This window comes from Solea solea, chromosome 3, assembly GCF_958295425.1.
Source record: "Solea solea chromosome 3, fSolSol10.1, whole genome shotgun sequence".
NCBI lineage: Eukaryota > Metazoa > Chordata > Actinopteri > Pleuronectiformes > Soleidae > Solea > Solea solea.
Genome location: NC_081136.1, coordinates 10,008,460 through 10,214,175, shown reverse-complemented (window position 1 = coordinate 10,214,175; position 205,716 = coordinate 10,008,460). Strand labels below are relative to the sequence as shown.

Sequence of the window (205,716 nt, the reverse complement as noted above, 5' to 3'; positions counted from 1 at the left end):
AAAAGTGGACAGTGAAGGGTCGTGTCTACCATGCAACAGACGTTTAGATTTTGGTAACTGTAGGAGCAGTTGCAATGCAAGAGTCAGACAATGGTGACCGGCTGACCACAGAGTACAAGGTGACACAGGTGCAATGGTGTGGGAGGGGCCTGCAGCCTTAGTGCCCCATGTATAGACGCATCCAACAAGAGGAGAGATTGAACAGAGGCATTCATATAAATGATATCTCCATGATCAAGAAGGGGCAAGAAGGTGGCAGCAACAAGCCGCTTCCTAGCATTAAAAGAGAAAGGAAGGATTTGTTTCTGAAGAAGAAACCCAATTTCAATTTCTTTAAAAGATATTCAACGTGGGGTTTAAAGAAAGGCTTTCATCATTTGTGATGCCAAGGTATTTATAAGAGGCCACAAGCTCCATAGGGGTATTCTGAGCAGATGTAAAGGAAGCAAGAATTGCTGGCACCTTCGTATTTACCAGAAAACAGCATCATCTTGGTTTTGTCAGCATTTAGCTCTAGTCTGAGGTGGTACAGTTGAGCAAAACAATAGACAATAGTTTTCACAAGCAGCACTGCAAACTTAATGCAAATAAATGTTGATTCATTTTCTCTTAAATGAAGAAACTACTGTACAGCAGTCATCATGGGGATTTATTTGACACTTTACTGTTGCCTTCTTAATTCTCTATCCTTTTCCCCGTAATCATGAAGGAGCTCTCCACCTTCACCCTGGAGAAAAACGAGGATGGAGGAGTGAAGATGGAGACTGGGAAGGGCAAGTGTCCCTTTGAGCCCAGTCAGCACTACACAGCTGTTATGGCAGGCATGTAATATGATTGTTGTTTGTTTCCTGTTCGATCAGTTGTGAGCCTAACTTAAAGAGTCTCACCTTTTGAACTATTTGTGAATGTGTGTGTGTGTGTGTGTGTGTGTAGGTGGTACATTATATACAGCAGCCACCAGTAACTTTCTGGGAACGCTGTTCGACATCTCCAGGGCAACAGGCCCTGAGCAGGAGCGCATCCGCACTGAACGATCTATCAACTGGCTCAGTGGTGAGACTTGCATGCTCATTTTCAAACACACTTTTTACCCACACATGCTGACACTCCGACACAAACACACTTTATCATACCTTTTCTTACATTTTTAGATCCAGAGTTTGTGAGCTCAGCCTACATAGAGCAGTCTGCAGAGAGCAACCCCACAGGGGATGACGACAAAATCTACTTCTTCTTCACTGAGGTAGCCAAAGAGTACGACCTCTACACAAAAGTGAAGGTTCCCAGGGTGGCGCGAGTCTGCAAGGTAAACCCACTGCTTTGTGTAATAGTGTATACATTATTTGCTGTGGTTATTTGAACGTATTCTCTTGCCCTATCTGCTCAGTCCGACGTGGGAGGGATGAAGACTCTGCAGCGACGTTGGACCACTTTCCTAAAGGCCCAGCTGGTATGCGAAGACAAGCCCAGTGGTCAGCGCTACAACATCCTTACTGATGTTTTCACAATACAACAACCACAAGGCGATCCCAGCAGCACACACTTCTATGGACTCTTCACCTCCCAGTGGTAAGCTGAGGAAGAAGCAAACCAAATATTGCACACCTAATATGTTGTTTATGCGTCTTCTGCTACATAAAGCCCTTTAAGGAGTTGCTAAGACTCACGTTCTATTTCTTAGGGAACATGAGGAGCTCTCTGCAGTATGTGTTTTCAGTTTGTCTGACATCAGCAAAGTGATGGATGGTCCCTTTAAAGAGCTGAAGAAGACCTGTGACAACTGGATCAACCTTGAACCTGTCCCCACACCAAGGCCGGGCCAGGTAATAAACTGTACAACTACATTACAACGCCTTCTCTTACATTCTACCACGTTGCTATAAAAAGCCTCATACACAAATTGTTGTTTCATCCCTACACATTTGTTTAGTGTTTGACCCATGCATTAAAGGATGAAGGATTTGAGTCGTCCCTGAAGCTCCCAGACAAGGTGTTGACATTCGTGAGAGACCACCCTTTGATGGAAAACAGCGTGACTGCAGCACCCCTGCTGGTGCGCAAGGGGATAAGATACACCAAGCTGGCTGTAACCCAAACAGGCAGTGGAGCAGTGCTACACCTTGGAACAGGTGAAGAGATGGAAAGGAGAGACTGGAAGAAAATGAAAAGAGAGTTAAAACTGAATTTAGATGAATGTTAAATCAATACTGAACTCTCTGACAGTGACTGCGTAGCTAGATACAGTACTGGGCAAACGTCTGAGGCCACTGTTAAATTAGTGGTCTTAGCAATGCAATAATGACCAAAAAGTATGATTCTTTTTCAATCACTGTATTGGAAGACATGCAGAAAATATTGGAAATGTGCATGCAGTTATTGCAGAAATAACAAGTTTCTGGAAAAAAAAAAAGAAGAAAACACAGCCTTTGCACGTTAAAGTGTTAAGTGTGGCCTACCATAACACTTCCATGACCCTTGCTCTTGTTATTGGTAATATGTCATGTCAGCAGGTTTATTCAAGACATGCTTGAGTATTACACATAGATGTTGTATGAGTTAAACTCAATGACACCTAACTAATATAAAAGACAAACTTCCTGTCACATCAAACATCCGACGCAAATGCCAATGATCTCTGACATTTGACAGACATAGAAACAACAAAGCTGGTGGTGCCACAGTACTGCATATTTAATATTTTAATTATTATGAACTGAACTTATTTGTATAAATGTTGAGAAGAATGTGAAACGAAATAAAGCAAAAAGAATGTTCCTGATAAAAGGTGAGGTGTAATATTTAGTACCTGTTTGTGTGTGTTGCAGGCCATGGGGAGCTCCACCAGGTGGAGGTAGTGGGCCAGAATGCCACTGTACTGAGAGAGATTCCTCTGTTCACCTTGCACGAGCCTGTTAACAACATATTACTGCACAAGGTAGAGGACAGGTGTCTATGTAATACGTAAAACACACACAGCCATACATGTATTCACCAGAAAACATCTAACATTAGTACCTCTGTTGTGGTTCCTTGTGTTTCCAGGGCCAGGCTCTGGTTGGCAGCCCTCTGTCTCTGGCTCGTGTGCAGGCTGAAGGCTGTGCTCTGTATCTCAACTGTGAGTTATGTGCCAGAGCCAGAGGACTGGGCTGTGAGTGGAGCAGGGAGGATGAAGCCTGCAGAGAGACAGCAACAAAGTGAGCACAACAGAAATATCTCCATGAACTGCAAGACATCTAGATATGGGAATCAGAATCAGACAGAATTTTGATTATTTTGTTAACAGTGTGCTAATAGCTCACTCACTCACTCACCGTCTACTGCTTTATCCTCCACATGAAGAAAAGAAATTCACCACATACAGTAAACATAAATAATCTTAGATCTTAGATACAATATATGGAGCAGAAAGCACCAAGGAAACATCTTAGTTTTAACCAAAACACAAAAACATGACATGATCTTTGTGTGTTTCCAGGCCTGGTCCAGATGATACAGTAGAGGAAGCTTTAAAGCAATGTGATATAAAGGAGGGTAAGTTTACACTATAATTCTGTTCTCATGTTGTCATATTATGTTTTCACTGGTGATAGTCACTGTTTGCTCTTCCCTCCAGGGCGTTGCTCCCCTTCCACCAGGGAGCTGCAAGTTTCCATTGGTCTGCGCCTGTTGTTGCCATGTGTTCAACTGTCTCCCAGGTCCTGTAGGTGGGAACATCCTCCTCACAGGCACACCAAACAACGTCACTCAGACCTGGCAGTTACTGTCACAAAGGAAAGCCTAGGAAAATATGTGTGCACATGTCAGGTAAACAGGCAAAACTACTGCTCTTCCATACAGTTCTTTTGAATATATCTCACATGTGTCACAGTTAAACAGCTTGAATGAAACATCTTCTTCTGTTGTGTTGCTATCTTCCAGGAGGCAGGACCAGATATGAGAGACCACACCTCTTGCCGTCGAGCAGCTTATCACCTGACACTTGAAAGCCCTAGTGTTGGATCAGTGGCAACAGCAGGAAGTCGTCACGTCCTGGCTGTCTACATCCTTTTCTTCTGTGCAGGATTGGTGTTTGGCGTGTTTCTCCTGTACTTTCTCCTACACCGGCGTGGCATCGGCCGCCAAGGCCACCAGCTGCCAGATAATTCACTATCGTCGGGGAAGGGGCGGGACTTACTTGGCTCCTCAGCCACTCCACAGTCTCCTAGCAGTGCCAGCCTGCTGTCTGAGGGATTCCGACTGACAGAAAAAAGGAATGGAACAGCCAACACAACAACAACAACTACCCTCCTCAGCAACCAGGGGAATGGTGGTCACCATGGCAACAGTTACAGTGGCACCCTGATCCACGGCAACCCTAGCAATGGCCATGGGAATGCCCTGTATTCCAACAGCAACACAAGCAGCAGTAGTCTGAAGTTTCCTTCAGAAATTTCAGCTGCAGACATGCTGGATGGAAGGACAGGAGAGCGGGAGAGAGTGAGGCTCGAGGGGGGAGAGCAGGAGTCAGGGGAGGGTGACAAGGTGGATGAAGGGCTGGAGGACGGGTTAGGGGAAGGAATAAAAGGACTTGTGGAGGAGCTTGCCACCTTCCCTATCTTTAAATCATCAGCGCCACTGGCTCGGTGTGAAGAAAGTTCAATATGACAGGGTGATATATGTATACACCTTATTGACAGCACCATTGTGCACAGTCCAAATAAACTAAATACTGTTGGGAGAAATAAAAATGGCTATTGCCAAAAGCCCTTGAATGGACGCTGTGGCATGAAGACAGACTACAGAGATGTAATAAAAAAATATGAGGGCATGTGGGAGAGACATACAGAGAGCTGACAGTGTTGTGATAGTCTGTTTATTGTGAGTCCCCTTTGAGTGTCACAGGTAAATAAATGTATCAGGTGTAAATAAATATGTAAATATAGTTGACCTGTGGACCTGAAAGTGGACATGATGTTGTCTACTTCCTATGTGGCAAAGAATCAAATATGAAATATTTCATGTGTGAACAAAAGCCATATCGTCCTTCCTCATAACCTGTGCTGTTGTGTGTCCTCTTGCCCTTGTCTCTAAATTGGCACTGTAAAAGAAAAGTGCTCTCTGAATCGTTCAGCACTGCTGTCTGTATCTCCCTCTCTCTCTCTCTCCCTCTCTCTCTCTCCCTCTCTCTCCGAAACCATTCAAATCTACAGGGACCGTGGCAGGGCTGTTCCTGCCTAAACTGCCACAGAGGTCAACAAACTGACAGCTGCCCAGATGTGTCACTATTCACATTCACAATACCTGAGACAGAAGGCAAGTGGTTTTCAAAAGGATGCAACATTTGTTTGCAGAATGGACCTCACCAGACACAAACCCACATACACCTTGTTTTGTGACTGGATTTCAACATAAATATGTGTTGTTTTGTCATGTTGTTTTATAATAAAGCTTAAAAAAAGATTTCATTCAACATGTGCTCCTTGGATGGAGCAAAATTCTAAAAGTGTGAATGTCCACACATAACTAATGCGTGTATGATGGTAGATGATGAATGAATGAATTACATTGCATTGAAAAAATGTAAATGTGCTGTGGGCTTAATTCTAATGTTTCACTGCTAGCAATCATCTGCTCAGACTCAAGTTTTTATCACTCACCAGTTTACAGCTCAGTCATTCAGAAAGCAAACAAGACACAGCAAACATTATTCAGAATTCAGATGATGGGACTTGGTTACATTCTTATGGATACCAGCACACATTGGGGGTAACAGGAAATAGAATGGCAGACAAGGTTACAAAGGTGGCAGCAAGACACACTAACATACAATAGATTTAGCAATTACATTAAGCAAAACTGAAATTGGGAGCATTATTAAAAAACGAGGAGAAAAAAATCCAAAACCCTAGGTACACAGGAAGAAGCAGGAACGCTGAAACTGAAATATCAAGGACATAGAGGATTAAACAATTATGTTTATGTTGATTTCATTTGTCCTAGGCTATGATCATGTGAACATTATAAAATGTATCCATGCCACTGAAAACTATACTTATTGTATAACATCATCATCAGAAGATGGATGTGAGAAATATCTTGTGAGTAGCTGTGCTCTCCATGTTCCAGGCTGATACAATGTCAACACTTGTGTGTATTCAGCATATGTATCATTAGCTCTATTAACCTCTGTAAATTGGACTTGATATGAAATCTTAGTTTGATCACTGAGCCCTTACAAGGAGTCATGGTGGGTAAGAACAATTGGTAAGAATACACATATTTTGCTCCCTTCTCTCTATGGAAGGCATAAAGAGACATCAATTGAATGAAATGACTAAATTTGACCAGCAGATGTCGCACTGTATCTGAATGTAAATATCTACAGGTCTGAAATGGTCAGTAAATCAAAATAAATAACACATTGTCATTTTGTGATGCTTAGAAGATGACAGCAGCGTCAGGCCAGAAGGACATGCAGGTTTAAATCTGAGCTGAGGGTGAATGATGATGATATGATACAGTGATGAAGATACGGTGTCAGGTCTACTGAAGGGTGTTTGTTAAGAAGACACCAAATGCCTCTTTATTTTTTCAATAGTCCTTATTTATTGCTACACGTCAACGCATCCTCTTCCCCTCACGGAGGTATGGGTGGCTCTGAAATGATAAAAACATACAGATAAATGACATGCTGAATACAGTACACGGACACAGCTGGCTCTCCTTGCACCGCTGCTGCCGGCGCGGGTCGATGACGTCAACGCGTAGCGATCACGTTTGGCGCACGCATCATCAGAGTTCAGGTGTGCTTCAACGTAAAAACATGCAAAAACTAAACTGTGTTTGTGAATAATACAATTTTATTTTAACTTCAACATGTTTTGCTCCTATAGATGGATATGAGAACATTTTTTGGACGGAGCAGCAGCAGGAACAGGGAAGCAGAGAGGAGAGATGACGGAGAGGCCGGTAAGACCTCCCGTTTGATATTCAAAACCCAGTTGTGTGCAAAAGTGTTTGCCCCCTTCCTGATTTCTTATTTATTTGCATGTTTGTCACACTTAAATGTTTCAGATCATCAAACAAATTTAAAAATTATTCAAAGACAACACAAGTAATCACAGTGCGTTTTTTAAATGAAGGTTTTTATTATTAAGGGAGAGAAAAAAAATCTAAACCTACATGGCCCTGTGTGAAAAAGTGTTTGCCCCCTAAACCTAATCACTGGTTGGGCCACCGTTTGCAGCAACAACTTGCAATGAGTCTTTTACAACGCTGTGGAGGAATTTTCATCTTTGCAGAATTGTTGTAATTCAGCCACATTAGAGGGTTTTCAGGCATGAACCGCCTTTTTAAGGTCATGCCACAGCATCTCAATAGGATTCAGGTCAGGACCTTGACTAGGCCACTCCAAAGTCTTCATTTTGTTTAGCCATTCAGAAGTGGACTTGCTGGTGTGCTTCGGATCATTGTCCTGCTGCAGACCCCAAGTTCGCTTCAGCCTGAGGTCACAAACAGGATTTTTTGGGAGACAGCAGAATTCATGGTTCTATTTATCACAGTAAGTCTTCCAGGTCCTGAAGCGGCAAAACAGCCCCACACCATCACACTACCACCACCTTATTTGACTGTTGGTATGATGTTCTTTTTCTGAAATGTGGTGTTACTTTTACGCCAGATGTAGTGGGACACCACCAAAAAGTTCAACTTTTGTCTCGTCAGTCCACAGAGTATGTTCCCAAAGGTCTTGGGGATCATCAAGATGTTTTTTGGCAAAATTGAGACAAGCCTTAATGTTCTTTTTGCCCAATAGTGGTTTCCATCTTGGAACTCTGCCATGCAGGTCATTTTTGCCCAGTCTCTTTCTTATGGTGGAATCATGAACACTGACCTTAACTGAGGCAAGTGAGGCCTGCAGTTCTCTAGATGTTGTTCTGGGTTCTTTTGTGACCTCTTAGATGAGTCATCGCTGCGCTATTGGGGTAATTCTTGTCGGCTGGCCACTCATAGGAAGGTTGACCACTGTTCCATGTTTTCTCCATTTGTGAATAATGGCCCTCACCGTGGTTCTCTGGAGTCTTAAAGCTTTAGAAAGGTCTTTGTAATCTTTTCCAGACCGATAGATGTCAATTACTTTGTTTCTCATTTGTTCCTGAATTGTTTTAGATTGCGGCATGATGTCCTCCTTTTTTGGGATCTTTTGGCCGACTTCACTTTGTCTGACAAGTTCTATTTAAGTGGTCTCTTGATTCAATAGGTCTGGCAGTAATCAGGCCTGGGTGTTGCAAGTAAAATTTTCCAAAGAATGTGACTAACCACTAGAGCTGCAACTAACGATTATTTTCATAATCGATTCATCTTTCGATTATTTTCTCGATTAATTGATTAATCGTTTGGTCCATAAAATATCAGAAAACCTTAAAAAATGTCGGTGTTCGTCAAACCTTGAAATGATGATGTTCTCAAATGTCTTGTTTTGTCCACAAACCAAAATGATTAACTTTTAATGATTTCTTTGTTATCCAGAGCAAAGAAATTAAGAAAATATTCACATGTAAGAAGCTTAAACAATCAGAAATCTTGTTTTAATCATGAAAAAAGCTTCAAACCGATACATCGATTATCTAAATAGTTGTCGATTAATAATCGATTCATCGTTGAATTGTTTCAGCTCTACTAACCACAGTGACCTGATGATTTTACAAGGGGGCAGTTACTTTTTTGCATGGGGCCATGTAGGTTTGGATAGTTTTTTCCCCATAATAAATAAAATCATCACTTAAAAACTGCATTTTGTGTTAACTTGGGTTATCTTTGTTTAATATTTAAATTTGTTTGATAATCTGAAACATTTAAGTGTGACAAACATGCAAAGAAATAAGAAATCAGGAAGGGGGCAAACACTTTTGCACACAACTGTATATGTTTGATGAATTAATAGCAACTGTATTTTATGCATGTTATGTAAGACCTATACAGATACAGAGGCTGGAAAATATTCTGCAAATTTGTATGGCTCATTCTCTGGAAAGAAGTACATAAGTACAAAGAAATGGAAAACTTTTTGATGGGAAACTTTATTAAGAATATATTAATCGAATATATTCGATATATTTCTAAACGTGATATAACACAGGACAATATCGCTTGTATCGATATAGTTCATTTTGCGTTAAAATGACAATACATGGGCCGCAAGTTCGCACCTATTTCTCCTCTCCCTCTCCCTGTGTCCCTACACACTCACACGCTGGGGCGTCGCACTTGTGGGGGAGGTGAGAGGGTTAAACACCCATTATTTTTCTGCAGTTTTTCCTCAGTTTTGCACAAATGCCTCACTACAGTTTCTCCGTTTCTCTGGCCGCTCCGTTTCGGCGCTCGCTGCAGTCGTTCAGCTCGTGCTGAGGAGGCGGGAACTAGCTGGTTTATAGTTCACACACTACAGAGTTTTGACTTATTTTCCATTACTGTCGGTCACTTTTGGACATATGGAAGCCCGAAGTAGTCAATATTGATAATCAAATATAAGACATTATTTAATTATTATATCAACAAGCTGTGTTAAATATCTATGTGAAATAATTGAGAAAATTGTTCAAACCCAATTAAGCATTAATTTTCACAGGTACAATTTTTATTTTATTAATGAAGTCTAATAATAAAATAAAGAATAAATAAAGTTAAAATAAAAATTGTAACAGTATTGTAATTTTGAATTAATTACTGTATATTATTGTCATGCAGGAAAGAGATTTGTTTTATTTTTTTCAAGGAGCATTTTTATTTCAGTGACCACATTTGGCATGTGGCTTAAACTTATAATTAGCATGTTATTATTATTATTATTATAATAACAATAATAATAAAAAACAACTTTATTTGTATAGCACCTTCCATACAAGGATTGCTTGTGCTTCACAATAAAAGGAAAATGCAATTTAAAAAGCAAGTACAACAGTAAAAGACAACACAGGGTGGAATAAAATAGGAAAAGGCTAGAGTCAAGAGGAAGGTGAAAACACTGAAAATCCTTTCTTTGTTATTTTATCTGTCAACTGGGTTTGGGTTCATGTCATGCAACAAATCACAGAACTTAGTTTTATTGCATTTTTAGAAAGTACCCCAACTGATGCAGAAAACAATAATTTTCAAATTCATAAAAGTACCATGGCCATGACGACCCTAAATAAAGTGGCAGGGCTTTAAATGAAAACAGAAACTGTTTTCTCTTTACTCCATAAATCACATTTACTTAACCCTTAGTACTCACACGGCACAGATCAGTGCCTCAGGTGCACCCATGGTAAATTGCTGGTGGAATAACTCCTTAAAAGAACATCCTGGGGGTGATTTTATTGGTCACATATGTTTGGGGGGCAGGGGGGGAGTGGTTTGTTTTCTTATGTGTTGTTGGTTTGTCTTATGTGTTGTTGAGTCAGTTACGATTCATTTTATATCACATTTTTAGACGTGATATAAAGTAGCGATAATTGTGCAGAAGTCCCAAAATAGACATATTTCCAAATTTCACAACTTCAATCATTTTGAGTAATATTTGCTCAGGTGTGTTTAGTTTATATAGTTAGTGAAAATGAAAACAATTTTTCATCAGATCGCCTAGGTTGTGCTGAAAAAAGGATACAACAAACTCTATATTGCACATTCTTATAGCCTCTGTATATACTGTACATTTAACATAGTAATGGAAAAAAGCAGCCTAAATGCTCTGTGTCCTAAGGGTTAAAGACGAAAAATATGTGCCAGGCCTCGAAATATTAGAAGTACTACAATGAGGTCACTGAACAGGTCTGTCTAGGGAACCTGACAGACCTGTTTGGCATTCCACCAAAAATGTGGAATGCCCACATGACATTAGCCAGCATCTCACCCTTGTCCACCAGATTTTAGTGCATCATATATATTTATATATATAAACAAGTGTGAAACAATTTAGCCCAAATTATTATTTTATGGATTCATCACCCATTTTTCGACAGCTGTTGAAGCTTTAGTTTTGTCAAGACTATAATTTTGGTGTAGACAATGTATAAATTGTAGAAAAAGATATGAAAATCTCTTTGTGGAAGACCCTTTGTGTTTCTACCTCTATAGTGTCGGGTCACAGTTACACATGGTTACACAGGAGTGCAAGCTTGTTAGCTAGGGAGGTTGCTCTTGCTTGGGCATCACTGTTTTCAACTGTTGTTGGTTTTACTCTGCTGCGTTGCAAGCATCTATTGTAATCCTACGCGTTTATTAGGTGCCTGCAGCTACAAGGCATACTAGTCAGAACTCCCTAGAGTTCTCACTAGAATGCATTGTGCTGCAAGCACATCTTGTAATCCTACGCGTTTATTCCGCTTCTTATTATTCTCGCACCCCCCAAAAGTTTGGCGCGCTACTCCTCCCGCAGTTTTGAGAAACCCACAACACAAGTTACATCAAAACGTGCGCCTCGCGTGCTATGACTTTTCTAAGACCTTTGAGTAACCATGGCGACAAAAACTGCGATTAATTTCCACTCACACAATAATGGGAAACGACCCAAATTTTGAGAAAAACCAAGCCCACTTTCGAGCATCACAGTGTCGTCATACTTTAACGTAGAAACGTGGTTGGAACTTTAAACGGGTCACAAGACTTGGGACTTTTCTGACCTAAGTCAAAGTTTTGATACATGTTACGGTTTTTAAACAATCGCAGTTTACGTTTTGTACTTTTTTTCGACGTGTTCAGATTTTATAATGGGTGTGTATTGCGTGCGTGGGCGGCAGCTAGAGTGACACACTAGCAAGATCCAGCAAAATAATCAGAAAAATCTCTAAACAAGCTCTTCTCCTGCCCACAATTTCCAACCTACACGGACAATTTTACATCAAAACGTTGCCATGGTTGTCGTCTGACCCTGTGTGTGTTTTCATGTTCATATGACTTGTAGTTTTTCTTAAAATCACCTCAAAGCGCAGAGAGTTCTGGTCAAAGCTCCCATCCGCTCCCATGTTAAAATGTCTGCTTTTGAGTTTTGGAAAAATCAGGACGAGGGTGATTTTAAAACTGTGATTTCTCTGTCAATTCACACCCGTTTGTCACAAATTTAAATGTGGGAGTTGCTGAAAGCCTCCTGACGCTCACAAACCAAAAATTGTATCTCTATCATCAACCGTTCTTGAAATATGACAACTTTAAAACATGCTGTTTTCTCTGCTTTCTCTGCTGGTTTTGGAGAGATAGGGACAGGTGTGTGTGCGCGTGTGCAGAGGGGACTTTGGGAGGGGCTTGTAAGTCTCTCTGTATTCTTCCACCCAAAATTTGATGTCTAACTCCTCCCACAGTTTTAAGAAAACCCCCACACATGTTATATCAAAACGTGCGGCTTGACCGGGACTTGTGTGCTATGACTTTTCTAAGACTTTCGAGTAATGGCGACAAAAATCGCAAAAAACTGCCAAATAACTTCCACATAGGGGCTTGTGAAACTCTCTCTCTCCCTCTCTCCTTTAAAACTTGGTCTCTCAAAGGGTACTTCCAAGGTGGATTCGATCCAAATCTCCAATGTTTCCCTGCACCCGACGACACATGCTGCAAGAACTGCAGGCACACTCGAAATTTTGGCACGGAATTGCCACTCTAGATATATTCTGATATTCTAATAGTTTAACCTTTACTAATATGTTTGTTGTGTGTAGTCATAGAAAGAGGTAGTTGATGAGACCATGTGATTTCCCGAAAATATGTTGACACTTTGTGTCAAAAGGGAGGAATGTGGGAAATAACTGGTTTTCTTCTTGTTTCCTGTAATGTTGTAAGACAACAATTAACAAGAATTTCTTTCACACACAGCAAGTCTTCCAGGTCCTGAAGCGGCAAAACAGCCCCACACCATCACACTACCACCACCTTATTTGACTGTTGGTATGATGTTCTTTTTCTGAAATGTGGTGTTACTTTTACGCCAGATGTAGTGGGACACCACCAAAAAGTTCAACTTTTGTCTCGTCAGTCCACAGAGTATGTTCCCAAAGGTCTTGGGGATCATCAAGATGTTTTTTGGCAAAATTGAGACAAGCCTTAATGTTCTTTTTGCCCAATAGTGGTTTCCATCTTGGAACTCTGCCATGCAGGTCATTTTTGCCCAGTCTCTTTCTTATGGTGGAATCATGAACACTGACCTTAACTGAGGCAAGTGAGGCCTGCAGTTCTCTAGATGTTGTTCTGGGTTCTTTTGTGACCTCTTAGATGAGTCATCGCTGCGCTATTGGGGTAATTCTTGTCGGCTGGCCACTCATAGGAAGGTTGACCACTGTTCCATGTTTTCTCCATTTGTGAATAATGGCCCTCACCGTGGTTCTCTGGAGTCTTAAAGCTTTAGAAAGGTCTTTGTAATCTTTTCCAGACCGATAGATGTCAATTACTTTGTTTCTCATTTGTTCCTGAATTGTTTTAGATTGCGGCATGATGTCCTCCTTTTTTGGGATCTTTTGGCCGACTTCACTTTGTCTGACAAGTTCTATTTAAGTGGTCTCTTGATTCAATAGGTCTGGCAGTAATCAGGCCTGGGTGTTGCAAGTAAAATTTTCCAAAGAATGTGACTAACCACTAGAGCTGCAACTAACGATTATTTTCATAATCGATTCATCTTTCGATTATTTTCTCGATTAATTGATTAATCGTTTGGTCCATAAAATATCAGAAAACCTTAAAAAATGTCGGTGTTCGTCAAACCTTGAAATGATGATGTTCTCAAATGTCTTGTTTTGTCCACAAACCAAAATGATTAACTTTTAATGATTTCTTTGTTATCCAGAGCAAAGAAATTAAGAAAATATTCACATGTAAGAAGCTTAAACAATCAGAAATCTTGTTTTAATCATGAAAAAAGCTTCAAACCGATACATCGATTATCTAAATAGTTGTCGATTAATAATCGATTCATCGTTGAATTGTTTCAGCTCTACTAACCACAGTGACCTGATGATTTTACAAGGGGGCAGTTACTTTTTTGCATGGGGCCATGTAGGTTTGGATAGTTTTTTCCCCATAATAAATAAAATCATCACTTAAAAACTGCATTTTGTGTTAACTTGGGTTATCTTTGTTTAATATTTAAATTTGTTTGATAATCTGAAACATTTAAGTGTGACAAACATGCAAAGAAATAAGAAATCAGGAAGGGGGCAAACACTTTTGCACACAACTGTATATGTTTGATGAATTAATAGCAACTGTATTTTATGCATGTTATGTAAGACCCATACAGATACAGAGGCTGGAAAATATTCTGCAAATTTGTATGGCTCATTCTCTGGAAAGAAGTACATAAGTAGGAAAACTTTTTGATGGGAAACTTTATTAAGAATCAGCGTAAGCGAGTAACTTCATTGAGTGATTTATGTAAGAACAGAGTTGACACTGATAAAGTAAAATGTGAAATGTGTGAATAAAATGTAAAATGATGAGTTCATCTCAAACTTCTAACACTTCATCTGGTGTTCTGTAGCCAAAGTACTTGAAGTCTGTCATACAGAGTCGAGCTATGCTGGAACTGGGTAGTGGAAAAGTGTAGTAATCATGTTAAATATGTTTCCTCTGATATCGCAAATCATATAGCAATCGCAATTCCTGTCAAAATAATTGCAATTAGATATTTATTCAAAATTGTTCAGCTCTGGGGCCCTCTGATGATACATCTCAACCTTTTAGCAGTTCATCTGGCTTCCTGTAGCCAAAGAGCTGAAAGTCTTTCTCATAGATCTTATACAGTGACCTCCTGTCCTCTAGAGGCACTGTTTTGAACCATTTCATCACAGAATCTTTCGTAGTCACATTGACATATGAAGGGGGAACCTTAATGTCATCCTGCAGCTTTAAGATCTTGAGTAGATGTTCAATGTCCTCTTGCATAGTTTCCTGATGTCCAATGAAATCGTACCTGAGGAATACAACAAACCAGTACAATAAATCGTACATTAAACTATTGTTTATATTTTTCAAAAAAACTTGACAGTGTCAGTCCTGCTGACAAATATAACCTTACTGTATGAGGCAGGGGCTGCACAAACGGTTCATCTGGTTCCAGTGTTCATTCATACTCTGTTGTATCAGTCCCTTCTCCAGCACAAATTGAATAAAGTTGTAAAATGAGACCTGTAAGCCCAATGCAAGTGCCTCCTTTGCTGTTTCTGGTGGATCACTATAGTTGGCAAAACGACGGAGAATATATCGGCCAGGACCATGATAGAATAACTGGTTATTGCTCAGAAATTTGTTTCGGTAGGCAGAGATGAGACGGATAAATGGGTCCCGGACAAAAAGGAACTTGGTGTAGTGCTTCAGCTTTGCCTGTATTCAACAAATACAGTAAGTATCAATGATTTCTGTCATTAGAATACTGTTACTACAAAGTTAACAGCTAATAGGATTTGCCTCTTCAGAAATAAAAACAGATGGGGTGTAAACTGAAGGACACATGTGAGGACAATTTATACACTGACCTTGATCTCATTTCTTGGCATGGTCTTTAGGAAAGGTAGACTGTTGCCATGGACAGCTGCAGTTACATTTCTGGGATCACCATATGGTTCACCCTTTAGCAGTACGTAGATGATTTTCTTTATATTGGTACATGCCACCTGGAAATAAAAACAAGAATCAACAGCCACGTGGCACCATGAGGTGTGTCATGTTTTCATGATAACATTCATGATGGTTTCAAATGTGGTAAATATTGAGTATAAGGCTGGGTATTGCTACTGCCTTCCTGAATCAATTCCATTCTGATTCACAAGGTTCCTATTCAATTTGAGTTTGGATTAGATCCACTTTACTATTGATTAATTTGGAGACATTTTAGTTTATGTGCCAGTTTTGGTTGGTTATGAAAGTGATTGTCACTGTACTAATGCTAGAAATAGTACACACTTTTAATTTCTCTACAGTATAGTCATAGGAGATCATTCAATCTTTAACCTTAACAACCCGTTCACGTTCAAAATGTACAGTGTAGAAGCATATCAGAGAGTCTGAAGTATTTACCAAGTGGTTGGATTAGTATACGGTAAATCTGTAATTATTTTTTTTTAAAGCCAGCTCTACTGTTTAGGCTTCAAATGCTCTTTTCCTGTCAAAATGTCTAAATGAAGGAGTTTGTGTGTGGGGTATGTGATGGAGGAATACACAGTGTGTGTGGGGGTGTATAGCCTCAATAGCCCTGCAGTAAGTAGTGTACTACGAGCCTGTGATTGAGGAATAGCATTGATATTCAACTGTATTTGCAATAAATAATATTTTCTTTTAGCCAAAAGTATGCTACTATATGTACCACCTATGTTCAGTGTTGGAAATATTACTTTAAAAAAGTAATATTATAGTAAAAAAGTGTGTGTGTGTGTGTGTGTGCGTGCGTGTGTGTGTGTTACCTTGGGAACGTAACAGTAGATGAGACCATGCAAATCATCCACAATAAGATGGCCCAGCTTTTGGTAACTCTCGTCTGAAAATTCCTCTCTGTTACCATCACACATTTTGTCTAAAAGCGTCTTTCTTTCCTCCTGCTCCTGATCCATCCTCTTAACTGTGACAGGAAGAATAATATTTAATGTTGTAACTTGTAACTATCAAATGTTCTTGCTGATAGATTAATTCTGCTTTACGATGGCTTCTCTCTGAAGTACAATAATGGGTAGAAGCAGAAACTGTAGGTCAAACATCTGTTGTTGTTGTTTTGTCTCCACTACTCAGTGACAGAAATTAACTGATGTTCACTGTCAAAAATAATGTCAATCCAAAAGTGATTAGAGGTGATGTCACAGATCCAACATCTACCAGAAATACACATTTTATATGGAATGGAGACCAAATTACTAACAATGAATGAACCCATACATTTACACAAACACACACGTTTTACCTGTCAGTCTTTTTGACAAGTCCCAACCGTAAATGGACAACATCACGAGAAAACAGGATAGAAACAATCCATATGACAGCAGTTGGAGCTTTCCTCTGCGAATATCCATGGCAGCTGGATTTTTGTTGGTTTATGTACATGAACAAGAAACAAAGAAAATAGATCTACTGAAATTAAGAATAACACCAATTATCTTATACAATTTTTGTTTCAGTGCTTTTCAATTTGTATCAAAAGAGGAGGTATTATTTAAATGCTCCTGAATACTAGCTTTGCTGTTTCCTAAATATCACACAATCAACCATTATTTCTCTCACCTTGCCTGCTCCAGAAGTCTCAGATGAACTGAATCTTTGGGAGAAAATCTCTGGACCTTAGCCTGCACAAACGTCTGTTGATGCTGTTTGAATTCTACTGAGATCCAGTGTGTAACTCTTCATGAGTTTCCAAAAACAAACAGTGTAATAATTATATTTATTTAGTAATTTGCACCAGACAGTATTGACTGAACAATATCATAGTTCAGGATGTACAGTGTTTAACCAGGCATTTCTAAGAGATATATATGTTACATGAATTAATAGCAACTGTATTTTATGCATGTTATGTAAGATCTAATTTATATGTTTCATTCTCTGGGAAGAAGTACATAAGTACAAATAAATGGAAAACTTTTTGATGGGAAACTTTATTAAGAATATATTAATCGAATATATTCGATATATTTCTAAACGTGATATAACACGGGATAATATCGCTTGTATCGATATAGTTCATTTTGCGTTAAAATGACAATACATGGGCCGCAAGTTCGCACCTATTTCTCCTCTCCCTCTCCCTGTGTCCCTACACACACACACACACACTGGGGCGTCGCACTTGTGGGGGAGGTGAGAGGGTTAAACACCCATTATTTTTCTGCAGTTTTTCCTCAGTTTTGCACAAACGCCTCACTACAGTTTCTCCGTTTCTCTGGCCGCTCTGTTTCGGCGCTCGCTGCAGTCGTTCAGCTCGTGCTGAGGAGGCGGGAACTAGCTGGTTTATAGTTCACACACTACAGAGTTTTGACTTATTTTCCATTACTGTCAGTCACTTTTGGACATATGGAAGCCTGAAGTAGTCAATATTAATAATCAAATATAAGACATTATTTAATTATTATATCAACAAGCTGTGTTAAATATCTATGTGAAATAATTGAGAAAATTGTTCAAACCCAATTAAGCATAAATTTTCACAGGTACAATTTTTATTTTATTAATAAAGTCTAATAATAAAATAAAGTTAAAATAAAAATTGTAACAGTATTGTATTTTTGAATTAATTACTGTATATTATTGTCATGCAGGAAAGAGATTTGTTTTATTTTTTTCAAGGAGCATTTTTATTTCAGTGACCACATTTGGCATGTGGCTTAAACTTATAACAGACTGTTTGTTTATTTTTTAAAGGGTTTTCCTCTGGAAAACATTTTATCTAATATGCTATAATGCTTTGGGGAAAACCCCAATTACGTCACAGAAAAAATATTGAGACATGTACACATATAATAATATGTGTTATTCAGGGTGTCCAGAAAGTCTCTTTACAATTTTAAAAATGTATTACAAAGGCAGTTGATAAGATATCTTAACCAGATTTGTTTTATTGTAATCAGTGGTTGTCAATTTTTTTTACCTCATTTAATACACCTCTTATGGGCCCCATCAGTTGCACGAAGCACATCAAGACGGTATCTTTTGCTTCAAGTTAGTAATTTCCCATATCTTTGTTCGATATACGATATCTTTAACATAACCCGCAGTCTGCACATCCGATTTTGTCCTAATAAACCATTATACACATTGTGCCTTCTCTTGAGGAGTAGCCATTTTTTAGGTTTTCATTTAACAGTACCTCTTTCACCAACAGGATACCTGAAACACACAATTTCAATGTGATTACAAACTTTGATAAACACTGATTACAATAGAACAAATTTGGTTAAGATATCTTATCAACTGCCTTTGTAATAAATGTTTTAAATTGTAAAGAGACTTTATGGACACCCTGTATAGTTGTGTGTATATACAACATATATTTGTCTTAATAATTTAAGACCAGTACCCCTGTTTGCAGAGACGTCATGGTCACAAGTTCAACTCCACCCCTGGCAGGCTGTACTCAATTCCCTTGTAAGTCGCTTTGGATAAAAGCGTCTGCTAAATGACATGTAATGTAATGAGCTGTGCTGGAGCTGGGTAGAGGAAAAGTGTAGTAATCATGTTAAATATGTTTCCTCTGATATCACAAATCATATTGCAATCACAATTCCTTTCACAAGAATTGCCAATTAGATATTTATTCAAAATTGTTCAGCCCTATCACCATCTGATGATACATCTCAACCTTTTAGCAGTTCATCTGGCTTCCTGTAGCCAAAGAGCTTAAAGTCTTTCTCATAGATCTTATACAGTTTCCTCCTGTCCTCTAGAGGCACTGTTTTGAACCATTTCATCACAGAATCGTTGGTAGTCACATTGACATATGCAGAGGGAACCTTAATGTCATCCTGCAGCTTTAAGATCTTGAGCAGATTTTCAGTGTCCTCTTGCATAGTCTCCTGATGTCCAATTAAATCGTACCTGAGAAATACAACAAACCAGTGTCAACCTATGGTAAAAATTACATTTAATTAATTGGCAGTCAATAATGTTTAACATCCATTCACATTTTTGTGAACATTGGCAGTATTTTTGTGTGTGCGTGTCTATGAGTCTCTCTGAGCCAGACCACTTAATGTCAGTGGTCTGGCGCCATACAAACACAAACGGTGCATCTGCCTCCAGTGGGGTTCAAAGGGATTTCTCTGCTCAGTCCGTGGGTCCAGCAGGTATTGAATAAAGTTGTTAAATGAAATGCGTATGCCTGATGCAAGTGCCTCCTTCATTGTGTTTGGTGGATTAAGATGTTTGCCATAAAGACGCAGAATGTCTCGGCCATAGTCCTTGTAGAAGGGCTCATTTAAATGCTCAAATTTGTTTTTCGGTAGGCAGAGATGAGACGGATAAATGGGTCCCGGCTAAACATGAACTTGGTGTAGTGCTTCAGCTTCACCTGTATTAGACAAATAAAAATAGATGAATCCTTTGTCACTTGAATTGCTATTTCTTTTACAAAAAAGTCATAAATAATAAAATGGGGGGGGAGGGCTCAGTCATCACAATCAGGCAGAGATGTCAAAGATTCAATATGGTTTAAAAGTGGTCTCCAGGTCCTCTCAAATGAACTTAAAGATCCATTGAAAGAAAACCTAAGCCTTTCAAGTCTAATGGACAGTAGAAACTCTTTTACCCATCAACTGCGAGATTCTGAGGGCTGGTGCATGACTCTTCATCTGATTAGAAATTAAGAAATATCTATTGTACTATATGTTAAGAAGCTGATAAAGAATAATCTTCGAGTTAAGGGACTTAAAATAGTTAAAGAAATCAAAATATCATTGCTAATACATATTATGTTACGTACGTATGTATGATAATACATATTAGAATGTTGTCATATTTCCATGCTAAGATTCATTATGGGTTCAAAGGTCAGTCATGCAGAAAGGCCTTTGTTCCAACCAGGGCTCGAACCCGGGTCTTCTCACTGCAAGGCAAGAGTGCTAACAACTACACCACTGTGTGGTCCAGTTCAAAGGTATAATCAATTAATTACTGTTTATGCCCAAAATGCTTTTTTCCTGTTGTCAAAAGAGACTCAACCAAACATGTTGTTGTAATGTCATAAAGTGTGTTCTGTGTCTTCATGTGTGGATCACCTTGGGAATATAACAGTAGATGACACCATGAGTGTCATCCACAAGCAGGTTGTTCAGCTTGTGATGACTTTGTTGTAAAAATGTTTTTTTCTCATGATGACACATTTCATTTATCAACTTCATCCTGTCCTCGTTCTCCTGATGTATCCTCTTTTCTATGATGAGAAAAACAAGAATATATGTGCTATATTATTGTTATGCTTTTGGCTTCTCTCAGAAGGAGAATGACAGGGAGGACAAAGTCAAAAATCAAACAACATCTCTCTTTAGTGTGACAAATATGAACCATTGTACTGCATCTCAAATACAATTCACAATAAACCAAAAGTAATTAGAGAAACTGTGCAAATGTTAGATGTGTTTTTAGCAATGCTGTAATGACCACACAGCATCAATGTTTGGCAATCGCTTAATGGGAACACATCCAGAAAATACAGGAACACTAAGGCAGTTGTAAAATAGAAATAAAAAAACAGCTTCTACAGGATTAAAAGGTCATTAGTTTGACCTACACTTAAACTTGCAACAATAGCATGGTGGAACCCTAATTTCATGTTGCCAAATATCGCCCACCCCGTTACTGTTTTCCCCTGCCTCTGCAGTGATCACGGTGTAGGCATCCAAAACTTCTGGCTGCTGGCCTGGACCTCCAGAGCGACTGATACTCCTGTTCCATTCCCATCAGAATGTGGCTGCTCAATGCTAGATCTGTAGCAAATAAAACTTTTATCCTGAACGATTTCTTTACATTCCATGGATTGGATTTCCTCTGCATGACTGAATCTTGGTTGACTGTTGGTGAGTCCAGTGCTTTCTCTGAACTTTTACCAAACAACTGTATATTTTTTAATGCCCCAAGGTGTCAGGTCGGGAGGAGGATTAGTGACTGTTTTTATGGACAACTTTTATTGGCTGGCTCCTCCAGCTTTGAACTGACATTGTTTTAGCTTGGTTGCTCGCAGCTGGTACGCTGAGCTGTGATTTACCGGCCACCTAAGTATAATAGGGAATTCTTGGATGAGTTTTCTGTCCTCTTGTCTGAAATCATGACCAAACATGACCGGGTTCCTAATTCTCAGGGATTTTAACATTCACTTGTGTTGTCTTGATAAGCCATTGACTAAAGATTTCTTAGCTCTCATCCATTCCTTTAATTTAGATCAATGTGTGGCACACATGATCAAGTACATACACTTGACCTGGTGTTATCATGTGGTGTTTCTGTTTCTAATATTTCTGATATCATATGTTTGTTGTGATTGTGTTGTTAAACCGCGCGCTCCTGTGTGGACACCTCTTTGCTTTTTGAGACAAGGGAAGAAGTCATCTTCAACAAGTGGAAAACTGTCAAGTTTTGTCGCTGCTTTCAAGATAGCTGTACATGGAGTCACCAACGTATTTCTGCTCACATAGTTGTTGTAGGTGGAGCGGAGACGCATCTCCGACCACTTCCTGTATTGCCTTGGCAGATCGGATAACAATCTGGCCTCGGGTGTATTTTATCACACCTGTATTTAGATGTGGTCAGGTGCTATCCAATTGCAATCCTGTCACAGAAATGGCATTTTAATGTCAGGTGTAAAAGGGGCCATTATGTGTTTTGGCAGCTGCACATTTCAAGTCTGCCTTACTATGTAAAGTAGATGAGAAGTGTGATAATGCATGTTGTGATTTGGCGCTATATAATATTCGGATGGAAGTGAATCCCATATTTTAATTTCCTTACCTGTTTTTGGTATTATAATGTTCCATGGTAGGTAAACTCAAGTAGACTGGAAAATAGAGTTCTCGCTCCAATGGGTCTGGCTCCAACTAACGAATGTTGTTAACTATAAATTACAGTATTGCTAACAGTCCAGGAGAGATCTTGTCCAATCTACTCGACAGCACCGATGTCTTAAGTGGGGACATAAGCCAAAGGGCAGACTGGAGATTCATTTAAGGACACAAAAGTAATTCCCAACACAAATACGCTCATGCACAAGCTAATGTTATTGTGGTCTGTCAAATTAATATATTATTATGACAATAGTATAACCGTTACCTCAGTTATAATTATTTTTGTCAAAATTATTACTATACTGCATCACTGCGTCATTTCAGATATATCATAAAAATAATATATATTATACTATATATATTATCATTATTACTATAGTTGAAGGTATTTAATTGTTACTATCCCCAGCTATTACTTTTAATATTGACACCAATACAATGCAACAAGCAACAGTGGTACCATGTATTCTTCATTATATTCATTTAATTTGCTCTATGCATTTTATCTGTTTGTTTATTTAGTCATTTACTCTTTCCAGTCTTCTACTTACCCCCATGGTCCAGTCCCCCTTTCCCTGACCTAACCTCACCAAACTCCACAAGCTCCACATCTCCCCCTCCTCCAAACAGATACATAAATGCAAAGTAATATCAGTAGAAAAAAACAACACACATCACTGGAACTCATCCCAGTGGGACATGGGGTTGCGCTAGGTCACTGAAGTACCTGCAGGCATTGACATACAACAGCTGGACACAGACAGACACACACACATTTTACCTCTCAGCCTTTGCGACATGTCCCATCCATAAAAGGACAACATGATGATAAAACTGGATATAAAAAATCCATCTGACAGCAGCCTCGGTAGTAGTCTGCATGCTCCCATGGCTACTGGATTTACATTGTGTCAGCTTATGCTATTGAACAAGAAACAAGAAACTTACTACCACCCCACCCTTAAATGGAGGGGGTTGGGAATCCCCAGAAAAACCTCCACAGACATTTAACAGTGATGTCCAAAACAAGAGCTGTTTCCTGCCATGGGATACCACACACTCATCCTTGTTAGGGCTGTCATTACTACGGATGAGTGTCTACTTTTTTTCCTGGCTTAAGGCATGTTAGACAGAAGGGAGTGTGGGAGCAACCGTGTATTCATAAGGAGGTATTATTACACTGATACTGATACAAATGAGAATCAGTGTAATACCATGACAAATTTGTGAATCCAAATTAATACTTAACACATTATAAAGGTTCAATTTATCTTTATGTCCCACAAACATTTCTAAGCTATTATTCAGTGGTCATTATAGATATAAGATGGTATTGCTGTAATAATGCTACCCTATTACAAAATAACCATACTATCACCATATGTTGTGAAAGTTCATTATGTCTATTGATTGCAACTAGTTTTTTGGTTATTTTTTTTTAGACAAAAGGAAGTTTTTCTTTACCTTGTTAACCAGTTTTCGGCATGTGTCTTTTCGGCAACAACTGATAAGGCACGTCACCACCTGACATCAGGTGAAGATTGTCCTGTTACATTTGCAAGGGTCCAGTCAAATAGTTAGTCCATACTAAGCCTTACATCCATAAAGACATTTAGTCGTTTATTATACCATACCACTTATTTGGACTCATTTTTATTGTGAGTCCACAAAAATGTGTTTATGCTTCAGATAGTCTTTGTCAATAATACTGAGAGTGAATCTGGATGTGGGATAGGATAGCCCAAGTGTGACCTTTCATTAGAGCCCAAGATCATGACTGTACATTGAAGCATTTTAAGAATAGCATGGGGTCCAATGGTCTCCAAATGGCACACTTTTGGTACACTTGACCTGACTCGCCTGGTCTTATCCTTAGAATAACCCGTGTAAAGTACTCATTTTCTTCAGTATAAATTTGGAATGGCACTGGGTGTGTGTTTGTTTTCTTTTGTGTTGTTGAGTCAAAGTTATGATCAATTTTATATCGCATTTTTAGTAGTGATATAAAGTAGTGATAATTGTGCAGAAGTCATAAAATTTACTTTTCTTTTTGTTCATAAAAATGAGCCACGTCAACCTTGAACTGTGACGTTTTTCCAAATTTTACAAGTTCAATCCAAATGTAACATTTTGAGTACTTACATATTTTCGTAAAATATGAATCCACAGTTATGAATACGGAAACACAGTTATGAGTACAAATCCACAGTTGTGAATTTACGAATCTGCAGCAGTCACATACAGTAACTCTCAAAAATACGTCACAGGGGCCCCATGCATTGTGTATTGAGCAGAAGATTCACGCTCGCACTGCGCATGTGTTCACAGCTAGCACCCAGCTAGCGCCGAGATGAACGAGGAAGAATTATTCATTTAGTAATAAATTAGTAAAATAAAAAATGTGTTTCCGGTTATTTTCCGGCTTGTTCAATGTCTGACGCATCGCTCTTAACTACCACAATCTCATTTAGTTAAACTTAAAGATTTAAGGCACAGGATTCGTATTCATAACTGTGGATTTGTATTATTTTAAAAGTCATAACTTTTTGAATCGTATTCTCACGGTTGTCAATGTATGTGCACATCTTCGACAGTTATCTTACCCCATATATAAGACACTCTATATCACACATTCTTATAGCCTCTGTAGGTTTTAATTTGCATATGCTCATCCACTCTTGTTTTTATTTTAATTAAAACAACATACTTACGTAAAACAGATCAGATTTAATCACTGTTTAGCTATTTAATCAGTGTGTCTTAGTTCTTAAGTACTTTGAAGTCACAGGTCCTGAGCTTGGGCTTGCCCCTGAGCAATTCTCTCACAAAGCTTGGCACAGACTCAGAGTGCCACAACCCATCCTTGCTCACAGAGAGTAAGCCTCTGGCGGCTGTACCTTTCATGGCTATTTATTATTATCATTATTATTGTTATTATTATTATTATTATTATTATTATAATAACAATAATAATAAAAAACAACTTTATTTGTATAGCACCTTTCATACAAGGATTGCTTGTGCTTCACAATAAAAGGAAAATGCAATTTAAAAAGCAAGTACAACAGTAAAAGACAACACAGGGTGGAATAAAATAGGAAAAGGCTAGAGTCAAGAGGAAGGTGAAAACACTGAAAATCCTTTCTTTGTTATTTTATCTGTCAACTGGGTTTGGGTTCATGTCATGCAACAAATCACAGAACTTAGTTTTATTGCATTTTTAGAAAGTACCCCAACTGATGCAGAAAACAATAATTTTCAAATTCATAAAAGTACCATGGCCATGACGACCCTAAATAAAGTGGCAGGGCTTTAAATGAAAACAGAAACTGTTTTCTCTTTACTCCATAAATCACATTTACTTAACCCTTAATACTCACACGGCACAGATCAGTGCCTCAGGTGCACCCATGGTAAATTGCTGGTGGAATAACTCCTTAAAAGAACATCCTGGGGGTGATTTTATTGGTCACATATGTTTGGGGGGCAGGGGGGGAGTGGTTTGTTTTCTTATGAGTTGTTGGTTTGTCTTATGTGTTGTTGAGTCAGTTACGATTCATTTTATATCACATTTTTAGACGTGATATAAAGTAGCGATAATTGTGCAGAAGTCCCAAAACAGACATATTTCCAAATTTCACAACTTCAATCATTTTGAGTAATATTTGCTCAGGTGTGTTTAGTTTATATAGTTGGTGAAAATGAAAACAATTTTTCATCAGATCGCCTAGGTTGTGCTGAAAAAAGGATATAACAAACTCTATATTGCACATTCTTATAGCCTCTGTATATACTGTACATTTAACATAGTAATGGAAAAAAGCAGCCTAAATGCTCTGTGTCCTAAGGGTTAAAGACGAAAAATATGTGCCAGGCCTCGAAATATTAGAAGTACTACAATGAGGTCACTGAACAGGTCTGTCTAGGGAACCTGACAGACCTGTTTGGCATTCCACCAAAAATGTGGAATGCCCACATGACATTAGCCAGCATCTCACCCTTGTCCACCAGATTTTGATGCATCATATATATTTATATATATAAACAAGTGTGAAACAATTTAGCCCAAATTATTATTTTATGGATTCATCACCCATTTTTCGACAGCTGTGGAAGCTTTAGTTTTGTCAAGACTATAATTTTGGTGTAGACAATGTATAAATTGTAGAAAAAGATATGAAAATCTCTTTGTGGAAGACCCTTTGTGTTTCTACCTCTATAGTGTCGGGTCACAGTTACACATGGTTACACAGGAGCGCAAGCTTGTTAGCTAGGGAGGTTGCTCTTGCTTGGGCATCACTGTTTTCAACTGTTGTTGGTTTTACTCTGCTGGTTGAGGTTTGGGTGTAGCCTTGATATTTTATATGAGTTGTGAGTATTTCAGTACCTTCATTGTCTCCGAGGATGGTGTTTCACTATTAGTTTGTGAAACCATAGATAGTTTCGTGCTCCTTTCCCCTGTAGGCTAGTTTCACCCTTCTTTTCTTACTTGTTCATTATGCTGTAGGTGTCACTAAAACTTCCTGTTTATCTACTCGCCCAGCGAAGCATATTGACTGTCAGAGCCTTATTTGCACTCTGTAATGCTGGCCAACAACTAAATTACAATAATTAGGTGCCTGCAGCTGCAAGGCATTCTAGTCAGAACTCCCTAGAGTTCTGACTAGAATGCATTGCGTTGCAAGCATCTATTGTAATCCTACGCGTTTATCAGGTGCCTGCAGCCGCAAGGCATTCTAGTCAGAACTCCCTAGAGTTCTCACTAGTTAGGTGCCTGCAGCCGCAAGGCATTCTAGTCAGAACTCCCTAGAGTTCTCACTAGTTAGGTGCCTGCAGCCGCAAGGCATTCTAGTCAGAACTCCCGAGAGTTCTGACTAGAATGCATTGCGTTGCAAGCATCTATTGTAATCCTACGCGTTTATTAGGTGCCTGCAGCTACAAGGCATACTAGTCAGAACTCCCTAGAGTTCTCACTAGAATGCATTGTGCTGCAAGCACATCTTGTAATCCTACGCGTTTATTCCGCTTATTATTATTCTCGCACCCCCCAAAAGTTTGGCGCGCTACTCCTCCCGCAGTTTTGAGAAACCCCCAACACAAGTTACATCAAAACGTGCGCCTCGTGTGCTATGAATTTTCTAAGACTTTTGAGTAACCATGGCGAAATGGGAAACAGCCAAAATTTTGAGAAAAACCAAGCCCACTTTCGAGCATCACAGTGTCGTCATACTTTAACGTAGAAATGTGGTTGGAACTTTAAACGGGTCACAAGACTTGGGCGTTTCTGACCAAAGTCAAAGTTTTGATACATGTTACGGTTTTTAAACAATCGCAGTTTACGTTTTGTACTTTTTTTCGATGTGTTCAGATTTTATAATGGGTGTGTATTGCGTGCGTGGGCGGCAGCTAGAGTGACACACTCTAGCAAGATCCAGCAAAATAATCAGAAAAATCTCTAAACAAACTCTTCTCCTGCCCACAATTTCCAACCTACACGGACAATTTTTACATCAAAACGTTGCCATGGTTGTCGTCTGACCCTGTGTGTGTTTTCATGTTCATATGACTTGTAGTTTTTCTTAAAATCACCTCAAAGCGCAGAGAGTTCTGGTCAAAGCTCCCATCCGCTCCCATGTTAAAATGTCTGCTTTTGAGTTTTGGAAAAATCAGGACGAGGGTGATTTTAAAACTGATTTCTCTGTCAATTCACACCCGTTTGTCACAAATTTAAATGTGGGAGTTGCTGAAAGCCTCCTGACGCTCACAAACCAAAAATTGTATCTCTATCATCAACCGTTCTTGAAATATGACAACTTTAAAACATGCTGTTTTCTCTGCTTTCTCTGCTGGTTTTGGAGAGATAGGGACAGGTGTGTGTGCGCGTGTGTAAGGAGCAGAGGGGACTTTGGGAGGGGCTTGTAAGTCTCTCTGTATTCTTCCACCCAAAACTTTGACGTCTAACTCCTCCCACAGTTTTAAGAAAACCCCCACACATGTTATATCAAAACGTGCGGCTTGACCGGGACTTGTGTGCTATGACTTTTCTAAGACTTTCGAGTAATGGCGACAAAAATCGCAAAAAACTGCCAAATAACTTCCACATACACATGAATGTGAAACAGAGGGGCTTGTGAAACTCTCTCTCTCCCTCTCTCCTTTAAAACTTGGTCTCTCAAAGGGTACTTCCAAGGTGGATTTGATCCAAATCTCCAATGTTTCCCTGCACCCGACGACACATGCCGCAAGAACTGCAGGCACACTCGAAATTTCGGCACGGAATTGCCACTCTAGTTATATTCTGATATTCTAATAGTTTAACCTTTACTAATGTGTTTGTTGTGTGTAGTCATAGAAAGAGGTAGTTGATGAGACCATGTGATTTCCCGAAAATATGTTGACACTTTGTGTCAAAAGGGAGGAATGTGGGAAATAACTGGTTTTCTTCTTGTTTCCTGTAATGTTGTAAGACAACAATTAACAGTCAAGCTGTGAATGAATGCTGGGGTGATTATATGATAGGGAAAGGTCAACGTAAGGGTTGCACATAGTGGCGTCTGTTAGGGTAAACATGAGATAACATCTACTAGGGTCATAAACATTAAGTTTGGTGTCTGTTCTTGTTTTACTTTGATGTTTGTGTATAAGTGGTGAAGCTTTTTGGAGGAAGGGGAGAGACCATTTTAGACCGTCCTTGGTGACAGTGTCTCTCCTCCATGCAAAAATCCATGCATGCAGTAAAGACATGATTTACTCAACACTGATGACTCAAGAATTTCTTTCACACACAGCAAGTCTTCCAGGTCCTGAAGCGGCAAAACAGCCCCACACCATCACACTACCACCACCTTATTTGACTGTTGGTATGATGTTCTTTTTCTGAAATGTGGTGTTACTTTTACGACAGATGTAGTGGGACACCACCAAAAAGTTCAACTTTTGTCTCGTCAGTCCACAGAGTATGTTCCCAAAGGTCTTGGGGATCATCAAGATGTTTTTTGGCAAAATTGAGACAAGCCTTAATGTTCTTTTTGCCCAATAGTGGTTTCCATCTTGGAACTCTGCCATGCAGGTCATTTTTGCCCAGTCTCTTTCTTATGGTGGAATCATGAACACTGACCTTAACTGAGGCAAGTGAGGCCTGCAGTTCTCTAGATGTTGTTCTGGGTTCTTTTGTGACCTCTTAGATGAGTCATCGCTGCGCTATTGGGGTAATTCTTGTCGGCTGGCCACTCATAGGAAGGTTGACCACTGTTCCATGTTTTCTCCATTTGTGAATAATGGCCCTCACCGTGGTTCTCTGGAGTCTTAAAGCTTTAGAAAGGTCTTTGTAATCTTTTCCAGACCGATAGATGTCAATTACTTTGTTTCTCATTTGTTCCTGAATTGTTTTAGATTGCGGCATGATGACCTCCTTTTTTGGGATCTTTTGGCCGACTTCACTTTGTCTGACAAGTTCTATTTAAGTGGTCTCTTGATTCAATAGGTCTGGCAGTAATCAGGCCTGGGTGTTGCAAGTAAAATTTTCCAAAGAATGTGACTAACCACTAGAGCTGCAACTAACGATTATTTTCATAATCGATTCATCTTTCGATTATTTTCTCGATTAATTGATTAATCGTTTGGTCCATAAAATATCAGAAAACCTTAAAAAATGTCGGTGTTCGTCAAACCTTGAAATGATGATGTTCTCAAATGTCTTGTTTTGTCCACAAACCAAAATGATTAACTTTTAATGATTTCTTTGTTATCCAGAGCAAAGAAATTAAGAAAATATTCACATGTAAGAAGCTTAAACAATCAGAAATCTTGTTTTAATCATGAAAAAAGCTTCAAACCGATACATCGATTATCTAAATAGTTGTCGATTAATAATCGATTCATCGTTGAATTGTTTCAGCTCTACTAACCACAGTGACCTGATGATTTTACAAGGGGGCAGTTACTTTTTTGCATGGGGCCATGTAGGTTTGGATAGTTTTTTCCCCATAATAAATAAAATCATCACTTAAAAACTGCATTTTGTGTTAACTTGGGTTATCTTTGTTTAATATTTAAATTTGTTCAATAATCTGAAACATTTAAGTGTGACAAACATGCAAAGAAATAAGAAATCAGGAAGGGGGCAAACACTTTTGCACACAACTGTATATGTTTGATGAATTAATAGCAACTGTATTTTATGCATGTTATGTAAGACCCATACAGATACAGAGGCTGGAAAATATTCTGCACATTTGTATGGCTCATTCTCTGGAAAGAAGTACATAAGTAGGAAAACTTTTTGATGGGAAACTTTATTAAGAATCAGCGTAAGCGAGTAACTTCATTGAGTGATTTATGTAAGAACAGAGTTGACACTGATAAAGTAAAATGTGAAATGTGTGAATAAAATGTAAAATGATGAGTTCATCTCAAACTTCTAACACTTCATCTGGTGTTCTGTAGCCAAAGTACTTGAAGTCTGTCATACAGAGTCGAGCTATGCTGGAACTGGGTAGTGGAAAAGTGTAGTAATCATGTTAAATATGTTTCCTCTGATATCGCAAATCATATAGCAATCGCAATTCCTGTCAAAATAATTGCAATTAGATATTTATTCAAAATTGTTCAGCCCTAGCACCATCTGATGATACATCTCAACCTTTTAGCAGTTCATCTGGCTTCCTGTAGCCAAAGAGCTTAAAGTCTTTCTCATAGATCTTATACAGTGACCTCCTGTCCTCTAGAGGCACTGTTTTGAACCATTTCATCACAGAATCGTCGGTAGTCACATTGACATATGCAGAGGGAACCTTAATGTCATCCTGCAGCTTTAAGATCTTGAGTAGATGTTCAATGTCCTCTTGCATAGTTTCCTGATGTCCAATGAAATCGTACCTGAGAAATACAACAAACCAGTTCAATAAATCGTACTATTAAACTATTGTTTACATTTTTTTTTTTAACATGTTTCTTGACAGTGTCAGTCCTGCTGACAAATATAACTTACTGTATGAGGCAGGGGCTGCACAAACGATTCATCTGGTTCCAGTGTTCATTCATATTCTGTTGTATCAGTCCCTTCTCCAGCACAAATTGAATAAAGTTGTAAAATGAGACCTGTAAGCCCAATGCAAGTGCCTCCTTTACTGTCTCTGGTGGATCACTATAGTTGGCAAAACGACGGAGAATATATCGGCCAGGGCCATGATAGAATAACTGGTTACTGCTCAGAAATTTGTTTCGGTAGGCAGAGATGAGACGGATAAATGGGTCCCGGACAAAAAGGAACTTGGTGTAGTGCTTCAGCCTTGCCTGTATTCAACAAATACAGTAAGTATCAATGATCTTTCTGTCATTAGAATACTGTTACTACAAAGTTAACAGCTAATAGGATTTGCCTCTTCAGAAATAAAAACAGATGGGGTGTAAACTGAAGGACACATGTGAGGACAATTTATAGACTGACCTTGATCTCATTTCTTGGCATGGTCTGTAGGAAAGGTAGACTGTTGCCATGGACTTCTGCAGTTACATTTCTGGGATCACCATATGGTTCACCCTTTAGCAGTACGTAGATGATTTTCTTTATATTGGTACATGCCACCTGGAAATAAAAACAAGACCAAGCATCAACAGCCACGTGGCACCATGAGGTTGTTCTCAGTTACTGCAAAACATGAAGCTAAATGCTAATGTCAGCATGAGTATGCTAATAGTGTCATGTTTTCATGATAACATTCATGATGGTTTCAAATGTGGTAAATATTGAGTATAAGGCTGGGTATTGCTACTGCATTCCTGAATCAATTCCATTCTGATTCACAAGGTTCCTATTCAATTTGAGTTTGGATTAGATCCAAATTTCTATTGATTAATTTTGAGACATTTTAGTTGCTGTGCCAGTTTTGGTTGGTTATGAAAGTGATTGTCATTGTACTAATGCTGCAAATTGTACACACTTTTAATTTCTCTACAGTATAGTCATAGGAGATCATTCAATCTTTAACCTTAACAACCCGTTCACGTTCAAAATGTACAGTGTAGAAGCATATCAGAGAGTCTGAAGTATTTACCAAGTGGTTGGATTAGTATAAATCGGTAATGAATTTTTTTTTAAAGCCAGCTCTACTGTTTAGACTTGAAATGCTCTTTTCCTGTCAAAATGTCTAAATGAAGGAGTGTGTGTGTGTGTGTGTGTGTGTGTGTGTGTGGTATGTGATACACATTGTGTGGGGGGGTGTATAGCCTCAATAGCCCTGCAGTAAGTAGTGTACTACGTGCCTGTGATTGAGGAATAGCATTGATATTCAACTGTATTTGCAATAAATAAGATTTTCTTTTAGCCAAAAGTATGCTACCACCTGTACCACCTATGTTTAGTGTTGGAAATATTACTTTAAAAAAGTAATATTATAGTAAAATAGTAAAAAAAGTGTGTGTGTGTGTGTTACCTTGGGAACATAACAGTAGATGAGACCATGCAAATCATCCACAATAAGATGGCCCAGCTTTTGGTAACTCTCGTCTGAAAATTCCTCTCTGTTACCATCACACATTTTGTCTAAAAGCGTCTTTCTTTCCTCCTGCTCCTGATCCATCCTCTTAACTGTGACAGGAAGAATAATATTTAATGTTGTAACTTGTAACTATCAAATGTTCTTGCTGATAGATTAATTCTGCTTTACGATGGCTTCTCTCTGAAGTACAATAATGGGTAGAAGCAGAAACTGTAGGTCAAACATCTGTTGTTGTTGTTTTGTCTCCACTACTCAGTGACAGAAATTAACTGATGTTCACTGTCAAAAATAATGTCAATCCAAAAGTGATTAGAGGTGATGTCACAGATCCAACATCTACCAGAAATACACATTTTATATGGAATGGAGACCAAATTACTAACAATGAATGAACCCATACATTTACACAAACACACACGTTTTACCTGTCAGTCTTTTTGACAAGTCCCAACCGTAAATGGACAACATCACGAGAAAACAGGCTAGAAACAATCCATATGACAGCAGTTGGAGCTTTCCTTTGCGAATATCCATGGCAGCTGGATTTTTGTTGGCTTATGTACATGAACAAGAAACAAAGAAAATAGATCTACTTAAATTAAGAATAACACCAATTATCTTATACAATTTTTATTTCAGTGCTTTTCAATTTGTATCAAAAGAGGAGATATTATTTAAATGCTCCTGAATACTAGCCTTGCTGTTTCCTAAATATCAAACAATCAACCATTATTTCTCTCACCTTGCCTGCTCCAAAATTCTCAGATGAACTGATTCTTTGGGAGAAAATCTCTGGACCTTAGCCTGCAGAAACGTCTGTTGATGCTGTTTGAATTCTACTGAGATCCAGTGTGTAACTCTTCATGAGTTTCCAAAACAAACAGTTTAATCATTATATTTATTTAGTAATTTGCACCAGACAATATTGACTGAACAATATCATAGTTCAGGGTGTACAGTGTTTAACCAGGCATTTCTAAGAGATATACTGTATATGTTACATGAATTAATAGCAACTGTATTTAATGCATGTTATGTAAGACCTATACAGATACAGAGGCCGGAAAATATTCTGCAAATTTATATGTTTCATTCTCTGGGAAGAAGTACATAAGTACAAACAAGTGGAAAACATTTTGATGGGAAACTTTATTAAGAATCAGTGTAAGCGAGTAACTTCATTGAGTGGTTTATGTAAAGAAAGAGTTGACACTGATTAGGGCTGGGCGATATCTCGATATTTTAATATATATCGATATATTTCTAAACGTGATATAAAACGGGACAATATCGCTTGTATCGATATAGTTCATTTTGCGTTAAAATGACAATACATTGGCCACAAGTTTGCACCTATATCTCCTCTCCCTCTCCCAGCGTCCCCACACACACACACACACACTTGGGCGTCGCACTTGTGGGGGAGGTGAGAGGGTTAAACACCCATACTTTTTCTGCAGTTTTTCCTCAGTTTTGCACAAACGCCTCACTACAGTCGCTCCGTTCCTCTGGCCACTCCGTTTCGGCACTCGCTGCAGTCGTTCAGCTCGTGCTGAGGAGGCGGGGACTAGCTGGTTTATAGTTCACACACTATAGAGTTTTGACTTATTTTCCATTACTGTCAGTCACTTTTGGACATATGGAAGCCCGAAGTAGTCAATATTGATAATCAAATATAAGACATTATTTAATTATCATATCTACAAGCTGTGTTAAATATCTATGTGAAATAATTGAGAAAATGATTGTATTGTATTATTGTAAGTATTAATTACTGTATATTATTGTCATGCAGGAAAGAGATTTGTTTTATTTTTTTCAAGGAGCATTTTTATTTCAGTGACCTCTGACATTTGGCATATGGCCTAAACTTATAACAGACTGTTTATTTTTTAAAGGGTTTGCCTCTGGAAAACATTTTATCTAATATGCTATAATGCTTTGGGGGAAACCCCAATTACGTCACAGAAAAAATATTGAGACATGTACACATATAATAATATGTGTTATACACACTGAAAAAAATGATTCTGGCCCCTTGTAAATGTTGCATATACTAGGCAAGCATATTTTAATAGAAATATTTGTATTATTTAACTTCCCTTATAAAATTGTATTAGTTCCAACATATAATGTCAAAATTATGACAATCATATTGTGTTTAATTAAATGTAGCTCAAAAAAGATAAGCTTGTCCTAATTTGTGCATGCCATCCTGTTTGAATTTTTGGCGCGTGCTCACAAACAAACCGCCACTTTAGGACTTTGGGCGGCAGAAGTTCGTATCTACGCTGGGAAACCTGGCAAACGGACGTTACTCGCCATTCCTCGGCTGAATTCAGAATTGTTTGGGTAAGTCTTTAATAATCACATTACTTTAACCATGATGTATTTACATTTTTCAAATGTTTTGATCGAAACTAAAGTAGTTAAGCTAGACACATGCTTTACCTAGCTAACTTAACATGCTCCTAATACATTATAAAATAAAATATCTGTTGTCGCTGTGTTTAAACACTAATGTTGCGCTTACAAAGTCGGAGGGCATTTGACCACCGCTGTGTGTGGTGACCGACCCAGGCAGCGCAGTGTCTGTTCGGCGGTTATCACCCCCCCCCCCCCCCCCCGCGCACACGCCCCCCCTCGTCAGCTTTCTCAGTGTACAACGTGTGACTTGGATGCCGTTCAGTCTTGCACCTCCCTCGTTTACTTTGTGTCTTAATCTTTGTTTAACTACAGGGACGTTTCGGGAGTATCCCACATACTGATAGCAGCTCCCTGACGCCCGCAAATTATCAAATTAAATATAATCTCCCGGAAGCCTTACCGAGCGAGTAGGAGTGCACGCACTGAGAGTCTCTCTCATGATGATTCAAAATGTCAAAATGATTAAAAACTTTAAGGATGTTACGAGGCAATAACGAATGAGTAAAACATGTTGTTCATCCATCCATTATCCACCGCTTTATCCTCCACCGGAGGGTCGCGGGAGATGCTGTGCCAATCTCAGATGACAGGGCCATAGGCGGGGTACACCCTGGACAGTTCGCCAGTCCATCGCAGGGCATGTTGTCCATTTGCATCAATGTAATGTAATATCTTAATGCTGTGAAGTGAACTAAATCATGTACCAATAATATAGCACTTAGAAAGTATTCCAGTAGTGAGTAGATAAATAATGTTGCATATTTTGCTGTGCCTGCCTCTAATCTGTCATCTGTTTCATATTTCAATATTATATAATATAATATAATGTAATATATCATAATGGTGAGGCACAAATGAGATTTACTTTTTCCACACATGATTTTGAACTAAATGATAAACTTAACATTGCTTTACAAACACAAAGTTGGCAACATGTTTTTTTAATATTTTTGTTCTTACTTGGCAGGTTTTTCTCATCTGAATTTCAACCCAAGTTTGGGACCTTTTTATTGTGTACACTGTAACAAATTGCTGTAATTTCTACAGTAAAATTTTACAGTAACTTCTTGTTCTGTCATTTTACAAAGTATAACTGTAGACCACAATGCATCATGGGTCCAAAATAATTACAGTAGCTGACAGCATTTTTCCACTGTAACATATTGTAAAATGACAGGCAAATTGTATTCTGACTGTAGATGATGCGTATTACGGTTAAATACTGTTGATATCGGATTGCATTACATTGAAAGAGCAGCACGTGCACAGGTGAAGCAGAGGAGCAACGCAGTGTTCAAACACTCCATAAAACGTAAGTTTAACATATATATCCTACATAATTAAAATGTGATTCAACTTGTTAACTGTTAGTTAACATAACGTAAAGTTGACCATTTAAGTTATGGTTTGCATGTCCTCAAAGAAAGTTAGCTAGAGAGTTTTCAGAGAACATTCCAGACAAGCAATCCCAGGCGAACGCATTATTTTAGCTAATCCGTGTTTTGAACCTGACGTTAACTGTTAGAAAAATTCAGTCTGCACCATTTTTTTTAAGCAAATATTAACGTTAGTTAACGTTAACTGATTCAGCTAAAGCTAAAGCTAGCTAGCGTAACATGCATTAGTTACAACTAATGTTACAATACAATAGTTAAAATAATGACCTAATGCAGTAGTTCTCGACCGGTGGGGGGGCGGACACGCGAGTAGGCTCCTGATGAATCCGAAAATAGACGCTCATCCTCGGGCAGAGAGCGGCGGTCGACCCGGTCCTAAGAACCAGAGTCACTGGGCGCAAAAAGTCGGAAAAACGGAAAAAAATCAAAATCCAACATCCCACGGCTTTATTCGAGGACATAGAGGAACATAATACCGCTGATTTCATCCAAAAATGTGAAGAAATGACCGAGATATGGCCTGTTGAAATCGCCCCTGATGTATCCGAAAATAGGCGCTTATCCTCGGGCAGAGAGCGGCGATCGGCCCGGTCCTTAGAACCAGAGTCACCAAAAAATCGGAAAAACGGAAAAAATTCAAAATCCAAAATAGAGGTTTACCGGGATATTGCACAACATAGGCATGAATGCATGTTAAATCGAGTTTGAGGGTTGTGTGCAACACTTTCGGTACATATATAGGAACTTGGCTATTGCAAAGATTGTCCTCGAGAATAATATCATATATTTATATAATATAATATAATAATTGTATAGAAAGCAATAGCCTAGTGATGATAATAGTAGGCCTACTACCACTCATAATAATAATAATAATACTACAGTGACAGCTACATTCCAGACTCCGTTAACATAATGGTCAATTTAACAGATAACTTATAAATCAAAACATAAATCATAACGTATGACTTTGTATGACTCATAAAGAGAGAGTTAATTTCGGCTGGATTTTAACTTTACCAGCTCTCCTGTGAACCAATGTTAAGTTAAATAAACTTCAGTGTAACTTAACATAACGTTAATGTTTGAGGTTTGTGAAACATGGTGCCAAATTTATCATCAGAACTGTGTAAATTATGAAAAGTCTCTTTGATGAGTTAATTTACATTTTTAATGACTGATGAAGAGGCCAATTAAGTATTAAACTGTTTCCCACTGTCGGAGGAAAACCTCCATTAACGTCTACGTATTTGCATCATTTAGCTAACGTTGCTGAGGTGCAGAGGAAACCGCCGCACCACCGCTTAAGGCACAGTGATCATCACCAACAGACATCGGTGAAGACGATTTTCAGGTAAAAACATTGTGTTATTTATGTCATTGTGTCTGACTGTGTAATCATTTTCTGTGGCATCTGACAAATTTGGGATTAAGCATTAGCTCTATGCTAATTTATCAGCTTAGTTAGCTCAAGTAAACTACTTTTAAATAGCCTTGCTGCACTCTGCAGAACAGTTGGGGTGTGGGTAGTAGTTTTGTTGCCTAAACCTAACCAAGTAGTTTCTGGTCGAAAGCCCTGACTGTGCTCATTGTTTTTGTGTTGTTGTTGTTGTTTTGGACATACAACCTTATTAACTTTAATTCTTTTTTCTTCCCTTTTTGCTTTTCTTAGCCCAGAAATGTATCACTGCAAACAGTGTGCCCATGAGAGTAAAACTATAATAGGTTTTACTCATCATATGAAACTTCACAGTAATGCACCAAACTGCCCTTTTACCTGTGGTATACCTGATTGTACCCGTGCATTCAGAAAATTTGCAGCCTGTTTCCCCATTTCCAGTCTGTGCTTAATTAGGCTAACCAGCTTCTGTCTGAAGCCTTATATTTAACATGATATCATTTTATTCATTATTATTTATTTATGGGGATTCAAATTGAGTTCTGAAGGCATGTTGTAAAACTGCTGAGTTTTAAAAAAAGTTTTGTTTTGCTGCAGCTCTGACTCTGGTTTTATTTAACATATTACATTTTTTTAAATTATTTTGCTAATGTGAAAAACAAAATTTAACTGTAAAAACATTCAACAACAACATATTGTATTGTGAAGTATTAACAGCTATTTACTGGCAACTTTAGTTGCCAGGTAACCTCTGTAATTTGAATAGAATACAAGATAATGTTGTAAACTAGATTACAATTAATAGTTGTTTTTCCAAAAAAACAACAAGAAATTGCTGTAATTTATATACAAGAAAAACCTGTAAAAGTTATCCTGTAATTTACTGTAATCCTTTTTACAGTAATTTACAGGAATTTTACAATACTTTACTGGCAACTTTTTTGCCAGGTATTTACTGTAAATTCTACAGTCAATTTGTTACAGTGTAGGTAAGTATATTTAACAAACATATTATTCACAGTCATATAATTAGACAATCAGTAAGTTTAAATCATACATAAATTGAATTAACAAATCTGACAATACAATATGTGTCATACTTTTCTGTATTTGTTGTTTGTCTAGTTTATGTGGCAGTGTAAAGACTGTGGTGCTGAAGTGTCTAGACGCTCAGAACTTCTTAAACATTACAGACAAAGACATAGTCATTTTGGGCGTGGCCATCATATTAAGTGCGTATATCCAGATTGTCCATGCAGTTTTAAGACTTGGAATTCACTTTTGACACACTTGTCAAGCAATCATAGCAATCTCTTAAAGCACAAACAAAACAAACTTACATTTTCCTGCCAAGTATGTGGTTTTAGTGAACTTGGAGCTGTACGTGATTATTTTGCACACATAAACCATCATCTAAAAAACAATGAGACAGTTAATTGTATATTTAAAGGCTGTGAATACAAATCCAATGTATATAGTACGTTCAAGTCTCACAAAAGTCGAAAGCACAGCTTGCATTCATTGGTAGATTTTAAGGATGTTGTAGTCCATGGCCTCTTTGCGACTGAAACTGCAGAGTCTGATGGTTCAGACAATGAGGAATTATGTGACAACAGTCAGTCTGGTGATGTTGATTTAAATACACTAAAGGATCACACAGACGTAATTGAACAAAAACTTGCAGCATTATTATTAAAACTAGAAAATATCTTTCATGTGCCAAGTGCTGCGATTGATGAATTGCTGGAGGAACTTCAGTTTCTTCTCTGTCTAGTACAACAAATGTGATACAAGACACACTCAGTAGTTACAGCCTGCAAGTTGATCAAACTGTCATTAAAGAACTTGCATCCACTCTGTGTACATCTAATCCTGTGTACAAGTCAATTGGTAAAGGCTGTCCTTTGGCAACGTCATTTAAGCGCAAAAAATACTACAGGGACAATTTCAAGGTTGTAGAGCCCATAGAATATATATTGGATGAAAAAGACAAAAGAACACGGCAATATGTTCCAGTATTAAAGGTTTTGCAACAGCTTTTCACAGACTGTCACATTCTTAATGAAGTATTAGATCGTAGTCTCATATCAGAGGAAAGAGGAAAAGAAGTTACATACAGGTCTTATCGAGATGGTTTGTTCTTTCAACAAAACAGTTTTTTATCAGGAGGTGAATTGAGAGTGTTACTAAATTTGAGAGATTTGTAATCCGTTGGGCACATCTCGTAAAAAACACAAGATCTGTGCTGTTTATTGGACTCTCAGCAATTTACCACCTGGTCACCATTCCTCATTGTCTTCCATTCATTTGGCTTTACTGTGCAGATCTGAAGATGTGAGGAGTTATGGTTATGAAAAAGTCCTAGAACCCTTGTTGCAGGATCTTGTGACTTTAGAAAGTCAAGGTTTTTTCATTGCACATCTTGGAGCTCTTGTTAAGGGCACAGTACAGTGTGTCATAGCAGATAATTTGGGAGCGCATGGAATTGCTGGCTTTACAGAGAGTTTTGTAGCTGAATATATTTGCCGTTTTTGTCTGGCCCAAAAGTCTGAAATTCAGCAGAAAGAAGTGAGTTCAGATGTGTTTACTCTGAGAAGGAAAGAGATACATGAAATGCATGTTAGTTCAGCACACATCAATGTGAAACCATGTTATGGTGTTAAAAGGCGGTGTGTTCTCTCTTCGCATCTTTCTCATTTCAACGTTTGCACTGGCTACCCTCCAGATGTTGCACATGACATCTTTGAAGGCATAGTACCAGTTGGGTTGGCACATTGTCTGAATCATTTCATTTCCAAAAAATATTTCACACTGGTAAGTCTCAATGAGTCTATTTTGAAATTTCCTTACAAATGGGCAGACAAGAGTAATCGCCCACATGCTATTCCGAGGACCTTCATGCTGAAAAAAACTATTGGAGGGAATGCTCACGAAAATTGGAGTCTCTTGCGTTTCCTCCCATTTTTGGTTGGACAGTTAGTGCCCCCAAATGAGCCAGCCTGGCAGGTAATTTTGGACCTGAAGGATATTGTGGAATTAGTTGTTGCACCAGTACATACAGCACAATCACTTGCTTTCCTTGAGGCCAGAATCTGTGATCACAGATGCAGGTTACAAAAGGTGTTTCCAGGTATCAAACTAATACCAAAACATCATTTTGTCGAACATTATCCACAGATGATTCGATTTTTTGGTCCACTAGTCAGTCTGTGGACAATGAGATTTGAAGCAAAGCACAGTTTTTTTAAACAGGTTGTTCGTCACACACGCTGCTTTAAACACATACTTCTATCACTGGCGGTGAAACATCAGTTCATGATGGCATATTATTTGGAGTCAAACACAACCAAAAAGTCTAGCTTGACTGTATCAGCTGTCTCAACTGTCTCTGTTGACATTTTGCATCAGGATGTACAGAAAGTTTTGAAGCTAAAATATCCTGATATTACGCACGTTCAGCTCACAAAGACTGCATCTGTCCATGGAGTGACATACAGAGGTGGCATGATTGTTGCTTGTGGCTCTACCTGTGGCTTGCCAGACTTTGCTGAAGTTGTCCAGATGGTTGTCGTGGAGGGAAGTTTGAGTTTCATTGTTAAAGAGTTTGGTGCTTGGTATAGGGAGCATTTTAGGGCATTTGAGTTGTGTCCAACTTCTCAAGTCTCACTCATTCAGCTTGGTGCCCTTGTGGATCAGTACCCCTTGGCAGATTACTGGATTGCAGGCTACCGAATGGTGACACTTAAAAGATTCATACACATACAAGGTTAGATCACAATTATGTTGTGCTCATTTGTTCAGTGTATTTATTTTTTAATATTTGTATATTTTCCTCTCTCACATGTAGATTGAAGAATTACAGAGCCTATGAAGCTGAGTCATCGTAGAAGAGGATGACTTTAGAAGACTTGATCTCCACTCAGGAAAGCCAAAGACTTTAATGGACTTGCACAATGTTATTCGTGATGCATTTGGAATTGAAAGAGACTTTCGCATTCAATTCATGGATCCTGACTTCAATGATGAGTTTATGAACATTGCTTCGGTGCAAGACATTCAAGACAGAAGTATAATTAAGCTTGTGTACATGCAAAATCATCCGGATAAAAGTCCTTCTTCAAGGCAGAACACTTCAAGCACTCCTGGACCATCTGGGAGTCCATCAAGCATTCGCACACCTCAGAGTGTGTCCTCATTGTCTTCATCTGACTCAGATAACACCATCAATCTGTCACATTCAGACAGTGAGCTGAGAGCACGTGCATGGCCCCGTGAATTCATCATTCCTCGCTTTTCCTACGGTGTAGAGGTGCAGCTTCAGCGGGGGAATGAGACCTTCAGAGAAAATGGCACAAGGCTGAAGATTACTCCAGGGCTGAAGTCGGACATCCTAGAAAAGTTAGCTGAGGAGATTTTCGAATATACAGCATACCCACAAAATCACCAAATAGATGATGTAGCAGGGGCACTCATCAACAAATTCCCCTGTTTGCGAGAGTCGTCTGCCACTGGGTACTACAGCTGGATGATTAGCCTGAAATACAAAATGGCTAATTACCGGACAAAGATGCGGAGTATTGGCTGTCCTGAAGTGACTGTAAATGCATTGAAAAACAAATCCAGTGATGAATGCTTCCCAGTCAAAAATGTCTGCTAAAAGGGCAGAGGTCAACTATTTTCCTTCACACCCCACTGGCGAAACAGATGAAAGTCTGGAAAATCTGAGAGTTGAACTATTGAATGACGTCAGACAAAGGAACAGGGCATCAAATGTAAGAGAGAAGATGTCTAAAACATTCTCCTACCGGAGAAAAGAAGTGGTGCATGGAAGTCCAGGTGCCGGAGAGTTTAAAGTGAGGTTGCCTGCACTTTTCAATATTGATGAGGTAAATGCTTCCTTCCCCCATGTTCCTTTTTTCATTGGGTAGTTTCACTGTATAAGTGTTGTGGTCTAAAGAATGGTATTTCTCTAAATGTCTTAATGGTAGTTGACTAAAACACTGTACACATATACGTATGCCATGAAAACAACCTCAGGAAAGTCTTACTTTCCTGAGGTTGTACTTGGCACCTAATTTTAAAGGGGTCACCATTTTTGTCAGCGTTGTGTCCCAAATTTAACGTAAAGTAAAACAGCGCTTTCATCCTACACATTCATACATCACCATTATTTTGTAATCAAAGGAATAAGGTTATTTAAAGTATAACCCTAGGTTGAAAACTTTAAATATTTTTGTAATTATTCAACTGTCAGGAAATGTTTTTAATCAATGTGATCTCTTTACACAGGCTACAAGTGATGTTCATTCAAAAAGGGCAGCAGTCCTCAGGGCACTTTGCCTCTACCTTGGTGAAGATGATGGACATCTAATCCACGAGTATATGGTGAATAAAATTATTTTCTTTTTGCAATTAGTTCTGAATGTAACTTGTATTTGAGACTCAAAGTTAGTTGCCCTGTAGTGGTGACTTTCCACTGGATATCTCCACATCAGACAGAGGTTTCTACTGTGTGTGTAAAATAATATTTTATTGTTACAGTGCACAATTATAGATTATATGACAAATGATGATGTTTCTAGTGCTGCTTTATCTGTGTAAATGGGACTGGATGACATTGTAAATATACAGTTAACATATTTGGACAGGCAAAGACTTGATTTCTTTCAAACAGTGCCAACTGCAAAAGGTTATATACTCTTAACAAATTTAAAAAAGTCAATGTAAGCAGCTGTTAATCAAGAATGCCACCCTCATCTAAAGGAACAGTTTCAAAGAGGATCAAATATGGGTGTGTCCAAATACATCAAAAAGACAACAATTTCACTACGTTGCACTTCACTTAAAGGACCCTTTAGCTGCCTTAGAGTGCCTGTGAGCGTTTCACTCATTATATCCACATTTTAACCTACTGAAAATATTAGCTTGTCTTGTGCACAAATGTCCATAAACAAATAAATAAAAATAATGACAACAAAGAAATTAGAATATAGTACACACTTAAGAAGAACTAAGAATGGGGGGGTGTCCGCTTATATTGCCCACATTATTATGAGTCCCACAGTAATAAATGTTTGATGACACCCTGTATAGTTGTGTGTATATACAACAAATATTTGTCGTAATAATTTAAGACCGGTACCCCTGTTTGCAGAGACGTCATGGTCACAAGTTCAACTCCACCCCTGGCAGGCTGTACTCAATTCCCTTGTAAGTCGCTTTGGATAAAAGCGTCTGCTAAATGACATGGAATGTAATGAGCTGTGCTGGAGCTGGGTAGTGGAAAAGCGTAGTAATCATGTTAAATATGTTTCCTCTGATAACACAAATCATATTGAAATTGCAATTCCTGTCAAAAGAATTGCAATTAGATATTTATTCAAAATTGTTCAGCCCTAGCACCATCTGATGATACATCTCAACCTTTTAGCAGTTCATCTGGCTTCCTGTAGCCAAAGAGCTTAAAGTCTTTCTCATAGATCTTATACAGTTTCCTCCTGTCCTCTAGAGGCACTGTTTTGAACCATTTCATCACAGAATCGTTGGTAGTCACATTGACATATGCAGAGGGAACCTTAATGTCATCCTGCAGCTTTAAGATCTTGAGCAGATGTTCAGTGTCCTCTTGCATAGTCTCCTGATGTCCAATTAAATCGTACCTGAGAAATACAACAAACCAGTGTCAACCTATGGTAAAAATTACATTTAAGTAATTGGCAGTCAATAATGTTTAACATCCATTCACATTTTTGTGAACATTGACAGTTTTTTTGTGTGTGCGTGTCTATGAGTCTCTGAGCCAGAACACTGACATTAAGTTTTGGCATTGAAAATTAAATTTGGCATTGTAGAAAAAACTTTTGTATACTCAAAAACAAGTATTGGCACTGAAAAATGTTCAATTGAAAAATTGACAAATACAGTCAGTCTTCAGATTTCTTCTTCACGTCCATCTTTTTTCAGTGGCAGTGTTTTTACAATGTCAGTTTTTTATCAATGTTACTGGTTTTCAGTTTCCAGCTATTTCTTTTTTCAGTTTCAACCTACCCTGTAGGGTTTTTGGCATGGAGGGGAGGGGCTAGGAACACATGAACACGTTTTAAGGCTCAAAACGGAACTGGGAGTAGAGCGGCCTCTGCTGTCTGTTGCTATCTATTGTTACGCTCCCCCTATTAACGACGTTGAAGTGTCAAAATACAACTTTTTCTACAATGCCATATTTTACTTTCAATGCCAAAACTTAATGTCAGTGGTCCGGCTCCATACAAACATTGCCTTACTGTATGAGGCAGGGGTGGCACAATCGGTGCATCTGCCTCCAGTGGGGTTCAAAGGGATTTCTCTGCTCAGTCCGTGGGTCCAGCAGGTATTGAATAAAGTTGTAAAATGAAATGCGTATGCCTGATGCAAGTGCCTCCTTCATTGTCTTTGGTGGATTAAGATGTTTGCCATAGAGACGCAGAATGTCTCGGCCATAGTCCTTGTAGAAGGGCTCATTTAATTCCTCAAATTTGTTTCGGTAGGCAGAGATGAGACGGATAAATGGGTCCCGGCTAAACATGAACTTGGTGTAGTGCTTCAGCTTCACCTGTAAAATAGATTAATTCTTTGTCACTTGAATGCTATTTCTTTTTTTAAACATATATACAGTATATATAGACTTTCTTTATTGGAAGCAATTACAAAACAACAGAGCAGAGCAATGTGACAAAAGATTTCCATTCCTCAAATGTTCTCACATTTTTACCCCTCCCACATTCCCAACCCACTCAAAGAGAGCAATACTCTGTTCAATATTGAACATCCAATAGTATCATGTCAAATGATACTTACATACAACAAATACACACATGGAAAGAAGGGGAAAAAAGTCATAAATAATAAAATACATTTACAATAAATAAAGGGGGGGGGGGCTCAGTCATCAAAGATTCAATATGGTTTAAAAGCGGTCTCCAGGTCCTCTCAAATGAACTTAAAGATCCATTGAAAGAAAGCCTAAGCCTTTCAAGCCTAATGGACAGTAGCAGCTCTTTTACCCATCAACTGTGAGATGGAGGATGAGGGTGTTTCCAGGTGAGGAGTATGAGTTGCCTGGCCAACAGGGTGGTAAAGCTAACTTAAGAGGTAATAGGCTGCAAAGGGGCACCAAACAAGGCCAGGAGAGGCTCAGGAGTGATAATAGTATTATATGCCATGCTAAGAGTTTTGAAGATTTCGCACTAGAGTGTTGAAAGCCTAGGACAGAACCAGAACATATGAGAATGGTCTGCTGGAGATTGTTTGCACCTATTACATGAGACATTCACATTGGGGTAAATCCGAGATAACCTCAAATTTGTGTCGTGAACTTTGTGCACAACTTTACGCTGTAGGAGGCCGTGTCTTGCACAAATCGAAGAGGAGTCAACCAATCGTAAAACCTGTTGCCAATAATCATCAGGAAGTGTGAATCCCAGCTCTTGCTCCCAGGAATTCCTGGGACCAGACCAGATAAGGCTGTAGATGCTAGAAGTAACCGCCTATGTTCAGGATCAAGAGACAATAAGGAGTCCACTAGCGTTTCCAGGGGACGACAAGGGAATGCGGGGTTCTGGTTCCGAATAAAATGTCTTATTTAAAAGAAACGAAATAGGTGGGAATTTGGTATGTCAAATTTCTTTGAGAGCTCAGAAAAGGACATAAAAGTGTCTTGGTCATAAAGGTCCTTAAATTTAGGGAACCCTTTGTTGAACCAAGTCTGAAAGGTTAAATCCGTACATGAGGGCAAAAATAGGTGATTGTTTACAATGGGGGGAGAGGTCTGAGGCCCTATGAAGGCCCAGGTCTTTTCTAATTTGAATCCAATTTCTAACAGGGTTTGAGGTAAAGTTGGAGGCAGTCAGAGGGAGTTGAGAGAGAGCAAGGAGTCAAGAGAGAGTTTTGAGGATGAAAGTTCCATATCTACCCATACTGGGCGCATCATATCATCTGTTGAGTTGTTAAACCAGTATAAAGGTTTATGAATATTACAGGACCAATAGTGTAAGAAGACTTCTTAATAAGGATGGGGATATGTGAAAAGAGGTGTGGAAACTTGGGCAAAACAACAATTTTAACCAAATTAACTCGACCTACTAGGGATAATGGGAGACTAGACCATCTGTCAAAGTCCAGTTTACACTTCTCAAAGAGAGGAGAATGTTTTTTAGAGAAAAGCTGATTGATTAGTAATAAACACCCCCAAATATTTAAATAATCCATAGCATACTTAAAGGGGAAAAAAGGTTGGGGTATACTTTTAGCCAGAGGGTTCAGGGGTTTATAAATTTCAAGTTTATAACCTGAATAGGATCCAAATTTATCAAAAATACTGAGAACCATGTGGAGAGTCAGCCAGTTTGGACATATACAAAAGGAGATCGTCGGTGTAAAGTGATAATTTGTGAATCTTCCCAGCTCGGATGATGCCCTCAAACCCACCCTCCTGACGCAGCCAGATAGCTAGAGGTTCAAATAAAAGGGGGGAAAGAGGGCAGCCCTGTCTGGTTCCTCGATAAAGGGGAAATGGGGCAGATTGGAGTTTGTTTGTGTGGACTTAAGCAACTGGGCTGGCATAAAGCAACTTAATCCAAGATATAAATTCAGAATTGAAACCAAATTTCTGCAAAATAAAAAAAGAAAGCTCCACTTTCTTAGAATCTAGTGAGCCTATCACCTCAGGAGTGTCCGAACCAGGGTAGCTAATGATATTTAAAAGACTCCTTGTATTATGAAAGGAGTGCCTTTCAAGCATAAATCCTGTTTGATTAATTGATATTATGCTTGATAAGACCCGGTTGTAGGCGTTGGGCCAAGATTTTTGACAGGATTTTAAGGTCAACATTCAAGAGGGAAATGGGCCTATAGCTGCCGCAAAGAAGTGGGTCTTTATCGCTCTTAAGCAGGAGAGAAATCAAATCAATGAAGGACTCGTACATTTTCTGAAGGGCTGGTGCAATGGTGGCAGAAAAACTCAACAGTGAACCCATCAGGGCCTGGAGTTACCGTTCTGAAGCGTCACAATTGCCTCCTGCACTTCCTTGATAGAGATTGGATTGCCCAGCTTCTTACACAAATCCTTGTCTATATTAGGGAAAACAATCCTATCCAAAGGGTTATCGCCGTCCCAAACATCCGAGGGACATTGGGAGGAATAGAGGTCAGAGTAAAAAGAACAAAACATCTTATTAATCTCAGACACAGATTTGATCTTAGGAATCAATCTGGATAAAGAAGCTGCATGCGCCTGATGTGCTAATAGCCTGCCCGCTTTATCCACAGTCTCAAAAAAAAAGTCTGCTTCTGTGTTTTACTCGTAGATAATAAGTCAAATTTGGACTGAAGCTGAAGTCGTTCTTTATAAAGAGCAGGGGTAGGGGCTGAAGCGTACAAATTGTCAACTCTAGAAACCTCTTTAGCAATTTCCTCCAACTCTTAGTTCTCCGTCTTCCTTAGGGATGAAAAATACGAAATAATTTGCCCATGCATTGCCTTAAAAGCTTCCCATAGAGTGTGTCTAGGGATCTCCACAGAATCATTGGTATCAAAGAACAAGGAGATCTTGTGCGTGAAGAAATTCTTTAACAGCAGTCTGGGCTAACAGAGAGAAATTAAGTCTCCATTGTCTGGAGGGGGAAGGACACGACTAGGAAAGACAATATCAACAGATACGGGGCCATGATCTAAAATAACAATACTATGGTATTCGCATGAACGAACCTCCTGTAAAAAATAATTGTCCAATAGGAAAAAATCTATCTGAGAATATGAATGAGGGATTTAGCCCTCCATGGGTCAAATAAACCTAAACTGATTTCGTATGCATCAAGTACTTTAGCTGACTTGAACAGCACCTGAGTATTAGAAGAAGACCTGTCCAGGGAGGGGTTTTGAACTACATTAAAATCACCGCCAATAATTAAATAGTGGTCATCAACTTAAGGAAGAAACGAAAAAAAGCTTGTAAAGAAATTATTGTCATCACACGTAGGTGCATAAACACAGGCCATAACCACAGGCATGCCACATAAATAATTACAAATCGACCATTAGGGTCCTCACTGTAGTTTGATAATTCGAACATTTTTGTGTATTAGGATAGCCGCACTGAAAAGAGTGAAACATCTCCCCTATCCAAGGTTGTTTGATACAGTTAACAGTTAACAATGACACTTACAAGGTCATTATATGGACTTACCTTGATCTCCTTTGTTGGCAAGTGCTCTAGACGCAGAAGCCTGTCATGGATATCTCCAGTTATATTATTGGGGTTACCATATGGCTCACCTTTTTTCAGTACAATCATGATTCTCTTCAAATTGGTACATGCCACCTGTAAGAGCAAGAGTCAACAGACATGTTGTAACCATGAAACTATACTATATACTATATACTATATACAGCAATGCATTAATGGCCCTTATTTATCAAATGTGGGTGTGGCATTTATCAGTATGGACTTTGGCATAGTGCATGGTCAAATCTCCCACCCTGACCTGGTGGCTTTGAAATCGGTGTGGACTTGCAGTGCAGTCTCTGGGTGTGTGGATCATTTTTTGTACATCATTCTAATGCAATAGCCTTTTACACAGTGGTTCACAGACTTAAAATAGATATTGCATGCCAAATGGTGAAATGTATTAGAATCTTTGAATGATTATAAAAATTTATATATATATATATATACATATATATGTATATATAATAACAATTATCTCAAATAATCTACAGCCACATATTCAGCACTTAAAAATATGTATTTAAGGTGTAAGGTTATGCTTTATCTTACTTAGAGACCAGCCTACATAATAACCAGCAGTTAACATTAATTCACGCTGTGAAAATGGAGCTCTGTGTCGGGCTGCTGAAGGGCAGGCGGCTGTTTCTGTGAGCAGTGGGGGAGACCCTGCTGTAACCACCTGTAACATGACTTTGATATGTGAGATTCTGTGTAATATACAGACAAATTCATGCTCGCAAAGCCCTGACTAATGCAGCCGCATCTGTGTGGCCAGTTTCTTAGGGCTGGTGCATGACTCTTCATCTGATTAGAAATTAAGAAATATCTATTGTACTATATGTTAAGAAGCTGATAAAGAATAATCTTCGAGTTAAAGACTTAAATTAGTTAAAGAAGTTAAAATATCATTGCAGATAATACATATTAGAATGTTGTCATATTTCCATGTTAAGATTCATGATGGGTTCAAAGGTATAATCAATTAATTACTGTTTATGCCTAAAATGCTTTTTTCCTGTTGTCAAAGGAGACTCAACCAAACATGTTGTTGTAATGTCATGAAGTGTGTTCTGTGTCTTCATGTGTGGATCACCTTGGGAATATAACAGTAGATGAGACCATGAGTGTCATCCACAAGCAGGTTGTGATAACTTTGTTCTAAAAATGTTTTTTTCTCAAGATGACACATTTCATTTATCAACTTCATCCTGTCCTCGTTCTCCTGATGTATCCTCTTTTCTGTGATGAGAAAAACAAGAATATATGTGCTATATGTGGGAGGACAAAGTCAAAGATCAAACAACATCTCTCTTTAGTATCACAAATATGAACCATTGTACTGCATCTCAAATACAATTCACAATAAACCAAAAGTAATTAGAGAAACTGTGCATATGTTAGATGTGTTTTTAGCAATGCTGTAATGACCACACAGCATCAATGTTTGGCAATCGCTTAATGGGAACACATCCAGAAAATACTGGAACACTCAGGCAGTTGTCAAATAGAAATAAAAAAACAGCTTCTACAGGATTAAAAGGTCATTAGTTTGACCTACACTTAAACTTGCAACAATAGCATGGTGGAACCCTAATTTCATGTTGCCAAATATCGCCCACCCTGTTGCTGTTTTCCCCTGCCTCTGCAGTGATCACGGTGTAGGCATCCAAAACTTCTGGCTGCTGGCCTAGACCTCCAGAGCGACTGATACTCCTGTTCCATTCCCATCAGAATGTGGCTGCTCAATGCTAGATCTGTAGCAAATAAAATCCTGAACGATTTCTTTACATTCCATGGATTGGATTTCCTCTGCATGACTGAATCTTGGTTGACTGTTGGTGAGTCCAGTGCTTTCTCTGAATTTTTACCAAACAACTGTATATATTTTAATGCCCCAAGGTGTCAGGTGGGGGAGGAGATTAGTGACTGTTTTTATGGACAACTTTTATTGGCTGGCTCCTCCAGCTTTGAACTGACACTGTTTTAGCTTGGTTGCTCGCAGCTGGTGCACTGAGCTGTGATTTAACGGCCACCTAAGTATAATAGGGAATTCTTGGATGAGTTTTCTGTCCTCTTGTCTGAAATCATGAGCAATCATGAGTTCCTAATTCTCAGGGATTTTAACATTCACATGTGTTGTCTTGAAAAGCCGTTGGCTAAAGATTTCTTAGCTCGACCCCGAGTGGCCGGGGTTGTGTAGGTGTGTCTCTCTCCCTTTCTCTTTGTTTCACACAGGCAGGCAGGCAATCAAGCCTATGCATCACAGGTGCGTGCAGTTACCAAGGAGGCGGGGCTGTGCCTTTAAAGCCCTACAGTCCAGCCGTGCTCTCTCTCTCACCATTTCCAGCCTGGCGTCCTGCAGCTCACATTGTTTTGTTCTTAGTTTCACATCCAACACTCACACACATCCATACACCTGCATTTACAACTGATTCACCTGATTACAGATATAGGTTATGTTTGGATTAGCTTGTTATGTTGATTATAAATAAATGTTAATTTGCCAGCATCTCTCTTGTAGCTGTTGTTTTGTCAAGTCATCTGAGCCAGTCTTGACAAATGGGGGCTCGTCCATTGTAAATTTGTTTGATTTGTTTGCAGGTCAGGGAGAGTTTTTTACCAGTCAGAGGTCGGTAAGTTACTGAGTCGATGCACATGTCCGGTGGTTCCCGTTAGGCTTAAGGACACTTTCTCCTTTGGGATTGTGTCAGTTTGTTTTTTTTGTAGTGTTGTGGGGAGCGGCTAGTGTTGGTTGCCTTGGCAACCTTCTCGGGGGCACTCCGTGGGGTCATGTGGTCCCGCAGGTTTTGTGCTTAATCAGCCCGCTGCAGAACCGCATGAAGACTAGGGTAAGGTTAGTAAGATCTGGGTTAGGCAGTTAGGGGAATTAACCGGGTGGCTTTTGTGTGCTCAATTGTGTCTATCAGTAAGGATCTGACTCTGAGGGTGAATATGGACAGTTTATCAGCTTTTTATGAAGCGCCCAGTGCAGTGTTTCTGGACTCCTGTAAAAAGGATCAATTGGTTGAAATTGCTGAGTACTATGATATAGTGTTACAAGAGGGATTGCTTAAAGATGAGCTTAAAATGTTTGTTTTGTTATCTTTGTTTGAGAGAGGTGTGTTGCAGAAAGAACCTGCTGAGGCAGCGGCCTCGATGAAGCCGGTGTTGGTGAGGGGGACTGGTGTGCTCTCGTTTGAGCAGCAAAGGGAGCTGTTGGAGTTGCAATTAGAAGTCGAGCGGACTAAACTGAGGGTTTCTGACCGCAATAGAACGTCTGTTGGTGCGTCAGGGTTTGCAGCCGACCGTGAGGCCAGAGACCTGACAGCGAGTCTGCGCCTTGTACCAAAATTTAATGAGCGGGATCCGGACACTTTTTTCATTTTGTTTGAGCGCGTAGCCGAGGCAAAACAGTGGGCAGATGCGGATAAAATTCTCCTGTTGCAGTGTGTCCTCACGGGCAAAGCACAGGAGGCATATTCGGCTGTGTGCGCACAGGACAGTTTAACATATGCATCTGTAAAATCAACTGTCCTTAAAGCATATGAATTGGTTCCAGAAGCGTATCGCCAACGGTTTAGATACTGGGTTAAAGGGGATAAGCAGACAAACGTTGAATTTGTGCGTGACTTAATTACTCACTTTCACCGCTGGTGTGCAGCACAAAAAGTTACCACATTTGAGCGTCTGTCTGAACTGATTGTAATGGAACAGTTTAAAAATGTTGCTCCTCAGCCCGTAACTGCCTATTTGAATGAGAGGGATCCAGCTACAGCAGTTAGAGCGGCCGAGTTGGCAGATGATTTTGTTTTAACACACAGGAGTAGTTTTACTGAGATGCGTGCAGGAGCGGGGTTCAAAGGCAGTGATGGTGGCGTTACACACGGCAGATTTTCTAAACCTACGCCGGCTGGGAGAACGCCAGCTTTTGTGCGCCCTGAACGTTCCAACGTGTGTCATTTTTGCCGTGGAGAGGGTCATTGGAAAGATCGATGCCCTTTGTTAAAAAATAAAAATGCGTTTACCCCAGGTCCGGCCATGTTGTGCACAAGCGGACGAAACAAGGCCGTAATTGTGGATGACAGTGACAGGTCTGGGTTTGAACCTTTTATTATTGCCGCACGAGTGTCCTTGGTAGGCAGTGACGAGTGCGTTAATATTAAAGTTTTGCGTGACACAGGAGCTAGACACTCATTCATTGTGCAGTCGGTGCTTCCATTTTCCAATGATACACAATCGGGTGATTTCATTGTGATGCGTGGTATGGAGCTAGGCTTCGTACCAGTGCCGCGACATGATGTGGAGTTGGACTGTGACCTTGTTAAAGGTGTGTTTTCTGTGGGTGTACGTCCAGCGTTACCTTTGCCAGGTGTCTCAATGATTCTGGGGAATGACGTCTGTGGCGGCCGAGTCTGGCCTAGTGGTCCTCCGTCACCTGTGGTTGTGTCCAAACCGTTAGAGGTGGAATCTGACAGGTCAACGCTGCAGGTTTTTCCTGTTTGTGCCGTGACGCGCGCTCAGAGTAGCCGTGAGTCTGTGTCCTCTGCTGGAGAGGTGAAGGTATCTGGACAACCGGTGCCGTTTGATTTGCCCTCACTTGTGTCAAAAGATGAGTGGGTTAAAGCACAAAAATCTGACACTTCGCTGTCCACGTTGTGGGATCAAGTTTTGCTGAGTGGTCAGATGGAAGAGGTAGCTCAAGCCTATTTTGTTCAGGATGGTCTCTTACTCCGTAAATGGCTACCTTGTGATGGAGACGTTGTGGGTGAGCCTGTGTTTCAGGTTGTGGTGCCGCAAGATTTTCGGTCGCTAGTTTTAAAAACAGCACATGATGAAAGTGGTCACTTTGGGGTGCGTAAAACTTACTCGTATGTCCTCAAACATTTTTTTTGGCCGCGTGCCAAGAAGGATGTGGCTGCGTATGTGAAGACATGTCATGTGTGTCAGCTGACCGGCAAACCGAACCAGAGCATAAAACCCGCACCTTTGCAGCCTATTCCTGCGGTAAGTGAGCCCTTTGAGCATCTGATTATAGACTGTGTTGGTCCATTGCCTAGTGCTAAGTCAGGTTGCAAGTATTTGTTAACGGTAATGTGTCAAAGCACTCGTTACCCTGCTGCTTATCCACTTAGATCCATCACCACTAAATCTGTTGTTAAAGCACTTTCTCAGTTCATCTCAGTGTTTGGGATACCAAAAGTCATACAAAGTGACCGAGGGTCTAATTTTTGCTCACACATGTTTGCTCAGGTGTTGAAAACACTGGGGGTTCGCCATAATCGGTCCACTGCATATCATGCGCAAAGCCAAGGCGCGTTAGAGAGGTTCCATCAGACGCTTAAATCATTGCTGCGTGCATTTTGCACGGAGTTAGATCGGGACTGGGAGGAAGGTCTCCCATGGTTAATGTTAGCGGCAAGAGAAGCAGTACATGAGAGTACGGGCTTTAGCCCGAATGACTTGGTATTTGGGCACTCTGTGCGCGGACCGCTGACGGCGCTGAAAATTGGGTTGGTTCCCACTGAAGCTCCACGAAATTTGATCGACTTTGTAAATGGGTTTCGACACAAGTTATTTGTGGCAGGGATGTTGGCTAAAGAGAAACTGGGGCAGTCTCAGACCAAAATGAAAGCTCATTATGATCGGGGTACAGAGCGCCATGAGTTTAGTCCTGGGGATCAGGTCCTGGCTTTGACGCCGGTGGTTATTTCACCTTTCCAAGCTAAATTTTCTGGCCCTTATACTGTAATAGAAAAAGTCTCTGATTTGAATTATCTTATAGCTACACCAGGTCGAAGAAAGTCTTCTCATCTGTACCATGTTAACCTCCTAAAGCCGTATTATCAGCGTTTGAAAGGTGACAGTACCATAAAGGGTGACGTGGGTCCAGTGCTGGCTGTGGACACTTGGAGCGTAACCGAAACACTAGACAGTGTTCCTGAGCCTGATGACAGTTTGGTGAGTGGCAGATTGAAAAACTCTGATTCTTTGTGCAACCTGGACTCTTCATTAGCTCATCTGCCTGAGTCACAGCGTGTCCAATTGGTGGGACTGATCGGAAAATTTCCACAGCTTTTTAGTGACGTGCCATCCCGTACCACCTGGATTGAGCACGATATTGATGTGGGTGAAGCTCAGCCGATTAGACAGCGATTTTACCGCACAAGTCCTGTCAAGCTTAAACATTTGAATGCTGAGATTGATTATATGTTGGCAAATGACATTGCAGTACCGTCCTCCTCCAGCTGGGCGTCTCCTTGTGTGTTGGTGCCAAAACCAGATAACACTCTGCGGTTTTGCACAGATATGAGAAAGGTTAATGCTGTCACCAAATCTGATTCATTCCCGTTACCACGCATGGACGACTGCATAGACAGGGTGGGTTCAGCCAAGTTTGTGTCCAAATTTTATCTCCTTAAGGGTTATTGGCAGGTCCCTCTGTCAGAACGTGCAAAAGAGATTGCGGCTTTTGTGACCCCATCAGGCCTCTACTCCTATACAGTTATGCCTTTTGGTTTAAAGAATGCTCCGGCCACTTTTCAGCGGCTTATGAACCGGGTTGTAGATGGTTTAGAGGGCTGTTCAGTGTATTTGGATGACTTGGTTCTGTACAGTGACACGTGGCATTCTCATTTACAGAGAATAAAAGCATTGTTTGAGAGGTTGGCTGAAGCACAGTTAACAGTTAACCTGGCAAAGTGTGAGTTTGGTCGGGCGACTGTAACTTATCTGGGCCGTGTGGTTGGGCAGGGTAATGTGGTTCCTGTGCAGGCAAAAGTATAGGCAGTGTCTGAATTTCCACAACCTACCACTAAAAAGGAGCTCCAACGTTTCCTGGGTTTGGTTGGCTATTACAGGAGTTTCTGTAAAAACTTCTCCACAGTCGTGTTTCCGTTAACTGAACTATTAAAGTTTAAAGTTAAGTTTGTGTGGTCTACTGATTGTCAGCAGGCCTTTGAAAATGTCAAGTCTTTGCTCTGTTCTTCTCCTGTGTTGGCAGCTCCTGAGTTCGACAGACCATTTGTGCTGCAGGTAGATGCCAGCCAGGTTGGGGCGGGTGCCGTCCTACTCCAGGGGGGTGATGAGGGGTTGTTAAGGCCAGTTTGCTTCTTTTCCAGAAAGTTTAATCAACATCAGGCAAACTATTCTGTGATTGAGAAGGAAACCTTAGCACTCATCTTAGCCCTGGAACATTTCGAGGTATATGTTGGTGGAACGGCACCCCTGGTGGTTTATACAGACCACAACCCTCTGACATTTTTGGGTTCCTTTAGATCCCCAAACCAGAGACTCGTCAGATGGTCGTTATTTCTTCAGGGTTATGATCTTGACATTCGTCACATTAAAGGGCAAGACAATGTCCTAGCAGATGCCTTGTCTCGGGCACCTCTGCCTTGAAGTAGTAAAACCTTGTCAGGGGATCAATTGATCATGTTGTTTTTTTTGTTGTGACCCTTAACTTTTCCCTGCATTTTCTCTCCTGCTCAGCCAATGTTTCAGTCTCTTAAATAGGCTTCCCGGTACCAGGTTGCGGAGTACTGGGACAAGTGGGTGAGTTTGGGTTGGGATCTGCAGAAAAAAGGGGGTAATTATTTTTCATTATTTGGTTATTATTATTGAAAATATTTGGTGGTGGTTTTTGTTGGGACGGTCACTCTTTTGAGTTCCCGTCTTAAAGGGGGGGGTGTGACGACCCCGAGTGGCCGGGGTTGTGTAGGTGTGTCTCTCTCCCTTTCTCTTTGTTTCACACAGGCAGGCAGGCAATCAAGCCTATGCATCACAGGTGCGTGCAGTTACCAAGGAGGCGGGGCTGTGCCTTTAAAGCCCTACAGTCCAGCCGTGCTCTCTCTCTCACCATTTCCAGCCTGGCGTCCTGCAGCTCACATTGTTTTGTTCTTAGTTTCACATCCAACACTCACACACATCCATACACCTGCATTTACAACTGATTCACCTGATTACAGATATAGGTTATGTTTGGATTAGCTTGTTATGTTGATTATAAATAAATGTTAATTTGCCAGCATCTCTCTTGTAGCTGTTGTTTTGTCAAGTCATCTGAGCCAGTCTTGACACATCCATTCCTTTAATTTAGATCAATGTGTGGCACACATGATCAAGTACATACACTTGACCTGGTGTTATCATGTGGTGTTTCTGTTTCTAATATTTCTAATATCATATGTTTGTTGTGATTTTGTTGTTAAACCATGCGCGCCTGTGTGGACACCTCTTTGCTTTTTGAGACAAGGGAAGAAGTCACCTTCAACAACTCGAAAACTGTCAAGTTTTGTAGCTGCTTTCAAGATAGCTGTACATGGAGTCACCAACGTATTTCTGCTCACATAGTTGTAGGTGGAGCGGAGACGCATCTCCGACCACCTCCTGAAGTGCCTTGGCAGATCAGATAACAATCTGGCCTTGGGTGTAATTTATCACACCTGTACTTAGATGTGGTCAGGTGCTATCCAATTGCAATCCTGTCACAGAAAAGGCATTTTAATGCCAGGTGTAAAGGGGGCCATTATGTGTTTTGGGAGCTGCACATTTCAAGTCTGTGTTCTGTTGGGCTTTCTCTAAAATATATGCCTTACTATGTGAAGTAGATGAGAAGTGAGATAATGCATGTTGTGATTTGGCGTTATACAATATTCGGATGGAAGTCAATCCCATATTTTAATTTCCTTACCTGTTTTTTGTATAATAATGGTCCATGGTCTATGGTAGGTAAACTCAAGTAGACTGGAAAATAGAGTTCTCGCTCCAATGGGTCTGGCTCCAACTAACGAATGTTGTTTACTATAAATTACAGTATTGCTAACAGTCCAGGAGAGATCTTGTCCAATCTACTCGACAGCACCGATGTCTTAAGTGGGGACATAAGCCAAAGGGCAGACTGGAGATTCATTTAAGGACACAAAAGTAAATCCCAACACACATACGCTCATGCACAAGCTAATGTTATTGTGGTCTGTCAAATTAATATATTATTATGACAATAGTATAACCGTTACCTCAGTTCTAATTATTTTTGTCAAAATTATTACTATACTGCATCACTGCGTCATTTCAGATATATCATAAAAATAATATATATTATACTATATATGTATATATATATATATTATCATTATTACTATAGTTAAAGGTTTTTAATTGTTACTATCCCCAGGTATTACTTTTAATATTGACACCAATACAATGCAGTTACAACAACAGCAACAGTGGTACCATGTATTCTTCATTATATTCATTTAATTTGCTCTATGCATTTTATCTGTTTGTTTATTTAGTCATTCACTCATTCCAGTCTTCTACTTACCCCCATGGTCCAGTCCCCATTTCCCTGACCTAACCTCACCAAACTCCACAAGCTCCACATCTCCCCCTCCTCCAAACAGATACATAAATGCAAAGTAATATCAGTAGAAAAAAACAACACACATCACTGGAACTCATCCTGGTGGGACATGGGGTTGCACTAGGTCACTGAAGTACCTGCAGGCATTGACATACAACAGCTGGACCCAGACAGACACACACACATTTTACCTCTCAGCCTTTGCGACATGTCCCATCCATAAAAGGACAACATGCTGATAAAACTGGATATAAAAAATCCATATGACAGCAGCCTCGGTAGTAGTCTGCATGCTCCCATGGCTACTGGATTTACATTGTGTCAGCTTATAGTATTGAACTAGAAACAAGAAACTTACTGTTACCACCCCACCCTTAAATGGAGGGGGTTGGGAATCCCCAGAAGAAACCCCACAGACATTTAACAGTGATGTTCAAAACAAGAGCTGTTTCCTGCCATTGGATACCACAAATGTGTCTACTTTTTTCCCACCTGGCTTAAGGCATGTTTGACATAAGGGAGTGTGTGAATACAACCGTGTATTCATAAGGAGGTATTTTTAGACTGATACTAATACAAATGAGTATCAGTGTAATACCATGAACCATTTGTAAATCCAAATTAATACTTAACACATTATAAAGGCTCAATTGATCTTTATGTCCCACAAACATTTCTAAGCTATTATTCAGTGGTTATTATAGATATAAGATGGTATTGCCGTAATAATGCTACCCTATTACAAAATAACCATACTATCACCATATGTTGTGAAATTTCATTATGTCTATTAATTGCAACTAGTTTTTTGGTTAGTTTTTTTTAGAAAAAAGGAAGTTTTTCTTTACATGGTTAACCAGTTTTCAGCATGTGCCTTTTTGTCAAATTTGACAGTCAAACAACTGATAAGGCACGTCACTACCTGACATCAGGTGAAGATTGTCCTGTTACATTTGCAAGGGTCCAGTACATGTAGTCCAGTCAAATAGTTAGTCCATACTAAGCCTTACATCCATAAAGACATTTAGTCGTTTATTATACCATACCACTTATTTGGACTCATTTTTATTGTGAGTCCACAAAAATGTGTTTATGCTTCAGATAGTCTTTGTCAATAATACTGAGAGTGAATCTGGATGTGGGATAGGATAGCTCCAAGTGTGACCTTTCATTAGAGCCCAAGTTCACGACTGTACATTGAAGCATTCTAAGAATAGCATGGGGTCCAATGGTCTCCAAATAGCACACTTTTGGTACAGTTGACCTGACTCGCCTGGTCTTATCCTTAGAAAAACCTGTGTAAAGTACTCATTTTCTTCAGTATAAATTTGGAATGGCACTGGGTGTGTGTTTGTTTTCTTTTGTGTTGTTGAGTCAAAGTTATGAACAATTTTATATTGCGTTTTTAGTAGTGATATAAAGTACGCACAGGATTCGTGTTCATAACTGTGGATTTGTATTATTTTAAAAGTCGTAACTTTTTTAATCGGATTTTCATGGTTGTCAATGTATGTGCACATCTTCGACAGTTATCTTACCCCATATATAAGACACTCTATATCACACATTCTTTTAGCTTCTGTAGGTTTTAATTTGCATATGCTCATCCACTCTTGTTTTTATTTTAATTAAAACAATATACTTACGTAAAACAGATCAGGTTTAATCACTGTTTAGCTATTTAATCAGTGTGTCTTCGTTCTAAAGTACTTTGAAGTCACAGGTCCTGAGCTTGGGCTTGCCCCTGAGCAATTTCTCTCACAAAGTTTGGCACAGACTCAGAGTGCCACAACCCATCCTTGTTTACAGAGAGTACGCCTTTGGCGGCTGCACCTTTCATGGCTATTTATTATTGTTATCATTATTATTATAATTATAATAACAATAATAATAAAAAACAACTTTATTTGTATAGCCCTTCCATACAAGGATTGCAGCTCAAAGTGCTCCACAATAAAAGGAAAATGCAATTTAAAAAGCAAGTACAACAGTAAAAGACAACACAGGGTGGAATAAAATTGGAAAAGTCAAGAGGAAGGTGAAAACACTGAAAATCCTTTCTTTGTTATTTTATCTGTCAACTGGGTTAGGGTTCATGTCATGCAACAAATCACAGAACTTAGTTTTATTTGAGAAAGTACCCCAACTGATGCAGAAAACAATAATTTTCAAATTCATAAAAGTACCATGGCCATGACGACCCTAAATAAAGTGGCAGGGCTTTGAATGAAAACAGAAACTGTTTTCTCTTTACTCCATAAATCGCATTTACTTACTTACTCACACAGCACAGATCAGTGCCTCAGGTGCACCCATGGTAAATTGCTGGTGGAATAATACACAACTCCTTAAAAAAACATCCTGGGGGTGAGTTTATTGGTCACATATGTTTGGGGGGCGGGGGGGAGTGGTTCGTCTTCTTATGTGTTGTTGGTTTGTCTTCTTATGTGTTGTTGAGTCAGTTACGATTCATTTTATATCACATTTTTAGACGTGATATAAAGTAGCGATAATTGTGCAGAAGTCCCAAAATAGACATATTTCCAAATTTCACAACCTTAATCATTTTGAGTAATATTTGCTCAGGTGTGTTTAGTTTATATAGTTGGTGAAAATGAAAACAATTTTTCATCAGATCGCCTAGGTTGTGCTGAAAAAAGGATATAACAAACTCTATATTGCGCATTCTTATAGCCTCTGTAGTAATGGAAAAAAGCAGCCTAAATGCTCTGTGTTCTAAGGGTTAAAGACAAAAAATATGTGCCAGGCCTTGAAATATTAGAAGTACTACGATGAGGTTAGTTTTGTCAAGACTATAATTTTGGTGTAGAAAATGTATAAATTGTAGTTTAAAAAACATATGGAAATCTCTTTGTGGAAGATCCTTTGTGTTTCTACCTCTATAGTGTCGGGTCCCAGTTACACATGGTTACACAGGAGCACAAGCTTGTTAGCTATAAGGGAGGTTGCTCTTGCTTGGGCATCACTGTTTTTAACTGTTGTTGGTTTTACTCTGCTGGTTGAGGTTTAGGTGTAGCCTTGATATTTTATATGAGTTGTGGGTTGAGTATTTCAGTACCTTCATTGTCTCCGAGGATGTTGTTTCACTATTAGTTTGTGAAACCATAGATTGTTTCATGCTCCTTTCCCCTGTAGCGTAGTTTCCCCCCTTCTTTTCTTACTTGTACATTATGCTGTAGGTGTCACTAAAACTTCCTGTTTATCTACTCGCCCAGCGAAGCATATTGACTGTCAGAGCCTTATTTGCACTTATTTGTAATGCTGGGCCAGAACTTACAATTATTACAAAAATTACAATAATTATTTCAATTGTGCTGAAATCAAACACCAGGGAAGAATAATAAAAAATAAAGATGAAGGTAAACATAGTGAATAACAAAATCCTAGATGTCACTATTTACATCCTGGATGTAGTGTTATGTGTTTACACACCTGTGCAGGGCCTATTTGTTTTAATGGAACTTTGAAATGGAAACTAATAGATCAGTCAATGATGACTAATGGCGTAGTGCAATCTTACAGTACGTGAAAAGTGTGTGGCCATATAACATGCAATATGGGGATATACGGTAAAATGAATCATAGGTGTGAGTGTGAATGGTTGTATGTTGGGGTATACCTCGCCTATCGCCCTATGTCAGCTGAGATTGGCACAGCACCCCCGCGACCCACATATGGAGGATAATGTGGTAGAAAATGGATGGATGGATCCAAATTAAACAAAGGTGTAAGAGTGAATGGTTGTTCGTCTCTACATGTTTGCCTTGCACTGGACTGGTGACCTTGTAGTTAGTGCAGGTATTGTATGTAGTTTGTTCATACTTCCATAGCTTCCAGTATACTGGAAGCTTCTTTAGTTTGTGTCATGACTGGTAATAGAAAAATAATGTTTAAATTGCAAGGAGACAGGGTAATGTCAAACTTAACATTTATTCCATGTCAGCTGCAGTCAGCCCACACTTGTATAGATACTGCTTTTAACACATCAAATCTAGCAGTATTAAATATCGGGTCAGGGAAGGACCTAAATGCAGTACACGAAGGCAGGCATACAGTTGGTAACGACGTTTATTTAGCACAATGTTCAGCAACAGTTCAATGAAAACCCCACAAGGAGAAGCTGGGCTCACTGGAGATCTCTGGATGTCTGAGCTCCGTACTGTGGGAAGCAGAGGGAACTCCTTGAGCCCAAGATGACAAGTCTACACAAGGGAGATGACAGCGCCAGTGCAGGGCTGTTCCGCCACTGGAACAAGCAGGCAGAAAACAGGCAGGGAGCAGGCTGAATACGTTGTCGGGGGCAGAAGGCTGAGTAGATCACCGGGGCAGAGACAGAGCAGGCAGGTCAAGGACAGGGAGGGTCAGTACCGGGGAATCAATCTGAATAACGCTGGAGAGACTAGTATTGGCGACATAGAACAATCTGGCACTAAGTGAACTGAGAGGAGAGTTTATATACTGGGTTGATTGGTGATCAGAGGCAGCTGAGTGCAACATGTGGGGAGAGTTGGACTAATGAGCAGGGAGTGGCTGGCAGGGAGGTGAGGAGAAGGAGGGGCTGGTGATCTTAGGTGAATGAGATGACAGAGAGAAGATCATGACACACTGAGTGAGTGTATCCAACAAGTTAATCAGTGGATGGGCCGGAATTTTCTGCAGCTCAATGCAGAAAAGACAGAAGTCATTGTTTTGTATTTAGTAGGTTAGATTATTTTAATGGTGTCTTTACAGGTCTCAGTAAAAACTCAATCAAGCAGCTGTAGCTCATCCACAATGCTGCTGCCAGAGTCCTGACCAACAGCAATAAAATGGACCATATCATACCTGTCCTTAAATCCTGTTACTGGTCTACAAGTCACTGAATGGTCTTGGGCCTAAATACATGTCAGAGCTGCTTGTTGGGTATGAAGCATGCAGACCCCTCAGGTCATCAAGGACAGGTTTACTCAGCATCCCCAGGGTCAGAACCAAGCAGGGTGAAGCTGCATTTAGCTTCTATGGTCCTCACCTGTGGAACAAGCTCCCTGAACACCTGAGGTGTGCACAAACTGTCAGCTTGTTTGTTTACTGATTTGAAATTACATTCCAATGTTAAATTTAATTTAATTTAATTTAATTTAATTTAATTTAATTTAATTTAATTTAATTTAATTTAATTTAATTTAATTTAATTTAATTTAATTTAATTTAATTTAATTTAAAGTTAACAGATGCTTTGTCTGTTCGGTGTTCGGTGATTCTCTGAGGGGGGACTGATTTAGATGAAATGGCACTTGTCGAGTCTTGGAGACCCGAGCTGAGTGGGAGTGTAAGCCCTGTGACTTCTTTCATTTTCACATCGAGGACAAATAAGGGAGGGCAAACACAGAACAGATAAAAAATTCTTGGTCTGCTTGATTTAAATTGTTTTTATTTCTATAATTGATTTTTTTTCATTGATTTTGTTTTCATTTCCAATGTATTTATAGCTTCTGTGAAGCACTATGAACTGCCTTGTGTAAGAATGGCGCTATACATATAAACTTGCCTTGCCTTGCCTTTGTGCAAGGTAATGAAAGAGGTGCAGAATTTGTGGATTCTTTACATAACAGAGATTCCAGGGTGTTCTCTGTCAGGCAGATTTAATTCCTTGTGACACTGACACGGATACTGATAGTCTGTTTAAGAAGGTGTGTCTTTGTTTGTCCAGCGTGACAGACAGACAGACGACTTTATTAATAGACGTGATCCGGGTAATGCGTCACACAATGCGTGAGTATTCAGTTTGTTCTGTGTCAAGTTTCCAAGAACAAAATGTGTAATTTGTAATAATTGACCGATTGACAGGTTTTATTGGGACACCTCCAGAAAATGCAGGAAACATGAAAGCAGTTTTAAAACAACAACATTTTCAGAAAAGAAAAAGAAAACTGCCTTTGCAGGTTAAAGTCTCAAGTATTCAGTGTACCCCCCCTCTTACACTTGAGCAGTAGCACCACCCTGTGGCTCTCTTTGGAACCCTAATTGTTATTGTTAAAACCTGTGTTCTTCTGTTTCATGCAGTGAAAAGGGTCTATTATGCCAGGTTTATTCAATACATAAGACATGAGGCTGAAGCATTACATGCATGTGCTGTATGAGTTAAACTCATTCACAGTTTGCTATACGACTTTGAGTCACATCATTTCAAAATCTCAGAGCTTGTTTTAATTATTAAAAAAAAAAAAAAGCTCAAATCAATTCACCAATACTCAAAATGGTTGACAAAAGATATTAAATATTAGTATATAAAATTTTAAGGCAACTGCAACAGACAATGCAAACATAGCAATTAGGGATGAGCCGAGGCAATACTTGTATTGGTCCTATACTGGTCAAATTTACTGGATAGAATATTGGACAGATAAAAAAAGTAACAGGCTTCACTTTACACATACTGTACATATATATGTATGTATGTATTGTATATATTGCTGTTACATTTCACTAAATGTAACAGCAACCATTTTAGCTGAGTCATGTTGGAGAATTATGTCTTGGAAATGGCTGCAGGTGGTAAATTATACACTTCACATGATAAGTGTATAAATAGTGTATAAATTAAGATATAAAACGGTACTGCATGTTTTCATTTCGACTGGACTATAATGTGTATGCAGTGCACTATATTGTATATACATACAGAAGACTGATTGACAAAAAGTCACTGGCTGGAAAAAATACAGGAAGTAAAACACTCATAGACCAGTTTGGACCAAAGTCATGTCAAAGAGGTCCGGAACCTCCTCTGTGATTATTTGGAACTACACAATAATTGATTAAAAACTCTTGTTAACCTTTCGGATGACAAAGTTATAATGTGTCATTTCTACTGAACCTCTGCATTCATGAACATAGAGGTTGTATTTGTAGGTCTACATCTGAAGTGCAAGGGGCTGCATGTCACTCATTAGCTCTGTATATTGTACAATTGCTTTCATTTCCTCCAGTTTCAATTCATGGTCGTTCAACCTTTTAGCAATGTCTTCAAATTAGCGTATTACAAAGGCATTTGTGTTCTCAGTGTATCTCTCAACACTTTCTAATTCAGGGGCAGACAAACTTGACATCTTTTTCAGACATTTCACTCTGGCAGTGTTTCCGGTCATGATCTCAAAAGTGCTTTGCCGTTCAGACTCAACGAGTGCCTGCAGGAAAGAGAATTCAAATGGTTAATCAAATGATGTAGCGTTAGTTGTTCTTTTCACCCATTTACAAATTGAATTTGATAAAAAGGATTTTAATGACTCTTTTCAGATGCAATTTTTGTCTTAAGTTCCCGGAGTTGCTCCTTCATCACCTTCTGAAATGTAAAAGTCCAATTTTAAGGTATAATCATACTGACACTTTGCGACTACTGAAGCTTTCACAGCACGGTTGAATACGAAGTCCAGCCAAAGTGTGTCACTTAATAAGTTACACAAACACTTCTGAATATGGAAGTGTTTGTGTCACAAAGGGCATGAACTGTGTGGTGGCAATTCTATAGGACGGAAGCTAAGAGGTTGTAGCGATGGGACAATGCGTTATATTATCGCTTATCAGGATGAAAAGCACTTACAATATTCTATTATCATGTTAATCATGAATGAAAAAAGAAAATCTTTTCTAACTCACATGCATACAGTCCCTGTGATCTATTTCTTAATGTGCTAATGGAAATTGCCTCAATTCCATACATCAGCACAAATGTCACAACTTATGATTGCACCATGGAGGTGGTGTTTATCGTGGATATGAGGAGTCCATTTGAAAGCACTTGGAAGAGTTTTCTTACACCAATTACTCAATTAATAAGTGTAAATGGAAGTTCTTTTAAAAATAATATATGCTCACTGAGACTCACAACAGAATCCAACAATATATTTACCAGCATTTCCTTCTCTTTGTGCTAGTTTGCGAAGCTTCTTGGTTGCTGCCGCCATAGTTTGTTGTTTCAGATGGAGGGTCAACTGTAGGAATACAGAGAAATGTAACAGAAAGTGAAATGGTGGTGGGACAGATGGCACTGTTCATTATGTCTTACTCTGTAAACCTCAATTGCTTAGTAGGGCAAGGTCATAATACCTCATTATGACCTATATTGGAGTCAATTACGTAGTTACATTATAGAAAAGGGCCCCAATGAAAAGGTTGCCAATGATCAGGAGACGAAACAGTAACACAGTAACACTAACAATTGTAGACAAAATGATTCATGCCAATGTATTTTGATTTTAGCATTACTGTTTGCAATTGTGGATTATACATTTCTTAATAATTATCACTCCCCTTTAATTTTGCACCGTTCTTTGGATTTCGTCAAACTCAGACATGGTAATTAGGCCAAACTTAAGCCCGTTCACTGGGCTTCTCTGAGAAGTCAGAAATTAAACAAGCATAGCATTCAACCACTGATGTTTTTATGTTCAGGAATTCAAGTAAATAACTATAATTTGACATCTTAATCAAGAAATAGTCATGTGCTTTGCAATTATATATATATATATATATATATATATATATATATATATATATATATATATATATATATATGTATGTATGTATGTATGTATGTATATACATATATGTACACACACACAAATAAATGGGGTGCACCTTTTGGCAGAGCTAGTTTTACAGCTGCCGAGATTTGAGTGCCCCATTTTAAATTACACACACGTATATTAATAACACATTCACATAGAATTTGTCTCCAGAAATGTTCATAAGAAGAGCGTTACTAGTCACTAAGTAACTGGAAACATAAACTACTGTCCTGTCCTCCTTATCATCACAAATAAATCCCAAAAAGTATTGCTTTCCAGCAGTAGCTTGCCTTAAAAAGCACGAGAGTGTTGATGTCCGATGAGCTCTACTTTAGTCAGATGCATGCAGTTCTCATGAATGCAGAAATTGGCATTTCCCTTATCTCACCGAGTGTCAACAGTGGCAAACTGCTCTCTATTGGTTTCTATCGAGACGACCTTGACGGTGCATAGTTCCTGTCTTATCATCCCCTTACCCAGACAATAAGCAACACTGTGAGTTTGTAAGTTGCAGTTCTATGAATTTACAAGTAGCAGTAGTAACTGTCAAAAGACGGTCAAACATTAGAATTTTCTCTCACACCCCAGTCTTGGCCTCATTTAAATAACTTCACCCCTTCTTCCAGATTTTATCATCCTCCTCATGCGTTTAAACGTTGCTGAGAGATATAAAATACTCCCCTTTGCTCTTCTGACCACTCCTTTTGCCACTGGAGCACTATGTTCTCTTCTTTGCAGATGCTAAAACACGGCTTTTGTCAGCTTTTCATTCATCTGTACACGGTGGAGGTCCTCTATCCTCACTCATCTGCTCACGGGACTATATGATCCAAGGCTCTTCAATCTCTCCTCCAGATGGTGATATTGTCTCTAAACCGGGATTTACCAAAACCTTAGTGAATATTTTCAAATATGCTATTTAACCTTAGGGTGTTTCATTTCAATCTCAACAACAGTAGTTCACTTCTCATCAAGTTTCACCTGGCTCCTCACCTCATGTATTCCTCTCTGAGCTGCGATTACACTCAACCCAGGCCTATAGCCTGTAGAACCTGAAGGGCCCCACTAGATGACCGAAATAGGAATCAAACCTCAGTCCCGTGTCAAAAATATAATGACCATACAGTATAATTATTTCTCAATCACTGTATTGAAACACATCTAGAAAATATGTAAAATGTGTAAACCCCTAGTTTGTGCTCTTCCCCACCCTCTCTGTTCTTATTCAACATGTATCCCTAATTCCAGAGCTTCAACAACCAGACTTGACACCACAGCTCAGTCACTATAACTCTGACTATATGATATAGCTACTCGTGACTGCTAACCTTATTATTATCTGCATCCATCTTTTTTTTTCCTTCTCTCAGGGTCACATAAGGAGCGTGCTGAAACCAATCCCATTTGAGGTGATGAAGATGATAGTGATGATGATAATTCTTATTAATGTTATGATACACAACTGTTCCTGGTTTCCATCTCTCCTCTATCTTCTTCTTTCCTTTACATTCTTCTTTTCACCCACCTCTTCTTCACTAACCCCCTTCCCTTCCCCCTCTTTTCTCTCCTCTCTCCTATCCCAACCACTCGAGGCAGTCTGGCTCTGTCAGAGCTTTCTGTTCTCTCCACTGATGCCAAGTACTTGCTCATTGTGTTCCTGTCAGGTCTTGACCTTAATTGTATGAAGTTTTAATATAATAAAGTTTTCAGGGGAAAAAACAGACAAAAACAAACCCAAAATATGGTTTAAAAAGTCAAGTATTTAGTGTGACCTACACTTACACTTAAGGTGTAGCTTGACCCTGGCTCTGAGGAAACTGGTGTAGAACCCCTTTTAATGTTACTGTTAAATACTGTGTCCTACTATTTCCAGTTGACAAATATCTGCTGTGAAAATGGTGTATTTCCAAAATTATTCAAGACATGCTTCAGCTTTACATACACATGTATCATTGTATCTTCCAGAAGCCTTTTCATCACCCTCACAATCAATCCGTGGAACTGGCAGTCCTGTTGTGTTGCTTCACCGGGTGCCCTGATTTCACAGGCAGCCTCCGTCACGTCTGCGTCAGCACTGATGAGCTCAGTGCTTCCAGTAGGGAGGGGGAAGGAGCTGGTGAGCAGCTGGTGTGTGAGAGAGAGAGAGAAAACAAGGAGGGGTGAGAGTGAGACAGAGAAAGAGAGAGAGAATTAAGGGTGTTGCCGCCTCTGAGACACACTCACGCATCATAGAGTAACAGCAGCGGTGTGAGAAGAGAGCGTCCCTCTGTGAGAGAAAATACCTCTTTTTTGAATCATTGAAGCCACCAAAACCCCTTTCCTTACTCAACACCATTAAAGCCGAGGGATCGTGGAGATACACTGTCCCTAGACATCAGGAGGAGAGACAGAGAGAGTGGTGTGAAAGCAGACAACGGATAGACGCAGCGTTTCAGCACCTTGGACAGTGACTATGGCTCCAGTGGTGGAGGATGGAGCTCAGTTTGGTGAGTCAAATTCCTGATACTGAACACTCCCATTCACCTACAGGTAGGATAGGAGTAGGGCTTCAACGATGAATCCATTTTTTATTGATTGCTAAATTAAATGTCAACTATTTTGATAATCAATTAATTGGTTTGAGTGTTTTCTAGACTGATTTTTTTCACTTCACTTTTACTTAAATGTGAATATGTTCTGGTTTCCTTCCTCCATATAACACATGCATCATTAAAACATAATGATTTTGGTTTCTGGGCATAACAAGATTTGAGAAAAAATCATCTTTTCAGGGTTTGAGAAACACAAATCAACATTTTCAACAGACATCAACAGAATTTATGGACCAAACAACAAATTGGTTACTCAAGAAAACAATCAACATATTAATCAATTATGAAAATAATAGTGTAATGCGTTACTCATCAGAAGTAATCTCAAACCGTGAGTGGCCACCTTTCAATATACAGTCTGAATTTTTTTTAATTAAGGATCAAATAATGTTGATAATAATAATGCAGTATTCAAGAGAGATACTCAAGAGACCTTTTACTGGATAACCTCCATTTTGTTTTCTGGTGCTTTGTGTTGCTGGATGTAAATTTTTCATGCTATGAATGTTGAAAGAACGGTTAGTTTATCATTTTTTATTATGAATATTCAGAATTGAGCTGAAGTCAGGAGTTCAGCAGCTCCATCACCAACCTCCTGCTGCTACATCCGCCTGTCTGTTTTTGTTGTTGCTCCTTCCTTGAAACCTGAGACATCATAGCTTGAAATATTAATCGGAGGAGAGAAAACAGGCAATATGAGGGATGTGATTTAACATCAGCAAGAGCCGAGACGACTGTGCCTCCTTTGTGTTCACCAGTGCATGAGTCTAATTGAGCCTGCATCTTCAGAGCAGTTACGTCTTTTAGATGGATGCCACACCTTCTCATACCACAGCAAACCAAGCGTAGGGAAAATATTCTTCAAATACACACAATGGCGTGACAGCTTATGAGGGGAGAAAAAACAAGGAATGCAAATGAAAAAAGGCCTATATGAACAGAAATAGCAGCAAATAAATTAAACTGTCATGTAATGCCACTAAAGTGAAATATATACAATATTTACACGTGTACATTTTCAAGCAACTTGCATAAACCAGAATCGGCTTGGCTTTAAATCAAAATAAATGACGGAAAAAGGTTCATAATGGTTATGTGATGATATGAAATATTCCCATCCCAACCAACCCCACCCTCTCTCTCTCTTTCTCTGAAAGGGTGTTAACCTGAATGCTTTTCCACTGGGCTTGTAGCTGTAGGAAATGGCCTGAAACCACCCTATTAAACTGCATTAGAATGCAACATTATTGTTGAGTCACCGTTCAACACAAAGACTAGTATTAAGTATTAAGCCGCAGGTTTGTCTCCATATTCACATTTTATTAATACTTTAGGAGATAAATATACCTTTGAAAGGGAGTGGCTCCATGTAGGTTTTGAAAAGAAAATGTGTTTTGGGGAATCCTTCATGTATAGGATGACAATAAATAGATGTTACACAGGTACAGTTGGGGATTTCAGGTGGAATTACTCTACCTGTTCTATTGAAAACCTAATTTATGAGGCTCTATTTGTTGGTTTCCAGTGAATTCCATTTAAAAGTCTGCTTGTCACTCCCTAACATGATTTCCCCAGAGGTCTGCATATTATAGATTATGGTGATAGTACTTCCTGTGAAAATGATGAATTGAGTGAAAGGGTACAGGATTGCATTTATCTTTTTGTGCATCTGTGTGCAGTCATTTTTATAAAACTGCCATTTGGAAGTCAACCACCATTGAATTAGAACCCAGTGATAATTATTCTTCCTCAGGTTTTAGCAGATGAATTGTTGTGTTCATCTGAGTCTGAGTTGAGACAGCTTCCACCAGTCAGACACACAGAACAGACAAAATTGGTTTTGTTTTTTTATTGATCTTAGACACATCCCAAAGGAAGGTCCATAAACAAAAAAACACATTCCGTTTTTGTAACATGACTCATTAAAAGTGTGATTGTTTAAACATTTATTTTCTCTCTTTTACACTTTCTTTCCTCCATTCGTCCTCCATTCTTTCTGTCCCCCTGCACAGTGGCAGTGCCAGTAGGTGTGGCTGTGGTGAGTGTCTTTGGCCTTGTATTTGCTGTGTCGGCCTTTGCATGGATCTGTTGCCAACGTAAAAACACCAAGTCCCAGAAGACACCTCCCTACAAGTTTGTGCACATGCTCAAAGGGGTCGACATCTACCCAGAGAGCCTCAGTGGCAAAAAGAAGTTCGCTGAGCCTGCCACCACTACAACAAATGACACCACTAAAACCGACATTAATGGAAATTGCCACACTGCAGCACCACTGAGCCAGACTGGTACCAATAAATTTACATCGAGTCCAAGTGGTTCCAGACCAGCCCTGCATCTGGATCTGGAGAAACGGGATCTGAATGGCAACATCACCACCAAACCATTTCACCACCACCACCAGACAGTGCGGAGCTCTCCGGACCTGGAGCTGCCATCTCCTCATGCAGGGTTCACCCAACCTGGTTTAGTGGACCGCCGTGACCTCCCTTCACCATCCAGCACTCTCTCCAGCCAGGCACCCACCCCAGCTGTAGACAAGCCCCGTGGAGAGGAGAGGGAGGGCGGGCTAGGGACACTCCACTTCTCCCTGGAGTACCAGCCAGAGAAGAAGGCATTCATTGTCCATATAAAGGTTTGTGTTTAGGCTCCTGTTTTATGTGTGCTTGTCTTACTATCAGTTTTTCGGTGGAGTTTGCAAACAGTTCCAGTCAATGGTTAATGATGGATTTGATTTAATGTTTTTAATTCAGGAAGCCCATGGCCTGACTCCAACTGATGAGCAGTCAATGACATCTGACCCTTACATAAAGCTGACCTTGCTGCCAGAGAAAAAGCATCGGGTGAAGACCAGAGTCCTGAGGAAGACCCTCGACCCTGCCTTTGAAGAGACCTTCAGCTTTTACGGGATCCCATTGGCCCGAGTGTCGGAGTTGGCCCTTCACTTCATGGTGCTCAGCTTTGACAGGTTCTCCCGCGATGAGGTCATAGGAGAGACCCTTGTCCCTTTGTCCGGAATGGACTTGTCACAGGGTCGTGTCCTGATGAGCCGAGAGATAATCAGGAAAAATGTAAAGGTAAGAGTCGAAGATCAGTCATCTTCAAAGCAAAATAAGCAGTTAACACAAATGATCAAATGACATAAGAAATCAAATCACGTTCAGTGTGAAGACACCGAATAGAAGAATAGAATTTTATTTCACAGCAGTGGAGTGAATGATGTGATATCCAAACCAAACCTATATGGATCTGTGGGCTTGTGGTCAATAATCCACTCCATACTAGCTGTTCCTGGCAACTATGAGGGCCACAAATCTACTGGAGCTCATTTCCCATGGGTCAGCTTTCCTGTTAGTGGAAGTACCCACATGTACAAGACACAATACAGTATATCTGTATTTTTGTAAATGCACTGGGTGGAATGGCGGCAGGTATGGTTGTGGTGTTGAATTTAAAAGATAGATGATATCTGCATCTACTTTTCTGTGGTCCAGTATGCAGCTTTGCAGATTGTTTACAGATGGGCTGGCTCCATGAGCGTCGGTCCATTTTCAAATGGACCGTGAGATGATATTGATGTAATTAGAGATGTGTGGGCTGATATGGTATTTTGCGGGGCTTTGCTAAAATGGAAGCTGTGTGTCCACAATGGCGGAAGCGGATATTTGCACATAAGTACCTTCCTCGAAGGAACATGAGACATTTGTAATATCAGTAAAGATCTCTGAGACAATATGCTTCTTCAGAGAAGTACTGGGAAACACAGCTCCAGTTCAGAGAAATATAAAAGGTGCATTGCCTGTCCACAGTGCTTGCTCTGTAGTTTATCATCAAGAGGACAATATTCCTTAACCATATAACTATAAATCTGTTTTACTGGCTCTCTGCACATCTACAATAACCATATTTTGTTTTATTATCTCATTTGGGTCAGAGGAAGAACGAATCTAAAAAAACACAGCTGTAGGGAGGAGTCTGCATTGTCTGGACGTATTTTGTGCAATCAATAGAAAATTAGGTTGAGAATCAAGAATTTGCAGAGGGTTATTTTTATTCTTTTATCTGATGTGATGTAGGCAAGAACACAAATAAAAACAGATTCGACTATGACTCTTGTGGAACTGCTGTGTTTCACTTGAATAGAATATTCTCTTTATTTGAGGACAATAGACTGTCACAAGCACACAAATGTACAAAGATTTAGTCCTGATGGTGGGACATGTAGCTGAATCTTCTCAATAAGATTTGTCTTGATTCTTCTTAATACACCTCTTTGATAACATGGTGGTGGCTATCTTTGTCTGCAAGGCATACTGCAGTTGTGTGTATGTGTAATCTGAACATTGCGTTGGGGTAGAACTTGCCTGTGTCTCTGTCATATTTGTCGTTACCACGGCAACCATGGAACACAGGCATGAATATCCTGTTTGCTGCGACTGACTCTCCTGGGTGTGCACAGAGATGTTGTTGTACAATAACACCATGAAAAAGCTTGAATGTCGAGGAACTTGTGGAACTTTTTATTAACACGTTGTTGATGTGTGTGCTGATGATTAAATTGCTGTTAACAACATGTTATTGAGAAGTTAAATGTAGTAAATGTTTACTATATAAACCCATCAGCACCATCAGATGTAAATTTTACATCAAAGTTTTTTTTACCAGTATTATGGGTTTGCCAGTTTTCTTATAGGTCTCTACAATTAAGCATATTTTGACTTTTTGGTTCCCTTTATTGCACGTTTTCTTTAGATATAAGTGATTGTACTTGTATATAAAGATGTAATATTTGTTAAAAAGGAAACACAGCGGCATGCTTTCCTCTTAGAAGAAGTGTCTGTACTTTTCACAGAAATACTAGATGAGTGATAGAAAATGCACTGCACATAGATGTGCTGTGTGAAAGTGTGAGTGAATGGGTGCAAAACTGTAATGTAAAGCAGCTTCATCAAGACTACAAAAGCATTGTAGATAAAGACTATATTTACCATTTACTTGACCTGTGCTTGGATGCCAGTTTCAGGTCTTGCAGGACTTAACAAGATGAAACCAAGAAGCAAATGTCATAACGTAAAGCCTTCTATGTACTCATGGACTGGAATATCAACAGCGCTGTCCTGTGGTTTCTAGTTTCATCTTTCTGACCCTGCCCCCTGTCTTTCCACAGAAGTCTTCCGGCCGAGGTGAGTTACTGCTCTCCCTGTGTTACCAGTCCACCACTAACACTCTAACTGTGGTCGTCCTCAAGGCCCGCCATCTACCCAAGACTGAAAACAATGGACCCACAGGTATGCTTTACTTACTAAAAAAAAAGATACCCATGAGATCATTTCTTATGCCTTTACTGTATGTCCTTATTGTGGACAGAATGGTCAGCATGAAGGGAGTGGAACTCAGCCCGAGATGCTGCAGAGAGTAATGTAGAAGTCAACAGAATTTTACCAAAAAAATTTAAATTATGTGTAACAATTGAATGTTTACACACAGGTCAACATTTTATATATTTTGCTGTGTGTAGCTGTATTGATGCTATAACGCACAAACACACACACCTTGTGCAGCTCTTCATAGTAGGACACTGCACTGATCTCCATTAATTTGGACGGCCTTATGCATAACCAGTTTATGCCTCACCATAACCTTAACCTAACCACAATTAAAATAATAGCCCTAAACTTAACCAGTTCCACAGAAATTAGGTTCTGCCTCATTAAGAACAGGTTTTGGTCTCTATGAGGGCTACTGGTCCTGACAATGTCACTGTTTATGCCAGAAAAGATCCTAAAGAGTCAACATATACAGTTATACACACACACACGTTTGACATAACACATTCCCTAGCCACTTACCCTAACCTTAACCATCACAACTAAGTGCCTAACCCTAACCTAAACCTAATTGTAACCCTCACCCTCAAAAAGCCCTTTTAAGGGGTGACAGAACATGACGACCGGCCAAAATGTCCTCACTTTCCCTAAATGTCTTCACTTCCTTATGTTTATATGTTTTTTAGTCCTCACAAATATGCCCAAACACAAACACACACGCACATACAAACAAAAGAAGAAAATGATCAGTGTTTACACAATGAGCCTTTTTTTGTCATCATTTCTCACATCTATCTTTCCCCTACTATTGTCACTGTATTGATCTGTCTCAGGAGTAATATGACAAACTGCAGTGATGGATACAATCTTTTTTTTCATCTCTTTTTCCATTCTTCATCTTCTCTCATCATTCCTCTTCTCTAGATCCATACGTCAAGGTGAATATGTATCATGGAAAGAAGCGTGTGTGCAAGAAGAAGACGCATGTGAAGAAGTGCACACCCAACCCGGTCTTCAATGAGCTCTTTGTCTTTGATCTGTCCTCCGATGAGGGTCTGAGAGACACCAGTGTGGAGCTGCTGCTGATGGACTCAGATACAGGCAGGTCACGCAGCCCCAACACTGTCCTCGGGCGCCTGGTGCTGGGCACATCATCACCTGGCACTCCTGGCGAGCACTGGAGGGAGATCTGCGACCATCCGCGCCGCCAGATTGCAAAGTGGCACGCCATGTCAGAGGAATAGAGCACCGGGGTGTTGGTGGATTCCGACGTCCGTTCCCAATCAAGTCCAACAACGATGTGCAGGAAGTAATGTCTTGCTAGCCAATACCCTTTGGACATTCAGTGAGGGCAGGAGGGAAACAAGGTGGAGGGGGCTTTGATGTTGCAGGGAGGGTAGTTTGACGCAAAGTCATCATTCAGTCAATCATTTATTACTTATCTTTGAAGTTATCAGGGTTCACCGGAGGAAGCGGGTGACAAAAAGGAACCCTGTAGCTTTAAATGATCCCAAAGACTGTCACTGAAAATCACTTGGCAACAACCAATTGTCGCAGCAACCATGTGCAGTGCAGAATGTCTTAAATGTCACTATTGTCACTTATTTCTTCCTTTGCTGCTTCTTCTTCTTCTTCTCTTTCTTTAGCTCTTCCCTCTATAAATAGTATCCAAGTCCATTATATGAAAACCAGAACAAACCACATCTGATGACGCTGTAAAAATGTTGATTATTAAAATTTATTTTATAATGACAATGTTTTCTTCATAACATTGTAGATTGCCTTTATTTATCTTTTTGTTTTGTACTCTTTTGGTTGATCTGTTGAACGTTTTTTGTAAGTATAAGTGGTATTTCATATATCATTACAAGAAAGCCTAAATTAGGTGGTCTGAGGTAAGGCTGGAACAGACTGAAGTGCATTGGGGACAGTAACTGTGGATGCATTTTGGTGTGAGTTTTGTTCATAAGAGTGCTTTTGAAGCGTGTGGATGGGCATGTATGTTGGCTCTGAAAAGATGGGTGCCACATAATGTTTACCGTAGGTGTTTTGTCCCCCTAACTGTGAGCACAAAGACAGCTGAAATGTAAATGTATGTACCTTACTATAAAACATGGCAAGTTCCAAAAAAGAAAAGAATGTGCAGTCTTTATTTCGCATGAAATGTGACATGTAATCAGACGTTCATTGTTGGCACAGTTGAAGTCATATGCATGTTCAAAAACTCTAAATCTCTACATTATAGAATTAAATATTTGCACTGCTTCTGGCTGTTCAGGATTAAAATAAAACATATTTCACATGGTATTTTATTAGGTTTTTAAATGTTGTAAGCAGCAGAAACCACCTATATGAGTGTTGGACATAAAGGCCTTTTTTAAACGTCACATAGCATGTCAGGGAAGTACGGTGGCCTTCACATACCAGAAAGGATGTAATAAGAATCTGCTTTAAAATGCAGATGTAAGCTCCAGCTGTTTTGTCCATTTGGGCTGCTGTAAAAACATGGCAACACAAGATGGTACCATCCATAAGGCAAGGCCCTTACCTAAAGTATACATAAAACGTTTGGTGATTGAACAGGTTGAACAGTTTTCATTCAGACTCTAACCTAGTTGCAGTCTCACTTCTTTACTTATGCAATGTTGCTGTTGCTTCCATCTGTCTTGACATAAGAAGAATCACTTCTCGTGTGCAGCCTGGGAATGACACCGAGCAACACGAGATTTTAACTTTGCTGTCTGAAAAGCACAAGGAGAGTCTTGTGGAGTTGACTTAATCGGCTTTGTGTGAACTCATTTGACAATGGTTTGAATCTAACAGGCGTTTGTGTTTATAAGTTATACAGTTATGCAAACGTACTTTCTGTCAAGAAACCCTACAGATATTACATATGGGACCTTTAAAATCTTATAGTACACAGTCTGTGCAGTGACTTGTGTCCTCGGCCTGAGAATGACATCATTGGGCTCTTTACTTAATGTGATGATGTAATCACTGCTAAATGGATATGTGCTTAGGGATGAAGTCATCATGTTGGAATTTAATATCAGCTAAGTGGTTCAGTGAGGGAGTTCAGCCAGCTCAGCAGGCCTATGCCACCCCTCCCCCTCTTTCTGCCTCCCTCAATGGTTAAGATCTGAAACTTTTTTTTTATTACCCACTCTGCATTCTCCCTCTGCTGCCTCTCTTTACCCTCCTTCCTCGTCTCTCGTCTACTGCCAGGTTTCGTCATGTGTTTGGTGGTGGAGTCTCTGGAGATGCAGGATGTTCTGTCACTCTGTACTCTCTCAGTGGTTTTGATCTGCAAGGTCATGATCTATCTGAGACAGTAGCTTCGATATTCATCCTCCACTGTCTTCCTCTGAAGATCTGTAGAGTACAATGTGCGACATCCCTCCATATCAGGGGTATTGTAACTGTAACCGATATTGTAATGTAGTTTCTCATCTTTTGCAGGCAGAAATAATTTTGTTATCTGTGACGGAAACCTCAATTTATCTGCTGCTACAGCGATATTTCGAGATTATAGAAACCACACCATGAATTGACTAATGAAAAGACTAACAATCATCATTTGGTATATTTATTCAAAGCCGCTGAGATCAATAATTCTCAATAAGTAGTGAGTCTTCATGAACCCTGAGAGATATTACTTAGGTAAAAGCTTGTTCCCCTCAGCTCCTCTGTGATAAACAACACTGAACATACTTAAATAAATCAAGAGGCTACTTTTCATCACCAGTTACTTTGATTGTATAGAAGGGAAATTAGGAAAGCTATGAGAGAGCAGATAAACTATGTCTCTCTCCCTCCCATCACCACAGCTGCTCTTTTAATGCTTCCACAATCTCTTAATTTTAGTGATAAAAGAGACATTGTTGTTATTTACCAAAACAGCAGTTACACACTTTAAGACAATTGCCCTCAAATTTGATCATGTTAATCATGCTCATTATAGAAGAATACCACATCTAACATCCAACCAAAGCCTTTATTTACTCATTTAGTTATTTAAAATAGGGACATTGTCAATGAAAATCCACATGTAAACTTGCCAGATTGTAGCTTGTGGCTAATTCCCACTGTAGCAGGAAAATGTTATTTTCTCACACGACAAAACATGTACATTTACATGATTACAGTAGCTGGAAATATCAAACAAATTAAAATAATATAAGGTAACAAGTCTGTCAATATTATGTCTTCTGTTTCATCAACAACATGGTCAACAGTGTCCAGCCTACACTCCAAATGAACTGTAGTTTCTTTAGCCTTGTTACTGCAGTTGGGACAAAGGTGCAAAAGTGCCTGTTGTATTGATTATATAGATTTGTAAAGAGTTTTGCAGATTGCCTTTTTATATAAAGATTCAGTATTCAATACAAATATATTCACAAGTTGTGATGAGTTTGTTTACCTGCCATTCTACTGCTCCGTACTCCGGCCCAGTAGGTGGCGCTAATATACCAACAAGCTGGCTTGTTTGCCAACCACCATTAAAGTGAAACAAGAAGGAGAATCCGATTTGTTTGTTTGGAAGGTAAGACCACGTTAAAATTTAAGTCGTAAAGAGTTTGTGTGCAAAACTTTCTATCAAGTCTCAGGAAATGTTGATATTCCCAACAGCCACATCTGTTTTCCCGCTGCCTTTGTACTTTGTTAGCCGCCTGCTAGCTTCTATGGCAAGCCCTTTTAACATTTGAATCGTTAAAAGTTTGACAACGTGAAATTGTCATTACAGATATATGTGACGTCATTTTTGACTCGTCGAGATTTCATTGTGGCTAGTTGTAGATATATATGTCGTCATTCTTACTCGTGAAAAACTAGTTTCAGATAATCTGCAATTCATTTTTTTCTAGTCAAAATTACGTCACCGACGTTCAGTTTTGACCAGTTGGAATGACGTCACCTTTGCCATTCATGTGTATGGGGTTTGACATTATCGATATCTACAACTCAATTGACACGTGACAATAGACAACTACAATAATATAACTCAACTCATTGCTATAATAAATCAACTTCTTCTTGTGACGTAATTTTGACTAGTAAAAACTGAATTGCTGATATCTGTAACTGTACTTTTGCCTAGTAAGAATAACATTGCAGATATCATTAGTGGATATCCTGTCTACTGATTAAATGATAAAACCGCTTGCCATAATCTTCCTAAGTTCCTTCATTAGTGCTGTTGCATTGCAGCCACGTTAAGAAGATGTAACCACTTTAAACTCTTAGGTTGTATCCATGAACTGCTGAGTTTCCTTTGAACACATACTGTACATAGCGCAAGCTTCAGAAGTTCATTACTTTGTGTGCAAAGATCCTCATACTGTAAGTTCATCCGTACACTGTCCACCTCATTTAGTGAATGTTTATTTCAAACATTATAACAGAAAACATATGACAACATAACAAACATAACATATATCATTCCAGTTAAAGATGTCTTCAATTCCACTGGGAGAGTCTGAATTTAATTTGGTGGTATCTGTTGTGGAAATGTTCCTGTGTCCCTGGGTGAGAGAAAAAATGAAGAGGTCAAGAGTTCACTAAGTTGTCTTTGTGAATTTATTATGCAGAGTGGAAAAAGATTTTACACAGTGCTGAGCGGTCTGCAAAAGAGTTCTGCCCGAGAGCAGGATGTTACCAGGTCTTATAATAAAAGTGTGGCCTGCACAGGGAACAGACATTCAGCCCCCGCTTATGCACCTCTGTTCATGTCCTTTGTTTAAGCACTATAAATGAGAGTTTGTTGCAAGTTCGTTGCAGTTTCCGGTGTCTTGCAGTGATGCAGGTGTCAGTCCGTTAGTTGGAATGTGTGCATATGTACCAATTCTATGAAATGAGTGACAAGTGCATGGACAACAGGTGTATAATTAATTGCAGGTTTGTGTAGGCTGTAACGTGTGCACTCTATGCAGTTACTGAATAAGCAATCATGAATTGTTTAAGCTGTATAGCTGACGTGTTATAATGTTGTGTAAGTGTATGTAAATGCTTTTCCTATTGGTGGAAGATGAAAGTTGTCCAAGATGAGAGAGGAACTAGATAGATGGCTGGAGGGAGGTGGGACAAGAGTAAGACAGACTGATAGGAGAGTCCTAAATTGAGGTATAAAGCAGAGGAGTGAGAAGGGGCTGAAATGAGAACGATGAACAGGAATAAATTATGTGGGATGTGTGTGAGCTTGCAAACAACCGTCATCATTCAAGATCTCAAATAATAATGATAATAATATTTATATTACACCTTTTTGTGGGACAAATGATACCAAGTGCAAATAAATATTTATATTTTTCCTTCTAAAGGTTATGGGGCACCAAAGCATTATGAGAGTTCACTCTCAGAAAGACTGGGTCTGCCACACACCTGAGAGAGAACATCTGAGTCACCATATCACTTGATCTACATGTCATGAAGAAATCCATGCAGGTGCAAGAGTCAACACAGCCCCAAGATCTTCGATCTATGAGGTAAAAATGTCTGAATAATGATTCCCCTCTCTACTTCTACGTTCTACCTGTGTGACAGTGAAACGTCTAACAGCGACAACATCTGGAAATTGAAATGAGGCATTCAATAAGGACATAGTTTTCTTTTCAATTCGACTTTATTCCTTCATTCTGCATTTTTCTCACATTCATTATTCTGAAGGATTTGGGGAAAACATTTACTTGCAATTTTACTGGCAGATATTGTGATTGCAATTCCATTTGCATTATAATTGATATAATAGTGAGTGCCTTGTGGACTGCCTCCTGGGGTTTGATTTCCGACTGGGAAGGTTGGAGCAATCTCACAAACACTGACAGAGGATTCCAAGACGGCTGCAACTCATTTCAGCTGACAATTTTACTGTTTATTGCACTTCTGTCTTGTTTTTTTCACATTAATCAGTCAAACACATAGTACTCAAAGCCTGCATGGTCATTTAACAATAGCAGTGGCATTGTCATGTGTATCACACATATATGTTAGTTATGGAGGTCTACTTACATATATTAACTTGTTTTCATGATTAAAAACCTCCTAATCGCTGCAAACGAGCCGATCAAAATATCTCCTCACTGACGCTCTCGTCAGCCGCGCTGTTTCAGACCAAAATCACACCCCCAGAACGTGGACTGTGTTGTGATTGGCGAGAGCTTTCCCACTGTCCTGTGACTGGCCAGGTACCTGGAAGTGACGTAATTGGTAGGCCAGCTCTCAGATACACAGCTCCCCCTCTGGCACGGTGGATGCTCTGCATCTCAGCAGCTACAACGAGAGTAGTTCTTCTACTTCTGCGGTTGAATGTACGCAACCGGATGTGCCCGGACTTCGCAGAGCCCAGGAAAACAATAAAACCCTATTTTCACAGCGGTGGCTGAACTGTTTGTTCTGAAATGTTAGGGTTTCATAAACGAGGAAATGACGCAGATACACACACAAACGCAGCGTTAATTGGAGCTTCCGGTCTATGTGGCCTTTAATCTTGCAAGATGGAGCAGTTACGGTGCAACACAGTTTGAATGCTACAGAGGTGCTCAAAATGTTACAGTTCAAAGGCTTCTCCCAGATGTATATCCGTAATTATGTACTTCCTCTCACATGATTATTGCACAGACAAAGAGGACAAGTCATATGTCAGCAATACTAAAATTGAAGTCATGAACTTATGAACTTGCTACTTATGACTTATAAGTGTACCAAAAGGTTAGTTTGTGATACTTCAACAGTTCACAAAAGATGTCCAACAGTTAATAACATTTATAACAAATATAAATCAGTATTTCTATGGATTTCGAAGCTTGGACGTTTAGGCTATTATTCTGGCACTATTAAGATTTTGTACATAAAACAACCTTGATATTTAATGCAGAAATGTTACACATTATATCTTTAAATCATTATTGAGCATTACCACAAGATAGCATCATATTATGAACTACTGATGCAGAAATAATAGCTTCCTTCCAATATGTATGTAATTCACATTCTTAATTGACACTGAATTTTTATTTACGCTGATTTTAGGCTGGACTACTCCAGTGATTTAAAGTACTGGTGGTTTGTCATGAGTCACAGCCATTACCTCCTCCAGAGCCATTCTAATCGGTCAGTGTGTTCCCCTTTAAAACCGTGTGTCTCCGTGCATTGTGGGATGGAGGGGATGAGTCATCATGTAAATTACCTTCACCCAGACGGACAGTTTCACATAAACACACAGACAGGAACGTTCAGCACATACCCTTACGTAACTCTACACGTACTGATCAGTGACAGAAAGCCACAATAACTAAAATACATTTGTCTCACACACTGATGAGTTTCCATAGCAACGGCATGTAGTGAAGAGGTGTCCATCTTTGACAGAAGCAACATTAGAGTCAGACAACAAGGTCCTGCTGAGTTCATGAAACAGCTTGTAAAGCTTCAGCCACCCCAGTGTGTGTGTGTGTGTGTTTGTTTGTATTTTTTACCTCTTTTCTGGCATTAACACTGACCTTTTCAGGACCAGTAGTCCTCATGAAGACTAAAACCTGGTCCTTATGAGGCATAACCTAATTTCTGAGACACTAATTACTTTTAGACCTAAGATTAGAATTGTGGCTTGAATGCGGTGTCCTAAAAAGAAAAGCTGAGCAAACCTGTGTATGTGTGTCAGCAATGTGAGAAAGTTATTTCTGCTTACACACAAACAAAAGGTTAAAAACAGGTCCACTGATCTCTTGTTTCCACATCACCTTTGCCGTCATAGCAACAGAGCACTGTAATGGTTACAAGGTTGGAGAGAGTAGGAGAGCCTGAGCTATCAAGGGAGAACATATGAAGGAAGAGGGGTTGAAACAGAAGCCTGACAAATGTCGGGCAGGAGGCAGAGGCTGCTTAAGTCTGGCAAGGAGGCAACATAAGATAATAGGCTGGCATGACTGCACTGATGAGTTCTTGCTTTCAGTGACAATTCCCATTAGCGAAGACCTGTCCTTTGGTTACAGAACAAAACAGTATTTGTGTTGATTTCTAAAATAAATAGAGAAATACAGCAGGTAGGGAAGTTGGAGAGTAAATGTGAAGCATAGAGGGCAAAAATTATTTGCGAAATCATAAAGTATATTTTGATATACTCACAGCTCTAGTGAGATTGAGCACAACCGTGATTAGCTTTTTTAATGCTAATCCATGAAAAGTTGAATGTTAATTTATTTTTACATTAAAGATATACAAGTTATTTAGACGGTTAAAAAAATCAATTCAAAAGCGATATAATATGAGCACACAAAATATCGCGATATTTCACTGTATCGATTATGTGTTCAATAAAAGTTTATTTAGGTCAAGCAATTTTGGCATTATTTGTGATAATTGTTATTTTAACAGATGGACAGGGGAAAAAAGAAATATATATGATATAATTGTATATAGGCCGTAAGTTGGCACATGCATCAGCTGTAACGTTTTGATTTTGTATCACATAAAATCATATTACATTGTTTTGGATCATTTCATATGGTGTTATTGGTTAAGTAGTGGGTTGTGGTGCTTGGTTAGAGTGGAGGGTTGTTGCAGTATAATTATGTTTTGGAGGAAACTCTAAATAGTTTGGAGTCATTTGCCTGTGGCTTTTACCTCTAAGCAAAATGTAAAGCTTAATTTTTTTACTCCAGATTGAGACCATTATCATCCTCATTGTCTTGTATTTTCTCAGTTGCTTGTGGAGACGGATAAGTGATTTGGCCAACGGTCTGTGGAGGGGAAGAGGCTCAAAATGACAACCAAATCTGAACACATGCGTCTGGGACTCTGGGTAAGCATGTTGAATTGGTTTGAGACTAGAATGATTAGGTGTGATTGGTTTTATAGCCTAAGGCAGCCGATGAAGGCAGCAAACAACCTCCTTTTGATCACCTCCTACTCTCTCATTTCTGCTTTTCCTCCAACCTCATCTCTCAACTCCGCCACGTTTCTTCATTTTTGAAATGTATTGCCCCCTGTGCAATTCTCAGAATACTTCCTCTCCTCTGCCTCACCACATCATTTTACAGACATACCTCATATTACCCACCTTACTGCCTGCTCTCTCTGCCCTTATCACCACGTCCCTCCTGTGGTAAATAGTGGCCTGCAATGGAGAGCTCCAATTCACACATACTGTACATAGGGTGGTGCCACTATTTTTCTTAGGACAGCGTAAACAAAAAAAGCATCATTAGGACCAGGTTTTGGTTTTATACACACACTGATCTCCGACCATTCTTTATTCTTTCTTCAATATTCTCCTATTTTTTTGTGAATCCACAGGAATTTTAAATGTTTGCCCCATCTGAATCTGTGTTTGATGTGACAAAGGGAAAATACTTACAGCACTGACATTGGGTTCTATATAATGACTAATTTAACCAACACACTCCGTAACATGCTGGATGGCAACATGGATGCACGCATTGAATCTTTGATGTCTAGAATGACCTTAAGAAGGATACATAATACTCAGCCAGTCATGTAGAAGCACACACACACAATTATTTCTCCACACAAATTTAATTCTCTTTGTGTTTAAGGGTATGCTTGGCATAATCACTATCTAACCTTTTGCCGACTCCCTATCAATCATTGGCTCTTTCTGCGTGTGTTATTTAAATATTTAAATATACTGACATTTTTTAAATGACGGTTTTTGAATTCAAATAAATGTAAACTTTTAATATTTAATGTAGCAGTGGGTAACTTTCTGTGATTTTTGTTGAGGTCATTATTCTGCCCTTGTTTGGTCCTTGTGAACAAAGGATCTTTGGATAGTTGAAACATTCTATTGCTGCCAAGATGTTGTTAAAGAGGCCATTTGCTTGCACTGTGTTGTTTGTGCTGCAACACAATTTGCATAAAAGTCAACAAGTTAGTGTGCTTTCAAACTAAAAACTCAATCAACTTGGGGATAAAAATGTTACCCTCACAACCACAAGCAAGTTTTACAGTCAGGTTTTCCCCAAAACTAGACTTCTTGGTCTGTATGTGTGGAAAATGAGGCTACAAATGAATGCCACTTTGCTTCTTTTGACATCCATCTTACTATGACATCACTAATCCAGCCTCCTCCAAGTCTTGTTATTTAGATTTAGCAGAAGAAACATGGAATTGAAAGTCTAAGTCTTGGCCAAAACCCTAGAGATAGATATGAGCTGTGGATGGTGTGCACATCTCATTCTCAGTGCAGACATGATCCCACTGGCTTGGCATAAAAAAGAGTCAGACAGATAGGCTGTCACATCACGACTGTGTGAATTTGCTGATGCTGCATCCCTTCGACATTAAAATGCTGCAGCATAAACAAGGCCAGATTCTTTCCTGATGCTGCCAATAAATATAAACCTTAAAACCTGCCCATAAACATATTTCGTGCTTGACTTTGCTTGTTATCCAGTTTTGTGTTTAATACGATTTGGTGAAGAGATGTGGTGAAAATAAGGGCCAAGGTATAGTCAGAAAGGCAGAGCTGACTCGTAATGATTTTCTCTGTCAAATGCAACACGACCCACACATTTCCTGACACAGGAAGAGATGCACAAACACAGGTTACAAGCAGACACACACACAGATTTGATCATTATAGACTCTGTAACGATCACTTGTCCTCATCTGCCACTGCTGGTTAAATTGCTCAGCTGCTGGCGGGAAGAAGGAAGAGATATTATCGACTGCCTTGACATAACCGTGTCACTCCTCACAGTCACATGTCTACCTCAGGTAGCCAAACGCTTCAAGATTAAAATGTTCCTGAACTAAAGATATTGGCACAGTTATCTAGAATAGAGCTATGTTATAATAGGGTCAACCCTATAATATTTTTAGATCAGTAAAATATAAAAAAATATTACATACAAATAATCATAGGAGAGCACATTGCATTTAAGTGAGGTTATGAGCATAGAATAACACACTGAAGTTAATCAAATATAATCAGAGATCAGAAAGGGAGAAGGCAGGTTTATTTCAAGTAAGTGCTGAAAATATATGAATCATAAAATGTGTTAGAAAATTGGGTTTTAATGTATTTGTGACATTGTTTTACAGTGCCTCAAACATTTATGGTAAATGGTGGTAGTTGTGTGCAGGACACACAGCTGGTGTATCACATTCTGTTGAGGAGCTTCAAGTTGGTGAGTCACAAACACAGCCGTCATTCACCACCTCCATGCTCTTTGTCCTTTTCCATCATATTTCGTATATGAATTTGATTGGATTCCCTGGGTTGTTGTCGTTTCTGCACAGACCAAAGAAGGACATATTTGTTAAAGCACAGCGTGGGGGAGGGCTATATTTAAAACCCCTTTCATAGTCTCCAAACCCAGGTTATTTTTCTGTGGCTGTGGACTGTCTGGGCTCTCTCTGCACAATACACACTGAAATGAGAAATACTTCGCCTTTATGAGAGTCATGTCTGTCATGATAAAGGTTTGTGGAAGTAGGAAAATAGATTTGTTCAGGTCAAGTTCTGCAGCTGGATCAGGTGAGTTCCATTTACAGTGGAGACAGAAGAACACAACAAGGCAGTACAATTCTGTCTGAGAGTCAGAGCAAGATGTTATACCATACCAAGGCTAATCATAAACAATAGGCGGAGGTTTGTACTAATCAGGGCACCTACATAAACATGGGAATGACTTAGGAAGTCTTTGACTGACTCATTTACAATGCAACCTGATTTAATCAGTCAGTTTTTTTGACTAGTCACTTCAACACTGATAATATTGGTGTGCTCATCAAGGGGTTTCTAGTTAATTGCGTTCACAAAGCTTCTTAAAGGCTTTCTTCCAGCATTAATAGGTCAGCTGTCTTTTTGTGATGTTTCATTTGTGATGTAATCAGGACTTCATAATTTGCTGTGGAAATGGGATTTTTTTTCCAGCCAGTTAAATTATATATATACTGTATACATATGTATATATGTACACATATATATGTATGTATGTGTATATATGTATATATATATATGTGTGTATGTATATATATATATGTATATATATATATATATGTGTGTGTATGTATATATATGTGTGTGTATATATATATATATATATGTGTGTGTGTGTGTATATATATATATATATATATATATATATATATATGTATGTATATATACTAAAAACTGACACTCAGCATTGTGAGAGAGAATTCTAATCTTATTATTGAAAGTATTGCAAGTATTCCAGGGTTCTGTTCTCAGTTGATGCAGTATTGAGAACAGAGCCCTGGAATACTTGCAATACTTTCAATATATGAGATTAGAATTTTCTCTCACAATGCTGTATGTCAGTTTTTAGTATGTGTGACTGCATGTCCATTTATCCTATAGCTTTCTTCTCTAGCTGCTTAGTGCGAGACTGATGCAGTGAGCCATTGAGCAGAAGCAGTGAATAAAAGATGGATAGAGAGAGAGTGAGAGAGGCTGTCAGGGGTTTCTTGAATGACAGATATTTTCACCTGCAAAAACAAGAGTGTTGAAGCCCTGCTGCTCTGGTTCAGACCGAGTAAAAAAGATTCCGTCTTTGATGGTATGTGAAATGCTATCATTGCCTTCCCTTGTTAAGTGACGATTAATCTGTTGATTACTTTCTCAATTAATGAAGTGCTTGTTTGGTTTATAAAATGTCAGAAATTCACATTTAAGAAGCTAAAATAATCCTTGTTTTAATTATTAAAAAAAAATGCTCAAACCAATTAATCGATTATCAAAATAGTCGACAATTCATTTAGTAATTGAATTATAATTGAATGATTGTTGCAGCCCCTACTTTTCATGTGCACACTATTCTCCTTTTTTTCTTATGGATCTCCACTACATGCACACATGTACGCGCACACTTTTTTGTGTTTGCTGTTCTTAATATGGACACAAGTAATTCTTAAAAGGCAGAAGCAGTGTGAAGAATTTGTTATTGAAGTTCTCACATTAAGCCATTGTGTCTCAGAAAGAAGATTCTGTCATTTTATCATCCACATGAAGGTTGCTGGATTATATATTTCACCTTTTGGAAAAACACGAGATAATGTAATTCCTGTTAATGGCTAAACAATTTGAGAAAGACAAACATATGTGGTCTCGTGGAAATATAATGTGACCTTATAGCTTAAATGGACAAACAATAATTAAGCAGTTTTCACAGTGAAGCCTTTAGGGAGGGGGGAGAGGGAAACACGGTGATTGTGAAAGGGAATCATCCAGTCTTCCTTTTTAACCAATCTTTTGACAGGGGGTGGACTTTGTTTTTCCTCAAAGGCAGGTCAAAAGCTTAGTGAAATAATTACCCAAGTCACCAGTTTATACATCACTTAGGAAGAAGAAGGACAGGCAGAGTAGGGAAGTGGAGAAGAGATGAGATGAGGAGGAAAGACAGAAAGAAACATCAGAACAAACAAGGGATTGAAGAGAACAAATCTTACAGCTAGGTAAAGACAAGCTTTGGGTTTTTCCAATATTTTTCAATACGACAGCTTTTGTAAAATAGTGTTGCAGCAGCTGCTGTGATGTGGACGGAAACCAAAACAGAGATGAAGGAGGTCGGCAGGAGTCGTGCCAGCCTTGGTCACCGTGTATTAAACACTCTGCTGCTATGTACTGGGGACATGGAGCATCTAAATAAGTACATGCAAGGTAGTAAAAACTCTTAACAGCTACACCTTAAACTTTAGTTCTAACTTTTAGACTGAACTTTAAGTTTTAGGGTCTAATTTAGTATGACCTTTATAAACAAGAAAGTGTTGAATTATTCATGGAAGTGATAAATGACAGAACTTTCAGAAGACATGAAACTCTTTTGAAACATGTCTAACCGCTTAAATGGTAAGAATCAGTCACTTTGCAATGCCTACAAAGCTAGTGCAATGTGCAGATGTAAATGTTACATAGCTTCCACAATGAAGGCTGTTGCATAGCTATCAAGCTCCTGTATGATCCATTTGAAATTCCTGAACAAGTTTAAGTGTGTTGTTACAATTTTCTTTAGTTCCACTTCCTCAAAATCCATGGAAAAGAAAACAGTTGGGACAAAGAACTTATTTTTTCAAAGATTGTGTTTTGTTCTTGTCCTCAGACAAGTCATTTGTGCTGCAGCTGGCTGTGTGGGGCCTCAGAGGGGTGACCAGGGTGATTCTAGCCAATAACCCGCTGAGTGGTGCTCTCATTATGGCAGCACTGTACTGGGCTTCCCCCTGGCAGGGCCTGCTGGGAACTGTTGGTACACTGGTCTCAACGCTTACAGCTGTTATCATGGGACAAGACAGGTGGAAATACACAGAGTATAGAACAAAATTACACTCGGTTATATGTACATGCCTCATGTTTGTTGCTTGGCACCTCATCCTGTATTGCCGCCTCTATTTTGCATTTTGAATTTGTATAGGGCCTCTATTTAAAGCGTCAGTGTGCAACTTTTGGTGATTTCTGTTGTTGTTGATGTTATTACTCTGCTACTGTTTGGTCTTCATGAAAGGATGTGACAACAATGTTTTTTACAATTTTACATCTGACATGTTGAATATATTATTTGTGACCTTTTTTTCCATTATTACTGAACAGTTGGTTTCATGAGGGCCCAAATAAACCCATGTTAATATGTGAAAACAATTTTTTTTTTACTGCTCATAAATGTTCAATTTGGCTACTTTTTTCTCCAATTCATTATAGTGATGTGGTTGTCTCTGTGTGTGTAGAGCCGAGGTTTCAGGAGGTCACCATGGTTTTAACGGCATGTTGGTGTCTCTGCTGATGGGAGTGTTTAGCTCAGCTGGAGACTGGTACTGGTGGCTGCTGTTGCCCGTCTGCTTTGGCTCAGCGACCTGGTATGTACACACACAAGTTATCCTTTATTAGGACACTGCACATATTTCCATTCCTTGTGGGAATTTAAATTAGCTATATATATGAGCTATATGGCCGTCACCAGTCAAAACTGCTACTGCAGTCTAGATATTGGTCAACTTTGCCTCCTCCTACTCCCCAGACACAAGGCCCTTGTGGGTTGCCAGCTAGTTTGCGAATGACACAAAAAGCTGTATTTTAGTGTAAGTGACATTGAACACATGCATAACTGTCCCATCATATGTTTTATCTTCATGGACGTCAAACCTATTTTGTTATTTTTTGTGTGTCAATAACGGGTGGAGATTAAAGTGAGTGTGTGTTTGCTCCGAGCAGCAGCAGAGAATTATCCCATGATGAGACAACAATATAGTATAAGAGAGGGTTAACTAAAGTTGGCTGAGGCTCAATTGCTTGCAGTCCAAGAAAGCATTTCCACATTGGCCTCTGTCTTCAAATTTCTTTCCACTTCCAAAAGCTGTAACTGATTTCCCTCACAGCCTTTCAGCTTCATTGCACTGGTTAGTAGTATAGTTAGGCAACTGTCAGTAGATATGATACAACACTTTCGTGTACTCACGTTAAATGATGCACAATAAAAGCGATTGTGATTTCACAAACTCAAAATATTTGTGATATTTATTTAATTCCATGCAAATCATAATTCTAAACCATTTCCACACCAAGTGTGTAACTCAAGCCATTCAGAAATTCACAGAAATTACTTCTATAAAGTAATATAAGGCTTTGTAGTCAAAAACTGAAGACTAAATGTAATTTGACAAGACAAAGTAAGAACCATTTTTGTTTTCAAAGGAACCAAAATACACATAATACACTATTAACACTATTGCTGATAGGTTATTCTGACCATTATCTACCATTTATTCAGCTAACATTTTTCTGTGACATAGCAACGCTAACTACTGCGACCCTGTCCCCGTGCAAATATTATATAATATATAAAAGTTCAAATATTCTATACATGAATGAGCAGTATTACATCTCTGAATTTCATTGTAACATGGAAGCAGTGTTCATTTCATTAACAGTCCGTTCACTGTTTGTCCTCCTTCACTTTCCTCAGTGTCTTTCTCTTCAGTGGTCTGTCCTCGCTGATGGTCCACTGGGACTTGCCTGTGGCTGTGTTTCCCTTCAACATCATCATCATCCTTTACCTTCTTTGTACGGGCCCAGACAATCCATATTTTCCACACCACAGAATTGTGCCACCAGGGGCACTGGATCCTAATGGCACAGACATCATTGCATTAGAGGTAAGTAATGTTTGATGAAACATTTGTGTGAAGGCTGAGTTCCAAAGATGATTCTCAAATGCCAAAAGGTGGAGTTTGGTTAACAGTATTGACAGCAAGTACCTACTTTTATCCATTTACAAAGTTTAACTCGCAGTGTTTTAATTTGACCGAATTTCTGTGACTGTGGGTCGTACAACTAAAAAAGTAAAGAGTGGATTTTGATACATTTTGGGGGGATGTAGGTTATGCCCCACTGAAAAAGTCATGCTGTAGTACCTAAGAGGTTACTGTGTAGTTTAGCCAAAATCCCTATCTTAATCCATATTAACAGAGTGGGAAACTAAGCAACCTTTGCAGAAGTCTCATGTTTTACATAAAATGTTAACTGGATTGAGCTAGACCAGCCCATGAGTGGAAGGGATATGGGCTTGTAACCGGAGGGTTGCCAGTTCAAATCCCATCAGGTCAAGAGCTGGGTTCATTGTTAATTGGAAACTCTGAGGGCAACCAGTGTAAGAAATCTCTGCCAAAACAAAATATGCAGATCATCTGTTGTGGCGACCCAGAGAGAGGAGCAGTTAGTAAAAGCTCCTCATCATAAAACAACATTCATATTCACTTAGTATTTGACCACTTTGTGTCATATTATGATAGGTAGTTTTCCTAGTGTGTGGTAAATGTCTTAAGGAATGTCAAAAACAAAGCAAAACCAAGGCCAGGCGTTGAGCTGCTGTGTTGCAGCACTGTCTCCTGTGTGAGCCAGGGATAATAACACAGTGTGCATAAAATCAGCTAGCTATGACTCACCAGTTACTTAGCAACAGTCACTGTTGGAGCTCCTGTTATGAAATTATAATCAGCCCAAACTGTTTTAACTCTTGTGATTGGAACTCATATTTGGAAATGAAGCTTTACATCTGCAATACAGTGTGTTCATTACATTTTGTTCATTTTCTGTGGACTGAGATTGTGTACAACATTGATGCACACTGCTGCTCTGGTTTAAATGTCAGGAGTGTCAATCAGACTTTCAGGAATGATAAATTTAATTGAGATTTTACAGGCAGCTGTTACCTTGGGAATGAAAAAACAACGAACAGTAACAAGACCTTGGGGCATTTCTTTCTTATGCTACTAAATGTACATGTGATTAGGAAGCAAGTTGTTGCAAAATACACCTTGTAAAGAAAGCTGTTTTTTTAACATGTGAAATACTCTTGCCTTGAGCCGCTTCTCATGAGAATTAGACTATAATTCAAACTCTCACCTCCTGCTGCACTCAGATTTGAGCCAGCTGGTTTTTACGTTGTTTTTTTCTTCATACTGTTGTTGGAAACAGCAAGAACAAGCTGAACACTTTCCATTTTTACATTAATGAATAACAGTAACGGTAAGGAATAATAAACATGCATTATAAACACCAGGAAATACAAAAAATATAGAAGAAAATATGGTTAAATATTAAAAGTAATAAACATAAGAACAATAATAATTAATAACCATAATTTACCAATTTATGTTCTGTTTGCATTATCAAATTGAAACTGTATTTATGAATGTATGACAATTTAAATTCCTTTTTGCTAGTTCATTCTCCACACACTGTCCCACCACATTCACAAGCAACATATACGTACATTTCGGTTTTATAAGACACATCAAACAAACAACGTACAAAAACGTGTGACTGTTTTAGTCACTCTAGCTGTGTCTAACCACTTGAATGGATGCTACACAATCAAAATGTAAGAGAGACAAACAAAAAGACAATCATATTAGAACATGAGCTGAGGTGATGCAGTGCTCTAGAATGTTTTCCACTCAACCAGTATGTTCCAATTTTACTTCCACCTTTGCTTCATCAAAGCATGAACCCAAAGGCTTACCACTTTAGAGGCCGACTGGTATTCATTTGTGATTAAAGAACAGTGACTTGAGTGGAGGTGTTTACTTAGAATATAGCATTTGTGTGATTTGGATACACCCTAAGATTCAGGAGTGTAAAATGATGTTTTACAAGTGTTTTTGAGATTTGCTGTGAGATCATCTGAATCAGCGACACTGACTAAATGCTCTTACTACTGTTTTATGTCCTGAATGTAGAGCAGAGACCTTTTTAGCATCACACTCTGTGGTGTTATTTTAGATTTTTCCTCTCTTGTCTCATTTTGTTTCAGAATCTCCCCCTCATCGTTTTTTTGTCCTTTAATTTTGTCCTTTTTTCTTTCCCTTTATTGTTCATATATTTTCCTCCATCTGTTTTTCTCTCACCTTGAAAATGATGTCTCTTTCATGTTGTAAATTCCCTTGCTTATAACGTTGCAGGCTTGCAACCTCTAAATCTTATTTTCATCCCTATGGTTCTCCTTTCCCCAGTCTCAAATCACATGTCTGCTATGCAAATCTATTTTTTTGCTTTTTTGCTTCACCCACTTTCAGCATCTTCCTCCTTTTTCGATGTCCTGTTTTATTTTTGTCCTTTAAATCCAGTTGTTCTTCTCTGCTGCTCTTCTCTTGTGGTTTCCTCCAGCTATCTTCATTACCTCCTTTTATTTTTTTTCTCCTCTTCCCATGGTTCTCTCTAGAGACAACAGTGACGTTGGTCCTATTTATATTTCATGTCTTCAGCTTTCACTCTGCTGAGGATGGTGCTCTGCTCTGGCTGCACTGCCACACAGCAGTCTTTTAAAAACACACATGCACAAATATAGTCACATGTGAGATATAATTGATGAGACTCTACATGCTCTGGTAAATGTGAGAATGTGCAGCCACCATGTCGCCATTAATTTCTCTTTTTCGACTGCGTGTGTGTTTCTGTCTTTGTGTATGTGAGTATTTTTCACATATTTTATCATACATGTGTGGACTTATATACTTGCATTTAAAACTAATATAAGTATAATTGTGCGGACCCCCTACAATTAAATGGAAATCCTCTTTACTGTATATCCAGAATGAAAACACCCTTTCCAAAATCATTCAATAATAATGTTGAGTAAGCGCTTTTGTTGCTTTTCACACTTAATACAAATTATTGAATGTAATGTGCATGCATCTGGATAATTACGCATTAAAATTTACGATGATACATCATCCTAGTTTAACTCTGTGATAGATAAATCTGTATGTACAGTAGATGTGCTGCTAACATCTAGGGCCAGGGTTTCCAATTCATATCAATCTTCCTTTAAACAATCCAATATTGGTATCATTTCATAGATTTTGTTACTTTGCCATCTTTGGTGAAGAACCATAAATACCTCTACATGCTGTGTGGTAAAATTAAATGAAAACATTTACGTTACATAAGTAATAAAAAAGATAATAAGTAATAAAAGGTATAGTAATAAGAAATCTCTTTCAACCAAGTGGAATTTGGTGGAAATTTGTTATGAAACCTGAAATATCTGAAAATAATTCGATTTTGAATTGAATTGAATCAAATAAGAAATCAAACTGAATATTATAATAATATAATTGATATGTATCAAAATTAGTATTACCATATTGTTACTTTACTATAATGCAATGTGTTACCTTATTTCTTTTTTCTTTTTTTTTACCATCTTCTAACTCCTTTCTCTTGACCGTACAGATGGTGCGTGGTGTCCCTCTCGGTGTTGGTCAGATCTTTGCCTGTGGAGCAATGGGACCATCCCTCCTCATCCTTGGAGCTCTTGTGCTCTACTCTCCACTGCTGGCTGCTCATGCTCTGCTGGGGTCAGCAGTTGGCACACTGGCTGGTGAGTAGCTCTGTGTGTTGAAGCAGTGGGAAAGTGGGGATAGTGCGGAATAATAATGGATCTGTTAATAGGTCATACAAACTAAATCTTTTTAACATTTTAGGTGTTCAGCCAATATAACTGTTGAACTCATCATTACTGTTGTTTAATCCGTGTAAAGTGTCAGTACCAGCATTCCTCTGTGTAAACCTCTTGTGTGAGGACATTACTTGAATGGAGAACTGACTTTCATGTGGAGTTCTGCGCGTTCTGTGAAAAGATAATGCAACATCACCACCCTTTGTCACATTTGAGAAAGTTACCACCCCATCATGTTGTCAGTGTTATCCCAGCATGGCCTCAGAAATGACAATTAGAATTAAAAATACTCTGCACAAAGACTTTGACAGAAGTTGCTTTAAATCATGTAGACAGATATTACATTAGTTCTAGCATAATAATGGGTGATATTTTGTAACGGCTGATTTGGTTGTACAGATAGTTATCAAGAACTTTTCCTTATGTTCTCAGAGTCACTAACTATGAAAGCCTTTATGACACATCTTTTTTTGTTGACTGTCCAAGAGATTACATTACAATCACAATTGCAAAAAGGTATCCAGTGTGAGCAAAGAACCTGCACTGAGGGAGTGCTTTTTATCCAGGCTTTGTCTGATGGACACCCGTAATCTTAGACCTTTCAAACCCCCGCAGGAAAATGACACTGGTTACATGAGAGGTTAGTAACCATTTTGGCTTGCCCTCATATAGTAGTTGCAAGTATCATACCTGTGCCCATAGCAGAATGCAGTATTTTCTTGACAAATGCCGACAGAATGGTTTTAGTTTTTTAAACCATCTGTCAGGACCTCAAATAGATTCCAGGCTCAGCTTCACTGCATGGCAGTTGTTGAAATACAGTAGAGACTAAGGCTTATAATTTCCTCTCACAATAAGACAAATGTCAGTAACAACCAAGTGGCAAACAAGTAGTGCTCTCTCCGTCTATCGTAGAAGTGCATGTAAATATGAAACTGTAATGTCGGCAGCAGTAGCCCGTGGGCAGCAGTTAAGCTCCAAAAGACACACAGCTGCTGCTGGGCAGTAGAGCATCTTTGTCTCTCACACTGAGAGACAAAGAGAGATCCAGCTATAAGTGTGTGTGTGTGTAACTATGAGTCATATCATAAAAACATTTTACATGTACCAATGCTAACACGGGCAGAAATACGCACACACAGCTCCAATGAAAACAACAGTGTGACAACAAAGTGATCAAGACTGTGTAGGCAACAGAGCAAACAGGAAACAAGCTGCTGGAGCATGTTAATGGTATGCATAAGAGCAAAATACCAATTAGAGTCTCCATTACCTCAGTTTGAGCATTGGTTTTCTTTACTAGTTTTTTCTTCCTTTTTTAATTTATTTTCCTCAGCTACATTTGTAGCCTTCATTAAGATTGATCATTACAATACATTACATGTCATTTAGCAGACGCTTTTATCCAAAGCAACTTACAAGGGAATTGAGTACAACCGGCCAGGAGTGGAGTGATAATGTCAACTAACCTTTTGTTTCTCTCATGTAAATAATGGATCTGCATCATTGTCCAACACCATTTACATTGTTTGTTTGGAGACAATCACACACACAGAATCTTCCTTTGTATCAGTTGTGTGCAGTTACTTTTCAACAAAGCTTTATTCAGATGTTTATTACACCACTGATTCTGTAAATTGAATCAGTGTGAAAGAGACTACTATCAGACATTACTGACAGCAAAGAGGTGGGTGGACAATAAGCTTATACACAGTGAACAATGTTCACAATGTTCAGCAGGAAATATCAACTTATGGAGCAATAGCATTAGCATTAACTGACACATGTTACTGATGTAATTTTCTGTCATCATCAAATGTAGGGTGATCATTATCGGAGTTGACATCACCTCCATGTTTTCTTTTACCATGAGGTGGCAGATGGCAAATATCTGAGCTTGTCCCCTGACAAAATGCAAGGAAAACCACTGGAACTGTATGAGAAATCAGTTTCATCACCTTAATACTTACGTTGTCTGTGTGAAGAAACAGGAATCTAGGAGAGATACAACAGCAGAGGCGTGAGGCCACATTTAGAGCTGTCATTCAAGCCTTTGCGTTGTTAACTTTTCCCAAAGGGGGTTTCTGGAGGAGGGGAGTGTGGGCTGTATGTAGGCCAGAGTCTCTAACGTCTGCTGCGTTCATGTTGTAGGAGAATAAAACTTTTTATAAATGCTTCAGAGTGGGATGAGGTAAGAGGAAGTAAGGCAGCTTGATAAGTCAATTTCTTGTCAGTGTTTAAGCCCGGATTGCACATTTTTGTGGCTCATATCCCAGCCCATACCTGGCACTCATCTGACCCACATGCCAAGTGGAATGATGGCACTTGGGCAGTCTGCTCCTGAGCACCAAATCTGGCCCACAAGATGGCCACACCATAGCCATATCAACCACATTTCAGCATTTGTGCACATTTTTACCAAAGATGGCATGACCCACTCTAGGGTAACATTGATTACATATTACCAAAAGCACTGCATATTTGCCAAAAAAGGTCCTCATTTGTTTATGGATATTTCAGGCCACATAAGCCATTTACATGTGGGCCACTTTAGGCTCACATCCATTTTGTCTAGGTCAGATGGCAGTCTTGTCCCACATTCGGATGCTATCTGGCAGTGCCTCTGTAAAGTTGATATGTAAAACCCCACATGAAATTAGAAATCTCCTTTCTGCTCATATCTTATTGACTTACAGTATACAGTGTCTGCCAGGAGAGAGAAGGAAGAGTATAGGGTTTATTTATGACCTGTGCTACATGGCGATGTCATACTGTGTTGGTATTCAATAAAAATATAAAATAGAGTTATTTTCATAACCGTGCACTAATAGCCTTGAGTAAGACATCTGATTGTTAGGTAAAACGCCTTGAGAAGAGCTTACGTCTGTGAACTGTCTGAGACATGAATGGGAAATCTTTAAAAATGACTCAGCATAACGGTTTGAACTATCTCTTTAGAAAGCTACAAATGCTGGTGGTGTAGCTCTAGTGATGGTTATGCCTGTTCACCATCGTGGGCCTAACCAAAATCAAAACCCCTATTGATTGGATGTTATGAAATTAATATGTATATTTTTTGGTCTTACAATTGTTTGTGTGTCACAGACATTTCCTTTAACACGATAAATGTTTGTAACTGTTAAGTCGACATGTGATCTGGTACAGACGGGATACATTCTTATTAAATGTTTGTATGTTAACACACTAATCTCTGCTAAATTATCACCATGGTAGTATTGTATCTGCAAGCATAAAGAAGGCCAGTTTGAAATGAGGCTGGTCATTTTAAAAATGTCAATGTAAATACTTATCAGACTTATCAAGCTTGTACAAAGTTTTTTTTTTGTTTGTTTGTTTGTCTGATTTCTTTGGCCTATATGCATATAAGTATGTATGTATGTATGTATAATATTTAGCATAATATGTGACAGTAGATGGGGTTGACAAATGTCTGGAAACATGAGTTTGTCCTGGAAATTATAGTGTTGATGTTGTGGAATGCTGGTATTTCTGCTGGTTATAGTTATGTATTATTTTGTCTTATTTGGATTAAGGGTAATGTTTTGAATATGTGAGGATGTGTTGTGATCGTTTAATATTTTGTTTAGCAGCTCAGTGGACCTTTGACCTTCTATATAATGTATCTCCATCTTGTCTTCCTTTAGAGGACTACACTAGAAAAAACATTTTAAAATATGAGATGCAGTGATCTGAACTGTGTTTATATATTTTATTATGTCATATAAATGCAATCAAAATCATGTAAAGCAACCAAAAAGAAAGAACAGTTGACTGAAATCCACTTAACTGTTAGTTAGTGTGGTGAGATGCAGGAGATACTGAGTTTGATGTAATGGCTCTCTGACTCATTCCACACTCATTCACACTGGCAGTGACTCACGCACATGCACGCACACACACACACGTACTCATGTGAGGAGGTAATGAGGAGACCAGAGGGATGTGAAAAGAGCAAGGAATGCAAAGAGGGAATTTGTGGCGAAATAAAAGAAGAGAGAAACATAATGAAGTGTGGAATTACGAAAAGACAAGATTAGTGCAATTTAGGGAGCTTAAGCATTTAAGGATGGACCATTGGTCAGGACACAGGAGTGGCTGCAAAAGAGGAATAATAAAAAGGGAGTAGATGGTAGAGCAAGCCAGTAGACAGTGAGGAGGCAGTGGCGGGGAGTGGTCAGTCTGCTTCAGGACCAGACTGCTAAACTGCAGCTCACTGAGCTCTGGTAATGAGGAAATCAATCTTGACACAGCCTGAGGATCAGGTAACTGAAGAAGAGCTTGTAAAAATTCACAGTTACTGCAGATGAATTCTGGAAAACCCTGCAGTAAAAACACAGTGAGATGCAGAGTGGCTGTAGTGGTGGCTACTATAAAATGGACATTCCTTAAAATGTTTACATTTTGCACAAATCTAAATGTGTATGAGGTTGTGTATGTGTGTGTACTTTTATCTGTTACCTCTTTAGGACCTTTTCTGGCATGAACGGTGACCTTATCAGGACCAGTAGTCCTCATGGAGACCAAAACCTGGTTTGGATGAGGCAGAACCTCATTTTTGTAGGAACTAAATTGTGGTTAGGTTAAGGTTAGGATTAGTCGTGGACTGGTTATGGTTATGGTTAGGCATAATGCTTTGTTTAGGCTGTCCGAATGAATGGGAAACACTCACTGATGTTTTGGAAATGTTTTTGTTTCATGAAAATGTTACATGAAGCTTGTACACTTTTTGTTTTGTTTATTCTTGATGAAGTTTGTTGACCTTTGCAGGAGGACTCAATATCCTGTAACTCTTTTTTATATAATTGAGACTTGACTTCTTTCTGTGTGAGCTGAAAGATAGAGTGCAGCTCCTGCTGAAGGCCAGCAAAGAAAAGGTCAATGCTTCTGGCTTCACTGAGATTTATCTGGGTCATTATGCCTCTTGTGCTGTCAGCTCACAGCTTCACAATGATTGTGTGGTGTTTCAGTGCTGTTTGTTGAAGTGGCTATTTGTAACATATGCAAGTACATTTAAAAGCAGGTACTGCAATTGAAATTAAAAAATATTGAAAAGTGTTGTATCCCCCCCCCCCCCCTTTCCACAACATAAACTGAATTTGTTGTCAGTGAATCCATGACCCAGTGTTCACCCACTAACCTAATCCATACTAAACAAAGATATTTCCTGATAAGGTTTCACCCAAAAATACTGAGGGAAAATATACAAGAACAGGTGTCTACCACCACCCTATGGATGATTTCAGTACTGCAGATTCTGCTGGAAATAATTCTGTGTGTTTGTGTTTGGCAGGTTTATCCATGGCGGTGCATCATGGTTACTTGTACACAGGTCTGTCTGGTTTTAATGGAGCTTTGGGCTGTATGGCTGTTGGAGGACTCTTCTTCACCTTCAGTTGGAGGACACACCTCTTTGCTATTGCCAGTGGTGACAAAAAACTACACATACATAAACAGATATCACATGCAATAGTACATATCATTTAGACAGTAAAAGGAACGGTTAAGAGAGAATATGTAGCCTTTTTATCTTTTTTTTAAGTCCTTCAGCATTTGTCCTTGAATCATCCAACATCTTCATCTACCTTTCATGCCGTGAGTTGTTCTATCTGGTCAGTAAATCATGAACTCATGGAGACCAAAAGGGTGCCATACGCTTATTAGGAGCAATTTAAGATTACAAAAGAAAAGTGTAAAAATGCCAGAAAGGCAAGAATTGCTTTGACTTATTTATTTATTCAAAACATAGAGAACAACGTCGTTTTCTCTGCCATTATCCCGCTGTAAACTCCTTCTTCTAGGGCCAGGTACCTTCTGCCCAAGTTTCCCCTAACTCAATTAGTTATATTACTAATATTGTCGACATACACTGACACATTTGAAAGTGCAGCTTGAGTATCATTAACATTAGAGAGCTGACAGATTTAACTAAACTGACATGTAAACTGCCCCCCTAAAGTAAATTGGTCTTAATTGCAGTTTTTTGATTATGTGTACTATATGCACTAACTGCAGCCAATCTGTTTGTTTTTTTGAATGTAGCTGTATGTACACTATCACCCAGGCAAAAGAAATGAAGTGAGGACGTATTTTTAATGTAACTTGCCTCTTTTCTGCCTGTAGCCTTCCTCTCTGCATATGCTGACATTGCTCTGGGAAACCTGCTGGGAACTGTAAGTTCTAGCACTTCAAGCTCTGTGTGTATGAAGCTGAAACACTGTTAAACTGTGTCTATTCTATTGATGATCCACACCTGTTGAACCAAACTGTGAGCTATCTATGGGTGACAAATTAACTTGCATTGCTCTCTCTGAGCTCAATCAACAGTAATGAACATTCATTCATTTAGCAGTGCCACCGCAATTAGACATGAAGTAGTGTCATTCACATTACTGTACTCACATTACATAGGAGTGAGTGGAAAATTTCCTGTATTAAAACAAAAGCTGAGTGGAAAATTCAGATTCAGAAATTCATCAAAAAAAGATTAATTCAGATTTGTTTCTTTCCGGAGTGAAGTAAAGGCTTTATACACGCATTCACATACAGTATAGAATAATGAGCCTCACAGACATGCACACATCACTTTTCAGTTTTACTTTTTAATTTCACTTGAAGAATTTGGACTATTATATGTAAGTTCATTATACAAAATTCCAAAACCTTTCTATTGAAGTTACAGGTTTTAATGCAGCAGATTAAAAAAGAGGCCAATAAGGGCTGAATGCTTTTGCAAGGCACTGTATTTAATTAAGGTTGAGAATTCTGAACTGAATTTGGTATCCAGCCATCTGTAAGAAAATACACTCATATACAATATGTAGTGTAATTATTACTTTAAAAACTCTGTTCTTCTTGTCCAGGTGGGAATCCCAGCATGCAGTTGGGCTGCTACTCTAACAGCCACACTAATGTTGATGCTGACCGGCAGTTTAGCTGAAAACCGTATCCCAACCGGTCAAGTTATGGCTCCTGAACACAACCTGCACTCTCGTAGCCAGTGGGCAGCTGCGGAGATCACAGACAGAGAAAGCACTGCGTAGTGTGAGGACACACAAACGCACACTACACGTTTCACAAATTTACATTCACTTCCTGGAGACTTAATATACCTGTTACTTCTTAGCTCAACTACAGTACATACATATTTTTAATCTATAATGTTTTCTAAATAGATTTTTAGACTTTTAGTGATTTTTAGTTGACATCAACTACAGACCTTATACCAAAAATGTGTTCCTAGTTTTGGTAAATTGACTATTTTGAGTTAATGGTCTCATCCCTAGTTTCAGGTCTTCTCTAATAGCACATGATGTTGATAGTGTAAATAAGATTTCCATTTAGAGAAAAATAGGTGATAAGGCACAGCACATATGAGAAGACACCAGTGTGAATGACAGCTGGTATCATCCAAAAGGTGCCTGGTTGCAGGTGGCACTGGCCAAATGCACATTCACGTGATGTCAACATTTTAGTGATGACCACGGACACAAGGTGACAGTGTAGCATGGGCAAGATTAAAATGCTACTAATATCTTTGAAAACAAAGCAGTTTCTATTTTGTGCTTAGTGTAATCTGGTTTTATCTATTATAGCTTGCGTCTCTGCATCCATTTGCCCGCATAATGAAAAACAACAAAAGCAAACAATCAAGTTAAAGGGAAAAAAAACACATTTTAATTTGCATGAAATTAACAAATCAGATCAATAAATCATCGTAAATTGTCAAAATTTTACTATTATCAATAAAAACACGACAAACTCTACAGTTATTAATATGAACCTTTCCATTATTCTGCATAGACATAACTAAATAGCACTCGACTGGAACTCACTGTAAAAACAAACATTTATCTCATTGCAGGCAGGCAGTGAGTAAACACAATCGACAGGTAATGTGTCTCTGAAATGGAACAGAGTGTTTGGCTTTTTAAGCCTGGAATTTGAAGGCAACTCATTATAATGTTATTATTATTATTATTATTATCATTATTATTATTATTATTATTGTTAGCCATCCATTGTTGAGTCTCTGTTTTCACAGTGCTTCACGTTGCCTGTGTGTCAAGATAATAGTTATTCCCCTTCACCAAACACACATCTTTAAATGAGACTGTAACTCGTGTGGTGTACGACCTTCAAACAATGACATCTTTTCTAAAATTATTCTTTACATCATGCATTTCTATCTCAGTGCTTTACGTTATTTTTTTTTATCAACACAATTCTCATTTCTGGGACTATAATCTTACAATGAAGAACTTCACAGACAATGGTGATGAGTTTGGTAACGAGAAGAGACATACAAAAGTGACTTTCAGTCTGGGATTGATCAAGCAATAGAAATTAAAAAAAAATCGAAAGTAGAAGTAGAAATACTTGCCCAAATTGAAGTTGTGTTGCTTTTAAGCTGCATTACAAAAACATTCATATTTTTCTTTTTCTTTTACATACTTTCAGTTGAAGATCTGATTGTGAGTGCTATTGTGCTTCTTTTGTCGTGACGGTGTTTGTTTGTGTGTGTGCGCTTGTGTTCATTATGGTATGGAATAAAGGCAGAATGACATGGCTGTTTTTAGTTGGTATATTTGGTGCATGCACACACACACCTCATACAAAGAATACTCACATACGCGCACACGCACTGGTGGAGTATCTGACAATACTGTAAATATTGAAATGAGGGAGAGGTATCCATTATATCTAACCTAACCAGGAGTAAACCTCAGATAAATGTGTTTTGTTTAATGTATCTTAATGATTTCATGCACAGAGAAATATTTTATGAATTAAAGCGTGCATGCAATTGCATTTATTTCTCTTCAGACATTTTAGCTATGACAGCTGAGAAAATCTCAGTAAAAAAGATCTTTATTCATAATGCCATGTTAGATCATTCCATTGAGATGATATTTGTGTATGTTGGTGTTGTCAGTGCAAGTAATAATCTTTCTTTGTGAAAAGCCACACAATGTTTTGTTCATCATGCATGTAAACGTTCATCTAAGATAAGCAAGTGTAAACAGTGACATCGTGGACTATAAAAAAGAAAAAAAAAATATAACTTTGAAGAGAAAAGATTTGTTAATATGAAGCAAAGGGAGCAGAGCACAAAGATTGACTGTGGTCTTCTTCAGAAGTGAATTACATTATGTCAGCTTAAAGGGATAGTTTTCGCATTTTGAGAAATAGCCTTGTTTACTTGTTTCCAGAATTAAATTTGCTGCCAATGTTATGTCTAAATGGAGCTTAGTTAGAACAAAGAAAGTGGAGGGGCTGGGTGTATGAGTCTTGCTTTAACAACCTATGTGCACCTATGAAGCTCATTAATTATTATGTTAATTACCTAACAGTAACTGCAAGAAACAAGATGGTCAAAGGTAAAAACGCTTCTTTTACATGGTTTGTGTAGGTGGTTCAGCGCAGGTCAGGTGTGACGAACAGTAGCTCTTTGTTCTAGAGGTCGACCGATTCATTGTTTTAGCCCATTAATCTGCTCCAATAGGACAATTTTACACTCTATTAGTATCCACGGACCCTGGTTCCCATAGTGGCTGATGGCTGTGCTGCCTCCACTTGTCCTGTGGAGACCCACATATATTATCACCCTGCATGAAGGCTCCACAGCCATGGTTGCCACTGGCTAGTAGCATGTCTAGAACAAATAATGGAACAAATGCCATATTTGCTCATTTAAAGGCCACATTTGCTGTGTGAATTTCTCCTGATTATTGTTAACAAAAACAACATGCCATGAAATCACATGATGCAGATTCCACCGCATGTTGAGCTTAGAGGTACATTCAATGAACTTCGTAAATCCCTTAACCTCTGCAAACACACTTGCAACCCATGAACCAAACACTTTTTGCTGATGCATTAAAGAAACATTGTAAATGTCATCACTTCTTTAGTCCACTGAACAAACACTTGCTGCTGCTGCCACCTTGTGGTAATAGATGCACAATGACTTTAGGTCATTGGAGTATGTAAATACACTTAATTTGTTTCTGTGCTATCCTTTATAAAAACTTTTTTTTGGTTTTAATTTTAAATATTGTTATTGCCTTTTCTTTTGTTGTTTTTCCTTGAGGAGTGGGGGATACGGGGCTATCTACCGATTAATCTGCTATCAAAATTTCCATGCTTCAACTACTGTTGAATCAGTCGATTCATATTCCCTACACACACTTCAGTGCATTTGATGCTTGAGGCCATACAAATAAAATTGAATTCAAGTGAATTGAATGTCCAGCCTGAGCTTTTCAGCTGCAAAGTGGAAACTCCCAGGATGTTTCATTGTTAGAATATTGATTATAGTCACATAAGGGATGATTATGAATGACTCATGGCCCACAGAGATTATTTTTTTGCTGCTCTGCTTTCATATCCTATCATATTTATGTTGCTACCTTGAATTTTGACTAAACCTTGTAATCTTCAGACAGAGGTTAAATCCCAGAAAGATTCGCACAGCTCTGCTAAAGGTTTACATTAAAGGCTTAATTTATATTGTGTAAATCCCTCACAAATATCTGCGTTCATCCCGATCAGTGTCACACAGACACATCTTTAAGTTTCTCTCAACTGACAGAGTGTTTTCTGAGTGTACTTTACTTTGTGTATCTACTGCATGGGTGCTAGTGTGTGTTTACTTGTTTATGTGTGAGAGACAAACTATGTATGTGCTTGTGTGTGTTTGTGTTTTATGTTCAGAGCAGCCTCCCCAGCACCACTCCCTCTCTGCTCCTGGCTTCTCCTCTGAGGATCTCCAGGAAGCCCAGTTTCGTCAGGAACTCCAGCCTCTGACGGTCAGTGGGCTGCACTTCACAGAACACGCCCTGAGAACCTACACACACAAACATGCAAATTTAAGATAAATTGTTATAAAAATGTAAAATTCTGAATATAAAAATGCACGACACGTGACTCTGACACTGGTCACATTAAGTGCTTCATGATACAGCATTGAAACAGTTAGCTCAGATCAACTCATGCTTAGATCAAGAGTGTATCCAGACAGAGAAATTGTAACATCAGTATCTTAGTTTTGTCAGATGTGAGTGCTCACATTCCTTTCCCTAATTTTAAAGGGATAGTTAAGGTTTGTGAGGTGTGGTTATATGAGGACACATTATCAATACTGGCTTCACCAAACATGCTGCTTCCATGTACAAGCCTGGTAGCTGTAAGGGAAAAACTTATTATTTGGCCTTTAAATAAACAGTATAGACCAGCTGCAACTCCCAAATCACAAAGGCCTCTGTGTAACCCTGGCACCCATAATTTGTCTACAGAGTGTTCCTTATTCTATCTTTGTTCACTGGGGTAGAGTCAACTCTATGCATCAGCAGAGGAAGCCACCAGACTTCTTGACCTGTAGTCTCTCCTCCTCTCCTCCAAACTAGAGATATTCTCTGGCAGAATGACAGACGATGCCCAACTGTTAACATCTCGTTGTTCATGTTCGGCATTGTCTCACTTCTCCTTGGATCTGCGCTGTCTTCAGTAAAGCTTTTCAACTTAACAACGCAACAGTAGCCACACACTCGCTTCCTGACTGCCAGCTGCTAAAGATATTAAATTTGCAATATCTTAAGAGTATGTTCACTGCTTTAGCCATGTTATCAGTGCCAGCAGGTATCCAGCTACCAATATCAATGTTGATAATTGTATCACAATTACACAGTACACAAAGAAAAACCTAAACTGTAAGCAAAAAAAGAGCGATGCAGACATGATTGATTGCAATGCCTCAGTGCTTTTTGTCTTTACCATTTGCCTTGAGTGCAGTGAGGAGGGCGATGAGCAGGGTGCGGCTGATGCTGATGTCCACAAGCTCCGGCAGAGCATCCAGTCGCAGCTGGGAGGGGAAGTGATAAAGGAGCGAGTCTGGGTACTCACCCTGGTCCTCTTCCATCAGCTGGATCAAATCCTGCACAGAGAAAAGCAGAGACACAAGGACGTCTGTCCTCACAATGTGTTGCTAATGTTAGAAAGATGTCCTGCAACTTCACTCTGTCCTGTACCGTTCAAACGACAGTAGAGTGTAGGGCTGAATGACTTGGATAAAGTATCTAATTGTGATGCTGTAATAATTGCTATTACTTTTAATATAACTTGTGCCTATGACTTGATTTGCAATATCATATATATATTTTAAGTTAGGCTTTATTTAAATCTTCCCTCACATTTGTTTTATATATATATATATATATATACATATATAAAACAAATACGTATATATTTTTAAAAGATAGAGCATTACTACATGACATATAAATATTAACTATTAAACTAATGCAAGGATGAGAACTTTGAGATATGAATTTTTTCCAACAGACTAACGATTCATTTTATTATCAAATAATTTTCTCTATTAATTGATTAGTTGTTTCATCCATTAAAATGCACAAAGCGTTGTAAAATGTCCATCAGGTTTTCCCAACTTCAATCTACCACAAACTAGTGGTCTTCAGTTTATCCTCATAGAGGGGCAAATAAACCAGAACATGAAGTCCCAAGTTTGATTTTATAAAGTGTTGACAATAAATTGTTGACAATTAATTCTGCAATCATTGAATCAATTATGAATCGATAATTTGCTGCAGCTTTAACGATCAAAAAGTGAACGATTAAATTGAAATCTTTGCAATTTGCTTTTTGCATTGTTTCACTTTGTGAATTTAACTAGAAAACAATCTCTCCTTTTTAGCCCAGGTTAGGTGGTGGAAACTGGTATTTCAACACACACAGCTGCCACTAGATGCTACCAATGAGTCCTATTTGACAGACTTACAAATTCAGTAGATCAGGGAGTTTTTGTGTTGCACAGCATTATTTTTTGGAAACACAGACCCATGATTGGTCTGACAAACTGTGTCATTCAATTGTGTAAAAGTATCAAAAATCAAGGCAACTATATGTCTGAGTCACAAAAATAAAACACAGATGTTATTCCCCTGCATTCAGTAACATACTCCATTTAAAGACTCTGTTTGGCCACTTTGGCTTTACATAACAGTTAACATTTCAACAGTGAAGTTTTCACAACTGTGTTAATATGTGCACTGACAGTCAACAGAAATGTGACTGTCAGTGCACATCATGACGCACAGAGTGGGCTGATAATTCCCCCACACATGTCAGCGAGGGACCATTTGTGTCGCTCACCAACAGCTCTGTTTGGCTCTTTGCCTGAGATCAACACACAGTCACCAAGTTTGTTGCATCCTGACATCCATACAGTTCACTGAAAGCCTCGAGTAGAAGGCAATTTGACAGTTTGTGCAGTCTTTGTGTATGTGTTGTTTATCTGTGTTCCATCTACCTCTGAGTGACTTATTAATCCATCACAGATATCCTGATGGTGTAGCTGGAGGTACTGATATGTCTAAACATTTGAATGCATTGCCCTCTCAAGAAGATATTAGGTGAAATGAATTGTGCTATTTAAGTCATTTTTAGCCTTTTCACCTCCTCATATTCACCTGTGTTTTGGGGTGTGTTGTGCCTACTTTGGGGGGGTATTTGTCCCTCATGGCAGGTATCCAGCTGGCCTGGCATCGCTTAGCAAACGAACGAACATCAAAGATGCCCAACACACAGCCACATACACCCAGCTCATCCTCCAGGATGAAGCTGTACTCTGGGCACATCGCCAGGCACGGCCCAAGACACCTACGGAAATGAAAAGGTATAACTATAAAAGCAGAATCACCAACCAGTCATGTTGTGTTTTATATGAGTGTGTACTGATTGAATTTACAGCCGTAGAATTATGCTTATGATTTGTAAAAATGGTGTAAGTGTAGCTCCTTTTGGAACTGTCTTTCGGTTTGTGCAGGATTGGTTTGAACTACCTGACATTAGGAGGAGAAGGAGCACAACACTCTCCAATATCTTTCATTTGGTTTTCAGGACAAGTTTTAAAACTGTATGTGAATGGCCCCTAAGTGAATATTCCACAAAAGAGTTTAAAAGAAATCCTTTGTGTTGCATTCCTGATGAATTTTTCATACAATATGAGTTCATGATATTTCTTACGTATACCTGAAAGAGTGGGACAGACAGCTCTTGTTGCTGCATAGGCATACAACCTGTGAATATAGTTGTCATTGATGTGGAATGTAGATTATTACTCTGCCTAATGCCTCGTCTTTCTTTCTTTCTTTCTTCCTCCCACAAACAATTACCTGTCTCCTACGACATCTGGGTGAGCAAAATTGGATTCCTGGCCACCCTGAGTCCTCAGGTGAAGCTGTCGGACCATACGGTACAACTCCATCTGCACACATTTACACAGAAATTGCATCACTTTGATGGATGGTTGTGCTTTTATGTCTCAGTTTCCCCACACCAGTTAGATGAAAAAATTCAAAGGTGACTGAACAATCATGGTCCAAAAAACGGTTTACTTTTGTCACACTTTCAATTTCTCCCAATCTCTCTCTAATTTTCCCTAATTTTCCCATTCTAACCCTAACCCTTTTCCCATTCTAATCTCTAATTTTATACCCATTCTTTATTTATTTTTGAGGAAAAATAACTTTTGTTGTGGTATTAAAATGTTTTTAACTTCATTCAGAGTCTCCAGTGAGATTTATACATTGTCCATTTGTCCCATTTAGTGTTGAATGCCGTTTGTTGGAGTCTCAGTATATATGTGAGACTTTCCATATTGTATATCTCCTCGACTGTGTCCAACCAGTTCCTCAGAGTGGGAGAGCCTTCAGTACACCATTTCCTCGTGACTGCCTTCTTGGTCGCAGCCAGAAGTATTTTGACCAAATACTTGTCCTCACACTGTACATTTCCCCTTGTCAGGTTACATAGATATAACACCTCAAATGACATTGGTAGTTTGTATCCCAGTATTTTCCCCAATTCAGCCCATACATCATTCCAGTATTTTTTAACCTTAGTACATTCCCAAAAAATATGAGTATGACCTGCTTTCTGCTCCCCACACTGTCTCCAGCATGCTTGTTGTATGGATAAGAATTTGTTCTTAATTTCAGGAGTAATAAAGAATCTGACTATAGTTTCCAGCAGAATTCTTTCCACATCCTGGAGCTTGTGGTGGTTCGATGTATATCACATATGTTATACCAGTCCTCTTCTGTTAGTGGTGTCCTACTCTCTTTTACCCATCTGTCTCGAATATACAATGTGGAGGTTCCTCTGTTCTTTACTAGACCTTGATATAATAATGAAATCACTTTCTCAGTGTTATTTTTATATGCCTTACATTATGTTGCAGTCACTTTATTTAGGTCTTGGGGAAGATCTGGTTTGATATCTTTCTCAAAGAAATATTTAACTTGGAGATACCTAAACTTGTCAATATCCTCCAAGCCATTCCCTCTTGAGATTCAGAAAGTCTGTTTTCTGAAATTGCTGTTATACCAATATTTGTTCAAAACTACTGTCAATTGTCCCTGGTTTAAATTTAGCATCATGGGTCACCCAAGTCAAGATTTTGATTTCCCTCTTCAAATTGTATTTCCTAACCACTGTAAACCATACATCCAGAGTGAATTTAGTCACTGATGAAAGCATCCTCTCATATTTCTTAAATATATTCCTGTTTGCTATCATGCTGTGAACATGAAATGCCTCAGTTTTTAATTTCCTTCCACCTAGCAATGTAATCAGAGTCACACCAATAAACCAATAAATTTGTGCTGCATAGTAATATTCTAAAAGATTTAGTAAAGCTAGACCACCTTTGTCTTTGGGAATCTGTTTTCCCAGTTTTCCCAGTTTTCAAAGATGTATGCATCAGGTTTATGGCTACTGCTGTAGAAATGTTGTGTGTGAGAGAGAGAGAGTACATGCCTTGTCCTTGCCGTGGTAGGGTCTGATGTTATAAAGACGAGAGGTAGGGAAGAGAGGAGGAGGATGACTGAAGAGCTCACTGTTGCTACCTACTGGGAGAAGCATCTAAACACACACACACACATTTTGCAGTGAACTCACTGATAGTAAGGAAATATTAGGACTAGATAGCATAATAACATAGCTGTAATTTACAAATTCAACAAATTTACCAAATAAGTGTTAAGAAAGAAAAAAAAGGTTTTTACCTGCACTTCCCCTGACACGCCTCCTTTGAACACCCATGGCTCTGATTCTACTCCCAGTAGGTCAGCTCCGGTCGTCTTCCCACACCCTGTCACAGCCGAGAACCAAATGTCCGGGGGGGGGGGGGGGGGCATCATGTGGTTAGGACCAATGAAAGGTTAGCAGAGATGGAAAATAATACATTTGCTTTATTCATGCCAGCATACATCTTATATTACAGGTCCACAACATATATTGAGGCGATTAATACACTTTTTCCGTAATTTATATGTGTTGCTTCTATTATAAGTGTAACTGGTGGTTAAGTCCCCACTGCACTTGTAACTTCTTGTGTTCTATGCTATAAATGAATGACTGAATTTTGGTTGGCAATAACACACAATTTACCTCAAGGTGAGGATGATTTGTGCAGCAGAGTCTAGTGGTGGCAGGTTATTTCAGGCACTGATTGGCAAACAAAGATTTTAAAGGTCTTGCCAACTCACAGTGGAAGCAGTTCCTCCAGGAACCCAGGGTGGAGCTGTCACTCAACACTCGGCCATCTAAGTGAGGAAAGAGAGTATTTAAAATAAACACTTAAATTCACAGAACCTTTTCATTATTCTAAGTGTAGTATTATTTAAGAGTATAGTACGTACAGAAAAGCATATGTGATACTAAGATATAATGATATTGCTATTTTGAACTACAATATTCTATTGCAGGGTTAGTCAATATCTGCATCTGTGTGTAGTCACTAAGACATCCAAATCAAAATCAACATGTAATAAAATAATATGTTGAATGTTTTTTGTCAGTTTAAAGTGGATGGGTTATAAAATGTTCTTTTCTAATGTCAGGTAAAAATAAAGGAAAATATAAATAGGCAACTGGACTTGCTTGAGATAACTTGACTTGAGATAATGGACTGTATGTTGTGATTTGGTGCTATAGAAACTAAATTGATTTGATTTGTGTCCCTACCCAGCCAGTATACGAAGGCCTTTGCCACCAGAGCCATGTTCCTAAGGTCCCACACATAAGGGTAAAGGTCATAGAGCACAGCCCTGTTAGCCCCGCCCACCACGCTGTAGTGGAGTTGTGCAATTTCATCGCACAGAGACAAGAACCCAGAGGCTCGACCACGCCACTCATCGACCTGAGGACACACGTGGTCAATGATATTGTGAGTATTGTGCTCTTTCATACACCACAACGAATTTCACAATGAGATATGCACAAAGAACAAACACATACTTTCTGAGGTGCCTTTTTGCTGTTAGCACTGATTGCTTGGCAGTTTGATTTAAGCCAGGTCAGATCCTGTAGTAATTTCTGTGCAGATGGACCATGTTCATGAGGAAGATAGTGAAGACCAACCAGCAGCCGTACTTGGGATTCACTTAGTAGGCCCTTCCCACCACAGAGCCCTTGATCATTGGCCTTCTGTCCTCGGTTCCCCCCTGAGGGTGCTCCAAGTCTGGATCCAAGTGGTTGACTAGGCTGAATTGACCTCTTCATCTCCCCATCTCGGCCCTCCCTCTCTCCCTTGACGTTAGTAGGTGAGGATGGAGGTGAGCTGGAGTTCAGGGGGAAGACAGGGAGTTTAGCCACGGCTGAGGTCCCTCTGAATGAGGAGGGACCATCAGATCGTTCAGGTGTTTTGCAGCGAGACGAAAGAGCGGAGGAACGCTGGTCTGCTCTTGTGCTCTGCCGACCTGAAATATAAAGTATATTATGTTATGTTTTAAGCACAAATAAGAGGTTATCAGAAACAATGCAGTAAATGTATACATTGATTTTAGTGGTCCATTCAAAGATTGTTATAGTCACAAAGCAACTTGGGAAGTGCAAGACTCATCAGGCACAAGCAGATTTCAGTACCTGCTTGCATGTTCAGGAGTTCAGTTAAGGTGTGAATTCACACTGAAACTAACAACTTTAAACTGGGTCGGGGAGTGAAGAACCTGCATTGTTTAACGTAACAATCTAAATAGACAGATTTCAGCCTACAGAGGCTAATATTTCTGGACGTTTCTACCTGAACTGAAGAAGCCTCTTGGATGCGAGGAGAAACATCTTCAGGTTGATCAAAGCAAGTCCAGTTGCCTATATTTAAGCTCCTGAAGATACAGTGACCTGAATGACTGGGAACCTACACAGACACATACCTGCTTGCAGTGGTTGGTTGAGTTCCTCCATCCAATCATGTAGTGCAGCAGACAGAGCTCTGTCCGGACAGTACTCACAATCCTCATCTGCAGCACATACAACATGGTGCTATTACATAAGATGATACTAAAATACATTTATTCAAACATTACACAACAAGGAAAACTGGTATTATCAGTCATGTGGGCAGTACTACCCAGACATACACGTACAGTAATGGTTCATCTGTCATATTTATCCACAAACAGAAAAGGAGACACACACCTTTCCTAAAACACAGCTTGTCCTGTCTTTGCTGTTGAAGTTATTCTTCACACTTATAACTACAGTGTGTAACTTTTGGTGATTTTTGTTGATATTCTGCCTAGTGCTGGGGGGTATTTCATTCATACCAAAAGCCGATATTAATTTGTTTATAATATGACACTGTTCGAGGGGGGATGCTTGTCACTGCTGCACCACACACGCAAGGGCTTAGCTGAAGAAAGTACTATAGTGGTAATAGCAGTAATGAGCAATTTACTCCACCTTAGCAGAAAACACTTGTTAGAGTACCAAGAATGTATATAGTTACATTCACACACAACTGGGCCTCGCTCTCACTGGAGCACTCACTCATGCTCAGCCCGCATTGTGTGAACTCATTTGACAATGGTTTGAATCGGACGTTTGTTTATATTTTGAAGTTACACTCTATGGTTTTAATGCAGGACTAACCCTAAAATGCACTGTATGTGTAATTGCAAATATTGTATGTGTAAATTAAAAAATATAAGTTAAGCTTAGTGTTTAGAGGCTAACCATAAAAAGATCACATACATAACCTAACCTTTCATTGTAAAAAGATATCGGTCTTGTTTTATATACTACTATTACTTGTGTTTGTTTTTTAAATTGACCACACTTAAAGTCAGACACTTAAAATCCTACCACAAAAGGGACTGTGCAGTAATTATTGGTAACACCAATCTTAAGTAATCCTTAAAAAACATTTCCTTCCATGTCACAGGTTTCAGTCTGTCCTTCATCTATTTACTTTCCCTTCCTTAAAGACTCAGCCTGGCCTCTCCTGCAGAGAGGGATATTCCTCTCTTCTTGTTTCTTTCTTCATCACACAACGCAATTACTTCTCCATCGCTATCTCTCCCTCCTCACACTTAGTCTACAGGAAAACATCACACGCAACAGTGGTTTCTCTCTTGCTCATTTCCATCCAACTCCCTTGTTGCCTCTGTCTTGCTCTGGCTGTATTCTCATGTGTTTTTGACTGTCAGGGTAAATTAAATCCAATGAGTATGAAGCAGATGTCAAATTAAAATAGAGAAAGAGCAACTGCATAATGAACTTAACTGGGGCCAGAATGTATTTTCTGTGAAACTTTAGGTGAAAAGACATTGAGTGGCTTTGTCCTGGACACGAGATTGAGCTGTCTGGTGCTTAAAATTGTGTTTGTTGTCAAGCAACACTAGCTTATTAAACATTTCTGCAGAAGCAATGAGACTAACTTCGCATGACCAATGTCTGGCAGATACAATTTTCATTAATTAACTTGGGAAATCTCCTGTCTCATATTCTACCATCCATCCTTTCCATTCCTTTGTCCAATGCCCTCACCTTTCCTCTCCTCTTCTCCAGATCTGTACCAGCTCCCCAGTGTGTGCAGTGGGATGTAGTTGGCTTCAAACTCGCAGTTTGGGTTCAGCAACAAGCCCCTCAGGTGGCTCCTCAGCTGGGGCTCTCGGCCCTTGAATGGCCCCAGGAAGAGACGTCTGGAGTCATAGTCATTAGCATGCAGGTTGTCCCAGATGAGCGGCGGGCGCTGGAGGACAGACTCCAGCTCAGCCAGGCAGTCAACAGATAGTTTCCGAGAGATGACCTTGCTGCCTGTGGGACGGAGAGTGACGGAAAAAGATTTGAGAAACGGAGAAATCAGAGAGTGACAAACCAGGTACTGATGTGAATAAATTGTTCTCTCACTATTTATCACTTGCCTACAGAACAATAACGAATGAGGTTATAAAAGTGTAATGGATCTAAGGCCCACACTGTGATTACTTGAAAATCTATGTGACCACAAGGGCTGTGACATGATGCTTTTATGACTTCAAAATCCTGGAATTCAGAAAACAAAGAACCTATAATACTTATTTTCTACTTCTGTTTTCTATCGCAATAACTAATCAGAGGGTCGTAAAAGAAACTAAAATTCAGGTCCTGAAGCAGTCAAACGGCAACATAAGCAAACTAGGGCACTAAACATGCAACTTCATTTGCATTTCAATTCTCCTCTTTCCTAATTCTGACATGTTTTAGTCATCGATTTTAACACCAGAATGAACAATATATTTTTTTAACCTGCAATTTGCAAGAGAGGGAGACAAGAGTGAGTGTGGGTGTACATCTGAGGCTGCACTTTCTGATGCATGTGGGTGTATGAACACCCTACTTTAATTTGTGGTTTTGGTCTGTGGAGGAGGTTGTGTGTGGAAGCTGTCAGCGAATGTGACAACAGGAAATAAGAGACAAGACAAGACAAGAAGAAATTGTTCTACAGGAATAATAGGTTTTGCATTTATTTCTGACCTGTCCATATTACTGTGATGTTGGGAAGCAGGTCTTCTCCAACAGTCTGCAGGTAGGGAGACTTGGATACACTGGGAGAACACAGAGAACCACAGTATTCTACAAGAACAGAGAGAGATCGATGTTTGCTGATTACAATTTAGTGTAAAGAATTTTATGTAAACTTGTGGACCACATACACCTCCGGTCCTACCTGTTGGGCAAAAGAGGAAGACAGGTGGATCCCCCAAAAATCGATAGATCTCATTGGTTACAGTGACCTGAGCATGGGCGAATGAAGAGAAGGCCTCGCTGTCAGCCTGACACAGGGAGTGATCAATGTCATCAAACAGAATGGCAAATGCCTGGCAACCCAGGTCCGAAACCTACAGAGAGAGAGAGAGATGAGTCAACCCTTGAAACAATTACATGAGTGTTGTATTATCCTCTTATGGCATGTTCCATACTTGTCTCAGTTTGCGTTTGAGCAGTGTCAGGTCACAGGAAGAAGAGAAGACAATGTCCTGACCAGGAGAGAGGGCGTAAACAAACCTCAGGCCTCTTGAATGGGCCTCTGCTATGAGAGTACGCAGCTGAGCTGAGAGGAGGAGTGCAGAGTTTGACATTTATAAATGAAAAAAAAGAAAAGAAAATTATTATTTTATTGGCACATTAAAGGGAGGCTGGCAAATTGAGAGAACTCAACTTTTTCAGTCATTTATTACAGTCAGTCAGTCAGTCATCATCTACCGCTTTATCCTCTGCTAGAGGGTCGCGGGGGGTGCTGTGCCAATCTCAGCTACATCGGGCGATAGGCGGGGTACACCCTGGACAGTTCGCCAGTCCATCGCAGGGCCACATAGAGAGACAGACAAACAACCATTCACTCTCACACTCACTCCTATGGTCAATTTAGATTGTCCAATTTACCTATCCCCACATCGCATGTTTTTGGACTGTGGGAGGAAGCCGGAGAACCCGGAGAAAACCCACGCACACACGGGGAGAACATGCAAACTCCATGCAGAAAGGCCCTTGTTCCAACCGGGGCTCGAACCCGGGTTTTCTCGCTGCAAGGCGAGAGTGCTAACCACTACACCACCGTGTGGCCCTCATTTATTACAGTAAATATGTATTTTTTTACCACTTAGGAAATTAAGTTTGGCTCTAATATCTCATGACTGACATCGTCTTCCAGAGTGCAATAAAATAAATATACTAATGGACAAACTAAAACACTTAAAAAGTATGATGGCAATGAAAAATAAAGCTACAATATTCAATTTCAAAATAGTTACTATTCTCCCCAATCAATGTTGGACTCAAAAATAGACTAAACATACTTAAAAAGAAAAGAAAGAAGTGATTAAAATTCATAGTTCTCACCCTCCTCTTCAGGTGAATAGACTTCTCTCCACAACAGTCTGTGTTTTAAGTCGTCTTTGGGACCATACAAGTAGGTGTTCAGCCCCCACTGTTGCATCCTGGGGGACAAAGATATTAGCCAGAAATAAATCTAAATCTGTGAATCGGGAGGATGGTGGAAATTCGTAATCAGAATTACAATCAGCTTCATTAGCTAAGTCCACATACAGTACAAGGAATTTGTAGTGATGCTTTTAAGTGTTACATATGAAACACAATCACTTAATTCACTTCAAATTCATTTCACATATCAGATGCAGCCACTCAATTTACAAGATGCAATGTTTCTCCTAGAATTTTTGGCAGGGGTGTCATAACAGCAGAGTTTTACATTAAATGGCCTAATAATCATTGTAGATGTTGTCGTTTGTGTCTTAATTTGACAATTTTGACAAGGTAACACTGAGTTGCTTCATTAATATTGTTTTTATTCATATTTCAAATTTTCTAAACTAAAGGGAAAAGAAACAAACAAAAAACAACAAGAAAATTGATCCAGGGTATCGATCATGGCCACCTCAGTTACAGGAAATGACCTCCTGAATTATAAATAGCGCATAGTACTAGGATGGAAAATTGCTCGACATCAGCGTGTTTTTAATCATACACACAGTAACCGATTCAATACATGGGTCAGCTCTTATTGTCATTTGTGGGTTTCCTGATTTGGACTTTTCATTTTTCTGTTACAACCTTTGGACCTGTTTTTCTTTTGAGATTACATTCCCTGTGTGTATCTGGTGCTGATATCACATCTGTGATAGACATTACATTCAAACTGAGGTTTTTTTGCAACCAGTTGAGTTGCCCCCTGGTGGCTAACTGTGTCTTTCATCCTATTTCCGGGGCTTCACCTTTCAAACCAGAAGAATATGTAAATTTTTCTATACAGGGCTCTGCCATCAAGAAAGTTTTTTTTTTTAATTAAAGGCTTAGTGGGCAGATTGTTATTATTCTCTCTCACTCTCTCTCGCGCGCTCTCTCTCTCTCTCTCTTTCTCTGTGCTTCTCTTCCTGGACAGATGGCCTGTAAGTCGCCTCCACAATGATGCAGCATACCTCTCTCAAGCACACACACACACACACACACACACACACACTACTGTAGATGCATCAAAAAGCCCCACTCTGCCAAAACTTATGCAACACTCACACAATGTATAAATTCAGCCTGCCCCCCTCACACTTGCGTCTAAAAAAGAAAATCTAAAAATAACCCTGGAGCGCACACACTCGCTCACTCAGCTGCTGCTACACTGACAAAGTTTTTTAAGTCACAGTCATCCTTGTGGTTTCGTCATAGGGCATTGGATGCGTGACATATTATCGTGGCTTTAACTGACTGATGCACTTACTTTAGCCTTAATACTTTTAATGACACAGCAGGTTAGAGTTTAAATTTTGTACAATTTGCAGCATTATTTCTATGAAAATCTAAGCAAATTTAGTATCACAACTAAAATATCATTTCATTCGAAATGAATGAAATGAGTGTTCTTGTATTTGTGTGCTTGTTGATTTTCATGAATAGATGACAGATGATTTAAATGGTGCTTTGACTGAAATGATGTGTAAATATTCTACAGCGGTGTGATGGAAATGCCTGATGCAGAATGAAAGTGGCTCACCTGAGCTCAGAGAGAGTGGCTACAGACTTACCAGTGGAAGAGAACTTTCCTCTGGTCCATAGACCATGGCCTCCCATAGAATCCTGGATAGGAAAAATAAGAAATGAGCATGAATGGATACCAGGGTAGGAAATTAGTGGGGGCTTGCTGCAAAATGGCCATGAAATATCTGAAGCTGTCCTCGAAATTCACATGATGGGGGCTTTTAATGCCCCCGGAAATTAGGTAGTGTTGAAGCCTGAGTCAAAAAATGCCCTGTAAATGTACAAAAGTGTAGGTCTGCAGTTTAGATTCTAACAGTGATTAAGTTTAACGTTTTTTCTTATTTCTTTAACTTGTACTTTAAGTTGTAAATTGAACTTGGTTAGTAATAGTTTTCTATGTCTCATAATTTATACTGATCATGGTATTTCCCAACATTTGATCAAATCGCTATGGAAATAATCCATACCGAGCTCACTGAAACAGCACCATGGACCAAACACATGCATCAATGCTTATCACACATATAACTCGGTTGTTAGGTGTTTTATCACAGTATATCATAGTTCCATATCACTACACATGCAAGTAGCTCCGGGTGGCTTCTCTTGAACTTTTGCAATGTAGTTAGACATTTACAGCTACAGGTCATGTAATAAATGCAGCAGCACCATGGACAGCGCCGAGACACAATGTTTTGTCTGTCCTGAACACTCACTATCGTATGATTACTAAGTAGGGCTGAATGATTGTCATTGTGATTTCTCTAATGGATATTGTAATTGTAGTTTGATTTGACATATCCATCAATTTTCTACCACGTTATCTACTGCTTTACCATACAACACAATCAATTACTACATGAACTACTCTATATACCAATACAAGGGTGAGAACATAAATATATACATTGTTTCCAACATGTCTTAGTTACATTTACTGAACATAGAACAATCAGAAATTAGATTGTGTAATTTGGAAGTATGATTTTGACTTAAAAACATTTTTTCAGCCCAATTACGTAAGACTAATGTGCTTAATTGACTGTAAACTGATGAAAACTTTAAAAATATTTTAGCGCTTCAACAAATCTGTCGATTGGTCCATAAAATGTCTGAAAATGTTGATTGGTGTTTCCCAAACCTGGAAAAGATGTCTTGTTTTGTCCACAAACCAAAGTTTTTCATCTTGAATGATTTCTTTGTCAAATTTAAAAAGCTGAAAAATCAGAAAGCTTGGTTTATATATTTAAAATATATATATGTATATGAATAATCAATTATCAAAATTGTTTCTGCAGCCCTAACATATCTTGATTTCTTGAATTAATGAACTCTCATATTGCCACAATTCAATTCATTCAAAGCCATGATTTAATGACAATATATCACAGCCACAACTATTGACTAAATATATTGGTATTTACCTTATACAGTATACCATATATATATACTGCAGAAACATGTACTGTTTTTTAGCTCATATATAACACTGCAGCATTTAATCCCAACTGGACATTTATCAGCTGTTTATCATTTATCATAGTGTGCAGCATAAAGCAGAGGTCACATGGTCATATGGTCACATGCTGTCTGTGTTTGTCAGAGTCATAATTCATCTCTGGCTGCATTCTTTTAGAAATGGGAGCACCTGCTAGGTCCTGCTCCCACCTTTGTGGTTTGAATAATTCTGCAGTCTCTCTCTCTCTGTGTTTGTGTGTGTATGTGTGTATGTGTGTGTGTGTGCGTGTGTGTCAGTATTTGTATTATAAGTGGGTCATGCTGGAGTATTGACTCACTGGTGGTCAGGATGTCAAATTAATTAAATATAATGGTTGATTGAAATTGCTCTAATAAACCTCCATGTGAGTGTGTCAGTCTTTTAATATATATATATATATATATTTTTTAGTTTTGGTTCAATTTCAGACCAAAACGATTGCTTGTCCTTGACATGGATGTGAATTTAGTCCATTAAAATTGAACATGCTGAATATATATTCCTATTTGAATATTTTAAATCTTGAAAATGTGAAGCCCTATTCATATCACTTTTAAAATACACACGAACATTAGGTATTAAACATTTTTTGACTAGTTGAATTCAGAGGGAAAATATCCAGAAATATAATGGCTTTTAAAAATTCAAATTCAAAATCTATTCAAACAGATTTACTTTCATTTATTTTTTCACCTTTATTATTATGATCATCATCATCATCATAACCACCAGTCTGTATTTCCTTCCTCAGGCTTTGAGCCAAATCAACATCACTGCCTTTCAGCGGCTGCTCTTTGATCTTCACATCAAGCCTGACTGATCATCACCATCATCTCATTTAGACCTTCACATCGCAACAATGTCGCTCTTCATCTTAACACGCGTTATACCACTTCCACGCCCCCTTACAGTAGCTGACAAAACATGGGCTTCCAAATGTAGGTCAATTCAAAATCCACTCCCCGAGGTGAGGAGGAGGAAAGAAAAAACACACACATGACGTGACAGGAGACCAGCTCTTAATTCGGCTGCTCTTACCTTCCACCACACCACAAAGAAACGGACTCGTCTTCTCCATCCTCTTCTCTTCGCTTTCAGACGTCTCCTAAAAGAGCGAAGGAGGACGAGATGCTCTCCCCGTCCGATAGCTTAGATACCGGCTATAGTCTTCATGATGCCGCCTCCCCCTTCTCTCCTTTTTTCTCCGTCTCCCCCTCTCTTCCACTCCTTCTCCGGAGTTCTCGTGCTGTGTTCAGGTGCTCACCAGAAAATCCGCAAATATTCACATGATTTAACATAATTAAGGGGCGTAAAATGTATCTTTTATGAGTTTGATTGAATTATGCAGAGGTGGAAAGAGTATTGAAATATTCTACTCGGGTAAAAGTACCACTGTTGTGATAACATTTTACTTAAGTAAAAGTACTGCTGTAAAACATTTACTCAAGTTAAAAACATTTTTAAAAGTAGCTTGTTTAACATTTACTTAGAAAAGTTAGTTATTTTAATAACAAGGTTGGGGTTCTTTCTTGTGTCGTGCAAAAATGACAAGGGGACAATTGTTTTTAATTAAAGGCAAACCTTGACAAATGAAAGTGCTGACAAAATAAAAATATGTAAACACACAATGTATCAGTCAAAACGGGTCAAGGGTCACAAATACTTTAACTTTCTCACTTACTCTGGGACCATAATTAGCGCCTATTCACCTGTTCTTATCATTCATTCACCCGTCCTCGTCTTTCATCTGTCCTCATCCTTCATTCATCTGTCCTCATCATTCATTAACCTGTCCTCATCATCCTCATCATTCATTCACCTGTCCTCATCATTTACTGCCAAAGCTTCCGGTGATTATTTATTTATTTTTTTAAATTCAGGACCTTTTTTTTAACTCAGTAACGAAATGTACACTGCTTCCAAAAAACATACTTAAAGTAAACTTTAATATACAGTTTAACAGTAACGTGAGTAAATGTAATTATTATTTTCCACTTACAGTATGTGTGTGAATCCTCTGTTGTACTACAGAGTTTGTTTGTAAATATGTATTTACTCTACATGCAGCTATTAATACATTGGTTTACTGCTGTAATTTTATATTATAGGAGCAGTGATAAGCAATAATATTTTCATAATGTTTTTTTTTTAGGAAACAGAAGATGCATAGATAAGTAGGGGAATGCTTACATTGCCTTATTTATAAAGGAACTGTACATATTCACCTCCAATGTACTGTATATCTATTTATAGAGGCCAATTTTCACCATACTTACATACTATTTTTCTCTTGATAAATGCACTTTAAAGTCAGTTTTCCACTCATTAGTTGTTGAGAGTGTCAGTCCTTTTGTAATCACTGTAGGTGCACAGGTTGTTCATTTAGCTTTTTGTTTACATGTAATTTTATTCTTTTTTACCTTATGCCACTACTGTAAATTAATGGTGATAGAGCATTTCAGCAGCTAGCAATTGTTGCCTTTTTTATTTGTATTATTAATATTATTATTATTATTGTCTGGTGACTATTAATTTTAATTTATCTGTCAATTATTACATATTCAAAATCCATCTCTGTCTTTTTCCTAGTGTCCATGAAGGCAACATCTGCCACTGCTTCCAGTGTCCTGCAGCATAGGCGCACAGGCTCCTTCTAGTGGAGAAGACCAAGGTGTGTGAGTCATGGATGAAGTACAAGATATCTCTCTCTCTCTCTCTCTCTCTCTCTCTCTCTCTCTCTCTCTCTGCCCCTTTTTATAATACAGCATTAATATATCTTTTATGTTGTATTCATTTGTATTACTAAAAATATAATCCCACTAATAATATGCCTTATATTATACATTGCCAATGACTGTCTGGTTGTGACTGCTGTATAATATAATGGACAACTGCATGAATGTGAGTGTGAGCACCCCTTGCTGGTGTTGAATTCAATAACACCACACAGTGCCACACCGGAGGGTGAAGTAATGCTAGGTCTGGTTCCAAGTTTTATTTGGAACCAGACACAAAGAAAATGTTTTTTCTTTGTGTGTGAGATAATTTGGGTCTGACCAGAAAAGCCAACAATAAATTATACCAAGATTTGTTCTGTTTGTTTATCTGAAAATGTCCACACACAAAAAAACCTAAACAAATAATTATACTGTATGGTCATTATATGTTTGAGGGCACAGGGGACTGAGGTTTGATTCTTCTTTCGGTCATCTAGTGGGGCCCTTCAGGTTCTTCAGGCTATAGGCCTGAATATGAGTGTAATCGCAGAAACGAATACTGGTCAACAAGGTCCGTGAGGTGAGGAGCCAGGTGAAACTTGATGAGAAGTGAACTACTGTTGTTGAGATTGAAATGAAACACACCAAGGTTAAATAGCATATTTGAAAATATTCACTAAGGTTTTGGTAAATCCCGGTTTAGAGACATTATCACCATCTGGAGGAGAGATTGAAGAGCCTTGGATCATATTGTCCTGTGAGCAGATGAGTGAGGATAGAGGACCTGCCAATTTCTGCATTCATGAGAACTGCATGCATCTGACTGAAGTAGAGCTCATCGGACATCGACACCCTCATGCTTTTTAAGGCGAGCTACTGCTGGGAAGCAATACTTTTTGGGATTCAAGAACAATTTAGACAACGGATGTAATATGAGCTAGCCTGTATTATTGTTGCCATATTGTGATTCTTAAGTTATTGTGGACACTTTATTTACACCTTTGGTGGGTTGGGTCTGTCTTAGCAGTGAGAGACTCCCCTTTTTTTTACTGAGCAGTCACAGCAGCTGAGCAGTGACAGTCATCAAACACTACTCAGTCGCCAAACGAGTAGCACTCAGACTGTGGTGTGGTCCTATTTTGTTGAGTAAGGAGAGGTTAAAAGGATACAGGTGAGTAAAATTAATAATTTACAGTGTTTTTTTTATGAACTGGCATGTCTACACACACCTAATGTGAGTGGAAATAGATGAAGAAAATAATTATTAAAATTTTGAAAACATTTCTAACAGGTTTATACCATGGATTACGGACCAACCATCTTTTTGCTCACAGGTAAGTGTCTCTTGTTTATTTTGGGTGTCTTTCATAAAGTAGTTTTAAATTAGGAAAAATACAAAAATGTGCCAGAGTAAATGAAGGCTAAGCTGTGAGCAGGTCTAAAAAGGCCAGAAGGCAGAAAAAGGCAGGGGGTACGTATAGAGGAGTTAGGTATGCAGAATGGCAAGTTGAGCAGGCAAACAAGAGGTGATCTTCACTCAAGGAAACAAATTTTTCTCAAAAAAAACAAACCATAAACAAATACAATTCAATTTTCCTGTATTATGATATTCTCATATCTGGCCATTCTGTTCCTGGTCAATTAAAAAAGCAAATGTAAAGACTTTAACCTCAGTCTGCGGTCATGTTTCACTGATTAGTGACTTAACAACCCAGTCAGTGACACAACAGAAGTGTTGTGGAGCAGTCTTAAATATTTGACTATGAATATATTAGAACTTTGTAGAGGTACATATTGATTAGTTTGGCCTCAATCTCTAGAATATGTCTATTCCAAAAACATTTCTGTTGACTTCCACAGAGGAAGATGTCACTGAACCTCTGACATAAAGTCATCTTTCTGAATATGCCTGTACTTGTTTCTTTGCAGGAGCACTTGTAAGTGTTGCCCAAACTTATCAGTACCACTTTGTCAGCATGCCACTGAACTGGACTGAAGCTCAGCACTTCTGTAGAGAGGCCTTCACTGACCTGGCTACCATAGAAAACACTGCTAATGTCACTGCTGTTCTCACCACCACCACAAGTAACTCAGGCAAGTTCTCAATACTGGTATTGGAAATGCTTTTCATTCAGCCCTTTTGGCAACTTTACTAAAGAAACAGGACCTTGTAAAAAAAACCCACAATAATTAAGTGTAATCTGTAGTGTAAAATAGCATTTTTATTTTTTTTTTTTTTTTTTTTTTTTTTAAACAGGCCAGGCTTGGATAGGTCTCTATGATGATTTGGTAAACAGCTGGGGATGGTCCCTAAATGACAGCATCTACGATGGTCAAGGAGGACAACAGAACTGCACTGTATTATTTGGTGGCAGGGGTACATGGGGAAATATGAATTGCAGCCTCAGACGACCCTTCATATGCTACACTGGTGAGTTCAATAAGAGTGAGTTTTAAATAAGATTACTCATTAAAGGGCTCTCTTCTCAGTATTTACAGAAATGTTTTTCCACTTTCAAGTATTTTTTTTATCTGGAATTACCAATATTATAGCCCATTATATGTTCTATATGTTCTGTTACTCATATGTCTCAATACATTGTTACTTTTCTGCATTCTTGTATATGTAGGAATGGTTGATGGCACACGTTTGTTTGTCAAGATTAACAGACAGTTAAATTGGACCGAAGCTCAGACATACTGCAGGCTGAACTATGTCGATCTAGCCAGGTACAGTATGCACTAATGGAGACGCCATGAAAACTGAAACAACTACTTTAGTTTGGACTGCTTAGTTTATAAAAACAGGGTTATTTATTAGCACTGCTCAGCAGTTTAATTTAATTCACAACAACTGTTTACATATAGTACTGTCTAAGTGCACAGACAGTTTTTTATGTTTAATTTAATAATTCTGTGATCATTGACATTTGGATTAGAACGACGTGACTGAGCAAATAAGCAAACTGTTAATGACTTCAACTCATACAACATGTGTATGTAACGCTCAAGCATGTCTTTGATAAACCTGGTGTAATAGACTTTTTCTACAGCAGATGTTTTTTGACATTAATTAGGAGGAGAAACACAGGTTTTAACAGTAACATTAATTAGGCTCCCACTCTACAAGTGACTGAGAAATGTGGTAACATGTTATCCAATCTTTACACAATGACATAAAGTGCTGTATTATCAATCAGTAACAATGCATTTCAGTGGATGTTGGTGTGTTTGTCATGTTCTTATTAGTTGTTCTCATTTTGAATGTGTACTTTATATTCCACTGTTTGTTTTTCAGTGTACAGAATGAATCGGACAATGCCATCCTGACAAAACTTTCCTCTGGGGAGTCGGTGTGGATCGGTTTCCCCGGGGGAAAACTGTGGTCTGATGGGAGCACTTCTCTGTTCCGACACTGGGCATTTGGGGAACCAGACTCTGTTGGAGAAGAATGTATCACCACAACACTCCATGGCTCAGGAGAGTGGTCAGATGAAGATTGCTCCCTAAGTTTCCCTTTCATCTGTCATTCACCAAGTAATGAATGAATGCTTGAATGGCTACATATTAAGTGCAGTATTTGATCTGACAAACTTTTGATGACACTGATTTTTTATATATCATGTATTTACATAATTAATTGAAATGAAATATAATAGGAATTTGGTCATTGTTGAGAATTGTAGCTATTCTTAAGTATTTCAACCTAATGTATTTGTAATTATCATTCTATGCATTTTCTGTCCAATACAATAATTCAATTTCTCTCAGTTGCAGACGACTTCACATCAGTAGGACAAGATGAGACCAGTATCACTCTGTTGTGGAATACGCTGAACAATGTCAGTTTTATTCTCCAGTTTGATGGTACAGAAATAAATATCCCTGCACCAGATGGAGACGGACCAGTGGCTTACACAGTCTCATCTCTCACTGCTGGAACTAAGTACACATTCACTCTCTTCTTTGTGTTTGCGAGCGTCAGAAGCAGTGGAGTAAGCGTCACTGCAGTCACTGGTGAGATATTTCAGGTTTTTCCAAGTGTTTTCCAAATTCATGTGACGTCAACACTTCTGTTCCCCTTACTTACTAGATCCATATGTACAGAACATGATACAGTCCTGAAATAGACAATGTTATGACTTTCAAATCAGCTTCTATTTTGGCAGCAGCCACCAACCAGAGAGAAGCAGAAACAGCAGTTCCCACAAACAATGTGGATGAAACCAGTTTAGTTTGTAAAATTACTTACATTTGTTAGTTAGTTAGTTTATTGAAATTCATGTTCACAGGTCTGTACCGGTATGCCACATTTAGAACACATTACAACATTAAGAACATCACACAACAAAAAACAAGTGGAAAAGCTGTTTGTATATGGTTTTACTTCCTATTAGTTTTTGTTTAAAACTGCTATAGCAGAGGGGATCAGGCTGTTTTTGAAACCTGCCTTGTTGCATGTTTGTGTTCTACATCTGTGTCCGGAGGGAAGGATTGTGAAATAGCAGTGTAGTGGGTGGGTGTGGTCTTGTGATATTGTGTCTGCAATGCGTATGGTGCCTCTGAGGTTTTATTGGACACTGAGCATATCGAAGAAGCATGTGGAACAGTAAAGCAGTATAGGCTGAATAATGCTTTTGTATAGCAATAGGAGATGAGGCCTTTTAGGTTGCAGTCTCTGGTTGCTTAATTTTTTTAATGTCCGTCATGTGTGTGTCAAATTTAAGGTTATCTATTATGAGTCCAAATTATTTAAAATTGTCAACTACCTCGGCAGTTTCATTATTTATGATGGAGGGTTGAAAATGTTCCTTGATGCCAAGGACCATTTCCTTTATTTTACTGATGTTGAGGTGAAGCTCGTGGACTGCTGTGTTTTGATGAACTGACTTTGTGGCTCTTTGTTGTGACACAGCTCCTCCAAACACAGACCGCTTCAGATCAACAGGACAAGATGAGACCAGTATCACTCTGCAGTGGAATAACGTGAACAACACCATCAGCTTTGTTCTCCAGTTTAATGGTGAAGAGATAAACATCAAAGCACAAGAGAGAGGAGGACCAGTGACTTACACAGTCTCAAATCTCACCGCTGGAACTACATACACATTCAATCTCTTCTCTGTGTTTGACAATGTCAGAAGCAGTGGAGTAAACGTCACTGCAGTCACTGGTGAGATGTTTCACTTTTTCATTAATGTGACCTTGATATTTTTCTTTATTCACTCCTATATTATATATATAAATATATGTGTGTGTGTGTGTATGTTTCTCACAACATAAATTCACCTCAATGTGTTTCTTTCTGTACACTCCAAAAGCTACAGGAAAAGGGCCTTGTAAGTATATTTCCTTTTTCATATATTAGATTGTGCTCAATAATATTGTATTAATATATTAATATATAATATAAATAATAAATACCATCTTCACAGTTAAAATTCTTATTTTTTAATAAAATTGTGTACAGAAATGTCCATATCCATGTTTCAGGTATTTTTCATTAATTGTTAAACATCTTTCTCATAGCAGTAAAGAGACTTGGATTTAAGTGCAGTATTTTTATACTTCAATTGTTGATTGTGTTGTATTTGTGTTGTATTTGTTACTTACTAGTGTTTTACTAGTGTTTTTGATAACATGTTATATATTTTCATCACCAGATCACATTGTTGGACTGAACTTGAAATTAAAGTCACTTGTTAAGCTGTCAGACTCAGACATAGAGAGTGCATTGTTAGAGGTGAGATGCTGCTCAGTCTTCGTCAATGTCATGCAATTCCATTCTCTTTGAATTCAGATAATAATGTGTGTTTGTGTTTGTTTTGTGTGTGTAGCTCGTCAGTCTTTATGAACTGACACCACAGGTATTTTCCGTGAAGGTTAAGTATGGGAAGCCATGAGACCAGTGGAGAAAAGTCGAGATGGAGAATGGTACCATACCTTTTTAAATTTGATTTAGACAAATTATAGCCATTTTAATTTTTAAATTATCGGCAGCCTGTGGCCGAGCGGAAAGGAATAGTGTTTGTAAGGGTTTAAGAAATCTACTTTATTCAGTGTACATGTGTTATTGGATCACTTTAAAGATACTCAAAACCTGCATAAATGCCATGATTGTTTATCACATTCAAGTTTTATATTTTAAACTGTTTCCTTTTTACTTAATTATTCACCTCACCTCATATTTTTTATAGACAAAATATCCCTGCTTAGAAAGTGGCTATAGTGTGTGTATTTCTTCTTATTGTATGTGAATGTTTTGAATGCACTTTGTTCCGATCCAGCTGAAATAAAGGAAAGGTAATGGGAAAATTGTGCCTAAGCTTTATTCATGTACTTCCTTGTCACTCAACACATTTCAAAGCACTGCAAAATACTATTGTGCAGCACAAAGCTGTGCAGTTCAAATCCAGCATAGGTACAACTTAAGAGGTAAGACTCCTCCCACCCTGGAACAACAGGGAAGTTATAATGCCCTGGAGGGAGAAAATCCCAGAGGGAGTGGTGACAGCGAAGCGAGGAGTACGTTGGCTCTATCCCGTTGTTTGTTTTCACTACCTCAGAGGTCAAGTTTCACGCAGATCCACAAGGTAACATCAAGGAAGGTATTGTTTGATTAAACTAAGTAATCATTTTATTGAGGTTTCTGCTTTTTCATGTGTCATTCAGGCTTAATAGAATATAAGGAAGGGTGATTTTTGAAGGTGCTGGAGTGGGATCAAGGTATATTTACAAGTGGAAAAAGAGTGGACATTTTTTTTTTTTGGTTTTCTTATGGAAGCACTTTATCTGTTTCTGAGAGTGAGTGAAACGCTGGTTCACGGGAATGTAGATGGACTTTGTCCACTGGGCAGCAGTGATTTGTTTAAAGTTAATGATAAGGAAATGCAAGTTGATAGTCATTGCTGCAAAAAAAGGACAAGTAAAAGTCTCAAAGGACAGAAATTGTGGCTTGTACCATACTTTTTTCCAATGTGTCACAATGTTAACTATGAATTTCTTTTCAGTCATGTAATATATATATCTTTTTTTTAATTTCTCAGTTCATGGCTGCCTCCAGCATTTTCCTGTCAGACGTGCAGTTTCAGTGTTCTGTCTGTCGGGATGTATTCTCAGAGCCAGTCTCCATCCCCTGCGGTCACAGCTTCTGCTTCACCTGCATCACATCACACTGGGACAACAGTGATGTCATCAGCTGTCCAAAATGCCAGACGGTGTTTTAGGGTTGCCCAGAGCTTTGTGAAAACTATTTTGCCAAGGAAATGTCTGAACAGATTCGAGCAAGGAGGCAAAATGGTGTCATGTCATTGGTTGGAAAGACCATATATTGTGATGTGTGTGTTGAGAGGCTAACAAAGGCCTTGAAGTCCTGTCTTGTTTGTTTGACCTCATACTGTGAGAGTCACCTTGAACCTCATCTGAGAGTTCCTACCTTGAAGATTCACAAGCTGATAAAGCCTGTTGCAATGCTCGAGAACAGGATGTGTGAAAGGCATCAGCGGCTGCTGGAGCTGTATTGCAGGAATGACCAGAGGCCTGTGTGCTTGTTGTGCACTGAGACTGACCACCGCGGTCATGACGCTGTCCCAGTGGAGCGAGAGAGTCGGGATAAGAAGGTGAGATCTTTAGCACCTCATCATCCTTTTACTCCAGTCTTTGGACTGTGCTTACAGTTATGGTTTTGGTTCCTTGTTGTCTTGTTGTCAGGCTCAGATAATAAGCATTGAGGGTGATGTTCAGCAGATGATCCATGACAGGCGACAGAAAGTGGAGGAGATCCAACACTCTGTTGAGCTGAGCAAAGTGAGTTGATATCAGTTTAACAGAAAGTAGACAAACCTGGGCAATTGTAGCCGCTGTTAAAATAGTATATGCACTGAATCGCATGTTTTGACTTCCTCTCATTCATTGTCCAGGAAAACGCAAATCAAGACATTAGAGAAAGCATGGAGATCTTCTCAGCTTTGGTTCGCTGCATGGAGAGAAGCAAGGCTGAACTTGTGGACGTGATCCAGAGAAAGCAGACAGCAGCAGAACAGAGGGCAGCAAGGCTCATTGCAGAGTTGGAGCTGGAAATAACTGAGCTGGAGAAGAAGGGAAGTGAGATGGAGGAGCTCTTTCACTCTGAGGACCACCTCCATCTTCTACAGGTCAGGAGTCACAGTCAGATGAATTATCATTGGCAGTCTGATTAAATATTTGGAGTTTTTTTTTTTTACCAGTATAATTCAATTCGGACAATTTCCATACTGTCATATTTTAACCCATTGTCTTGCTTTGCTTGCCTCCATCTGTCTTCACATTAAACAAATCTCTTAATGTGTGCAACATGGGAATGTGTCCGGGCAACCTTAAATCTAAAACATAGTTACACTGATCAACATTGTGTGAACTCATTTGACGGTCGTTTGAATTTATGTGTTTATTTTTAAATGTTACACACTACAGTTTTGAAGACATTTCTCTCTTTTGTGACTGTCTGTGTCAGAGGTTTCCAGCTCTGAGTTTTCTTCCATCTGCAAAGGCCTGCTCTGACATCATTGTCCATCCTCACACATGTTTGGGGATCGTAAGGAGAACAGTAGCCGAAACTGAAAAGCAGCTTCAGTCAGCTTTGAAAAAGCTCTCCATTCAAGGTCACCTTCTCGAGAAATCCATCATTGCTCTGCACCAGAGTAGTGACTGTCACAATTTTAATACATGGATGTTGTTTGTCTAGTTTTGGCTCATATGGTCTCATTAACTTACAGAGCATGAGAAGATGCAGCAGTACGCAGGTACAGGTCAACTTCTTAAAAATCACTGTTTTTATATAGTAAAGGCTGCCTTAATGGGTGGGCACTGAGAAAATTATGTAAAATGTTTCACCAGGAGAAACCTGGAAATGTGACATATTAGCAATTAGCAATTGAAAAAAAAAAAGGTTTACAGTCGATACTCACAGATACCAATTCCCATCCCTAATTATCAGTAATTTTAAATAATAAAATAAACACATTTTTAGAGCATTGCAATGTTTAAGTTTTAAACTGTGTTTGTCTACCAGCTGATGTTCATCTGGACCCGAGGACTGCTAACCCTTGGCTGGTACTATCAGAGGATGGTAGACAAGTCTGGGATGGAGACGTTGAACAGAGTTTGGTGGACATACCAGAACGTTTTGACACAGCACCATGTGTCCTTGGCACCCAGGTAAATAAAGGCAGGGTTTTTGTAAGCTTACTGGAATGTTTGTGTGTCACTTTTTAATTAAACATATATGCTCTTGCTGTGCAGGGTTTTACCACTGGGAGGCACTATTGGGAGGTGGATGTGGGAAACAAGACAGCATGGGACTTGGGTGTAGCTCAGGAGTCAGTGGACAGGAAAGGTGTTGTGACACTGAGCCCAGAGGACGGGTTTTGGACTGTTTGTCTGAGGAAGGGCAGTGAGTACCGGGCATGTGCAGGACAGGCCGAGCTGCTGGGTGTTCTTCAGAAGCCACAAGTTATTGGGGTGTTTCTGGACTACGAGGATGGGACGGTGTCTTTCTTTGATGCAGAGGCTCATTCACACATCTATTCCTTTACACAGTTTAATTTCACTGAGGCCGTTTTTCCCTTCTTTAACCCTGAAATGAGTGACAGCATCTCCAACCAATCCCCACTGATCATCCGTCCTGTTAGTGGAGTCAATGGAGGCTTGGATTTAGATGGCATTACAATATGATGTAAAACCTATATTTAGTGTATATTTTTATCGCAAGGTTTTTCTCTTGACAGCAGCCCCCTGTCGGTTTTCCTTCACAACTGTCACACAAATTGTTTTATGATAAATGATTATCTTCATTCAGAACAATAAATAATTTCACAGATGAAAACTGTTATTTTGGTGAATGTCAGTTATTTTCTCCTTTCATTCTGTTGCAATATACAGTATCAAAAATCAACATCTTCACACAGAACATAGTCCTTTCAGATAATAACCCCTGAAAATAATAAATGTTCAAAGTTATTACAGGCTACAAACTGAATTTGCACAACCTGTTGCTAAGCAGATTAGCACAGAGACAAGATTAGCCTCAAGGCAGATGGAGCACTCAGACAGACTGTATTTTTATTTTTGAAACAAGCAATTATGCACACACCTGTGCATGAATGTTCACCTGTGGGTGAACATTCATGCACACACAAACACACACACTCATGGCAAGATATCATGTAACACTGGTAGTAATTGCTGAGCAAAGTTGAACAACAAAGACTGAACTGAAAGGGGGCTGTGAGAATATAAGGGATAAGGGAGGATTAGGACTGATATCATCCAAGCACGGGGTGGAGACACATGTACAGATTACAATGGAGATCAGGTTGAAGCAGGAACACTTCACATCACTTTAGTAGATGTAAACTACTTTGGATGGCCAGCAAACAAGGGTAAGTCAAATATTTAATTGATGTAGTTTTCAGTGTTTGTTTATGATAGTGTAGTAATGTCCCACTATCCTTAAGATGTCATTAGAATTTAGATCACTTTTTCATGTCAGATACACACACTGATATGACAACCATGGGCGTATACTGATACTGATATCAGTTGGATGCAGTCATTTTAAACTATGATGTGCACAAAAGTATTGTTACGAAACATGCAATATGACTCAGATAAAATACTGCTGCTGCTTTTCATTTACATTTACAGAAAGTGCTTAGTGAATTGTAGGGTTTTTAGATCCTATCTTTCACTTATTTATTTTTTCTGATATGCAGTGATATTAACCAGTATCAGAGTGTGTTCATTAAGGTAGTGACTCTTTTCCCACCATGTTCTCAAACAGTGTATCAAATCATGGTCACAAGATTGAATCCTACTTTTCTTTTGATTCTTTGTTGCTCCTCCTATAAATCCACACTCACAGTTTTGTAACTTCACCTGGATGGAAGAGTGGAGCTTTTTGATTGGCTGAGTCAGACTGGAGAGGTGTGATGTCGCCCACAGTTGATGATACAGCTGCAGACCTCCCAGTCCGAGATGTGGGACTAATGAGAGGGGGGCTCATGCCAGCTGTCCCAGGTTTGTTTGAAATCATACATGTGTGTACTTTATGAAAGAAATAATGTAATGTTCAATGAATTATCATTAAAGTCCATTGGTAAAAGGTCAAACAAATAATACAATTTTGGAGTAATTATAAGAAAGACAAAATGAACATTATTGGGTCATTTGATTCTATTGACAGTGTGTGGTCTAAATTTATTTATCTGCTTTCAATCGTTGGTTAGAATCTTCCAAATCCTTAGATCATGGTAGTGGTAATCAACATACTAATGCAAACATTTTAGAATAGAGAAAAAGCTGGTAATCTTCAAGAGACTTGACGTTTCTCTACAAAAACCATTGAAATTTAAAATTACAATTAGCTTGTCGCTTTTAGTCAGTATTCAGACTAGGAATTAATGCAGAGAGTGGAGGTGAGGATTGACTCAGTTGAAAGTATGTTAATTTACATTTGTGTATCCAAATACAAGTTTTGTAAATGTCCTGTTCCTCCTGTTATTTTTCCCAGATACTCTACGTGATGGGAAGCCATCGAAGAAACATCATATAATAAAGGTGAAAGGTAAAGCCACCTAACACAACCCATTCTGTCAGCTCTCAACCAGATATTAAGACCTTCAATGGTTGAAATCAAAAGTATTTTTCTTAAAAATGTATTTAAACTGTTGTTTTCACATCATTCATATCAGTCATCTTTGCTGTGTTTTTGCCTTTTCTTTCAAACAGATCCTCAGCGCCTGTTTCGTTTTCCCAGAGAGCACCTTGAGGACCTGTGTCTGCGACTGCAGGAGGAGAACAGTGTGCTCAGGCAACATGCACGTGCACAGGAGCAGAGGCTACGCAGGTAACTCACATTAAAACATAAACATTAACACATGCCATCATGAGTTAAGACCTGTCCACCTTTTACCCTATGTAAGCTGGGATTTGCACCAGCGCCCCCCACGACCTTTGAAAGATAAAGTGGTAGAAGACGGATGGATGGATAATGAATGTAGCCAACAGCAGACATCTGGGCCAAAATGTTTGCGTCCATGGCATTTTAGTTGTAAGATATATGTAATGAAGATAAGTGACTGATGTGCTTCCTCCTTTGTGTTCAGAATGTCCACCAGACTTATGCGCCATCGGCAGGCCCATTCAGGGTCAGGTGGCGTGAAGGAGAGGGACATGGAGGACACCGTACAGGAGCTGGAAGCACGCGTATCTATGCTGGAGAGCCAGAAGGAGGTGCTACAGAACAAACTTAGCCTGGCCAAGCAGAACATAATGGACCTGGGGAGACGTACACCATACAAGATCAGCAAAGGTGTGCCAACGTAGACTTCTCCCATCCCGAACTTCACATTCACAGTTCGACATACTTTACTGACGTCTCAAGTTATAGAATTGTCCGCGAGTACATTTTGTGAATTTGTCTTTACAGCACTGCTAGAAAGCTCTGAAATCACTAACAAACCAATATTTGCTACATGCCTTCACTTGAGCTGGGTCAAATCAGTGTTCCGTTTTTATAAAACAGGTTTTATAGTCTTTAAAATATAAATTGTAATGCTGTTTTGTGCTGTATATTGACTGTTTTCTTTCTGTGTATGATTGTGCCTTATAACTGTCTATTGTTTACCTGTGTAATAGACTGTTTGTTGCGCACAATACTAACAGATTGTGCAATGTAACTATTTCTATTTCCATAATTTGTTCACAGGAGAAGGCTGACTTTAAAGACCCGAGAGATTGTTTGTTTTTTCATTACATCTTTTAATTTATATACTGTATTTACTGCATATAAATCGAAAACTAGATACTGTGTACCAAATACTACTGTTTACTTTAACTTCCATCTGTGAACTTCCTCCCCTCCCATATTGTTGGCAGGTAAAAGTATGGAAGTGGAGGGCACAGTTAGGAGGGCAGCCCAGACGGCCCCGTCACGCTACGGTCCCATGCTAGAAGACAACAGGGTAGAGATGGAGGGATTGTAAGTATCTCTAATTGTTTTACCTCTGATTAATTAAGAAAACCTAGTGATCACTCTCTCCACCGCTTCCATCTTGATGTCAACACCTCTCAGTTCCAGCAGGTCCTGTGTGACAGAGCCAGTGAGGGTGACAGAATTTGAGGTGACTGCCCAGGCCCTCAGAGACACACTGAGAGAGAAAGAGAAGGAGGTGGAGGGAACCATGAGGGAGATGAGGAAGCAGCAGTCCGATAGGCACAGGTGGAGAAACTACCACTAATGTTTCTGCAAGTACTAGATCTGTACTAGATAGTAAAATATGTGAAGTAGATGGCATTATACTGTTTGTAGTTCTACAGATACTGCTTCAGCTTGCAACTTTGTCAATTAAAAAATGGCTTCTTTTTTTCCCTGTCAGAATAACTATCAGCGAGAATGTGGATCTGATTCGTCTACAAAAGGAACTTTCAAACAAGAACACTGCGCTGAGAGTTACACAGATGAAGTTGGACGACCTGGAAAAAGTAAGACAGCTATCAACTGTTTGTTCGTCCTTTATCAATTTGGTGTTCACAAATCTGTCTTTCTTTCTTTCTTTCTTTCTTTAAAGGCATTTGAGAATCAGCTTGAAGAGGTAAAACTGGACGGAAACAACACTCAATACATATATTTGGAACTCATGGATTTGTTGCTGGTCACTTATTTTTTTTAAGACTGTCATCTTTTTACTGCAGAATCAGAGGTCACTGAGGGAAAGTCTAGGAGCTCTGCTGGAGAAAGTGGAGGAGCTGACAGAACAGCTGAAGCAGGAGAAACAGAGAGCGCTGGCACTGCAGGATCAGCTCACCACTGCCTCCATGTCTATGAAGAACCTGGACAAGGTACTGCATTTGTACCTGCATCTGACAAGACCTCAGACATGTCCTCATGAAAGACCATAGATCAATAAGTAGCTTCAGATTAAATGTTTTGTTTCTTCCAGCTACAGGAGAGGATATCAGACCTGGAGACCGAGCGGGACATGATAAAAGAAAACTATGACTCTCTACTAGAGAAGTAAGTATGAGATAAGTTAGGAGACCTTATTATAATTGAGAATTTCAGATGAAAGGATGCAAATATGTATCTGATAAAAATATATATATATATATAAAGTGTTTATTTGAGTTACTGTTGTCTTTAGATTGTTTCGAATCAGTCTAGTAACCAGAGAACCAGAGAACTGGATATTTTAAATATTTCTTTAAACTTTGAAAATCATCCCCAGTAGCTTAAATCACAGTCTACATTGTAAACCTATGTGTATGTACATGCCTGTTCTCTCTTCTAGTACTTTCTCTGCCCAAATCAGCCATGATAACCGTGTGGAAAAACGTAGTGTAGTGGACCAGAAGAGTCAGGATGGGAGGCTGGAGGAAATCCTGCAGACAGAGAGGGAGAAGAGAGGCAGACTGGAGCTGGAGAAAGAAAAACTGAGACAAGAGAAGGAGATGATAGAAGAGCAAAGAGACCACGAAAGAGGTCTTGAGCCTTATACATGCAATTTGACAACACCAGAACACCCAGAAAATTCACTCTAGGGAAACTTTGGACAACAAATATATGATCCCGCAGTATCACATCTATATAATTTTGTATCTTGTGTTATTTTCTTTAGAGTTGTCTGAGATGATGCGTGTCAAACAAGAGCAACTAGAACGAGAAGTTCTCCAGCACAGAGAGCAAGTCTCTGCTCTGCAGGGCCGACTGGACTCTGTCACTAAGGTAAGAAATGATGAACTAAATAATATACTCCCTAACAGCTGTTACACACACATCTGCCTCTTATAAAAACCTGTTTTCTGTATGTTATCTTGGCTTTTGGTGTATTTCCTGACACAGTTTACCTATCTTCTAGGGGCTTGACATGAGTGTTGAGGAGCTCAGTGAAACTCTTTTACAGATCAAGGTTTGTACTCTTGTGCCTCACTACATTCAAACCATGAATAAATACTATTTAAACATTGTGCTATGGTCTCTTTCAAATCACAGGTGTTTAGGATGCAGCAGGAGAGCAGTGAGGGTCTACGATTCCTATGTTCTCATGGGAAGGTGGAAGATTTGCCCCATGAGCTGGTAAACATCCAGGCAACACTCGCTGAGACTGTGTTGGAGTTACAGAAAACTAGAAACCTTCTACTGGTAGAGCACCAAATCTGTAAAGACCTGAAGGTATATGCACATCTAATTTAAACACATTTCAATCTGGATTTAGAAAGATAGCGAAGGACAGTGTGTAAATAGCTGTTGTGATAACACTGTCACTATTCTCTCCCCAAAGGAAGAGCTAAACACAGTCAGTCAGAGGATGGAGAGAGAGAGGGAGCAGAGCAGGATGATGATGGCAGAGAAAGACAAGCTCTTATCAAAAAGAGTTCTTCAGATCAACACATTGCAAGGTATGAACAACAGTAATATCCTGGATTATTCTTAGAGCATCACATGGGGATCTGGATCAATCCCAGCTGACACTGACACAGGGCCAACATGCAGAGACACACAACCATTCATACTCACATCCACACCCATATATATTCATAAAACAATAAAGAGAAGAATAACACTTGTTTGAAAAATACAACCGGGTATTTCTCATTAGTGAAAGAGTTTTTTTTTTGTCTTTGTGCTCAAAAGCCCAGTTGAAAGAGTTAGCTTACAGCCCCAGAAACTACAAACGGTCCATTCCAGTACAGTACACCTGGCCAGCTGGGGATCAGGAGGTGGTACAGCCCATTGAAGATGACATGTCTTTTTCTCAGCTGAGAGCCGGCGAGTCACTGCTGGAGATCCACCTTAAGGTGAAAACTTAGTCCTTGTACCTGACCCAGATTTTGATTTTATCCTGAATATTTACCTGCTGCTTTTGCATCTCAGGCTGCCACCTTCACTCCAGCAGGACTTCGGGTCATGAGCAGAATTGGTGCAGGAGTGGACACTGCAAGTGAAGACTTTGTGACCTTTTGCACCTATAGCCTCTTGGACTTTGAGATGCACTCCACCCCACTTGTGTCGGGCAGTCAGCCCAACTATGGCTTCACATCCTGCTATGCTCTAACAGCCCGCGATCTGGGTAGACTGGGAGGTCAAGGCTCAAGAGTCAGAGTGGAGCTCCACCAGGCATTAGGAGGGGTCAACTTTGTGACACATGGAAGTGGGCAGATGTCTCTCATGAGTGCCATAGAGAGAAGAGGTGAGCGTGTCAATGGACGTGTCAAAATCACAGGTAAGAGCTTTTGGACAATTAAACAATAACACAAAAAATGAAGAAAAACAGCTCTTATAAAATGTGCCTGTCCTCCTCTGTTTCTCTTTTCAAGGACCAGAAGCTGAAAGTATTGGTGTTGTGGATTTTTGGGTACGTCTCTTCCCTCCTGCTGAGCCCATGGACACTGCGGTAGAGAAACCAGCTGAAAGGAGAACAGCAGTACATAGAGGTCCTCCTCAAATCCCTCACGGCTGGCAAGACACAGGTTTTGAAGTAAGACAGAGACAGGAGGTTCTTAACAAATAAATATACTCTTTTTTCACTTAAGCCCAACTGTATCTTGCAGTAGAAGTAACTTGTTGTCCTCTGTTTACGACTTTTTTTTTTTAACTATGACAGGAGTTGCTTGACTACGGTGGTGGAATCCCTAATGAGTTGGTGGTTATGTTGGAGCGTTGTGTGGGCCTCAGCACACGCTGGCCAGGTCTTCTTCCTGATGGCTACCTGACTTACAGGTTCTACGACCTGCCACCTCATGTCTCTCAAATAGTCCAGTGCACCTCAGACCCAGTGTTCTATGATACCACCAGCTACCCACTGGCAGTAACAGCTGATGTATTGCACTACTTAAGGTATGATGGAGAAATTTGATTGCTGCTGTCTCACTTTACTAGTGCAGTGTTATGTTTGCCTCCATCTGCCTTGACATAAAACAAATGACTTCCTTTGTGCAGCACAAGAATGTCACTGGGCAACATGAGATTTATTTTAGAGTCTTGTGGAGCACTGTGAGAACACATTTGACAATGATTTAAATGTCACAGGCATTTTATTTAAAAGTTTATATTTAAAAGTCACACACTATAGCTTTAATTCTTATAATGTCACCAATTATTATAATGCTGTATAATGCACTTCTGTCCAGGTCTAGTAGTCTGTGGGTGTATGTGTATGATGACAGCGATGACCAGATGCAACCAGCTTATCTGGCCAAGACCCCAATCCCACTGCGAGCCTTGGCTACAGGCAGGGAGATCAGAGGTGAGGCAGAGAGCACAATAGAACTACCATGTACCAGGAAATTATTGCAGTGTCCATATATATATCTATACCAGAAGAATACAGATCGAAACATGTTTTCATTCACATGTGATAATGAAACTGATGCATCCGAGGAGAAAAATGTCGAAAGAGTCAGAGGAGCTGGTCTTAACCATTTGTCTCTCTGTCCTGCCAGGTGACTATGTTCTGAGGGATCCAGCTGGTGGACCTCGGGGTATCATCAGAGTCATGATAAAATGGAAGTACCCTTTCCACCCGCTGGTGGACGACACGCTGGGTAGACAAGGAAGACAGGACAGACCAATAGAAAATGCTGACAGGGAGAAGATGAGGAAACAGGAGGCTGAGGTGTCGCACAGGCCCATAGCCAAGCCCAGAGTAAAGGTTAATCTGCTGCATGTGTTCTAACCCTTCCCATAATAACAAACATATCTTTGAGATGTGTCAAGTTTATTGACATTCTGTTATAGGGCATCTGGGTGACAAAGTCCTCAAAAATAATGTGTAAAATTTAATTAAATGTTTAAATGTAATTTGTTTAAAACCTCAGTTCATCAACTCAACTCCAGATTTTCTCTGCCTTTACCACAGATTCAGTCAAGAGAAACCAAAGCAGTGCAAGAAGTAAGCTTCAGACCACCATACAAAAGCTATTTATTCATGTTTTTTAATATGATAGTTTTGTTTACTAATACATTAATCTCTTAACAGCTCCAGCCTCCATCTGTAAAACAGAAAAGCTCACACAACAAACAAGCAGAGCAAAACAAGTATGTCAGGTCTACAGACAGGAAGACATCCACAAAGAGATCAGCTGACCTAGACCAAGGCAAATTCCATGTGACACCTGAGCCACTGACCACACCCTCACATTCACCTGATCAGGAGTAAGTTGCTTTTTGTTTGTTTTTTTGTTTTTTTTAATCCATACTTTTTTCTTGTTACTGTGCTACTGTTGTAGTAGTGTGGAGAGTTACTTTAAGGAAGATTAGTAAGCAAATATGATCATAATACACAGTTACTTTTGTGACAAAACAGATTTGAAAAGAGCATATTTTTGTAAATGAACTTATAATATTCAAGAAAACAAATGTGTAATCTTATTTAAGCACTTCAGAGGGAATGTCTCCTAGACAATCACCAGCCATGTTGTCAAGAGGAAGCTCTGCCAGGACTCAGGTACGGAGGAACTTGGGAACTTGGGAACATGGGAAAAGAGACTAAATGTCACCTGAAATATTGCTGTTGAGAAAAACTAGAAATGAAAAGACACCTTTTAATTTCTTCCCAGGAACTACTCTCTGTAGATCAGGAATCAGTGGATGAAGAGGAGGAGGAAGAGAGAAGAAGTGAGCATGATAACAATTCACATCCACACAACAGGAGTTTGAACACCTGAGTTTCTCCCGGGAATTTCAAACCTGATTCCACCAGTTTTGGAAAAACATTATACTTTACTCAATTGATTCATAGAACACACTTTTTTTTAACCATACAGCAACTGCAGAAGACACTGAAGCCAATGATTCTTCAGAGACAAGTACCTCACAAAGTGACATCGTCATCGTTTCACCTAAACAGAAAATGAGAAAGGTACAAGAAACTGAAAGAAATTTAAATGTGTACATATTTTTAATCTAGCACCAGTTTGACTTTTCATCTCAAACTGAGTGGACAAAAGTTCTGCCATATATAGATAGATAGATAAATAAATAAATAAATAAATAAATAAATAAATATAGATTTATAAAAGAGTGTTTTATCCACTTCAGATAAAAAAACTGACTTTTGCTGCGTTTCAGAGAGACAAGCTGAGAGTCGAGATTCTGTCCCTGGCGTTTGAACCATCATCACATGTGGCCCTGGACAAATCGGTGCAGCAAGTGTACGTGGAATATCGGCTGCTGGGTGTTGCCATGGAGACAACAGAAACACCAATGTCCCTCCGCAAACCCACAAAGGGGGAGGAGATTTACTACAACTTTACTCGAGGTGTGAGATGCTGAGCTTTTTGTGGTTCTGTTATGATTTGTTTTGGTTGTAGTTGTTTTTTTTTAATTTACTTCTGGTTTTCCTCAGTGATCTATGTGGATGGTTCACAGTCAGGTCCACTCAGACAGTATCTTTACACCATGCTGGAGGGCAATGACCCCAACCAGGGCAGGTAACATCATCATCATAATCAACATCTACATCTTTTGGTCTCCTTAAAACAGAACCAAACCACAATATTTATCATTGTGCTGTACGCATGTGTGTGTGTAAGGTTAAAGTTCACAGTCGTCAGTGAGCCGATGGACGATGATGAGGAATGTGTGGACATCGGACAAGCATTTCTTGACCTACAAGAACTGCTACTCACAGGAAATAATGTTATTGAACAGCAGATTGACAGTAAGTACCATACAGTACTTTGCAAAGTAAAACATCCTGCACAGTAAAATTCATCAGGTGGGAATTTGCTTCTTGTTTAATAATTTTTTTATCCTACACTCCTGTCATCCAGACTTAAAGGTCCAGTGTGTAAGAATAAGTGACATCTAACAGTGAGATGAACAAATAGAGAAGTCCTCCACTGATCCTTCACCAAGCACAACAGGGAACTACGGTGGCTCCACTCTCTGTGGTTTCCTCCTTGTTCTTTGTTGGTTGATGGATCAGGTTTATGTTGGCGGAGCCATTCCTTGTTTGCATAGTAAGCTTTCGCTTCAAACATGTGTGTTCGTTGTGCAGTAAAACATGGCAGCACAAATGGCGGCCTCCATAAATAAATTTTTCTTGTACTTGTACTACTTTACTTCAACACTTTTTAGCACAAACACGTACAGACACTGAAAACAAAAAGTGTACCTGATACCATAGGTAAACGTATTGATTAATGCAAAGAATTTCTTCATTAAGTCCTTTTATTGTTGACCTACATCAGATTCAGTATCTGTATTGATGATATGTTAAAAAAAACTTGGAGCTCTGTGTGTTTTTATTCCCCCCAGTCATCAGCGTGGATGAAGACAAGGAGGTGATAGGAAATCTGAAAGTTTCTCTTGAAGCAGCAAAAGCTCTGACGAGGATATACCAGGAGTTTCATCCAAAAGATGAGACTGAGAAAGACGACAACACAGATGAAGAAGAGGAGGAGGAAGAGGAGGAGAAGCGAGAAGAGACGAAGAAAGAAGATCCGATACAAGTAACAGATTATGACATTGACAGTGACTTCTAGTGAAAGTAAAAAGGTTGAGATCAACAGATACTGTAAGTTGTGTTCAGTATTAAACAGTGTGAACGAGTAGTGAGTTTCTTCCACAGTCCCAAAACAATATGTACATGTAAGAAATAAAGATAGAAGTTGTCATTTTTTAGGGCATTTGAAGTTATTCTTTTAAGGTTATTCATTCATTTTTTACAGTTAATATCCATTTCTTCCTGTCTCATAGTGAGTTCTATACATCGTCATAAAGCTTGCTGTGTATGTTTAGGGAGCATTATTCCTGCATACGTAAAATGACTGTATATTGATCTACACATTTAAAAGTCTTGTAAACACATTTTGCAATTATAGTTCAAAATTGAATCATCAATTCATAATTTAAAGAAAGACATTTGACGGTATGTATCACTGGTTTTTCAATGTTCATGGTAAATAAGTAAAAAATTAAGTTAGTATATCAATATTTATCTTTATTTACCTCCTGCCTGTGGATATCGTGTCAGATCCCTGCACCTCTGAAGTTGACAGGTATCATGTGACCTGAGGCATTGCGCTTACCAATGTTTAAACAATAAAATAAAAATAGAAATATATTTAATTTCTTAAATTGTTTCTTAAAATTGATTCAAGTTGCGTTAGACTTCATTTTTTTAATCGATAGGCTTTTTAGTGATTGTGTTTAGTGTTTAAATAAAATGAATGTATCTAACAAGTGACTCTATTTACATTTAATAAAACAATGTGACTACATAATCGGCTAAGTCTACTGTACAGTGAAGAATGTCTCAATACTACTGTGTTTTTTCCATTATGTGTGTATCATACACATATTCACACCAGAACAGGTAAGATTTTGAGATTTTTTTTTTAAATTACTGTTTAAAAAACCCTGACCTGATTATCTAAGCATTTTCCTAATTCCTCATGGATCATACTACTTGTTTTTTAATCACATTTTATTTGTTGTTTGTGATTGTATTGCTGTATTTTGCATGTTATTGTATCTTTGTTTGAATGTGGCCGTTTGTTAAGCAATTAGTTTTCCAGTTTTGTATGAAAGGTACTATATAAATCAAGTTAATTAGATTTAGATTAAAAAGGCCAAGAGACGTAGCAGCACATTTAACTCGTTTAATGGCAGAAAAATATTGAGTTTGTCTCTCGCCTAAACCTGGCAACCCTGGTTGAGACGTCGTTTGAGGTCCGCCATTTTACCTGCAGCTTGGTCACTGGCGCTATTAAAAGCCTCATCATTATCATCCTCATCATCAGATTGGATGCAGCTGCGCTTAAAAATGGCTGGGTCGCAAAAGGTAAATTAAACAACATTGTCTTTGAGACAATAAATGTCTGTAATTTATATCATATAACTTAAAACAAGTGGAAGCAGAGCTCGTGAATTAGTTACTTTGAATACATCTCAGCAAAGTAACTTTGAGGTAGCAAAGGTCACTTGCTAACACTTCCAAGTCCCTACATTCAGCAGTGTTAATGCCCTCTCTTAATTTAAGAAAACTGAAGCTAACTTGATGAAAATGATGTTTATTATTGTCCTAACGGTTAAGGAGTAGTACAAATGTGAGTTTAAGCCACACGTTTTTGAGAGATTTAGGCTAATTTCTAGCCTAGTTGTAGTCTCGTCTCTCCTTGAAGCACCTGCGTATCCTGTCACATAGAAAAATTATTTTAAAAAGATAAATGGACCCCAAATGTTTTATTGCATTTTCACTGAAATGTGCTTTGTCATGATCAGAAAGAGACGATGAAGTGTGTGAGCCATGAGCAGGCCTGCAAACTGCTTCACAACAAGTTTATTGTTGTACTGGGAGACTCAAGTAAGTTCACGCTTTTATCCATATGTTTTGAACCAGGGCCGCAGCAATTAATCTATTAATATTGGCAACCTTTTTTTTCATCAGTTGCTCATCCTGAAAGTATTCGTTTTGAAATCATTACAATTGTCTGTTTATTTTGTTTCTTTGCTCCTCTATGATGGTGTACTGGGTTTAGATTTTATGGAGAAACTGATTTAATTTTCATAATTTTATTGATCCTAACTAGAGAATTCACTGTCCTCAAACGGCCAAGATGGCTTGTTTTTCCAGTGTTTTTATGTTCAATGTACAGCTCAAATTTTTTGCACCACATGTAAATGTACTGTATATCATATCTAGGTTCTCATTTTTTGCAATAGTGTATGTAATGTAATATTTCTGATTGTGTATCAAAGTTTCAAATCTGCAAAATGTATATTGCAAATGAATCTGCAATATTTGTCAGAAAAATCTCAGTTTGGTGTTTTCCCTACACTGTTCAGCCCTTCTGTGTACACACCTTGGGTTGTATCACACTGTCGGTTATTATTCTGTTTCCTCTTCAGTTCAGCGGTCTGTATACAAAGACCTTGTTCTGCTGCTTCAGAGGGATAAATATTTGACAGTCCAGCAATTGAAGAGCAAGGCAAGGACTAACATTTACTATGTTTACATACTGATTTAAAGTATGAACTGCTTTCAAAGACATTTTAGTGTTGGGCAAAAACATCTGCCAATTGAGTAACTATCATTCCTGTGATGGTTTTAGTTTAGTATTGTAATCTGTAATTTTAAGGAGTTCAGTGTATCAATACTCATTCTCAAATCTTTTTTTCCATCAGGGTCAAATGAGCTTCGAGCAGGACTGCCTCATAGAGGGGGGACGTCTTGGTCAAATGCATAATGGGACACAGTACCGGGAGGTTAGACAGTTTAAGTCTGCCCACCACCTGGTCCGTTTTTATTTTGTGACCCGAATCTACTCCAGCTACATGAAAAGCCTCCTGGATGATTTCCGTCATGGTTTGAAACCAGATGTCGTCATTGTAAACTCCTGCGTGTGGGATGTATCAAGGTGGTTAGACTTGACTAAATATTAATTTGTATTAATGCTCTCTACCAAGCAATTTGATGTTAAATATGACTTGTTTATTATTGTGTACAACATTCAAATCATAGTTAAACCCTGGTCAGACCTGGTATTAACATCCAGTGCCAAGTACTGGTCTGAATGTACACCGACCATCCTAAATACTTTTTCAAATTCAATCACAAATTCAATTTTGGGACTAAAGTGGCCACATTTCTGAGCAAGCATCGCCAGACGCAGTAGAGACTGCCTCCTCAGCTGATGTCCTTCATCACAGTTTCATGAGTACGTGTGCATCTGTGTTGGTTTACAGATACAACTCGAGTTGGATTAGCACCTATAAGGACAACCTTATCTCCTTTTTTGACCAGTTGAGTGAGATTCTGCCCGAGGAAACTTTGGTCATGTGGAGTCTCACCATGCCCTTGGCTGAGAAGATCAGAGGAGGTTTTCTTGTCCCTGAGGTATGATAAATCAAACAACTGTATTGTGAGGAGACATGAAATCTGGTTTTAGCCTGGGAATTCACATCAGATGAAGGCAGTACTGTTATTTAGCCCCTACAGTTTAGCTCACAATCCTTCAACCTACACTGTCTCAGCAGTACTGCTCCTAATTAACTAAAAGAACAAGTGGGTAGACAAGCCCATTTATTTAATTGTCATTGAATCATTGTAGATTTGTAAATATGAGGGAAGGCTTCAAATATGAAAATAATACACATACTCCCAAAGTGCTGTTTCTCCTTATTTCTCATTTTTGCACCATTTGCTTCCCTGTCTTCATTAGCACAGGGTGTGACACACAGTTTACAGTCAGGGTCGAGTCCACTAGTTGATGGAGATAAAGCACAGCAGATGAGTGGACACCAGTGTGATTGACAGCTGGTGTCGTCCAATGGACCAAATTATTACTGGCTGCCTAGTCCCATTCTGACGGTATCATGACCCACACAATTTTGACACTGTCCAGTGTCCATTTGGTTTGAGATGTGGTGGGAACAAATTCTGATTATAGTGAGCATGAGGATGTGGACAGAGGTTTATTATTGTAAAATGGTAATTAAAATTAAGGATTAATAAAGAAAATGAAAAAAAAAAAAAGCTTTTTAATAATAATAATAATTGTTTTCAGTCTATACCTATACTACTTGCTGTCACATCATGCAAATACAGTACGTTTTCAGGCAGAGCTTCAATTTGCCTGCAGGATTGTACTTTCTTCTCCCCCCCCCCCTACACACCTCAGATCGAGCACAAGGCCCCCCACCTGCGATATGATGTTGTGGAAGCGAACTTCTTCAGCGCAACCCTGGCTGACGCGTATGGATTGGATGTATTGGACTTTCACTTTCAGTTCCGCTCCTCTATGCACCATCGAATGAAGGATGGTGTCCATTGGAACGCTGTTGCCCACCGCAAGATAACCTCCCTGTTGTTACAGCATGCTGCACAGGCCTGGGGTGTCTGTATGCCCTGTCCAGTGACCACTGTAGGTGAGTAGGTGACTAGCCACACAGGAATATACACTCCCACTGCATTAGAAGTATTTTACTACATCTGACACATGTTTACGTGTTTCTACTGGCTTGCCTCAGCACTGCACAGTAAAGCTGCGTTTACACTAGCATAGTACCTCGTACCTGGTATTTTTTTAGTTCCTGCTCTGGCTAAGATTCCAAGTGACCCGAGTAGGCACTGTGCGTGACGTCGCCAGACTTACCGCAGGTTCATGCAGCTGTGCAGTGATGACTGCCCATGTTGAGTAGGAACTACTTTTGTAGTGGAAAACCAACCCGTGAGCTGGGACCATAGTGGAAAAGGGCCATGACTTGTGTCTGTTTTTTTTATGTCTCTCAGATCTGCTTTTCAGAGCTGTGTAGACACAGAAATCCTATCAGTTAAACTTTTGAGATTAAAATTGTCTATGTGGTCCTAGATCAGATGCATATCTGATATGTGGCCCTGTGACATTAATAACAATGGTCATTTAAGAATGCATTTTTTTGTGTATATGGGTGACCTGCACTGCAAAGGTGTGGCAAATTCAAAAAAATAGACAATTTTTCCCAAGAGCTAAATTTCACCCACAAATTTACATTGTTGGCTCGCTGTTTGGGGAAAAAAGAGTCAAAATTTCCTCAAATTTACTAAAAACATTGACTTGGACATTAGGTAAACTGACTTGTGTCAAATGTCACTGTGACCTGACACAGGCAAAGTTCATAGGCATTAAAAACATTGAAACTACATCATAACATGTAGGTGTTTGTATGCAACTGTTGGGCAACAATTCTTATTTAAATGTGTTATTTCGTCATTTGTACTGATTTTATCAGTTAACATGAGTTTGTTTGTTGTAGAAAATACCGAGGTTACTGTTAAGCAGCCAGTCTGGAAGAATCCTTCCGACCATGCAGGTGAGATGTCAGGTGGTTATGATCTGTTTTAAAAAAAAGATGGGTCATGCTTCACAATAACCTGGAGTCTCTCTGAACCCAATAAACCGTGGAGTGTGTTTGGACATCCTTTATCCATCACAATGCACTGTAATTATCAGAAGTCAGACCAAATTTGGCAGATGGTATCAACGTCCTTCAGAATGGATGTTTTACATTTAGTTAAGTTCTATATTTACTCACAAAACAATTTGATTCTCTTAAATGTCTGCTTTGTTTTACATCGTTTAATGCCTCGTTTTGGCACTAGTGGCCCCATGACCCTTGTGAATGAATGAATGAATAATGACTAATTTCCCCAATTCTGTTTCATGTCTCTGACTCTGCCCCTAGTGTTTAAAGCACATAAAATCATTTCTGTATGGATAGATACAGACACCACAGCAACATTTGGTGTATATGCATGTAGCCACTGCCATTTTGCTTCCTGATTTTGTAGAATATCTAATGCACCTGATTATTTGATTGGTGGTTAAAGCAGTTTGGGATTATTAATCTATATTGCTACATACAATTATATGAATGTAATGATGAAATGTATTTTTAAAAAAGCACAATGTGTTGAGCCTCAATTATACAGTTAAAGTTTGACCAATACAGTGCCAAAAAATGAATTGTATCTACTTGTGCAAAAGACAAGCACTTCAGAGGAGTGTGCAGAAGTTGCCATAGACATGAATACACTTCTGGCTGTGGAGTATTTGCTTCCAACTAAAACAACTCTCCTCCCAACACTTGTTCATCCAGCATGGGTGAGGATTAAAGCTACTTAGAAAAAACTCCTTGTTGTCTTTGAACGTAACTTCAAATACAGATACAGCCTCTGAGATGACAAAATATTCACGCTGAGTAATGTAGTGTGATTTTAGAGCAATGTGTGAATACACTGAAAACTTAGTGATCTAGTAATTCGTCTCTCTCTCAAACAACTTGAATAATTCAATATAGAAATGGGTTACATACGGATGATACGTTGTGCCGTGTGCATATCTGAAAGGGAAACGCTGCACACTTCCTTCTCTGGTCACTTCATTCACATTTTGTTTTGGGTTTTTCCCCAATCCTACCACTCTTCATCAAATCTCTCTTTCAGAGAGAAATCCATTGATGAGAAACTACAATTGCAACGATTCCATCCGTTTTTCACACTTCTTGAACTTTGAGGACAACCACCGGCAGAGACAGTGGCATGACACAGCTGGAACCTTCAGATCTGCCTGGCCACCACAGCCTTACTTTCCGGTGCACAGCCACAAAAATAATCATGGACACAATGGAAATGGTGCGTGTACAGAGAGAAGTATTTCATGCTTGTATTTATTTAGAGGTAAGGTAGCTGTGGGTCCTCTGATCTATACAATTGTCATTTCCTCTCCAGAGCCTATTGACATGGGTCTAAATATTTTTACAGGCTTCAACTACAGACCTTACCACCACCATCCTGAGCCTAACAATGATCACCACCATCAGTATGTGATGAGGAGTCGACACCGCAGACGCCATGCTCCATACAGTCATCACAGACCCCATCAGTATGCTCACTACGACGGTTACTACTGAGGTGTTTTCACAATAGTTCAGGCTTGTGAGAAGACTGTAGGTCGCAGGAGATTAGTAGTTGTTTAGATGTTTCCACACTGAGGTTCTTAAGCAAAATCTTCATACTAGTCTAGTTCATGCCCCCAACGTCCTGAGAAGTTCACACATGGGTAGACTTTATTTTTTTCTTATGCCATTTGCTACGTGTTCCTCGTTTGAAATTGCAATGTTGGTTCTTTGGCAAGAATGATTTTAGAAGTGTTCCCATTTGAAGGCATCTTAATTCTGCACTTAAATGTATATGGTGCTTTGTCCCTTTTTTAACACGAGTTCAAATTCCTTAATTGGGTTATTAAAAATCAGTTTAGTTATTTTAATAATCAATGTTCTGAGTGGTCTGATCCCAAACAAGGCACAGAGTGCTAAGATTTTTTTCCTTAATGTCTAAATTGGATGTTTGCTCAAACCAGTGTTTACAATGTTTAGAATGCTAACAGTTAGTAGCAGATTAGTCTTTTTGACATCATGAGACTGAATCTGCATGTAGTTATCTAATGTACAATATAGATGCAGAAGTGGTTGTGAACCTTGCTACATGATTGACCATTTCTACAACCAAGCCTGGCATGAACCCTTGTTAGACTAAATGTTAGAATGGTTTCTTAATGTCAATATCACATTAAACCAACACAGACACATTATTGGGTTTCTTGTTTTTAAATTGCTTTATTGTCTGAATTGCTACGAATACATTACTACACCAAGCTCCGGCTCTTGGTGTGACATCTTTTAATTACTACAAATACAAAACATACAAAGAAGAAACTAAAGAGGTGCAAGTACAGTATAAATGACTACATAGTTTTCCATTTCCACAAATAGTTGGCAAAACTGGTGTATACAAAAGTCAAATCCACTTTGGAGTCATCCAAATTAAACACCAGTAGGTTTTACATACTTAGTTTTATTAGTGCTGTGTTAACTTTGGAAATGTAGGATACAGTTTCCTGAGAGAAGTGAAAAGCAAAGAGTAAAATTACAGAAGGTTGTCGAATGGAAGCTGGAATGAGAAAAACAAAAGTTTTTCTTGATGTGGCATCAGTCTTGGCTGAAGATCCATCGCGTGTCCTTATGCCATAAGGAGGGAGTGCACTTGCTGCAGCTGCTGCTGTGATAGGACGAGACGGTGGACCTGTTCCTGTCCACGTGCGCATGGAACGGAAACACGACCTACAAACACTGTTTTTCCTTGCTTCTCTTGCTTAGCCTGAGAAACAACACAGGTGCGCATGATGAAATTTTACATTTTTACATTTACTTACATGGTGTAAGCAAGCATTGTATGCTTTTACCTTAACAAAGGAGGAGACTGGGAAGGTGGCAAAGTCAGAGGAAGCCTTTGCTCCAGGCTGATATGAAACTACATGTTCAGCTACTTCTCCCTGAAACAGAAGTTTGCAGTTTGGTTTTAGTCTTGTTAATAGCTTGTGGACAAGGAGAAGACATTTGATTCTGAAATTGTCACCTTGAGTTTGTCCAGAGCATCACTGAGGTTCTGCAGCCGAGCCGTCTGCTCCAGCATCTGGGCACTGGCACTAACTGGAAGACACAGGAGAGGGAATGAAGCCAAACTGTAGAAACTGCAGCAAACACCCAGGAGAAAACTGACAAAGCTAGCTGCTTTTAAAGACTAACTTGTTAAAGAAGTTGTTAAAGAACACACCTGCTGTTTTCCCAGTGATGTCCACCACCTTAAACTCTGTACTGAGCTTTAGCAGTGTCGCCAGCAGTTGGTCCGTTCTACGATAGATGCCAGTGTTCAGACCCTCTGGAGGCATAGAACTTTCTTTGGACACTTGTGGCAGTTTGGAGGGGCAGAGCGGAGGCAGAGAGGCCAGCTGGGCTCTCATCTTCTCTGCCTGCAATTTAATAAACTCTGGGTCAATATTACTACGGTTGATAAAGGTGGCAACTGACAAAGATAAAGTCAAACCAGTGTACCTTGAGTCTGTTGTTTTCATTCTTGAGGCATTTAATGCCCAGTCTCTGAACCTCAACCTGCTGTCTGAGGAGAGGAGAGTCCACCACTTCCATTGGCCCGGTTATGGATGGAGGAACACCTGCCGGATGGAGGAAAAGCAGATGACTGTACTTAAATATTGACATTGCACCTTTCTCTTGACTAGTGTGTGGGATTTTTTTTGTGTTAACCAAATCAGCTTGGTGTCTGGTAAGAATAACACATTTGCAGTAATACGTCATTGTGTCGTGATTGGAACTGCTTCTCAGTGGGTTTAATTATATCAAACCAAATAAAACAATTTGATCTGTGTGCAACACAAACCTAACTACCGAATAATTTACCTCCTACACCCTGAACAAGTGAGGCAATTCCAGAGGCAGGTGACCCTCTCAGGCCTTCGATGGTCATCTTTGATTGGTTCGTGATGCGTAGTTTCAGCTCTGCCTTCTCCGCCTCCAGCTGGTCGATATCAGCCTGCAGGGCATCCATTGTTTCCTCAAATTCCCTGAAGTGAGGAGGAAAATACTGTTTAAAGTTCAAGTAAAGAACCTCCAGCATTTATTACGTTTGTTTCATGTGGTTCTTACTTTTCTTTCTTCTTCAACAGGGCGAGATTCTCGTTGAGTTTGGTCTGAATCTTCTCCACTCTTTCATCTGCATCTTTGGTGGAGGTGTCTAGCTTCTTCTCCAGCAGACTCAGACGAACGTTGGCTTCACTCAGCTCCTCACCCTGGAGGACAGAAGATTATAATTCTCTCACTGGCAAACATATTTACATAACATGGTTTCTCAGAGGAAATGGGTGTCCTTTTTTTATTTATGGTTACCTTGATCTTGAGAGACTTCTTGAGCTCCTTAATTACTGTCTCTCTGTCTTCTAGTTTAACTCCTAGACCCTCAGCATCCGTCATCTCGGCCCTGACGGTGGCTGCTCTCATCTCAACAGGGGTGGTCTGAGGACATGAGCAAATGTGATAAGGTGAGAACTTGAATATAAAAAGACACAGGATTGAAATGTATGTATAGTGTGATGGAAATACCTTGCACTGAGGTTTGTCACCATCATACTCTCCTTCTTGCATGGCAGTAGCCATCTTGTTCATGGTAGCTATGACAGAACTGCAGGACTGACGCAGACATTCTGGGTCACTCTGCCCATGGGAGCCATAAACCTTTGATTTAGAATAGAGAGAATAAGTCAGTTGAAGAGAAAAAAAAACCTCAAAACCCAGCAGCAACCAAGCACCAGCTTTCCGTCTAGCACTTCACCGTCTGCCAAAGCAACATGTTTGTATTACAACTGCTACTGAGTGCAACTAGGGATCATATATCAACACCGGGCAGAGTAACACTGGACGCTTTATTATTACACAGTACCTGCTCCACAGCCTTGAAGGTGATATCATCCATTTTGAGAGCATTGAGACCTTCCTGTTCTGGCAGCGGAGCAGCCATCTGAGCCCCAGCTGCTGCCACTTCCTGCAGCACGGCCACCACACGGGTCAGCTGGCGTCTGCTCTCTGTCAGCGTCTCTGACACCTGCCAGGTGGGATAAGACATGGCAGTCAAATGTCAGTCAAGCATCAGTGATGCTTATTGATTTTTTTTGTTTTTTCTCCCCATACATACCTCTGGTCCATAATTGAGAGCAGCAGGAACTCCAACCACATCTGTTCCAGGCATGCGACGGCGTATCTTCTTACAGAACTGTCTGATGTCAGAGCAGGAAGTGTCCAGGTCCTTCAGAAGCACGGCAAGGTTGGAGCTCTCCTGACCAGCCGCCAGGAAAGCCCGCAGACGAGCAACTTCCACTCCCATACAGTCCAGGGCGCTCTGGGTAAACTGGAGGTGAGAGTACAATTAGGAAACCCTACTGTGCTAGTTCAGTTTTTTCTTTTCTTTTTAGAAAAAAGGTTTTACTACAAAAGAAGCTTTAAATACCTTGATATGGTCAGCCAGCTGCACGGTGCAGTCCTCAGTATGATCTGCCAGATGGACACTGTACAGTTGCTGGAAACAAAACCATGTTACAAATTAGATGTATAATTATAACTTAAATATTTACTGAATAGTGTTTGATATTATGTCAAAATATTTTGTATGGTGGCAAAAATGTTAAACCATGAGTTAATGATCATACCTGATAGTACTTGATAGCTTTAGTCAGGGGCTCCACCTGAACAGTCTCATCCAGCTGGTCTTTATACAGCAGATCAATGAAATAATCCAGGGAGCGCTCATGGAAGGTCATTTCAGAGTAAAGTGTACCCATGCGCTTAAAAACCTCTACACTGCAGGTATTTAGAGCCCTAGAACCAAGGTGGGAGACAGGGAGAGGAAAATGATTACATTTTGTTGATTAATTTAGTTTATCACAGTAAATATAAGAAAGAATAAATACTTCTTGTGAAAATATTTTTATTCCTGAGTCATAATTGATGAGACTGCAGAGCTTACTGTTCATATTTGTGCAGCGTAGCCTGCAGCAGATTGAGGGAGTACACCAGTCCTGCAGCAAAACTGCGCTGTTCTCCTGGAGGACCTCTCAACGCTGTCCCCTGCACCAGGTTCCCATTCAAGTCAAACTTCTCTTGGGCTTGTTTACTGATGAGATCAGCCTGTCAGGTTCAAGGATACAAACAACTTCAATAACAATTATATAGATGGACAGAATATGACAAGATAAATAAGTCTCATCCAGGATCATACCTTGCAGATGAGCCTGGGGATAAGAAGAAGAACCAAAATGCAGTCATGATCTCCACCATGACGGAGAAAGGAGTCTGGCATGAAGGAGGTGAGGAGGGAAACCTGTCTGCTAGACTGAGCCACTTCCATTTTCCTCAGCTCCATCTCAATGGCCTGGAAACAAATGTGTAGTTTTTGTAATTAAGAGACTGATCGACAATGAGCACACTAGTCTCTACATCAGTCTTAATGAAGCCCTCCTACCTTGGCGTAGGCCTTGGTCTCTGCAAATTTGATCTTAAAGTCAAATAGTTCTGCAGGTGGTTGCTGAACTTGTTCAGCATTGGCATTCTGCTGACTGATCAGCTCCCTATTAGCATCCTATGTACAGGAATGAAAATATAGCTTTAGAGCATACACTTGCACAAAATGAAGGTCCTCTATGCCCACATGAAGCTCACTTCCTGTGAGTCTTTTGTCATCTTCTCACTCACCTGCAGCCCTGTGGTGAGCTCTCTGTATTTGTTGATCGTCTGTTGGTAATCAGCAACAGTCTCTTGAGCAGCCTCAACTCTCTTCTCAGCCTCCCTGACCTTTGCACTGCTCATGTCCACCTGTTCTCTCAACTCCATTTCAGTCTCCCTGGCGTTCTCCTGCAGCTCATCATTCATCTCATTGATCGCCTCCTATTGGTGGAGAAAAAAAAAACAGGCTTTCTTTAAATGACTAAGAAGTAAGCAAGTAAATTTGCTTAAAAAGTTGAATTTTCAATCTGATTTTCTTTTAATGTGAATACTAGCATGTTGAGAGAACAGTGAACTGAAATGTCCCTTGTATTTACAATGCAGTGCCACTGACCAAATCTGTGACTGTTTCTCTCAGCTCTCTGACTTTCTCTTCCAAGTCGAGGTTCCTCTCTGTCAGCGTCTCCACCATCTCCTCTGAACCCAGAGCAGCATCCACCTGATAACAGTGCACACACAGACATAGGTACACAAAGGTGGATACTAAGAGGACAACACTGATAGAAGCACAATGGAGGGAAGATCTTCTCAACAAACCTGCTCTTTCAGTTCATCAATAGTGGCCTCTGCCTGCTTGACTTCATCCTGTAGTTTTTCCTTCTGCGTCCTGAGAGTCTCCAGCTCTGTGTTCTTCTTCTCCATCTGCTTCTGTAGCTTCACATGTTCCTGTTTCTCTGAAGCAGACAGGTCACGCATCCTGAAGAGGACATAATGTTTTTTAATTGGGTGCCGCCCTAACTGATTTAAAAGAGATATTATTCATATTAGTTCCATGTGAACTGCCATGATTTCTGTACAGACTTTTTACAATTATAGCAAACTGAGACTGAATACTAAGAGTTTATGTCATACATCACCAAAATGTATGTCGAGAAAAATGACACAAACCTGACTAGCGCCTCCTTCAGTCTACTGTTCTGCTCCTCCAGCTGTTTGACATGGTAGCTTGAGGCAGCTCCATCTGAGCCTAGAAGAAAAAAATGAAAAGCAGCATACTGAGAAAAAGTTGTAAAAGAAATACAGGGAAATGTCAATGTGGGAGGGTTGATTTAAGACACAAAAATGCCTTTTTGATTGAATACAGTTCAAACCTTTCTCTGAAATCTCATGTCTAAGGATCTCCAGGTCCATGGAAAGCTCCTCCACTTTCTCTTTCAGTGTTTCCACCTCTACTTGCAACGACTCTGCTCGCTCCTCAGCCATCTCTTTGTCCAGTGTTGCCATCTCAATTGCATCTGCTGTGTCCGACATTTCTTCCATGTAGTGGTCCTTGGCCTCCTGTGCTTCACGGGCTTCCTGGAGTTGAAAGTTTAAAAGAAGCATATGAATCTGATGACAGTGGACCTGCACTGGCTTAATTTAATACTGATCACAACATACTGCAAACGCAGTACCTTCTTGGCTTCTTTCAGTTGTTTCTGCAGCTCAGTTTGCTGTTCCTGCATTTTGTTCTTCCATTCCTGAAGCTGCTCCAGCTGAATTTTGTGTTTTTCAAGCTCCTTTAGTTTGGCTTTGTCCTCTGTCCGCTTCATCTTCAATGTCTCCAATTTCTCCTCCAGGTCTTTGACCTGAGCTCGCAGTGATTCCTCCTCCTGAATGGAAACATGGAAGAGCAAAGGGGAACAGCGGGGTGGTCAGAGTTCAAATGTGCTGCCTTGAAGTTTGAAGTTTAAAAGGGCTCCATTCATTTCCCAAGAATTTGTTTTTGGAAGTAGTAAAAAAAACACGAAAACAGATATCAAGTGCCATCACCAAAAACTTTTTTTGCTGTCCCAAATTACTTGTGTATATTATTCCCTCATTAAAATAAATTAGGAGCTAAATGTCTTAACAAGAAATTGATGCACAATGGTGGAATTAAATATTTAATTTAGTGTATCCTTAGGTTAAATCAACCATGCAGCATCATCACCATATAATTAACTGTGAAGAGATTAAAAAAGAAAAAAAGATATCGTAAATTATTGAGAAGGTTCGCCAAGGGTCCTTTTGCACACTGCTGTGAGTTTGTTAGTAAACTCATGCCTGGTATCACCAGCATGCATGAAGTCACTCTACCTGTTTGGAAATGGCAGGTTCCTCCTGGTTAAACAATGAAAACATAGATGAAATGGGACAAGCTCATTATATGATGGAAAATAGAAACAAAATGATGGAGATGCGACATCCTGGCAATACTGAAAGTAATCTTTAAAAGAGCACATATGATGTTTTTTTCATGGTAATATTTAAAATACCCTTTCAAATATGAAACGTTTGATTTTCTGACACCATTATTCCAGTTGTACTGGCATTAAAATTACCTCTTCTCATCGACAGTAACATACCTTACTGGGAGTAGCTGGGACTGCGGCTGCCGCAGATGACCCACTGGGCTGAGGCATGACGGGAGCTCCCAGTGCACCCTGGTGGGAGGACAGGCTCACCTCACTGACATCAGACAGAGAGGACGACAGGCTCTCTCGAGACGCCTATTGACAAACGATGGTAAGAGTCAGACACGAGTTACAATTGACAAATATAAGAAGAGAGGAAGGAAAAGAGTGGGAGGAGCGAGTTAAATCAATGCAATCTTACAAATTTTTGAGACATCACTTAAAGGGGGTTAAGGACGTTAATGTTAATTCACATTCGAGTTTACATTAGAGCTTCTACAAAATAAACCACCACACAACTGTAACCCACAGGAATTGGTCTCCAAGAAAGTCAGAAAGACAAAAGCAAGAGTTTGCAGAACTGGTGCTGCCCTATACAGTATTTGTGCAAGGACGGACAAAAGAGTCACCCATTTTCAGTGGCCAAACATTTCACCACTCCCTGTACTCCCAAGTACTCAAATATAACGGAGTGTACCGTCATTGGCAGGCTGTAGCGGCCGGAGGGACGCACCAAGAGGGAGGGGAGGGAGATGGCAGGTGCAAGGCGTGGTGTGTTCCACTGCCAGTGTGATCATCAAGACTGTGTTAGGACTCAAATTACAAACCTGTGGCACTGTTTACTTGAACATTACTGATTCATTACTGAAATGTTACTACTGAGTGACAGTCTTCTATAAAGTACATACTAATCGTTCTGGACAAAAGTGCATGAAGCATTCAAGACATTTAAAAGTGTGTCATTGACTCCCTCAATAGTTGGAAACATAAATAAATTCTGAATGAACAACTGTTTTTAAATGATTCTGTTTTGATCCCATTAGATCCCTGTCCACTGCAGGTAAGCTCACCTTGGCAGAGCGGCGGGTAGAAGACTGGAGGAGAGGAGGAGGTAAGTGGCAGAGAGAGGGATGAACACAGACACGCACACAGATAAACACACACACGCATCCAGTGATGACGTGAGATAAGAGATAAGCAGCACAAAAGAAGCAAACCCAATGTTAGTTTATATCCATTTAGCATAGGTTTGATAGCTGCATGCACCATTTCATATACATTTTTAAAGTTATTCTTAATGACCAGAAACACAGGAGAAAAGTGTGGGTTCATGCAACAATGTCAAAACCAAGGCTAAATGTCAGTGAATTGTGAGTGAAATGACAAAGACACCATTATAATGACCTTAAAACTGTCCCAGCATTAGTGTCCTAATGTTAACGGAGGATTGATTTCACCCAAATAAAAAAGTGAAAATGTAAGCGAAAGATCATCTCATTTACAAAACGAAAAAAACGGAAGTGACGTGCAACATGTGAAAGGGTCATTTAAAAGCAAAGGGATGAGTTGACACATTAGTATGATTAGCAACAACCAAAGCAAAACAATCTTTTTAATTTAAATTTGTCTACCTTCTTAATAGTCAATGGGGTCTGCAAAAAATTATTCAGAAACAAACAGCAACATCAAACCAAACAATGAGAACTAAACCATAAATTATTTCTAGTTCTGTAAAAACATAGTATATCGTGTCATGAACACACTGCACACATACTTCAGTGTTTATTGTGTGAGCTTCAAGTATTCCAAAAGGAATCCAACCATCATTAAGTGGACACAATGCAAAATTATTACGCTGTGAAATGAAACAAAGCCGGATGCAAGTGTTGGTTGTTACCTGCTTGGATGCTTTAGGAGTCTCTGGAATGTCTGGGGGGGAACAAATTAAGTATCTGTATTATTATTTATGGTTACTATTATTTACTTTGAGTTGCTACTTTCTGCTGTGGTCTAGACTCACCTCTTAGTCTGAGTGTCTTGGCAGTGCCAGACTCAGGAATATCTGGTGAGGTGGCACTTGAGCCTTCTTCCACCACTTGAATCTGTACACAAAGACACACAGGAGTTTGATCAGGAAAATATTTATACAAAAGGGGAGGCAGAGACAAGAACGTGCTCCTTTGAAAATACTGAATAAAAATAGATTCTCAAAAATATAGTCTGAAACTGCTGTGCCTTCCTCACTGGCATTAAAGACAAATAAACATTTTGATAGTACTAATAATTTTAAATAACTATTTATAGATCTCATATCTTTTTGTTATTTTTTTAAGTGAATAAATCAAGACCATAATTAACAGTGCTAATTTTCTCCACAACATTAACAGTGGCAAATTGCAACATTGTTTAAACAGAGCAAAAAACTCATAGTGTAGCGTAGTAGTTTTTTGCCATTCTTTATTCTAAATTCATCTACATTGTTTGTTTTACAATAAATACTTAACATCTTTTGGGGTTTTTTTTCCATTTAAACATATATATGTAGGACTTACCTGTGATTGTCTGACAAATATCCCATGATTTTCCTGACAGTTGAAGTAGCGTTTTCCCTGCACGGTGCCATCATTTTTGCCTTTAGGTTCATCTAGTATGACACCCACCCATTTCCCAGAGGCAAAGAGTGTGGCTCCAATGTAGGCAACAGTGCCACGCTGACCCTTCCCCGTCACCTCTACTATAGAACCAATCTACAAGAGTGAAGGATACAAGAGGTGAAGGACCTGCGAGTCATTACATTCTCATGGAAGATTACAGATGTACTTCTTTATTCAATTAACTTATATTCTCTGTATTGAAAGGTGACCTACTTTTGGAGGTTTACCACTCTCCACTGTTCCTGCACTGCTCATTTTGCTGATCAGTGGGCTGGTCAGCTGAAGAGTGAGGAGTAGAAGAAGAAGAAGAAGTTTAGTTATCACTGAGAACAATGCATGGTGGAGGACGGGAGAGACAAAGATAAAGTCATAAAATATCAAATACCTAATTGTTTATGGTTTTATATCTTAATTAATCTTGCAAAATTACCAAACAGCATTGTTTTATGTGAATGCCACAATACCCATAATTATCCCATCTCAAGTTATAAAGGGCACTTTCAACAACAATCAGTGAGATTCCTTAGGCCACATAGCACAAAAACACATTCATTCGCTCAGTCATATGTCCTGGACCACAACTGATATTCTAATAAACAAGCCATATCTCTGCCTGTTTCACACAAAGATGCTCATTCAGGACAAACAAAGACTGCAGCAGAATCAAATCCTTTATTGGAACAGGAGGGACATGTGAATTCATGCTGGCTCAGAGTTTCAAACTACAAGGCAGAAAACTGGTTTATCACAGCTCTTATTATGGAAGATGTCACATAGGAGTTTGTTAGTTTTAGAGAAGCAGAGATAGTTTAGAAGAATCCTACTCTAGAATAAATACATTTTTTTAAATTTTTTTTCCAAATGTGTTTATTGGATTTTCTGAGGTTTTTTGTTCAGAATAAATACAATTTGATTAATGTGAGCGACATCTTGGCTAAGCAAATTTACTTTCAATACAGGATAATTGAGGCTAATCATAACTGTGTTATTACAGGTTTTTTTCCTCATGGAGCTGCAAAATGCAACACGGTCAACTCAACATCCACTTCATGGTGAGTGTAACAAAACCCTACCCTTTACATTTTATCCATAGAAATGAAATATTAGTTAGTTATTTAGTTAATGTTAATAAGTGACTCACCCTGGGGGTATAAGAATGTCGCCTGCTCAAAGCCATAATTAATAATTACTTCGATTTCACCTCCAGGACAAAGACAGAACTCAAGTGCTATTTTTCATCCACCTCTTTTACAGCTAAGCAAAATACAGGAGTATGATTTTGGGCAGGGATCCTAGTGGTTTATCATCATCATCATCAACGTCACAGCTGACAAGAAGTGAAAGGGGAGGGAGGGGAAATCTAGTTGATGCCTCTCCCATAATACCTTCAGATGGATGTTAGCTCCACAGATGACAATAGAGACACTTCTAATAACGTATTAGAGGGGCTGCAACAAGTAAAAATTACAGTCAAGAACAGATGAACTAATAATTACTAATATCCTTCAGTTATAATCCACAGCTAGCTATGTGTATACAGCTTGCTGTGTTTTAAATGATATTTAATCAATTAAATTGAATTATATTAATACTGAATCATAATCATACGGTTACTGTCAAACAAATAATAGCTTGCATTGGCCAATGTTTCCTTCCCTACACTGATACTAGAAGACCAGGAACTAATAAATATATTGGTATATTTTGGTCATGGAAGAAGAAAAGACATACATGTTCAAAATACACCACTAGTTTACAGCAGCTTCATGGCAAAGGAATGTGAACAAAACGAGTAAATTGTGAGAAACATCACATATACAATGGCACTGTAACTTAGATATAGCGACCATCGAAACACGAAATAAATTCGGCTTGGGCTTTGCTTTGCTTTACCATGTATATTTAGATCTAAATGCTGATGTATATAACATCAGCATTTAGTCAGCAAACTAACATTGTGGCTGGAATTAACGCTAAAAACTGGCCAACTGGGCTTAGACTGTTAGCAAGAAAGCTAAAGTAAAGAGGAATCGTATTGTGAAAAGCTAACAAAACAGCAGCTGTTCGTTATTTAGCTTACCTGGCATATACAGAGACTCTTGTCTTTAAGTACAAATCCCTGAGGTGTTCATGCAGACAAACACTTATTTTCTGTTGTTATTTTTGGGCTACCTAGCTCCACTGGCTTATTCCGTTTTTGACAAGTCACTTCCGGTGAGCTGACAAACCAAATATAAGAGGAAAAATAACGTTTGCGCCCCTAGTGGCTGCTTTTACGTTGAGTGTTTACCAAACCTTTACGTGGGGACCCACATTTTTACAGATGACACAATTTTGGCTCACTATTGTTACAGCTTTGATGGATGAAGTGCAATAACCTGACGATGACAAATATATAGTATAAATTATACATGTAATAATATTCAGATAAAAACAGAATGTTAGTCTCTAAGCAGTCCAGTAGTTGCTTGTTTCGTGTGCTGAAAATTCAAATGTGAAATCAGTGTTATCGCAGATTTCTTAACAACTATTTGTCTAATCACTTATTGCTTTTAAATTATTATTAGAGGAAAACATACATTGAACTTATATGATTCACTGATTAATTAGTGACTGAGAATGCAACATGTGAACGTGTTTATAACAGACAGTCCTACATATACAAATGACAAAAGAGATGAGAGATATTGTGTTGGGTTGGACAGGAGAAGTTTCCCTCTGTATTCATATGAGCGTGTAATTAAGCAGAGGCCCACGACCAGTTGACCAATCAGGTGGCGGAGGAGAGGCTGTCTCTGAACCGGCTGGTAGACAGACGCACCGGGGACAGAGCTCCGGTCTCAGCCCAACCCTGCGGCGGGCGGTGACAGCACCGAAAGCAGTTGGACCAGGCCCCAATTCCACCATCCCGTACGTTCAGAGCAAGGTAGAATGTTTTTAAAGCGTTTACTTTGACTTTTCAAAGCTCGCAAAGTTTTGCCGGGTGATTATATCTTCTCTCTTTCATATTCCCAAACTGGGATGACTCGAAAACACTATAGCTAGAGAAGACACAACACTGTACTTCCGGTGGGGACTTTCAAGATTAAAATTGTGACTGCTACGTGTTGTATTTAACCACACTTTGTTGCGTAGCTGTACCTTTACTGTGTAGATAAAGTGCAAGTACTTCCGGTCCACTGATGGCGTTCTGTCGCTAACTTGACCCGGAGCTTCGGGGTGGCAGGGGGATTTAATTCGATGCCACGAGCGGTATCGTTTCAGCACGCGTGTCACATTGAGTCCGGTGCCGTCCGTTGGTGTTTTTGTATCGTTTCGGACCATTTAGTGACAGGTTTAGTGTGAAAGAAAAAAGAAAAAGGGGAGTGGAAGTTCATACAACTAGTTTAGAGCCGATGGAGGGTGTGGAGTTGTAGTGTGACGTGTTACGTCACTCACAGTTTCGCCGAGCTGTCGACAGGGACTGTCAAATGAAGTGGCCTCGAACTAACCTCAGTTGGAGATAAATGAATAAATACAAATATCAATAGGTATATTGTGCAAACATATATCAAATGTGTCTTGAGAAAAAACAGACTCGGATATTTTTTGAATAATGAGTCGGATTTGTACCTCACTGTTCACCATACTTACTAACTCCCTTGTGGGTGTTTTTGGCTGAATGAAAACTGAAAGTGTCAAACTCGAAATATAGTGGAATGTCATTTCCTGCTCAATGCAGGGTGCCTGGATCTGAAAGATCTCAAAGCACTTTCAAGAACTTGTATTCATTGAACTACTCTTGTTGCCCTGTAGACATATTTGGGCTTGTAACAGTTAATAAAAACTTGCCTTACCACTAAGTTGTTGGCCCAGAATGAGAACTTGATCTTCTGCAAGTGCAAGTTGATAGAAGATAAAGTTAGATTCTGGAAATTCTTTTGTTGGTTTTTCACGCAATTTATTTTTTGTTTACATGCTCAGCATTGTTCAAAATATAACCTTATTTTGAATTCAACTTTTGTTCAATGTTTTTTTGCTCAATATAGTATTTCTTAAAGCCAAATGTGACTCTCTCTCTATGTTCTACTTGTCAACTATTTTATTTCTGTAGCAATTTAAGTTTTTTATGTGCATGGGTATTTTTTCCAGATGGCTGACAGGGAGCTGGTGAAGAAGATGCTCTGGGCCATACTCCTGGCCAACAAGGGTGGAGTGTCACTGTCACGTCTACAATCAGAGTACAAGGAGCTCGCTGGCGAGCAGATACCACATAAACAACTGGGACACAACCACCTGGACTCACTGCTTGCAAGCATGCCCGCTGTAGTCCGCATGGAGCGCAATCGCTCTGGAGAGGTGTGTGTCTGTCTGTGTGTTTTCTGTTGTGTTTTAGAGAAGAAATAGCTGACATAACTAAATATATGACATCCAGATTAAATCCCCAGAGTAATGGCAGCAGGTTCAAAACATATTTGTGGGATATTTGCATTACTTGGGTAATTTAGTTGTAGTACAACAATTTATTAATTAAATACATCTGAAAGGTTCACACAAAGATGCTCATTCAAGGCAAACAAAGACTGCAGCAGAATCAAATCCTTTATTGGAACAGGAGGGACATGTGGATTCATGCTGGCTTCTCTCTCATCTCTTCAGCTTTGTACTCCTCTCATCCTTTCATCTCCTCAGTCTTTATTTACAGTATTTTTTAGTGTATAAACATCTGTCTTTTCAGGTGGTCTATTTAGCTTCAGCAGCCAACGAGACAGCCCATATAGCCAAGGTGGTGGCCCGCCAGCGCACATCCAAGAAGACAGGTCGACCCCACTTGGTCAACACCCAGATGAGAGTCAAACCAGCAGCATCATTTGTCCTAAATGGTAAGATTTTAAGTCACCATCTTGGAGAATTTGGAAGCAGTAGCACAGCAACACAGTCATTTCTCTGGTATTCATATAATACCACTCAAATGTAGAGTGTCCAAGTCAGTGTGTGTATCTGTGCTATGACTTTGCAGCATTAGCAAAATGCTGTATGAGATAAATGGCTGACCTGGTTTAACTGTTGCTCTGTGGAGACCTACAGTTTATTTGACACTGGGAATCTCTCTCTCACACAAGCAGACAAAGTGTTATGTATTCAATAATGTCAATACACACACACACACACACACACACATCTAAATGTGTTTATACACACATTTCCTCTGCAGTGCATACACCTCTGCTGAACTGTGACGTTGCAGAATATTCTCAGAGTCAGAAGAGGATGCAGGAGATGGTAGGAAGAGAGCGAGGAGAGAAAAGAAGAGATATAGTAGCAGTAAGAAGGCTAGAGGGAAAGAAAGGCAGTGGGATGGTGAAATGGTAAGGAGCGAGGGAGTGGACAGATGACAGAGTGAGAGGGGGAAGTGGAGTGGGGTATAGCCATTTGAGGCTACAGAAGCCTATAGCAGCTGAGACTCGAAAAGCAGCTGATTAGGAAATCAGTCTCTCCATTGCTCTCCCCCTTACTCCTCCTTGTTCTCTCCTTCACTGTCTGTGGAAATTGTTATTCAGGCAGAGACAGACCAGGGATTGTTTGTCCACGCCGCCGGTAAGGTGACGCGGTGTCTGCTCTGATGTCTGAGCGTGTGAGTGCGTGGCTACTTGTCCTTGCCTGTATTTCCTTGTCAATTTAAGCTTGTGACTGTTTGTGTGTGCTACTGCTGAACCTCTGTAACTTATTTGTGTCTGTGGAGGATTTGCTGATTAATTATCTGGGTGATATATTAACTTCATTGACTGCCAGTGCCAGTATCTCATAGGACATAAATAGCAAACCTACTCAGTAAGAAAAGCATAACATTGTAATTAAAATTTCTTGTTTGAGTCTTGAAGCCTTTGACTGATGAGTTAGCCTCTTGTTGTTAGAGATGAGATTGAGATTCAACAAGGAGAAATAGGATAAGAAAGCATGAGAAAGTTCCAGATCTTGCTGAGTAAACAAGAAATGATGCAAGATGGGAATTTGAAAAATAATGTATGAGGGAGTGAGAGTCGAAATGACTAAGGACTTTGCACAACAAGGTATAAAGGTGATATAATTTAGTAGAATAGAATAATTGAAAATGCAGAAAAATAAGATATTTAACATTTTTGGGAAAAACACTTATTTGGTTATATTTGATACCACAGGCACTGATTAAGTAAACTTAGCATAATGACTGTGTCAAGACTCAAAAGTACATCTGCTGGCACCTTTGAAACATCAGAAATGTACATGTTAAATGTTCAGTTTATAGGACCTAGCAGCATCTAGTGATGAAGATGCATACGGCAATCAAAGGAATACTCACTTCATTCTTTCTACGGGGCCTTCAGGTAACAGACTCAAGAGCCAAATCTTATTTATGGCGACCCACTTTTTAAAGGTGAGATACCATCCTGACCCAATTAATAAAATAGATCCTGACATGAGCAAATTTGTTTTTACTACCATTTCTGTAACACCTAATATTATTTAAAACAGCAAAATCAGTCACATCCAAGATATATTTTTGATAAATTAATCACAACTTGATTTTACGCATTCTATTTAAAATATACTGTAGAGCGGAGGTGGCGTAAATTGCTGAAAAAAGTTCTACAAACTTACGTGGTGACTCGAGTGATTCTCCAGCGACCCATTTTAGAGACTGCTGTAGAGCCAGTAGTTGGTGTGTCTGTTCTGGGCTATATAGAGACATGGCTGTGCAATGTGATTGACTGCATGAAAGAGGATCCACTCACAAAAACACAATTCTTCTCTTCAGGTTAATGCGCAATCTGGATCTTCAAATGATGTTCACCTAATCAAAAACCATAACATAAACATAGTTACTTGCTTTAGTAAATCTGGGTGCAGTGGAATCCCAAGATTGTAGGTTTGTTATCTTTCTCTCACTGCAGCCAAACCTCAAACCTCACTGAGGCAGCCAAACTACCGTGGGCGAGGTGGGGGTAGAGGAGGAGGTGGTGGCCGAGGATCGGGACATGGAGACTTCCGACAAGCCAGAGATATGAGGAATGGCCAGGCAGAGAGTAAAACTGGGCCACATCAGAACAAGCTCTTCAATCAAAACACACCCAACAGGAAAGGGAACCCGCCAATGGAGAAGTGAGTGTTGAAGAGATTTTAGAATTTATGTTTGAAATTTGAGACATTAATTTAAAAGCAGATATGTATTTGGTTTTAAGATTTTTAGGTTTGGACATTGTCAATTATTTTTTGGTGCTGAGGAATATACAACAAAAGCTACATGTTGCATTTTCTAAATGTTTCTAAATGTGACCAGGCTCCCACACTGCTTTGGAAATCCAAGTAAAAAAATTAAAAAATCCACATCCTTAGAAAAGCCAGCTCTCATACTAGTGAAATGCAACATGGTTTCAAAACGATAGTCTAAGAAGGTTAGTAAGAGTTGAAGAACAGATTTTTATTTAATTTTTTTTTATTTAATTTATGTATTTATTAATTATGAAATTCGTTTTTTTTTAAGTATAAAAATGTTTTTGTTTGTTTTTTTGGTGGGAGTGGGTTGTGGTTACTGTATGGCCACTTTAGGCTTAGCTTTCCTGGTTTTGTGAAGCAAAAAGGTTGTAAAACACCTCTGCACACCATTGCTTCAGTGGGGGAAACTGAAAATGATTAGATGGGCCCATTTCTTAGTTTTCTTTAATAGTGCTTTAATAGTGATTTAAGATTAGTTCAACTCATTAGCTTGTTCTCTAACGTCCTTCAGTCCATGGCTTGATTTGCCTGCATGCTATGAAAATATCTGACATCAGTCCTCTGTCTGTGTCAGTGGGCCACTGGCTCGCTGCAGCACAATATGGCAACAAGGTGGGAGGCCTGGTGTGTTGGCAGAGGACACAAACCCGAAGCAGGGGGGATATGAGCCCTTTCTAATCCCTGCTCTATTCTCTGGTAGATTAACGCTTCTAAACCGACACAGAGTGAATCAGCACATCTCTCTGTGTCCCTCTGAAACTTCCATGGGACTTTGTATGTGTGTGTGCGTTCACAGCACAGGCACATGATTAGATAGATATAAGTGTAGAGAAGAATAGGAAGCCTTAGTGATGATTAAATTTAGTCACATTGATTAAAGTAACATAAGAGTGTAACATGTGTTTCCTAAAGCAATAATAAGTTCATGTTCAGTCCAGGGAGTCATTAGTGATGTTTGTTCCTGTAGCAGTTTCTTTTCACCACCTGTTGTGGTTTTAAATGAATAATATTGACAGTTTGTGGACCACTCTACATTTAACAACTAATTAAAAATCAAAAAATAAAGACTCTGATTTTACATAATTCAGCCCCTCAACTGAAATGACAGTGGCACAAGCCCAATCAAGTGACCCACCCAACAGGGTAAACTGCCAAAACTAGTAGAGACTAGCAGATAGATAGTAAGATAGCAGATTAAGTTTTTTAATAGATCGATACTTGGCATAATAAATAAATATCTGTTTTTCCGCTGTCTAGGTTTGGGGAGGAGCATAACACCATAGCACCTACAGTGTAATGTTGTACCCAGTATGCAGTATCCCACAATCAATTGTTCTAGACCAAGGGGGGTGGAGACAGTTTGATTAATGGGATGTTTTAATGAAACCAAAACCAAAAAAGACTTTGACCTTTAGCAGATTTAGCTAAGATTTATAACCTGCACGTAAATTTAATTCTTAAATATGTCACAGGATTTGGAATGTTTTGTCTGTGTTCTTCAAAATGCTCTTCTCTTCCAAACTCCTTCTGCTTATTCTTGTGTCCAGATCAGACAAGAGAATGATGCTGCCATCACGGTTTCATAAGGAGGTTCTCACTCACCTTTCCAGAAACTCCCAACAGACTGGTCGTAAGGACAGGCTGCTCTTCCTTGCACTCATAATACATTCAGTGTTACTTTTACATTCTCTACATAATCTGAAATGTTGCTATGCCCTGTATATGCAGTACAAGTGCTGACCAACTGCACTGTCAGTGGACCTTAAAATGAAATTTAACAATGGGAGCGACAGCTTTTGGTTGATTTTTGAAGTTAGTTTACCCTGTTTGTGTCTGTGTTCCAGTCCAATCTTTTACTGAAAACGTGCCTGTTATCGTTCCTGTTTGAAGAATGGTCATAGCCTTTTTTGAGGCACATATTTTAAAATGATTATAAGGCTCAAAGACAGTGAAGATTGTTAAAACTGCGTCACCAACTGGTTTACAACCCTGTGATCATCTGCTATTATGCTGCTCATTTGAACATGAGGAGGAATAAAGTAAAAGGAGTAAAGGCATATTCAGGCCATAAAGAAGAATATGCTATATTACTTTCTTCTCTACAAATCATCATCATCTTCCTTCAAGGAAGACCTCTTTTGAGCTCATATCCCAGTCCAGTAGTTACAGAAGGAATTTATTTTCCTTTGGTAGTAGTACCCACTTCCATGTGCATCATTACGTCATTTAGCAGACACTTTTATCCAAAGCAACTTACAAGGGAATTAAGTACAACCTGCCAGGGATGGAGTTGAACTTGTGACCATGAAGTCTTTTGCCCACAGGTTAGCGGTCTTAACCACTGAGCCACTCCACCCCCGGGATCATTTTTCTTCTGTTTTCTCTTCATTGATCTTCCAGCACCTATGAATCTGAACGAGAGCCTCAGCTTGGGGAAAGGAAAAACCTACAACCCTCAGCAGGTTCAAGGTCGAATCAAGGAAATCCTGGGGAAGTACAGTAATGGGTTCTGGGTGTCCAAGCTGCCTCAGATCTACAGAGAGCTCTTCACACAGGACCTGCCCACTGAGGCCATCAAAGACTTGGAGACGTGGACACACATATGCACTGTATGGACTCCTTATGTCACAGTGGTTATTTTTATTCTTATTTAATAAGAAAATAATGATACTAATTGATACTCTAAAATATTCTAATTTAATTTAGTGATACTAAATTGATTATTTAAATCAAATAATGATGTAGTGCTTTTCTCAAAATATCCCAATATTTGTGCAGTACTTTATATATTCTTGTCAATACACAGCCAGACATAAGACATAACAGGATGACAATAAATACATATATTCAAGGCAAAAATTTAAATCAGAAGGCAAGAGAAAAAGAACATAAATTCCAGGAGCTCTGGTGAACACATTATTGTAAATAACACTGCATTATTATAAACAATGCAATACGGCCAGTCATGTATAATTGTTTTTTTTCTGATTCTTTGTTTAGGTAGAGAAAACCTGCAGCAGCAACCCATCAGAGTTGCTCCTCTACCCAGCCAAGGAGAAGAGCCCCACATCCGCCCCGTCACCCATCGTCAACCCAGACTCCCCCACTACCCCTGTGCCACCTTCAGACACAGCGACAGATAAAGCCTCACATTGCCCTGCCCAACAGAAACCATGCCCTACCCATCTGACTCGGTCTGGCTCTCTCTCACCTCAGTCTACTTCATCGTCTTCCTCGTCCCCCAGCCCTCCTTCCTCCCCTGCTTCCCTCAGTCCCGACGTGAGGATGAAATTGGAAGAGTTGCTAGTGAAGTACTCCAATGGCCTGTGGGCACATGCACTGCCTAAACTCTTTCAGGACACCTACAAAGTCAGTAACACTTTAAAACACTGTCATATAGTATGTGTCATTACTGAATTATGGAGCAAGGTGCATTTAATACATTTTTAATTACTTTTTTTTTTTTAATTCATTTACAAGACCAAACTACCCAAACATGTCCTGGAGAACCTTCATCTCCTTTCTGACATCTGCACTATTGACTACCCAATGCCTGACAACCCCAAGAGGGCCATCCTGTACAGGAGGAGCAGCAAAGGAGATGAAGGAGGAGAGGATGTGAACTGCAACAGGAGGGATTCTTCAATCAGTGAAGAGGAGCTGAAGGTGAGACAGGAGCTGGAGAGGAGGCTCAGTAAACAAACAGTGCCTTCTCTGCAAATCCCCAAAGAGGAGTACCCCTCTGTGCTGGTGGTGGAGGCTACCAACACCAATGCAGTCGTGCTCAGGTAGGAGGGAGCTGTGGAGATGAAAGTGCTGTGAGGTTTGACAGTTCTTGAATCTGAAACTGTCCCTTATCTTCTGTCAGGTACATTGGTGAAAATTACTCCCAGGCTCAGGAGTTCATGGAGGATGAGATGAGGGAGTTTTACAGCCTGGACCAAAGCACTCCAACTCCTTTAGCATCTCCATGTTCAGGACAACTTGTTGCTGTCAGAGCTGAAGAGGAAGAGGAGATTCTGAGAGCGCAGATTTGTGAGGTCATGGCGGACAAGGTCAAGGTGAGACTGCAAAATACAGAACATAATTAGGGATACTGATGATGAAAGAACATGTGTATGATCCCAGACAGAAATGTTTGAAGTTAAAGAATGAATGTAAATAAATGTAATGACGAGGATGACTTCAGATATGGGAATGATTAGCAGTGAGCTAGTGAACTATGATACACAAATGTTTTAATTAACCATCATCCAGCTATAGCCTATCCTCCTTTAAGACTTCAGGGCTCCACTGTGAAAAAATAATGATAATAATTAATATTTTTTGGAAAAAGGAACATTTTAAGGATCCCTGGTCCTTATCCTTTGCCTTTGTAGGTGTACTATGTGGATCATGGCTTCTCAGAAGTGATCACCAAAACCAAAATGTATGAGCTGCACGAGAGGTTTTTCAAACTGCCTTTCCAGGCCACTAAGTGTAAACTAGCAGGTGAGTCTGAATCAATCCCAAAGTCCACTCCTCCTTATTCTCCTTTTTTTTATATATACCTTCATCAAGATAAGTTTGTAGCTAGTTCACATGATGTAACTTTGTGAGCATGTGTCTAGGTCTGGAGCCGTTCTGTCAGGAGCCTGCAGTACTTAAGAAGTTTGAGATGATGGCCAGTGGTAGGATCTTACTGGCTGAAATCCTAGAGAGAGGTCAGACTCCTCTGGTGGTCCTGTACGACACGTCGCAGGATGATGACATCAACATCAATGCAGCATGCATGAAAGCTTTGCAGGACAAGATGCTAGCAAGCCCATTGCAGGTACAGGAGACAAGTTTGTGTACACACTGTATCCATGTGTGAGCGAGATTGCACAGCACACTTAACATCCTTTTTGTCCTTCTCAGGTGAACAGTGTTTATATGAATGTGACTGTCTGCAGTGTCTGCTCGGATGGGACCATCTACTGTAAACTGCCCTCCAGAGGTCTTGCCAAGCTGAATGAGATACTGGAGAAAATAGAAACATACTTCCACTCACAGGTTAGCACCATGCTATGCTACATTTGATGTTTAGACCAAAACCTGCTGAACAGGTAGGCATATTCATTTCATTTCATTCATTTCAAACAAACATAGCTACATGTATTTTAGACAACATTATTTATGTATATCTGAGACCAAACATCTACACTGCTCATTACTGAGCCTTTTTTTAAAATACTACAAGAATAGAATCTGGCAGAATTTCACTGTAGGACATCTAATGAAAGAACCTCTGTTATTATGTGTGACAAATTAGACCTGTACAGTAGTAGGCTCTTCAGCAGTGTCTCTTAAGTTATTTCACCGTGTAGCCTAAAGCACTTGACAGAACAACTTAATTTGTTCCTGTGTTCTAACTCAGTTTCTTCTTTCTCATCAGCCTTTTCTAAATCATGCATCAGTAGGTTTAGCACTTACTTATCAGTATTCTGTCTTATTTATTGTTGTTGAGTATTTACATATCTGTGCTTATGTATTGTAAAAGTAACTTTAGACACATTATAAAGAAGTGAATGTAGTCAGTGTTACTTCTGTCAGGTAGAGTTGTGGACAGATTGAGATTAGGTTGATAATCCGGAGTTAAGACATTGCCAAGCCACTCAATCTGTTGACAGCACATGCTTTTTCTAGACTGCCTCTGTTGTCCTTTAAAGCCTGTAGCTGGAAGTCAGTAACACTTCATGGTTGAGTTTAGGACACAGTGTAAGGCCATTTACCAGTCTGATGATCTTATTTAAGAAACAACCATTAAGTGTGCAGCAAAGTAATGACTTTTTTATCCTTCAAATGTTTTACAACCTGAGGAAAACAAGGTTAACTGATAAAATAACAGTTTAAACATTTGGTAATTTATTGCTGGAACCATAAAAAAGTTTATTATTATTGTTGTTGTTTTTTACAGAAATCCTCCCTGCTAGTGTAACACAAATGTTTAGGATTTAAAGTTGCTGAGAGCTGTGGCAATAACATTGAATTAACTATTCTGACATGTGCTCTTTTAATTAGGTCATTGTTGCAGCAGACCAGTTAAACCTGTAAAATTTTCCGTGAGCTTTAACAATATCATTTTTATTGCAGGCCATAAAGCATTAATTACTCACTGTACTCTGTAACCGCAGTAGTTCAGCAGAAGTATGGTTACATTTATCACTGATGCCAACTGTGGATTGACAAATGATGATGAAAGTTTATTCCATTATGGTTTTATTCTAGGTGACATCAGACTTCCTGGTATCCAGACCCTTCTGTGGGAAACGATGCATGGCTCGCTACAAAGGCAAATGGTCTCGTGTGGAGGTAAGATGCCACTGCAGCATAGACTGTGCATTGGTAAATGCTGTATGTCCACATTTACTTGATGTTTATCTAACAAAAGTAATTATCACACACTGTATCATTCTCTGCTCTACTGTTGTTATGTAGTGATTTATGTAAAAACATTTAAAGCCAAAAATCTCACTACCTGGCTATATATATATTTTTTTTTGCATTTGTGCTTGATCTATAGATCACCAACCTGCATGGCAGCAGAGTGCTGGACATCATTTTTATCGATGTGGGTGTCCAGGCTTCTGTAGAAGTGTTTGAGCTGAGAGAGATCCCACCGATATTCCTGTGTGACCTAATGGCAATCCCACCACAGGTCAGCACCAGTGTCTATGGCAGCCTCGTGCTGAAAAACTCTCAAGGGACAGTTAACCAAGTTATGTACTAACATAGTTGTCTGTACCTCCTGGAACTGAACGTCCTCCCAACACCCTCTGTTTAGGCTGTTAAGTGCTGTCTATCAGACTTGACTGTCAGTCTTGGATCATGGACCCCAGATGCTGTCCAGTGGCTTCGAGAGAAAGTGCTCAACATCTCTGACTGTAGCATGAAGGTAAATGACTGTCAGACCTTTTTGAAAAATGTGACTTACTCCTACTGTCCTAAGCATGATTTTGACCCAATACCTACAAATCAATTTTTTAGACTGATATCACACCAACAGCAAAAAATTATTCCTTGAGAACAAAATATGAATAAAGGTTTCCTCGACCATCTATGTCCTTATGTTCGCGTTCTTGCGGTGCCTGCATCTTCTCTCCTTCCACCTATCCTTTCTCATGTATTCATCTTTTTATTGCCCTCAAGGTTGCCAAGGTTGATGAAACCACATGCGGCATCTACATCTACCTTTTCACTGATAAGAACTTCCAAGACCCGGCCCGCAGCCTCAACCGTCAGATGGCGCAGTCTAACCTCTTAAAACAGCAGCCAGATGTTTTCCTGACGAGCCACAGGTTGCTGCTGCTTTCTGTCTACCTCAGTGTTTGCTTCACATTCTTATACTTCCATCACTAAATTTCCTTGCTTATTCATCCCACTTTACAGCCCTGCTAAAATCTCCACAGCCACTTTATCCTCTAAAACACCCAGTACCAGTGATTCAACTAATGGCAACCCAACATCTACCACTGTCACTGCCAAGCCTCATCCCAGAATGGCTCTGCCAGGAAACAGAGGAGGTGGAGGAGGAAACCTGGCCAGCACCATTCAACCAAAAACACCATCATCCCCCTCATCTTTTCCCCAGCTGCCACCATTGCTGGAGCTGCCCCCAGCTGGTAATGATGTTATTAAACTGTTGTCCAATCCAATCCAATTTCATTATAAAGGACTAAACAACAAGTGTTGAGTTGTAACTTTAGAATCCACACAAGAAATCATAACCCAAGCAAACAAAAAACAAATAAGACATTAAATAGACAACATAAGCAATACTAACTTAATAGTGTTTTTTGTTTTTTATTAAAGCCCAAAAAATTCCAAAGTTTAACTGTAACCCTTAAGCTGTAAATTGAGAAATGAATTTAATATGCCTCTTCTCAGGAAACAACATGGATGTATATGTATCAGTGGCGTGCCATCCAGGCCACTTTGTCCTGCAACCCTGGAGAGACATGTACAAATTGGTGGTGTTGATGGGAGAAATGATTCTGTATTACAACAAAACTGAAGAGAAAACACTCAACATCGAGAAGAATCAGATATATGCTGCTAAAGTGGAGAACAAGTGAGTCGAGCGTTGAAAGTACTTTTAAGCTGTGTTTTTTCATTTCTGGCTCAAAGCTGTGATCTTTCTGATTTCCTGTGAGTATTTGTGGTGATGCACTGTGTATTTATTCTTTCTTTCAGCTGGTACCGGGTGTTAGTGAAGGGGGTTCTGACCAATGGGTTGGTGTCAGTCTATGAGTTGGACTATGGTAAACATGAGCTGGTCAGCTGCACCCAGCTCAGATCTCTGATCAAGGAGTTCAGACAGCTGCCGTTCCAGGGAATCACTGCTCAGCTGGCTGGTGAGTGGAGCTGGAGCCACACATGAAGCTCAGTTCAGTCTGAGGATGATGATAGTAATCTATGGTAATAATTGGGTTAAAGCTGTAGTGCCTAACGTTTAGATAAAAACAAATGTCTGTTACATTCAAGCCACTGTTAAAGGAGTTCACACAATGCTAATTAAGCCTATCAGCCCCTCACGACTCATTCATTTTTCTCAGTGTAGCAGTATTAGCATCTTGTGTTGCCCGGCGCTATTCTCACTCTCACATGACATGGTCATTCAGCATATTTGACATGATAAATGCTTATTGTCCCAGCCCACCTCTGCTCTCTCACTGCTGCTGTATACACACAAACACTCCCTCCTCTCATGTCTGATGGCACTGCTTGACAGAGTCCATATTTAGATGAAGAATGTTATGTTGTATAATGATGAAGAATTATACAACATAATATTCTGACATGTATATATACGTTTCTTAAATATTTCACCACACCTCTTAAGTATTGAACTCGGGTGTTTCATTCAGGCTTTGGTACTAGGGAATCTTAACACTTCAGCATACCAAGACATGTTGGATAACTCTATGCTTCCAACTTTGTGGCAACAGTTTGAGGAAGAGCCTTTTCTATTCCAACATGACTGTGCCCCAGTGTACAAAGCAAGAACTATAAAGACATGGTTTGACGAGTTTGGTGTGGAAGAACTTGACTGGCCCACACAGAGCCCTGACCTAAACCCCATCAAGCACCTTTGCGATGAACTGGAACAGAGATTATGAGCCAGGCCTTCTCATTTTATAGCTGCAAAAGGGGGACCAACTCCACATTAAAGTACTGTATATGTATTTAAATTACTGTCCCTGTTGGTGTAATGCTCAGGAGTCAAAATACGTTTGTCCTTAACATGTAAAAAAAAAAAAATATATATATATATACATATATATATGTATGTGTGTATGTGTACTCACACTGTTATATACTGTTATCTCTCTGTCTCCCGCTGCAGGAGTGAAGCCGAGGCAGTTGTCAGAGGAAGCTTCCATCGTTTTCAGGAACCACGTGGAAAAGAAACCTCTCGTGGCCCAGCTGGAGAGCCTTCATGAAGCCAGAAACCCGTGGGACCGGAAGCTGATGGTCTTCCTGGTTGACACTTCACAGGAAGAAAGAGATATCTGGGTGCATGACATCATGGCTGAGTTTGCTGAAGATCTTACCAATGAGTTGTAGATGAAAAGCAGGATTATTTGCAAATCTTAAGAGGAAAGACGTTGGGATATGAATATATGAAAAAAGGAGAAGCTTGTCAATCTTTATCTATCTACCATTTCAGGATTCGAAAAGTAGAAAGAGGAAAGGGATGAATGAGTGAAGGAGCAGTTGTCAGGTGAAAGGAAACTGATAGGGTTTAAGAGTATGTGGAGACTGGCGTTGGCAGAAAGATAAGAGGTGCTGGTGGTGCAGCAACTTGCTTGTTAGGTTTGGTGTGTTCACTAAATAATGTGCTGTGACTTCTAATGACTGCAGTGTGACCATTGGTTAATACGCCCATGTACAATGCTGTGCTGAAGTAGCAAACTTGCAGTGTAAAAAACCTTTAATCTATATCCATAATCGTCTCACAAAGCATTGATTTGTCGCACATGGTTTGGTATGAGCTCTAATTTTAATTCCGTTTCAGTGAGTGTCATACTTGAAATACCTGAATACCTTTAACCCTGCCAATGTGAGCACCATGCAAAGAATTCTTTTTGCTTTTTTTGGCCCGTCCCTCTTCGGCATCCAGTTTTTACACTGGATGCCCTTCCTGACACAACCCTCCCATTTATGTCCAATTTAGAGTGTCCAATTAACAATGAGCAATGGGGATTGGGTACCTTGCCCTGGCAGGAACTCTAACTGGCAACCCTTTAGTTGCAAGCCAAGTTCCCTTTCCGACTATGGCTATGGGCTGCCCGCTATGCAAAGGATGCATAAAAAGTGAAGTTTGTATTTGTTTACAAAATCTGCTTTTTGGAGGAAAACAGACAGATATCGAGAGAGCAGAAGGAGTTGACGCATTTTTTTATTTTGGAATACATTTATTTAAATTATGAAAACAAAGTAAAATTAATAAGTTTTCAGTTACTTGGCTCTTTTAGCAGATGTGTGCTAATATAGTCTGTTGTACACAGAAGTTAACAAGGTTTGCTGAGGACTAATACATTATATCAAATGTTCTGCTTTTTTAATACATAACATTAACTGTTTCTATTGATACATCTAAATAAGTGCTGATTTAGGATTTTGCAGGTAACTCAAAGACTGAAATGAAGGTTGTGACTTTACCAAATTAGTTTTTTTGATGAAAAAACACTAGAGTGAAATGCATGTGTTAAAAATCAGACCCTGGCTCCTGTGAAGGCAGTATGTCATGCATCTCCTCTTCTCCTGTCACACTGACACAGTGGGACATTTAAAAGTGTTTTAAAGTAATTTATTCCATGAAAACAAGACTTAACTTTCAGAAAGTATTTGTGCTGCATGTTGCAGATCTAAATTGTGTGCGCCTATATTTGATGTTACAGTAACAAGAATGTTAAATTGCCAGTAGTGATATACTACTAGATTTTCATTTAGAGGATTATAAGATTTTCTGCTTATGGTTGTTCTGGTCTAATCCTCCAATGAAATGTTGTTCTGATGTGGGATTTGATTTTAAAAATGTGACCTTTTTTTCTGATGCAACTGCACCATATTTTTGGATGTGCAAATGCTTCTCCAATTGTGTGACAAAAAGCCTGACAAAGCCCACAGCTGCATTGTTGTTAACATATGAAAAGTGACATGAATTTAATTTATATTTAACTTATATTTCCGGGATGATAATGATAAGTTTATCCTTTCCATTTCATTTAACAGTGACCAGGAGTTAATAAAAGGTTTTGGAATAGAGTGTGCTCATGCTTTATTGCACTATAACTCATAAAATAGTCTCATGTTGTTCTTTGTAAAAGACAAGACTTTGTTTCAATTTGATTATTTTATTAAAATAACAAAGCATTTCAATCATATTTACACAAAAACATTTAAAATATGCATCTATCTAAACTGTGTGTGCTACCACATAGTATCATTGTTGCCAATAGCTGAGCGCTGGTTACCAAAAGGTGAATATTTTATTGATTCTCTGCTGAAGGATTCAGTGTTTGTCCATGTAGTCAGTATTTTAGTGAATGGAGAGCATCATCACAAACTCTGAGCAAAAGGAGACAAAGCAGAGAAAGTTTAGTCAGCACGTTATATGTGATCCATATCATAATCCACACTAGTAAATAGATGGTGTGAATTTGACTAAACTGCTGATCCCCACCTTCAAAGTCAATGTTTCCGTCTGCATTGATGTCCAGCTCCTTCAGGATTTCCTCCAGCTCTCCTTTCTTCAGCTTCTCTCCCAGCAGCGTCTTGACGGCCTCCTTCATCTCTTCCTGTGTGATCTTTCCATCACCATCCAAATCAAACTGTCCAAAACAGGATGCGACAAAACATATCAATTGATCTTTATCACATCCCTTAATGAATCACAATTTTAAAAAGACAAGCTCTTTTTCACACATTTACTGAAAAAAGTAAATTGCACACAATTTACAAGTTCTAATTGAATAATAACAGTTTCATTATTAACTGGCTGACCTGTACAAAGGCAGACTGGAGCTCTTTGAGTCCCAGCATATCGGCGGTTTCTCCCATCATCCTGGGTCCCATCAGTTCAGTAAAGTCCTCAAAGTCCATCAATCCTCCCACTGTGGAGATGAAAGATAGTATGCCTTTTTATTTTACACTTCCTTGCCCATTTTTAATTAAAAGTACAGTGTGTTTCATGCTGCAGCTGAATATTCTTCACCTCACCCCTCACATCCAAATGTGTTGGAGAACCTATGTAACCTTCATTTCACCAAATCAGATCAGAATCAGAATCGACACATTGGAATGAAATGTCATGTAAGATTCTCACCTGAAGACCTGTGTGATCGACCAGAAGAGTGTGGGGTTAAAAGATCACACATGCATTGTGGGGCATGTCCATAAATTGCTCAAAAAGTCAAAACCAAAATTTTTAAATCAATTCAGTGTATATAAAACTGTGGTTAGTGTGGTTAAAAGCCTGGCCACAGCATTCTGAACAGTCTGCAGACAATTTCAAGAGCCCTTGTCAAAATACATAAAAAGGGAGTTGCAGTAATCTAATCTAGATGAAACGAAAGCAGGAGAAATCATGCTTTTGAAACCTTTAAAAGGAATAGTCTGGTGTTCCATAAGATTTCAAAAAGAGGGCTCACTTCTCATCTTTATCTGTTGGACGATCTCCAGCAGCTCCATCTCTGTGGGCATGTATCCCATCGTCCTCATGCACTCAGCCACATCCTTGTAGTTCAGGTAGCCATCTTGGTCGTAGTCAAACTCCTTGAAGGCCTCTTGCAACTCTGTGAGATTTTTGTTTTGATTACAGTATATTAACAGTGCACGATCAGCATACATGTTGATGTTGTTGTTTATTAGAATTTTACAGGATTATTTGAGATGCAGCTATTGTCATGTTAATATTTCTAATGTGATTCTGCTGTGACAGTGTGACTTACCATCTAATTCAGCCGGAGCCAATTCTCTCTCCTGCAGGAAAAGTAATGGTAATTTTACCTATGGCACAATTTTGAATATCAGAAGATATTTATTTGAATTATGCAAGTCCAGATGTGGCTAAATTCATACAAAAACCTTAGTGTGCAGGGGAGAATCTGAACACTGTGTATGCATACTATTATAAACAATGGAAAATATAAACATTTTCAAGCTGAATTGACCCAATTGGTTTGTCAGTGCTCTTTAGCTGGATGACCTTAATGAAATGTGACATTAATGCCCAACTAATCAGCTGCTAATACTGTGTGCACACGGAGCTTAGTGGTAGAAAGATCAGGAACAAAACTATAAGTTCACTGTCTGACTTCCCCCTCACTCGTGAAAGTAAAACTGTCAGGGTAAAACTTTTTTTTTACTGCAGTTTTCAGTTACAGCTTCAACGTGACCGTGGAGGAAGACATTCCAGTTCAACTGTATATGTAGATTTTAAATGCAAATGCACCAGTCAGCTACTTACAGCGCCAAACACACTGTTGAGCACGGAGGTGTAGACTTTGTTCTTACTCTCTGTGTTTTTCTTGGACGACTTCTTAGATGATTTCTTGGGTTTTTCAGAGACTGAACCAGATGGGGAGTCAACATCTTTGCTAAAATTAAGTAAAAAAAAACAATAATGTATATATATATGTATATATGTATAATCTCAAAAATCCCTGACACACAATTTCATTATAATTATACCCATAAAAAATGAGAATATCATGTCCACTGTGAGGGTCATAGATTGAGGCTGTTGATTAAATGTGTTTTTGAAAACTGCTACAGTGTCACTGACAGAATACAGTGAAATGTTGTTGTTTTTTTATGTGTACCTTTCTGTTGAGTTGACAGAAGTTGTAGAGGGTATCCTCTCTCCTGATGTTGACATGCTGTTGACAAGCAGACACTGTGTTTTCCAAAGGTAGCAACAATCTTATTTTGTCCACAGTGGAGAAATATTGTCATTACAGCTTTTTTTGTTGGGAAGAGACACGTTTGCACGGGAGATTAGAAACATATTATTTGCAAAAAAAATTTTTTTATTACCAGGTGAATCCACTTCTGCTTACCTTAATATCCTCTCCTAAATGGCGAGAAAAGAAAACCACAGTTGCTGTCTGGGCCTCCTCGATTAGAGCTTCCTCTTCTTGTGTGGCTCACTCTCTGGTTTCCTGCTCCTCTCTTGACTTTCTTCCATCAGAGAGGCTTAACAGGTAACTGCCCAGCTCAGTGAGCAGCCAGTGATTAGAAAGCAAAACGTGGAGGAGCAGTGTGCCTGACGTGACATCTGAAAGGTCATTTAATCACTATTTATTTAGTTCAATCCCAACATCAACTCTGTAGCCTTTTTCCGCTTGTAGGGTTGAGTCAACCGTAATATCAATAACTTATCATTCTATTCATCTATTTCAGTGATTAACATGTATGCATTTTTCATTCTTTAATTTTTTTCCGGCTTATTTTTTGTCACTTTGACCCTATGAAATTAAATGATGAATGTGTTCATAATGAATGAGCAAAAGAGCGAAACCCATGCAACATAACTTTATTTTTCACATGTCAAAACAGAAAAAAGACGCCTAAAGTCAGTGACCATAAATATCCATTGAATGGGTGCTCCAAGGTGTTTGAATTTTTTCTCCATTTTGTAAATAACATTTACATTTTTATTTTTTATCGTTTTCCCAAAGTAAATCAAATACATAATTTAATAAAGTTTGCAATTCACAGTTTCATCATCTTAATGCATGTTGACTGCACTCCTCATAGTACAGATCTTAAAATTGATAACTTACCATAAACTATGTTGTTATTAATTTATTAACTTCTACACTTTTTAAATTCACATACACTTTCATCACCAGTGTTTATGTAATATATTTATTTACATTCACTCTCTGCTTACAACACCTCTTTTCTTATCTTCTTCGGGAAATGTGTTTATTATTGTTAATAAGGTCGTTGTAATTGTTCATCCGGGTACTGCAGTCAGTCTGTCAGTCTGTCCAGCCCGGCATAACGGCTCACCTGCAGGCAATTACCCAATCAACACACCTGTCTGCGTCTCCTCTCCTTAGCAGCGCAAAAATATGAATAGTTGTGATTTAGTTTTAACATATTTATCAAAACAGGAATGGAATATGGAGGAAAAATAGGACGTTTGGACTTAACTGGAACACATTGTCCTGCTGTGGCGTTTTCGTGACGTCACAGGACGTTCAACTCTCAGGTACGTTTCTGTTGAAATCACCCTGGAAAAACTTATTAGTTTTAAAGCGAATTAGTGTCACCGATAATTTAACTTAAGTTTTGACTTGAAAAAACTCTTCAGTGCATGTGAAGTATTCTTTAAACTCCGACAGGTTTGTGATAAATGTTGACCATAAATTATTTAATGATGAAAACCCCTGTATAAACATACAATGACGTATAAAGTAAAGTTGTTTTTCCACGTTAGGTTGTTGTTTCAGTAACGTGTGTCTGTCTTTTCTAGAACAGTCGCTGGTGAAAACGAGTGAAGAATCGCAACAGTGCAATTGGTAAATGTGTCCACTAGATGGCACAATACCTCAGTAAGTACATGTGTTTTCCACACATGGTAATTACAACGGTAATAGTTAATCATCATGCAGTGACATTAAAACATGTGAGAATAAATCAGCAATTCTTAAATATGTCGTTGTAATAAATTTGGTTTGAATAGTTTCTATCATGAAATAGTGTGCATTAGATTGTGTGCAGCAACAATAGTTTTTTTTGGTTTTGTTCTTTTACAGCTTTATAAATACATTGACGTATTAGCCGGGACATATCTAAAATACACTGTAAAACAAATATTTACATGCATAATGTGTCCCAATTGAAACCCATTATAAACGGGGACATTTTCTGACAATAGTGATTGTGTGGAAAAAGTGTATGTGTGTGTGTGTGTGTGCGCGCGCGCGTGCGTGTTTAACAGGCCAGCCTGTTGGGCAAAATTCAAAAATTTTATTTGTAAAAAGAAAACGATGCAAGACATTTCAGTTACAGTTTGCTTTACAGAGAACTAGGCTAGAAAAATATATTTTCACTATAAAATGCATTTAAGGATACAGTTATTTTCAGTGTCAGTACAATCTTTTGTGAGGTGTGCTGTGCTTTCAGTTTTACCATTTGCTTTGTTTAGCAAAGTTAAGGCTTAATGATGGTAAGTTTTTTTTTATCACGTTAACTTCAGTAAATAAGCTTACCTGTTTTGTTTAAAACACCTTTGATTCTTATCATAGTTTGACTAAGAAATGAATGAAATAGCCACTGTGCAGTGGAATTATGTGTCCAGTGGAATGTACCAGCAAATAAAATTCTTCAGTTCACTCTTCCATTTTTTTACATTAACACATGTGAATAAGTAAGTGGTAATGATGTAATTTGTCTTCCTGGATATTAAGGTAGTTGTTGTAGTTAGAGCCATTTACAACATCTCTTGTTTGCTTTTTTGGTATTTTTATCTCCTGCTCTGTGTTACTCATTCCCTGAAATCAACATTGTATCTAGTCCCTGTATAAACCTCATCTAATGGTCATCTTCACATTACTGTCTTCTCAAACCCACACCTTTCCCTTCCCACTGCCATCAGCTCCCTCTCGGCCTCCGCAGCAGCCAGTGCCCAGGCTGCGGTGCTGTGTGGCAGGCAGGTTCTTGTACACAGCTCGACTGTAGGGAATGAAGCACAGGCCCAGCTGCAGGTGTCGGGCCAGGCGACAGTACGCAGCCAGAGCCAGGACCAGCAGAGGGGTCACCAAGAGGAAGCCCACGACCAGAAGAGCCACACAGCCGCCATCAGTCAGCAGCTCTGAACAGTACGGGGTTGTTCCATGAGGGCGGACCTGCAGAGACCAGAAACAGAGGTTGCTATGTCAACACTTTTTATTCTGCAACTGAAAACGTTGCTCAAGTGCATCTCTCTTCAGTAATGATGGACACTTTCCCTCATTTTACAAACCAGCTATCAAACTGTTCACTTACAAACCTTTCTTTGTTAGTTTGAAAAGTTTGATATTGGGGGATCTGATGATATACGGAGTACAACTAGTCTTTGTGTACTTCTACAGTACAAATATTTAGTTTCTCACAGTTTACGTTATTCACATTAATCTTGTAAACCAACATTTATGATATTATTTTTATATTTTTTTTTAAATTACAGGATAAACAATAGAATACTTAATACTTAATAAAACTGCAAGGAATATTCAATTCCAGCACAGTCAAGCACAATCAAACATGTAATCATTATAATCAAGGTATTTGTATTTGTTGCTGAGCAATAACACTGAGGGAGTGGGAGACGAGGTGAATGGGTCAGGATTTGAGTGTAGGAGAGGAATGGGAGACAGCAACTCTGAATCATCCTTATCGCCCCATGAAGGGCGAAGTGAACATTTGAGTGCATGAAAAAAGAAAAGTGCAGGGAATAAATTAAGAAAAGGGGGTTGCAGGACTAAGAAAATGAATTCATCACAGTAGAGTGCATGTTGACAAGCATGTAGCTAAATATCTATTATCTTTGAAAAATTGCAGAGATGAGGTCAAAGTTATGTTTTGATTCGTCAACCTTTCTTTTTGGGATAAAAAGCATTTTAGTTTTGTAGTTTCTACACAAATACAGAATTGTTTTGACGCTGTCCTGATAGATGTAGAGTTACAGCTGTTCATAAAGAAATACCAGCCACAGAGAGAAAGTAAAACATCAGGGGGAGTAAATGGGGGAGGAGAGTGGAAGGAGTTGTAATAGAAAAAAGTGTTTGTTTGTACTTAGTGAGGCCTCATGTTTGGCTCTAGTTCTGAGCCAGGTTTTACAACAACATGCCTTAAAAGTGTTTTAACTGTGAACTGTTTTGTTGGATGTGAACAAAAATATGGTGAAAATGTAAACAGCTCAAGTTGTAGAAGCGCTTTACCCACATTTCTCTCTACTTTTCTTGTCACCCCCTTTTTCATTTTAGATTTCTTTCCCTTTGTCGATGCTCCCAAGTCCCGGTTAATCCCTTTCTAAGCTGCTGTCACATGAGGTCTCACTGTGAGAGAGTAAGGGAACAGAGAATCCTGAACTCTCTGGTCATTAAGGAGAAAATGCCATTGGTATTTATTAAATAGCTGTGAACCATGATGACCTTTTTGGGATAGTCCAGGATAATGTTTAGTGGCCCACATAAATATGCTGTGCTGTTTGATGTACACATGCACTCATTACATATACATACCTTATTGTTTTCATAACACACATCTGTGCACTTTCACAGATTGTGTCTTTCTGGGTGCACTGTAATTCCCAACTGGCTACAAAGCAGCGTTAAAAGTTTTGGACTCTAGACTCCTGACCCCTCGCCCTCCCAAGATCATCCGTCTCTCAACATCTGAGAGAAACATCAGACTTATCTGATTATGAAACCTCTCATCACCGATGGAGCCAAACTCCACCCTCAGCCCCAGACTCGACGTTTTCAAACTTTTTGATCAAAGTTATGAGATTAGGACTTTCAGGTCTTTCATAGAAAGATGAATGCAGCTATCTCCATGTCCATCATGTGTGTTGAAGAAACACATGTGCGCATAAAGATTTAGCTGTTAACCACTCTCTCACAGCCGCGGAGCTCAGTGTGATTGGCTGAATGTGCTGCTTTTAAATGTCTTGAATCCTGATCCATATTGCTTTCACTGCCACTTAAATTAAGGCTTATCCATATTTCGAGAGCACAAAAATAACGTCCACACTGAAATATAAATCAAACTCTATGGAAGTAAAGCTGTCTCACCAGACTTTTGAATTTCTACCACTGAATTTTTTTTAGCAATGAAACAATGTATTTAAACGTTTATGTCTTTAAATGTTTAATATGTTATTATCACTTATTTTTCAGGGTCAAATATTCAAGGTTTAAAATAATATTTATCCAAAGTGCTCAAATTTACTTTACTTTACAAATCACACCAAATCATACTATGTTCCATTGTTCATGTGATGCTGATGCTTGGAATTACGTTTGTATCCTTTGTGTTTTAGTGAAGCAACACAAATTTTTGATTTTGCTTCAAGCTTTTGATTCAAGCCAGAATCGATTGCTTCTTTTTGGTATTCCAGATGCTAGATCTAAATTTCTTTCAACTCTGATTTAAAAATGTGCATTGGTCTACTACTAAATTTGAGCATGCTGAATTGTGGCAAAAGTCTAGTTCAAAAGGAGAATGTTGAAATACACTGCTCCAACACTTAATTGACTAATTTTAATTTTCATTTATTTTGGTCAGTGAAGATTTTAATATGATTTTAGGTTTTCCTTTTTTTTAGCAGTATATATAGTTTCAATGTAAAATTTTCACTGCTATTAAGTTTGAAAATTAAGATCTGACAAGACAGATTTACTGCTATAAAAGTCCTACATTATACATCACTCACTCTCCCCCCTGCCTCTCCCATCTTACTGTAGAGTGGCAGAGGAAGCCAAACACCACCATGACAGTGGCTGGCGTCAGGATGGTACCAAACACCAGTGCAGCCAGGCACGCGTTGATCGCAGCGATCACCAGGTTCTGAGCCGTCACCAGTACAGAACAGGCCCAGCAGTCCAGGGATCCTCTCAGCTCCAGCGCAGCTTCACTGGCCCCACCACCAGTCTCTGCAGCAGAATATGGAGGAGGTACGACCACACGTGAAGGTGTTTCTCTGCCTCCACCCACTGCAGTGGTAGAGGCCAGAGAGTTGGAATGGTGGAGATGGTGTGGGTGAATGGCGTGATGATGATGATGGTGGTGATGAGGTGGCAGTTCCTCAGACAGGTCTAAGGCCTGATGGTGGGCCCCCTTCTCTAGAGTACCACTCATACTCATAGTGAACTGTGGGCAGAACAATTAGAAAATTAGATTTTTATTTTTTTAATCAGAATTAGCAGATGTTTTGAAATCCTGACTAGTGTGTGAGAGGTGATGATTTTCTGAGACAATAATTGCTGTAAGATGTATATTGAGTAGAGATTTTCTCACATACACCAACTGTATACATTGTAAATTACATATAGATATTTTTAGAGTTCAAGTGCTGCCACTCATTCCAGAATTTGGGTAGAACTCACAAATGTGAATTGTGCTGAATTATGTATTTTTGCTTTAACAACTTTTGAATATCATGGTACTGATCTAATTCACGTTTGAAAAGAAACAATCTAACAAATCCTTATCAATACATTTTATTCTGTTAATGGAGACTAAACTTTATTTATGTGAAGTATGTCAGAGACCTAACATTTTATTTGATAATATCTCAGTATGTGAAGCATTTAAGTGCATGCAGTCTATAACAATAATTATAAATATTAATAATATTATTGCAACATGCAACACAAGGATTAAAGGTGCCTTTACAAAACAAAAAGTATGTCAGAAAATTAGTACCTTTTAAAAAAGTATGTGTTTACACAAAATTCATACGTTCAGTTAAATAAGTTATTTATATTGTGTGAGACTGATTTCCACAGTAGGTGGTGCACAGCTGTGTCTGGTACAGGATATCCTCACTTTTCAAAGGTCATGTGACAGTGATGGTGCAGTGGGACGGGGATGTGCGGGGTGAGTAATGATGAGTAACGGGGGGCCAGGTCAGCTGCTAAAAAAACTACAGCAGTGGAAAAATCCCAGTGAGATCAACATGTCAGTCTTTGCTTTTAGTGATAGCTGTTTCTCTGGTTAAATAATAGTGATCTGTATTTCTTGGGTCTCGTGGGTGACATTAAATAATCTATGTTACATTTGCTGGAAATCTACATCAACAGTGCAAATCATGATTTATGATTTTGTCCATGGTTGTTTATTTTAGTGTGCGTCTCCCATTGTTATCACAAGTGTTGTTCTAAGGTGGAAGGTCACACAGGAAGGACTGGCAGGAAAGTGTATGTGTATGGCGTGTGTCTTGGCGAGACCCTTACTTAAAATACATTCATTACATGCCCCACCCATTTTTCTCACTGTTCTCATCATCATTTCTTTTTTTAAATTATACTTCATGTCCTTTTTTCAGACACATTCTGAAATTTAAATCAGAAAATCTTCGGCTGTGAAGTAAATGTAGGTCATTGTCTTGAATCATTATTAACTCCTCTTATAGAATTCATGCTATTGTCCATGCTCAGTTAGTTCATACAATGTTATTATGCTTTTGTTCTGTCTTTTGTTATTCTATTGCTCTGTTGTCTAGAACAAAGCAGCAGCTGCAATTAGTTCTGTGTCTCAGACAGACTTTTTGAAAATCAATGTGTTCATTCTTCCTGAATATAAGCTCTTGTAGCTCATTTTAAACTTAGTCAGGCGCACAAAGGTTTCCGGGTGTTTTGGAAATAATATATATTTTAAAGGTTTCAGTGTGATGCCGCTGTATCTTCTACTCACGTTGTGTTGTGGGGCCTGGTGGACCTCTTGCTGTTCCTCCTCCAGAATGTTGCTGCTTTTCTTTCACTTCTCAGTAACAATCCTGTCCACTCAGTCCTGTAAGCACACACACACGTTTTCCCCTCACACTAAAAGAAAGAACTCGGCTGGTCGAGCAGAAACAAATCTTTTTTCTTGTCTGAAGTTGAAAGACCTTTAACTGTTTTTGGAGCCCTTATCTATTTGGTGGTGGTGGTATGCTGGTATGTTGGCTTCCTGCAGCTCTGCTCTCCCCCTGCTTCTTCTCGCCACTATCCAGAGTTGTCAGTGGAACTGATAGTCTCACTTGTCTGTCCCACTTGCAGCATTGAATTCCTGCCCTTGTGTGAGGAAGTTGTAGCACACAAGATGTTTCTCCTCAGCTGCTGGTAAAGATTCCACTCACAATTTTTGTGGTCTTTGTCTTAAGTATGTCAAACTCCTGTCTCTCCTCCTCTTTTTACCCCCCTTCATCAAACTGTGTCCTCAGTGCTTTCTCTCTTTCCCTCCCTCCTCCATCCATCCCACTTTCTCTCCACCCCCTACCTTTCTCCAACAACTCCTCTCAGCACATGTATTCCACGCTCTTATCCAAGGCAAGTTCTACCCCGGTTCACCCCGTCCTGGTTGCAGTGGGGGCTGGGTGTTGCATGTTAGGGGTTAGAGATTGAGGCGGTTGTCTGATAAGTTGAGGTTCAGGAGAGCAGAGAATGAGGGGGAAGGGCAGCAGAAACATGTGGTTTGTGTTTAAAGGAGTGGACCACTGATACTATGATGTTGAACACATTTTTCAGGTTGTTTTATTTTGTTATATTTTTGTTATATTTTATGTTACAAGAGTCCAGAAGGCCTTTTTTTTTTTATTTTGAAAGTAAACAAACAAACATGACATATACGTGTCAAGTTTAGGCAAGGATTCAGGATTTTTACTTGTCATATGCACAGAGATTAGAGTAAAACATGCAGTGAATTGAGGACTGATTTGATCTGTCTTGATATTGTATAAACACAGTAGAAGAAAAAGCAAACAGCATTTAAAGAATGAAAGTCTAGTTTTAAAGCCCATTTAAATGGCTACACATATATATTATACAATTGGTTAAGTAAAAATTATATAAACATCCTTGACGTAAAGAAATAGATCTTGTACATTCAAGGTCCAAACTGGACAAAGTTTATACAATTTGAATAAAGTGACTTAATGGATTAAGTGACCATATTTGATAACAAATGGCACCTTTTTAAGTGACAGTTGTACAAATAAAAAGGTACAAGTACAAATACTTTTTCAGATTCTTTAACTTCTATTTAATAGTCTAAAATGTTTTACTTGATGCCACACTCAAAAAGGTCATAGTAAAGTATGTCGTCCGAAATGATAAAAAAATTTCATAGTATAACATGTTTTCCAAAATGAGACAAAAAGTCCTAGTATAGTATGTCGTCCAAAATCACTCAAAAAAGTCATAGTATAGCATGTCATCCAAAATCACTCAAAAAAGTCATAGTATAGCATGTCGTCCAAAATCACTCAAAAAAGGCAGAGTATAGTTTGTCTTCTAAAATCTGCCAAAAAAGTCATAGTATAGCATGTCGTCCAAAATGAGACAAAAAGTCATACTAGTATGTCGTCCAAAATTACCTAAAAAAGTCATAGTATAGTATGTCATCCAAAATCTGCCAAAAAAGTCATAGTATAGCATGTAGTCCAAAATGAGACAAAAAGTCATACTATAGTATGTCGTCCAAAATCACTCAAAAAGGTCATAGTATAGTATGTCGTCCAAAATCACTCAAAAAGGTCATAGTATAGTATGTCGTTCAAAATGAGACAAAAAATCATAGTATAGTATGTCGTCCAAAATCTGCCAAAAATTCATAGTAAAGTATGTTATCCAAAATGAGACAAAAAAGTCATAGTATAGTATGTCGTCCAAAATCAACTAAAAAAGTCATTGTTTATTATGTCATCCTAAATCATGAGTTGCTTATTAGTTCAGGACTTTGTGCTTTGAAACCACAGTCGTGGGATCAAAACCCACCTATGATACGTAAAGATTTTGTTACATTGCCATTTAAAAATGATAATTGTGAAATTGTTATAAGACAGTGCATTTGAATGCAACATTCACTGTTTAAGAAGAGGTTCTGTGTGTGGCGTTTAGCTCACTTGGTAGAGCTGCCGCCCCATGTTCAAGCAACAACCCTTACTGCAGACGGCCCTGGTTCGAATCCCGCATCGGGAAGCCCTTTACTGCATGTCATTCCCCCTCCCTGCTTCCCCATTTCCTCTCTCTTTCTTCACTGTACTGTCAATGAAAGGCAAAAAGCTAAAAAAAAAAAAGTACTTTAAAAGGTCTCACAGTGATCACATTATCATGTCTATCACTCACTCAAAAAAGTCATAGTATAGCATGTCGTCCCAAATGAGACAAAAAAGTCATAGTATAGCATGTCGCCCAAAAAAGTCGTCGTATAGTATGTCGTCCAAAATAGGCCAAAAAAGTCATAGTATAGCATGTCGTCCAAAATCACTCAAAAAAGTCATAGTATAGCATGTCGTCCAAAATAGGCCAAAAAAGTCATACTATAGTATGTCGTCCAAAATCACTCAAAGAAGTCATAGTATAGCATGTCGTCCAAAATCTGCCAAAAAATTCATAGTAAAGTATGTTATCCAAAATGAGACAAAAAAGTCATAGTATAGTATGTCGTCCAAAATCAACTAAAAAAGTCATTGTTTATTATGTCATCCTAAATCATGAGTTGCTTATTAGTTCAGGACTGTGTGCTTTGAAACCACAGTCCTGGGATCAAAACCCACCTATGATACGTAAAGATTTTGTTACATTGCCATTTAAAAATGATAATTATGAAATTGTTATAAGACAGTGCATTTGAATGCAACATTCACTGTTTAAGAAGAGGTTTTGTGTGTGGCGTTTAGCTCACTTGGTAGAGCTGCCGCCCCATGTTCAAGCAACAACCCTCACTGCAGACAGCCCTGGTTCGAATCCCGCATCGGGAAGCCCTTTACTGCATGTCATTCCCCCTCCCTGCTTCCCCATTTCCTCTCTCTTTCTTCACTGTACTGTCAATGAAAGGCAAAAAGCCCCAAAAAAAAGTACTTTAAAAGGTCTCACAGTGATCACATTGTCATGTCTATCACTCACTCAAAAAAGTCATAGTATAGCATGTCGTCCAAAATAGGCCGAAAAAGTCATAGTATAGCATGTTGTCCAAAACCACTCAATACAGTCATAGTATAGCATGTCGTCCAAAATCTGCCAAAAAATTCATAGTAAAGTATGTTATCCAAAATGAGACAAAAAAGTCATAGTATAGTATGTCGTCCAAAATCAACTAAAAAAGTCATTGTTTATTATGTCATCCTAAATCATGAGTTGCTTATTAGTTCAGGACTGTGTGCTTTGAAACCACAGTCCTGGGATCAAAACCCACCTATGATACGTAAAGATTTTGTTACATTGCCATTTAAAAATGATAATTATGAAATTGTTATAAGACAGTGCATTTGAATGCAACATTCACTGTTTAAGAAGAGGTTTTTTGTGTGGCGTTTAGCTCACTTGGTAGAGCTGCCGCCCCATGTTCAAGCAACAACCCTCACTGCAGACAGCCCTGGTTCGAATCCCGCATCGGGAAGCCCTTTACTGCATGTCATTCCCCCTCCCTGCTTCCCCATTTCCTCTCTCTTTCTTCACTGTACTGTCAATGAAAGGCAAAAAGCCCCAAAAAAAAGTACTTTAAAAGGTCTCACAGTGATCACATTGTCATGTCTATCACTCACTCAAAAAAGTCATAGTATAGCATGTCGTCCAAAATAGGCCGAAAAAGTCATAGTATAGCATGTTGTCCAAAACCACTCAATACAGTCATAGTATAGCATGTCGTCCAAAATAGGCCAAAAAAGTCATAGTATAGCATGTCGTCCAAAATCACTCAAAGAAGTCATAGTATAGCATGTCGTCCAAAATCAGTCAAAAAAGTCATAGTATAACATGTCGTCCAAAATCAGTCAAAAAAGTCATAGTATAGCATGTCGTCCAAAATAGGCCAAAAAAGTCATAGTATAGTATGTCGTCCAAAATCACTCAAAAAGGTCATAGTATAGTATGTCGTCCAAAATCACTCAAAAAGGTCATAGTATAGTATGTCGTCCAAAATCACTCAAAAAATTCATAGTATAGTATGTCGTCCAAAATCTGTCAAAAACATCATAGTATAGTATGTCGTCCAAAATCTGTCAAAAACATCATAGTATAGTATGTCGTCCAAAATCACTCAAAAAGGTCATAGTATAGTATGTCGTCCAATATCACTCAAAAAGGTCATAGTATATAGTATGTCGTCCAAAATCACTCAAAAAATTCATAGTATAGTATGTCGTCCAAAATCACCCAAAAAAGTCATAGTATACTATGTCGTCCAAAATAGGCCAAAAAAGTCATAGTATAGCATGTCGTCCAAAATAGGCCAAAAAAGTCATAGTATAGTATGTCGTCCAAAATCACTCAAAAAGGTCATAGTATAGTATGTCGTCCAAAATCACTCAAAAAATTCATAGTATAGTATGTCGTCCAAAATCTGTCAAAAACATCATAGTATAGTATGTCGTCCAAAATCACCCAAAAAAGTCATAGTATACTATGTCGTCCAAAATAGGCCAAAAAAGTCATAGTATAGCATGTCGTCCAAAATAGGCCAAAAAAGTCATAGTATAGTATGTCGTCCAAAATCACTCAAAAAGGTCATAGTATAGTATGTCGTCCAAAATCACTCAAAAAGGTCATAGTATAGTATGTCGTCCAAAATCACTCAAAAATTCATAGTATAGTATGTCGTCCAAAATCAGTCAAAAAAGTCATAGTATAGTATGTTGTCCAAAATCACTCAAAAAATTCATAGTATAGTATGTCGTCCAAAATCACTTAAAAAATTCATAGTATAGTATGTCGTCCAAAATCACTCAAAAAGTCATAGTATAGCATGTCGTCCAAAATCACTCAAAAAAGTCATAGTATAGCATGTTGTCCAAAATCACTCAAAACAGTCATAGTATAGCATGTCGTCCAAAATAGGCCAAAAAGTCATAGTATAGCATGTCGTCCAAAATCACTCAAAAAGGTCATAGTATAGTATGTCGTCCAAAATCACTCAAAAAGGTCATAGTATAGTATGTCGTCCAAAATCACTCAAAAAATTCATAGTATAGTATGTCGTCCAAAATCACTCAAAAAGTCATAGTATAGCATGTCGTCCAAAATCAGTCAAAAAAGTCATAGTATAGCATGTCGTCCAAAATCAGTCAAAAAAGTCATAGTATAGCATGTCGTCCAAAATAGGCCAAAAAAGTCATAGTATAGCATGTCGTCCAAAATCACTCAAAAAGGTCATAGTATAGTATGTCGTCCAAAATCACTCAAAAAGGTCATAGTATAGTATGTCGTCCAAAATCACTCAAAAAAGTCATAGTATAGCATGTTGTCCAAAACCACTCAAAACAGTCATAGTATAGCATGTCGTCCAAAATAGGCCAAAAAAGTCATAGTATAGTATGTCGCCCAAAATCACTCAAAAAGTCATAGTATAGCATGTCGTCCAAAATCATTAAAAAAAGTCACAGTATAGCATGTTGTCCAAAATCACTCAAAACAGTCATAGTATAGCATGTCGTCCAAAATCACTCAAAACAGTCATAGTATAGCATGTCGTCCAAAATAGGCCAAAAAAGTCATAGTATAGCATGTCGTCCAAAATCACTCAAAAAAGTCATAGTATAGTATGTCGTCCAAAATCACTCAAAAAATTCATAGTATAGTATGTCGTCCAAAATCTGTCAAAAACATCATAGTATAGCATGTCGTCCAAAATCACTCAAAAAATTCATAGTATAGTATGTCGTCCAAAATAGGCCAAAAAGTCATAGTATAGCATGTCGTCCAAAATCACTCAAAAAAGTCATAGTATAGTATGTCGTCCAAAATCACTCAAAAAGGTCATAGTATAGTATGTCGTCCAAAATCACTCAAAAAATTCATAGTATAGTATGTCGTCCAAAATAGGCCAAAAAGTCATAGTATAGCATGTCGTCCAAAATCACTCAAAAAAGTCATAGTATAGCATGTTGTCCAAAATCACTCAAAAAAGTCATAGTATAGCATGTTGTCCAAAACCACTCAAAACAGTCATAGTATAGCATGTCGTCCAAAATAGGCCAAAAAAGTCATAGTATATAGCATGTCGTCCAAAATCACTCAAAAAAGTCATAGTATAGCATGTTGTCCAAAATCACTCAAAAAAGTCATAGTATAGCATGTTGTCCAAAACCACTCAAAACAGTCATAGTATAGCATGTCGTCCATAATAGGCCAAAAAAGTCATAGTATAGTATGTCGTCCAAAAAAGTCAAAGTATAGCATGTCGTCCAAAATAGGCCAAAAAAGTCATAGTATACTATGTCGTCCAAAATAGGCCAAAAAAGTCATAGTATAGTATGTCGTCCAAAATCACTCAAAAAGGTCATCGTATAGTATGTCGTCCAAAATCACTCAAAAAGGTGATAGTATAGTATGTCGTCCAAAATCAGTCAAAAAATTCATAGTATAGTATGTCGTCCAAAATCACTCAAAAAATTCATAGTATAGTATGTTGTCCAAAATCTGTCAAAAACATCATAGTATAGCATGTCGTCCAAAATCACCCAAAAAAGTCATAGTATACTATGTCGTCCAAAACCACTCAAAACAGTCATAGTATAGCATGTCGTCCAAAATAGGCCAAAAAAGTCATAGTATAGTATGTCGTCCAAAATCACTCAAAAAGGTCATAGTATAGTATGTCGTCCAAAATCACTCAAAAAGGTCATAGTATAGTATGTCGTCCAAAATCACTCAAAAAGGTCATAGTATAGTATGTCGTCCAAAATCACTCAAAAAATTCATAGTATAGTATGTCGTCCAAAATCACTCAAAAAGTCATAGTATAGCATGTCGTCCAAAATAGGCCAAAAAAGTCATAGTATATAGCATGTCGTCCAAAATCACTCAAAAAAGTCATAGTATAGTATGTCGTCCATAATAGGCCAAAAAAGTCATAGTATAGTATGTCGTCCATAATAGGCCAAAAAAGTCATAGTATAGTATGTCGTCCAAAATCACTCAAAAAGGTCATAGTATAGTATGTCGTCCAAAATCACTCAAAAAGTCATAGTATAGCATGTCGTCCAAAATAGGCCAAAAAGTCATAGTATAGCATGTCGTCCAAAATCACTCAAAAAAGTCATAGTATAGCATGTTGTCCAAAACCACTCAAAACAGTCATAGTATAGCATGTCGTCCAAAATAGGCCAAAAAAGTCATAGTATATAGTATGTCGTCCAAAATCACTCAAAAAAGTCATAATATAGTATGTCGTCCATAATAGGCCAAAAAAGTCATAGTATAGTATGTCGTCCAAAAAAGTCAAAGTATAGCATGTCGTCCAAAATAGGCCAAAAAAGTCATAGTATACTATGTCGTCCAAAATCACTCAAAAAATTCATAGTATAGTATGTCGTCCAAAATCACTCAAAAAGGTCATAGTATAGTATGTCGTCCAAAATCACTCAAAAAGGTCATAGTATAGTATGTCGTCCAAAATCAGTCAAAAAATTCATAGTATAGTATGTCGTCCAAAATCACTCAAAAAATTCATAGTATAGTATGTCGTCCAAAATCTGTCAAAAACATCATAGTATAGCATGTCGTCCAAAATCTGTCAAAAACATCATAGTATAGCATGTCGTCCAAAATCACCCAAAAAAGTCATAGTATACTATGTCGTCCAAAATAGGCCAAAAAAGTCATAGTATAGCATGTCGTCCAAAATAGGCCAAAAAAGTCATAGTATAGTATGTCGTCCAAAATCACTCAAAAAGGTCATAGTATAGTATGTCGTCCAAAATCACTCAAAAAGGTCATAGTATAGTATGTCGTCCAAAATCACTCAAAAAGGTCATATTATAGTATGTCGTCCAAAATCACTCAAAAAGTCATAGTATAGCATGTCGTCCAAAATAGGCCAAAAAGTCATAGTATAGCATGTCGTCCAAAATAGGCCAAAAAAGTCATAGTATATAGCATGTCGTCCAAAATCACTCAAAAAAGTCATAATATAGTATGTCGTCCATAATAGGCCAAAAAAGTCATAGTATAGTATGTCGTCCAAAAAAGTCAAAGTATAGCATGTCGTCCAAAATAGGCCAAAAAAGTCATAGTATACTATGTCGTCCAAAATCACTCAAAAAATTCATAGTATAGTATGTCGTCCAAAATCACTCAAAAAGGTCATAGTATAGTATGTCGTCCAAAATCAGTCAAAAAATTCATAGTATAGTATGTCGTCCAAAATCACTCAAAAAATTCATAGTATAGTATGTCGTCCAAAATCTGTCAAAAACATCATAGTATAGCATGTCGTCCAAAATCTGTCAAAAACATCATAGTATAGCATGTCGTCCAAAATCACCCAAAAAAGTCATAGTATACTATGTCGTCCAAAATAGGCCAAAAAAGTCATAGTATAGCATGTCGTCCAAAATAGGCCAAAAAAGTCATAGTATAGCATGTCGTCCAAAATAGGCCAAAAAAGTCATAGTATAGTATGTCGTCCAAAATCACTCAAAAAGGTCATAGTATAGTATGTCGTCCAAAATTACTCAAAAAGGTCATAGTATAGTATGTCGTCCAAAATCACTCAAAAAGGTCATAGTATAGTATGTCGTCCAAAATCAGTCAAAAAATTCATAGTATAGTATGTCGTCCACAATCAGTCAAAAAAGTCATAATATAGTATGTCGTCCAAAATCTGTCAAAAACATCATAGTATAGTATGTCGTCCAAAATCTGTCAAAAAGGTCATAGTATAGTATGTCGTCCAAAATCACTCAAAAAGGTCATAGTATAGTATGTCGTCCAAAATAGGCCAAAAAGTCATAGTATAGCATGTCGTCCAAAATCACTCAAAAAAGTCATAGTATAGCATGTTGTCCAAAACCACTCAAAACAGTCATAGTATAGCATGTCGTCCAAAATAGGCCAAAAAAGTCATAGTATATAGCATGTCGTCCAAAATCACTCAAAAAAGTCATAATATAGTATGTCGTCCATAATAGGCCAAAAAAGTCATAGTATAGTATGTCGTTCAAAAAAGTCAAAGTATAGCATGTCGTCCAAAATAGGCCAAAAAAGTCATAGTATACTATGTCGTCCAAAATCACTCAAAAAATTCATAGTATAGTATGTCGTCCAAAATCACTCAAAAAAGTCATAGTATAGCATGTCGTCCAAAATAGGCCAAAAAAGTCATAGTATAGCATGTCGTCCAAAATGAGACAAAAAGTCATACTAGTATGTCGTCCAAAATCACTCAAAAAGTCATAGTATAGTATGTCGTCCAAAATTACCTAAAAAAGTCATAGTATAGTATATCGTCCAAAATCTGCCAAAAAAGTCGTAGTATAGCATGTCGTCCAAAATGAGACAAAAAAGTCATAGTATAGCATGTCGTCCAAAATTACTCAAAAAAGTCATAGTATAGCATGTTGTCCAAAATGAGACAAAAAGTCATAGTATAGTATGTCGTCCAAAATCACCTAATAAAGTCATAGAATAGTATGTCGTCCAAAATCTGCCAAAAAGTCATAGTATAGCATGACGTTCAAAATGAGACAAAAAAGTCATCGTATAGTATGTCGTCCAAAATCACTCAAAAAGGTCATAGTATAGTATGTTGTTCAAAATGAGACAAAAAATCATAGTATAGTATGTCGTCCAAAATCTGCCAAAAAATTCATAGTAAAGTATGTCGTCCAAAATCAACTAAAAAAGTCATTGTTTATTATGTCTTCCTAAATCATGAGTTGCTTATTAGTTCAGGACTTTGTGCTTTGAAACCACAGTCGTGGGATCAAAACCCACCTATGATACGTAAAGATTTTGTTACATTGCCATTTAAAAATGATAATTATGAAATTGTTATAAGACAGTGCATTTGAATGCAATATTCACTGTTTAAGAAGAGGTTTTGTGTGTGGCGTCAGCTCACTTGGTAGAGCTGCCGCCCCATGTTCAAGCAACATACCTCACTGCAGAAGGCCCTGGTTCGAATCCCGCATCGGGAAGCCTTTTACTGCATGTCATTCCCCCTCCCTGCTTCCCCATTTCCTCTCTCTCTCTCTTCACTGTACTGTCAATGAAAGGCAAAAAGCCCCAAAAAAAAGTACTTTAAAAGGTCTCACAGTGATCACATTATCATGTCTATCACTCACTCAAAAAAGTCATAGTATAGCATGTCGTCCAAAATGAGACAAAAAAGTCATAGTATAGCATGTCGTCCAAAGACGTCATAGTATAGTATGTCGTCCAAAATTACTCAAAAAAGTCATAGTATAGCATGTTGTCCAAAATTACTTAAAAAAGTCTTAGTATAGCATGTCGTCCAAAATCGGCCAAAAAAGTCATAGTATAGTATGTCGTCCAAAATCACCTAATAAAGTCATAGAATAGTAAGTCGTCCAAAATCACTCAAAAAGGTCATAGTATAGCATGTCGTCCAAAATCGGCCAAAAAGTCATAGTATAGTATGTCGTCCAAAATCACTCAAAAAGTCATAGTATAGCATGTAATCCAATCACCTAAAATCACCTAAACAATTCATAGTATAGTATGTCGTCCAAAATCACCTAAAAAATTCATAGTAAAGTATTTTGTCCAAAATCACCTAAAATACCTTAGTATAGTATGCTGTCCAAAATCACTCAAAAAAGTCATAGTATAGTATGTCGTCCAAAATCACTCAAAAAAGTCATAGTATAGCATGTCATCCAAAATGAGACAAAAAGTCAGTGTAGCTTGTCGTCCAAAATCACTCAAAAAAGTCATAGTATAGTATGTCGTCCAAAATCTGCCAAAAAAGTCATAGTATAGCAATATCGTCCAAAATCACCTAAAGAATTCATCGTATAGCATGTCATCCAAAATTATTCAAAAAGTCTTAGTATAGCATGTCGTCCAAAATCGGCCAAAAAGTCATAGTATAGTTTGTCATCCAAAATCACTGAAAAAAGTCATAGTATAGTATGTCGTCCAAAATCACTCAAAAAAGTCTTAGTATAGTATGTCGTCCAAAATCACTCAAGAAAGTCATAGAATAGCATTTCGTCCAAAATCACTCAAGAAAGTCACAGTATAGCATGTTGCCAAAATAGGCCAAAAAAGTCATAGTATAGCATGTCGTCCAAAATCACTCAAAAAAGTCATAGTATAGCATGTCGTCCAAAATCACTCAAAAAAGTCATAGTATAGCATGTTGTCCAAAATCATTAAAAAACGTCATAGTATAGTATGTCGTCCAAAATCACCTAAAAAATTCATAGTATAGTATGTCGTCCAAAATGACCTAAAAAATTCATAGTATAGTATGTCGTCCAAAATGAGAAAAAAAGTCATAGTATAGCATGTTGTCCAAAATCACTCAAAAATGTCATAGTATAGTATGTCGTCCAAAATGACCTAAAAAATTCATAGTATAGTATGTCGTCCAAAATGAGAAAAAAAGTCATAGTATAGCATGTTGTCCAAAATCACTCAAAAATGTCATAGTATAGTATGTCGTCCAAAATCACCTAAAAAATTCATAGTATAGTATGTCGTCCAAAATCACCTAAACAATTCATAGTATAGTATGTCGTCCAAAATCACTCAAAAAGGTCATAGTATAGTATGTCGTCCAAAATCACCTAAAAAATTCATAGTATAGTATGTCGTCCAAAATCACTCAAAAAGTCATAGTATAGCATGTCGTCCAAAATCACTCAAAAAGTCATAGTATAGTATGTCGTCCAAAATCAGTCAAAAAAGTCATAGTATAGCATGTCGTCCAAAATGAGACAAAAAAGTCATAGTATAGCATGTTGTCCAAAATGAGACAAAAAGTCATTGTATAGTGTCGTCCAAAATCACTCAAAAAAGTCATAGTATAGCATGTCGTCCAAAATGAGACAAAAAAGTCATAGTATAGCTTGTCGTCCAAAATCTGCCAAAAAAGTCATAGTATAGTATGTCGTCTAAAATCTGCCAAAAAAGTCATAGTATAGCATGTCGTCCAAAATCGGCCAAAAAGTCAAAGTATAGTATGTCGTCCAAAATCACTTAAAAAGTCATAGTATAGCATGTTGTCCAAAATGAGACAAAAAGTCCTAGTATCACTCAAAAAAGTCATAGTATAGCATGTTGTCGAAAATGAGACAAAAAGTCATAGTATAGCATGTCGTCCAAAATCACCTTAACAATTCATAGTATAGTATGTCGTCTAAAATCACTCAAAAAGGTCATAGTAAAGTATTTTGTCCAAAATCACCTAAAATTGTCTTAGTATAGTATGTCGTCCAAAATCACTCAAAAAAGTCATATTATAGCATGTCGTCAAAAATCACCTAAAAAAGCCATAGTATAGCATGTTGTCCAAAATCGGCCAAAAGTCATAGTATAGTATGTTGTCCAAAATAGGCCAAAAAAGTCATAGTATAGTATGTTGTCCAAAATCACTCAAAAGCATTTTGAGATACAAAATGTTGAACCACCAAGCAGGGCGATGTCGGTCAGCTGTTTTCACCATTCGATCAAATATACATGAATCGTCAGGCGATGTGATTGAGATAGAAGGTTGCTTACAGGAAATATACAGGGAGACAGGAAAACAGGATGAAGGAAGGAGAACAAAGACCAAGGAAGAAGTTTATCAGTTTAATGATAAGAGAAGATCAGAGCACAAGCTCAATAATTGGTCCTGTCTTATCCTGATTTTTGTGCCCGTTTTCCTCTTCTTTGAGTTTGTAGTGTTTATTTACTTCCATCCCTTCTTTTGTCTCAATACAGCACTCTTTCTTTTTTCCAGGCCCACATGTGTAGAAACTAAACAGATTGTTCCATTATTCTCACAACATGATGGTTTACAGTAAATGACAAGGACCTCGATGACATATTAGTATTTAACCTGTCTTTCATTAGATGGTTTTATCATGAATTTATCATTGGCATCACAGCAGACTTTGATGTTGTGTTGCTGTTATATCACTGATGACAGAAGAGTTGTTGAAGAGATGTGGACTCCTATCTTCTTCCTCTGAGGAACTTTGTGATTACAGATCAAATAGTTACCTCATAATCAACGGCTCATGCTCCGAAAGTGCAGCGTAAATACACTTCAAAGTTTCATCATGATTGTACCATGTAGTTGTGATTGGACTGCTGTCGTGTTTGTCTTTGCAAAGGAAAGCGTTCCTCAGCCACCTGACTGCAGCAGGGTGGACGACAGGCAGGCAGGCAGGCGGAGGGTGTCTTCCTGTGTGGTTTGAAGCAGGATTTCCTTCAGTTTGTCCTTCTCTTGACCTTATGGTCTTTAGCTTGACCTGAGGACAATTTTTAAACAGGAAACAAACAAACAACTATACATATGGACGAGTAAAACGGACAAAATGAAGGATAACGAAAACGAAAATGAGAAACAGGCAGGTGGGTAGGCAGTTCAATAAATAACATACATTCGGATGTGAGAGGTGGTCCATTATTCAGGCAAAGTGTGTGGCCTTAATGTAAAACATATCAATACAAAACATCTAAGACTGAGGACAATTTTATCTGTTCAGTCATAAATCATTACTCAGGCTCAGTGAACACTCTCAAGAAAAACCCCTCAAGATGGAATGGAAACAATGTTAGACATATGTTCTTATACAAAAGTATTCTTTCATTTGCATACATACTTTAAATATAAAAATTCCAAGATTTCGTAATGTATGCTTTACATAATCACAAACTATCAGACATGGTTTTGGCTTTTGAATTAAGAGTTTGACCTGAAGCATTGAATATCTAATGCTGACAAATGTGGGTTCATCCATAAAACCACATCATGTTTAGTCCAATGAATTCCTTTACCCAATAATCTGTGGTTGTGTACTCGTGCCCTCACGTTTTTTCTTTCCTATTGAAACCCCACATTGGAAAAGTGGAGAGTGGGCAGTCTTGGTACTGCTCTCTGTTATTTCCTGCCCTGTTATCTGTGAAATTCTGCTGCTTGAACAATCTCCTTCCTTAGTTTGAACCTGGACGCTGTTCTCTAAATGGAAATGTTTCTATTGACGTGAGCCCTATTTTCTCACACACGTCTTACAATAGCAGAGTCGGGATGGTAATATATATGACTACGTGATGCCAAACACAACTGAGGGATATGACTTGTTATTGTAACATTAGGGTTTAAATGAATGATGTCATCGACAGACTTTTTGTACCTTACTATACTGACTTGTCTTTTATACACTGCCTGGCCATAACTAAAGGGTTGCACACTCTCATATTCTGTTCAATCACGGCAATTATGGCACTCATTAAAAAAAAAGAAAAAAAACATTGATGGAATCTGGTCATTCATTATATTCAGATAGTCAGCTGACCTCATTCTTTGGGCACATACTGTTGCTGGACCTAGACCTGACCAACTACCATCAATAAACGGCTACTGTAAAAAGCTGGCGACTTTTGTTTGCCCAGGCAGTGTATCTTTACCATGACAGGCTTTTTATATGCTGCCTGCTGAGGCGATGTAATTTGGTCACATTGTGCATGGCTTCCTAACCCACGCCAAACACTGGCACACTGGCAATAAGCGGGTCCTCCCCCAGAGAATATTTTTAATAAAATAGGTGTCCTTCTGGTGTATTTTTAACAGGTTGTTAGACACCTACTTTTATGGCCAAGATAATGACATTAATTTGACACAATTTATCACCAACTGTGCATTTTACCTTTAAAAAAGTAATGGCTCTCATGACGTTATACAACTGAATCTAATGCACACAATTGATTTCAGTCTACATTTTGGATTTGCAGTTTGAAAGCGAGTCTTAAGATGATTCACCAACAAGTAGTATTTGTAGTTGGCAATTATCAAATAGATGAGGCTCCATAAAATTCTGAGACCATCCACATCACATTTTATTCATAACTGCTCGGCAGCCTTCATCACTCACCTCAGCAATGGAACTGTCTCCACTGTCCCTACATGCTGACCCTGCCTCTGACTCACCCTCAGTCTCAGCACCTAAATCAAGAGAGATGGAGATGGTTGAGAATTGTTTTAGCGATAACTGAAATAAACAAGCTTTAGAGCTAAGAAATTAGATAACATCAATAAATGACATGGTGGGTTTCTAGGTA

General features: G+C 38.9%; 16 protein-coding genes and 1 long non-coding RNA gene across 33 annotated transcripts in view; 9 read left to right on the top strand and 8 right to left on the bottom strand.

Moving 5' to 3' along the window:
• sema4f (sema domain, immunoglobulin domain (Ig), transmembrane domain (TM) and short cytoplasmic domain, (semaphorin) 4F) overlaps window positions 1-5,449 on the top strand; it is a 39,203-nt gene extending 33,754 nt beyond the window's left edge. The window contains exons 5-15 of the mRNA XM_058625959.1: window positions 710-821; window positions 934-1,053; window positions 1,152-1,306; window positions 1,388-1,569; window positions 1,682-1,823; window positions 1,931-2,129; window positions 2,826-2,935; window positions 3,043-3,194; window positions 3,476-3,531; window positions 3,614-3,804; window positions 3,919-5,449. Of these exons, the coding sequence (XP_058481942.1) occupies window positions 710-821; window positions 934-1,053; window positions 1,152-1,306; window positions 1,388-1,569; window positions 1,682-1,823; window positions 1,931-2,129; window positions 2,826-2,935; window positions 3,043-3,194; window positions 3,476-3,531; window positions 3,614-3,804; window positions 3,919-4,644 (2,145 nt within the window). The 3' untranslated portion in view covers window positions 4,645-5,449. The remainder of the gene's footprint in view (window positions 1-709; window positions 822-933; window positions 1,054-1,151; window positions 1,307-1,387; window positions 1,570-1,681; window positions 1,824-1,930; window positions 2,130-2,825; window positions 2,936-3,042; window positions 3,195-3,475; window positions 3,532-3,613; window positions 3,805-3,918) is intronic.
• A 9,071-nt stretch (window positions 5,450-14,520) lies between these two features.
• Window positions 14,521-18,083, bottom strand: LOC131455881 (carbohydrate sulfotransferase 12-like). Of its 2 annotated transcripts, none has more exons than XM_058623730.1 (6): window positions 17,203-18,083; window positions 16,886-17,049; window positions 16,395-16,549; window positions 15,471-15,608; window positions 15,014-15,318; window positions 14,521-14,908 (listed from the first exon to the last, which is right to left on the bottom strand). In XM_058623730.1, exons 2-6 carry the CDS (start codon window positions 16,992-16,994, stop codon window positions 14,668-14,670), a joined length of 948 nt encoding a protein of 315 aa, XP_058479713.1. In that variant the 5' UTR covers window positions 16,995-17,049; window positions 17,203-18,083; the 3' UTR covers window positions 14,521-14,667. The 2 variants fall into 2 exon arrangements, with proteins under 2 accessions (XP_058479713.1, XP_058479712.1); XM_058623729.1 differs by having other exon boundaries at window positions 16,886-16,999.
• Window positions 18,084-18,720: 637 nt separating this feature from the next.
• LOC131456785 (uncharacterized) lies at window positions 18,721-23,415 on the bottom strand. 2 transcript variants are annotated; one of them, XR_009239935.1, is made up of 3 exons: window positions 23,248-23,415; window positions 20,688-20,842; window positions 18,721-19,981 (listed from the first exon to the last, which is right to left on the bottom strand). It is a non-coding gene; the product is annotated as an uncharacterized LOC131456785 (long non-coding RNA). The 2 variants fall into 2 exon arrangements; XR_009239936.1 differs by having other exon boundaries at window positions 18,721-19,509.
• A 7,451-nt stretch (window positions 23,416-30,866) lies between these two features.
• LOC131456553 (carbohydrate sulfotransferase 12-like) lies at window positions 30,867-82,316 on the bottom strand. 2 transcript variants are annotated; one of them, XM_058624976.1, is made up of 7 exons: window positions 82,297-82,316; window positions 33,708-33,824; window positions 33,391-33,519; window positions 32,900-33,054; window positions 31,915-32,052; window positions 31,456-31,760; window positions 30,867-31,343 (listed from the first exon to the last, which is right to left on the bottom strand). In XM_058624976.1, exons 3-7 carry the CDS (start codon window positions 33,497-33,499, stop codon window positions 31,103-31,105), a joined length of 948 nt encoding a protein of 315 aa, XP_058480959.1. In that variant the 5' UTR covers window positions 33,500-33,519; window positions 33,708-33,824; window positions 82,297-82,316; the 3' UTR covers window positions 30,867-31,102. The 2 variants fall into 2 exon arrangements, with proteins under 2 accessions (XP_058480959.1, XP_058480960.1); XM_058624977.1 differs by having other exon boundaries at window positions 33,391-33,504.
• Window positions 39,341-43,565, top strand: LOC131456550 (uncharacterized). The gene is made up of 2 exons (XM_058624974.1): window positions 39,341-43,074; window positions 43,478-43,565. Exon 1 carries the CDS (start codon window positions 40,802-40,804, stop codon window positions 41,957-41,959), a length of 1,158 nt encoding a protein of 385 aa, XP_058480957.1. The 5' UTR covers window positions 39,341-40,801; the 3' UTR covers window positions 41,960-43,074; window positions 43,478-43,565.
• Window positions 44,047-59,288, bottom strand: LOC131456554 (carbohydrate sulfotransferase 12-like). The gene is made up of 5 exons (XM_058624979.1): window positions 59,001-59,288; window positions 50,542-50,687; window positions 49,407-49,541; window positions 45,469-45,776; window positions 44,047-44,847 (listed from the first exon to the last, which is right to left on the bottom strand). The coding sequence occupies exons 1-5, from the start codon at window positions 59,107-59,109 to the stop codon at window positions 44,607-44,609; spliced, it is 939 nt and encodes a 312-aa protein (XP_058480962.1). The 5' UTR covers window positions 59,110-59,288; the 3' UTR covers window positions 44,047-44,606.
• syt4 (synaptotagmin IV) lies at window positions 69,340-77,596 on the top strand. The gene is made up of 5 exons (XM_058624971.1): window positions 69,340-69,862; window positions 71,980-72,599; window positions 72,718-73,041; window positions 75,132-75,252; window positions 76,216-77,596. Exons 1-5 carry the CDS (start codon window positions 69,829-69,831, stop codon window positions 76,533-76,535), a joined length of 1,419 nt encoding a protein of 472 aa, XP_058480954.1. The 5' UTR covers window positions 69,340-69,828; the 3' UTR covers window positions 76,536-77,596.
• Window positions 82,317-88,586: 6,270 nt separating the features above from the next.
• Window positions 88,587-104,809, top strand: si:dkey-183c6.7 (urea transporter 1). The gene is made up of 8 exons (XM_058624975.1): window positions 88,587-89,932; window positions 90,372-90,561; window positions 90,991-91,119; window positions 92,226-92,415; window positions 95,996-96,143; window positions 101,533-101,667; window positions 102,363-102,412; window positions 103,103-104,809. Exons 1-8 carry the CDS (start codon window positions 89,806-89,808, stop codon window positions 103,280-103,282), a joined length of 1,149 nt encoding a protein of 382 aa, XP_058480958.1. The 5' UTR covers window positions 88,587-89,805; the 3' UTR covers window positions 103,283-104,809.
• Window positions 103,894-122,787, bottom strand: si:dkey-183c6.8 (protein O-GlcNAcase). 2 transcript variants are annotated; one of them, XM_058624968.1, is made up of 17 exons: window positions 122,611-122,787; window positions 120,122-120,173; window positions 118,425-118,522; window positions 117,506-117,636; window positions 117,253-117,424; window positions 117,060-117,158; window positions 116,091-116,360; window positions 114,476-114,562; window positions 113,562-114,022; window positions 113,289-113,463; window positions 112,811-112,867; window positions 112,328-112,413; window positions 112,080-112,184; window positions 110,435-110,526; window positions 109,730-109,919; window positions 108,015-108,174; window positions 103,894-107,088 (listed from the first exon to the last, which is right to left on the bottom strand). In XM_058624968.1, exons 1-17 carry the CDS (start codon window positions 122,648-122,650, stop codon window positions 106,952-106,954), a joined length of 2,412 nt encoding a protein of 803 aa, XP_058480951.1. In that variant the 5' UTR covers window positions 122,651-122,787; the 3' UTR covers window positions 103,894-106,951. The 2 variants fall into 2 exon arrangements, with proteins under 2 accessions (XP_058480951.1, XP_058480952.1); XM_058624969.1 differs by having other exon boundaries at window positions 109,757-109,919.
• LOC131456549 (uncharacterized) lies at window positions 116,285-130,604 on the top strand. 2 transcript variants are annotated; one of them, XM_058624972.1, is made up of 14 exons: window positions 116,285-116,424; window positions 124,162-124,243; window positions 124,787-124,869; window positions 124,993-125,460; window positions 125,581-125,623; window positions 126,219-126,383; window positions 126,547-126,720; window positions 126,920-127,019; window positions 127,588-127,826; window positions 128,061-128,306; window positions 129,205-129,462; window positions 129,611-129,628; window positions 129,953-130,032; window positions 130,127-130,604. In XM_058624972.1, exons 5-14 carry the CDS (start codon window positions 125,590-125,592, stop codon window positions 130,190-130,192), a joined length of 1,380 nt encoding a protein of 459 aa, XP_058480955.1. In that variant the 5' UTR covers window positions 116,285-116,424; window positions 124,162-124,243; window positions 124,787-124,869; window positions 124,993-125,460; window positions 125,581-125,589; the 3' UTR covers window positions 130,193-130,604. The 2 variants fall into 2 exon arrangements, with proteins under 2 accessions (XP_058480955.1, XP_058480956.1); XM_058624973.1 differs by lacking the exon at window positions 124,787-124,869.
• A 125-nt stretch (window positions 130,605-130,729) lies between these two features.
• LOC131456547 (zinc finger protein RFP-like) lies at window positions 130,730-134,145 on the top strand. Its single transcript, XM_058624970.1, has 8 exons — window positions 130,730-130,897; window positions 131,336-131,908; window positions 132,000-132,095; window positions 132,209-132,442; window positions 132,781-132,928; window positions 133,043-133,069; window positions 133,339-133,484; window positions 133,569-134,145. Exons 2-8 carry the CDS (start codon window positions 131,555-131,557, stop codon window positions 133,998-134,000), a joined length of 1,437 nt encoding a protein of 478 aa, XP_058480953.1. The 5' UTR covers window positions 130,730-130,897; window positions 131,336-131,554; the 3' UTR covers window positions 134,001-134,145.
• A 459-nt stretch (window positions 134,146-134,604) lies between these two features.
• rpgrip1 (RPGR interacting protein 1) lies at window positions 134,605-145,553 on the top strand. The gene is made up of 31 exons (XM_058624967.1): window positions 134,605-134,707; window positions 135,190-135,344; window positions 135,838-135,891; window positions 136,056-136,173; window positions 136,433-136,638; window positions 137,205-137,307; window positions 137,401-137,547; window positions 137,705-137,810; window positions 137,897-137,920; window positions 138,021-138,167; window positions 138,269-138,342; window positions 138,617-138,807; window positions 138,944-139,050; window positions 139,184-139,234; window positions 139,318-139,497; window positions 139,607-139,724; window positions 139,960-140,123; window positions 140,200-140,548; window positions 140,643-140,803; window positions 140,930-141,162; window positions 141,456-141,571; window positions 141,768-141,976; window positions 142,184-142,216; window positions 142,304-142,479; window positions 142,702-142,771; window positions 142,884-142,941; window positions 143,091-143,185; window positions 143,395-143,584; window positions 143,672-143,756; window positions 143,859-143,986; window positions 144,586-145,553. The coding sequence occupies exons 2-31, from the start codon at window positions 135,257-135,259 to the stop codon at window positions 144,810-144,812; spliced, it is 4,008 nt and encodes a 1,335-aa protein (XP_058480950.1). The 5' UTR covers window positions 134,605-134,707; window positions 135,190-135,256; the 3' UTR covers window positions 144,813-145,553.
• A 420-nt stretch (window positions 145,554-145,973) lies between these two features.
• On the top strand, window positions 145,974-152,402 carry fam113 (family with sequence similarity 113). 2 transcript variants are annotated; one of them, XM_058623910.1, is made up of 9 exons: window positions 145,974-146,113; window positions 146,554-146,635; window positions 147,181-147,260; window positions 147,457-147,689; window positions 148,018-148,168; window positions 149,061-149,199; window positions 150,067-150,123; window positions 151,256-151,444; window positions 151,574-152,402. In XM_058623910.1, the coding sequence occupies exons 1-9, from the start codon at window positions 146,078-146,080 to the stop codon at window positions 151,720-151,722; spliced, it is 1,116 nt and encodes a 371-aa protein (XP_058479893.1). In that variant the 5' UTR covers window positions 145,974-146,077; the 3' UTR covers window positions 151,723-152,402. The 2 variants fall into 2 exon arrangements, with proteins under 2 accessions (XP_058479893.1, XP_058479892.1); XM_058623909.1 differs by having other exon boundaries at window positions 148,953-149,199.
• Window positions 152,400-163,968, bottom strand: LOC131455970 (dynactin subunit 1-like). 8 transcript variants are annotated; one of them, XM_058623900.1, is made up of 32 exons: window positions 163,827-163,968; window positions 161,960-162,025; window positions 161,645-161,839; window positions 161,113-161,194; window positions 160,990-161,021; window positions 160,724-160,744; window positions 160,163-160,186; window positions 159,790-159,873; window positions 159,264-159,407; window positions 158,995-159,018; window positions 158,331-158,528; window positions 158,028-158,232; window positions 157,825-157,903; window positions 157,474-157,633; window positions 157,271-157,375; window positions 156,907-157,098; window positions 156,677-156,793; window positions 156,434-156,586; window positions 156,182-156,342; window positions 155,865-156,033; window positions 155,666-155,734; window positions 155,354-155,566; window positions 155,102-155,263; window positions 154,765-154,896; window positions 154,552-154,677; window positions 154,312-154,454; window positions 154,066-154,229; window positions 153,703-153,821; window positions 153,425-153,620; window positions 153,227-153,300; window positions 153,054-153,143; window positions 152,400-152,968 (listed from the first exon to the last, which is right to left on the bottom strand). In XM_058623900.1, exons 2-32 carry the CDS (start codon window positions 161,999-162,001, stop codon window positions 152,831-152,833), a joined length of 3,813 nt encoding a protein of 1,270 aa, XP_058479883.1. In that variant the 5' UTR covers window positions 162,002-162,025; window positions 163,827-163,968; the 3' UTR covers window positions 152,400-152,830. The 8 variants fall into 8 exon arrangements, with proteins under 8 accessions (XP_058479883.1, XP_058479880.1, XP_058479881.1 ...); XM_058623897.1 differs by lacking the exon at window positions 163,827-163,968 and adding an exon at window positions 162,888-162,962; XM_058623898.1 differs by lacking the exons at window positions 158,995-159,018; window positions 163,827-163,968 and adding an exon at window positions 162,888-162,962.
• Window positions 162,505-180,337, top strand: tdrd7b (tudor domain containing 7 b). 3 transcript variants are annotated; one of them, XM_058623907.1, is made up of 21 exons: window positions 162,505-162,798; window positions 164,495-164,656; window positions 165,878-166,084; window positions 166,464-166,608; window positions 168,658-168,865; window positions 170,527-170,609; window positions 171,380-171,588; window positions 171,980-172,348; window positions 172,460-172,767; window positions 172,848-173,040; window positions 173,359-173,470; window positions 173,590-173,792; window positions 173,879-174,013; window positions 175,229-175,312; window positions 175,524-175,658; window positions 175,785-175,895; window positions 176,150-176,298; window positions 176,390-176,622; window positions 176,888-177,071; window positions 177,194-177,354; window positions 178,347-180,337. In XM_058623907.1, the coding sequence occupies exons 3-21, from the start codon at window positions 165,878-165,880 to the stop codon at window positions 178,565-178,567; spliced, it is 3,450 nt and encodes a 1,149-aa protein (XP_058479890.1). In that variant the 5' UTR covers window positions 162,505-162,798; window positions 164,495-164,656; the 3' UTR covers window positions 178,568-180,337. The 3 variants fall into 3 exon arrangements, with proteins under 3 accessions (XP_058479890.1, XP_058479889.1, XP_058479891.1); XM_058623906.1 differs by having other exon boundaries at window positions 162,506-162,798; window positions 164,495-164,672; XM_058623908.1 differs by lacking the exons at window positions 162,505-162,798; window positions 164,495-164,656; window positions 165,878-166,084; window positions 166,464-166,608 and adding an exon at window positions 167,053-167,323.
• A 48-nt stretch (window positions 180,338-180,385) lies between these two features.
• Window positions 180,386-183,174, bottom strand: si:cabz01076231.1 (calcium-binding protein 2). The gene is made up of 8 exons (XM_058625631.1): window positions 183,067-183,174; window positions 182,830-182,886; window positions 182,475-182,604; window positions 181,957-181,987; window positions 181,657-181,800; window positions 181,010-181,119; window positions 180,690-180,837; window positions 180,386-180,574 (listed from the first exon to the last, which is right to left on the bottom strand). Exons 2-8 carry the CDS (start codon window positions 182,883-182,885, stop codon window positions 180,546-180,548), a joined length of 648 nt encoding a protein of 215 aa, XP_058481614.1. The 5' UTR covers window position 182,886; window positions 183,067-183,174; the 3' UTR covers window positions 180,386-180,545.
• A 1,798-nt stretch (window positions 183,175-184,972) lies between these two features.
• On the bottom strand, window positions 184,973-190,898 carry tmem88b (transmembrane protein 88 b). Of its 2 annotated transcripts, XM_058625260.1 has the most exons (4): window positions 190,611-190,898; window positions 190,418-190,513; window positions 188,462-188,872; window positions 184,973-185,865 (listed from the first exon to the last, which is right to left on the bottom strand). In XM_058625260.1, the coding sequence occupies exons 3-4, from the start codon at window positions 188,864-188,866 to the stop codon at window positions 185,581-185,583; spliced, it is 690 nt and encodes a 229-aa protein (XP_058481243.1). In that variant the 5' UTR covers window positions 188,867-188,872; window positions 190,418-190,513; window positions 190,611-190,898; the 3' UTR covers window positions 184,973-185,580. The 2 variants fall into 2 exon arrangements, with proteins under 2 accessions (XP_058481243.1, XP_058481242.1); XM_058625259.1 differs by having other exon boundaries at window positions 190,418-190,898.
• Between the last annotated feature and the right edge of the window lie 14,818 nt (window positions 190,899-205,716).

Excerpts from the sequence above, each read along its gene's own strand:
- LOC131455881 (XM_058623730.1), bottom strand. The coding sequence starts at position 16,994 with ATGGATATTCGCAGAGGAAAGCTCCAACTGCTGTCATATGGATTGTTT. Across the intron at positions 15,609-16,394 it reads TCTACTGTTACGTTCCCAAG|GTGGCATGTACCAATATAAA; the intron begins GTAACACACACA and ends TTTTATTTCCAG. Across the intron at positions 14,909-15,013 it reads TGCAGCCCCTGCCTCATACA|GTACGATTTCATTGGACATC; the intron begins GTAAGGTTATAT and ends TGTATTCCTCAG.
- LOC131456553 (XM_058624976.1), bottom strand. The coding sequence starts at position 33,499 with ATGGATATTCGCAAAGGAAAGCTCCAACTGCTGTCATATGGATTGTTT. Across the intron at positions 33,055-33,390 it reads CTTGTCAAAAAGACTGACAG|TTAAGAGGATGGATCAGGAG; the intron begins GTAAAACGTGTG and ends TTCCTGTCACAG. Across the intron at positions 31,761-31,914 it reads TGCCAAGAAATGAGATCAAG|GCAAGGCTGAAGCACTACAC; the intron begins GTCAGTCTATAA and ends TGTTGAATACAG.
- LOC131456550 (XM_058624974.1), top strand. The coding sequence starts at position 40,802 with ATGCATGTTAGTTCAGCACACATCAATGTGAAACCATGTTATGGTGTT.
- LOC131456554 (XM_058624979.1), bottom strand. The coding sequence starts at position 59,109 with ATGGGAGCATGCAGACTACTACCGAGGCTGCTGTCATATGGATTTTTT. Across the intron at positions 50,688-59,000 it reads CATGTCGCAAAGGCTGAGAG|AAAAGAGGATACATCAGGAG; the intron begins GTAAAATGTGTG and ends TTCTCATCACAG. Across the intron at positions 44,848-45,468 it reads TGCCACCCCTGCCTCATACA|GTACGATTTAATTGGACATC; the intron begins GTAAGGCAATGT and ends TGTATTTCTCAG.
- syt4 (XM_058624971.1), top strand. The coding sequence starts at position 69,829 with ATGGCTCCAGTGGTGGAGGATGGAGCTCAGTTTG. Across the intron at positions 73,042-75,131 it reads TAATCAGGAAAAATGTAAAG|AAGTCTTCCGGCCGAGGTGA; the intron begins GTAAGAGTCGAA and ends GTCTTTCCACAG. Across the intron at positions 75,253-76,215 it reads TGAAAACAATGGACCCACAG|ATCCATACGTCAAGGTGAAT; the intron begins GTATGCTTTACT and ends CCTCTTCTCTAG.
- si:dkey-183c6.7 (XM_058624975.1), top strand. The coding sequence starts at position 89,806 with ATGTGGACGGAAACCAAAACAGAGATGAAGGAGGTCGGCAGGAGTCGT. Across the intron at positions 92,416-95,995 it reads CAGACATCATTGCATTAGAG|ATGGTGCGTGGTGTCCCTCT; the intron begins GTAAGTAATGTT and ends TTGACCGTACAG. Across the intron at positions 102,413-103,102 it reads TGGGAAACCTGCTGGGAACT|GTGGGAATCCCAGCATGCAG; the intron begins GTAAGTTCTAGC and ends CTTCTTGTCCAG.
- si:dkey-183c6.8 (XM_058624968.1), bottom strand. The coding sequence starts at position 122,650 with ATGGAGAAGACGAGTCCGTTTCTTTGTGGTGTGGTGGAAG. Across the intron at positions 116,361-117,059 it reads CATCACAGTAATATGGACAG|GCAGCAAGGTCATCTCTCGG; the intron begins GTCAGAAATAAA and ends TCCGTCCCACAG. Across the intron at positions 107,089-108,014 it reads CACTGCACTCAAGGCAAATG|GTTCTCAGGGCGTGTTCTGT; the intron begins GTAAAGACAAAA and ends TTGTGTGTGTAG.
- LOC131456549 (XM_058624973.1), top strand. The coding sequence starts at position 125,590 with ATGGATTACGGACCAACCATCTTTTTGCTCACAG. Across the intron at positions 125,624-126,218 it reads AACCATCTTTTTGCTCACAG|GAGCACTTGTAAGTGTTGCC; the intron begins GTAAGTGTCTCT and ends GTTTCTTTGCAG. Across the intron at positions 128,307-129,204 it reads AAGCGTCACTGCAGTCACTG|CTCCTCCAAACACAGACCGC; the intron begins GTGAGATATTTC and ends GTTGTGACACAG.
- LOC131456547 (XM_058624970.1), top strand. The coding sequence starts at position 131,555 with ATGTCTGAACAGATTCGAGCAAGGAGGCAAAATGGTGTCATGTCATTG. Across the intron at positions 132,096-132,208 it reads ACTCTGTTGAGCTGAGCAAA|GAAAACGCAAATCAAGACAT; the intron begins GTGAGTTGATAT and ends TTCATTGTCCAG. Across the intron at positions 132,443-132,780 it reads ACCACCTCCATCTTCTACAG|AGGTTTCCAGCTCTGAGTTT; the intron begins GTCAGGAGTCAC and ends TGTCTGTGTCAG.
- rpgrip1 (XM_058624967.1), top strand. The coding sequence starts at position 135,257 with ATGTCGCCCACAGTTGATGATACAGCTGCAGACCTCCCAGTCCGAGAT. Across the intron at positions 136,639-137,204 it reads ACCATACAAGATCAGCAAAG|GTAAAAGTATGGAAGTGGAG; the intron begins GTGTGCCAACGT and ends TATTGTTGGCAG. Across the intron at positions 140,549-140,642 it reads TGGACGTGTCAAAATCACAG|GACCAGAAGCTGAAAGTATT; the intron begins GTAAGAGCTTTT and ends TCTCTTTTCAAG.
- fam113 (XM_058623909.1), top strand. The coding sequence starts at position 146,078 with ATGCAGCTGCGCTTAAAAATGGCTGGGTCGCAAAAG. Across the intron at positions 147,690-148,017 it reads TGCGTGTGGGATGTATCAAG|ATACAACTCGAGTTGGATTA; the intron begins GTGGTTAGACTT and ends GTTGGTTTACAG. Across the intron at positions 149,200-150,066 it reads CTGTCCAGTGACCACTGTAG|AAAATACCGAGGTTACTGTT; the intron begins GTGAGTAGGTGA and ends TGTTTGTTGTAG.
- LOC131455970 (XM_058623897.1), bottom strand. The coding sequence starts at position 162,923 with ATGGCTTTGAGCAGGCGACATTCTTATACCCCCAGG. Across the intron at positions 161,022-161,112 it reads CAAGACACTCAGACTAAGAG|ACATTCCAGAGACTCCTAAA; the intron begins GTGAGTCTAGAC and ends GTTCCCCCCCAG. Across the intron at positions 156,343-156,433 it reads TCCCCAGGCTCATCTGCAAG|GCTGATCTCATCAGTAAACA; the intron begins GTATGATCCTGG and ends TGAACCTGACAG.
- tdrd7b (XM_058623907.1), top strand. The coding sequence starts at position 165,878 with ATGGCTGACAGGGAGCTGGTGAAGAAGATGCTCTGGGCCATACTCCTG. Across the intron at positions 173,041-173,358 it reads TCATGGCGGACAAGGTCAAG|GTGTACTATGTGGATCATGG; the intron begins GTGAGACTGCAA and ends TTGCCTTTGTAG. Across the intron at positions 175,313-175,523 it reads GCAAATGGTCTCGTGTGGAG|ATCACCAACCTGCATGGCAG; the intron begins GTAAGATGCCAC and ends CTTGATCTATAG.
- si:cabz01076231.1 (XM_058625631.1), bottom strand. The coding sequence starts at position 182,885 with ATGTCAACATCAGGAGAGAGGATACCCTCTACAACTTCTGTCAACTCA. Across the intron at positions 182,605-182,829 it reads TCTGTCAACTCAACAGAAAG|CAAAGATGTTGACTCCCCAT; the intron begins GTACACATAAAA and ends ACTTAATTTTAG. Across the intron at positions 181,801-181,956 it reads GGCTCCGGCTGAATTAGATG|AGTTGCAAGAGGCCTTCAAG; the intron begins GTAAGTCACACT and ends AAAATCTCACAG.
- tmem88b (XM_058625259.1), bottom strand. The coding sequence starts at position 188,866 with ATGAGTATGAGTGGTACTCTAGAGAAGGGGGCCCACCATCAGGCCTTA. Across the intron at positions 185,866-188,461 it reads GCTTCCTCTGCCACTCTACA|GTCCGCCCTCATGGAACAAC; the intron begins GTAAGATGGGAG and ends TGGTCTCTGCAG.